At 32.7% G+C, this 214,601-nt stretch overlaps 4 protein-coding genes across 7 annotated transcripts; 3 read left to right on the top strand and 1 right to left on the bottom strand.

The window, feature by feature from the left end:
• The first annotated feature begins 48,814 nt into the window (after positions 1–48,814).
• LOC118195241 (uncharacterized) lies at positions 48,815–111,682 on the top strand. Of its 2 annotated transcripts, XM_035366502.2 has the most exons (11): positions 48,815–48,971; positions 57,980–58,117; positions 66,552–66,658; positions 72,447–72,638; positions 75,376–75,498; positions 82,354–82,460; positions 82,541–82,630; positions 89,546–89,603; positions 100,943–101,029; positions 105,467–105,509; positions 106,928–111,682. In XM_035366502.2, the coding sequence occupies exons 1-11, from the start codon at positions 48,908–48,910 to the stop codon at positions 107,014–107,016; spliced, it is 1,098 nt and encodes a 365-aa protein (XP_035222393.2). In that variant the 5' UTR covers positions 48,815–48,907; the 3' UTR covers positions 107,017–111,682. The 2 variants fall into 2 exon arrangements, with proteins under 2 accessions (XP_035222393.2, XP_085674462.1); XM_085818336.1 differs by lacking the exon at positions 100,943–101,029.
• Positions 111,683–129,782: 18,100 nt separating this feature from the next.
• LOC118195268 (uncharacterized) lies at positions 129,783–213,766 on the top strand. 3 transcript variants are annotated; one of them, XM_035366544.2, is made up of 6 exons: positions 129,787–130,052; positions 140,227–140,326; positions 148,305–148,510; positions 166,339–166,473; positions 211,746–211,912; positions 213,471–213,766. In XM_035366544.2, exons 1-6 carry the CDS (start codon positions 129,897–129,899, stop codon positions 213,526–213,528), a joined length of 822 nt encoding a protein of 273 aa, XP_035222435.1. In that variant the 5' UTR covers positions 129,787–129,896; the 3' UTR covers positions 213,529–213,766. The 3 variants fall into 3 exon arrangements, with proteins under 3 accessions (XP_035222445.1, XP_035222435.1, XP_035222429.1); XM_035366538.2 differs by having other exon boundaries at positions 140,227–140,332; XM_035366554.2 differs by lacking the exon at positions 166,339–166,473 and having other exon boundaries at positions 129,783–130,052; positions 140,227–140,332.
• LOC118195251 (heat shock protein 70 B2-like) lies at positions 157,560–159,722 on the top strand. The gene has a single exon (XM_035366513.2). It carries the CDS (start codon positions 157,562–157,564, stop codon positions 159,407–159,409), a length of 1,848 nt encoding a protein of 615 aa, XP_035222404.1. The 5' UTR covers positions 157,560–157,561; the 3' UTR covers positions 159,410–159,722.
• On the bottom strand, positions 171,880–193,046 carry LOC118195258 (uncharacterized). The gene is made up of 5 exons (XM_035366525.2): positions 192,903–193,046; positions 191,220–191,584; positions 186,473–186,882; positions 178,710–178,858; positions 171,880–172,500 (listed from the first exon to the last, which is right to left on the bottom strand). The coding sequence occupies exons 1-5, from the start codon at positions 192,922–192,924 to the stop codon at positions 172,310–172,312; spliced, it is 1,137 nt and encodes a 378-aa protein (XP_035222416.1). The 5' UTR covers positions 192,925–193,046; the 3' UTR covers positions 171,880–172,309.
• Positions 213,767–214,601: the final 835 nt, after the last annotated feature.

Below are 214,601 nucleotides of genomic sequence, written 5' to 3'. Positions count from 1 at the left end.
GCTGATTTGGCTCCTCTCCAAATCGTTCACCTGAAGCAAGTTCCTCACTTTTATTCCGACTCTAATACTTATACGACCTTGATATTATGAAGACGTGCAGGGAAGGGCTGCCATTTTTCTGTTCACTTATTTTATTTAACTTTTGTATTCCTATACTTTTCTATGGGTCTCGAAAAAAATGAAATTGCTTAAAATACTTAATAGTTTATGTATGAAGGATTTTGCCGAGACGTATTGTAGGTGATATTTGAATACCAAGGTTATTTATACATTTTTAGACGATTTTCATTGCATTTGCATAGAAATATTTTACCTAAAACTGTTATGTTTTCAGTGTTTCATTTGATAATCCTTTTTCTTCATTATCTTTCTACACCGTATTTTCCAAGACAATAAAGTTTTTTACTTCCTTGTACGAATTAAAAAGGAAGTATTGTAATCGCGAAAAGTTTCAGGCAACATATTTCAACGAAAATATCCATTTTGACAGCTATCGAATGCAATTTAACGATGTTTTTGCGTGATATCTGTGCGTAAGAACAGAATAAAAGACACCTTTCCTCCAAAAAAATTATAAAACTGCTTTAAAATTAATTCTGAAGAGAATTTTTCGTGGCGTCCGTACGAACGTATGTACGTACGTGCGTACGTACGTACATTCGAAAGTACGTATGTACGTATCTCGCATAACTCAAAAACGAGTAGCCTCAGAACGTTGAAATTTTGTATATAGGACTGCTATAACATGTAGATGTGCACCTCGTATTTTGGTTGCAATCGGCCGCACCAAACGTATATAAATATATTTATATATATATCCACTCTGTTACCCGGCTCAGTGATCTCATTATCTTTACTCTTATTATATTTGTAAATTGTACATTTTTTGCTTTAAAAATGATTGAATTATGTTGTTTTTATCTTCCGGTTAAGGTTTTTATGCCTTTCGTAATTCTGGAAGCAATATTTGTACAATTATGAACAATTTAAAAGTTGTTTAAGTGCGGTTAAGTTTTAAATAACATGGCGGACATATTTGTTTACATTTGAAACAGCAGAATTGTAGATTTGTTGCCAATCTAGAGAGACTAAGCTTCGCAACATAAAAATAACGCGTTTATTTATTATTGCGAATTAAATCATGCTTAATCCTTTCTGGAATTTTTTCGAGGAAATAAGTGTTTAAGATTTGCTTCGTAATTTTTAATGCGGATATTTTGAGTTTTTATGTATATTTGCCTTGTCGCGAAGTGAGAGCTGAATTAATTGAATGAGAAATACTAAATCGTCTGTGAAAAACTGTTTCTCTTCTGTTTTGTTTGCTTAATTTCTTTCATACATCGTTTTAGCTTTATTATAGTATTTGAATAGAACATGTGGCAACGATAATTCTTCAAATGATATAAATTTTGTGCATTCAGAGTGTCGTTATATAGTAAACAAATATAGTGAATTTTAAAGAGTGCATTTATTCTATTGTGGTTTATGCGCTGTCGACGAAGTAGATTTAATTCAATCCAATCAATTTAAATGAAATTAAAAAAAAAAAAATGCGTATAATTTAATATTCCCTACAAGGAAGTCATGTGGTGTACACATCAGATTTTTTTTAATAGCGAAAGAGGTATTTTATACCATTCCTCTTGAAAAGTTCTTCCTAAGTCCAAGGAGGGTTGTAAGTCGACGTCTGGACAAACCGCTTCTTAAAAGTTCAAAAGAACAAAACTCCGTAGATGACACATCAGAATATGAGTGAAGGGTATGACATTGATTGATACCCGTTTCTTGTTACATTTGTTACAGGGAATTAACAGCGGGTTTTGACGTGTGGCTGCTTGCTTTGTTTTGATGCAGTTCTACTGATTCATGGCCCTGTAGTTAAAGAGAAGATATTTCATATTTGAAAATTGAGTATGCAATATGTTCCTGATAATATGTGGAGTTGATTTTAACAGTTTTCCGTACTCTCTTTAGTTTTTATTTGTCGTTATAACAAAACCCAAAAAGCATCATAAATCCCTTTTAAAAACTTTCTTTAACCATGTTCTAAGACTTTTCTTCTCTTTGATGATAATAAATAGATTTCTTTTTACTGCGGTCATTTAAATATACCCAAGATTCATCTATTGTGACAACATTTTTCCATTTTTTTGTCCGAATAATTGTTTTCACATAGAATTCGACAGCGCGTTGGGCTTTCTGCTGTGATGTGTCGTGGAGAAAGACGATGCACAATCCGTTTTTTCGCCTTTTTAAGATTCAAGTCAGCATAAATCACGTTGTTTGCAGTTGACAATTATTATGCAGCTGTCCTTTTTTCATATAGCACTAAAGTTTCACATAGCACTTCGAAACATTCTGTTTTTACCTTGGATATGTATTTTGAACAATTTTTCTCCTCGAAGCCAAACTTTGACATTTTTTCTTTTCTGATTGACCAAATTATTTATCATTGCTTTAGATACCGAAGCATCATGGCTTTCACAACACTTTTGTAATAACTAAATAGAAACAATTTTCTTCGGAAAGAGCACAAACATAGCCTTCCATCCATTACTTCTTTAGAAGAGCCATGTTGCAGGAAAACAAAATCATCAACTAGCAGAGGATAATGTACACTTTCAAAACTGTAGTTGCAGTTAACAAGCAAAATTTCCAAGCAAGCGATTTTTATAGCATAGCGAAGTCGTCTAAAAAGTGTGTGAACGGTCTCTGTATCTGACTCAAAGGATGTAATAACTTTGATTGTACAAGTATATACATGAAAGAACTTATATAAGACATTATGTTCCTGCTTTGACTCAGATAAAAGAAATTCACATTCCATTTCAAGACATTCAAATTTCTTCATATGGCATTTTCATATGCATTACTTTAAAATTAAGAAAGCAGAATACAAAGTGTTAATCATTTCCAGCTTAAATTAAGGCATCATAAAGCACAGAGAAAAATTTCAATGTCTGATAACCTAGAACAGTGATGGCGAACCTGTAGCACGCGTGCCACAGTCGGTGCGCAGAGCCTTATCAGCTAGTACGCGACTAAATTATTACTTCTTTAATCAATAATCACAATAAAATGAAACTATGTAATTTAAATAGGTGTTTTAATCTGTTCTTGAACGTTTCACTTACTTACTTATCGCATAATGCCACTAGCATAAAGCCTAAACCTAGATATAAGATTTTCATGTATCACCATAGAAATGATATACATATTTATTGAACCAATTTGCGACGTTTAAATTATTTGGGCCAATCATATTACTTGTCACATGGCAAAAGAATACACCAAAGTTGAAGCAGCTAATGTTTACTAAATGAATTCAAATTTATTGCATACTACCGGTGAGTTTCAATACCTTCATTGTTAAATATATTCCAGTTTTCAGATCTTAAGCATTTTGAGGTAATTTATGAATAATTTTAATTTAATATCTTAAACAAATGGTACGCAGCCCCAAAAGGGTTCGCCACCACTGTCCTAGAATTTTCCTTTTCCTTGAAGGTTTCGATAACATCTGAACTTTCTAGAAATGAACAATATAGGAAAATATATTCTGTTTCTCTGATTTGGGGAAATTTCCTCGAATATTCTGTTCTGTTTATGATCTATTCTGTTTTATGATGTAAAGATAATGAAATTAACTTTTTTATGCATAAGCTGAACTCACATTGGAACAATGACATTTCACAATATACTGTCTTTAGTTGATTTTAAAAATGCTGAAATTAGTGGTAAGATTTTAGTGGTGAAGATAAAGGAACAATAAGGCACATTTAAAATATCCAAAAAACAAAGAGGAAGCATCATTTATTTTTTAATATATTAGTATCTATAATAAACCTATTACGAATATAAGACGAGAGATCTAAAAATGGATAGATGCATGAAATTATGTCAAACATAGAAGAAAATTGCAGACCAATAGCGGGTGGTAAATTTCCCCTTTCCGATTTGATTCAAGGTATGGAATATCTTCATGAATGCTTTCACGGCTATTATATGTATAGAATAATGTTTTGCAATTACGATATATAATTTCTAAAGAACAGCAAGATTTCTATGAAAAATCATCCAGAAACGCAGTCTTTCTAGGGAAGATCGTGTAATTTGTCTGGATAAATTAGCATAATGTGTCGGAGCACTGTTGTTACTTTAAATGCATGAAATAAATAGAATAGCGCTTTTCAACTTCAAATTCTGGTAAACTGGAAATACGACGTATAAAAAAATTAATAGCAGTGATATTTTACTGTTTAATTCTTTTCTGGCGATCTGTTTATTTCTTGCAAGATATTAGCTTACATTGTTTTCAGAAGGATGGATGAAATGTTACGAATGTACAAGGGCACATATTTTGGCAAAGCAATTGTTATACCTGAAATAAGTGGAATAAATAAAGATCAAAAACATTCCATAAGTTCGAGGGTTCCTGAATCTGTTGAGATGATCTTTGCTACTTGGTTTTAGCTTCTATCCAAAGACTGAATGTCACGAAGTTATATTACCTTTCCAAATGTTTTACACCTTGCACATTATGGTGTGATCTTTGAAACCAGAGAGAAGCACCGATTTCGCAATTCACTTACTCTGTACCATTGTGTAATGAATATATGCGGTAGGAAATAATGCTGTGGGATTTAAGAATTGAGTAACTTGGTGTGCAAAGGGCACCATGTTACTTTTGCATTACTTATTATGTAACACAGTGAATGGAAAGTAAGAAAATTGCTGGCGATACGCAGCTAGTGGCAGACGTATGTGCGATGTTCGAATTTTTCCTCTCTTAAAGCCTATTTTTTGTATCTCCTACTATTCAAACTTCGCTAACTCAGCTTATCGTATCACTTTTACTACTGCCATCTTTAAGTCTTGCAGTAAGATCACTGCTCTTCCCATTTCTATATGAGGAAATTGTACACGTATATTACTTTTACATGTACGGACTGTAGCCTTATCACATAGCATTTGTTTTAATGTTACGTAGCTTCAAAGTATTTAGGATTGCAAGGAATTATCGAATCTTCCATGGTGTTCTAAGTACATTCAGCTAACAAGCCACCGGATCCATCAATTCAGTGACAGAAATCAGTAAATACGAAAAGGTTTTCGTGCTATTTCATATTTGCATGTTGCATATTTCTAGCAGACAAAATTATTTTCAGGGCAGTTTATATACATTTAATGTGAAACATCTTATGTCCTCTTACAACATATAGGCAAAATTTATATTACAAATAAAGCAACGATTCAGATTTTGCAAAGAAATGGTACGAAAATAATTTTCGTGCACAGCACCAGTTACACTACAATAACTTTAAAATAAATATATCCCAGAAAGAAAATCATCATTAATTCACAAAAATAACAATTAACAAATGAACGTATTCTTAATGCGACATAATATTTCAGACAAAATTAGCGCACTTTACACAAGAATACGCAGCCAAAATATGTTCTGAAAGATACAAGGATAAAGTTGTACTATTCTGTACTTGCATACAGCCTGCTTCAAAAATATAAATCTATTTGATAGATTCTTTGCATATTTTAGCCAATAAGCTCATTTGATTCCACTTTCAGAGACCCAGTCGTTATGAAAAATAAAATAAAAAATATAAATAAATAAATAAAATCAATAAATCTGAAAAGGTTCAGATTTTGACAATCGGCCAAAAGGGCTTTTTTGGAGTTTAATACAGTTAATCAGTATTGATTATCGATGGAGATTGCCCACGTGGAATAACGAAATACTTTATAGGATATTAAATCAATCTACATTTAGACTAACCTGGGAATGCTATATATCTTCTGTAATCTAAAAAGTGAAAAATATGCAATGTAATATATAAAAATATTTAATTTTTTAACCATAAAAATATTTAATGTTTTTAATCATGAATTAAATGCATTTTTACTTAAATCAATCAGATGCATCTTTTGCTTTTAAATAATTTAGTTTGTTGATTAAAGGCAGATTAAACATAAAAGAAAAATATTATTACCAATTTTGTATGAATGTACATAATTTTAGTGAAATTATATCGAAAATTGTAGTATCTCTTGTATAATGTGAACAGGAAAGGCCTCAAGAGAGTGAAGCTTCGTAGGGAAAAATAAGGTTATTAGAGGCATGTCCATTTAACATTCAGGTAAATGACTATCTTGCCGATACAGGTCGAAATCTTAGCATTCAGCAGTCTTAACAACCAGGTCTCAAGTTGGATGACTATAATTTTGAAAATAAAAGGTACTTTTAAGGGAGAGAAAAACAATAAGGTAAAGCATGATGACTTATGTAACGCAGATTGAAGAAAACCTTCCTATTTTTAAACTACATATTACTGTTTTCTTCACGTCTTTCAAATACTAATGAATTAACCCTTTACGGCACAGTGTGTCCGTTCTGGACACACCTAAAAATTTCCTTCTGTACGCACAGAAAAATTGAATGAAAAAGGATTTATAGGTTACTATAGGTTAATCTGAACCTTCTTTATTTATAGTAGATGGAAGCTCAACACAAACCAGTCCATATGTTTTAGCCATGCTTAGTTTTTTAAGACCCTCATTTTTCAAAGAAATCTTCCAGATTTTTTTTTTTAGGGTATAAAAGGAATTGTTTGAAACGAAATTTCTATGTTATGTTTTTGGCTGTATTCTAATCTCCTTATTCTATATATAAATTTTTACCTTGAAATCTTGCCTAAAATCAAACGGCGAATCCTGGGTGTGCCCAGACTGGACTCACCGATAATCTAGGACAACTGAGAGTCTGTATTCTTTGTTTCTCCGCATCTCATCGGTCAGTTCATTGACAGCAATATTCGTTTTCGCACTCTTTTCGAAGCTCTATTCAATCAGTGTGCCCACTGTGGGCACACTCGCAGAATTAAACGATAAGCGCTAACTTCACAAAATTTTACTTGTGTACTCCTCTAGGCCTAATTAGACTGCCTACCTTTTTTTTTTTTTTTTTTTTTTTTTTTAATCGTAACTCTAACTTTAAAAGGTAGTGTGCCGGAAAGGGTTAACGAACAGAACCTATCAGTTGTGGCTTAAATGATATAATATTAACGTAATATGTATGCTCAATTTTAGATATATATTGTTACATACTTTTAATCTGTGATATTTTTTAAACGCTGAAAATGTGTCTGAAACTTTAGAGTTATCTCTCATCATCTTATTCTACTCATATTACTCCCCTCTCCTGAGAAGAGGTGAGCGCTTTAACATCATATAATGCGTCTAACAAGATAGTGATATTAAGCAGTATTTCTGATGTTCACCGCTTTTTAGTTTAACAAGATCTGTAGTATAGACGACACTGCGATCCTAGCACAAAGTGCATTCGCAGGTATAGTCTTTCAACGATTACAAAACTACATCCATATATTAGAGACTTAGCTTACAAAATGGAAAATTCAAGTCAGCGTGGATAAAACACTGACCATTATGTTCACCAAAAAAAAGCAAATTCAAGAAAATTCTCATCTTCAGTGATCTGAACCCTGGGCCAAGCAGGTCCCTTATTTTTGGGTGATCCTCAACAAAACTCTAACATGGGCCCCACACGTTACATCTATTATCCAAACGTTTCGAGTTTGTAAAGCTAAACTATAGCCCTTAATTGCTCGAAACAGTGTTTTATCAATTGACAACAAGTTACTCATTTATAAGTCCGTTCTCTGTCCATTACTATGTAATGCTAGTCCAGTTTGGACCTATACCGAAAAATGTAATAGGAAAAAATTACAGACTTGCCAAAACTCTGTCCTTAGGCAAATAGTTAAAGCGGAGTGGTATATCTGCAACAACAGAATTTATGAAGAACTGGGTATGGAGCAACTACGCTCACACTATTATAAACTTGCTAAAAGCTTTCATGAAAGACAAAAAACAATTAACAACCCGGCCATTAAGATTTGCAATTATGACTATAATGACCTAGCAAATATAGGCAGGCCCATAGCCTAACTAAATGTATATATTATGTAACATTTATTGTAATGCCTTTACGTTTTATGTTAATCTTCTCCTATTGTATCTGCTACGCATTCTCTTTAGTCTTATGTTCATAGTATTTATATCTTACTTATCGGATTCAAATTACCAGTGTTCGCCTTAACCTTGCCTTTATCCACACGCTCACTAGCTCGACAACTTTTGGCCTGCATTCATTTGACATCGCTTGATACTTCAATTAACGTTCCCTAATTTCTGGCTTAAATATGAATTCTAAATAATTAATTATTCACTTTAAAAACTTTATTATAAAAAAAATTACCTTAGATATCTTTTAGGTTATTTCATCATACTATTCGCAATTCTTAAACTGTTCTACAAGGGGTAGAGCCTTGTCGCTCAGGTATCCTGGTGTACCAAACATTGTTCCACGGATGAAAAGATCTGTAGTACCTGCCACCAGAATTTGGTTAAAATCCCAATTAAATTGCAAATCTACATTATTTTATAATTTATAAATTTTAATATCTTCATAATGTGGTAACTGTTGGATTTTTATATTTAAAATTTATAACTGAGGTTAATACACGGCTACCTACAGAAATATTATCGTTAGGCAATCTTAAAAATACTGGTGTCATTTAAATTAAACATTTGAGAATTACTCTCTAGAGGACGTTTGCCAATGTCCTAACAAAACTTTAGTAGTTCCAAATTGTATGCAGACTGACAAAAGGTTCCAGAATTAAACAAATAATAACTCTGAATATTTATAGCATTGTTTATGAAATATTTGCGTTTTCTTTCGAGCAGAATAAGAAGTAGATTTTGTGACGCAGGTGTAAGTTCAATGCATTAAAGACAGAAATAGTGCCTTGCCCTCAGACTGCATGTCATTGCCTAAAAACGATTACGAAATTCACCTTTCGGGTTTTAGTCCTGTTTCTAAGAAAGATTTTTCTCTTTTATTCCACCATGGAAATGTTGGCAAGATGCAAAAATTATCTACCTCCAAAGAACGATGACTCAGAAAGATTGTACTGTCTCTAGTTGCGTTCACTCCTTGAGAATGGCATCACGTGATAACCGTGATGGATCACTCGTCAGAACCGACAACCCTTTGGCACAAACAACTTTCACCACAAAACTTGTAAGGAACCTATAATCACTCAATGATTAAATTAAACCTGTGAGAAAAATCAGATTAGCCACGTTGGATAAATCGGCACATTTGTTGTTTCCAACAATCTGATTCACACAACGAGAGGATGAAGATTTTTATTTTTTCAGTCATTTTATATGATAAAAGTTCCAATCTGATGTTTCAACTCTTAATGTAATATTTAAAAGAAACCTTAAAATAAATTCCTAATTCGCGATAAAAGTTTGGGGCATTTTTAAGTTGGTATTTTCCAAATTTTATAAGAAGTTAGAGCTGTGGAACACATTCTGATCTCATTTCAGTCCCCCCCCCGAAAAAAAAGCGCAAGGTTCAAAAAAAGGGGGGACTACAGCCAATGCCTATGTAACGAAGCTCTTTACTTAAAATTTAGCCTTTGTTATCACTAACTTAGTGATAGCACTTTAAAAAAATAGCTGTTCAAACTTCTGCGCAATTTAGCACCCGGGAATATACGAATTCTTTTTATAATTGTTATGATTAATTTGAAAGTTTTCATGTTTACAAATCAATAATAAAAAGTACAATTTTCAGAGCTTGAGTATTTGTGGAAAGGGATTACATCTGTCTGAAATTTAAAATTTGGAAAAATTAAACTTTAAGAGGTAGTTTAAGAATGTCAGGCATGAAGGCTATCTTTCCGAAGAACTAAAACGTTTTGGCAGCATATTTTTGCTCTTTGAAGAAGATACCTCCCATAAATTTCCTCGAGAAATTTATAGGATTACTCTACGAAACCTAGTTAATATAATGTTGAATTTTGTAAAATTTACATAAGATGTTTGGTTCTGTGCTTCTTTTCTGATTATAAAAAGTTGTATATCGAAAAGTCCCAAAGTACTATTACGAAGTGAACATGTTGTTTTCAAATGGATCATTTTAATACGCTAATAAAAATAAGTGGTGCTGTAGTCTAGAACAGCGGTCGTCAAACCCTTAGAACTTCACGGACCACTACATGTATAATTTTATATTTGGCGAAAACTACTAATATGAATTTAAAAAAAGGTAAATACATTTATACAATAATAATTAGCAAACTACACATATTTCGTTCACATTGAAAAATTATGTGAAAAGTACAAAAATCTTATTAAAACTTCACACTAAGGAAATGTGAGAAGAAAGAAAAGCTTCATATTTCCTTATCACTAAGGAACTTCAGGGAAAGCAAGAACAAATCGGTAAACGCAAAGCAATATCAATAAACTGATAGTGTTACGCTCCCAATTTTTAATTATTGTAAACATAATAATTATCTCTTACTCAGCAATGGCGCCACTAATCAACAGTTAGACAAAACAAAAACGGAAACTTCCAGTGATGCAATTATAAACAAGCATGCGGATGAACCATCTGCATGCTTGTTTATAATTCCATCAAGTTCCATCCACAAAAATCCATCAAGTTGCCTATTGACATGGAATAAACTGTTATTAACGACTACAATAGCATGTTTGTAATTCAAAAGGAAAGAGAATTCCAGTTCGAGCTTATATTGATAACAGTAGCATATCCATGGATGCCAACTCTCACTTTCAAATGTCGCTAGATACAACTTAAAAGGTCGCTAAATTCAGAAGGAACTTCGCTAAAAGTAGAAGCTAAAGTTAAAAAAAAGTATAATCCATATTCCATAACAGATTTTGTTACTCGTCATTAACTGAATCTCCATAAAAATGTAAATAATGTCCAAATTTTTCTGCGAACCAGCGAAAGGTTATCACGGACTACCGGTTGGCGACCGCTGGTCTAGAAGGTAATAAAAGTTCTTACATCACGGGGATTACCCCTAGCTCCATTTTGTATTCTGGGCATAATCTGAGAGAAATTAAAACAAAAAGACCTAAAACTGTTTCTCAAGACTTAGTAAAATTTAAGAGCTGATACAAGTACCAAAAGTAAAAAGAAAAAATCTCATGTGTACATCACATGACTTCCTTGTACGGAAAATTAAATTATACTCATTTTTTCCTGCATTTCGTTTAAACTTATTTTCTCGAATTTCATTAGACATATATTTCTTATTCAATTAATTCAGTTCTCACTTCGCGACACGGCAAAAATGCATAAAAATTCAAAATATCTATATTAAAAGCTGAAAGATGTAGACAAATATAAAACACCAAACGCAGTTAAAACAATAAAAAAAAATTATAATTAAAATTGCAGTTTCTACGCAAAAACAAGCAATTCGGCCAGCGGGCAAGAAGGCAGATTTTTTGATTTACAAAACTGAAAGTTTATTTTCGGTCTCACTCGGCAAAAAGACACTGAAGGCGTAGAAACTGACTTAATTTGTTGCGGACGCTATGCTGAGTTAATATATGAGATAGTTTAATAACTTAAATGATAATTCCAGAATGGATTGAGCATAATTTAATTCGCAATAATAGAAGAAGACGTTACTTTGCTGTTGCGAAGCTTATTTTCTATAGATTGGCACCAAATCTACTATCCTGCTAAGTTACAAATGTAAACAAATATGGCTGCTGTGTTAAAAAAGTTAGGCTTAAACAACTTGCTGTGGTAAAAAACATTAGGCTTAAACAACTTGCTGTGATAAAAAAATTAGGCTTAGCCGCACTTAAACAACTTGTAATTGAATTGTTGATAAATTAACTTTAATTTTTTTAAATTGTTGATAATTTTACAACTACAACATGCAGATTAACTAAAGGCGTAAAAATCTTAACCGGAAGATAAGAACAACATAGTTCAATCATTTTTAAATTAAAAAATACACAATTTACAATCATATAAGAATGAAGAAACTGAGCTCACTGAGCCAAATAATAGAGTGGACATATAAATACATATATTCATATACTTTTGGGGCGGCCGATTGAAACCAAAAAGTGAGGAGCGAATCAAAATGTTATAGTAGTCCAGCATACAAATTTCAGCGTTTTGAGGCTATTCGTTTTTGCGAGCTACATTCATACGTATGCACGTACGTACAGACGTCACGAAAAAAATCTCATCTGAATTCATTTTAAATCAGTTTTATAATTCATTTGGGGAAAAAGATGCCTTTATCCTATCCTTACGTATAGATATCACGCAGAAACATCCTTAAATTACATTCGATAGCAGTCAAAATGGATATTTTCGATGAAATATGGTACCCCAAATTTTTCATGATTACAATACGTTCTTTACTTCGTACAAGGAAGTAAAAATCATGCAAAAATAAAAGATTAATCCAAAGCGCGCGTGAGAGCGAGAGAGAATTAGAAATTAGAGAATTAGATTATTCTTCCGCTGAAGTATATAATGTTTTTTAAACACTTCTAAGGAAAACTCTGAGATATCTATTGTTTTCAGTTCGCAGATTTGATCCTTTAACAAAACAAAAAGTACTATTATTCGAAAGATATACTTTTTGCAAGTCTTGTGAGCAAGCCGACGCTTTTTGTGTTTCTTAAAATTTCTGTAAGCAGACGTACAAATTTAAACACATTTCATAAAAAATATGTTTAAAAATGTGTCTTAAGCTTTTGCGAACCAAGAAAATTTCAGGAGGATAAATTTGTACCATTATTACCAAAGATAACATAAATTTTCCTAAGGTAGTTCAGTTTTCCGCAGTGTACTGTATTCATTAATACACAACGAATTCAATGAATGTTCAGTTACATTTGAAATGGAATAAGCTCACATTTCACCTTGTGGAGTTAATTTATGTTCAAATAATATCATAGCAAATCTTTTTTTCTACTATAGCTTTGCACTGCTAGTTCGGTCGGAGGTTCGAATCCCGCGAACGGGCTGGCTGCATGGGCGTTTTCCTGGTTTTCCCCATGTGTAACGTACATACGAGCCAGTTTCCCTTCGAAAGTCCTCAACGAAGGCATGCCTTCCCTTAGATAACTCTAGTGTGCTTTGGCGTAATTTCAATAAACCAAACCAAACCAAACTATACCTTTGCGTTTTAAAACAGATTGTTTTAAAGTAAAATTTTACGCTTTATGATCCTTAATACGTAGGAAGCTAATTCAAGCCTATTGTTACGGCCTAAGTTAAAATTACAGGTATTTAAAGTAAAACCTACATGCCAGGATAAGACCATAATTTCTTTTTAAGTATATTATTCTTATATTCTTTAAGTTTATATATTTTTTTTTAACTTCGTTCTCCTTAAATAAATTCCTCGAGGTGCTAGACTGTAATCTCAAGTTTTCAGATTTCATTTTTTTTATTATCTATTTCTTCTCATGAACGCACGTCTTAAAGACTTTTATTATAGTTACTGGCAGAGAATTAGCTGTATTGATCAAAATGTTAACAACGAACTGGAATTGCATAAATTCTGCATCGTGCCTAGCCTTGGCATTGCGCCAATCTAACATTGCTCGGCTATTCATGACAGGATAAAATGGGGCTACCCATATTTGCCACTTGGCCATTTTGTGACTGAAGCCCGTTAACAGAAAAATATTCCAAAATCGCCGAAATTTTGCCTATGTATGTTCATATATGAATTTTGCTTTACTAAATTTTCAGCTACTATGTTATTCTTCTTTCTCCCAATCATAAATTTCTTCAGAGTTTCGCAGAGAGAAATGTCAGATTTCGTTTTTCGAATCTTTTTCTTCTCCGTATTCATTCAGTTTCATCCTAAATCTTGAATTTTATTCTTAAAAACTCAATTTAATTCCGTGGTAATAATTTATTACTCCTAATGCATTCATAATCCTTATAATGATAGAACTTTAGATTGGAGTTCTTGAGAATTTATGAAACCTCTGTAAATAATATTTATAACATACCTTAAATTATGAGTAATTATGTTTATTGAGTAAAAATTACCTTTAATGGATTAGTGCATTCCTTAAATTAATCCAAAAGTATATATGATACTTACACCCTGAACGAAAAAATTAATAAAATTTCCTTCACTTCTCAAAATTTGATTAAATTAGAGTTCTAAATCAAACTTTTGTGGACAAAGTAAATATTTTATGGCCAGTTGAAAAAAAGAACTGTTTACATTTTCCTCTAATAGTAAGCAGAAAGGTTAGAAAATGTTCACAAAATACTCTGAGTAAGGATTTAAAGTTTTAACATCAAGGCAAATGAAAGATGTAATGTTAAGTCATAAAACTTTTGTGTTTCTTCTTTAGAAAATTCTTAGATTTTGCAACTTCAAACTTAGACTAAAGCTGAGAACAATGGAAAGAGATGTAAAGCAGAAAGGCATAACGTGAACTGAACCTCTATGCATTTTATCCCTAGTAGATTAATCAGATTTGAACTTCCTGTTGACCAGATGCCGAAATAACTCTCGGAAATAAAAGCTCTTTATGTTCGTCTGCCCATTATTCGAAAATAAAAAGCAAAGGGCTTCTTGGTTGAAACTTTTGTGTTAGTCATTCGCTGATATTGAAATAACGTAGAATGAAAGCCCAAATTCTTTACTTCGATAAGGATAAACTCTTTACTTCGGTAAAGAGTGTTTGTTCTTCTGAAATTTACGTAGGTTTAATTTCAAAATGCATAATCTTAAAGCACATAAATATGAAAATGCAAATTTTGGTTCCAAAGTAATTTATAATTGGTGGGAATTTCCACACATTGATTTATTTAATGCTTTTGTTGGTAATTTTGCTTTTTCAAATCGAGGTAGCTCAGGTCTTAAAGCGGCATATATTTTTTCTTTTGAACATCTCCATTTGATAAGCAGTTAAAAAAAAAAGAAGTATGTGTGCATTACACTAACGGTAAGGTGCATCTGCAAGAAGGTATATTGCAACGTTGTGAAAACAGTTAAAATGAAAGACAGTAAGCATTTAGGGATTTAAAAATACACTATCCATGTAGTATATGAATATCAATTTTTTTGTACAACCTTTGATGAATTATATACTCCATAAATTACTATTAATCGTTTCTATATATTTTACGTATATTCATAAAAGAATGTGGTGCATGCGCTTTGCCTTTTTCAGGCAAAAATTTAACTTGCGAGTCCTTTCTCTTCAAAATAATTCATCCAATTACAGCTTAATAAAACTGAATATTTAAGTAACTGAATTAATTATAAGCGAATGATTTCTAAACGCAGGATTTCATTTAAAACTTAACCTTGTAACTGAAAGCCTGTACTTAAAAAAAAAGGTAGATTAAAAAAAAAAAATAAATAAAACATGCTCTAACTCGTATTTTATCTAATATTTGAGCACACTTACATTTTTAATATATCATTTTTGGTTTCAATTAATAACAAATTTTTCAATTACTTTATCCTTTAATATATTTTTTATTTTTACTCAATCATGTTTGCTTAAAATAATTATTTCATCTTTTGAGTTAAAGAAATTTTTTTACAAAGCATCGTCTTCATCATCTATAGAAGCAAAGTGAAAAAAATCTTTTTTGTAATGATTATATAAATAATTATATATTCACTAATTATTGCGCAAATACGTGAAAGGGAAGTATTAAGCGAAATACCTATGACTGAAACATTTTACAAAGATGTTATATAATACGTTTCTAGGATTACGCTTGATCTGGCAAAGCTCTTTCAGTCCTATTACCCTAAGAGACTTGAAGCGGATTATCGCTATATCTGAGAACAACGGCAAAGCCTTGAGAAGATTGAAGGAACCCTTTTTTTTAAGCAGAACATACTAGATCATAAGGGCAATCTTTTGTGCTAACAAATAACTATAATTTGTGGTGATACAAATAAATCGAACAGCCCAGTTTAAATTAAACTGTGTACAGTAGTCAAGGGCTTCATGATTAAATACTATACTAGAAGCTGGCTCACCAAACCTACATGAGCATCAGAATTCTATCCGTGTAGGCAGCGAAAGAACGCAAAGCCGAATATTTACAACTATTAGAGCTGTCAGGAAACTAAGCCTGTAACACGAAAGCGATGCCAGAAGCACTCTCTATTTTAAATCCAAAAATCTATTTAAATACTCATTACTAATTTGCATTCTTATGAGGAATAAAGGAAGGAAAAGTTATAATAAAGGCTGAAATCAAAATAACTGATTATTTAACATAAGATTCTGTACACATATATACGTGTCAAAATAACTGATTATTTAACATAAGATTCCGTACACATATATATGTGTTTAATTGTCATTGTATTAAAATTTTATATCTAAATGTTAAGATTTGGAAATTGAAATTTTTCAAAAAGAAATTTTAAATATTGGTGCTTATATTAATCTTAACCTAAATAACCAATGCTTAAATTTTCAAAATGCTTATTTTCGCATAAATCTCTCTAAATTCCAAGGATCATAATAAATGAATTCTAAGAAGCAATGCGCAACTGAAGAAAATTTTAATACAAAGCAAATGATTTCTGTTCTTAAGAAATACCTATCATCTGTTACTTTAAAAAAAAAAAAAAAAAAAAAAAAAAAAAAAAAAGATTATTTTCTCCTAAAATGCTTTTAGTCCTTTACTTTAAAACTCGTGTTACGTTTTAGAGTTTATTATCATCTGATTTTATATTTTTAAACGGCTTTCCTCCATTAGAGCTCATTTTCTATAAATGTTAAATTAAAGCAAAGTTACGTGCTATATATCTATTTACCATCTTCATTACGATATGAGAATAAGGAAGAATATGCTTTAATTGATATTTATAGGGATTTGAATTCTATACAAAAAAATGTGCCTGCTTTACATCAAGATTAAATTCTATTATAAACAGAATGATCTTCCTTAACGATTGCACAGTTAAATATCTCTTGAGAGACAGGCTGTAAAATCTCATTCTTTAACAAATATGGAAACATTTAAAAAAACTATAATATTAAATTCCTTTATCTTAAACTCAGATTTCAAATTCCAATCTATTAAAAACTTTAAATAAAATTTCTGCTAAATATAATTGTCATGTGAAGATTCTAGAAGTTTGAAAAATTCAATATTTGTCCTACTATTAGTTTTTCAGACTGAGACAATTTTGTTCACATGACGTTTTTATGTGAATGACATTTTATAGTAAAAATTTATTCAAATTAATATTTTATAGCTCAGTAGAAAATAATGTAAATGAAAAAAGTCTTCATTGTTAAAGCAGAAATTAGGAAAACAAATTGCAGAATCATTAGGTTTTTTAGAAGCAGAAGACATGAAAGATGAGCAATGTCCTCGCCGGGACTGGAATCTGGACCTATCGATTACTTGCGGAGTGTATTACCGTTACACCACGAATGCATACAGAAAGAAGGGAGGAAATGCATTATAAAACAAACAAACAAAAAATTATTCTCATACTATCAAAATTACCCAAGCTACCCTAAATTAAATTTTGGAGATGTATAAAAATAATCTTCTTGCTAAGAACACTGCTTAATGGAGAGTTTTTTGGGGGGAGAGGGAGGTAAAAATGTGCTTGCAAAACACTCTTTTATAAACCATTTTACGTTTTACAACTAGTTTTGGGAATATCAAAATATTAATAATTAAATTACCTTGAAGGGTTTTCTTTTTTCTTTTTCTCCCTTTTTTCCCATATACACTCTATTCAATTATTGTATCACACTAGCCATAAGGTAGAATTCCTTTTTCATCACTTCATTAACTGTTCGCAGGAATGTTTTACATTTATGTTTTTAAAATTGCGAAAATTTAACAGCTCACTGCAAGTACTGTAATTTATTTCAGCACAGATATGACAATAAAATATTACCATCTGCGAGCATAGAAAAATTTATAAACAAGGATCTTATTTTAACTTTACACCGAAGGTCCAATTAAGCTACGAGCTAATCGGGAGCAACTGTGTCCTGAAAATGTCACAGCGGTAAAAAGAAATTTTCTTTTGGCACCACCAGGTGACACGGAGAAATTGTCTTCAAGTGCGACTAAACTACATTTTCATTTTTCGCTATTCAAAAGTGGGACAAGCTTTCATCGTTACTTCTGAAGGTAATCGCGAAGAGAAATAATTATGCTTATTTAACTTAAATGTTAATAATGTCTGAACCTCCATTCAACAATCACCATGTACTTCTAAATAAACACATTACTCTACGTTACTAAATGAGATATTACGTTACCTTACCTACATTCATCATACGTACAAGAATTATTATTGGGCACAATATAAAATCTCTAATTTAGTTACTTATTTTTCACTTAGGCTTGCAAATTGCGAATTCTCAAAGTGTTGCCTTTAGAGAAGATTAAGTTTTTAAATTTAAGAAATCTGTAATGTCTTAATAAATGAACCGATTTAAAACCATTCAATGCACTTTTTAATATTATTCGAAACATTTATTTTATTTTTAATAACATATCTCAAACTGATAAGGATTACATTTGATCTGGTAATGCTATTTTAGTCTCATAAACCAAAAAGACGTGAAACGCTGTGTTATCACTCAGTTATGGCTGTGTCTGAGATAAACGACAATGTCTTAAAAAGGTTATAATAACATTTTATTTAAACAAACTTGGAACACAGAGGTACGCTCTTGTGACACAATAATCAAAACTCATTAATGAAATAGAATGGTGCAAATAAATAGAACAGTCAAATTTAAATTAAGCGTTGAACAGTAGTCAAAGACTACACAATTAAATACTAAACTAAAAGCTGGCTCAATTAATTTACTGGAGCGTCAGAATTAAAGTATCGGCAGCGAACGACCGAAAAGTCGAATAATTACAACTACATAGCTCGCACGCGATTTCAAAAACACTCTCTCTGTCTCACAGCCATAAAACTCAGCTGAAATACAACTGATTTGCATTCGGATGAGGAATACGAAAAGAAGAAGTGATGGTAAAGACCGAAATTACAATAGCTGGTTAATTGATATAAAATACACTACAGCTTTATAATACGTCTAATAAATTAATTTCAGTTATTATTGTAACTGGTGTGTATATAACTGATACTATATGTAACTGATAATTTTCAGAAACATTCCAGCATTACTGCAATTAATTAATAACAGGTATAACACTAGTAGTAATACAAAATAAAAGGTGCTTCTAATGATTTACAGTAAGTACCTTAGTATAGAATTCTTTTTGTTCTAGTTGACTTAAAAGCGTATTTATAAAATTCCGTTTTTCTGTAAATGAAATTATTTCTTTCGTCAAGAAACATTTTCTTACATAAGAGATTAATTATCGTAGTATGCAGTTCTTAAATGTGCTTGTTTAAATTGTTATAACTTTTTTTTAAAGACAAGACTTGTAACATTAGTGTTTTGTGAAACAAAGCAGCAAATAAGTTTTTCATTTTTACGATGAAAGATTTGAATAATCCCCCATTCCCTAAAAAACAGGTATTTCGTTGCTTTTCAAGTTCTAATTTAGCAAGATGCATTTCATTATAATCGATAATAAATTTTTTTCTTAGGCATATTTCTCTTGTACATTTTTCTCGGTATAACTTTTCTTCTGTATAGTCTTGAATGCCTGGTTTCGAATCAAATGGGATTTCCGTACTTTTCTACGAGTGCAACGTGAATATCAATCAGTTTCTCCTAGAACTCATGCTTCTTAAAGCATACAATTCTTGAGAGCATTGCTGTAGCAATTAATCTTATACAACAATGAGTACATTGTACACTTGTGTAAAGAAATTTAGGCGCAAAAGAATTACCTTTCTCTGGCATATTCACTGTAAAAGTATTTTTAAATTCAATAAAATGCATCGCTTTTCCCATTTAAATCTTACAAAAATAATTCCAATTTTTAACACAATATCAAATCATAAAATATTTAATAAGAGGTTTTCTAACTAACTCAATATCTTTACCAAACACTTAACCCTAAAATGTAACCTTAAAACTGTGGTGTGAATTATCGCCTTTAGCTTTCTCTGACTGCGAAAGCAACGAACTTACAAGAGCTATCTGAGATATCTGAACTTTATTTTACGTCACTACTCGTGAGTGCCAAATTAAAATAAACGGAACAAAATCTGAGTGTCCTTGGCATTCAACAACTGTGTAGAATGTACAATTCAATTGGCTATAATACCAGTTGTAGAGTTATTTAGTTTATCGATGCAGGAGACATGAAAAATGTGGAATTCCCTCGCCAGGATTCTAAATTCCGACCTAGAGAATACGCGTCCGACGGATTCCTTTTACACTACGAAGGTATGCGAAAAAAAGAGGTAGAAATGTCTTACGAAGTGTTCTAACTGAGGATTACGAAAACACTTGGGTCGAACAACTAATATAAATTAAAACCTCACTTATCAACCTGTCCGGCAATATCCTTATTCGAGCAGTAGCTTCTAATGCAAGGCAAGATCGGCTACAGAAACAATACCCAATCGTCTCTCTCAGCTACGTGTTATAAGATTACGATTCTTTCTCTCAATTTAAACAACACCGCTTGCCAATCAAATCTCCGTAAACCTTTGGATTGAGCGAGTACGTGACGAAACAAGGTGTAAAGGAAGTTTGTAAAATAAACTTTAATAGTTAAACTCAAATGTCATAAGAAAAGCTGCTTATAACGCGCTCAACTGCTATATGAAATTCTAAATTAATTACCAGTTTTAAAACAGTCGAATTTTAAAAAGAATATTATATTACTTTTCAAAGGCCAGAAATTTGAAAGTAATTAAAATTTTTTTAATGGAAGTTATTTGTACGCAGTGCTTTATTTTTCATTTATTGAATCAGCGTTTTCCTACTACTTTTAACATATTTTCATTTAAAAAAAAATTATTTCCTTTGTACAATACTTTTACAGAATACTGAAACGTAGAACGTCAACGATCCGACATCCTTAAATCATTAATTCCCATTTATTTTCCCATTCAAAACCTAAACACGATTATTACCGATAGTTTTTATGATCCCAAATTATCATGGAAAATGGTTGAAAAAACTATCGTCGTAATTTTCATACTGTAAAACATTTTAGCTGAACAAGAAAATCATTTCTTTCAAAATACAGAACATGATCACATTCAGAAAAATTTTTTAAATAGTTTTTCTTAAGTTCTCAGGTATACTCCTAACATATAAGAAAAACTAATTTACACACTTTTCTTTAGATTCCAATTTAACATGCCATAAAATTGTATCATTGCTTGTGAAACGCTCGATTCTGAGAAAGTGTTTAGATAGAAATCATTTAAAATCTTTCAAAAATATTTATTCATACTTAAGAATCATAAAGAAATTAAATAGGCAGTGTTAAGATTTCGAATTCTAAAAGCCCAACTTTGTTGAAATAATAACCAGTTTTCATATTTCGAAGCAGACAAAATATTTCTCACTCAATGTTTTGAAAACAAACTGAAAATTACAGTCTAAAAACATTAAGAAGTTTTCATTAAAGTTTAAAAAACGGAGAAAATAAAATAAGGAGAAAATTTATATGATTAAAAATGAAGCTGCAGTTTGATCTCGGTATGCAGATTCCAGTTTAATGTTAGAAAATGTTTAAAGCTAAGCATTTACGATAGGCTAATAATTTAAAAATTACTCCTCCCCCCAATAATTAAAGAGACTTTTTTACGTTTATAGTGATGATGGAGCAGCCATCCACTGCGTTAAATTAGCATCTCGCTAATTAAACCCATTATCAGAGCTATTTATAAACTTCAGCTGCCTACTTGCTCCCTGGTCTGTCCTTTAACGACAAGAGAAAAATGGCATATCTGCTTAATATCCAGACATTCAATCGAGGAATTTATCAAGGTTCATGAACTGAGAAAAGGGAACTAATTAAAAATACAGAACATAAAATCTTATATTTCGAGCTGAAGAAGTCAAATGGAAGGAAAAACGTTTTCTATACTATTCATCATCAATGTGAAGACTTGAGAACCTACTTAATGAAAAAAAGACTTAATTATTCAAACAGAGGCTGGCTTTACTTTATTGGTTAACCTGAGCATGAGGTTTGCACCAAATATTTCCCACAAGTGTCAATACTTTTTGTTTTGCCAGGATATCGGATCCGCTAACATAAAACAATGAGTATATCAAAGACGTTTCTTTCAAAGTATTTTAAAAAAATGAAAAAAAAAAAATTGATACCATTACCACCTAATAAAATTTCCCTTTTACCTCTGAAACAAAAAGTAAAAAATAAAATATAGACTATATCTAAATGTTGTTATGGAGTTGTCATAAATGTTTTGATTTTGTTGCAAAAGATAACGTAACAGTGGAAAGAACGGATTGTGATTTTCCTAAATCAAGTAATTATTATTTAGGGAAAACACATGATGGGTATCCTAAATATCTTATTAGCTCTTATTTTTGACCAAAGCTATCCCCCCCTTCGGCGGGTGGAATTTAAGTTTATAGTACTTCTCGTTTCGTTACCTTCAGTCTCTCGAGAAGGCTTTTAACTAGACAGATTCAGAAACGTAGCTCTATTGATAATTGTTTTAACTGCCAACTGACAAAAACGAAAGAACTCTTTCACTGTTATTTATTATTTGCTTTTAATGATAATGGTTTTATTTTCAATTTTTGTATTATTTCACTTTTATTTTGGTAAGTTTTTTTTTTCGTTTGTTTTTAATTTTTACCTTCCTATTAGATATAGTTTATGACTTCTGTTTGATATTAATTGTATGTCTATATTCTCTTTCTTATATACATATACTATTATATATATATATATATAATTTATATATATAAGAATATATAAAGATATATATATATATTTAATATTAACTTTAGATGCTTTAAATTTACATAATATATATATACTCTCAGATAAGAACTCCACAAAATACATCCCTCAAGAATTCCAAGTCCCACCCACATTGCGACACGACAATTAGCCAGAAATTAATTAATTTCCATTCACTAGTATTTTCAAAAAAATCTTAACAGAAGGTCTCTCTCAGATAAGAACTCCACAAAATACATCCCTCAAGAATTCCAAGTCCCACCCACTACCATAAATTACTTCACCCAAGTCTTACCGACTGATATTATTCAAAGCCCCTACTGCCGCTAAGAATTTTCGGACACCCTACACTTCTGAGTCAGACACGAAGAGAACACTTTGCCAACTCCCCCACTAGAAAGAATGTAAGTTACTTAATACCTTTCTGGCCTTTATATCTTCATGTACATTCACTGATCTTATTTATATTATTTTCTATATTATTTTTATATTATTTTTATGTTTTCTTTGATTTGTTTTTACAAAGTTTGCATTATTTATCTTTTTTATAATCTTCTATGTTTATTTCAACTTTACTTTGAATTCGATTTCATAATGACAATTTCCAATGTTTAATTTCTACAAATAATATAGTACTCAAATACATAAAGATGATAGTGTCGGGGACGGTTACTCGAGTTTTACAGGATTTCTCTACAGTAATTGATTTTTACTCCAAATTGAATTGACTAAAATACTTCATGAGAATAAGTTCTTTGAGTAGCAACTATTCGCGGAAATTTTTGGCCTGACTAGAATTGCCGGTTTGGCTTTAACTTATAACTCGAGTAAAGACGAAACACTTTCATATTTACGTATTTTTATCAATTATTGTTCATTGAACGGGAGTCGGTTTGTTCCCCTTGAAAAGTCAACTAATTTCCGATCAATGACAATAATTACATGTTTTAATTTTTCCTTTTACAATTGATATATTATTCTTCGTGATGATTTAACTCCAGTCCCCGTTAAAACATTATTAACATTTTGCTTTCAAATTACTTCAAAACATCTTTCAAAATATAACTTACCAGTATGGATGCACACTTTTAAAATAATTCTACTTTAATTAAACTTAGGAGATAATATAATCAATTAATCAATACTGTTTAGGAAATAAATTATTATATATATATATATATATAAAGGAAGAAAGGAGAACAAACTAAAAAAGACCTGTGTGGTCAATAATTTTGCGCATTTAGCTGCAAAATTTGAAAACAAAGTGAAAAGTAAATTCTTCAAGCTATTGCTTAAAAGCAAATGTGATACTGTGTTTCCCGTTTAAAATATGTTAACACTATGTAAAAATAAACAGTAATACAAAAAGTTAAAAAACAAGAAGTATGAACTACTAAACAAGAAAAATTGACAAATGAAAAGTGAATGTAAAACTCAATTCAAATTTAAAAGTTAAAACATGGTGATGAAAGTTTAAACAATCCTAAAACATTTAAAAATTACAACAAAAATTATTTAAAACACAAGTAAAATTACTAAGAAGCGGTAAATGGTAAATTAGCCTAATTCGAATCTTATTACGGACTTATCAAGAGAAATGCATAATGAGTTTCGAATCCAGCTAACTCCATAACGCGTTTCGTCAAGAAAGAAGAATTGAGACTGAAAACGAAAAACATTTTTGAGTATTAAACAGACAAAAGTACCTAATACAACTTAGGTCTCAATTTTTCTTTTTCATTTCCCGACGTTCCCGCTCGTTAAATGTAAATGAGAAACACATTAATGGTGCAAGAAGAAAACTATACAAACTGGCCTGGAAAGGCAAATGTACAGAATAAAATAAATAGCGAATAGCTATTAGTCAACATATACACAATTTTAAGAGAGTACCTACTGAGCTTGTACATAAAAAGCATACCTTTAGAATTTCCCATAGATAGTCTCGCGCTCTGGAGATTAAAAAAAAAAAAAAAAAAAAAAATCCGTACAATTTGCCATTGCTCGCTTTGAAAACGTTGAGTGTGTTAATCAAAAGTTCGTTAAAGTTTTGCAAAATATGAAATAAGGCAAATTCGAAATTCAATATTCAGGCTCCCAGGTGCCCATGCTCGGTTTGAGGATTAGGTTATTAAAAATTTGATGGATCTAGGTACCGTCGTTTTCTTCACAACGGGAGAAACATACATACAATCATGCAGATTCTTCATTATTTAATATCTTTAAATTAAATTATAGGGAGATAATATTTGGTGGCGACGATTTAAAAAGTGATTCGCCATTTATAATAAACCGACGCAAAATGCTTTTTCCGAGACTAATAATCCTGGGCTAACGCTCCATGAATTTTGAACCACAGAAAAAGAAGAATTGTTAAAATATTTTGTAAATCAAGAGCAACTATTGTAAATAAAAGTAAAAATATTTAAAGTCAAAATTTTTTGAAGAAACGAATTTATTTATAAGAAATTTACTAAAATTAAAATAAATAAAAAAGATGTAATACTAATTAAGGGGGAGAAGTTTCAGATTAATTCAATTATTATCTTCTGATTATTTAATTAATTTCGCGGTTGAATTAATCTCGTGGATTAATTCGATTTTAATAATTTATTGTCTTAATTTGAAATGTCAGAAATTTTATTTGCTTTACATATATATATTTATTAGAATATTTTATGGCAACAATTTAAAAAGTAATACATAACAGTTATGTGTATATCAAAACAAATTAACTCTTAAAAGTCTAAAAATTGTTTATTAAATGTTTATTAGTCAAAAGCAGCTAATTGTTTGTTAATGCAATCCACCCTTAAACATGGATAATTAGGAAGCATGTGGGCAATTCCGACGAAAAAGGTAAAGCAAAATGACTGATAGTCAACATTTGATGAAAATCCGACTAAAATTGCTAAAAGTTTTCAAAAATTTAATCAGTTAAAACAGAAACAAAACAGTTAAATGACGCAAATTATTTATCCTATTTTAATATTAGATTCTAATAATCATTTAAAATTTAAAATGACGAAGTTGAAATTGTAGTGATCACTGTGAAAATAATTCTAATTTTAAATGATCAGTAAAATTTAAATAAATTTAATCTGTAATCTACAAGTCTGGCTCGAATTTGGATTCGAATTCGAAATTCTTGAAATTCAAAATGCTGAGTCACTGCACGTATAAATTAAAATTGTATTTAAAATAATATTTAAGTTTCAGAAAGCAATTTATCTTAATATCTGTCAGTTCTAACCTAATAAAAATATGTAGCCCTGAAATTTTTAAACTATTGAAGTTGGGCAAATCCATCTGTATCAAGGATTTACCAATGCTGCTCTAAAAACGTCAACTGCAAAAAAATTGCTTCTTGGCAGACCACATTCTCGCAATTATCAACTAAGGTGTGATGATGAGGCTGAAATAGGGCGTCAGATGCAGGCCACTTTGCTCTTTAATCCAGCTCTCGGCATTTCACCTAAGACAAAATACTCTTTGTGCTGTTGCCAGCATGAAATTTTAGGTAGCATTCGTCAACCTGCTTGAAAGAAAGACAAGAAGAGAAGTTTGCAACATTTATCATGTTTTGTAAAAATGTTTTAAATTTTTATGGTCGTATTCAGGTTAATTCTCGTCGTAAATAGCTTTTTTCTTTGCTTCTGAACACGTATTTTTATTTGATGCGGAATTTATTTTACTGCTGACATTCTTTGCGCGTAAATCATAATCGATTTCTTGAATAGATTAAAAGCTTCAGTAAGCCATATTTAAATACGCAAAATCTCCTGCAAAAGAGGTAAAATACTAAATTTCTGACATGATTTTTTCAAGCTTAAGATTCAACTGTGACTCTATCACACTATTCTTCGTTCTTATATGCTGATAAACATATAAGAAACCGGTAGGTATTCTCTTTCTAATGTGCTTGTAAACATTTATATACTGAAATGCTCCATTCCTGTTATTATAGTTGTAAGGAAAAATACCAAAAATATCAGAGCTACGCCGAGACTACCCGTCAACGGTTGTTCTGCACAGGTTCTTAGTATACGTATATAAACCTTAATAATAATTAGACACAGTGAGTCTACTATTAGAATATCTGTTTACAATTTCAATATTTATAGAAAAAGAAATTAATCTTATCTACTTGAATTCTGCACATGCTTCTTGACGAATAAACACTTTTATTAATACTCGACACCAGCATTTTCACAGTTTCTTTGAAGTAAAGCAGGAACTAGGATATTATTCAATAAACAGAAGACAAATACAATATCATTCAGTTCAATTCATATCCACATTAAATTCATAGAACACTTCTATCACTAAGCAAACAAGGATCAGAACGTGCATGGCAACGCCGTAAACTGATGCCATCCACAAAAAAAAAAAAAAAAAAAAAAAAAAAAAGGATACATAAAACTTGCGTCATTAAAACATTAATAGTCTCGTGTTCATTCAATATAGTTATTCATAAAACTGTCTCGTGGATATCTTCCGAAGTTTATTGACGGCATTACGTAACATCCTCCCACCTTGATTTGCCACCTTCGAGGTAAATCAACAAAGTTCGAAAGTTCAATAGCCCAGTCTCTTAGGTATCTTGATTACTCTGCCGCTTCTTGACGTCCGAGGAGCTGCTAAAACAACCTTCTGAATTGGAATGTCATTCTGTGATGTTGCTGGTGGGTCATTAGTAGTATGTTGATCTGCTATAATGGGATCCCAGAAGAATTAACTTCTAGAGGGTAAATTTTTTGGACTGGACGAACGAGATGACCAAGCGGAGTTTTGACTTTGATGACTCTCACATGGCCGTCTCTCCCTGGATACAGTTCTTCAATCACTGCAAGTGACCAATTAATTATCTTCTGGTTTTCAGAACCAACAAGGATTATTAATTAATTTATGACAATTATTAATTTAGTGATTATTTAATTAAGTAAGTAAAATATGCGCACCAGATGTGATCATCAGTAACTAATGGCTACTTATCTCATCAATAAGCAATGGCTTTGGAACAAGGCCGGCATTTGATGGGGATGGATTTGGAAAGAAACATAAATTTTAAAAATTTTGTTAAACACCATTTCATTTTTCCTTTTCTGCTTCCTTTTTCATTTCATTTCATTTTATTTTCTGCCTCGTCTTTAAATTAGGCTCCAGTTAGCTTTTTTCTAGTGCCGTCACTAGTTTCGAAAAATTAAAAAAGAAAAAAAAAAAAAAAAGAATCCAGTTGTATTAGCACTTTTAGCATGATAATACTCAAGTTTCAGAATTATAGAGTTATTTTGTTCTTTTTTATTAATATAATTTAGTTAGAAAAAGTATTTAATGTATTTTCCCAGTATTAATCTATGCTTACTTAACTGTAATAATTTTTTTATTGTCTCATAGCATCAGTTTTAACAAGCATTTTGAGTTTGTGATTAAATTTTGTCCTCCATCTTTTTTTTCCATTTAAATAATCGGTCTATTCCGTTTTGAGGACTTTGAGGACCGTAAAAAATCTCCAAACTATTGTTGATGCCAGTGCTACCAAAAATAATTGCGGCAACTCTAACGCAAGAAAGGAAGTATAATAGTAAATAAATATCTAAAGATTATTGTTTTAATTTATATGAAAAGTTAACTTCATATAATGCTTTTTTATTATTATAAATTACATAAGAAAGGCTAAACATAACTAAATGGAAGCGTAAGAGTAAATAACTATTTCAGATCATTATTATAATTTATATAAAAAAGGCTAAACATAACTGAATGGATTCCTGCATCGCTATTCGCTACCGAGTTATCGCTAAAGCATAATTTCATCTCGTTGGTTATTTAAACATAATTTTGTATAATGAATGATGCCTTTTCTTTGAAAAAATTCTATTGCAGACTTTTCGTCATGAGCAATTCCCAAATTGTTAAATCCATAGGATATCAAAAAAGCATTTAAAAATTAAACTAGTATTTCAATGGCGTCTTAAGAAATATAGAACTATCTAAACTTACGCAATTTGAAATCAGCATGTTTGCTAGATTTCGCGCTTTTGCACATACATTTTCGCTGTAATTTTTTACGTTCCTCAAAACGGAATAGTACCAAATAACCTTTTTATCTTGACTTCAACGAAATTTTCCTTCATACCATCGATTGCAATTCAAAGACTGCAAAATTTTCTAACTGCACTCCTTGTATACGCTTTCATTTACAACCAGTTTAAAATTGAATGTGATTATAATGATATTTTATAGCAACATACAGATTGAAAGCGTATTTTCTGCCTTAAATTTTGTTCAAACTTAATATAATTTTCTATATTTTGGAACTTTTTTTTTATTATTACATTATCGCGATTAAAAAAAAACGATTTGAGGATAGGAACTTATGTATTATACCGTCGACTTTGACATTTGGCTATTATCGAACCATGGAAGTTAGCGGAGATCTTACTAATCGTTGTTTGCAGATTTCTGAAGGAAATGAAACCTCTTTTTTTATTAAATAATCAGAACTCAGCCAGCTTCGTTTTTGAGCTCCGTATGAAATTTTTCGTGAATTTTGACTGTTTTGTTAAGCCTTTCAGTATTACCGGGAGTTCTGTTTAGAAGGCTGTGAGTACAAACTTCCCGCAGATAATCGTTCCAGTCTATTACTCTTTTGTCGATTATATTCAGTTGGCCATACGGTGAGCATTAATACGCACTTGTTTGATGGCAAGAGTCCATAACTTTGAAAATAATCCATTGCTTACTGTTCTATAGAAGGCAGGTCATATAATTATTTTTCTTTCCAAAATGAAATATATATACTATATATATATATAACAATAACAGTTAATTTATATCCTTATTCATAATAAAAGTGGCTTAAATGGTAATCATTCGAGGTTACATCTAATAAGAGTGAGATGGTATGAGTGTATTGTTCTTACTCTAAATCGTCCTATTTTGGCGACAGTTTAACGTTGACGGGATAATGCGTAAGTACCTAAGAAATTTCCAAACATTTAATGATAACAATTCAGCTATCATTTCGTATTTTTATTGCTTTCTGTGTCTAAGTAGCATACTAAATATATGAGGATGAATTGTATCAAATAACAAATAAATGAGATATTTTAAATATCTTGTTTTTAAATACGAAATTCATTTCAAAAACGTATTGGTGCATTGCGGTACAAATCATATAAAGCCTCCTCCGTTTTAGCAGATGTTTCTTATGAAATAATTGGAAAAGTATTTTAAAGTATTTTGAACATTAACAAAGTAGTTTGAAGAACTGCTTTGTTAATGTGGGTCAATAAAATTCTAAGACTGATTTTTTATACGTGTAAAGTGATAATTTTGAATTAGAATAGGGAAAAATCTGAAGGAGAAATGGCTGAATCTGACAGAAAAATATTAAATGTGTAAAAAAAAAAAAAAAAAAACACTATTGTTCGTAATATAAATTTGAGAAGCCGTAAAACAAATTGGATTGACAACAAACCGCAAATAAGACGCCCAGACAGTTTCACTGAATGCAAAGTAAAGTAAACCGAAATATTATTTGTATTTCTAAAGCTAATACAGTCAAATTGACTTTAGAAGCCCAATGAATATTCAGCAACTCTAGTACTGAAAAAAAAAAAAAAAAAAAAAAAAAAAATCCGAAATATTTTTTAGGAAATATCTCTCATGGTAAAATAGTTAAAACATAGCCATTCCCCAATAAAGCGAGGGCATGATTACAAGGCAGTAAGACTAATATTAAAATCCTCAAGATAAACCTAATACTGAACCATTAGGTAAAGAATCTTACTTTTTCAGTCAAACATGATGTAGGTAGCCAAACATTCTGTGGCTGTAAGCGTGCATATGGCGTTTAATACCTACACTTTTATTCACAGTTAAACTGACATTTCTTTGTATTTGTATATATAAAACAAAATTCGGTAAACAGCTCACAAAAATGGACATATTGTCGCATTAAAAACTTTATCAGAACTATGATTCCAGGCATAATGTTCATATTTGCAAACTGTAGGCTTTCTACAACTGTTCACATGTAATCGAAAAGCTTGTGTAGAGTCCACCTCACTCAAAAGATCTCAATCCTGTTGAGAATTATTTGCAAGAAAAAATTCATAAATTCTGAATTTCTGGCGGAAATTAACTCAGAAAAAAATCCACCTCAAGGTAAAGAAAAAGTAGATTAAAATCTTGTAAAATCCATGCTTTCTAGGCATGAAAGTCATAAGCACATTATTAAGGTCATAAGCACATCGGTGAAATCATAAGCACATTATTAAAGTAATTTTAAGAGTTTTTTAAAATATACTTGTGTGATCCATGTTTTTTCTCTCTTCTTTCTCGTTAGTACACAAGAAGTGCATAATTTATTGTTTATTTAACAATATTCTAAATTAATTTTTAAAACATTTCGATTTTGTTTAGAAGAAAGACATGGCATGTAAGAAAGTATTTCTTTTAAGTTAAATATTTAATTATTCTTTCAAAAGCTGCCTGAATACTTATTGTGTCCAAATACTTTTTCGACTCGTATGTGTGGGTATTTTTTTTAATATTTTTTACTTTTCATGTTTTTAGTTATTTAAACTTTATAATAGTAAATGTTTTAAGTAGTTGCACTGTAATCTGAGGTTTTTTTGAGTGCAAAACTTTCATTTCATTTTAAATTTCTTTAATTTCATTACATAAGCATATATCTAGTAAATGCTGAGCAAAATTATAACACTCTTTAAAAAACATTTTTTTTCTTTCTTCACGATATTCACTTAGTTATAAGGTTTATCACCCTTTTTCTTCGTGGTGTAGTGGTTTTGTACACTGGGCCCGGTATTCCAGAGGTCCGCGGTTCGATTCCCAGCGAATTTGCTAATTTTTCATCTTGCCTGCTTTAAAAAAATACCTAATGTCTCTACATAGTAATAAAATTAATAATGAAACATAGAGAATATATGCAACTGAATTCTTTTCGAATAGTCTTACATTAGAAAAGGCGAATGTGTGTCCCATGGACGCAGTCAGCTGATCAATGTTCACGTTTACAGAGTGTTAAATGTTCCCATATTTTTTTTAATATTCGCTATATTAGATCGAAAATGTGGTATTTCATGTTCTTCAGTAGCTATTGTATCCAACAACATCTGCCTACTGAATAATGAATAAGCTATAATATATAATAACCATAATTAAGAGTTGAATCGAATACTGAGCGGATCCGGAAGAGAAGATACTCTCCTCATCAGTTATACGTATCAGAAGCGCACCTTGACAAATTACACTCATCACACTATTTAATTGTCAGTTAACATGTTTTCCCTCAGCATGAAGAAAGCTTGTACAGTTACTAATTGCAATTTTAGAGCTATGTTCTGACAATTTTAAAAACATTCGCAAAAAATTTGAGTTTTTCCCTCTAATGACTAGTGTATTGATAAATTGCATTCCCTTCATTATTTTAATTTTATACAGTGTATTCAATTTGTATTTGCATTTCTGTATTAGCGTTTAATCCATTTTATTTCCCTTTATAATTATTCTTTGAAATGTATTTTGTGCAGATTCTTCGTTAAGCTACCTGGACGTGGAAGGCGTTCTCACATTTATAAAACGTTCGAAACATGTGCTGTTACCTTACTTCTATTATTTACATTTCAGCTCATTGTAGCCTTATTTACTGCTGATGTGTTTTATCTTTTGAAATCTAGGTCTGTTGCAACTTATGATCTTTTTTCTTATTCTTATTATTTACATTTAACAACATCAATAAGTGAAATTTTGCTTACCTTTCTTAATGAATATCCACAGGAACGCTTGGAATTCCTTTTTGTTTTTATCACACAGAAGCTTTATTTACAGCTATGTACAACAATCTGCTTACATTAGAACATTTATCATGTTTTTCTGGTTGCCACTACATCTATCTCAAAAATCCGCAATGCGGTAAGAAAAATATAACAAGCTAAAAGTAAAAAACGCTGCGCCCTCTCGTGGCCAGCTACATAAACTGTAACATCCTCCCCCTCGATGAACTCTTGGTTCATCAAAGGATTGGATTCTGAAGTTATCTTAAACACTAAATGTTTTTAATGTTCTACAAGTTTAAATGTTCATAGATGCAGTGTTCGCAATTTAAGTTCATTGTATTCAGTTCAAAGAGTTCAAGTCATTTCTAATGAGTACAGTAACTGCACAGGATGACGAAGATGAGTTCCATTAGCTAAACGGACAGTGCAAGCCCTTATTTTCCCATCTCGTCCTGGATGACACTCCTGTACAACTCCCATCTTCCATAATAATCTTGGTAATTTTTCTTCTTGTACTAGAACTACAGAGCCTTTCAAAAGATCTGTTACGGCATTACCTCTCTGAATTTGTTTTACGTTTCTAATTTCAAGTAAGTATTCTCTTTTCCATCTTTTCCAAAACTCTTCTAATAACCTTAGCCGGTATTTATATCGCCTTGTTAAATTTTCTTTAGTTGAATCAGGTTCAAGAATTTTGCCAGATGGTAAGGATGTCAGTCTTCGTCCAACTAGAAAATGAGCTGGCGTCAGCGGTTCTGGTTCTCCAACTTCACTATTAACATACGTCAGTGGACGCGAATTCAATATCGCCTCAATTTCAATTAAAACTGTTTCCAGCTCTTCAAATTTAAGTGAAGCCTTTATGAGTATTTTCTTCAAACATGACTTGATAGATCTAACAAGCCTTTCCCAGAAACCGCCCCACCAAGCCGCCTTCTCCACATTGAATTTCCACTCAATATCTTTATTACCAAAATAATTTTGAACTTCTGTGTCCTTGATGGTATTCCATAGTTTTTGTAAATCCTTGTCTGCTCTTTTGAAGGTTTTTGCATTGTGTGAATATATTATTCGATATACTCCTCTTCTTGAAATAAATCTTCTAAAGGACAGAAGAAAATTGTTTGCTGTTTGGCTAGACACAAGTTCCAGATGCGCTGCTCTGGTTACAGCGCATGTATACAGAGCAATATAAGCTTTCCCAGTTTCATCCTTTGTACTCATAGAACCAGCAAAATCAAGTCCTACAACTTCGAAGGGATTTGCCTCTGTTATTCTTTCGATTGGTAAAGGAGCGATATCCTGACTTAGTGGCTTAGCTTTAAATCTGTAGCAAATCACACACTTGTTAATATTACTCTTTACACGCTGTCGACCCTTAAGTATCCAAACATTTTCCCTAATTTGAGTTAAAGTTTCAGCTACACCGGCGTGTGCTTGCGTTTCGTGACAATCTTTAATGATATGATTTGTGAAATGAGACTTCTCAGGTAGTATTGCTGGGTATGTTTGATTATAGCTTAACTCAGCATTTTGAAGCCTTCCTCCTACTCTGAGTATTCCATTTTAGTCTGCAAATGGATTTAATGTAAATATTTTCGAACTATGTATGCTTTGTTTCATCTTTAATTTCCTTATTTCTTCTCTAAAATTTTCTTCCTGAGTTTTCTTGATCCAGAAATTCTCTGCTTCATTCATCTCTTCAGCCTTAACAGGTCCAATTCTTCTTAGTTTTGGGTTTTTCAAATTATTGATAAATCTGAAAACATAAGATATTATTCTATGTACTTCCTTTATGTCACTGAAGTTCCCGATAGGAATGATAGGTTCGCTGTTTTCAGCAATACAGTTTGCTCTTAAGATTTCTTGCTTCTTTCCTTTTCGTTTCTCAGAATTTGTTATTTTATCATCTTCATTAAAATTTCTCGAAGATCTGCGCCAAACGTTGTTATCTTTAACAAGCCAAGGTGGGCCATACCACCACAGTTCATTTTTTGAAAGGGTTTCTACCTTCTGCCTTCTCGTCAATAAGTCCAAAGGATTCTTATGGCTGGGACAATAGTTCCACCAATCTGGATCAGTTTTCTCTCGGATTTCTAGATACCTATTTTGTACAAATTGTTTCCATTTCGTTGGATCAGCCTTGACCCAATGTAATACAATTTCTGAATCTGTCCACATATAAATCTTCATTTCTATGTTTTTCAACGAATGTCGGATGTATGTGATGAGTCGAGCTCCTATGACTGCTCCTAAAAGCTCCAGTCGAGGTAACGTAACCCTTTTTATGGGAGCAACTCTTGCTTTGGACATAACAAATGATGTTTTTGTTAACTTATTTTCATTGTATCTCAAATATACAACGGCACCATATCCCTTTTCGCTACTATCTATAAAACAGTGCAATTGAATATTGGACAGATTTCCTTTTGATAGGTTGTTGAAATAATGTCTTGGAATTTCAACATTTTTTAATTTAGGAATTTCATTATACCAGCTTTTAAATCGGTTCTGCAATTCTTGATCAAGTGGTGCATCCCATTGGTGTCCTCTTTACCAACATTCTTTCATCATCATTTTAGCTGCAACAACAAAGGGAGATATGAAACCGATAGGATCGTATAGTTCGCCTGCAATTTGAAGAATCTTCCGTTTTGTTATTTCTTTAGCATGATCTTTGAGAAATTCATCTTTGATTCGAAATTTCAGTTTATCTCCTTCATAATTCCAAATATATCCTAACGAAGTGCTATTCATTCCGTCTCCATTAAACTTCGAATTTTCAGCCGCATTCCAAATCGCATATAATTGGGCACTATTGCTCCTCCACGTTCTCATATTGAAACTAGCAAGCATCATAATTTTTTTCACATCTTCATAAATTTCTGCAGCTTCTTCTTCATCATCTGTACCATGAATCAAATCATCTACGTAAAAATTTTCTTCAAGAAGCTGACAGATCTTCGAATATTGTGCTTTCAACTTTCTTGCGAGATGCTTTATAGTTGCTGCTAGTAAAAAGGGGCTACAGGTTGCTCCGAATATTACACGCGTCATTCTTAAAATCGTCGGTTGTTCCTTTTCCTTTGAAGTCTAAAGAAATCTTGCTGCATTTTTGTACTCAGGCTTCAACAGAATTTATAGAAAGGCAGCTTCGATATCTGCAGCAAATGCTATTTTGTGTTGACGAAATTTAATTAGCAAATCTAATAATTCAGGTTTTAAATTTGGTCCTGAATGTAAGCAACCATTTAAAGATAGACTGTCATGAGTATGCGAGGAAGCATCAAATACTACCCTTAATTTCGTAGAATCGTGATCTTCTCTGATTACACAATGGTGTGGCAAATAATAGATGTTTTCTTCAGAATTCTTCGGTGTCTTTTCAGCTATTCCTTTATTTAGATAATCTTCAATTACCCTTGAATACTTGTCATAAATTTCAGGATTTTTCTTAAACCTTCTAAGTAAACTGTTTCATCTGTTTAAGGCGATGTTATAATTATTACCAATTTTATTCGTATTGTCCTTCCAAGGTAATGAAACTTCATAACGATTTGTTTTATATTCAATAGTTTCTTTAAATCTACGCATAACTTTAGTGTCATTTTCATTTGCTGAATAGTCATGTATTCCAATTGCATCTAAATCCCATATCCTTTTTAGAGCTTCCCTAATTTCCAAATCATGTGCATGTGAAGCATTCTCAACAACATTCATTACCGTAATTCCGGAATGAAGTGTAGAAACATTGCGTAATGCTTCAGTTCCACTTATAGTGTAACCAAATAAGGTTTCAGAGGCAACAAGACCCTTTGATAATCTTTTAACATTCCCAGTGACTATTTTCCAGTAATAATCATTACCAATTAATACTGATATTTGAGAGTTATGGACACCTATATCTGTAGCATCAGCAAGTCTTATCGAATTTTCCTTACAATAATTAAGTATTTCCTTTCCTGGCATACCAATAACAGCTTGATTAATTTCTGGAGTTTCAAGAGCTTCAATTATTATTTTCCCAGGTCCACATATATCTTTAAGAATAACCTTAACCTTTTTTAGCCTTTTAACTGTAGGCTCAGTAGAGCCGAAGGTGTAAATCTGAAGTTCTTCTTCCCCACAACACTTAATTTTAATTGTTTTGATACTTCTGTCAGGATGAAAGATTTATGAGAGGCGAAAATGAGTCTTACATTTTTTTCTTCTCTTCTGACCTAAAGCTATTGCATTTGCAGTTTGTAAATAAACCCTATTTTTGTTATCTCTTTCCGAAATTGACGCCACCACTGTGTCTGTTTTAAGCTCACCTTTATTTTCCCGTTTATTTTCAAATTTATTATCATGTAAAATAGTATTATGCCTTAATGAACATAAATCACAGCGTATATCCGAGCTGCAACGGGCAGATGTATGAGACTTACGAAAGCATAAATAGCATCTGTTAGCCAATTTTAATTTTTTTCTTTTTTCCTCAATTGGAATTGCGCAATTTGAAGTAGAATGTTTCAAAGATTCATTTTCTATCTTTCCACAAAATATACAATCGGCTGTTGATGTATTCGTATTCAACGACGCAACTGCTGGAACAAAATGTTTGTTTTTGAAGGCAGTATGATATTTCTCACTTTTAATAAGGTCTCGCGATTGATGTTTATGTTGTTCGGTTCTAATGTTAAACTCGGAATAGTTGGGCGATGTTTGGAAAAAACGTACGCTCTCTGCTTTCAACTTCCTTCTTCAGAAATTCCAAAATGTTAGTCACTGTGGTTTCTGTGTCAGGGGTTAAAGATCGATTAAACTCTAAAACCAATTCGCTAGGAAGTATCCTCATTAACAGTGGACATAACATATAGCTGTAAGAATTCGAAGTAACGTTAAGGGAATCAAGGCTTCTAATTTCAATTTCTAAGCTATCATATAAGTTACGTAATGTTTTAATATCATCCATTTTTTTAACTGGCTTTAAATTCAGCAGACGATTCATATGTGCATTTATTAAAATGTCCTTTCTACCAAACCTTTCTTTCAGAATATTTATTGCCTTAGTATAATTTTCGGCAACTAACGGTAATCCCTTTATTGACATTAAAGCTGTGTCCGTTAGTAAAGATGTGAGGTAATTAAATTTGTCTATATCCTTTAAAGCAGAGTTATTATGTATAGCAGATTCGTATTGAGCACAAAAACTTTGAAATTCACATATTTCGCCTTTAAATTTATTTATGGTTAGTTTCGGAAGTTTAGCGCCATTTGTATTTGTGTTCTCTATAATAAATACTTAAATCACAATATATCTAAAGATCACTGTTATCTCAATTTCGGCACCATGCTGTTATCTCGGTCTTTTTTCTTATTCTTATTATTTACATTTAACAACATCGATAAGTGAAATTTTGCTTACCTTTCTTAATGAATATCCACAGGAACGCTTGGAATTCCTTTTTGTTTTTATCACACAGAAGCTTTATTTACAGCTATGTACAACAATCTGCTTACATTAGAACATTTATCATGTTTTTCTGGTTGCCACTACATCTATCTCAAAAATCCGCAATGCGGTAAGAAAAATATAACAAGCTAAAAGTAAAAAACGCTGCGCCCTCTCGTGGCCAGCTACATAAACTGTAACAAGGTCTTTTGTTTGCTGCGCTCCTCCTTTACTCCTCTTGGGAACTGCCCTCAAGACTCATTCATATGACGGGTCCCCTGGGGCTTTACAAGGTAACTGGGCTGGACATCCAATTTCGGCATAATATCCGTCAGACTTTGTAATGTTAATTTACTGTGTGTTCTTATTGGAACGTAGGTTTCTGTCAAAGGAATAACTTTGTGATAATTGTCAGTAGATTATCCATGACTAGTTTTCATTTATTATGTTTTTACTGTAACAACGTTCTTTGGAAATTAAATTAATCTTATCATTTTTCTCTCTCGATTTTCGGATGATAAAATTAGTTATAAAAAGAAAAAATAACAAGGAAATGCGGTAGAAATTATTGCCAGATTAATACGAACATCGGTCAATACATATGTGTGCTTAAAGAAAAACATATTATGAAATAAATACCACGATGGATAAGAATAATGAAGATTTTATAGATCAAGGATTGGAGTCATTATGAAAAATTAAAGGAATAAGAATGCATTTACCTGATACTGATAATGAAATAGAAAGTGACGATTAGTGAAATATTACCAAAAAGTCGGAAACGTGCTGATGACTAAGTCATGGCACTAAATCTGGAGACCATGGCACAGACACTTAAAAAAATGGATTAAGAAGAAAGCAGATGTGCCTGAAATAAAGGAAGTCATAAGGGAAGTACCTGATATAAATGTTTCGATTTTGAGCGAACGAGTTGCTAACCGAAAGTCTTTAGAAATATTTAAAGTGTTGAATATGGGCTTTAAAAAATGCTATCAGCAAAAAAAGAATAAACTGCAGAGAAATGCATAAAAAGCATATTTCTCTATGTGCATTTTTACGCCATAAAAGAACCATAAAAAAATGTACTAGTCAAAAAGCCAAGAGTATAGATGCTAGTATTGTTGCAGATTATGCCTCACAGAAAGTTCTTACCTTACGTTTCTCGTATTTTGCCGACAGCGAAAAAGCGCACATTTGTGATAAATTAAAAAAAATATGAAATGTAATAAATAATTCGAATGATACATTTATTAATTTTTGCACTCAAAAAAATTAGATACCTCTAAACGAATCAATGATAAAATGTAAAGATAGAAGTTAGTTTAGTTTGTTGTTTATTTCTTCCAAACAAGAAAGATTTTGTTTACAATTTTATGAACTATATGAGTCGGAGTCAGAATATTGTAGCAAGTTCAAACTACATATCAGGCGAAACAAGACTGGTGGGTGATATGCCCATATCTGAAACTGTTATGATAGAAATGTCACAAGACGTACTAGGAGTGTGGTGTATTTAATTATGGCAAAGCACACTAGGGCTATCTGCCTAAGGGGAGGGATGCCTTCATGGAGGACTTTCAAAGGGAAACTGGCTCGTATACACGTTACACATGGGAAAACCACGAAAACACCCATGCAGCCAGCCCGTTTGCGGGATTCGAACCTCGGATCGAACTACCAGTGTTCAGCGACTTTACCGCTCGGCGGCTGGTGGGCCTCAAGACGTGTACTAGAAACTGGACAATTAGCGATTTAACACAGTATGTATTAGGACAATTGTCTTCATCAACAAATTTAGAAATAAGAGCAAACCTATTAAATGGTGTTGTGTTTGCTATGGAATAAAATGGGGAATGAAACTCCCTGGCAATATAAATAATGCAGAATACATTTGCACCCATCAGAATATTTTGAAACATATTTTGGTTACATTCTTGAAAACTATTAGCAATGTTTTTTTTTTTTTTTTTTTTTTTTTTTTCCCTTGATTTTGGGGGGAGAATGATATTGATATTTTTCAATTAATTACAACTATATTTTTGATTTACTAAATATATGAATCATAAAATTAAGTATTCTTTCTTTATGACAGTATAGTAGTGGTTAATAAAAATTAAATGTTTCTATTATGCACAACTTTTCAAAATTAAATTACACTTCAAAAGTTAAATGAAGAACAAGTTGAAATTCAAAAATTTAGAATGAACTTTAAAATTCGTGAAGCGCATAACAAAAGGGAAAAAATGCTAATGTTTTCTATTTTCGCAGCATTTTTCTTCACAGAATGTTTCGTTAATTTTCTAGAAATATTTACTGATTAATTCCGAAAAATATTTTAAAACTTCGTGAAAAAGGAAATTATGCAACAGATAATAGCGGGATAGCTTAATTAAGCCATAGGGCAACTTGTGGTCTGGTTGCTGGGCTGCTCCACAAACACAGACCAAAAAGAAATACAAGAGATTTAAGGCGTCACCTCCTCTTCCTGTGCTTCCATGTCAGATGAAAAAGATGAAGAGGTGACACGCAGGAAACTTCGACTTCACTGTAAATATTCCTTTAAAATACTCTCGCTAATAGACTCAAAATTTAAGTTTTGAGATTTGATTGATAAATGTCGGTCTCAATGCTGGTGGCAAATTTTGACTGAGATACTCTTTAAAATTGTTTTGATAAAGATTTTTGTTACGCTGTAATAATTTGAAGAATACCAATATGTCGAGAGGATCTGCCTTGTTGAAAGAGGTTATTCATATTGTTTTCATTCAGCTGACGCAGCCAGCTTTCCAATATCTTCTCTGTTCTCAAGCAAATCATCTCTCTGTGAATCTTGAGTGCCGTATCAGCAAAAGTGGAGATAGGGAGCAACTTTTAAAATATCAGGTGGTCTAAAAGTAACAGAAAAAGTAAAAATATAATAATCCAGAAAGCTCAGAAAAAAGCATGCCGCAGTTTTTACGGAAATGCGCAAAAAGACATGGGATTCTTTCTAATAACGAAGAATTTTATTGCCAGAAAAAAATTCCATTAATTAAATTTTTACTTGAAGTCACAAATGTATAGAGATTGGCTTCGTTAGCAATATTAAGAAATTATATTGTGACATGAATTACAGCTGAACCCTCTCCGATGTCGTGCCGAGTGTCATGCCAAGTCTGACGTTCATTCTCTTAAACTGTAGTTCATCACACTGGTCCTAGCTGTGTTGCGAACTAAGCTACATCACTGAACGAATTTTTGAATGCAACTATTCTGGCAATAAAATATTTCTTTATTAAGAAATCCATTGTTTGCTATGTATTTTGTGAAACACCGCATTTTGTTATTATCCATACTTTTTGAATTACTGAATTTTTATTTGCTCTGCCACCTTTGGATTTCCCTATACGTAAAGAAATTAAAGGAACTTACTTTTGTTTAACAGTAATTGAATTTTTCAAATATTCCCTGAATAACGAATAAAACTTGTAGAGACATTAGGTTATTCTGAGGCCGGAGAGATGAAAAATCTGCAATTAAAGCAGGCAAGGCAACTAATCTGCAACATCTTGCCACTACACAACGCAGGCATGCTAGGAAAATGGGAGAAATACCTTATATACTCCCCTTTTTAAAGGGCAACTGGGATTTTTAGGGGACCCAATCGCCAAATTCTGGGTGTGGAAAAACCTCATCCAACACCCTTTTTAGTTCGGGCGCCACTGTAAAGACATTAGGATTTTTTTGGAAGCAAGAGAGATTGAAAAATGAGCAAACGCCTTCGCAGGGAATCGAACCACGGACCTCTGGATACCAGCCCAGCGTGCAGAGCCACTACACCACGAAGGCACACTAGGAAAGTGGGAGAAATACCTTATAACCTTTAAATTTGAAATTCATTTTTTTTTTCTTTAAAAATTTAAGCAAATAACGTAAGAGTAAAACAAATTTGTCTGATTAAAGGAATTTTAAATTATAAATCTCTTTTAGAGAAATAAAACATCTGTATTGCATTAACATATTACAAGCTCCATACCTTTTACTGCGTATGATTTCAGCTCTTGTTTCAAAACCAAAAGTAAACAATTTTGTGCGAGGGGGACTCTAAAACTTTTTAGATACATATAGGTTTTTATATTCGAGTTACATATAGTTACACATATAGGTTTAAAAGTTATATTTACGAAATTTGAGAAGTGTTCAAAGTAGTCTCCTCTAGCAATAATGCACTTCTGTAAGCGAATTTTCCAAAGTTTAAATGCCTCAGGCCATTTATTTCTTGGAATCGATGAAGAAATGCATTTATCACCTCATCAGTTTCATCTTCAGAATGAAAACGACGTTCACATATGTTCTTTTTAGATTAAAAAAGTAGCCAAAAGTCACACACTGCTAGATCAGGTGAATAAGGTGGAATTTCAATTCTTTGATGTGTTTTTGTTCAAGAACTCAAATGTCAAGTTTGCTGAACGAAAAAAATGAATTATCATGGTGGAGAATGAATCCTCTAACATTCACTTCTTGAAGAATTTCCGGAAGACACTTTGATGTACCAGTTACTATGACTGTCTTCTGTCCTTCCAGCATGATGACTTTGACCAGTCCTGCACTTCTGAAGATGACATAGGTTACTTTTTCCATGGCAGATTGTCTTTTCCCCATTGTGGCCATGAGATCATCTTCAAAAACTCATACTTTACTTTCTTTACGGGTTTTAACGTCAAAAAATGGTATGTACGTTTCATCAGTTACGATTTTAAAAATAATATGATAGCCACTATTTTTAAGTAACTTAAAGGTTTCTTTACTGATTCTGACGCGTTCCTGTTTTTGGTGCTCAATTGAATTACGGGGAACCCAACGACAAAATGGCATTTTATATGCAATTCTTCACGAATAATTTTATGTATGACGGCGGATCCAATGCTAAGTTCCTTCTGTATCGTTTGGTAGGTACAGAGATTATCATTGATCAACATGTTCCGTATGGCAGACGCATTATCCGGGATTACTGCTGACAACAGCCTTCCTGTATGTTCTTCATCTTGAAGAGAGTTGCAACCTCTGTGAAATTCTGTAAACCATCTGAATAATACCATCAGTAGCACGAAATGAGTCTTTATTTCCAAATGCTAAGTGTAGACGTTGAACGCAATCTTCTTGATTTAATCCCACTTTAAAATCACAGAAAATCATAGGTAGTAATATTTTAGCATCATCCCCATTTTGCCTTGTGCCTAAAATTTATTCTACGCTAAAATAAACTTCTCGCTTGCAGTTGGTCAGTAAAAATATCGTCTGCTAGATATAAAGTCTAAAATAGTCTAAAAGAGCCATCTAAAGTAGTTCATATTTTCTAATCCAACCATTAAGAATTTTCTGCCACTTATAGTCTGCGCGTATCTCAAAAATTTCAGAATGACCTCCGCATTATAAGCATAAAATTGAGGACTGCACCGATTTGCATAGTATTGCAATCACTGCTTCTAATATATCTCTGAATGTCATGGGTTTGATATGTTTTTTGTTGTCTTTCTTCATCTAGCGACTATAATTAATTAGAGATTTAGATTTACTTTCTATGGAAAAAAATCTCAAGATTGTCAAAGAAAGTTCATGTACTGATTATTTATTTGATAATGATCGTAGATCAAGATTCAGTAACTACTGCTTTTAGTTAATTATTTATTTTCTATTTGGCACCTCTAAAATTGATTGTTCATTGAATCATTTCTATTTTCCACAGCGTTATTATTTAATTTACAGGCAAGCATTGTTACACAGATCGTCATGAAAAGTAGCGATCAAATATAATTTTCTTTTTAAAAGGGTGATAATATTCGCAGCATATTGTAGAATATGCGTGCTTTACAAAACACTGAAAGACTTCAATGTACGCACATAGTCATTTTGTAACATTATTTGCATAAATTAAGGAAAACTATTTTTCGTTTAATTATTTTTTGTATGATTATTAGATTACGATTCTAAAATAATACAACTTCATGAGAATATTAACAATGAACGTCTGAATTGCTTGCATGAAAGTTCTTTCGTTATACTATATACAACCAAAACTCGGTATAATGAATCCTTTTGTAATGAATCCATGCATATAATAAATGAACTTCTTGGTCCCGCCCAGTTTCCTAGACAATGTTATTTTACATAGCTGTAACGAACCTTCAAATGTATGCAAATCGGATATGAAGAGCTTTATGGACGTCTTCGATTCGAACATTCCTTTTGTATTTTTCATACAGTTTTCCAGAACTCCTACAAGGTAAAGCTGAAAAATTGTTTAAAATTAATGTGCAGAATGTTAGGAACCACATTTCAATCCTGTAGGTATAGTCCAAATAAATACGTTTACATTACTGTGTGTTTTTTATCTTCGCCTTCAAATATTTTCTGTGTTCTAAATATAAGATATGCAAAGCAAGCGTAACGTCAGTTTTTGGTTAATCAAGACACACAAAAGCACATCTTGGGATACATATGATATCCGTAATCATTGAATTTAAAGATTTTGAATGGATTCTCTGATTTAATTTAAGTTCTTGGTTTGAGCTATTATTATAGCAAAGCTGTATTGTTTGAGCTACATTCAACACTGAATCAAATCATTTAAAACTAGGGTTCCCGAACTCATGTCCGCAAGCACCACTGCATCTGCCGATGGTTTTACGTGCATCCGCTGCTATGCGACCATGATAAAAATGCTCAATAAAATACTATTTAATTATTTTATAGTTAATAATTGAACCCTTTTTAAAAAAAATATTTGTTTATAACTGATCTTTATAATTTGAATGTGCTTATCAGACGTCCCTTTTTGACCGGGATTGTTCCTGTGTGAAAATATGATCCTGGCGCGCTAGCCATTTTTTTTTTTTTTTTTTTTTTTTGTCCTGGTTATTTGTTACAAATTTAAATATACTAAATATACACTCGTTAAAAATATTTTTAATGTTCCATTACACTACTGTATGCCCTTGCTCGTAGATGGCGCCATACGTAGAGCGTACTTATTATGTGTTCTGCACTGTGCTGCCCTTTACGAAGGGCAATCTCCATGTAATAGGTATTCCCTTAAGGGCCATGTTACATTTGTTGTTAGTTATGTGCTCATATTTTTAGTGCACGTGTCTCTTACTTTATTGCTGATATCTTTTACTTCATTGTTTGTATTAACTTTGTTATTTTAATCTCAAAACCAGTGATTCAAATAAAAGACAAAGAACCTAAAATTTTAATACTGATCGGGAAGAATAATATTGGGTTGTCAACTTTAAAGATAAATGTATTTGTTTATTGTGCGGTAGTAGCATTGCAGTGCTGAAAAAGAATATAATGCCGAAGTAACTTTCATTCAATTCATGCCACTTTTAATATGACGTATCCAATTATATCTGAAGCAGTAAAGAAGAAATATATCAGCTGAAATCAAACGTAATTGCCCAAGAGACAATTTTCATTAAGCATGGAGTAAAATGAAGAGATGTCACTATCGCTTCTTTTAAAATTTCTCACATACTCGAAAAGAAGAAAAATCCTTTCCAGAATTGTGAATTGTTAAAGAAAGCATTTTAACTAGTTCCGATTGCTTATTTGGGCAATTTTCTAAGAAACACGAGACTATGTGTCAGCTATACAAGGCTTGCAGTTGTCAAATAACATCGGAACAAGAATACATGCCATTTTAAAATACGGTGCTAAATCAGATAATGTGCGACTTGAAAATATGTGATTGGCGAATGTACAGTTAATATCAATCACAGCATAGATAGAAATTATAATGATAATAGTATTTAGTAATTTTATCGTAAAAAAAAAAGCCAACTGAGAATAGTATCCATGAAAGGACGAATATGAAGTGAGGATATCACGAACAGAAGTGAGGATATCTACAACATATTTACAGCATATACTAATTATCATTTTCACAAGCTATCGACTATAACCATTGATGGGGTACGAGCAATAGTTGATAATATTAAAAGATTTATTGCCCTTTGCAAGAAAGCTAACTCATTTCCAAACTTTATGTAGGATCACTGTACCATCTTTTAGGGAGTTTTCTGCAGTTGAATATCGCCTTCGGACGTGTCATAAAAATAGTTAAAAAAATAGCGAACTTTATTTGAGCATCGCCTTTGCAACACCGCCTTTTCAAGATTTCCTGAAAAATCCTGAAGATTCTGATCTCATTTTAGACACTGAAGTATGTTGGCTCAGTAAAGGCAAAAATCTTATCTTTACTACATTCGTAAATTTAATGGAAGAAATAAAAAAATTATCTCAGTAACAAAAATCAAAATTTTCCTCAAATAAAGGACTTTCGCTGGCTGGTGGATTTGTATTTCCTCACAATTCCTTCCTAAGAAATTGAATTATTTAAAACTTGGAGCTGCAAGAAAAAGACAAATATGTAGCTTTGGTCATACAGTCTGTTAAGTAGTTTATAGCTAAACTGGTTTTATGGATATCACATATGCAGATAAAATCCCCACTGTATTATCCAAATAATAATAATAATAATAAAAATGATAGAAAAAGCTGAATTTGATTTGTACTCATTTCTGAACAAACTTCAGTTATTTCAAAACCAGTTTGAAAAACGATTTCAATAGTAAAGCCAACGGTCATCTTTCTCATCAATCATTTTACTTGTTAAGTAAATGTAATAAAAATAGTTGCATAGAATTCAGAGTTTATTCAAGGACAAACTGGATTTAAGGAAGAAATTTTAGATTTTCAAAATGACATTTTTATAAAATGCAATGTATCATATGAGAACTTCTGAAATACAGTTTTTGCAATATAATTAGTTTTATATAATTCCCGTCCATTTTGCAGAAACATTATCTTACTTCTTGTAAATTTACATCTTATATACTACGTCATTCCAAAATAAGCTTGTGCTCAACCGGTATTGTTGTTAGGGTCGCTGACTGCCATACCGGTTCGAATCCCGGAGTAGGAATGGATGTTTGGAAATGTATAGTGTCCATGCGACATGGGGGCAGTCTAAATATGGGGCGAGATCTCGAGAGGTTGTGGTAGGGAAAGAGGGGAAAGGGTTGTGGTAGGGAAAGAGGTTGTGGTAGGAGACCATCAAAATTGGGGTCGATGCTGAGCTAAATCTCCCTGTCAACTATATGGTGCTCAAGGCTGTTGCCAACGACAAGCGTATCCTGCGCTCCTTGCGACGAGGAATTTCATGAGCTTGGTGTGTCTGTAGGGCGGACAAGTGAGCATTAGTTAACAACAAGAACAACAAAATAAGCTTCAAATGTGAAGCGTAATGACACTTCCTACTGAATAATCTTACTTACCTAGGTATGAAGAATTTTTTATATTTCCAAACTTTTACTTCATATCTTCATATCCTGTATTTATTCCATTTGTCTTCTAATTACTCATACGAAAAATTGCAATTATGAGAAATGTTTGGAATACTGAAATTCATATGTTTTTTGAATATTGAGAACAAATCCGGCATTCTGTCGTAATTGACTAAAATATTCCGAATAATAAAGTTCTAAGAAAACAGCGGTTTTTCTCGCGTGAATAAAATAAATATTTATTTTGCCAAACACTCAAGAAATTTATCACAGATGTCTACATAAAGGATCTACAAATATATCTTTAAGTATTTAAATAACTCATAAACTGCACATAAGCAGAATTTATTGACATGTGCCAATAACAAAGATTACATAGCTTCTAAGTGTCTAAAAGACTACTGAAAGCACACTCTGAAAACGTTTGCGAAAAGACAATGACATCGAAATACGTAACTTTTGTGGCACATGAAATTATTTAAAAATTTACTTTCGAAATGTTTCACGAAATTCAGATATCGTTATATTTTTGCAAAGGTTTTCAGTGCGCCCTTGGTAGACCTTTAGACACTTCGAAACTATTTTATCTTTGCTGTTGGTATATGTTAATGAATTCTCGATATTTTTCTGCTAATCTTAGGCTTATGAGTTATTTAAATACTTAAAAGTATATCTGCAGATCGTTTACGTTGATATCTGTGATATATTTCTTAAGTGTTTGGGAAAATAAGTATTTATGTTAATCACGCGAATATAACTGATGTTTTCTTAAAATTTTATTATTCGGAGTATCAGTCAATTACAACAAAATGCCGGATTTATTCTCGTTATTCAACTCACACGTGAACTTCAATATTCCAAATTTTTGACTTAATTATAATTTCTCCTATCAATAAATAGAAGACGAATGGAATGAATGCAAGATACGCATACATGAGGTAAAAATTTTGAAGTAGAAAACGTTCTGCAGATCTAGGTATAAGTAAGGTTTTTCACAAGGGTTTGTAAATATTCTTCAGATTCGAAGTTTATTTTTGAGTGACATAGCAAATAAGAAGTAAATGTATAGGTACAGAAATAGTGATGGACAACTATTCTGCAAAATCTGAACGGTAATTATACAAAACTGATTATATTGCAATTCTCTATAAAGCGGTTAAAGCAAAGGAAATATGCCGGCAGTCTCCTCACATTCTTATGTGGGCATTTTATCTTCGCTCTTGCGTAGAATTTACAGTTTTAACTAAAAACCTTTTGTATTACCTAAGATCCAGGTACTTATTTAGTTTCAAGGTGCTTGCAAGTTTTTACTTACTTAGGGCTGAATTAAGGCTCTTCTAGATCTGCCTTAGGCTGAATCACGGAGTATAATGATATTATACTTTATACTCCGTGGGCTGAATGAAAGGGAAAGTGAAATCCTGAGTTTGCCATTACTATTTACTAAATTACAATTTTATTTAACTTCATGGCTGTACAGTACAACCAAAGAATGTTTGGTACAACAGTGACTTTGTTCAAATTCTTCACCTAATGGCAACACGCTGTTACCGGTGTATGTTGTGATTGTTAAATCAAGATGTCTGCTCCTTTAGATGGTAATCCGCACGTGTTTTTGGATGTCAAAATAGGTGAAGAAAGAGGTAATTTTATGAATTTAATTTTATATATGTACGTTAGGTGCACAGGTGCTCTCTTTTTACTGTAGACGTATATGTTCTCAGCTTATTTTTTTGGGGGGGGGAATGTGGGATGTGATTTAATAATAGTGAATATTAGAATTTTTTTCTTTTGTTTTAGAATTTAGACTACTGTTTAAACCGACTGAGATTTGGCTTGAAATGTTTCAGCTCAAGTGATTTTTTAATGCCGTATCTGATGGCGAAGAATAAATAACGTAGGAACTTCGTATCTTTTTAAAGCTGTAACTTTTAGTTGATTGCATAGCATCGTTTCAATATTTTCTGTAGTTTTTGAGAAATAATTATTGTCAATCAGAAACTTTTAATCATCCTATGAGGTAATATTAGTGTTTAAATTCATTTACCTCCTGTGAAAATGTCGACAGAGCTTTATATATTTGTGATTTTGTGTATAGATTTGTTCCCCCCCCCCCCGAAAAAAAAGAAGACTGCAATTTTAAGGTTTGATCCTAGTATCCGGTGCACACGGGATTTGGCTACTTTTGGCGATCCATTATAATTACATCAACATCTAGGAATAGGCTGATGATGGCAATTGCAATCTAAGCTTATAAGCTGAAATTCAAATGTGACTTTACTGTTGCAGTAATTGTGTAAACTAGCAGTATATGGATAAGCTGTCCCAAATTTATTTATCTCTAAATAAATAATAGCAAAAGTTATCGGTTAATCTTCGGATTATGGTAACTTGGCAATTTTTTGGCGACCAACCCTGCTACAGCAACCTGCTAGTTTTTTTTTTTTTGGATGCCATTTTGTTTTCACAAACTAAAGGCATTTTTTTTTTTTTTTTTTTTTTTTTTTACTCAAAATTTTTTTCCAACAATCTGCTAGCCGAATTACGCTTGTACTTGAACTTTTATGGAACAAAAGTGCTTAATCATGATGAAGATTAGGTGTGAAATTGGGAGAAAGTGCAGAATCGCCAACTGCTTGCCGCGTTTTTAAGAATTTCACATACACGGTCTCATCCATGTACACTTCGACCTATTTTCACTTAAAAAAACATCACAGAATTGCACAAAAATGGCATTGCTCACACTTTTGACTTTATTCATGTACACTGCTAAAGTCCTAGTTAGTAACCTTTATCGCCTTACCAAAATGTTGCCAAACTACCTGTTACCATATTCCAAAGATTAGCCAAGTTATCTTGAAAGAAAAATCAATTTTCCAGCTGTCACAAATCGGGCCTTTTTTGTTACACATTGTTATGCAATCTTTCAGTAGCTCCATATAGAAAGCTTGATTAACAATCTGACCTGGTGGAATGAAATCCAAATGCATTATTTCTCTTCACATCAAGAAAACAAATTGATGCTAACCTTCACTTGATTTACTTTCTTTGGATGAGGTGACAATGGCATATTCCAATGGCTTGATTGATGTTTAGTTTTAATGTCATAAAAATAACATCATGTCTTGTCACCAGTCAGCCAGAAATGACCATAGAATGAAAGTCTGGGTTCCTTAGGAGCTGTTCTTTTAAAGCACGGCATGTTTCCACTTGGTGATCTTTTTACTGGTTTGTCAAAATTTAAGACTCAAATTTCTCAGCAACATTTCTGATTCTTAAATCTTCTGTCAAAATTCGCTGAAGAAAGCTCCAGAATAGTTCAGATAAGCTCCTCTGCTCATCAGTGATCCATCGTCAGTCTTCTAGCACAAATACATGCTTTATTTGGCATTTTTGACTGTTTATGAAGTTGACAAATGTTCTGAATGAGATTTGTCATGAATAGGCATTCCTCCTGTTTTGAACCAAGAAAACATCTTGTATACTTGAGTTTTCCTTGTAGCATTGTTTCAATAAGCAGTGTTTAAAATTTCCAACAGCTTCTGCAGCATTTTTTTCTGAATTTCATTGCTGCTTGCTGTTCACTTTAATCCGCTATTGCAAAACAAGAGCAATTGAAACTGCTTTTATGAAGGAAAAAAAGGTAAAAATATATTTACGGGTGCCCTTGATGATTTTTGGCAGTACATGGACACCGAGTTTGCGCAGTTTTTTTACCGCCACTACGCAAAGCCAAAATAACAAGTCAAAGAATTGCACAAACTCTGCATCCATGTACATATTGACCTATTTTTACTTAAAAAAGAATCGGAGAATTGCACAAACTCAGCATTGCGCACTCCCTTGACTTTGTCCATGTACACATCAATCTGGTTTCATTTAAAAAGTCAAAGGAGCAGCCAGTTCTCTACCCCAGAGCCAAACAAAAAATATATAACCTCAATAAACTACATTTTAAATCCAACAATGAAATAACATAAAAAAGGAAATTCATTTTGGCACTACACAAAGGAAATATTAACTTACTTTATTTAGAAATTTTCTTGTCTTCAGTTAAACAACATTCCTTAACAGCATTCAAAAACTTCCCAAAATTATCTGAACTAGAATCTATATATTGGCATTGCCACATAAATTCACAAAATATTTTTGTTGGCTGCTCCTTTGACTTTTTAAGTGAAAACGGATCAATATGTACAGTTTGTGCAATTCTTTGATTTTTTTTTTAAGTGAAAATAGGTTGATGTGTAGATGGATACGGAGTTTGTGCAGCTCTTTGACATATTATTTTGGCTTTATGTAGTGGCGATTTTTGGCACAAGAAGCCAAAAAGTTTAACTACACAAAGCCAAAATAACAAGTCAAAGAATTGCACAAACTCGGTATCCATGTACTGCCAAAAATCATCAATTTTTGCCAAGGGGCACTTGTAAATATACTTTTACCTAAAGTAGATTGATTCCAGCCAATTTCCGCGATCATTGAAGAAACTTACCAATCCTGCTGAGAATACAATTAAAATCTTATATTTATTGGGCAGAGTGGATTAGTTCCGGTCGACCAACATTTACAAAGGGAGGCAACATTAAAAAGCCCGATATTACATTAATTGCTCAGTGGGTTAAAGATGCTTGGAATGAAATACCCTCTGAAATGATTATAAAATCATTTAAAAAATGTTGTATTAGCAACGAACTAGACGGCACGGAAGATGATGCTGTTTTTGAAAGTGAAAATGACGGCGAAGGCTCTAGTAGTGATTATAACAATACAGAGTTCGAGACTGAAAATATGTATGATGATGAGCCAATGACGACAGAAGAGTTCTATGAAATGTTTAGTGAATCTGACCATGAATCGGACGTTGAAGGATTTTGATTTTCTTTATTTACTAAGGTATTTTTTATCGTATATTTACTTTTTTTCTCAGATGATTTTGAATAAATGTAGTACTTAAAAAAAAATTTTCGAAGTTTCACGATCGATTTCAAAAGAGGGGGTCGACTTATACGCTGGTTTCTTATTTTCTACGAATTTTTTATGTCGAAGTGGGGGGATCGACTTATACGCGGGTATATACAGTAATTTATTGTAATATAGTTTAATTGTGAATATGCCTTATATTTCTGTGTGTAAGCTAAGAATGTTTGGAATAAATTACTGCGCTCAACCTTATATTTAGATCCGCTAATCTTGCAAAAAGTGTAGGCACTTTTTCGTTAAACAGGTGCGAGTGCTAAATTTCGAAATATTGCACTTTCATATTTCTTTAGTTGTATTTATGAAAAGTATTATTTTATTTTGAAATTGTTTGCAATGCAATTTTGTTGCGACATTGTTAAAACAAAAGAAACTGATGTTAGCAAAATTTGCACTCTCCTTTCTCCATTCTCTAACTCATTTTTCATTTATGGAGAAATGCCGAGCTGCCATTTTGTTATTAGGATTTACAGCAAAAGTAGCGTCTGTAATTTGAAATTTCCCATATAAAAATTTCTTTTCTGTTCACCTTTCAGACAGAATTAAAATAGGACAGCAAATAAGACTAGCGTAGATCGTATAGAGCAGAGGAATGGAATAAGTGTGCTGGCTTCAGATAGGGTTACCAGAGTTAAAAATATTGTCTTCGGAGTCTGACATTTTACTTTACACCGTTTTGGAGAATACTATTCCACTGGTTTTACCTGCTTAGCAACATTTCATTGTTAAGGTGACATGTTTGAATTGTGCAGGGTATTTTTTTCATTCCAGCTTATACATGGGTTTTGAATTTTGGGTAATTTTTTTTTTTTTTTTGAAAAAAGCACTCCCATCTTATATTAAAAAATATATAGCATGTCTAAAATATGAAGGGAAAAATTGAGAACACATGAAAGGATGCATCTGATTTCCTAAAAGGGGGAAAAAAATTTTAAAAAATTTTAGCCAAAAAAAAATTGTTATCAGTTACAAAATTCTTGAATGATGTGCTGTTCATGACTGCAGTCATAATATTAGCTAAGATTTTTTTTTTTTTTATCATTTTCTGTAATTTGAAAAGATTTCCCAATTTCCCATTTTTTAAAAAATACGTATTATAAAAGTATTTTATTTGTTTTGGCATATTTTAATTGATAATTTTTCATTCTTGCATTAGGTTAATATTTAAGCAATGTGTTTTTGATACATTTATATCACTTTGAAATTAAAGATGGGCATTTCATTTACCTTTCTTTTTCTTTCTTTCTTTCTTTCTTTTTTTTTTTTTTTTTTTCTTTTTTTTTTTTTTTAAGTTTATACTACTAGGAGATCCAGAAGTAACAGAAAAAGTAAAAATTCAGCAATTCAAGAAGTATAGATGTGGTTTTTGTATAAGTGCACAGAAAGACATGACAGTTTTTTAATAGCAAAAAAGACTACTTCCAAAAAAAATTTTCATTTGAAGTCGTAAATGCATAGCTGTCAGCTTACCTCATTGATCATTTAAAAAAAGTTATTTGCCATCATATGAGAGGAATTACAGTTGAAAGATATTTGATGCTGTGCAAAGTTACATGCAACACTCAAGTGTTATTCTCATGAATGACAATTATCACATTGGGCATTATAATCCTTGCTGCATTGCAATCTAGGTGTGCCATTAAACAAGCTTCTGATATAGTGAAGCACCACATGCCAAAAATGGAACTATTCTGGCAATAAAATCTTTCATTATGAGAAAAAAGTCCCATGCCTTTCTATGAGAACTACATAATGTTTCTCTTTACTTTTCAAATTACTGAATTGTTACACATTCAATATGTTGGAAATAACATCATGATTTAAAAACAAATATTAAAGAAATGCATAAGCCTGTGGTTTTTTTTTAATGAATCGTGAATGTAAATAAATATTAATTAAATGCACATAAGCTGATTGAAATTTTTTTTTAGATTCTCATATTCAATTTATTAAAAAATTGCACATCGTGCGTTGACACCATTTGGAGGCATCCATGATGCAAATGATGCCTTTTAACATGCTGTGATCCTATCACACATGCATTTGGCGGGATCCGATGATATCCCATGCACTCCCGGCACTGCATGCTCTATAGAGGCATACACAGTAATCTTTCTTTTCAAATGGCATAGTCATTACAACAATGGCACTTTTATTTGAACGATTCTTATATTGCAAAAATTCGGGAAGCTGTTTAGATACAAGAATGCTGAAAATACCATCTACTGAAGCTCCAGCTGTTAGCTTGGTTATTGCTAGAAACTTCTATCAGGATTTATATTTTATGCTGCTGTTTCTAATGGCAGTGAAGGTTTTTAACGTAGAATAGCTCCATTATGTAGATGGAAATTTACTTCTGTACCTTTATGTAGCACATATTGGGAAACTCAGATTTTCTATGTTGTCAAAACTGAACTCAGAAAATATATTTTGAATTATCATAATATCAGAGTTACAAAACAGTATATTAAATACAGAAAATCTAAAATGGAGCTAATTTACCTGTACTCCATAGCAGGTAGTTTAGCTCCATTTTACATTTTCATATCATATGATTAAATTTTTTACACAATTGTCAATATACAAAAGCCTTTTTTTATATAAATATAATAATATTTAAAAGATGTTGATCATCCGTATGGTATTACCCTCTGAGCGCCATGACCGCTTTTATCCTGCCTAGAGATTTTTTGTCACTTGGCATATATTAGCTTATATTTTAAGATATTTTGCATTCTTACTTTCTTTGATGTTATCTTAATGAATGTAAGTTTATGCAAAAAAAGTCAGAGAACTGTGCAAACTCATCATTGTGCATTTTTTATTCTTCCCTTCTAGACAGCAATCTGTTTTCATTACAAAAAATATCAAGGAATATCACAAATTTGGCATTCCATATGAATTTGACATTGCACACACTGTTATTCTCCCCAAACAGCAATCTGTTTTCTGGAAAAAGAAAAAAAAATCAGATTTGTGCAAATTTGCTATCGCAAACAAACTTGGTATTATGCTTCAGTCATAGTAAATGCACATTTCTTGGAGGTGATTATAAATCACAAAACTTCACTGATGTACATTCATTTGTCAAAAATAAATGAAGCAACTAGCTATTTTAAAGAGATACGGTAATCTTCAAATCAATTTCTAATCCATATTCTAACACTTTGCTTACAATTTTTTACATTACATTTCCATAAAATTCTGTCGTTTTAAAAGTACAGTTTAATGGAATGTGAGTTTTGCGCTCTCTTCTTTATATGCTTCATATAAAGAAGGCCTATTACATGCCAAGGTTGTCTCTCCAAGTGTCTTCCACCTGATGCCATTTGATGCAATAACCTTTCATTGGTTAACTCCAATTAACCTTAAATCCTCCTCGACATCATCTATCCATCTAGTGGGTAGTCTTCATCTTACTCCCTCAGTTCTCGCAAAGGTTATCTTTTTGGTTGGAAGTGCATCATTATATATAGACATGACCCAGCCATTTAATACGAGATGCCTTTACGATTTTCACAATATCAGTTTCACCATATTTCTTGTATTTTCCATATAGTTCATGATTATGGAGAATCCTCCACATGCCATTTTGTTGTACCGGGCCAAAGATCGTAGGAATTTTTCTTTCAAAAGTTGATATTGGTTCTTTCTCTGCTTTGTTAAGTATCCGACATTTTCTTCCGTAAAGGGCAACAGGCCTTATCAAAGTTTTATATAAATTTAATTTAGTTTTTATGTTGATTAGTTTAGATTTAAGTTGTTTTCTAAACCCATAGTAACATCTATTAGCCATAAATATTCTGTTTTTTTATTTCAATTTTTATATCATTGCAACTTGTGATCAATGTGCCTAGCTATTTAAATTGTTTTACGGTTTCAGAGGTGTGATTGTTTATCTTCAAGGGGGGATAACTCAACAGTTTTATTAAATGCAATCATAAGTTTAGTTTTTGTCTTCATTAATGATTAGGCCCATCTTCCTTGCTGCATTTTCAAGAGAGACAAATGCTTCGACTACAGCTTGTTTTGATTACCCTCCGATATCAATATTATCAGCAAAAGCTAGCAGTTGAATGATTCTGTGCAAGATGGTTTCACTTGTGCTTATTCCAGAGTGTCTTATGGCCTTTTCTAGATCTATATTTAACAACAGGCAAGATAGTGAATCTCTCTGTCTTAATCCTTTCTCAGTATAAAATTGTTCTGAAAGATATGTTGAAATTTTTATTCAACATATCACTTTTTTAAGAGTCATCCTTGTGAGGCTTGTGAGTTTCTTCAGGTTATTAAATTCCAACATCACTTCAAGTAGTATTTCTCTGTTAATACTGTCATAGGCAATTTTAAAGTCAATGAACAGGTGGTAGGTGTTGATGTTATATTTAGTTCTTTTTAAGATTTGTCTAATGGAATGCTATTAATCAGTTGTTGTTTTTCCCTTCTGGAATCCACACTGGTAATTCCCAGTAATGTTAGAAGTATATGTCAGCAATTGTTTATACAAGGTAATGGAGAAGATTTTATATGCTTCAGTAAGGTAATTCATCTGTAATTGCAACATTCTAGCTTGTCGCCTTTTTTATAAATAGGACAAAAAAATCCTTATTCAGTGGGCATTTGTTCCTGTGTCCATATACAACAAATTAGATAATGGATTACTTTATTTAAATTTGTTTCATTGATATTTAAAACCTCCGCCTTGATGCCATACAGTCCAGCTGATTTATTATTATTTAACTTTTTGACTGCCAGTTCAACATCATATAGCGTTAGTGGATTATGTTCTATAACCTCGTGTTCACAGCTCATAGTGGTTAGCATGTTATAAGCAGTTATTTCCTGTTCTCTATCTCTACCCAAAAGCAGACTCTTAAAATACTCACGGCAGCAAACCAGAACCTAATCCATGTCTCCAATTTTTGTTCTTTGTGATTTCTCCAATTTTTGTTCCCTACAAGTTCCAAGATTAAAATCAGCTCTGATATTATTTATCTTCTGATGAAATTTCCTAGCTTCTTTTTATGGTTTCAGATTTTCAATATATCTGTAAACTTGATCCAGGTACGATTGCTTTTTTTTGCATTATCTGCTGTTAGACAAAATGCTGAATTTCTGAAGAAATGCAATGCTTTCTTTTTCATCAACCAACAAACACCACATTTCCATTATAATTGTTAAAATAATAATAATAATAATAATAATAATACTCAATGCAAAAACGAATGCTAATCAGAAAAATGAGCATCAAATTTGGAAAGTGGAAATCCGTATGTTCAGAATTTTTCGTCAACCAACAAACACCACATTTCCATTATAATTGTTAAAATAAAATAATAATAATAATAATAAATTACTCAATGCAAAAACGAGTGCTAATCAGAAAAATGAGCATCAAATTTGGAAAGTGGAAATCCGTATGTTCATCAAATTTGGAAAGAGCATATCCGCTGTGTGCAGAGGCATACCTAGCTTGTCACGTAATTGCATATTGTGACATCATGGGTTACAAAATGACTATTTTTTGACAGTGCATTACTTCTTGAATACTTTTTTGGGGTAGGATTTCAGATAATCAGAAAGACCCATATTTTAAAAAAAAATAATTTTAGTTTAATGTAAAGTGCACATTATTTGCAATAATATCTAATTGTTCATTTTTTGTATATAGTTGGCCGAATTGTTGTAGAATTATTTAAGGATCTTGTTCCCAAGACTGCTGAAAATTTCCGAGCACTATGCACTGGCGAGAAAGGTGTAGGAAGATTTGGGAGGCCTTTACATTACAAAGGTGCTCCTTTTCACCGACGTAAGTTTATTTTTTTGCTTCTTATGCATGGAAGTATATTTTTACATTTATAAAAGCTATCAATTTATGTAAAGAATCTATAAGGTGATTCTGCAATTTTCTATAATAACTGTAAAATTTTCTGTTTTAAAACTGCTTTTCATTTAAAAATTTTGCAGAATGAACAGCATTTTAGGTGAGGTAAAAGTGCTAAAACTTATAGTAACATTAATGAAAAATATATTTTATGAAATGCCTTTGCTTTTCTAATTCTTAATCTATTTGAATATCTTACCATATTTCTTATAGAATATTATTAATGCTTTCCCTCCCCAAAAATACACTAGTTATGAGTTCTGATCAAAATGCATGCAAATTTGTGACATTTTCTGTTGTAATACTCCCTTTCAAAAATGACTACTATAGCAAATAAGGGAATTGTGGAAGTACATTTGTAGGTACAGTAATTTACTCATCAGTTAAAATTTGGAAAGTTTTACAATATTAATTGTACACTGCACAAATTTAAATGGGACAGTTCTATATATCCCGTTCTACTGGGCCGATTGACAAAATTCAACTTTTGTTTTTCATGTCTTGAAAACGTGACTTAGGATATGTAATTGATTTATATATAGCATTGTTCTAATAAAGGTATGTTGGCACAAAATCGGACTTTTTCTGAAATAACATACCAATTTTTTTTCCATATTTCAATTCTACAACTCAGATTAAGCCAAACTACCAAGTTTTGTAAAATCCGCACTAGTAGTTTTTAAAAAATTAGCTCTCAAAATTTAGCTCCTCAATATTAATTGAGTTTGGTATTTATTTATTAATCTCTCTTTTTGTATTAAACTCATTTGATTCTTCCTTTCACATTTTGAAATTCGGATTCATTCCAAATAAAATTCACCCTTTTTTTATGATTTATTTTTAAATAATTTTTACTATCATCTTAAAGTAGACTTATTTCTAAGCATACCTGCAAAAAATTACAATTTTTTATTCAAAATTCCGAAAATATACATGAATTTATATATATAGGCGCGTTTTGAAATTTGACATGTTTGTTGAAAGCGATAAAACATCAAATGTGGTTTAGACACTTTAGTAAAATTATTTGAACATAAGAACGATATGCCTTTTTTTCTGCTCATGCACAATGTAAAAAGGTAGGAACAAGGTGCCTTTTTTTCCACTCCCGCATAATGGAAGGGAAAGGAAAATTGGTTGCCATATATTAAGAAGTGCACCAAATGAATTATTCTTAGCACAAACTAAAAAAAACATTGTGGCAACATAAATTTTTGAATTTCTCCATAAATTTTGCACCAAATTTTACAAAATTTAATATCTAGGTATAATTTGAGTCATAGAATCGCAATATGGAAAATTTGGTATGTTATTTCAGATAAACTCTGATTTTTGTGTCAAAATAGCTGTGTTAGAACAATGCTATATATAAATCTAATATGTATCCTAAGTTGCACTTAGGATACATATTAGATTATATTAGATTAGATTCGAGACATGAAAAACGCAATTTGAACTTTGTCAATCGGCCCAGTAGAACAGGAAATAAAGAACTGTCTCTTTTTTTGGGGGGGTTGCAGTGTACAGTGGGTAACTAAAGTATTTTATTCCTTAATACAGTCAAAAGTCGTTAATTCGGACACCCATAATCCGGAATGATCTATAATCCGGACCTCAAAGCTAAAATCTTTCTGCGCATGCGCCGCGTTGACGCATGCTCATAGGCGTTTTACGCGTGCGCGTAAGACATTTACGTATGCGCAAGCGTAGAATACATTTTCACGTGCGCATTTAATGTATAACGGACGGTATAAGCTAAAATTATCTAATTATCTATTTCAGTTAATGTTGCAGATTGTGTTGTTCCTTAATCTTCGAATTGTATCCGGCTTATTATTTTTTGCAGACTGTTAGAGCAATTTTATAAAAGTAAGCTTGAACTTTCGATTATGGCAAATAGAATTTCCGATGCTGGAGCTACCAAAGGATCTACTAAGCGAAAGGATATTTCGATGTCCATCAAACAAAAAGTGGAATTGCTGCAAAAAATGGATAAAGGCATATCTTTTGTTTCTCTAACCGTTCCGAAATCTGTTTATCAATTTCACGCTGCTCTGCAGGGAGGGGGCAAACGTCGCGGCACGCAATGAACTGGAAGTTGATCTGTCAGCACCATCCTTATCTTCAGGGCAGATGTTTTTATTTTATTCCGCTTATAATTCCTTACTAAATGTATTATTTCATCTCGATGTAGTCCATCTTTGATATGATTTAAATAAAATTCCTTGTCATTATAAATATAAGGAATACACATCAAATAGTTTTCTGGTTGCAATTTTCTAATTTCGACTATGCGTAATGTATGTTTTATGCATACGCATGTTGAAAGAAATGTTTAATAAAGTAAACAAATAAATATTAAGATTTTTTTTGTAAATTTTGATACCCTTTAGATCATAATTGCTCTTTATTTCATAAATTACAGGTTCATATTTTTAATTTTATAATTTCTGCATGCCATCTTACCAGATTTAAACTGATGATCTATAATCCGGAAAAACCAATAATCCAGAATCACCGAAGTCCCGGTGAGTCCAGATTAAAGACTTTTGACTGTACTGTGACGAATAAAAATGAAATCAATTGATTACTAGAAAGCGGATGCACAGACCACATTATAAACAGTGATGAATATTTCAAAGAGCAAGTCACTTTGAAGGATCCTATTCAAGTGAAAGTCAGTGATGGAAGGATTTTGAAAGCTACAAAGGTTGGCAATATAATAGTTTCTTTTCTTGTATATAACTGAATCTATTGTAACATTGAAGAACGTATTTTATGTAAAAGAAATGAAAGCAAATATATTAAGTTATTCGAAGATTACTGATAATCATAAAATAGCTTCAAAAGAAAAGTTCTCTAAAATTTATGATGTCAATGGTTCATTAGTAGCAATAGCGAAGAAAGAAGAAAGATTAGATAAAGAGTTATATTAAAAATAGTAAAATATTTGCAAATTTGACCAACAGTAAGTTAACATTAAAGAAAAATTGCTCCGTTCACTTGGACATGTAAATTTTAAATATCTGGATATTATGTGCGAAGGTCAACTATTAGAAGGAATTCCTAAAGAAATAGAAACGGAATATATGAAGTGTGTCGTATGTATTGTAAATAAAATGCACAATTTATCATTCAAGAATAATAGAAGAAAAGCAGAAGATATTCTGGAGTTAATACATACAGACATAAATTGACCTCACAGAACAAGAGGATGTAATGGTGAGAAATACTTTGTGAGTTTTATTGATGATTATAGCAAGTTGGCAAAAGTTTATTGTATTGTATCAAATCTAAGGATCAAGTCTCTGATTGCTTAATTAAATATGCAAATGAAATTCAAAATTTAACAGGGAAGATGATCAAAGAACTAAAATGTGATAATGGGAGTGAATATATGAATAGCAAGATATACAAATTTGCAAGAGAAAAAGGTATTATCATAAAGTCATGCCCGCCATATATACATTAATTAAACGGTACTGTTGAGCGTTACAACAGAACTGTAATGGATATGGCAAGATGTCTTTTAGCTGAAGCAAAGTTGACAGACGCTACTGGCCAGAAGTGATTAAAGCTGCTCCTTATTTGAAGAACAAGACATTAATAAATACTGTTGTAAAGAAGACACATTATGAAATATTTTTTAATGGGAAACCATCTGCAAATGAATCGAAATTACATGGAAGTAGAGTGTATGTAAGAATACCAGAAGAAAAGAGAAAGTCTAAGTGGGATAAAAGTTCTGAATTTGGAATTTTACTGGGATATACAGAAGTTGGATATAGAGTTTTGATGAATAACAAAATAATAGTTGCCAGGCATGTTGACATCATTGAAGAAGACATAATGTGTGTAGGTTGTGATGAAGATGAGAATGATGATACAAATAAGAATGAACCCCAAGAAGTGTTATATGAATCGAGTAATTATAACTCCAAGGACAGTGTGATAAAAGAAGATGAAACAAAAAGTGGTTTGAGACCAAGAAGGCAAATCAAACCACCAGTTCGATTTCATGAAGAATTCGGATACTACTGTGTTAGTGCAAATTTTTGTGATGCTTAAGTTCCAGGTAACTTTGAGGAGGCGACAACATGCAATGAGGCTGGACATTGGAAAGAGGCAGTGAAATAAACAGTCTTGTTAAAAACGACACTTGGACACTAGTGACTAAACCAGAGGATAAAGCAATTCTAGATGTGAAGTGGGTATTCAAAAGAAAACCAGGTAATGTTTTTAAAGCTAGATTAGTGGTTTGAGGTTTTCAGCAAAAAGATAGTATTGAGGATGCTTACTCCCCTGTCATTAAGATGCAAACCTTAAAATTGTTACTTTCATATTCTTGCAGTATAATTTAACTATTCATGAAATGGATATTGAGACTGCTTTTTTAAATGGTTATGTTGTATCTGAGTTTTATTTTAAACAACTACAAGGCTATAATGATAATTTGAACAGAGTGTATAAATTAAAGAAAGCACTATATGGGTTGAAAGAAAGCCCTCATGCTTGGTATGAGTGTTTTAATGAGTATATTGAGAGTCTAGGATTTCATAGAAGTAAATATGATTATTGTCTTTATGTAAAATCTGAAAATGATGTATTTGTATATATTCTTTTATTTGTTGATAATTTGTTAATATGTTGGAAAGATACTCAGGTAGTTAATGATATTAAGGCACAACTACATAATAAATTTGAAACGAAGGATTTAAATAAAGTAAAAAGCTACACTGGAATTGATATTGAAAATGATAATGAGAAAAGTAATATCTTAACATTCAGGAAAATTATATTGAATCTTTAGCTAAACTGTATGGTATGGAAAATTCAAAGCTTTGTGATACACCAATGGAGATTAATCTTAAACTAAGCCAATCTAATTTAAATCAAAATGTTAAATATAGAAATCTAATAGGAGCACTCTTGTATATTAGTCATGGTACTAGACAAGACATATCTTTCATCATAAATTATCTAAGTAGATTTCAAAATTCTTACAAATTGAGACACATTTCAAATATACTTTGAGAGTTTTAAAGTAGTTGTACTTAACAAAACATCTAAAATTAACCTATAGTAAAAATTCTTAAAACTGATATTATGAATTGTTATGTTGATGCTGATTGGGCAGGCGATATTGTTGACAGAAAATCAACTACTGGGTTTGTTATTATTTGGTAATCCAATTTATTGGAAATCCAAAAGGCAAAGTTGTGTGACAAACTCTTCCACTTTTGCTGAGTATATTGCTCTATCTGGGCCATTGCTAGTTATGGGAACTTCACTAAAAATTCAATACACATAGAAGTTCAATATCATTATGTACATGAAAATGCTCAAAATGGAGTAATTGAAATTTTATAAAGATTGATTCAGAATCAAATATTACAGATATCTTTGCTAAGTCTTTAGGAAAGATTAAATTTATGAAATTCAGAGGTTTGAAATTTAAATAAATTTTGTATACTGTTTATTTAAATGATGTTTATTTAAATATTTTTGCTTGAGATGAAATAGATTTTGATAATGTCCTTATGTAAACTAAATTGTATTTAACTTTGATTTTAACATTTAAGTTAATGAAAGAAACATTTTTTGAAATAATTTGTGTCAAGTGTTGAATGTTATTGTTTATATCTGTGCTTAATTGTAAATGGTAAAGATGAAAAGGTTGCTTATATCTATGTTTATTTGTAATTAGTAAATATAAATATAAGGAGGCATGTTAGTTAGGTAAATTTATCTTTACCATGTTGTTCTTTAATGCGTGCAAGCTTTTGATGTTAGTGTAATGTTGTGCACGTGTTGTTAAGTTTAAATAAAAAATGGGAAAAGATACGTTTCTTAATTTTTGACTTGCTTCTTGATATGATATCGGTTTATTTAACCATTACATAGTTCCGGACTGTCCCAAAAATGGCTATAAGTAAACCTTCATTTACCCACCAGTCAATTAATGCACTTTTCTCCTTTCGTTCCAAATCGTACAGAAACTTCAAATTAAGCTTACTACATTCAGGCATTGTACCGTCTAAACCATGAAACAAGCAATGCACTTCCTAAGCAACACACACCACAAAAGCCCTTGCAAAATATCCCATGACTCAAAATTTCCCGGAATAGTGCAAACAATTGCATCATAATACGGTTTCTATAACATTCAACTACTCAGGTTATCATAAATTATACAACTATACTATGTCAGTACTGCTTGATAACATTCAGCCAATAAAATAAAACATGCAGATGGACTTGCAGTGTTTATAAGTTAATGCCGATTACGTTTGAAAAGATTAATTCCTGCAGTCAAAAGTCTTTAATCCGGACTTGTCGGGACTTCGACGATTCCAAATTATCGCTTTTTCCGGATTATAGATCATCAGTTTAAATCTGGTAAGATGGCATGCAGAAATTATAAAATTAAAAATATGAAACCGTAATTTATGAAATAAAGAGCAATTATGATCTACAGGGTATCAAAATTTACAAAAAAAGAAGCTTAATATTTATTTATTTACTTTATTAAACATTTCTTTCAACATGCGCATGCGTACCTTATGCATAGCCGAAATTAGAAAATTGCAACCAGAAAACTATTTGATGTGTATTCGTTATATTTAAAATGACGAGGAATTTGATTTAAATCATATCAAAGATGGACTACATCAAGATGAAATACTACATTTAGTAAGGAATTATAAGCCAAATAAAATAAAAACATCTGCCCTGATGATAAGGATAGTACTGACAGATCAACTTCCAGTTCATTGCGTGCCACGGCATTCCCCCCCCCCTCCCTGCAGAGCAGCGTGAAATTGATAAACAGATTTTGTAATGGTTAGAGAAACAAAAGATATGCCTTTATCCATTTTTACATCGAAATATCCTTTCGCTTTGTAGATCCTTTGGTAGCTCCAGCATCGGAAATTCTATTTGCCATAATCAAAAGTTCAAGCTTACTTTTATAAAATTGCTCTAAATTGCAAAAAATAATAAGCCGGATCCAATTAGAAGATTAAGGAACAATGCAATCTTCAACATTAACTGAAATAGATAATTAGATAATTTTAGCTTATCTTATACCGTACGTTATACATTAAACACGCATGCGTAGAAGTATTATGCACATGCGTAAACGCATTAGCACCAATTATGGGTAAGCAAGATGTACAAAATACTTATAACATCAGAGCTTAATGCGTTTACACATGCGCAGAAAGTTTGTAGCTTTGAGGTCCGATTATGGACGTCCGGATTAAAGACTTTTGGCTGTATTTGCTACAGTGTACATTTATTTTCGCAAAAATGTCTTTGCATGCACATTCATGATCATGGAATGTTTTATATATATGCTTCAGTAATATGGCAGCATAAATCCAGGAAATTGTTAGATAATTGTCCTTTGTGGTCTTTTATATAACTCCAGAAGAAGAAATGTTTTGAAGGAATATCTGTTGAACGTAGAGCTATTTAACAATGCCACCATAATCCATTTTCCATATGTATCTGTGTTTTGGATTTGAGGTCGTGCTTTTGCAGAAAATTATTTTGTAGATATAAAAACATACTCTGTATATTTAAAAATTGGATATTTTAGCTGTAAAGAGATTATTTATTACACAATTACACATTATCTTTTATATTATTAATTCATATACTCTGTAGCTTAGAAATTGACTTGGTCTAATATCTGTTGTAGTTTTTGAAGTAGAATTACCAATACATTCTGAGTATTGTAGGTGAAGAGTATTGTAGCTAATCTGACTTTGTAGTGTATTTTTTGAATGTAGCTGTCTATATTTATCAATTATTTTGAGAAGATGGTCTCATTAGAAAAGCAAATGTGTAATTTTTCTTTTTTTTTTTTTTTTTTTTTTTTTTTTGACTGTAAAAACTGTTTACTATTAAAGCTAAAGCTATTGGAAGAATGTCTGCAGTTATTTTCTGCAGAATGGTCTTCAAGAGATTTTACCTTAAGGTGAGATTATAAATTGTAAAGATATAAATTGTGAAGTTGAACTTTCTATTAGCAAGCATTCACAGGGCCAAGGCTTTTGTTTGTAATTGTGATGTATGTACAAAATAGAGTGCATTTATCTCCTACTTTGAACTTCCAAGCACTGATATATTGTCTATTTATGAAGTGTCCATTGCAGTGAATATCCATTAACAGAGGTTCAGCTTCATATATGCTTGTGGTATATAAGCACATTTTAAAAAAAGTATTTAGGTATATCACAGAATAAGGCATTTGAATGCCCTAAATATGTATGTGAATATATTTTTATTGAAAGAATTGAGTGTAAATGTTAACATCTGTAAAAATTCTAATATTTTGAAAATTATTTAACAGTCATCCGTCGGTTTATGGTCCAAGGTGGAGACTTCATAGTAGGTGATGGTCGAGGCAGTGAAAGTATATATGGTGACAGTTTTGAAGATGAGGGCTTTGCTTTAAAGGTAATATCTTCAATATGTTATTAAATAGTTCAGGTTTTCTAATCTTATGTTTTAAGGCAACTTTTTCAATTATCTATATGTTACAAATTATATGTAACTGCAATAATGTCATAAATATTTAATTATTTTTATTCAATAAATGGTCAGAACAACAATTATTAATTTGTTACCAAGTTACAAAGAAATTTATTATAAGGTTGTGCTATTCAAAATCTATACATGCAATTTATTGTACATATAGTGATTAAATATTATATAAGGACAATCCCAAAAATGAAATCGCCTATATTTTTTTAATATACAAACAAACATTTGTTTTCTATAATGCTTACATTAGATTAAAAGATTGAAGACTGCCTTCTTTTACTACATAATCGCCATTTTGATCAATGTATTTTTGTCAGCACTGTGGCAGTTTCACAATGCCCATGTCTTACCAGCTCACCACCATGTCCTTCAGGAAGTGTTGAACCTCATTTTTCACTTCGTTGGAGCAGAACCACCATATAGACAAATGTTATTTCAACCGAGGGAACAGACAATAGTCTTTGGGTTCCAAGTCTGGACTAAATGGTGGGTGGATCATGATATTCCAACCAAAGTTTTGCAGGAAAGCAATGTTTGACGGGTGATATGTGGGCAGACGTTGTCATGGAGAATGTTTACACCCTTGCTCAACATTCTTCTTCTCTGGTTCTGAATTGCACTTCTGAGTTTCTTCAGTGTTTCACAGTACCTGCATTTTATTGTGTGTCCCTCAGGTTAAAAGTTGATGAACAATACTCCCTTCTGGTCCCAGAACACAATTGCCATGACTTTACTGGCAGACTATGTTTGAATTTCACAGTTTGGGTAAAGAGGGAAGCTGCCATTCATTTGCCTATTGTTTGGTATCATGTGTAACCAGAGTTCATCTTCTCTGACAGTCGAGTCCAAGAAGTTGGCCTTTTCATCTGCATGGTGGCAAAGAATCAAATCATTACCATTTTGGTCTTCTGTCGTTATACTTTGTACCCATCTTGCACAAACCTTTCAATATTGACTCTTTTCTATTAAAATCCCATTTATAGTGCTTTGGGGAACCTCAGGAACTAACATGCAGAGAGCATCCAGACTGATCTTCCAATCTTTACACATGTGTTCCTCAATCTTGACTGGCTGTAAACTCTGTATGCCCATTTGCAAACGCTTTTACATTGGTGCATGACTGTTCATACACTTCTGTCAGTTGGTGAAGAATATCAACCAGATGCTTTTTCCATTCAAAGAGCGAATAACTGCACAGACTTCACAGTTGGTGGTAGCTTATAATGAGAACTCCATTTTGAATGGCTTCTAAGCCAAGACTGAGCATTGCTTATCTGGAGTGTAGGAAGTGGTGTGGCCAAAAATTATACTAACAGTTTCACCAGGTCCCTAAAAAATAGATCTATTTTTGGAATTGCCCTTGTATTTTGATGTAATTGAATGACTTGAATCAAAGAGTTGTCTTTGTTTCACTCATTAATTTTCCATTATTAGCCTTCACGGAAATTAAGAACAGCATCAGATCTGGTTTCTATCCATTGTCAAATAACTCGCTATTTATATGGTATAATTACAAATGGCTCATCATGTTTTGAATTTCTGTGATTTTGAAGACATGGAGGTCAAACGTGATCTTGATATTCACGTAACTAAAATATATTAAATTCTTAAATTTGTAGATGCAAACTTTATTTCAAATTTTGTATAGCAGTTATGAATTCCTTTACCAGAAGCATACAACAGAAAGCATTTTTATCATCCAGAATATTCAAAGCACTTATCCATTATTCTATTTCCAGTAACATGCTTATTAAAGCCAGTATGATACAGATAACCCAAACCACTAGATTATTCTGTAATGTCAACAGTTTGAAAACACTAGTTGAGTAAAGGCAAAAGCCCTGAACAACCAGTTGTTTCCAATAAAACAGTAAAAAAAGCTAGTGAATGGTATGCCACAGAAATCATTTCACTTGTATGCCAAAGAAATATACAAATTGCTTTAGCTGTGAACTTGAAAATTGCAGCCAATTATATGGAAGATTTTTCTGTGGCAATTACAGCTGAAAAATACCAGTTGATGATGTTATGGCTTTTGTAGCCAGATGATATATCAAGTGATAGAAATTTTATTATATCATGCAAAAGGTGTTACAAGATTATGATTTTGTTTTCCATCTGATATTCAGTAAAGAAGCAACATTTCATTTGTGTGAAAAGAATAGGTTATTATCGAACAGATATAGCTGGAAATCTGGATTTTTTAATTATCTCAAACCCTGAATATCAGAATCTGTGAATTATAGACTCTTTTTTTTTTTTTTCCAAAATTAGTTTTGGAACAAATATATCATTCAATTACATAAATAAAAAATTATAATAAACTTCAAATAATGTCTGTTATGAAAAAGTCTTGCCATTTTGCACTGTATTGTCCCTTGCAATACATTTTCGACCGGTCCTGTACACTGTCGATGGTACAGTAATTTCTTAGGCTTAAAATTGCTGTACATAATTTAGCTGCAAAAGCCATAATGAAGTATGTGTATTTTCTATGTGTTTGTCATTACATACCATGACATCTCGTTCTTGAGCTCTTTACTATCTCGATTTATGGCAGATGTTCTTGAATGGAAATCTGCTAGTATATGATATGGATTGGTCTATAGAGAGGATCATATTGCTTAGACATGGATTAGGCTTTGGATAGAGATCAGGATTGGCACTGAATTCTGAACACACTCAGTAGTCCTAATACATCAATCTTTTAGACACATGACTGTAATGTTCTACCTGGCAATCTCATAAGATGATACCTGGGTAAGTTCATTGTGAATAGCAAAAAGCATACTGAGAACATGCGTACTCTTTGCATTTCTTGTGTATGATTAAAAAGTGTTAGTGCATTTGACAGCTTGTGTATCCCATATGGTTCGGTATAACCAGATATCCTATCTGATCAGCCTTTTAAGTTTACTTTTTCTGAAAATTTTTTATAAAAGTTAAAATTTTGCTAAATTCATTGTTTTTGCAAGCCTTTCAATTTAAATAATGGAATTTTTATTTGAACCGAATGCCATCAACAGGTGGATGTTAAAATCAGAAATAAATTTCAGTGGGAGTGGTTGCAAAAAATAGACAGTTGGGGTAAACAAATTTTTGTCTGGTGCAAGAAAACATAGGTCCCAGAATTTTTATAATACACATTGCAATACCTTCATTCATTACGTTTGTGAAGGAGTATGATCTTTATCAAAACAGGCAGTAGAAGGAAGATATTCACCACAAAGCATGAGAGTCTGCATAAAAGCCACAAATTTATTTGCTGTATACTCAGGCATTATGGAGGAATTGCAGCATAGTAAAAGAATCTTTGATAGAGTGAGTTACTACAGCAGTGAATGATGGAGCATTATCTCCTGCTTTTCTTATCTCCAGACATTATTAAGCTAACTAAAATGTTCACTAACAACATGAATTCATTACAAATAAGTAGAAAAAACTGCACTTCAGACTGAAGTATGAACTTGCCTAAATTATCATAGAACAAAAGAGAAAACTTTGAAAACTGTTTGTTTCTCCTTAAATATTAATGAGAGCACTAATAGAATAAATGAAAGTATTTAGATATTTTTAGTTCCGTATTTTTCTGAAGAGCAAGAAAAGTTTGTGATGAACATTTATATCTTGCAAAGTTAAATTAGGTAAACAATTTATTCAGAGAAGTTTTATGTGGTGACATACATTTCATTGTGAAGAGCATTGATAAAAGTGAGCATTTGTATGAAAATTTGCACTTCATCAAATGTAAAACTATTGAACTCACTGTCAAGACCATATCAATGGTGGGCTTATATTCTAACTATTCTTGACTGAATTGTGTATTTATGGGATGTGTTACTGTGATTTTTCTAGTCTTGATTTTTCTATCTTTGAAGACAATATGATTTTTTCTATCTTTGAAGACAGCAGTTGCACATGGATAGACTAAAAAATATTTTTCAGGAAAGATGTACAGAGGAATTTTTCTTGGAAAAGTATTGTAGAAGACTTTGCGAAGTTTATTGTTCTAAAAAGTGTATACATTAGTATATGTGAAAATTGCAAAACCATAAAGAAATTATGCGAATGGGAACCAAACTTACAAGAAATGCAAAGTGAAGTAAGACATGCAGCTGATTAGAATTACAAAGCGATTGTGCATGCATAGAATGAGAACTAGCTGTTTGTGCCATGTATATAAAGGGCTGTAAAGTTGCATTGAATTCTGTTTATTGTCCCCTGTCTGCGGTAAATGTTTAATTAGTGTTCAATAGCGGAGGGTGCCATACCAACAACTAACAGAGTTTGAATGAGGCTGCATCATCAGTATGCAAGAGGATGAACTTTCATATTGAGCAATCACAGCCCGCATGCAGCGTAATGCCACAACAGTGATGTGTATTTGAAGAAATGGACAGAGGGGAACAAAACAAGGAGAAATGCTTGCAGTGAGTCACGCAATAGCACAATGCCACGGGGAGGCAGACACCTCATTCGCTTGGCTGCGACGGATTGTACAGCATCCTCTCGTGTATTAGCACAACATTGGAGCAAGGCTACATGTGTTGTGTTCTCTAGTTCCATGGTTCATTGCCATCTGTTGTAGCTGAAATGCATGCAAAGGTTCCTCTACACAGACTGATCCGACTTCAGTTGGCATAGCAACACAGTGAGTGGCAAGGCCCATGGCAAAAAAGTTGTTTTCTTTGTCTAGAATCTGAAATTCAGTGGTGGAAGAGTACTCTTCAGACATTACAGAGGGGGATGTCTGCTTCCACAGTGAGTTATTCAGCATCATGCCACACAAATGCATATCATCATGGTGTGGGGAGTTATTGGGTATAATTGTCTAATCTCATCTAATGCAGACTGCAGGCAACTTTAATAGTGATTGCTATGTAAGAGAAGTTGGAGAGCCAGAGGTCCTCCCCACGATTACATTCAGAATTTGTATGATTCAATGTCATAATGTGTATAGACTCACCGTCAGCACACAAAGTACTGATTTCCAGTGTTTTCCTTTTTTTTTTTTTTTTCTTTTTTTGTCTTATAAATTTGATCGTTTATTTGTACCATCAGTAATATGTGGAATAAATTCCATTCATTTCTAACAATTCCTTGATGGTGTTGCATTTTTCACAAACATTAAGTATAAAATGATAAAGTAGGCGTAATTCTGGTGTCATGTTCATTTGTGCCTAGAATAATATTTTTAGTCAGCTCGAAAAAGTCATATGATATTAATATAACTAACTTCCTTTAAAAAATCTGTGATCTCTCCTTTTTGTGTAAATGGTACCATGCCAAGCGTATATTTACATTCTCAAGCACTCTACCATTCTGTGGTTAAAGTGGTTATTCAAAGTCCATAAAAAATGTAACTTGTTTTGTCTCTATTAAGAATATTGTTTTATAATTATCAAAGGCAGAAATTAAATATTTGTTTTATTTAGTAACAAATATTTAATTTCTGACTTTAAAAAATTAAGCTTTTTTGGTTCTGAATTCATGAAAATAATTCAGCAATTAAGAGATTCAACATGCTAACAAGTGCATATTTTTTATTATTATTTGAATAAGTAAAGAGATTTTATCTGAAATTTTTATTTATTATTTTTCTCATTATTATTTAATGCTGAAGTTATTTAAGTTTTAAGGTAATTTTAAATTTGATTTTACATGGTTTTTTTTGTATTCATTAAATATTTTTCTCATATAGCATGATCAGCCTGGCCTTCTAAGTATGGCTAACAGTGGACCAAATACTAATGGCTGTCAGTTTTTCATAACAACAGTGCCAACACCCCATTTAGATAATAAACATGTAATATTTGGAAAAGTAAAGAAGGGTATGGGAGCTGTCACTGAAGTGGAAAATGTCCCTACCAATGAAAATGATGAACCTCTAGAAGTAAGTGAAATTTTCTGAATAAAAAGGCTAATCTATGAAAAAACTAGTCTTATTTTCTAAGAGAAATGTATTCCTGGTGTGTTTATGCTGCAATTTATTGTGTTAATAATAAAATTTAAATTATACTACTATTTCAAAGTTTTTAATTTTTTTAATTCTTAAGTGGAATGAATTCTTGCACTGGAATATGTGAACAAATATGGAGTTGAATTGTAATCTTATTTACGCTGCATAAGATCTCATAGTATGATCCTTGAGAATATTAAATCTTCAACATTCGCAAGGATCAGTGATGCATTTACTATTAAAGATATTTAATACTTTTATATATGTTAGCTCTTTCAGTAAAAACAGTAATACAGTACAAAGTCTTTAATCCGGACTCGTCGAGACTTTGGTGATTCCAAATTAGGGGTTTTTCCAGATTATAGATCATCAATTTAAATCTGGTAAGATGGCATGCAGAAATTATAAAATTAAAAATATGAAACCATAATTTATGAAATAAAGAGCAATTGTGATCTAAAGGGTATCAAAATTTACAAAAAAAGCTTAATATATATTTGTTTACTTTATTAAACATTTCTTTCAATGTAAATTGTTTAAGTTGCTTCGTTTTTTGTGCTAATACTTTCTCTTTAATTCTGTAAACAGACATAATTTCTTGTTCAGTTCCACTGTTCAAGTCCTGTAATTGCTGTGTCGAGAATACCGACTAACTTGTCAATCGAAATTTTTCCATTTTTACTAACCTCTCTGTCACTTTCTTCATGCCTTTATCCTTTTTTTTGCAGCAATTCCACTTTTTGTTTGATGGACATCGCTTTTGTAGATCCTTTGGCAGCTCCAGAATCGGAAACTCTTTTTGACATAATCAAAAGTTCAAGCTTACTTTTTATAAAATTGCTCTAACAGTCTGCAAAAAATAATAAGCCAGATCCAATTAGAAGATTAAGGAACAATGCAATCTGCAACATTAACTGAAATGTATAATTAGATCATTTTAGCCTAGTTTATACCGTCCATTATACATTAAACACGCATGCGCAAATGTATTATGCGCGTGCGTAAATGCATATGCACATGCGTAAAGGTATTATGAGCATGCGTTAACGCATTATGCGTTTTTGCGTGCGCAGAAAGTTTGTAGCTTTGAGGTCTGGATTAAAGACTTTGTACTGTATAAATTTTACATATTGCGTAGCTGTTTTTTTCTTAATATTTTATGCTTAATATTAAATTCAAGTTTTTATTTGCCTGATTTCAAATTTCAACGAAAATTAATTAAGGCCCGCCTCAAGTCTAATAATAATAATAAAATTTGAATATTTATAGATAGCAAGAGTTTTGCATAGAATATTAAGAATGGAAATTTGCATTGAATATGGGAAGATAACTGAATATCAAATAAGAATGTTAGGGGAAATCCGATTGGAGCGTTTTTCTTAACAGTGCTAAATTTAAATGTAAACTACTACTTCCCTTTGCTGCATTTTTGTCTTAAGACAAAATTATTGTAGCCTGCCAGCAATATGTATATGAAATAATTTTAAAAAGAGAAGAAATGAAGTAATTTAGAAATTATTGTTAAAAAGTGACCTATTTTCTCAAACCCATCCTAAGATAGAACAGTTTTGGGAACTTATAATAATAAATAAATAAAATATTGAAGTTTCAGAAATAAATGAAATTTATTGAATGAAACTTAAATTGTGAAAATTTCATCCTCCACCTCTAGCGGTTTTCAGCATATTTTTCTTACGAAATTTTAAGCTACTGTAAACATTTGTAGAGCTTTATATAAAGATGCAACCAATGCTTAATCAGCTAACTTTTGTAACTTTGTTGTTACATCAATAATATTGTACAGTACTAAATTTAACATTAGTTCTTAATTTTATTTTCAGCTTATTTAATATTCAAGCTTTCTTTCCCTACTTAGAATTTTTCATGTTAAAGCGAAGAAAATTTAAGAAATGAAATTAAAAACTTGAAACCATTTTAGCATTGCTTCTGGTGCTGAACTGTTATGCAGTTGGCATGGTAGTGAATGCCTTTCAGGTTTTTCAGAGTAAATTTTAATGCCAAATAAATTCAAATACATTTTCATGCTTTTCATTGCATCAAAAGCTGCACTGGCAATTATATATAGTTTTTAATTATCATTTCTGAAAGTATCATGAATTCATTATTATGTTTGTTTTAAATTTGTAGTTTTATGTGAATTTTCACAATATCAAGATTTAGGGAAGCATGATGTTTCCCCCCCCCCTTTTTTTTTTACAAAAGTTTGAATTCTATTTTATGAGATCTGAAACCTGATTTTATAGTCATCATCGAAATCAACAGTTTTACTGTGTTGCTCAAAGCTTGAATGCTTTAATGTTTCCATTATTGGCTGCATTTACAAATTTTTTTGGCTACCCTTCTGAAATTCCCTGCTCTTCATTCAGCTGCGGCTGTGTTGAAAAATACCATGTGGACTATGTTATAAGAAAAACAAGTTAGAATGAATAAAACTATAGTTATGTGAAAAACAAAATTAAGATTTGTGTACTTCAAATAACATTTTTTAACAAGGTTTGAGTATTACATTTATGATTTAAATTTCTAAATATTTTAATATTTATTTTTTTATTAAATTTTTCTGTAAAGTATTTTTGAGAATTGTTTATCAATGTGTTTATCATATTGATATAAAAGTATTCTTCTGATATATATTATGGTATTTTTGTAGTTATGCTTTATAGAAAATTGTGGTGAGTATAAACCTGGAGAAGATTTTGGTTTATGTGAAAATGATGGAACTGAAGACGTGTTTCCACCTTTTCCAGAAGATTCTGATATGGATTTCAAGGATGTAAGAATTAAAACTTTGAGCAATAATATTTAATTATTATTGTTTGAATGCATCGTCATGTTTTTCTATCTGTAACTTGAGATCTATTATCATCTTAAGGTATATTTGTACCAATTATGGATAAAAGATTTGCATGCATGAATGAAAAGTGTATTCCTGTATAGCTCCTCAGGAAAACTGGAGCCGTCATTTATGTGGGATAGATCTTAAAGAATATGAATCATTAGAATAAACAATTTCTTCACTTGAGATAGCATTTCATTTAAGTTGCTATCACCATAACTGGAGTCTTATTGCATATAGTTTATTTGCTATTTTCTAGCACCTGAAGTAGTATAACATTCTAAAAGTAGGTAACTAGTATTAATCAAATGTTTAAGAATAGATTTGTTGAATTTTCATTTCTTGAAATATTTTTCTTCACTCTCTCATCAGTAAGTGTTAATGACATATTGGAACTTGAATGAGTGGTTTCAATACTATTTTAGTTCTTGAACAGTTATGGTAATACTTTATGTGGAAAGACAGTAAAGGCATTATTTTTAAACACTGACAAATATGCATTTGTTTTTCACTTAGCAATAATGCCTGATTTAAGTTTTATATCAGGCATTATTGCTAAGCATTCTTGCTCTTTTAAAGATACTGGATTAAAATACAATTTGATCAATTGTAGGTTCATATAATACAAGTTTATATATATATAGTTAATTTGTTCTTAAAAGTCTTGAATTTTAACTAATTTGTGAAAAGTCTGTTTTTTTTGCTACATTTCTCTTTGTAGAATTATCATCCTTAATGGGCATTGATATTTTGGATAGATATATAATATGGGGCACTGCAGACTGGCATAACGAACTGCAATAAACTGCCTCGGGCAAATGTTTTGAGTTGTTTGTTTCATCCCGCCATCCATAACTAGTAATATGAACAAGAATATTCTACATCAGCCTAATTCTGTAAGGGTTCATATTTCAATATGTATGTGGATAATTCAACTATTCCCAGCTCTAGTGCCACAACTAAGTATCCTAAATCAAATATCTATCTGCCAATGTTACCTTAAAGCTATGGTGTGAATTACTGCATATGGCTTGAACTAATTGGGAAAACACAACTCATAAGCAAGTATGACTTTAAGTCTCTTGATCTTGAAACAATTAGCTGGTCTAAAAGTACAGCGGGATATAATACAAGTATTTCTGCTCAAAGCCGCAACACTCTGTGTTGAACAATCTGAAGTCTAAATCAAAATAACTTATCCACTGGACTAATGTCTGGCAGTCTATTTCAGTAGAGCCATGGCTTCTCATTCTAAGGCAAATGCAGTAGCTGTTACACATCTAAATGTCTATTATAAGCAATAGAGTTGAAATTTTTTCTCTCATTTTTATACTGTGATGTATTGGGAATGCAAATCTGCATAAATCTATGGACTGTGCAAATGTGTGATGAAATAAAGTATAAAGGGGTGTTTTATACTTTATTTCAAAATGAAAGGTCCTTCATTTTGAAATAAAGTATTCAAAGTTCTTCAAAATTTTTGTATAAAGGAAATGTATTTCCTTTACACGTTTTCCTAAAATTTCCTTTATAATTATTCCCTAATAAAATTTCCTTTACACGTTCATCCTTTCCATGGAAAAGATTTTGACATGCAAGTCTTCTAACAGACTTTATGAAAAGTCTAACCTTAACTTCTAGAGTTGCAATCTTGTCACAAATTCGCAGCTTAATTCTCTGTCTTTCTACATCTTTCCAGTAGTACCTGGAAGAAGAAAAAAAAAGTATGGTATTTACATACAATATCACCTTTCATTTTGCTAGAACATATTCATTCCTTTACAAGCTAGTTATATACAGTCTTTGCTGACTTTCTCCGTGACTGCTGTGTTACTGCATTAACGTGTTTGTACTGTGTGACCAAGTGCAGTGTATCTTAGCATCCTTATGTCTGAAAACAGGCAACGTTTTACTTATGAGTGTTTGCCACAGAGACTAGTTCTTCCTTTTACATTTTTACATCTTTCCTTTTACTTTTTTTTTCTCATTTTTCAATTCCCCTTTACAGGATTCAAAAGTAAGAAACACTACTTTCAAAATTATAGGTGATCTCTAGCTTAGAAATTTGCTTTTAATCCAAACATTAGTAACTAGTTAAAATTGTTTAAAACACACTTGTGTTATTATTTCTTTATTACATATTAGTCTAAATATAAAGAAAATTAACTTACAATTAAGAAAAATAACTTTTAACATATTTACTGCTTTCCATTTTGGCTCCAGTCGGTCGTTCATTTTTCACACCATTTCTGGAACTCTGTTGAACTTCCCACTGCTTGATTTGTCCCTTGCATTTGTCACTTCAGCATATCTGCACTCTAGATTACACACTGCATCATCACTGTCTGGACTCTGTTGAGTGAAATAACTGTTCATCAGTGGAGCTTGACATCCACTTGTTGATCTGCTTTTCTCTTCCGACCTGTAGATGGTAGGTATTTAGACTCACTTTGGCCGCCATCTCTATAGCTTATATCTGGCTTGTTTACGCTTTTGTCTTAGGCCTTGTTTCCCAACTGCTTTGCACTGCTGGTAACTCAACTTTCTTGAATGCATTCCAGACCTTACGTTTAGCCTGCTAGCTTTATCTTCTAAATTTTCTTTTTTGGTAATGTCGTCTTGTCGCTGTGCTATTTGAGATATCCAGTTCTTATGATGACTTTTACTTTGATTCTCAATTTGTACATTCTTCTGTCTTTTTTTTTTTTTTTTTTTTTTTTTTTTTTTAGGGACCTGCTCAGTGTCCTCTTGCTTCTCATCTTTTTCATTTCCATTTGCTGGATGAGCCTTCTTCAAATTCTTTACTAAACCTTCTACTCTCATCTCAGGCAAATTAGCCTGCATTCCAAATGCAACCTCTAATTGAATTCCCATTTCCTTCACAAGTTGCATGTCAGCTCTGTTGTAGAATCTATTAACTTACCACATTTGTGGAATTCGTCAGCCTCACCTCGCTGTACAGTATCACCAGATAATATTCGCAACTACATAAGGTCTCCACATTTTCGATTAAGTTGTTTCTTGCTATTCTGTGGATGACTGCATATGTTTTAATACCTTGATCCTAGTATTTATATCAGCCTCCTTGCTTTTCTTATCATAATGCAATTTTTGCATTATCTTGGCGTTGTCCAAGATTTTGAGTGACTCATCAATTAACTTTTGAATATCTTTTCTCTGCCTCCTGCACTTAAAATAACTTATTTGATTTATCTATTTTAGCTGACTGCAATGCATACACTAACTTTTCAGTGCAAGGCATCCCAATTCTTGTGATACTTTTCAACATAGCAACAATTACATGCACTACATTTCTATTTACATGCTGAGCTAAATTGTGCCTTATTATCCGATATCATTTGAGTAATACTGATTGAATGAAGCCTTGAACTTTAAAAATGTGCCTGCAGTTGAATTAGCTAATGCAAAGCACTATTCACACCATTCTAAGATTGTCTACAATCAGTAGTAGAAAATATGAGTTAACCTGGCTTCTAGAGGGGCCTAACAAATATGTTCTGAACATCTCATTTGAGAACCTAGATAATGTATTATTTGAGGAGCTTTTTGGTGCAAAATTTACATATTTAGATTTCTGGCATGTGACAGCTGTGGACTCTGCATAATTTGGGAAGAAAACAGCTTCCCTAACTCTGACAAAATCAGATTGTTGTATTTGTAACTTAAAAATAGCTGGAATGACAGGCCTTAATTCTGAATTATCATTCACGTTTTTATTATAAAACAAAATATGATTGATAGCTTTTGTAATACTCAGCCCTGCCTTTAATTTCTGTCTGATTTACTTCCCAAAAATTCTTTGGATCCATTAATGCATAGATATTTCCCAAATTCTAGATCCTTCTTAAGCCGCTATCACACATCCGTTTATTTCAGAACAACTGTTTGGAACAATTTTTTTGCTTTGTCACAACAGCCAATCCCATAGATCGCTTTGGGGTTAACAGAGGGGGAACTGGTTCTCCATTACAAACAAGCTGATAGCTGATTGGTTGAAAAAAAAACAACTTGCTTTTTTTTTTTTTTAAGAAAGGAAAAAAAATCGTATTTCTTTCAGTAGTAAACCAGTTGTAAAAACAGTTGTTCGTGTTAAACAAATGCTTGTGTGAGTGTGCTATGGGTCTTATGCATCATTACGTGACCTGGGATGAAATCATACATTGAGGCTATTAGATTAATGAAAATTTTTTATATATTACTCTTCTAGCTTCATTTCCACCTTCATCTGTGTTATAGAAAAAGCTATATATTAGGCAAATCCAGCACTCAGTTCTTGGAAAACCAGTGCACAAAATAAGTCTGCCTTAATATATTGTATTGGGCAATGTATTGAGCCAAAAGCATGGTGAGAAAGAGGCTGAATCAGTTCTTTCGCTGAGCTGTCAGACAGCACTCTCTTCAAAAATGATGTTTTTCATTATTGCAAATACATATTTTAGATGGAATTGTGTGATTATAGGGATAGGCATAACCGTGATTTTATAGGCTAAATAATTTTCCTTGTAAAATTATAATTAATGTGTGGTGAAACTGAATAACGATGGAAAACAAATTTATTAATAGCACACAGTAATGACTGTAATTAATTTTTAATTATATTTTTTAAAGTTAAAAATAACATCATTTGGAAGATGTGACAATTGTGATTGTTGTAATTATTCTTTGTATATGATTCATCAGTCACATTTTACACTATTTTGTGATATGATTTTCCTTACAAGATCGGACATAGGGAACCCAACTTTCGGTCCCTTAAAGTTCGTTATAGTTATTTGACTGTAATTTTCCTTCAGAATTTGTAGAAGAATTATTTTAATAATTCTAAAAATTTCCAACCTTTTTTTCACATGTATTGAAAATTTGAGTGGAAATGACATTTTTGAGGATCAATGGGCAGGATGATTCCCGTTGTTATTATGCAATAAAAATGTTGCAAGATGATATTTATGGCAGAAATTCTGATAACATGTAAAGAATATTTTTATAGAGTAGAGAATATCCTGTTAAAATTGCATTTATTGCAAGTTAGTTTTAATTTTCACTTCTAATCATTTTGTACCTCCTTAAGCAGTCTGTATTATTAATGCTATATATAAAGATAAACATTTAAATAATTCAGTTGGAATTAATACATTATTTAGTGGTTAATTGCAAAAAAAAAAAAAAAAAAAAAATGAAATGGCATCTGCATGGGCCGACTATGCTTACAGCTTGCCCCATTTATTATTGAAAATGTTAAATATATGAGCTTCTGCTAAGTAATAAATAATCCAGATTCTCTCTAGATTCAGCTTCCAAATTATTTTATATTCTTTTAATAAAATTTGCCATCCAGTGTTTGAAGAGCTTAATATGCCATATTTAAATTATGTTTTTTTTTTTTTTTTTTTTTAATCTGAATCTTGATAGTAGTATATCCAAAAGTTGTTGAATTAGTTTTCTTAAAGCTTTCTGTTTTCATCAAAATCTATTGATTAATTAATTTTAATGTTCTTTTTTTCTTCTCTCCAAAAGTGTTTAAAAGCCTTCTTAAAATCCCCCCTATTCCCTTCTTTTAAATCTTTTTAGTCATACCAAAAGTATTTGAAAACTTTTTTCTTGAGGATTTTCCCTTCATTTCACTTAAGTCTAGCTGAAATATGTGTGCTATCTTAAAATTTATTGCCAACATCACTGCATAGTATAAAACAAAGTCACTTTCTCTGTCTTTATATCCTTATGTCTGCTTAAATCTTTAAAACTACACAACGGATTTTGATGCGGTTTTTTTTAATAGATAGAGTGATTGAAGAGGAAGGTTTATATGTATAATAACATCCATTAAATAGTGGAGAAATACTGTTATTTTTTAGGTTTCTAATGTGATGTCGTAAATAATTACATTTTTTCCGCTTACATTGCAAACGCAGGCTGAACCCTACGAGATTTATCAAAATAATGTACTAAGTATTGTACACATTGAAAAGGTCTACAGATTTAAAAATTGCAGGACGTAGCGTTTGCGGCGGTGCCGGGGCGGCGGGAGTGTGCCTATAAATAGCGCATCGGAGGCCGCGGTTCTCCCTATAGCACTTTGAATTTAGCAGCGATCGGACGCATTTATTATCAGAGCTCTCTAGCTTTCAGTGCGACAACGTATCAGTAATTATAAGTAAGTTACGATAAATAATTGTATGATAGTAGTTTTAAAATATAAATGATATTCTATTCTAAGGTTAATTTTTAAATCGCACTTATAGTAATTATAAGTACATAAGGTTAGATAAGATTAGATTAAATAAAACCATAATTTATGGATTGGAATTTTCTATTAAGATCTTGGTTAAAATTTAGAGTTAAATCAATTTAATATTAGGGAAATTATTTTCAAAAATCGTAATTTAAGGTGAGGTATGCAAGTTCAGAAAAAGATTATGAACTGCGATTCATTGTTAAAATATCCATTAATATTTTATACCCGTGCGAAGCCGGAGCGGGTCGCTAGTAGGTTATATAGCATATTATCATTTTGGAGTATCTTTTTATCAAATTTGATAAATGCTAAGCAAATTCTCATTTCTTATTGATTACCTAGTATAAGAAATTTCATTCACTTCATTCATGTTAATAAACTGTATAGTTTTAAACGAGATATATCAGTTTACTGTTGTATTAAAAGCAAGTTCCAACAGAAAATATCTCTTTTAAAGTAAAAATGGTAAATATTGTCTTTGAATATAAGATTAAATTAATGCCAGTAATTTGAAGTTATTTAATATTTTATCTTTGTAGATTGATCATATACTTTGGGTTGCTGAAAGAATAAAGTTATCTGGAAATATTTATTTCAAGAAAGAAGACTTTGTTACAGCAAATATGAAATATAAAAAAGCATTAAGGTATTTTCAAATATTTTAACCTATTTTTAAATTGCTTTCCATTGATTAAAATGTGTAATATTGAATTTGAAAAATTGCAGGTATTTAAACAAATTACTTGAAATAAATGAAGCTAATACTGAGTTAGAAAAAAGAATGAATGCTCTAGTAGTGCCATGTATCCTAAATAGGTAAATGTTAAAATATTTTCTTTATTATTATTAAAATTCTTGATGGCTTTATTATGTTAAACTAAACTTGAGTTGTCGTTTTAAACTTAGAAAATAATATTATTAGTATTGCATATCGAGCATATGAAGTCAATTATCTCTGTGAAGTTTGTGATGGAATAGAAGGAAACCTTTCATGACATAACATCTTCTTGAGATCATATCTGAAATTGATCAGCTTTTCTGAAAGCATAAATGCATTTAATGATAATTGTGATGTGATATATCTTAGATACGTAGTTCTTAAATTGACCGAGACCATTAACCTTTTAACTGTCAAGTTATTTTGATGATTTGGGTGCATAAATTGTCAATTTTTTTTATTCCAAAAATGAAATGTTTGCCTCAAAGTAATCAAAAAAAAAAAAAAAAAAAAAAAAATGCAGTGCACTTTGAACTTTAACCTCTATCCTGTGAAACCTTCAATCAAATGCTGCCATCTGTTGAACTGAAGCCAAAATAAACTTCTCACGATATATATTCGGGTATAACAAGACGATGCACTCAAAAAAAATTCGCCCGGGTAATATTCGGGCGTGACATTTTGGAATACCAGTGCTGTGCCCGAGATTTTTCGGGCATGACAGTTAAAAGGTTAAATCTATACTGAAGAATGTACCTAATCAGACTGAAATATTTTATTTACTAAAATCAAGGAAATGCATTTCAAAATTCTTACTTTAATATTAAAACTACACTCACGTCCATAAATTAAGGATAATTCGGAGTCACGCGGAAATCGAACTCTAAAATAAATATATTTCCTGTAAAATCACTACACACATCTTCAAGAATCATATGCAAATTTCAGGAAGTAACCAGATGACACCGATGGTACGTCACAATGACAAGAGTGTAAGAGAGTGATATATGAAGAATACAGGCAAAGAAGTAAAATTGTTCGCAGGCCCTTTATAAGCATTTCAGTGCAATAACCGAATAGTTATGACACAAAGGACACATTTGGGTGTTTTTTTACGTGTTAGAATTATCGGCCGTCTGGAATGTGGGCGTACCTAACTGGAAGTATCAGACGAACTTGGAATTGCCCAGAGTGTCATCTCCAGGCTTTGGAAACAATTCCAAGATGATGGTAATGTGAGTAGACGTTACAGCACAGGTTGCCCCAGAGTTACAATGCTGAATGAGGACCGGTATTTGGCAGTTACTGCCAAAAGAAACAGGTGGAGCACAGCCTCAGACCTGTCTCGTCAGCTCTCTTCAGCCACTGGTACGACAATTTCAAGGCAGACCGTGTACAGACGCTTAGGGCAGATTGGTCTATATGCTCGTAGACCTGTCAGATGCGGTCCACTTACTGCAACTCACTGTCGCCTGGAGTAGAGAGCATGCATTGTGGACACCGCAACAGTGGGCTTGTGTGATGTTTTCCGTTGAGTCCAGGTTTAGCTACAGAACTTCAGAGAGCATTGCTTTTTGAGTGGTGTAATATCCCCCAAGATCAGATTGATAATTTGATACTCAGCATGCCTAGGCATTGTACGGACTGTATTGCATCGTCTGGGAGACATACAATATATTAACAATCATACCAACCATGTAATAGTGGTTTTTTGTAAATAGTTTTTTTTTTTTTTTTTTTTTGTAATTTGCTCCAGAGAGAAAAAATCGCTAATTTTTTTAATAATATCAAACATATAGCATCTTTTTTTGCTCTTTACCTTTTGTTTAATAAATAAGCTTTACAATTAAGTCAAATTTGTTTTGCTTCTAACTCTCCGTTTGCCTGATTTTGCATTATCCTTAGTTTATGGACATGAGTATATTTTAATTGTGAATAGTAGTTAATTTTTTTGAGTAAAGTCTTATAAGCTTGATTTAGCATTTATAATGCAGCAGCATTTAAATGATTCATTCTATTTTAAAACCCTTTATGCATAATTTTCATTTCCAATCTGCATGGCTGGTAATGTTAAACGAATCTTTTGTTGCAAAGGCAGTTGTGGTTTTGAATGCAGAGTCAAGTGTAAGTATTTTTTTACTTGAGGGAGATGTAAATAAGGCCTCCGTATGCAGTCAAATTAAGTGTGTCTCTGTACTTTTGTATTCAGAAAATCTGTAATTTGAAACCATAACTTTATTTATTTAAAAAAAAGCATAATAATGTGTGCATTATTAAACTTTTTAAGTACATAAACTTTTTTTTAATTTTTTCTTGACGGCGTGTATGTATTCATTACAAGTATGCAGTAGTTTTTATGATTATCTTACATTAGCATATCTTCAAAACAAGAGGTAAAAAACATTAAATTTAGAAACAGAGCTGAATTCCTGAAGATGCTGTTTGCTGTAAAGAAAGCTAGCAGAAAGTTATGAATGTTATGAAATGCAAATTCAGTAATTTTAAAGGAAAAGGAAGCAATAATAAAAAAAGCAGTTAAAAGCTATTTTAAAAAAATGGGAAAAGAAGAATTTTCAGCCATGTAAAGAAATAAACAATGTCAGATTTTAATTTTTTTAAAGATGTTCATGCGTAAAAATTACTAATTAGGGACATAATTATTCAAGTACTTCATGTGAGGAATTCAGTGCAAGTGGTGGTGGGTTCAAAAATTTCTTTGCTGAAGCAAAATTATGTTGAGAATTTGTGCAATGAAAATGATTTTATTAGTGAGAAAAATGATTGAAGTAAGTTATCATAAGGTATTAAAAGGATTGTAATTTAAAGAACATTTATAACGTAAGTAAGAGACATTTGTAAGTATACAGATATGGCATTAAAAAAGATAATGATCTCTGTGCCAGTGATTTGTGTAACAAAGAACTACCACTCACAACAATTTTTTATTATCAGAATGCTTAAACAATATCAGTGTCTGTGGAATGGTATAGATGAAAAATCCTGGATAACAGGCTATACATTCATGAATTAGATAGAAAATTTAACAGGCTATACGTTCATGGATGACACAATCAAATAAATCAACCCTAAAGATGAAAATACAAAATTGTAATCCAAATAGAAAAACGCAGATGCAGAAAATGTAGTTCAGCTAAAATTATGACCTATTTCTGTGTTCAGGCTAGTAGCAGAATAATCTGGGTTGAAATTGTAGAGCTGGGCCAGCTGTTAAGTGTTAATAGTGACCTAAACTTCGAAGATAAAAAATTAAAGATGACTGGGGAGTTTTTTTTTTTTTTTTTTTTTTTTTTTTTTTTTTTCCCATTGCAGGCAAATACTTTTATTTCTGAAGAAGTAGAAGTTCTATGGGAATAAGAAAATAAAGTAAATCTCATCTGTTAATTTAAGTAAAACTAAATTCTGTAAACAGGTTCATGTAAAAAAAATTATGTTGTAATCTAAGAAATTATAAGGCGATTGATTTACTTTATAAATTTGAAATAAGTTTGGGGAAAGACCTAAACTAAAGATTGACCAAAAGAAAAAATCATATAGGTAGATTTTTATTGAATAAATACTTTAATAAGAAGCAAGTGTTTTCTGAAATTACTAAACAAAACTTAAAATTTTTTCTGATTTTTTAATCTTCTTCATATTTTAACATATTCATTTTCAGTAATTCAGGAAGGTAAATTTTTGGCTGCATATATTGATTACTTATCAATATAATTCATAATTTTTATTAATATTACAATACTAATAAACTGGCAATAAGACGCTTCTACTTCAACACTTTTATTTAACAGATGCCAAAAGGATTGAATGAGATAAACTTTTTTCTTAAAGTTAATAATTATTACTACTTATTCTTATTATAAAATGATTACATCTACAGAAAACCTTAAATGAATTCTTAAAGAGGTTTCCCCATATGTTATATTTATAGATGCAGACTTCTAAAAAGTTTTAGGTTGAAATCGCACACCTAAGTGCAAAATGCAAGTTATTCACTTAAGCTGGTGAAGATGGTTCTCTAGTTTAACCATCGAAACTAGTCCTGCGAAATTAAAAAATATTATGCTGATTCTTGTTGTTTGACTTCTCCAGTAAGCTTTGTAGAATTGAGCAGTTTTTAATTAATAATGTATTTGTTCCAAAATACCATATTTCCTGGTGTATAAGACTTGTATACTTTTTCTTTAAGCATTTTGTGTTTACAAACCTGGATGTGTTGTATACTTCAGTATTCACATCATCAGTATTTATTCCAACAGCAATGGAAATGCTAATAGTGACATTGTTGCAAACAAAATCAAGTTGTGAAAGTTTATCCACAATCCTTAGAATGCTAAGGCCTTCACTCACCTCTTTCTTTGAAAAACTCAAACATCTGAAATTCCATTTGAGAATAACAGCAATTCCCCCCCTTCCCCCCAAAACGAAATGGTGTGAAGGTTTCAAATGTCATTATCTCCAGTTCCTATCAAAGGAGCTTCTCTGAGTGTGTACTAAACCAAAGTAAATAAAAATAAATAAATTAAAAAAATTACCAACTGGTAACTCCCCCCCCCCAAAAAAAAGGAACCACAAAAGAAACCTTTTAAGACAGGATTGTCTACAATAAAGATGAATTGATACAATGTATTTGGGGAAATTGCATCTTAGGTTATTGTATACTTTAAGGGGTAAGAGATGGGAGTTCTGACAGTGATGATGTGTTGCATACTGAATAAATGTTGATTTCTATAACTTATGTAATATTTTTCTCTTATTTAATTGTAATCCGGCAAGCTTATAAAAACCAGTCTGTCAACCAATTAATTCGTTACTTTTTTCAATTTTCATGTCCCAAAATCAAGGTGCATCTCATGTGTAGGAGCATTTTATGCAAGGGGAAATATGGTATGTTGAAATTATACTAAAAATATTTGCAACCAATTGATTATTGGCATATCAAAATGATAAGTGCTTTGTATGATTTAATCATAATGGATTCAAATGAGAATAGTTACAGTCATAGAAGAGACACATCATAAATTAGCTATTTGTTAAGTGTTTCATTTGCAAAGATGCTTAAATTTGGATTTTTATATTTAAAAGGTTTTGGTTAATCTGTTATGTATTTCAGATTTTTGACCTATGCATACCAGGATTCAAATTCAGTAAATATAAAGATGATGCTAGAGACAAAGGTAGATAATGATATTATCCATTCAAAAGAAATAAAACCTTTTCTTAAATCTAATCCTAACATAGGCATGAATTTTAATTAAATTTTAAACTAGCATGTCTCTTGTCATCTATACTATTAAAATCTGTGCACGTCTATCTGTGGCATTATCTCCTCCGGAACGATGTGGAGTTCAGTTTTGAGAGAGGTACCCCCAGATTCTGAAAATTTGTGGAAAGCCATTTGAACCATTTTCATCTTTGTATGACTGTAATCAGCCGATATATTCATTAAAAACTCTGAGAATGCTAATTTTTTTTAGTACGCTGGAAATAAAAAAAATGCTTTATTTTGAAAATGACATCATGCATATTAACCTGTGTCCAAAAGTTGTTTCCTGGTTTGGCAATAAAAAAATTATTTTGGAATTGGTTGTTGCTTTGTGAGAATGAACTGATTTCATTCGTATTGAACTTTTTTTATGCACTTGCTTTTCAGGGGTACATAGAACTTTTGCTTTGGCTGCAGCTTGCTCATCTGGCAAGCTTGTTTGTTAGTCTGTAGCAAAATTTCCTACCTGTAGAAAGTCAGCTTAAATAATCTAGTAAATGTTGAAAATCGCATACTTGCCAATTTTTAAAATTTGTATTTTGCAAACATTTAAAGTGAGAGAAACTGTATAAAGTCTGTGATAATGAGAAAAAAAATTATTTGTTGCTAAAAGAATGCCACAATGTCATGTCAAGCTAAATTAGAACCTAACTGTATAAGCAGTTAGATTAATTAAAGCAGAAGCATTTTGGACAATGTTTATTCTCTTGCATTCTTCTGTAGGAGCTAAATTAAACATGGGTACCAAAGCAGAATGAGAGCATGGAATCTCAAGAACGTTTTACACGGAGAAAAGTTGGAAATTTAGCAGAAGAAATATGGCACACAATGCCATGTACGTATGAAACAAAGAATAATCTGTTTGCAGTATGGGGGGGGGAGAATAAAGGTTAAATTTTAAGTAAACAAAACAGAGATTTCAAGGAACATGAGAAACATTGAGGCATTCAAATATTTGTTTACAAAGTAAAAAAGGTAAAAATAATAATAATAATAATAATAATCTTTATATTGATGAAAAGAAGAGAAATAGATATCAGTATGTAAAACACTGCATTTTCCACCTCTTGAAATTAAAGAATTATCTCCTTTACTCAATTTTGTTTTATTAAATACATTTCTTTTTTTGTCCTATTCTTGTGCATATTTACATGCACTATTTTGAATAAAAAATGTTTAAAGTATTTAGTTTTTCTCTTTCAATGAAGCATTTTAATATTATGCAACAGTTCTAGTTTTTGGTAACATGGTTCTATAATAAAACTCTGTGTCCTTTAGACTGCATTTTAGTTAAGAGAGTTGGAGGTGTTTAAGAAAAATACTTTGTGTCTTACCAGTAAAACAGTTTAAACAGTTTATATTAAAAAATCAAGTAATGCGTATTTTATGCTTTTATGAGTTCTTTTCAGTATACCTTGAATGGTAGTTTTTTTTTCTTTTCTTTTTTGAGCTGAGCATTGAATTTCCTGGTATCACAATGAGCTTGTTACTAATGATAAAAATTCATCTCTCACCCTGTAAAGCACTTTCTGAATTAAAAATATTTATGATTAGTAATAGAAAATTCAGATATTTTGATAATTTGACTGTCTTGTGGTTAATATTGCTGTGCTGTTTATCTATTTTTTGTAGTTGTTACTTGTATACAAATTTTAAATTCTCTCAAAATGTGAGTTGATTAATTAAAAAGAGTAAATATGTGGTCAAATTAAGTTACGTTTCTTCTTTCCAGTGCTGCATGTAAACTAAAGATGAAAATGTATGATCGAGCATTAGAAGATTGTGATGAGGTATGTAAAATAAACAGATTTGCAGTAACATTTAACCTGGCGTAATTGTTTTGATAAATCATAAAATTTAGCTTTGTGTCTCAGTTGACTCCCGTAAGGGGTTCGCACGCAATTTGTATTGTATTTTCAATGCCGATTTTCATTGGTGTTTGATTTTAGTGAATAGCTTCATTTAGCACATGATGCAGTTAAAATACATCAGGAATACATGAATATAAATCAGAAGCAAGATTACTATCAATTTCGTGTCATTCTTTCAGCTAATATTGGTATTAATTTATTATTAGAATGAGGAACAAAAATTTGCTCATACTTTAGTGTGTCTCGCAGAGGCTTACAGAGTATCCAGGATAGGTATTTTTTCATGATCGTGTTTGAGCTAAGAGATTAATTGAGTAGTGTAGATTGATCTCCACTACCATGAGAGAGCATTTGTCCTGTAAAATATCCAGTTGTCTCTAGGCTTCTTTATACGTATCTTTATACGTGGCTGTTGTTCCTAGTGTTTCTTTTAGCTGATAACCCCCATGTGTTTCTTAAATTCTGTGCAACTGTAGTGAGTTTCATAATATTGCACCTCGAAATGTGCTGGAATTTCATATGGCAGTTGGTCAGATTTAGGTTGACTTTATTATCTCCAGATATGCACATGATCAGAATTGGTGAAACATTTGAAACTTGAATATTCAAGTTGTATCATACTTTTGCCCCACCAGTGGTTGAATGGTTAAGACGAGTAGATACTGGCAGTTTGAACCCAGGGAAACAGGCCTGATTGTGTCTCCCATGATTGTAAGTTAATTTCCCTTACAAATTCTTTCACAGAAGAATTCCTCCTCCTCTTAGGCAGATAACCCTCAGAGCTTTATCATATTCAAATAACTTGACCTAACCTGTATCATATTTTCTTACTTATGGTGTCTGTCCTTTTAGTCTATAAGTCTATTTTATAAGTCTCACAAAGACCATTAAAATAATATTGAAGTTAATTGTGTAATATCTTTTACCATGGCTTTGGTTAAAATAGCCATAGCAGTAAAAATGCATTTTCAGAGCTTAGCCAAGTTTCAAGAAAGTACTGTCCCAAAGTTTATTGTGTAATTTATTGTAGAAATTTTAATTTGTATGTTTTGATTTAAATAAGAAGGCTAGTAAACTTTTATTGCAACTCCAGGATGCCTATTCTAAGATTGCTGGATCCGTCTACAACTTGAGCGAACAATATTGACTCAAAAAAAAAAAAAAAAAAAAGTATGGCTAGCTGTTTTTAGCTTATCGGGGAAAACCATTCTCTGCTTGGGGTTGGTGGGCGGGTGGGTCCATTTGACTTTATTGAAATTGGGCAGGGCTTCAAGGAGCTTTAGACCAATCGCAGTACAGACGAGTGACAAAATTTATAGCACACGCTGCCTGAAGTTCTAGGAATATTCTCCCATTATTTCACTAACTCACATGCTGAATTTGTAGTTCAAAAAATTGGCAGAAAACAATATTATGACCAAAATGTAGCAGAATATGCTGCTGTGTTATGTGAAGGAAAATCTCATTTTTTAAGGGGAAAGTTAACACAGGAATTTAGGGCTAAGAAATAAAGAGAGATGTGGGATACTATGAAAGCAACGGTAAAAAGATAAGAGTAAATGAATTAAGCTTACTTCAAATCTTTTTAGAAATAAACAGTTTCAATTATTTAAATTTATAATATGATTAATTTGCGTTGCAATCTTTTTTTCATGTTTACATTAAAACTGTGTTTTCACGCAATTTATTTTATAGTTAATATTAGAAAAATATTTCTTTAAGTAAGAAATTAGAAAGAAGATATTTCTTTCTTTTATTTTCTGTTTCTATAAAAATTACTTTTTTGGGGAAAAGAAATAAAATTCATTCATTATTACAGTATGGCTGATTGCTGCTGCATTCAGCTGTCACACATGCATCAGAATAATTATTTTAATTATTATATTTATTTTAAATAATTCATTCTTTAATTAACATGGAAGAAAATAATTTTTCAATATAAAATATAAAACGAAAATAATAATAATCTATTCTGTATGTGTGATTAATTCGTATTGCAATTTTTGTCATACATATATTAGTAATCCTTTTTTTTTAATATTACACTGCTGTTATTTTATTTCTTATATATATATAATTTATCAAGCAAAGCAGTAATAACAATTTTTGAAAAACCAATTTTGGTCAAGAAAACATCTTGCGCAATATGCTGCAAAATAAGTAAAAAATAAAAATTGTAGAAAGCTCGCCTAAAAGTTACCAAGAGCTGCTGCTCCAAAAGGTTTAAGACGTTTTCAAAAATTAATACACATGAAAAGCAAATCATTAGACATGTAAAACATAAATACAATAAAATTAAAAAAACAGAAAAAGTTAAAAAGTAAGCGGAAAATGGTAAATTAGCCCAATTCGACATCCAAACAGGCTTTTCAAGGGAAATTTCATTTATTTGAACGTCGAATCAAGCTAACCCCATTACGCGTTTCGCCGAAACAGACAATTGAAACTTTTTCGCTAAAAAATTTTTTTTGACAAAGTGTCTTGGAAATTTTAATAGTCTCAATTCTCTGTTCCAATTTCCCGACGCGTCCGCTCAGAATGACACATTAAGGTGTTAAAATATGTTAATCAAAATCAAACTTTCTAAATCTAGTCTAAAATTAAAATCAAAACGAAAATAAATAGCGATGAGCTATTAGTCCTAAAAATACAAATACATTCGGGCTGGGCCTGCAAGCTTAAAGATTAACAATTTTATTTTAAAAAAAAAGATTTTATAAAACTGTAAGAAAACCTGTAGTTAATAATCAATATAAAAAATAAAAAAATGAGAAAAGAACAAACTCAGTGGGTCTTGCTAAGACCAAGAAAAAGTTGTAACAAAAGAAACAAAAAACTGACCTTTGACGATGTAAAGCTGTCCCTCTGAAAACATGCAGAAAAATGGCTGCTAACTTCTAGCGTCTTATTTTGGATGACGTACGTAGGGGGGAGCGAAGTGTTGTGGGCGTTTAGCCAATGCGAAGTGATTTTCGTTATCTGTAACTCGTCTCCTATTATCGGAGGGAGCCGGAAACCTCTGAAACCGTGTAAAGATCTCAAAAAATGGCGCTTGGCTTGTAGTAGGATGGAAAAAATTTTTTCGAAGTGAAAATGGCAAATTCAGCTAAAACTATAAAAACTTGGCCATTAAAGCATGAGAAAAAAGGAAAAAACAGTAATTTGTTAAAAAAAGTCGTAATTCTTCAAGCTAGCGGGCGATCAAGCTACTATGAAAAATGAAAAAAGCCCGATTTGTTAATAAAAGCAGTAAAATTGGCCACTAAAGAAATTTAAAGTGCCAAAATTTTTTTGGAGGAAAGAGAATGAATAAACAAGAATTTTCTGTACATTTTTACAATAGATTCTCTGAATTAGTCATCCTTCTTAAACCGTCCGTAGCTTTAGGTATAAAAAATCATTATCTAACTAAAAAAATCTATAATTAGGTAAGGTTAGTGCCAGCTTTGGTAAGGGAATTTTTAATTATTTTATGTGGTATTTGGTTACTTTTTAAAATAGTTACGAAGTATAGTATTTCTTCTTGTAAGTGTTCCGCAGTATTGCAAATTCTTTTCATTCTAAGTAGCTGTGAATAAATTGTGTTGATTATGACTCTTTTGGAAATATTTGAATTCCAGTTAGTGAGTTTAAGTGTGGAAAAATTAAATTCTCTTCTTTTATCGTAAACTTTAATAAAACGGTAATCAATAATATGTAAATCAAGGTAGACTACATCATGCTGTTCTGTATTGGTTTTATTAAGTTTTAAGCAAGCAGGGTAGATATTAGCGTTTTCTATTTTGTTGTAGTTATTAAATGCTATGACATCATCAATATATCTATAGATGTGTTGGAAAAAGAGACTTTCTTCCGTTCTGAGTGAACGTACATAGGTTAGTTCTTTAGTGAACAGGAATAATTCACAAACTGAAGTTGAAAAATTCCCGCCCATAGGTATTTCCTGAACTTGTTTATAGATGTAATTGTCAAATTGAATAAAATTATTGAAGAGAACGCTGGTAAGGAATAGCTGCCATTTTTCGTTGCTGAGAATGGTAGAAATTTGTGGAAATAAATCAGGAAGAGCAAGTAAACTTGTAAAAATTTCTTCGAGTGGTAGAGATGTATAAAGGTTTTCAAAGTCGTAGCATTGGATATGTTCTATTTGAAGTGAATTCAGAGTTTTAAGAACTTGTTCATTACTAGAGATCATCCAGTTGCAATGCAAACCTTTAAAATCATAGTTATTGATTAGTTCACGAATCATACGAAGTTTTTGCGCAAAGAGATAATCTATTTCTTTGAGATAACTTTTAGTACTATTAGCTATGAACCTGAATTTAATTGGAGACTTATGAAATTTCGGTAAGGCATAGAGATTTGCAAACCTGTTGTTATATTTCTGGGGTTGTATTTTAAGTCTTTTATGTAGTGCTTTAAATTTATTTAGAAGAATCTGAGTACTGGAAGTTATTTTTTGGTAAGTGCAAGTGTTATTTAACTCTTTATGCAGAAGGTTGTAGTAGAAGTGTTGTCAAATAATACTAAAATTGTTGCTTGCTTTGTCAATCTTCGTGATGATAAAGTTATGTTGCAATTTTTGAATGAGATCCTCCAGGCATTTTTTATTGTGTAAAGAGTTGAAAGTAGGCGCCTTGAAAAGCAAACATTGAAATTCTTTTGTAAGTGCAGCTTTCCATTCAAGAAAAGTTGTAGTGGGTAAATTGGATCTTGTACTAGCAATAATAATAAATTTATCTAGATCATTATTGAATTGTTTGAGGCAGACGTGTCTATTAAGACTGAAAGTAGGACGAAACTTGGTGCCAAGTTGCATAAGGTTACGTAATTCAGTATTTTCTACAATATTAAGATCTCCTGTGACTATATGTTAATGGAAAGGATCGACATATTTTTTGTAGACAGGCATTTGGCAGTAACATGTGCTATTATCTTTTAACGTGGTGGTTTATAACTAGTTGACCCAAGTTTTTTTCAAATTTGAAACAGGGTTTAATCTGGAGAGGTTGGTTAGGAAGCAAGTGCTGATATTTTTTGAAAATGCTAGGAATTTTGAACTTATCGTAAGAAGGGTGTTTGAACTGAATAGTACAAAAAAGTTTTTTGTGAAAGAAATTACTGTTTTTTAGTTTAAAATTGCAGAAGTCTAAAATAAGATCCTTGACTATTTTGGAGCATTGAGACGGTTGATTTACTGTTTAAATCAGATTCCATAAGGTAGTATTCTTAAAGGTATGAAGAAGTTTTATGGCATTTTTAACGAAGTCTTGATGTCCAAGGTAGGAATTAAGATTATGAATAATTAATTTCAGATCTTGTGACGGAAAAAATTTTTTGTTATATATATATATATATATATATATAAGAACTGCTTATTTTAAATATTCTTCCTTCTCAAAAAAATTTTATTCGGGGAAAATAATTAAAAGGTAGTAATATTATTTTCACAATAGAAGTACTAAAGTAAAAATAATTGATGTAGGTCTCTGTAGTTGAAGTCCTTGTCAAACCAGCTTTTTAACACTTTGACACATTAAATAGAAAACTGTAATAATAATCAGTATCTCTTTTACAATATAAAAATGAGAATGCTATGAACAGTTAAATTTTTTTCTTTAAAGTTGGCAAAGAAACAATGATTTTTTAATACTAATAGATTACAAAAGTACTATTTCATGGAACAAACCCTCAGTCTTACAGCCTTGTTACTTTATAGCATAATACAATAATAATCTAGTATAGTTCTGCTATAGGGCAACCAGCAGCGGAGCAGTAGAGTCGCTGAACGCAGGTAGTTCAGTCCGATGTTCAAATCCCGAGAATGGGCTAGCTGCATAGGCGTTTTCGTGGCTTGGGCCAACATAGTGGGTAGCTCGGTCCGACATTCGAATCCGTGAACGGGCTAGCCGCATTGGCATTTTCGTGGCTTTTCCCATGTGTAACACATACACGAGCCAATTTCCCTCAGAAAGTATTTCCTTCGAAACCAGTTTTAAGTCGTAATAAAATTGCACACACAGGAAAAAAAAAATCTAAAAGCCTTCAGATTTTATATTATGCCCAGAGGGGCATTTTTTAATGTTTTGAGTTTTAATGTTTTTTAAATTTTTAATGTTTTGAGTGGTACCTTTATATATTAAATATTATATTCATCGCACTTAAACTATAAAATTCAATTCAACAGCAATATCATATAAAAAAGAGCATAGCTTTAGAATTTGCAATACACAGTCTTGCATGCTAGAGATGAAAAATGCCCCCCCCAGTTAGGGTGGAGGATTACGTTATTCCAAATTTGATGGCTCTAGGTACCATTATTTTATCAGAGTGCGAGAAGCATTCATACATTTATGGAAATTCTTCATTAATTAATTTCTTTAAATATTAGTGCGATAATATTTGCTGGTAACAATTCAAAAAGTGAAATTGCAAAACGCCACAAAATGGCAAAACGAAATTAATAGCCCTTCTGGGCTAAATATTATTTTTAAAAGTATCACACTAGTAGTAGTACTACTACTAAAGTACTAGTAGTACTACTAAAAAAATATTATGAAACTATTTTATAGTTTTTTTTTTTTTTTTTCATTTTTATTTTACAGTATTCTGAATTTCATGTAATAATTAATGGCACTCCTTATTGTGTTCACAATATTGTTCCTAAGGTCTTCCACTGTTATATTTTAAAAACTTAATTCTTGCTGTAGATAAATTGAGTAGACGCTTCTCGGATGTCTATATTTTTATTAACTGAAGAAGGATTATGTGCTAGATAAATACTTATTATCTTCTACATTTTTAAACTATATAATTACAATATATACCTATAATTTCAGGAAAGTATAAATAACCTTTCTTTCAGTAGAAATTGCATTCTTGTTTTCTGAATGTGGCTCCAAGTACCCTCTCAGTTCATTGTAAATTAAAATAACTATAAATTTTGGCAATCTGAAATATGCAATGAGAACATCTTCTGGCAGAGCTAAAGCATCAACATATTTTCTGTACAACCATATTCTTCGTTTAAATATGAAAAAATTAGCAGTGAAAATGCATACAAACCATTGTCTACTTAGAACGTCAACTGGACAAGCCTGATTGACGACGGGGCAAAACATTTCTGTGCACTTCCAACAACTTCTGTACTCAGAGAATATGGGATGTCGGGCAGACCTGTTTTTCACTAGCAGCGACATCTGACGGCCCACAAACTGCTGTCGACTCTCGGAGCGTAGAATAGTCCTCCAGGCCATAACTGTTTTCACATTTGGCCTAAAGGAGGCTGAAAGCTTAAAAGAGCTCAAAGGAAAACAATTTTAATTTTCTTTTGCAAGAATACGTGTCACAAGTTTAAAATGCAGAAATATGTTTGAAAATCCACAATTTTATCAACATAGAAATCCAAAGAATTGCTATCTAGCTTACAGAACAAAGACTTCAAACAACCCAGACTACATTTCAAATTTTCATGAACTCTGTTTATGGTCCGTATGATGAAGTTCCACCTTGTGGAGGAATAAATACCACATGCGCAGAGTAAAAAGAAATCACGTTTTCAACAACATGCGAGAATTTTGGCACTGCAAGAGCAACAGTGCTCTTCTCTCTACCCGGATCGTGTGCATATGCAGAACAGCCAAACACCACGTCGCTAGATCACTAACTCTCAACATCTGAGAACTTCTTATTTATATAGCCTACTTAGGCCGACTAAAATTTATTGCTAAGGGCGAATGTTCTTTTACAGTGTATTGCATGTTTGTTTTGAAAAATTTATTCATTTCTAGTATCTTTTTATAAATAGTTACAAAAATTATAAATTAATTTAGATGCTTAAAGTGTAATAAGGTTACCATAATAGGTTAAATAAATAAAAATACTATATAACAAACTGCAAGTGTATGCATGAGCTTATATTACAATGCATTATACTTAGAAAATTTCCCTCAAATTATAAATGTTGAAGAAAAATTACTGGAAGACAAGAAAATTTGTCATAGATGATTTATTTGTTCTAGAAGAATAATTTGTTGGCCAAGCATGGAATTCATGTGCATCTGTAAAAATTCTAATGTATAGTAAAGGAAATATCTGATGACATCTGTGTGTGTTCCCATTAATTTAATTTCGATCTATTTTTATTGGGTATTAAAAGACCAAATAATTTGTAAAGCATATTATTTATTAATATATTGGATGAGGCACATCCAAATAGATTTACTGTGTGTGTCATGGCATTGCTTTAGTGATGGTCACCATGATCATTAAAGTTACTTTGAAGTGGAGCATTAGTGCATGAATCACTATATTGCCACAGTAAAATTATTCATATAAAACTAAATTACCAATAATGTTATCCAAAGAATCCACAGGTATTTCATCAGCATTCTGTCTAAAGTGGCAAGTGAAAGTATGGTGTGTAATTTGAACTTTTTCCCCCCCACCTCTTAATGGAGCTGGTGAAGTGGTTACTACGAGTGGCAGAGTTTCCACGCTACCTGGAAAATCGGGAAAACCGGAAAAAGTCAGGGAATTTGAAAATTGACCAAAAAAGTCGGGGAATTTAAATATTTTAGTCAAAATCCGGAAAAGTCAGGGAAGGTCATATGGCGATCCCCCAAAAAGCGAGTTTTGCGCCAGTGTTGGAAACGATCACTTTATTGATGAGTTATGTATCAGATGAGTGTCATTTGGGCAGCTAGTGTAGAGCCAATTTTCGCAGCTTCAAATCAGATTGTCTTTTAGAAAGGCAAAGCAAGTTTTCGGCAAGTTTGGTTTTCAGTAATTGCGAGAATCCTAAGACTCGCATGTGCAGATTATGTTGAACTAAAGAATATAAAATACCTTCGCTTTCTCGTATATAACAAAATCGGTTTAATCCTAATATACGGTGCCATGGAGGCTAGAATAGCCCCCATGTACCCTGTTCTAATGTAAGAATGTCTATGTAAAGAAAGAAAGGTTCCATAGACGTAATGTAAAACAGTTTGCTAGAGTTCCACTAGAAAGCAGAGGGAAAAACTCGATAAGGGGATTTGGCAACAGAACCTGACGGCGAGAATTTCTCCCCCTTCGCGATGTGTACAGGAAATTGTGGAGCATGTGTTAAGAAGAAACGTTCTTTGACTTTCGTAATAATTTATACTCGGATTTTCGTACTTTTTTTGCTCAAAATAGCTAATCTATTAATTAATTTACTCGCTCAAAAAACATTTTCTTTTCCTTTAAAGTTTAAGGAAATTTAAAACGATGCTTGTTTTATGTACTCTTGATAAACGAATTTGGCAAGCTTCGGCGACAGATATTTCACATTTCGCGCATAAACGACAGATGTTTCCCTCTATGTTGGGACGGAGCCATTTCTGTTGCAGAGAAGTTTTTTTATCCTAACAATGCATATTTTTTTTTATTCTAACCTCCATGTACGGTACATATGGGATTTGGTGATATTATGATAAGCAGTAACAACAGTTACTTCTTTCTGTCTCTTAGTCTCTGTTTAAGAAGGTGTTGGGCAGTAAACCAGTCAGTTTGGTGTTGGCGGTAGTTTTCAAAACTGTACCAAGGCCGTAGCAAAGACTAGGATTTTATTGCAAAATCTTTAAAACTTTTTTCTACATTTTAATAAATGCCTTATTTTTCATTTTGCAGTAAAATAAAAAAATAGTAATCAGTCATCTAGGCTAACGTTTAATATGACTATATTCGCCAAAATATCATTGATTATTGTAATTCAATTTTTAAGTAACTAACTTCATTTTAATGTTATTTATATCATTTAATGTTCTTCTTTCCTCTAAATTTATTTATTAGTAGTTAATAATACTTTCAAATTTCAGGCGAATTTCTCTGGCATAATTCTGAAACTAAATCTAGCAGTATGATGACATACTATCACGAAATTTAATGCACATATTTTTGTTTATGTATGCTGCTAAATAAATATAAAATACCTGAATTTATTTTAAAATATCATTAAATAAATTTATTTCTTTTGTTTAGCTGCAAAATGTCTGCAAAAAATCTCATTTTTTAATCCAGATTGGGCAGATTCTAATCTCAATCTTCAGTGGAGAAAATAACTCCTATTATAGATATAATAGTAATGCTTTCAGGATTATAGATATAATAAGTCTGATGCAATTGGCAAATTTTTGTGTTTTCAAGTGGTACCATAATTAATTTACTTCTCAGCGCAGCGAACACGCACTATGCGGATAGACTGTAATTTTCTCGGAACACACCTGGAAAAGTCAGGGAATTTCATTCTCCTCTTTAAGTGGCAACCTTGGAGTGGTCATTTTTACACCATCGTACTTGAAATATTTCTTAAGGATTCTGTAGGGCTTCTTCACTATGAGTAATGGTTTCAGCAGGATAGAATGACTGCCTAAATAGTCACGATCTGTGTATGACAGATAACTTCAGAAGTTGTTACCAGAATTTCATTATGTTTTGAGGTTGTCAAATGACCTGTCTTGTCAATTTAAACATATCTAACTCTTCTGGTGGAAATTCATCAAAGATAGAACAGGTACAAAACATGTCCATTACTAAGTTTGTGAAATTATGTAATAAAATTCAAGGTGATGATTTGAATTGTAATACATGTAAACATCTCAGTTTCAGTTATGTATTTAACTACAATGTGGTATTTGCAATGTGTGGTATTCAATAGATATTGATTATCTAGGAAGATCTAGAACTTCTGTAATACATTTATAGTAAGATATGTATGTTTCCATTGTCCATTGACATTCTGTTCCTTTTGCAAAATTATCAGTTATTTTTGACTTGCATAATACTTTCAACAAATCTGAGGCAGCAATTACCACAAAATCAATGCATATGGTATCTGTGAAGAAATAAGGTTGTCTAGAACTTCAAATAAAAGATAATAAATGTGTATCAAATAAATATGTTTTCACACAATAAATTATTGTTTAAAATCATCAAATTTTCTTTTATTACATACTTGGAATATGTTCAATAAAGTACAAGATAAATATTTCAAAATTGAAAATTGAGATTGGAATTTATAATAAAAAATTAGATTTAATAAAGTAATTTAAATGCATTTTTTGGATGTAATTACTTTTTTGAAGTATGTGCAGTTTTAAGAAATTTTTGCATGCATGCTTGCACGTTTATTAAAATGTTATTGAAATACCTAAGATTGCAATGTACCTAATGCACATTGCTTAAATGTCAGTATCTGTTTCCAAATGTGATGTTATCTTAATATTTGTTATTAGGCTTTGGATATTGAACCCAAAAATCCAAAAGCTTTATTCAGGAGAGGACAAGCATTTCATGGGAAAAGTGACTATGAAAGGAGTCTAGTAAGTCTTATTTCTGTATTAAAACTGTTGCTTTGGGTTAATCTTTCATTCTGGAACTCTGGTAAGTTCTGAGAATTTTCACAATTTAGTCAGAAAAATTATTAAAAGTAGAATGATCCTGCAGTGAACAGTTGGAAGGGATGCTAAGAGGGCTTGCCTAGTGAGAAATGTTTTAGCCTGCCAAAGGAGCATATGGGATTAAGTAAAACAAAAGGTTTTTAATCGTAGCTTTGCCTGAACTTAATAAAACAAATGAACAGAGCGTGTCAACCTATGACATACAAGAAAAAATGTAAGATGGATTACAGGGCAATAACTTAATTGGTATAAACTACTATGTTCATGTCTACATTGCCATTACATTTATTTCATCAGATACTTGACTACGAGTTGATGCATTGCTGTTTCTATTATTTATTGGTTGATCCCCCCCATCTTGTTTCGCAAGGAATTTTATTCATTTTGCATGGCTGCTTTCCATTTTTCTGCATCTGGTTCAGATAAAACTTCTACAGTTTTCTGGTCTGTAAAATTTCAGTGTTTACCAAATTTTTGCTGCTAGACTTTCTTAGTTTGCTTGTTTTCTCTATTTTCAGGTCTTTGTGGTCTTCTTTTCTAAATATCTTTCTGAACAAATTATGTTTTCTTCAACATCTGCTCTCTGTTCATCTGGCACTTTGTAATTCTTATTGGCTTCCAAATTTATTTAGCTAGGAATAAATTCAATGAATACTTTTTCGTCAGCTGTTTAAGTTTCAAAGCTTGTTTCAATTTCCAGCACATCAGACATTGTCTCTGAGTGTTATATCACATGTTCAACGTTCCCACTGACAATATGCATTTGTTTCCTCATAATGTCCAATAAGAATACATTTTTTATTTTTTGGGAGAAAATTTATTTTTCTTATTCAAATTAGTTGATGAAAAAGATTTGCTTCCTTTGATCCTGAAATGTGATACTGTAGGCTTTCTTTTAGATAAAATTTCTTTAGGAATTTTATATCTGCTTTTAGTGGGACATTGGTTACAGATGTAATTTGCTGCTGATACCATTTCTGCCACACTGTCTTTGAGGTAATTTTGATCATTAGTTAATAATACTTTCAAATTTCAAGCAATTTTCTCTGGCATACTCCTGAAACTAATTCTAGCAGTATGATGACATACCATCACAAAAATTTAATGTACATATTTTTTGCTTATGTATGCTGCTAAATAAATATAAAATACCTGAATTTATTTTAAAATATTTAATATATTTCTTTCTTTCATTTAGCTGCAAAATGTCTGCAAAAAAGACATTTTTTTATCCAGATTGTAATCTCAATCTTCAGTGGAGAAAACAATTCCTATTATATGTGTTCCAAAAAAGAAAAAAAAAAAAAAAAGGAAGGAGGAAATAATATAATAGATTCTTAATTAGAAATATTTACTGCAAGCCCGGAACTGAGGCATATGTCAAAACTCTAAAAAGAAGATTCATGGAATACAGATAACATTGCCACACGCACACACACACACACACACACACACACACACAAAAAAAAAAAAAAAAAAAAGACTAGTCATTAAAAGTCTTCAGAATTAATTTTTGTTTTCAAGAGTAGTCATATTTCATGGAGCTAATAATAATTTTTCTTTATAACAGTTAAATAATAATGCTTTGGAGATTATATATATAAAAGTCATATGTAATTGGTAAGCTTTTGTGTTTTCAAGTAGTACCATAATTAATTTACCTCTGGGCACAGTCAATGCGCATTACGCGGATAGACTGGAATTTTCTTAAAACACACCTGGAAAAGTCAGGGAATTTCATTCTCCTGTTTGAATGGCAATCCTGATATGTATGTATATATATATTGCATAACTCAAAAATGATTAACTGTACAATGTTGAAATTTTGTGTATGGGACTGCTATAATATGTAGTTGGGCACTTCTCTTTTTTATTGCTTTTATATATATATATATATAAATATATATAAAATATTTATATATATATATATATATTTATTTATTTATTCCGCTTCCTTACTCACCTAAAAAGTTCTTATCCAATCTTTATTTTTGCAGTTGTTGGCGTAGTTATATCTCCCCATTACAGAAGTTTTTAAATGATGAAAAGTTTTTTCGCCAATGTCAAATTAAAAAAAAAAAAAAAAAAGAAAGAAAGGAAAAAAAAACTTAAGTCTTGACATATAATGAAATTTCACTTTTTATATGGTCTCCTGGTTGCTATACATATATTTGGGAAAGTTTTATATTCATGAAAATATAAATTATAAGAAGTTTGATTTCCGTGCAGCAAAAACTGACCAGGATATTCAAGTCAATATTCACAATTTTCGATGCTATTTTCAACTTCCCATGAGGGATCAGTTGATTAAGTTAGAATCATTCAAAGAAATAAGTTTAAATGAAGCACAGCAAAAATGTGTGTAATTTAATAGGCCGTACAAGAAAGTAATTTGATGTCCATATCAGATTTTTTAACTATTAATCCAGATCTGATAAAAATCCTCATCAAAATGTTGATTCCTGGAAACATATAAATTTATTGGGAGGCCCAAGAGTTCTAGTTATACCTCTGATAACAGAAATGTTTTTAATCTCATAATCCTAAATTTTGGAATTAAATTTAGACTTACAAAAGTGCAGTTATTCTGATATTGCTAATCAATTATGAGGGATTTTATTGTAAACTCAAAAGATACCAAATTTGCTTAATCACATGCAGTTTTATTTCACTTATAATAGTGTAATTCCTTAGAGCATTCTAAATAACAAGTAATTATTTTCTCATGTTCTTTCATTATGCATATTCTTCCAAGTAAAATCAAAATGTAATTAGTGACATCGTATTAAATGCTATATTAAATAAAATTAGCTTTTAGTATTTGTATGTAGGATTTCTTTTTTGACATATGAGCAGTTTTTAAAAATTCTTGCAGCTCTTGGCAGGTTCTCCAAAAGATCAGAAAATTATAATGCTTCATGAGATCAGAAACTGTGGGAAAAAGAAATAAATAACATTAATCTGCAAAATTAATTAAAAAATGAGATAAAATATTTAGAATATATTTCAACCAAAAGTAGCAATCTGTCTAACAGGAAGGCATAACTTAAAAATAATATGAAACTGCTGCATATTACCGTATTTGACGGCATATAAGATGCACTTTTTTTTCTAAATTTGGTCTCAAAAAAGTTACCTGCGTCTTATACGTGAAGGACACAGATTAACTTTCAATACTGAATGCTATTTTTAGCCCAGATAAAGGTATAGACACACATAACTTTTTCTACATCTGCCATAATTATTTTGCGCATGTGTGAAATATCTGTCACCAAAAAGCGCCAAACATGTCGAAGTTCGAACAGGTTCGACAGATACATTACGTCTATGGAGCCTTTCCTTCTTTACGTAGACTTTGACTCAGCCAACACACAGTCGGTATCGGTGCTTAAAACTATTTGTTTTAAAAAGTACCCTGGAAAATATGACTACAGGAAACAAGAGATTAAGCTTTACAATTCAGTATAAACTAGGAGTGTTAAACTACAGCCAAAGTGCATGGAAACAGAGCAACAGCAAGGCATTTTGGTCCACCACCTACCGAAAAAATGATACATACTTGGCGTACTTGTAATAAGATCTTGGGAGGACGTAAAGGCTGAAGTAATTGTTAAGTCCTTTAAGAAGTGTGGAACAGAAGACGACACATTATTCGAAGAAGGTGATACTAGGGCTGACGGAAACTGTAGTGATGATGATGTTCTCGTTTTCAATGATGATGATAGTGAAAAGGATTTTTATGGTTTTGAAAGTGATTAAAGTCTTATTTCATGATAGGCAACGTTTTCCTTGAATCTGTGTTTTTTGTTGTTTCTGCTTTATTTTGATTGCTTGCCGTTCATTCATTTATTCATTATTGAAATTTACATATCATGTTCAAAATACTTGCCGTTTGTTAATTTTCCTTAATAAAAATATGTTTGGTAATTGCATTCAATGATTGTTTATTTGGATTTTACAAAACTTGAGAACTAAAAGAAACATTTTAAGTTATTGTGGTACCGTGCTGTCGCGTGGACTATTCTGACTTTTTTCCTTGTGTGTGGCCTTCTAAACAAGGGTGCGTCTTATATGCCGTCAAATACGGTATATTCGGGGTGTGAAAGATTTTTTTTTTTAAATTGTAACTAGAAATTTTAGTTGTTTTAAATGTTTTGGCCAGTTTTTTATCTTCCAAATAATTATTGAATCTTGCATTTTAATATTTAAAAATTAAATTCTGTGAACTGGTTTTGATTGCATGAGCATGATATTAACTTTATCTGTATTGGAATTTTTTTTATATGTTAGTATATATGCTTGCAAAAATTTTATTTTTGATTTTTATTGTTAATTTAATAATCACTGTTTTATGTATAGGCTGATTTACAAGAAGCTTTACGGTTGGCTCCTAATGATAGATGTAAGTTATTTCTATTTCTTCATAGTTAGAATTCAGTTCTTTTGTAACATTTTGTTTCATGTAATTAAATATGATGTTTCAGTGTTTGCCTTTATTATTTAGTTAATCTGTTTGTAAATACTGTGTGTAATTTTGTTTACAATTTTTTTTTCAATGTTTATTTCATAGTTTCAGCTATCTCATCAGATCTGAATTAATAGCTTTAAGCTTTAATAGCTTTTAAGGATCAAATCTAGATAGCAATATTTGGATCTTAACTGAATACTTAGAACTCTAATGAGAAATTTTGAGCTATTAAAAACAGTGAAATCCATGAAAATATACCTTAAAGCATTGCTAACCATATGCAATATATATCCTCCCCACAGAGATAATGACATTGCAGATAAATCACTGAGCTGGGGGTTGTCTGGTTACCTGTAGGCCTCCTAATTTATTGACTTTTCCAAAAGTATTATTAGAACTGTGGCTAATATTCTACAGTTTAAAAGGAGGTGTTACAAGAGGAAGTCACAAACTCTCCTTCTATCACAGTCATTTTAACATATTGGGCCCACCAGCGGCCGAGCGGTAAAGTCGCTGAACACTGGTAGTTAGGTCCGAAGTTCAAATCCCGCAAACGGACTGCCTGCATGGGCGTTTTTGTGGTTTTCTCCATATGTAACGAAGTCCATGTCCTCCACGAAGGCATCCCTCCCCTTAGGCAGATAGCCCTAGTGTGCTTTGCCATAATTAAATAAACCAAACCAAACCATTTTAACATATTGGAATAGGCAAACATGTAACAATATCTACTTTCTCTTCCATCTACCAATAGGTGAATGCAAAAGTCTGTATGGTCTGTATTTCTGCCAAAGTAGAAAAATCTGCATACATTGTTACATGTATGTTCAGTTTTTAAAAATTGCTCTTAGACTGGAGAGCAGATTCTCACGACATCTTATTGTATGTGACATGAAGTTTTTTCTCCTGGGAATTTTGCATAGTTACACCCCTAGTCGTGTGATTTTTCGTTCTGCTTGGTTGATCTATCCACAATGCAACATGAAGTGTTATTATTTCATCCAATTAGTGTAAAAAGTTATGGACAGAACACTAATTCTAACTGGTTCTGAGTGAATGCAAGTCTAGAAAAAATTGCCTTTTTACATTCATTGATGTGATACCAGTGAACAAATGGTTTTCGAACACAATAGTTTTACAGACCATCAGGAGTGCATAGATTTATAGACCTCTCTTGATAATTTGTTGCCTTGCACTAATTTAGACTCTTAAATTTTCAGAGGATTTTGGATGTATTTAAATTAATTACATTGTTTCTGTACTGCTTCAGCTTGGAAGAATTATTAACAGAGTATAAAAATTTAAAACATAAAACGAATATTTTTTTTTTTTTTTTTTTTTTTTTTTTGATATAGCTGTGATAGCAGAGTTGGCAGCAGTAAAAGGAGAAATGCAAGCATATAAAGCCAAGGAAAGAAAAGCATATGCTAAACTTTTCATGTGAAATTGATATAATTTCCAGAAGTCTAGGCTGTTTTAGGATTACAAGTGCATATATAATTTTTTTCCCCAACTGATGTTAATTGTTCTGTGCATTTTTTAAGGATATATATATATATATATATATATATATTTTTTTTTTTTTTTTTTTTTTTTTTGGCAGTTCATTTCATGCATTCTTTTCGTATTTTTCTGGTAGTTCCACAGTTGCGGACTTTTACCTGTTGATAAAGATTTATTATTATGTTGTTATTTTTTAGAACATGTGTAACATAAAGTTTTTCTTTTGAATTATATTTAAATATTTTAAAAATATGTCACATGACATCTTCATACTGATGTAATATAGTGTTTGTATATTTGTATTATAAATTTAATGTATATTCAAAATGTTGAAAGAACTTTGTCCTAAAACTTATGATTTTTAATTAGTGGTACTTTTGTGACAAACAGTTTAAAATGTATTTTGATAAATGTTATTTTACAAATGTAAAAATACACATGTGAATTTAAATTGTTGAAAGCCTAAATTTCAACGTGTATGAAAGTTAGGCTATGTTATAATCTAAATATTCAATAAAAATATATATCTTAATTTTGGGTCAAAAAAGTTTTTATAGGTGAAGCTTAATATGTGAAGCAATATAATATGAAGATAATTGTCTCCATGGCATTTATACAATATTGTGATAACTATATTTTTGAGGACAGTTGTGTGGCAGCTATGCTTGGGTATATTACAGGACTTTAAGTTTTTTTTATACATGACAGATTTTTCTTATGTGTTTTTATTTTTTGTTTGTTTTTTACTTACCCAGTAAGTCATTTGTTTGCCATATGCTTTGTGATAGAATATAATGCATTTGATGCTGTTTTTCTATCTGATCCAATGTGGGACAAACTATGTAGGCTTTAAAATACTTTAAACTGAAAGCAAACCTGAATTTCAAAGTACTTTGATGTTCTGAGTTGGAAAAATAAAATCATTTTTCAAATGCATTTCATGCTGTTGGTTCTGGAGTTTTCAAAATAAAGTGAAATTACAAACTTTTAGGGGGCAAGCATAGTTATAGAAACAATGCTGTTAAAAAATGTAGCATGAGAATTTCTTTCTGCCCTTTTAGCAGTTCAGTTTATTTTCAGTCTTACTGTACCTATGCATATATAATTTAGTGGGATTTAAAAAACTACATTATGTTATGTTCATTTAGTCAAATATTTTGTTTCAGATTTGTATTTCATTTGTTATTGTTAAATTTTTATTTTATGTTTTGAAGGTTAAAATTGTGCATCTTTTTATTAAAGGCATTCTGCAGTTCATTTTACTGAAATATGATATACTATTTAATTTAAAAAGTGAATAAAATGTTTCTTTCCCTTCAGCAAAAGATACGTTATAAATATGTTTTTCTTTATCAAAGATTAAAATTGTTTACATTAGACATAAAAAGGCGGAGGACGAAAATTGTAATTATTGAATTTGCGACTAAACAAAAGTTTTCCCCCACTTCATTCACTGATATGCTGGCAACTCAGGAATAATGAGAAAGTGCCAGTATTTTTCAGTCAACGTGTATGCTTTTTAAGTCCATACGCTAAAGAATAGGTAGACTAATGTCACTTTGCTAGTCTGCACAAAAAGTAGATTCTTCAAATTAACATCTCAAAATATTGTTTTATTAGCTGAAACAGTGAACAATACTGCTAGGTTTGTTGAAGTGTTATTGAAAGAAACTTTATAACTATTTAATAATTACTCATTTTTTTTTTATTTGATACCTTTATTCTCCTGTAAATAAATAAATAAACGTATAAAATGGGGAAGTTTTACTAATTTGTAGATAAAAGCTGTACAACAGTTTTAAGCCCTAAACATTTCTCGTGTTTTTATAGTTGTTAGCTTAGCTGGAGAGGATAAGTTTTGGGGTAAGTTATGAAATTTTTTTCTCAGCAATTAATTGGACAGTCATTTCTAATCTTTAGAATTTTACTCTACATTCTGTTCTCTTGGATTAGTTTTAATTTTAGTAACCCTGACTTCTGCAAGTGTTTATATTGTTTTTAATGTAAATGTTAGCTGGTAGTCTTCTTCTGTGCTGAAATTGGTTGCACATTGACTTTTAAGCTGAATAGAGTTGTGCAGGATATGCAAGATAGTGGTATGGTATTTTCTAATTATCTGGAACCCAGTTTCAACACCTCATAGATTTGACATATTTTTAATATATTTCTAGTAGTAGCTAGTGCACAGACATGCATACCACACACTTATTTGGTTATCTAAAGATCTGTACACTTTATATTTAACTGTTATTTTGCTCATCAGTCCCCACCTACCAATATAGATTTTTATTTTCATTTATAATTTTTAAATGCTGCTTTTTATTATTATTCACGAGCAGAGTGCTGTCTATGAATGTAAAGATAGCTAAATAAAAATTTGTCCCCACTTTATTCACTGATATGTTGGCAACTCAGAAGTAACGAGAAAGTGCCAGTATTTTTCAGTCAGCATGTATGTTTTTTAATCCCTACACTAAAGAATAGGTAGACTAATGTCACTTTGCTAGTCTGCACAAAAAGTAGATTCTTTAAATTAACATCTCAAAATATTATTTTATTAGTTTGTTAATGTATTCCTGATTTGATATGTATCTGAAGAAAAATATCTGCCCCATAATATTAAAGAAAGTGTGTTTAGTATGCAAAGCAGAAGACAGTTTTAATGTAGTGACAGTTCTGAAACTTGCCATGATATGTATGATAAATTTCCAGTGAATGGTGGATTTCCTTTTTTATGTAATTCATTAAAAAATATATGTATGTTTATTAAATATATCTAGCAAGGGTGATTGTGGTTTGAATATATTCTGTTTTTTCACTTTCCCAAATCGGGAAGTTCTCAGTGCTTGTTCTGTATTCAAAATTTTGAAAATAAATGTACTTGATTATTTTTTCTTGGCGCAGAGACTGCAATAATTATTGGAAATTGTGGAATGGTTGTTCCATTAAAAAAGAAGTTTGAATGTATTTTGAAAGAGGCATATATAGGATGGGGGAGGGGGCTATATATAGAGAATTCTGTCTTATTCAAATATAATGGCATCAATCCTGTTCTGCATAGTGAAACTGGTACTTTCATTTGCGTGATGAAATAAATAAGCATTAAATTCACCTAATGTCATTTCAGAAAATGAAAGCATTTCTGTTCCACCAACAAGTCAGAAGCTATCAGACAGATAATGCTTTTCTTATGCAGAAACTGACAAAACTGATACTGTAAACTTTTCAGCTAAAGTGTTGAGGCTAAAAGAAGATGGAAAACAGAACTACCCATTAATGGCAAACTTCATTAAATTTGTTTAATCTGCCTTCCTTGAACCTACTATTAAAAGTATACTTAATTTCATGTGTGATATTATGCTGCAGCACAGAACATTCTTGAACAGTGACAGCGTAAGTGCTGTGATGACTGAAATATTATGTATGTGAAATTTCTGAGTTAGAAAATCCCTTTCAAGTTCCTGTTGGTAAAAATGATAAGGATAATTTATGGAATATCTGGAAAGCTTGCCAAAGCTCTTTACATTCCATGAACCATTTTCCTCTAATCACCAGTTACTGATCTGTCAACTGTACCTGTTAATATTGATACTTTCAGGTTCTAATCTTAATACTTAAATGGTTAAATCAAAAGTTAATATCTACATCAAAATAGTTTGTTGATCCTACTGAATTTCAAGTGCTAGCAAAGAAAAATTTTAATACAACCCTTCCTGAAATTTAACCTCCCCCTCCTCCAAAAAAAGCATGTTTACCTTAACAGTTATCTTAAGAAATGTTGAGAAACTAAAAAAATAAATAACTTTGTGAAAGGATGGTGCACAATACAAATAAGTGTTTATTAAATTAAAAAGTATTATAATTTTTACTTTGCTAATGAAATCATTTGAAAATTTTTGTGTATGCATGTATGTATGCGTATCACATAAATATTCTAAATCATTTGAACGTATATATCGCAGTTTTACTCCATAGTAGTTTTTGGGGGTTTTGAAATGGGGTTACAATCATCCTTGCTCTAAACTGCATAACTTTACTTATGCAAATATTTTGAATTAATTTAAGTATTAAATTGGTGTAACGTGTAGGAGTATTCTGGTAATATTAATATTACTCTGGTAATTGATACTGGTAGTATTCCTGCAGTATTAATTGGGGTAATGTATAGGAGTATTTTGTGTTAATTTTGTCTCTATTAATCTATATAAATATTATAACAGGGTTTAAAATTTTACTTAGCTCTGCAAATATTAGAAACTTTTATTCCTTTTTTCTCCTGACAGTGTAAAAATTATGTAATACATCATTTATACATCAATAATATTTGCCAGAATATTTATATACCGTGTATTGCTTTTTATAGGTTTATAATATATAGTGTGTGCAGTGCTCATTTTCTGCATTTGGTAGATAAAATGGACAGGAATGTATGCAGTTTTATTTGTTTGTACCCTTATCATTGTTTATTCAGTTTGTAAGAAATTTATAGAAAAATCAAGTTTTATTTTTTATAATCAGTTATTCTTTCAAAAAAGAAAAATAAGTATTGTAATATAAAATTTAAAAATTCATTATATGCTTTTAATAAAATTATCTGTTAAGAGCGAGGCTTCTTTTTTATTACCAGATATATATCATAAATCAAGTTCTGTACTACAATTTTAAAACAAATGTATGTGCTTAAGTTTTTTGCTTTCAGGTTTTGAAAAGCTGTTTGTAATGAATATCTTAGTAAGTAATGACATTAAAGTAAGGTCATTACCCTATTTAAATTATAGTAAATAGCAAAAATAATTTTATTCTTGTTATATGTTTTCTGGCATCTATAGAAAGGAATTTCTCTTTAAGTAAAGCTATTGAAAATTTAAGATTTACATAACTGAATTCATACAAAGTTTTCAGGGCACACCAGCGACCGAGCGGTTAAGTCGCTGAACACTGGTAGTTTGGTCCGAGGTTCAAATTCCGCGAACGGGCTGGCTGCATGGGTGTTTTGTGGTTTTCCCCATGTTTAACGTGTATATGAGCCAGTTTCCCTTAGAAAGTCCTCCACGAAGGCATCCCTCCCCTTAGCTATAGCCCTAGTGTGCTTTGCCATAATTAAATACACCATCACAAAGTTTTCTGGAGTTATTCTTAACACTGAAATTACTTAAGAAGTAAGATTAGCAATTTCTGCATGTTCCAGATACTTGCAGGTTTTTAAAACAAAATTTTTAATCAAATCTGAAAATTAAGGATGAAAAGAAGAATTATTGAAGGAAAATTGATTACATAATTAGAGCTAAAGAGGTTTTCCCCCAAATGCATACTGATGAAGATATTAAGAAATTAGCAGATACGTTAGAAGATAGTTCAGAAACTAGTAAAAATATTGATTACCCAGAAAAATTTCAATTTAAAATCACTTAAGTATTTTGTAGTGTTATACAGTTGTTCTAACATCATTTTTAAACTTATGTATGTATATATGGGACTGCACTGGCAGGAACAATGATAAAAACTCATGTAACTTGTATTATGGTTTTGCAATTAAGAATGGGAAGCGTGCGCAAGATTATTTTGTTATAATAATTGACATGTTTTCGAGATGCAGAATTGAATCTTAAAATAATAAAAATGAATAACAACAAAATAAATAAATAACAACATAAGAAAATAAATAACAACATAAGAAATATGATATAGAGGTATGAAAATATTTGTGTTAACAACTTTTTAGAGATAAATGGGGGGGGGGGCTGGATCTGAAAGCTTTCAGATTTTATATTATGCCCTAAGAGGCTTTTTTTAATGTTTTGTATGTTATGTTTATTTATTAAATATCATGTTCTTTGCACTTAAACAAAAAAATTTCAATTTAGTAGCAATATAACAAAATATTTAAAAGATATCTTTAGAATTCCCGATACAGAGTTTTGTGTGCTGGAGATAAAAATATCCCCTCCCCCCATACAGTGTTGCCACTGCTCACTTTAAAATCATTGAATTTCTTAATCAAAAACTCATAAATGCTTACAAAATATGAAATAGATAATAAAACAAATCTGGCCTTCCAGATGCCCATATTCGAGTGAAGACGAACATTATTCAAAATTTGATGGCTCTAGGTACCATTGTTTTATGACAATGCGAGAAGCATACATTCATTTATGCAGATTCTTTAAATATAATACAGGGCTCTAATAGTTTGTGGCAACAATTAAAAAAGTTATTTGCCGTTTATAGTGAATCTGCGCAAAATGTCAAAACAGAATTAATAGCCCTGCTGAGAAAATTGACCTTAAAAAGTGATGCATATTGGCATCCTACTGCATTCGGTACATGTTCTGTTGGATTTTTTCAGTCTTAAGTTTATTAGTCAGTAATGCAGCATGTTGAGCATTATTGTTCATTAAGATGAAATTATTACCGATTGTACCCCTAAAAAACTTGACATAAGGATGAAGAACTTTACCTTTGGATATTTCAGCATAGTAAGCATTTCTATTGCAATAGTACAAATCTGTAAAACACTGTTGCCATTCAGAATGATGCCTGCCTGTACCAATATCCTCATTACTGAGGCCTTTCATGGTTAGTTTTAGGTTTATGTGCAGGCAAGCCTCCACATTTATTTAACATCAAGTCTGTTCTCTGCAACCGCTCAATGACAGAGCGAGATTGACCGCGACAACTGGTTTTCGGTCTCTTCTCCTGCTAGACTCCGAAGGTGTAACATTTTTTTTCTGCCCGTCCTCACCGCCAATGATGCGTGTCTGCAATTTTGTTCTTTTTCGTGCCTTTCTGACGACCATCTCCATATAGTTTCAAGAGAATGCATTTTGTCAAAACATAATAGTGTGTGGTATAAAGATTCAACTAAAAGTGACCTAGATGCTGACTCCTGCGGTAAATGAATGATGTTTTATGACTTGAGTCAAATCTCGTAAGGAATTCCTTTGCATGTGTTGCATCTTGATGGCCTTGTGTTTCCACAAAAATATACTGGAATAATAATCCAGACCAACATCCTTCGCTATAAAAATACAAATTTGTTATCATATAACCTTGTGCAACGAAGATGATCTGAGATTTAGTAGATTGGAACTTTACGCATTTTGTGCATGAAAGATTAGGACTCTAAATAGTAGGACTGATTCTTACTGCTGCAGTAGTACATCATATATTGTCTTCTGTCTGGCTATGTTTTCTTAATTTATATTAGTATTGATTTAAAATTTTACGATGTCAAGATATAATAAATTTCTCATAATTCACATTAATTGAAGTGTCATCCTTTGGGGGTAAGTTATTTTAATTCTATTTATTTTCAGATCACACATTTCATCCTGCACGTATCCATGTTTTGGGTTATTGCGGTATCACATTTGGCACACCCATATATTATTACATTTGGTGCTCATCATTACAGTTTATTGTATGTATTTTGCTCCTTCCACATTGCAACATGCCTAGAATTATTCACCAAACAAAAATGAGAGACAGACCCTGGCTCCAGTCACAATCAACTGTGCACATTTCACAGCCTGAGTTACTGGGATATAGATCATGAATTTCCTAGCATACAGCCCTTATGCAACCTGTCATTCGTGATTTATCTGGATAGTCGAGCCCTTGTAACTCCAACAAGCTCAAATCTTTTGCAGTCTGAGCTGACACCATTTCTCTACTTAATATAGAAATCATTGCAAAATAACAATCTACTATGGCATGTTTTTGACTTTGACCTGTTTCTCTGCTAACATCACTAGGGTCTTAACTTGATGACTCTAAATCCATATAGACTGCCTGTCATGCTTCCATTCTTCTATCCTCACAATCCATTTCCACCTTATGCATATGAAAAATTTCTCATGTTATCTGAAATTAGAATTTTGTTGGTACTTCCAGGTAAATTTCAATATGCACTTCTTTCCATGCATGCTGAAAGAATGGGAGCAGAAATTTTGCATATTTTAGTGTAATGAAGGTAAATCTCAACACCTTGAATTACCAACCAGACACCTTTCATTAGTCTTCAGTTAATAGAATTATTATAAAAACTTTTTTATAGTTGTTCTTTTAATTTTTCAGTTAAAAAATTATGTTTGTAATTTAGCATTAACTTTTTTGAAAACTTTCAGGCAGTTAATTTTATACTAATACTTGTTTTATTTTAAATATTAGATTGTATTTTAATAATAACGAAACATAGTACTTACTTACGTTTTCTTAAAATAATATTGCAGAAAGGAAGGTGGTTGCATAAATCAGTAGTCTCAAACTCGCAAGCATTGAATGACCTCAAAGCAATTTTGTGTGGCCCGTGAATACATGTTAATAATGTATTTGTTGCAAATGCAGTGTGTATAGTTATAGCGATGTGGACGGAGCTTATGCATATGATTGTTGTTGAAGTTAAAAAGAGATGGTAGTCAGCAGTTTATCTAAATTCTCCCCAAAAATTTTCATAGTCTCAGGGTTACAAAGTAATGTGCACAATTTTTGTCGAAGTGGAGAAAACAGTTAAATTCAAAATTTTAATTCGTTAAAAGTTTACAGTTTTGTAAGGGGGTAAAAGCTCAAAGATTCTTCTTGCTTGACACTGTTCTGTACAGTCTGTACATAGTAGTAAGAACACAAAGATACAAAGTATGATACACTTAATACAAGTACAATAACTTTCTTTAATTATACAAAAATACAGTATGGTAATATGGCTATACAAATGGAGATCCCGTTACTGTAGTACAAAGGGAAAGATTAAATACATTCATACAGAAAACAGAATAGTGAAACTAACCATACACTATATAAACATAATAATAGATATGCTATGAATAAGGATATACAGTCAAAAGTCTTTAATCCGGACTTCGTCGATTCCGGATTATAGATCATCAGTTTAAATCTGGTAAGATGGCATGCAGAAATGATAAAATTAAAAATATGAAACTGTAATTTATGAAATAAAGAGCAATCATGATCTAAAGGGTATCAAAATTTACAAAAAAAAGCTTAATATTGATTTGTTTACTTTATTAAACGTTTCTTTCAACGCGCGCATGCGTAAAGCATACATTACGCATAGTCGAAATTAGAAAATTGCAACCAGAAAACTATTTGATGTGTATTCATGATATTTATAATGACGAGGAATTTGATTTAGGAGTACATCGAGATGAAACACTACATTTAGTGAAGAATTATAAGTGGAATAAAATTAAACATCTGCCCTGAAGATGAGGATAGTGCTGACAGATCAACTTCCACTTCATTGCGCGTCGCGACATTTCCCCCCGCCCCTTCTGCAGAGCAGCGTGAAATTGATAAACAGATTTCGGAATGGTTAGAGAAACAAATCACCTCTCTGTCACTTTCTTCATGCCTTTATCCATTTTTTGCAGCAGTTCCACTTTTTGTTAAATGGACAGTGAAACATGCTTTCGCTTGGCAGCTCCAGGATCGGAAATTCTATTTGACATAATCGAAAGTTCAAGCTTACTTTTATAAAATTGCTCTAACAGTCTTCAAAAAATAATAAGCCGGATCCAATTCGAAGATTAAGGAACAACGCAATCTGCAACATTAACTGAAATAGATAAATTTAGCTTAGCTTATACCGTCCGTTATTCATTAAACGCGCATGCGTGAACGCATTATGCGTTGACGTATGCGCAGAAAGTTTATAGCTTTGAGGTCGGGATTATGGGTGTCCGAATTAACGACTTTTGACTGTATAAAATTAATTGCATTCTTATATTAATAGTGAAGATGCCTGTTTAAAGTGACCCTATTCAGACCCCTGTAGAATCTGTTCTGCCTACTGGATTTTCATGAAAATCGGTATATACGTTATATGGACTGGGGAAAAGATTTCTGCAATAAAAATAGTTGAAATTTTGACCACCAGATGGCAATTTTCAAAAATTAGTCAGAGCCAGAAAATCATTCTGCCGACCTTTGTCATCGTTAATCATATCCTTACAGAAGAAAGATTGAGCTTTTTAAGTAAAACTGTTTTATCAGACCAGCCGCAATAGCTTAGCTGCATTGCGTGAATATCGTCGTTTAAATTGATTGCGAAAAGGGATGTCGAAGAATGGTTTAAAGATGATTATAAATTTGAAGAGACTGGAGACTTGGGCGTGCTGGCAGGAAGTGGGCAAAAACCAGTTGCAAATGAAGCTGTGGAAGATGTCTATAATACTGTGATTGAAAGAGCCTTCAATTCCCGCTATTCTTCAGCAAGTGCTCGATCAGTGTCACGGTGAATTGGCGATTCCTTGCTCGACAATACAAAAAATTCTGCGATCCATTTAGTGCAAATGCTGCAACGTCAAGACCACCAAACATGCTCTCAATTTGCTTGCCGATTTTTGTCGAGAACGGGTGTTGACGCGTGGCCTTGAAAAATTGTATGATCAGATGAGGCACACTTTCTTTAGATGCAACTGTGAATAGTCAAAATTTCCGCATATGGGGTGCTTCGCCTCCTAATGTCCTGCACGAACAGCCATTACATTCTGATTATGTGAGTGCATGGTGTGCATTTACTGCTGATTTTAACCTCGGACCGTTTATCTTTGAAACTCACACTCCTGAAGGTCCTAAAATCGTGCTCTGTCACGAGTGCACGGGGCAGTGAATTCTCGATAGCAAGTCATTCCTGCTTTACAGGAACGGCAGACCACTGTCTTCATGCAAGGTGGAGCAACTCCTCACATTGGGCTCCCAGGCAAAGAACTGTTTCGTGCTAACTTTGGCGAGAATTGTGTATTATCCAGAGCTTCTCCGGATGCCCGGCTTCTCGCTCTCCCGACTTATATCCCTGTGATTTCAGGTTGGGGGGATTCTTAAAAATGACCGTGTTTATGGAGGAGGAATTAAGACTTTGCCTGAGTTGAAAGCCAGCATTACACGCCATCTTGCTGAAATCCCTGGTTACTTCGCGCTACCGTAGAACACGCTATAATGGGCTTTCAACACATAATTAATGTCAACGGAGTACATTCTGTAATTGAATAAATTTTAATGATTCTGACAGACTTTTTTTTTTTTTTTGTCCTTCTTTAGGCACCACAGTTCCCCATGGTGGTCAAAATCTGAACTATTTTGATTGCAGAATCGTTTTCCACGTGGTTCATATAACATATATACCGAGTTTCATCAAAATTCAATAAGTACAGAGGCTGTTCACACATTTTTTAGACGATGTATATTGTATTCACAAAACTAAATTACATAAAATTCTCGTGTTTTAAATGTTCTATTTGACATCTCTTATTCTGAACTATCTTTCGAAACCGCAATTTCCAGGATAATAATGCCTTTTGAAGTGGCAGAAGAGGTATTCTATCTCATTCCTCCCGAACAGCTTTCCAGAGTTCTGTTAGGGTTTTGGGACAATGTTTGGATAATGCAGTTTTTAAAAGTCCGAAAGCACAAAAATCCATAGGTGACACATCGGAAGATTTAGTAGGGATATCAGTGAAGGGTATGGCCTTAATACCAGTTTTTTGTTCCATTTCTTTTAGGAAATTTACAGTGGATTTTGATGTGTGACTGCTAGCTTTGTCCTGATGGAGTCTCACAGATTGATGGCATTTCATTCAGAAAAATTGGCGATAAAATATGTTCCTGATAGTATTTGGAGTTAATCTTGACATTTTTGTGCACTCTCTTTATTTTTAACTTGCCATTATAAGAAAAAGCAGCAACAATCATGAATCCCTTAGAAACAACAATCATGAATTGTTGTTTCTAACAATTGTTGTAACAACAATCATGAATCCCTTTCTTTCGATTCTTTGAACCATGTACTTAAATTTTTTTCTCCCCTTTTATGATAGTAAATGGCTCTTTTTTTTTTTTTTTTTTTTTTTTTTTTTTTTTTTTTTTGTTACAATCATTTAAATACACCCATGCTTCATCTATTGTGACAATTGTTTTCCATTTTTCTTTGGATAAGTGTTTCTCATATAGAAATTCTGCAGCTTGTCCTACGTTGAGCGATATGCTTTGGATGAAGACGATGCACATTGCGTTTTTTCGCTTTCTTAAGATTTAAATCAACGTTTATCATTTTGTTTACAGTCGACACCGAGCGTTTTAATGATTTTGCAACTGTTCTTTGACTAGGGGGATTTTCTTTTAACATTAAACAACGTACCTTTGGAATAGTCGAAGATGTCCGTTTTTTCCTTGGATTCTTGTTTGGAAATTTTGTCCCACTTGAGGATCCAATTTGACTTTTTTTTCCTTTCTTGTTGATGATATTACCTATTGACGCTTTAGATATCATAAAACCATGACTCTCACATCGTTTTTGGATAACGGAGTATGCATATTTCTCTTTGGAAAGAGCGTAAATGTAGCCTTCAAACCACTGCTTTGTTAAAATCGCCATTTTGAATAAAAACAAAACTTTCAAGCCACAGACGATAATTTTGACTTTTAAAAACATAGTACAATTGCAATTACTTCTTTTGCAGCAAACGATTTTTTATTACCACTTACCAAAATCGTCTAAAAAATGTGTGAACAACCTCTGTAGAGCAGGTTCTAGAGGGCTGTGAATAGAGTCACTTTAATTATATCCACCCTGTATAAACCAGCTTCAAATAATTTTGTACAAAGTAGATGGCAAGAGCGCAAGTAAATGAGAAGTTTTGCGTGTAAAAGAAAACATTTTTTTGATAGTTCGCTAGAAACAACAAGGTCTGTGAATTCATTTTAATCCACTGTTTTTTATTGCCTGAAATCAACAAACAGGAAGACCTTTGTTACACTGAAAAATCAAAAATTCACAGTTCGGTGTGCTCTGTAACCCAATACTTTGAGAAGTTCACTTTCGCAAACTTCATATAAATGTTTTATGTACCTAAAATTATTGCTGCCCCATAACATTGTAGGTGGAGATGTTCGTATATGTTTCTATGCATTGTTCATGATTCTGCAAGCTTGACAGTGTTTTTTACTTCCTTGTACGAAGTAAAAAGGAAGTATTGTAATCGCGAAAAGTTTCAGGCAGCATATTTCAACGAAAATATCCATTTTGACCGCTATCGAATGAAATTTAACGATGTTTTTGCGTGATATCTGTACGTAAGGACAGAATAAAATACTCTTTTCCTTCAAAACAATTATAAAACTGCTTTAAAATTAATTCTGAAGAGAATTTTTCGTGGCGTCTGTACGTATCTCGCATAACTCAAAAACGAGTAGCCTCAGAACGTTGAAATTTTGTATATAGGACTGCTATAACATGTAGATGTGCACCTCGTATTTTGGTTGCAATCGGCCGCACCAAACGTATATAAATATATTTATATATATATATCCACTCTGTTACCCGGCTCAGTGATCTCTGTTTCTTTACTCTTATATATTTGTAAACTGTACATTTTTTGCTTTAAAAAATGATTGTATTATGTTGTTTTTATCTTCCGGTTAAGGTTTTTATGCCTTTAGTAAATCTGTATGCAATATTTTTAGAATTATCAACAATTTTAAAGTTGTCTAAGTGCCGATAAGCCTTTTTTTAATGGCGGCCATTGATGTTTACATTTGAAGCAGGAGACTAGTGGATTTGTTGCCAATCTAGAGAAACTTAGCTTCGCAGCAACAAAGATAACGCATTCATTTATTATTGCCAATTAAATCATGCTTAATTCTTTCTGGAATTTTTTCGAGGAAATAAGTGTTTAAGATTTACTTCGTAATTTTTTATATAGATATTTTGGGTTTTTGTGTATTTTTGCCTTCTCGCGAAGTGAGAACTGAATTAATTAAATGAGAAATACTCAATCGTCTGTGAAAAACTGTTGCTTTTTTGTGTTGTTTGCTTAATTTCTTTTATACATCATTCTAGCTTTATTATAGTGTTTGAATAGAACATGTGGCAACGATTAGCTAATTCTATTCTTTAAATGATATAAATTTTGTGCATTATGAGTTATAATATGAACGAACTATATAAGTTAAATGTTATATAATTATTGGATTATATAACAGTTAACTTTGTTTCCGTTATATAATTATTATACAAGTTAACTGTTATATAATTATTATATAAGTTAACTGTTATATAATTATTAATACTGTTAAGTGAATCTAGCGCCAGAGTGTCGCTATGGTAAACAAATACTAGAGTGAATTTTAAAGAATGCATTTATTCTATTGTGGTTTGTGCGCTGTCGGCGAAGTAGATTTAATTCAATCCAATAAGTTTAAATGAAATGCAAGAAAAAATGCGTATAATTTAATATTCCAATACAAGGAAGTCATGTGGTGTACACATCAGATTTTTTTAATTTTCGTAGCCAAGTTCTCGAACCAATATGATATATGTTTCTCAGTCGCTTTCTGGAGATTAAATACCTGTCTATAGTTGCAGATATCATTTCTCGTATTGCTGCAGCGCTTCAGGTAGCTGAGGAATGGACTATGATCTCTGAGGAAGTGTATTGTGGCTGCATTTGTAGTTTTGAGAGAAATTCCTACTTTGGGCAATAAGCATGGGTGTGTCTCCCTGTAGCTGCTGTGTTCCATTGAGTGTGCCATGTATCCAGTAAAATTTGCAAGGTTGCTGTGTTAAGATCAGGACCAGAAAACCTTACCACATGCTTTATTCCGTGTGACTCCTTGGCCAGGGAAGATTTTTGGAACTTGGAGTGAGGCTGTGGGCGCAGTCTTAGATCCTTTATATATGAGCGCTTTTAGTTGGAAGCACTGCATGCTATATAGTCTATCTCATCTGGTGATTAGCTGCGCTTCCCAAATGACTACTTGCAGCACATTTTTTTTTTTTTTTTTTTTTTCCTTCCAATGACTTCATCGCACCAGAATTTGAGATTATGAAAAAAAGCGTGAGCTGTGGTCCTCTGTATTGAGATTGTGAATATGCCAACTTTCTGATTTACCTATGTATCATGAAAAAAGTTTAGTCTTATTGACAGAGCTTGAGTTTGTGAAAGCAAGCCCATATTTTAAATATGTTCAATCGTTGCACCAGTTCTAAATTTGTTTTGTTTGTTATCACCAATATAAAATCAACCGATTTTATATTGATGATGACAGATAAAACAAATACCTTCGAAAGCTAAGCTTTGTCTGCAGTTTTTCAAAGTGTTTAAAAGCTATGTTTACTATAAAGTTCCACAGAATTGGGTCTAGACAAGAACTCTATGAACATTCTTTCTTCAGTTTTGAGGTGATTCAGCCCTTTTCGGTAATGACTTGTATGAATCTATCCTGAAGATAGCTTCTGACAGAACTGATCATGTTTGTGGGTCAACGGAATTCCATAAGAGAAGTTATGACACCTAACTATCACAGGGCGTGAAATGTGTCCTTAATGTGGACCGCAACAATGATACATTGCAGGTTGTTGCTTCTACTTTGTCTTACTGTGTCTAGCAGATCCTGCAATGCATGCTATGTTGGTTTGCTTTTCGAAACCCATACTGGTTTGGATGCAAACATGCTGTCATCCAAGTGGTAATTTGGGCGTGCAAGTTTGCTCAAGCATCTTACCAAAGAAATTGAATAGGAAGAGAAGATTGACTGATTTGAATTAGATCGGATGTGCTGGATTTTTGTCAGTTTTGAGAACGAAGAATATCTCCGCAATTTTCATGATCTGTGGGAAACATTTAACCCTCTAGCATGCTTTGAACAAAGACAGAAGTAAATCTAGAAAGGTTCTATATTATTTCATTATCTACGCCATCAGGCTAGGTGCTTTCTTGCACACTAGAGCCTGAATTATGGGAACTAGTTCTTCGTGTGAAAGCGGGGCTTAATTTCTAAAATTAGAAGTGCCGGAGCCCTATGGAAGACCGTTAGCAAAGAGGAAGAAAAACAAATAAATAAGTAAAATGACTATTAAAATCATTACTAATTTAAAAATTAAATAGTTAATTATTACGAAAGTAATTATTATTTAATTAATTTTAATAATTAGTATTTCTCAATTATTATTTAATTAAATGATTATTATTTGATTAAATAAAATTAATTAATTATTATTATTAAAATAGTTAAAGAATTAAAGATAAACGTAATTAAATTTAAATTAAATTAAATGTAAAGAGATAATTTAAAATTTAATAATCGATTTGTAATATAATTTTATTGCAAAAAATAAAATTTTCGAGATCAAATTTCTACTGAAATTGTCGGTCAGTTACAAAAAAGAAGCGCCGGAGCCTTCTAATTTAGGGCTCCGGCGCAATTTAAGCTCTCTGTAAAAGGTTTAGCTCTTTTATAAATAAGACACATTGTTTCTCCTAGAATTTTTCTTTGATTATGCTCTACGTTATCATCCACCGTCGGGTTATTCAGCAGAAAGTTTCGCCCAGTATCTGATCTTCCTGCTGAGCCCTGTACTTGTGGTGTCTTGTGGATTAATGACTGCTGGGAATTGCGACGGGCAAAACACCTTGTTGCAAACAATTTTTTGTACCGTACTAAAATTCCTTTTGATATTGGTGCATTAATTTTGTTAAGACCTTTGCTTAGCTTTACTTATCTGCTTTTATAAAGCTCTCTAACATTCCTTCCTGTAAGTGAACATTTTCTTACTGCGAATAGTAGGATCTTTTAGAAAAGAAAAAATCATCACTCACCACCTTTTAGTTAGGGCGTCATTGTAGCTTTATTAGGTTATTCTGAAGCAGGAAACTTGAACCACGGACTTCTCGAATACGCTCCGAGTGTGCTAACCGTTACACCACGAAGGCATGCAGAAAAAAGAGAGAAAATACCTTATAAACTATCTTCAGTTGAGATCAAAACTTAGCTGGCGAGCCTTTCATGTCCCATACTGTTTCTCAAATAGTTTTTTTTTTTTAATAATTTCAGTTTTAAGAATGATCGTTCAACCTTAATTACAATCACACATCAGTGAAAGTGAACTGTGATTTGTTATTAAAAATGCTGCTAATTCTTTGATATTATTAATTTTAACAAGATCATCTTTAAATAATCTTTTAACTAAAGGTAACTGGGGTGAAAACACTGATGAAACATCCTCTGGAAAATGAAATTTTAATATACTGCATTTCATGACGTTTTTGAATTACGAAACAGGAATATTTATCTTCTGAAAGCACAGAAGCATATCCTTCAATTCACAGCTTGTTTTCATGCGACATTTCGAATGAAGAGTATATTTAAAAGTATCAGAAGACTTTTTCTCATTTCAAAGAATAAGCTAGAGCCAGAAATGTTTATTCAAAAACAGTTTTTTTTTTAATTTTTTATATTTTTGTATATATATATATATATATATTATTTTAGATATATATATATAGTTCTCATCGAAATTGTTCTAAAACTATAAAGACTTTCTGTAGCTGCTGCATTGGTTAATGATGAAAGCTTGAAATTAATCAAGCGACGTAGCTTGAAATTAATCAAGCGATGCATTTTAGCTAGAGGGTATCGTAACCATTATTAGCGCGATGCCACTGCGATTATTAGCCACTGCGTACTCTTTCGACCCATTTGGACTTTCGCGATGTGATAATGGTAATACACGTATGTTTGTTATAGCTGTTTTATTGTTTGCTATGTGGTCTAGCAATGCCAACTTCTTGGATCAATTTCACGGAATATCCATTAGATAGTTTTCGTTTTATTCAGTGTTTTGTCCTTGTTGCTTTTTTTTTTTTTTTTTTTTTTTTTTTTTTGAGCAGGGGTGTAAAATTATTTGTTCATAGGGAAGTTACGTATCCAAATTGCAAAATAATTATAATCTAAAACATAGAGGTAAATATAATATTATATTTTACAAATATATTGCATGATATTAGACAGCAATTAGTGTATGCTAATAAAAAAAAACAGCGGCCAATAAAAGACTTTTCTTTTATATTGTGGCTTATAGTGTGATAAGTTGGAAAAAATAATAAGACTTAAAATCGGCCTCACTAAACTTAACTAAGTCTTACTGAAAAATAGTACATTCTAATCAATACCCATAACATTTATGCCCTATTAGCGGGACGAATGGATAAAATCACTGATACTGATAGTTCGACCTTGGTTCAAATCTCGGCGAATGGGCTGGCTGTACAGGAGGTTTCGTGATTTTTCCCTTGCTTAACGTGAATACCAACCAGTTTCCTTTAGAAAGCCTACCTCAAAGACATCCCTTCCCCTTTGCCAAATAAGCCTATGAAAAAACTTGACGCCTTCGAGATAATATGTTTTAACCATTCCTGAATCTAATCTGATGAACTTTACGCTGTGAATGGCATGCTCCGAAACTATAAAACAAGTGCTTGATGTCATTAAAGATCTTCAAGGATTAATTAACGAAATTTTAACTGAAACTGAGATAGATGGTTTGGTTTATTTGATTACCGACAAACTCGCTACGGTTATCTGGAACTTTCTTAAGGAAACTGTCTCGTATCCATATCATATATGGGGAAAATTACGAAAACATCAAGCAGCCATCCTGTTTGTTTGGAAGCGAACTACTAGTCTTAGCAATTTTACCACTGGACTGCTGCTGGGCACATGAATAAGCTGAAATATCAATTTTATTGTGGAGTTTCTTTAAAGTAGTAGATTATCTGAAATGCTATTAATAGAATGTAAAGAATCATGTTGCCCTGTAATTTATTTTCAAATATATTAAAAAATATAATAAGTAATAACATCCTGTTTTACAAAAAGAAGAGGAAAATGTATATTAATATACATAGCGTAACGGCCGGAGTCGTGGTAATTTATTGGTCGCAGCTGTTTTGTGCTTTCGGTGTTGGAGGGTTTGCTCTTGACAAAATCTGTAGGTCAAACCAGAAGTGCGATGCGAGATACCGCGTGGCCTTCGGGACAGAACTTGAGTCCATTTTAAGGGAGTGAAATACTTTACCTCGTCACAAAAGAGGTGACGTGGTAGAGTATTTCACAAAGACTTGAATTCAAGTAATTCATTTCTCTCAAACTGGTGAGCATTGTTTACCTTCGCATGCCACTATAATAATTATTTCATTACTTTTACGTATTGAATGACAAATCATTCTGCTTAAGCTTGAAATAAGGCAACAAAATATAACATTTAAATAAAATTAAGATGGAAAAATTATATTTCCTGTGACTTTAAATAAAAGCTTACTTTGGTTTATTTTACTATAGTAAAGCAAACGAAGACTATCTGCCTAAGGGAAGGGATGCCTTCGTGGAGGACATTCTAAAGCAAATGGACGTTACACTATGGAGGTAGGAAGTAAGATGGAGTAGCCCTAAAAAGGTTTCTCCCGTACCCTGCTCTGAAGCACTGGCGATCCCTATGTGGTGACCAAAACATTAGGTCATTTACCATTAAGTTCAATGGGTTTTGACGCGATCGGATGTAAATATTTTGTAATTACGTCGTAAATATACATATAAATGTATATATTTTCTTTTTCTACAACACTTTAGAGTCCTAAATATATGAAAACAACATTTCATTCTGAACGGAATTAAATGCTATACTTTTCACAGAATAGTTTTCTTAGAATGGTCTAATTTGAATGAAATATTTTCGCAAGTTTTCGTTAATTACATTAGAAACAAAATTTAAGGTAATTCGATTTGATTCGGATAAGGTACAAAAATTAAGATCAAAGTTTATTGTATTATTAATATTAAAATTATGCATTATTTCTTTTCTATTTATACTCTTCCTAAAATACTTTCTTAAATATGACATGATTTTTTTGGCTTCTGAGGCATATTTTAAATCGAAAAATATAAGTCAATTTATAATTAATGCTCTATTCGGTTCATTTTAAATTAGAGAATTATTAGAAATTAGCGAAATACTTTAAATAGCACTTAACTTTCTCTGAACATTTCTGAAAGGGAATAAAATAAGGATTTTATTTTTAACTAACCCAAATAAGTAAAACGTATAAGCTCAAAGTGATTATTTTTCAGATATATAAAATTTAAAAGATGAGTTTAAAATGAGCAACAGTAAAGCTTCTCCTCTAAAAAAATTTAAAAGGTACATGTTACAATAATATATATGGATGTGAAAAAAATTTATTTTATTTAAAACATTTCGGCGTTTGGAACATAAAATAAAAGTAGCGAATACTCTATGAAGGGTATCGAAAGACGTATACAATTTTAAAGGTACCGTAAGGTATTTTTCATTCTTTAAGAATAACATTTTTGTTAACATCTATATTTTTGTAGTTCAACAGCTTAGAATTTTATAAAACAAATTCATAATCAAAATCGCTGTTAGGTATCGAAAAATAACCAAGATGTGATTTTTGCGTAAATGTCACTAAACTATACAAATTGCTATTATCCATCGCACTATGAATGTTTCTTCATGCGAAAGTGTCCCTTTTTCGATTTGTATGGAACTGTCGTGTGTCGAAATACTATCAGAACACTGTCAAGCGAGCTTCTGAATGTAAACAAAGAACACCCCATCTGGTGACCGAAGCTTCGAAGCAGTGCTTCACTTTTAGTGCCGGTTGGCCACTCCTTCCTTTCTTACCTCCATGAACACACGGGCAAAACCACGAAAGCGCCCATGCAGCAACCGTTCGCTGGAATTCAGCTTATTCCATGTGCCCAGCAGCAGTCCAGTGGTAAAATCGCTAACACTAGTAGGCTCACTTCCAGACAAACAGGTTGGCTGCTTGACGTTTTCGTAATTTTCCCCATATAGAATTTTACCGCATACGTATTTAGAATTTTACAGCCGTAGCATAATCAAGTGGTAATCTTTGGCACCATACCAAACCCTCGAAGCTTAATTTTTATAACCTTTTATTTAGTTAACTCATGGTGTTTCACTATGGGTTGAATTTTTTCATCGATTCTTAAACCACTTTCTGATAAATTATCGAGTTACCTTGCTCGATGAGCCCCGTTTTTTTATTCTTATATGTTATTAAATTGTACAATTTTTGTTTTAAAAGTATTCGAATTTTGTTCTTATGTTCTTATTAAAGTTTTTATGCCTTTAGTTAATCTGCATGCAAGAGTTGTAGAATTATCAATAATTTAAATGTGTAGGTGGCGCTAGGTCTAACATGGGGGTTGTTTGTTTACATTTGAAACTCTTAGTAGTATAGTTGTAGAGAAATTACGTTATTTGTGGAAGCAGAAGAGATGAAAAATTAGCAACGCCTTCGCCGGGAATCGAACTACAGATCTCTGGAATACACGCCTAGCGTGCAGACCACCATACCACGAAGACATGCCAAGAAGGCGGGAGAAATACCTTATATACTCCCCCTTTTTTTTTAAAGGGCGACTGGGGTTTTTAGGGAACCCAATCGCCAAACCCCGGGTGGGGAGAATCATCATCCAAAACCCTTTTTAGTTCAGGCACCACTGTAGAGACAAATTATAATTTATATTTGGAAAAATTATAAATAAGTTATATTTGGAAGCAGAAGAGATGAAAAATTAGCAACGCCTTCGCCTAAAATCGAACCACGGACCTCTGGAATACGAGCCCAACGTGCAGACCACCACACCACGAAGGCATGCCAAGAAGGTGGGATAAATACCTTATATAGTGAAATAAGTCAGTTGGTGCACTAATTTCAGTATCTTTTCTGTCCAATGGGACCAGAAGTTAAAGTCGCATATTTTTTTTTTTTTTTTTTTCCACCAAAGTTTTGTCTTCTTACCAGTTGGCCGAATTGCTTGTTTTCGTGTAGAAACTCTATTTTTAATTGTAAAAATCGTTTTTTTAATTGTATCTGATATTTTAGGTTTTTCTGTATTTTACAATTTTTAATAAATATGTTCCGAGTTTTTATATTTTTTTCTTGCCGCAAAATGAGAATTGTATTGATTGAATGAGAAATATATTTCTTATGGAATTCGAGGAAATATATTCAAACGAAGTGCAACAAAATATATGTATAATTTAATAGGAAGTCCTATGGTGTCCGCATCATACTTTTTTTTCGTTTCAGCTTCGAGTAAAGTGCTCGTTGTAATGATGCTATTACATCCAGTTTCCGAAAATAAATATTCAAAGCGATTTTTTATTCTGTGAATGAAATTCAGTTATTTTTCTTTATTCCATAATATTTTATTCCATAATATATCCCATAATATTCCATAATTTATTGCTTGTGTTTTAATAATGACTAAAAATGTCGTCATAGATAGCGTGTACTTGAGACTAAAAAACAAGAAATAATGCAATTAAAAGATAGATTTTTACAGAAAATTTTATTTAAAATGGTATGACAATTACTACACCAAAAGGAGAAAAATTATCGTATAATTTAATAAGAATAATGGCTTAAATTATTCTATTTATAGAATTCATCACAATTTTATACCGCGAATAATGATCGCAAACGCAAACCTCTATATGGTGAATGATATGCAAAATGGTGAACACCTGTATTAATTTGGAAATAAACTGAACGCCTGTATTAATTTGATATGCACGTTTCACGTAATGAATTCTTTTATTTTTTATAGGGATGCATTTAATATTTTTTCTTATTTATTTTTTTATGAATAATCGGATTTCATATAATTAGTTTTTTGTGCGACAGTGGATTCTAAAACTTTAGCTTCATCGGTGTCAAATTTTGATTGTAAAATCTGTTGTTTCTTATATATGATGCTAGATCTAGACGTTGCACATCCGTTTCAAATATGTGCTACTCTGTTCAGCAGATCAAGAGCGATATCAAAGAACACTCCTTGCGTGGTTTCCGCACAAAATTTTTCTGTTCCTTTCTTAGCAGGAAGTTGATATTTCCTGCAATCATTTTTCGAACGTTGGGTATTATAACAGTGCCAGTAGGAATCAAAAAGAGCAATTTAATTTTGCATATCATAATGTTAGAATTTTTGCTTTTATTACCTTTGATTATGGTTAGTATTTTGACTATGACTTTTCAAGTATCTGTAGACGAATTAACGAACGCAAGCCTAGGAAGTTATTTTTATTATGGGAAATATGACGATGATAGATACCGGGAATTACATAAAGAAGTAAGTGCATACATACTTTTTTCTTAAGAACGTAGATTATATATTTTACTGTGTAATTTACGTAATCATTTCAAAAACATTTGCAAAGTTATGGCCAGAATCGCAGGATTTTTATTTATTATATTATGTGCTCTTTATTTACAAAATCAATGGTGTGCACAAATTAGGAGAGGTGAGAGAGCTATTTCAAAGTGTGTAAGTTCTAGTAATGTGCTTTTCAGTATTTTGACTTTATTATGTGTATAGCTGTATAATAATTACACTAACCATTAATGTGGTGTAGTAATAAAACTATTATACTGATTCGATGTTTATTTCCTATGTTCTTTTGAAAATCATAACATATAAATTATATGTGTAATCTAATAATTAAAAATTATATCAAGGTAATTTATCATTCATTATACGAAGCAAATTTATTTAGTTTTCGCTTGTGTGGTATTTAGATGTTTTATCTTTCTTGCAGACGGCTGTAACATATAAACGTTATGTTATGTGAACTTTTCTTCTTTGCCTTGTAAAATATATTAGAATTTGGAAAAAATTTAATATTCAGTCTAATATGGTATTTTATGTTTATTAAATCAGATTTTGTTTAATGAAAACTCATTTGTAATGTAACATTGCATGTAAAATAACGCAGTGATTCCCAAACTGTTTTGATTTTTGGTACAGTGGTTTATATTTCATAAGGTACAGCTGCAAGGCCCTTCAACCGTGGCGATGGGTAGTTCGATCCGGGTTAACCTTTTCGAAAATCTCCCACCTTTTAAGCAGATAGCCCTAAAGGATGGGATACCTTCTTGGAATACGCTAAAGTACAACAATATGTGATTTTCCGTATTCGAATGCCAACGGGCTGACTGCATGGCGTTTTCGTGGTTTTCCCCACGTGTAATGTGGATACGAACCAGCTTCTCTTAGAAATTGGTGAGATGGCATATCGTTTCCTAGGCATATAGCCCTCGTGTGCTTTGCCATAACTAAATAAACCTAACGAGCCTTATTTCAATTACTATAACCAGGCACAGTTGCAAAATTTCGTGACACCTTGTAGGGTTTCCTTTATTTCAACTAACGTATTATTCAAATTTTTGTTATCTTTTCTTAACTCCTCAACTTCCCCTCGCATTTCCTCGACAAGATGTAAATTTAAAGTTAAGTGAGTATTTAAACGGGTGAATCTTGGAGTTTATTCAGAGCGTGTTTTCGCTAGCCAGCACACATTTCGTTTCTGACCTTGCTGTTACGCTGATACGCCTTTTGGTCATTTGAATAATTATTACGCCTGTTAGGTTGTCGAGTCAATTAGCCGTAACTTAAAAGTGCTAATCCAGCACTGTTCGTTTTAGACTTGAATATATTTGTGTTACAAATTCTTAGTTTCCACCGCAAGTTGTCGTTGTTATTGTAAAGCACGAAGTACAGGCTTTTCTGTTCATTGTTGAGATTAATAAAGGCTTATTTTCACTCTTCTTCTGTTCTGGTATTACTTCATGCCTGTGCGATAAGTCATCAGGTTCATTAGTAAGATGTAGGCTAGTTTATGTGGCCAAAAAGAGGTAGATCCTATAACCTCTTTTAACTAAAATCGTTTGATAAAATTCTGTTAACTCTCCAAAATCGAGCATTAATTTGTAATATTTCTCGAAATAAATCAATGATATTCATTTATTGCAAGGTGTAATATTAGCTACTGAGTAATTTGCAAAAATAGCAGTTACTCCTTCGAGTGCAGTTATTGATGAATAATGGTTTATCATCCAAAGAGATCGTAACCAAATTTTGGGCAGAAATGTTTAAGTTTCCTAATAAATTAAAAAGAAATATTTTGCAGTATTAGTATTATTTGAAAGTGATGGTAAAAACTCATGATTAATTGTTCAGTGGGTATCGAGCAATCTCGAATGTGAAGGTAATGGTTTGGTGAAACTGATGATGATGTACTACTTTAATGAAATATGGGAAGTCCTTGAAACCTCTCACAAATACCATATTTTTCAACCTAGCTTTTTAGCACCGGGTTCTGAATTTTTTTCAAATATTACGATAATTTTCCCCTTTCTCAGTGATTCAAAATATTAAAATTTTAAATCACCTCATTAAAATCAATTAGCTTTTCAAAATTTTAAAATCAAAATATTAAAAGCAACTTTATTCAGAATATTGTAAGGATTTGCACATGGGGCGTTTACAAAAGATTACACATGTAAATATATACTATCCGGTTGGCCTAGACTAATGTTTTCCGTTTTAAGAAAGCCCACCAATGACCAGAGGTTGAAGATTACTGAGCACTGGTACTTTGAGTGGGGCTTGGCGAAAAGCGTGGCTGCATATAAGCTTCTCCCATCATTTATAGCATAAATGCCAGCCAATTACTGTATTTGTCCTCTATAGAATTTTAGCGTCAGCTTCTGAAAATTTAGAAAAGTGTCGCGTAATTTTCCCTTTCCTAAGTGTGTTCAAAGAACAAGCTTCCCTAAATTTTAAAATGGATTCGTCCACGGAGTGAATTTTTTCGTCTTGCTGACAAAAACAAACCCTCGTGAATTTCCTGCGAAGGTCCCGCCGAACCTTACCCTTTTAAATGCTAAACTTTATGCCAGCCAAAACAAGAACCGATCTGTCACAACGAAACAAATAAGAACAGACATTCAGGCTTCGATTTCGTTGAATCATCTACATATTCATCTTCTCTAATTAACTGTGGATGATTTGAGGAGTAATGAGTAGCACAGACAGCATTAAGAACAGGGAGATTCGACCTTCAGGTGAGTGGACATGAAGGCGATATCTTATATTAGACATTGTTATTTTAATATAACTACGTATTCTTATTGGAATGAAGGTTTCTTTAAAAAAATGATATTGTGATAATTAGCTGTAACTATTATCGAACTTTTCGGAAATTAAACTACTATTCCCATAATTTTTCTCTTCCCGTTTCGGACGAAAAAAATAGTAAAAAAGGAAGAAAAAAAAAAGGGGGGAAACTAGGTGAAGAAATATGGTAGTATGTAGAATTAGCGATTTTTAAAATAAACCAGAAAGCTGTGCGATGAATTAATAGTAGCTTTATTCCATAGAAATCTTCAGGTATGAGCATATAGAGTAAATATGTGTCTTCATTTAAAAATTTCATGACTGCATTAGTGTAAGTTATTTTGTTTAAAGCAATATTATGGATTTTATTGTATTGAATAGCTGTAAAGTAAGTACTTGGATTAGAATGAAGTAAGTACTTGGATTAGAATGAAGGTAAAACCATTATTCCCATTAAGACTGGAAATTATTGTTATTGACATTAATATTCGAAATGAAATAAAATGATAGTTTTTTCTTTATTTCAGAACTTTTGTTCTATTTATACATTTTCTGTCTTGGGGGATTCGAATATAACGCTTTCCCGATGTTTATCTTCTGAAAAATTATGGAAATGTTAATTGTGGGATTAATATTTGCTTTGAGAAGATTATTGGAATGAATTATACTGAATTAGGTTTGCGTAGCATAGGACCGACTGACTACAATCAGGACGTCAAAGGCTAATATTATATGTAAGTTTAAAACCCCAGTTCTGAAACTTTCGGAAAAGCGTCGAGTGAGGATCTGGGCGTTGGGCATAATAATGACAAATAAATTAGAGCGGAAAATAATCCTATATTACATGAAATTTTAACTATTTAATTTTGTAGTATATTTTTAAGTACCCTCTTCCCTCCATTTATACTGTAGGATTCCTGTTGCAACTGAGTGTTAGAATTTAAGTTCTGCGGACTTACTAGACGGATAGTGTGTTAACGATACGTCTTAAATAAGTAACTAAATACTAAAAAAGGTTAAAATAACCTTTTTTTTATTAAGTCTTAAATTGAACAGTATGGATGCAACTTGTGCTACAAACGAAACTTCACCACTCGTGAGTATTTAATTAACATAATAGACCAGGGCTTCCCAACCTTTTTGTCGCTAAAAGCACATTCTAGAATATCTCTTGGACAGCGGGCACCATTTACTTTTCAAGGTGAATTTGTAGTTGGACATGCAACATAAAAAAAAAGAGATCGATCGTATTTCGCTTTGTGCTGGTATCTGTGTTGGACGCAATTTTTAGTTCATTAAAAATGGGAAAACTTTCACGTAGAATTTTATTGAAAACTAAAACATTTTTATTGTAATCGTACAGCTGCGGGTACACGTTAAACAATCGGCGGGCACCGCGGGCATAGGGTTGGAAACCCCTGTAATAGACCTTTAAATTAAATGTTGATAGCGTAGTGTAAAAGACTACACACAAAATAAACTAAATTAAGCTGTCTCAGAATTTTATCGGCGCGAATTTTAAAACATCTGCGAGCGAGATTAATTTTAAGCAGGGCTTGCCAGAATAACTAATAGCAGACGCGATTGCCAGAAGCTCTAATCGGCTTAAATACACAAAAACTCTCAGCTTAAATATACAAAAACAATGCACAAATACAATACACAACACTTAAATGCACAAATGTTATATTTGAATTCTGGCGGATTGGATTGGATTATTTAATTATGGCAAAGCACACGAGGGCTATCTGCCTAAAGGGTGCCTTCGTGGAGGACTTTCTAAGGGAAACTGGCTCGTATACACGTTACACATGGGGAAAACCACGAAAACGCCCATGCAGCCAGCCCGTTCGCGGGATTCGAACCTCAGACCGAACTACCAGTGTTCAGCGTCTTTACCGCTCGGCTGCTGGTGGGCCTATTAAAAATTGTAAGAATTCAGAAAAACATAAAAACACCAAATACAGTTAAAACAGTTAAAAAAGCAATTCTTACAGACAAATTCAGAGTTCCTAAACAAAAACGCAATGCAGCGGGCAAGAAGGCATATTTTTCAGTGCACAAGTTGAGTTTCAGTTGAATTCTGGCGAGAAATACGAAAAGAGAAATTATAGTAAAGACTTATCATAATACCTCGTTAATTAATATAAAATACTTTACAATACTTTTAACGAATTACGAAGTAACCTTTGAATTCCGAATTTATTAGAAACTTTTCAAGTCGCTTTTCACACCGAAGGGCTGGGCCAAAGTTAGTAGACAAACAAAACAATTCTCTTCCCGAAGCTTGAGTGAGTGGGTGAGTGCACCGCTATGATGGCTTCCGACCACGGACATGAACCAAACGGAATTATATACCATCACGGCGGGGAAGACTCCAGAGTAACAACATTGAATATTCTAAACTAATAACAGTTTTTACATATTGTTAACTACAAGGCACTAAGCGTTATTCTGGTTATCTGCTTTAAGTTCTAAACTTTTGAAACATTATAATATTATCCACGGTTGTTTCTGCTTAGGCAGTGTCCTGAGATTTTCTCTATTTTATCAAGGGCTAATCTGTTTTTGAGTGTGTTAGTCGTCCACATTGCCCAGGCACAGTCCGCTGGTTTCTTCAAGTGCCAGGTTCTTGTATGTACACAATGGAAGTAATAATGGTCCGTGTCGCCTTCCTCTCCGCATTCGCAGAAAGGAGTATCCCTAAGTCTGAATCTGTTTAGGTATACTGGGAATGGTTCATGACCTGTCAAGAACTGTGTTAGGCTAGCACAGTGGGTCTTTATTTCCATGTTAACTTTTGGCAGTAAGCGAAATGTCCTTCGTCCTACCTCTGCCTCTGTCCATCTACTTTGCCAATTTTGTAGCAGACTTGTCAAAGTTGTTCGCTTAATATGAGACCAAGGAAGTTTAGGTGGTCTTTCTAATATATCCGTGCAGTTGGCTGCCTGCTTGGCCAGTAGGTCAGCGGCTTCATTGCCTTGAATCCCTGTGTGAGCGGGAACCCATTTTAAAGTGGGTCTTTGCGAAATAGGCATTGTCAGAAGCTGTTTCTGAATTCTGTATACCAATGGACTCCGGCTGTTTTGACTTGCGATAGCCGCCAGACTTGATGCCGAATCACTGAGTATGGAGAATTTCTCCTGTTGACATGTGTTCGCATATCTAATTGCAGCACTGATAGCTAGAAGCTCTGCTTGGTATACCGAGTTGTTCGAGCCTAATTTCCTTTTCCACTCGAATGTTTCCCGAAGCTTGAGTTCAATGGTGTCACTTGAGTTCAATGGTGTCACAGAAGGTGAAGAAACGGGCACAATTACATTTAGTTCCCCAGGGAAATAGGGGCAGATTGCAATTCAATGATGTCACACGCTCGAAAATTTCCAGTCACACCAAATCTTTCAGCTGTAGGTTAGAAAACCTTATGATGACCGGAAATACACTGGTTATCATAAATTAAGGAAAAATCACAAAAATAGCGATAATTCCCTCAAAAATAATGCCAAATCGTGTAAAATTTGAATATGTTGCCAAGTAAGAGTAGCTGAGTAAAACTGCGATATGCAAATTAGTGGCGCTGCTTTCGGAATACGTCATCTGCGAGAAGCATAAAAGTCCATGTTTGAGAGCAAGCCCACATATTTCACTGTGATAGTGACATCAGAAATCTGAGATAGCCAATTCGTAACAATGACCTCGAGACATCATTTGCCTGCAGAACTGCGATGGAGAGTCATTGGGAGAGTAGAGGCAGGACAAAGTCAAATAGAAGTGGCCAGATGGTTAAATGGGAGTCCTTCTGTGGTTCATAGACTTTGGTGGCAATTTCAAACCACAGATTCGGAATCTAGGAGGTTCAGCCAAGGATGGCCAACTGCTACGACGAGCGCCGATGACCGATATTTGATATTATGTGCACGCAGGAATAGAACTGCTACTCCGACTCTTCTTAGATCCTCCCTTGCTGCATCCACCGGAAGGTTCGTGTCAACGTCAGCTGTGCGTAGAAGGCTTCACGAAGGTGGTCTGTATGGCGAGGCGACCAGCCAATTGTGTGCCGCTCACGTCACGCCATAGGAAGGACCGTTTTCACTGGACACGACAACATGTCCACTGGACGCCTGATCAATGGATGGCGGTTTTCTTTACGGATGAGTCCAGGTTTAGTCTAGAAAGCGATAGTAGGCGTTATTTGATATGGAGAGAACCTGGAACCCGTTATCATCCATCAAACATCCGTGAAAGAGATGAATACGGAAGAGGCAGTGTCTGTGTTTGGGGTGGTATCTCTTTGGGTGGAAGCACAGACTTTCATGTTTTTCCAAGAGGAATCGTGAATGCTCAGATTTATAGAGATGACATCCTTGATGTTTATGTGCGCCCATATGTCGGGGCAATAGGCGATGCTTTCCTGTTACAGGACGACAACGCAAGACCACGCAGGGCTCGCAACGTAGATGATTATCTTCAACAGGAAACAAAAATGCGTATGGAGTGGCCAGCTCGATACCCGGACTTAAATCCTATCGAGCACGTTTGGGATGCTTTAGGGAGACGTCAAGCTGCTCTCAATCAGCCCCCTTAGACCCTTGTCGCGCTTGCAACTGCTTTACAAGAGCAATGGCTCTCGCTTCCAATGGAACTGATAGACCGCATAATCACACATCGCTGTATGTGCTGTGTTGCTTCTAGATGTGATCATATTCCATATTGAAGGTACTTTTCCTATAGCAAACTGACACCTTCGATTTGTTCATTTTATACATATGCTAATTTCTATACTACCATAGTTGTCTGGTAATTTCTTTTTGTGTTATTTGATACCTTACTATGTGTTGTATATTGTGAGTAAGTTTCATTAAATTCTACATGTAACTTTTTCAGTAATCGTGATTTTTGTGATTTTTTCCTTAATTTATGATAACCAGTGTAGATTAATTTAGATTTAAATTTAGATCTAAGAAGCGTGTTTTCTATTAGTTCTAAGAAGTGTGTTTCAACGGATCCATTTTGACCGCTATCGAATGCAATTTAACAATGTTTTTGCGTGACATCTGTACGTAAGGACAGAATAAAGCACTCTTTTTCCCCCAAAAAATTATAAAATTGATTTAAAATGAATTCTAAAGAGAATTTTTCCTGATGTCTGTGCGTACGTATGCATATGTATCTCGCATGATTCAAAAACGAGTATCCTCAGAACGTTGAAATTTTATATATAGGACTGCTATATCATGTAGATGTGCACCTCGTATTTTGGTTGCAATTGGCCGCACCAAAAGCATATAAATATATGTATATATATATATATCCACTCTGTTACTCAGCTCAGTGATCTCAGTTTCTTTATTCTTCTATGTTTTTAAATTGTGCATTTTTTGCTTTAAAAATGATTGAATTATGTTGTTCTTATCTTCCGGTTAAGGTTTACTATAACAGCCATGTTTGTTTACATTTGAAACGTAGCAGAATAGGGGATTTGTTGCCAATCTAGAGAAACTAAGCTTCGCAACAACAAAGATAACCGCTTAATTTATTATTGCGAATTAAATCATGTTTGTCCATTCTGGAATTTATTCGAAAAAACAAGTGTTTAAGATTTACTTCGTAATTTTTAATACAGATATTTTGAATTTTTATGTATTTTTGCCTTGTCACGAAAAGATAATTGAATTAACTGAATGGGAAATACTGAATAGTCTGTGAAAAACTGTTTCTTTCCTTTTTTTTTTTTTTTTTTTTTTTGTTTGTTGTTGTTTGCTTTATACATCGCTTTAGATTCATTACATTATTTGAATAGAACATGTGGCAATGATTAGATAATTCTTCGGATAATGTAAATTTTGTGCATTCTGAGTTATAAAATTAATGAGATGTAACGCTGTTAAGTGAACCTAGCGCCAAAGTGTCGCTATGGTTAACAAATATAGAGAATTTTAAAGAGTGCATTTATTCTATTGTGGTTTTTATGCGCTATCGACGAAGTAAATTTAATTCAACCCAATAAGTTTAAATGAAATGCAAGAAAAAATGCGTATAATTTAATATTCCGTACAAGGAAGTCATGTGGTGGACATATCAGATTTTTATTATTGTCATTTGTTGCGTATCTTCAGCATGCGTTTCTTATCCACCTGGCTAAATGAATGGGACACTAGGAGCGCATATAAACTAAGCGTTCTGAAGATTTAAGATCGCATGAAACCTAAAAGCGCATAAAAGCCGACTATCTTAATTTTTTGGGGGGAGGGGGGTTTGATATCCGTCTTGAATTTAGAATGCTGCCAAAATTAAACAAACTATTTCATTAAATAAAATTTATTAAAACATTTTATGCAGTTAACGAATAACAATTGCTCCACTGCTTTTCTAAATAGAAATATTTACATTTGCTTTAAAAATTTATGACGAAATATGGAATTTTAGCTTTAACCTACTCCATTTCCATTTTATTATAAAGATGTATTTGCCCTCAGAAGTGAAAGGAATGCAATGCCTTCCCAACCAAAAGCATGTTCTTACAAAATTTAGAAAAGAAGAATGGTTTTTCATGAAAAATTTCGGTATTTTAAGCACATCAAGCTGTGGAGAATTCACTTGGAAGGAACACACAGAGGGAAATTGTTAGACTATGTTAATGATATATAGAAACAAGTGTCAATAAACAAATCGGACAGAATGTGAAAAATTTGATAGTATGTTTGGAAAGTGAAAAAACGGCAAATAAAGGACCATACATGAAAAAGGTCACCAAATTTCAAAAAACAGTGATGAAACAGGAAAAGTTCATACGAACATATAAATTCCAAATTTGAATTTTTAATCAATTTAGAAAATTGCTCTGAATCAATTATTCGAAAAAAGAGAATTTCGCTATATATGATAAATATTCAATTGGTTTAAAAAAAGATTAATTAAAGAATATTTACATTTCAAGCACATACATTTATTAAATGCGGAATGCATTGCAATAACAGTAATTTAAAAACAAATCCAGGCCATTCCCCAATGTAAGTAGTAGGATTATATTTAAATATTGTTAGCACCATTTGTAGCAGGAAAACATCATTCTCTATTTTACAACGAATTAAAAATTATCTAACTATAAATCGTATAAATCCATCCTATAAATTCTGCTTCTTTCCATATTAAGAAGATTGAGTATATAGCCAGTTTTAATAATAAATTCAGTGAGGTTATTTGGCCACTGAAGAAAAAATTTTTAGAAATTAAATATTTAAGTTCACTGATTATATTAAATATTTAGGTTCACTGAATTTAAAAATAAAATTTAATCAGTTGATGATTAACATGCAAATCTCTAAATTTTCAATTCGTTTGCATTTAGGTGCATGACATTTATACCCGGATGTTCGATGATTCGGAGAATGATGTGATTGGCTCAGGAAAAAATACTACTGCATCTAGGAAAAGAAAGTTATTTCCAGGTACTGGTAGGGGATCACATGCACACGTTAAAACCCGTAAATTATATATTTTGTGTTTCATATATTTTGACTAGTGAAAATTGAATAGTCATGTTCGGAAAGTAAAACAGAGTTTTAAAAAAAATGTAGTAAAAAGCTTAGTTACTTTTATCCTTAAAGCTGAATTTATTTTAAAATTCATGAATGTAATAAATGAAATCACAATATAAAAGGTGCAAGGTTGAATTACATTTATCATATTGGCAAAAGTACAAAGATTATCAAAAAGAATGTGATAAAAGACAAAAATTGTTTATTGGGCATTTATATTCATTAGATTTATATACTATTGAACATTTATATTAATTGCGCGAACGACAATAATCAAAAGCAAAAGCAAGAAATTCCAAATCATAGCATGTAAAAGTCGCTTCTAATTTTCTGGTAACAGAAAGATGTGGTGAAGTAAATGAAGTTCATGCAGCTATCAAAGTGGCATTGAGTTTCATTTGCTCTCTCCTTTCGTAGTCCCTAAAATATTCACAGATTTCTTTTTTTATGTTTTTTTATGTTTATGTTTTTATGTTATTTCCTTCTTTATTTCTTAAAACGTTTCGTAATAACAAAGCATAAATGCTTCGGAAGATTTTTAGAAGCGATTTTATTTCGGGATTTTTGTAGAATAAATATTTTGATTACATTAACATTTTTGCCGGATTTATACGTTTTCTAAGACCAGTTATAGATATGAGATCCCGTCTATTGCCATTTCTACTATATTCGAATACAGTGGATTTAAAAGCTTTTCTTTTTTACATATGTCGAAAACTGTTTGTTTTCTTGCGTGCACAGATCTCATGCAGATATTTGATCCGCACAAGATTTTCAGTTTACTGTAAGTTTTGTCTGGCACTCAAGTTAACATGTTTGCGCTTAATGAATTTATATTTTCTAGTTCCTAATAATGATAGTTTTCAACACTTATTTTTAAATAAATGTCGGAGGTTTGTATATAAGAGATATAACTCACAAAGTATGTAAAAAACAAGTAAAATAAATTGGAAGACTAATTTCCTGTATCTGTTTATTTGAATATATTGTCCCTCTACTAAATTTTGTTAGTCTAAATCTACTAAATCGAGGATCTACTGTAGCTATATTTCAAAACAAGTAATTAATCATGTAAGTTCAATAAATGAATATTACTAACTGATTTCTTTTATCCAGATATGCGGTTTTCATTTCTTCCACAGCTTACTAGCTTCCTTAAAAATGTTACAGATTGTGTGAGGTTAATACATTGAAAATTGCCTTTTCTATTTTTTGAAGTAAAACATACGAGTGAGAATAAATGTGTGATATTAAAAGGATCTACAGCCTCCTATTCATTCTGCAAGAGCAGTGATTATTATAATTCTAGTTATAGTTTGTACATTGCCATTCCACGAGCGCTAAAAATAGCATTATTATTACACTACTCGTCAAAATTAAAGTTATAATCTGAAAAAAAAAAAAAAAAAAAAAAAAAGTGCTCATTGATGTAATTTGTGTTACAATCTTAAAAAAATATCCTCAAGTTTCCAATGGTGTCAAGTGATGTAACTATTTATGTTAAATATTTGCAACTGAAAACTGAGCTGAACTTCTGCGCATAGTTTAGAGCAGTGATTCTCAACCTTTTCGAAGCTGACGCCCCCTCAAAGAGCGAAAATTTTTCAACGTCCCCCTTTGTGGAGTGTTTTGTCTTGTAATTTAGGTATAGGAAAGGGGAATTCCTGAATTATAAAAGCAAAAATTCTAAGTAATTTTTTTTCAGTAGACTTGCACATTAAATTTGGTTGGTTTAACTCGATAGTTTTGCCTGGAAGGTAATTACATTCCTTTTGTTAAAACTGAAATGACTAATGCCAGAAAAAAATTTGCTTAAGCTATGTTTTATGTTTAAAAATTCTTTATTCTTAATTAAGTAATTAGAAAAGAAGGTTAAAAATACAGTAAAAGAGTTATATCAATGAAACTATCAAGTATGATCAGTGGGATGCCTATGCTTAATGGTTCAAAGCCAGTTTCTGAACGTTCGGTTCAGTCCCCTCTTTCCAAGATTTGGAGTCGACTTCTCTTTTTTGTAATTAAATCAGTCACAGCACTGATTCTTAATTCGACGAGGTAAAAGGAAGGGAAAGCAATTAAAAATTTTTTGACAATAGTCCACAATCTTGGGTAGAGGCGACTAATGTTTGAATTAAGGCAAAATTCTATGAGACGATCACCATTCTGGAAGCTGGCGTTCAAAGTTTCATTAGTTGAAAATTCGACCCTTTTCTCCTGAAGCTGAACCTCTGCTGTCTCAATATTCATAAAAGGGTGCATGACCACTGAGGAACTTTCAGAGACAAAATATCCTGAAAGCGCTCGGAAAAGTCTTTGTGCAAAGACTACTAAAGGTGTTGACAGTAAATAGTATATGTTTCATCCAACGGGATTCGCTGCTCTTATGCAGATCAAACAAGATTGGAAAGTGGCTGAACTCGTTGCGACCAAAATTCTGCTTTCACGAAGTGGCTTCTTTTATGAAAGCAGAAATAACAGATTTTGTTGTGATTAAAGTGAGCTCTTCATTTTGAAGCTGCAAATTAATTCCAATGAATTTTGCAAATAAATCGATCAGGTAAGCAATATCAGTCTTAAATTCTAGCAATTTTTCTTTCACAGCTACATTTTCTCTTCGAGAACTCAAGAACAGAGTCTAAAAGATTTTAGAACCTATTGAGGCAGGCGCCTTTGGAAAACCAATGAACCTCGGTGTGTAAAAGTAAGCGATTGAATTCTTCATCAATGTGCTTACACAGATGTTCGAATAATTGATCGTTGAGAGCATTACTGCACATTTTATTCACAGTAGATACGGCATATTATGATGACTGATGCAAACGGTCGTTTATTTATTTATTAGTCCAAAGGGATTTGAATCCCGAAGGACTATTAGTTTCGTTTTGGCATTTTGCGTCGGACGGATAAATGTCGGTTCACTTTTCAAACTGTTGCCATAAAATGTTAGAGTCCTGCATTATATTTGAAGAAATTAAATAATGAAAATCTGCGTAAATGTATGTATATTTCTCACGTTGTCATAAAATAACGGTACATAGAGTCATCGAATTTTGAATAACGTAATCCTCCAACGAATATGAGCATGTGGAAGACCAAATTTGAAATTTGAAATTTGTTTTATGATCGATTTCCTATTTTTTAAAACTTTGACGAATTTTTGATTAACAAACTCAAGGATTTCAAAGCGAGCAATGGCAACGTTGTGCAGAAAAAACATTTTTATCTCCAGCGCGTGAGTCTCTGTATCGGAAATTCTAAAGATATGCTCGTTTTAAAACTATTTTGCGATATTGCTGTTGCACTGGATCTTATGGTTTAAGTGCGAGGAACATGATATTTAATAAAGAAAGGTAACACACAAAATGTTAAAAAACGCCCCTTTGGACGTAATTTAAAATCTGAAACATTTCAGATTTTTTTTTAAAATTTATTTATTTATTTTGCAACTAATTGCTGTCTATGACTAACGCAGTGAACAGCTAAAATACTTGTTACCTCTTTCTTCAAAAGGCCGATGATCATGATGACGGCCCATCATTGCAAGATCTCCATCGGTGGCAAGAGACATAATGTTCGCTAAAAGAATATTTTTTTCATTAAAATAATCCTTGACAATATAAAAATAGATTCACCTATAGTACTTGCAATCAATTTTTTTGCAAAAAGCATCACTTGAATAATTTTTCCTTCCTTCACATACCGGACACACGCTAACAGTAAAGCCTGGCAAGATTGATTCATCAGCCTGAACAGAAAATTCGGTGGGTATCAAATGTTTGCAAAACGAAGCCTCAAAATTTTCCATGTCATTATACATGTCATAAATACGTCGTCGCACTCTATCATTGCTTAATAACCATTTTTTTAGACATGGACATTTTTTATAACATTGGATGCTGCTGGATGGTTTAAAACCGTTTCTAATACTTCCTTGATCAACCGGCAATATCAATTCTTCGCCCATCGTATGAGCCTTTCCCCGATTTAGCAGTTGATGTTGATGTATTATAAGAGGCTATCAACCCATCGTCGCACTTTTTTGGTGAGGTTGCTAGTAACCCTGAGACAGACGGTCCTCCAGAAACTTGTCTGTGATGTTCGGGAAAAACTACAAATCTTTATGTGTTTGTCAGGATTAATTTTTTGCAGCTTTGTCTCACCATTCTTAGAATTACACGAAGGAAGCCGTCGCGTAAGTTCATTTATTGCTGGTACAAATGGTAAAAATTTAATAAATATTTTGAAGAGTTTTTAAATTAAGTTCGAATGCCAAAACATGCTCATCGCCCCCCTGCAGCCCAAAACAAATTCATTGCCCCTTAGGACCCTTCCACTGTCTCCTGGGGGGGGCGGTATCGTCCCCGTTGAGAACCATCGGTTTTGATCATGAAATAACCAATTAGACAACTGACAAGATGTTGCATGCTATGCAGGCATATTGGATTTCAAGTGCGTACTGTTGTTTATAAAGTTAATATTTTTTATGAGAGTGGTCAATATTCATTAACTGGACTATGGGCAAAGCTAGAGCTTAATTATAAAGGAGACTCGAGGGAGGGGCAAACATAAATGGAGGTTAAGACACAATAACACGCCGAATAAATACTAATTCAGAAGTCAAACAACAAAAATCAGCGTTATATTTACAAAATTTTCACAGGACTAGTTTCGATGGTTTTACCGAACCATCATCTTCAGCTGCAAAACCGCAAATGAACAAGATAGGAAATAATGTTTAGATAAGATAAGAAAGCCTGGACAAGAATAAGCAAGTGGCGCCATCTGTTGGCGAAACCAGAACTAAAACATAATTTCCCTAAAAGCCGAAGGCAAATTTGGATTGGAATTAGGATCGTTAACTAGAACAGAAAGATTTTTATGAATGTGAAATGCCTCTAGAAAATCCAGTTCTCCAATGGAAGATGTTTTTTGAATAATTTTGGCAGCAGAAAAATTGAAAGTGTGATTTTCAGACCAACAATGTTGAGCAACAGAAGACTTCTGTGTTTCCTTTTTTCTAACATATGCCTCATGTTCTTTGACGCGAAATTTTAAGGCTCTCTTAGTTTGGCCAATGTAAATTAAACCACACTGGCAAGGAATCCTATAAATACCCCAGAATTCATATCCGGAATGGGGTCCTTGAGTATAGAAGTTGGAATTTTATTGATGGGAGAGTAAACAACCCGAAAGTTAAATTTCTGCAAAATATGTGCAACTTTATAGCTAATTGATGGAAAGAAGGGAATGACAACAGAATTTTTATAATCTCCTAAAATAAGAGTGTGGCTTTTAGTGTGTTGAGATGAGAATTTTTTAACTGCTTGATTAATAATGTTGGGTGAAAAGCCCCTGTCAATAGCTATTGCTTATAAATAATTTAGTTCTTCATCAAGGGCTAGTTTGGAGGAGCAAACTTGAAGAGCACGGAAAACATAGGAATAAAATGAAGCTAACTTTTGTTTAGTCGGATGACATGATTTAAAGTGTGGTGGAAGGCAAACCGATGAAGGTTTACGGTAAACCGTAGTACTGAAGTTGGATGTGTTACGTGTGACCAGAATGTCGAGAAACGGAAGAGAATTGCAAGTCTCAAGTTAAAAAGTGAACTGAATAGCAGGATCAATAGAATTCATTGTTGAAAGAACTTTATTTAAATCATCTTTATTACCTTCAAACAGGGTAAAAGTATCGTCTACGTAGCGGAACCATGCCGGGAAGTTTAAAGTTTCAAACAATTTTGATTCATAATAATGCATGTAAATATCAGCCAGGATGGGACTGAGGGGGCTTCCCATGGCTAATCCCTCAGTTTGCTTGTAATATTTATTTTGGAAAACAAAATGTGTTTGTTTCAAACAGAGTTGAGTGAGAGAAATTAGCTCATCAATTTCGATGCAAGAGAAATGAAATTCGCGAAGTCTGGTTTCTAGACATCTTAATGCACCCTCCACTGGGACATTGGTGAATAATGATTTTACATCAAAAGAAACCATGAGTAAATTACTAGGAGAAATGTTTTTAACCTTTTTTACAAACTCTATTGAATTTTTTATGGTGTAAATGTTATTGTCTAATAGAGTGGAAAATCTAGAAACTAAATATTTAGCTAATGGATACGAGGCAGTACCTAAATTTGATACAATAGGGCGGAAAGGAATACCAATTTTATGAATTTTGGGAAGAGCATATAATCTGGCACAATTCGCAACAGATGGGATAAGCGAATGTTTTAAGTTGCTTGAAATGATTTGCGAAGATTTGATCGCAGTTTTTATTTTGGATAAGTCGGAAGGTGAAGGATCTTTAGGGATCGGATTATATGGTCCTTCGTTTAAGAGTTTAGTGACACCATCGATGTAAGTGTTCTTATCCATGACGACTATCTGGCCACCTTTGTCGGCCTTTGAAATGACAATATCCGGGTTAGAATGAATCTCGCGCATTGTAGCTCTTTCTCTCGCAGTTAGATTTGGTTTCAAAGGTTTATTATTGAATTTCACATTATGAGCGATAAGATGCCTAATCATTTCTTTCTGTGAATCTGAAACTTTACTGAACTTGAAAGCTTTTTCGATAGGAGCCAAAATCTTTGGAATCGAGGGTTTACAGGTTTGTGAGAAGTTAAAATTATATTTTAGAATTCTCTCTTGTTCTTCTGAAAGACTAACATTAGAAATATTAACTACTGGCTTGATGTTTACAATGGGAAGATTTTTTGAACTACTTGAACTGGAAGACTGTAAAAGAAGTTTTTCGAATTTAACTGCAAGGGTGTTTTTATGACGGTTAACTTTAACTGTTAAACCATGAAGCCAATGATTTGTATCCTCTCATTTCCTCCTTGTAAAGGGACTCGTTTAAGGTGGTATCATCATCATGTACAATGGAGCAAGAGGTAATGGGACTTTATTCTGTTGACTGACGAGTCCCGAACTAGATGTATTTTGACCTAAAGGAACATGCATTTTGCTTTCTCTAGTTCATGACATATTACGTTTTTATGAAAGCATTTTATGGTGTAGGCGAAATCATTAAAAAAGGCGTCCTCGAGCTTCATATTTTTAATGTAGACCTGTAACTGGTCACAAATATATAGACGGGGACTTGGAACCTCAAATAAGGCTTACTACTGGCGTACAGTGTTTGCTGATTGACGACAATGCTCGACCGCATTGAACTTTTCTGACATCCGAATGCTTGGAAAGAGAAGGTAATATTTCAATGGATTGGCCACTTGTTCACTAGACTTGAATCTAACTGAGCATGTATGAGGTGCTTTTAATCTTCAAATTGCAGTGTGCTAATGCCTCTCCAGATCCTCCTGGATCTGAAAAATACAATTTCAGAAGAATAGAATGCCATTTCGCAAGATTTGACCAACAGTTTGGTAAATTCTACTAAATCAAAAGCTGAGGTTTTCATATATGTCAAATGTTACCATACTTCATAACAAAAAAGATTTGTTGTAAAACAACTAACATTATTTCCCCATCATTTTTAAATTTTCAAAAATCTGATTTTAAATTTTGTATTTTGAGATCAATCAACTGGCGACATGGTAATTTATGTTAAATAATGCTTTTTTACAAATTGCTTTTAGTCTTTTTATAATCAGTAAGAATAGTTAAGTTTTAATTCTGTTCAATGTCTTTTTTGAAGGACAGTGTATTCTTATTGTTATTATTATAACCATCCCTTATTTTCAGACAGTGATAGGATATTGAAGTTCTCCATTTTGTTTGCTAAAACCTCTTTTGTAACTAGAGTATATCACAGAAATCTGTCCCTTTCAAAATTTATTTTTGATATTTTTATGAATTAGAGAAAAAGAAGCTTCATTATTTAATTTTAATCTATAGTATTTCCATTTACTTTTTGCCTTCAGGCCGAAAATGTGAGATTGAAGCTATTCAAATCATGCACCGAAATTGTTTGTGTCGCAAACCAAGAAAACGGTGCGTCGAGATCAAACCCCCAAGGAATGACATTGTATCCAGCATGCCCGCTTGTGTCATAGTGGAGCGTTGCGAGGGTGTTTGTCCATCTTCAACCGAATGCCTTCCTTCTGCAGTGGAGAACATTTCTGTGCCAGTAAGTTTTATTTTGTATTTTTCGCGGGAACATGGAGTCTCTTCTTGCTGCTAACACTTTTCTGGAAGTGCAGTGAAAGTTTATATCTCTTCCAATCAGAATAGAAATGTCAATTAATTGATGCGAACCTAGAATTCTCATTAAAAAGGGTACACATTATAAGTTAGATCAACATAATTTTCTCACAATATCGAAGAATTCATCAACACATGAATTCGTCATCTTTTGCCAACTATGTCATAATTTGTAGTATTTCCCGTGCATATACAACTGTTAGTTTTATATGGCCATGCTATCCGAATTAACATGCCAAACTCTTGTCGCATTTTCAACCTCAAGTTTTTTAGGATTATATAAGTATATATGGAATCGTTCAGACAAAGGTATAACTACCACAGTTGTCCTAGTCACAAGGTGAAAAAAGAATCATAACCTCCGTTTACACCTGTGGAGCAGGGTTTAAATTGTAGTCAATCAGGGAAAGTAGAGTAAGAGTACATGTGCAGTTGACTCAGTAAAATTCGTTAACCGGATTTCTGTTCGAGTTTCTTTTGCTCTAATTTGTCAGTTCTTATACCAAGTGTCATAAAAATCGAACAAATTCTTAAAGCAGTTTTTGTTACTTATAGAGTATTTACACAAGGGTTTCACGCCCACAAGCGATATAAGCTGGACTTCGTTGTTAAGCAACCAGACCTTGCTACATCATAGAAACTGGTGCAAAAATTTTGTCTAAATCTTCTAACTGTTCAACTTTGTGCCATCGGATATAAGAACTGACTAATCACAGCGAAGCAAGCACAAGCTGACATTCACTCTTTCAGTTCGCTGAGTCCAGCTGTACTTTCATGCATGCGCAGCTTTACCTTCCCCGATAGGCTACGGCTTAAACCCTGTTCAATAAATATGGTAGCGTTATTAATGTCCTTTACACTTTAGGACTATGACAATGATTGCTACTAGATCCTCGTGTAAACGCTCCTCTATAGTCTACATATTTTTTATGAAAAATCTGCACGGGCATTGAGAAATTTTAAAGGCATATATTTTCGAGGTATTTATACCAAAATTGAAAATGGAAAAACCTTTTTGAGATATTTTCACGAGGAATTGTTTATTACAGTTATTGAATGGTTAATTCTGATTTCTCGATTTATGAATATATTTTACATAGGTGTAATAAATAAGCTGTAGCTGTAATAGACTCTTCCGTGGGTCCACCAACGGGCCCACCATCAAGCTGCGGGTGGCTTTTCCACTTTGGGGGCTGAGCAGATCTTGGTGGTACATTGCTGTTTTCTCTCACAATACAGTACCCGGTAGTGGATACTCTATCCTGGCTGGCGATGCTCGTAATAAGGTCGTCTTGTCGGGGCAGGTGTAGGTGAGTGTCACCACGGAGGTAGGAAGTAAGACCTCCATGAGTGTCACAATCCGGTGATAAGGTTGTTGTTCCTTTGGGACTGGTTAATTCCATACCTATGTAGCTGTATGCTTTTTAGATCGGAGTTAACTGTTGCTTAGACGGAAATACACTGGTGTGCAAAAATTAAGGACGAAGTCGAAAAATTAGCATATCAGCTGAACGAAGAGGCAGAGCGGACAGAAAGACCAATCAGGAGATTAAGTAAGGTGATGTGCGGTAGCACATGCGCAGATATGCAGGTAGATGTAATGGGGGAGTGTCTGAGTAGTATAAAGCATGTTGTCGGTGTAAGATCAGTATTTCTGGCAAAGAGATTGCATGCCGTATAGCAGTTAAAATCACACCGAGTTGCTGCCTCAGCGAGAAATGGCGAATAATCAATCTGTTAGACGACATCTGGATGCTTTTACCCGAGGTCGAATCATTGGGAAGTTGGAGGAAGGCCGCAGTGTGACAAGTGTGGCTGCAGAGTTCGGAATTGCTCACAGCATCGTTTCACGACTTTGGAGACAATTTCAAACTACAGGAACAGCTATCCGGGGGTTTAGTAGTGGTCGTCCACGAGGAACCAGACCCGCAGATGACCGGTATATTGCCTTACAGGCCAGAAGAAACAGGCGGCAGACAGCGGGAGAAATCGCTAGACACACGACACAGGCGACTGGACGACCGATATCGCGTTTTACCGTCGCCAGAAGACTGCACGGTGGTGGTCTGTTTGCACGACGCCCTGTACGGTGTGTACCTCTAACGCCTGCCCATCGGAGAAGGCGTTCTCTGTGGTGCCGGGAACACCGGAATTGGAGAGACAATGAATGGGGACGAGTACTCTTTACAGATGAGAGCAGATTCAGTCTGAGTAGCGATTCTCATCGCATATTCATCTGGAGAGAGCGGGGAAGCCGCAATCATCCCTCGAACGTCATTGAAAGGGACAGGTATGGAGGTGGTGTTCTCGTTTGGGGAGTTATCATGCTTGGTAGTCGTACAGACCTTCGCATCTTCGACGCAGGTCACGGGACTCGTTATTGTAACGAGTCAACGGGACCCGTTATTGTAACGAGATTCTTCTTCCATATGTGCGTCTTTTTAGAGGCGCTATGGGTCCGCAGTTCCTTTTCATGGACGACAATGCACCATGTCATCGCACAGTAGCTGCCGAACAGCTCTTAGAGAGTGAGTATATTGAACGTATGGATTGGCCGGCACGATCTCCGGATCTCAATCCCATCGAGCATGTATGGGATTTTCTAGGCAGACGCTTGGCAGCTCGTACCTTACCACCAGTAACGATTCCGGAGCTTCGATTGGCGCTGCAAGACGAATGGGCAGCAATGCCTCAACAATTCATTGAGACCCTCATTCTCAGCATGGGCAGACGCTGTGAAACCTGCCTAGCAGTCAGGGGAGATCATATCCCCTATTAAAGACCGGATGTTTCTTGCTGGACACCCATCACGGGGATGTTTCGGCCTTCAGTCGCATTGCGCTCCATGCTACTTTTTCAATAAAGCTTCTTTTTATCCCTCTGATTTCTCTTTTAGTAAGTGTTGCTTACATTACTCATGTCCTTACGTATTGGGGATCTTATGGTATTAAATGTGTTGATTTGGAAAGCTTTTGTACAAAGTTATATTGAAAATACCGTCTCGTCCTTAATTTTTGCACACCAGTGTAGGAAACTTGTAGATAAATGTAACCTAATGTCTAAGGGAATGAGTACCTTTCTAGAAGGCTGTTTAAGAGAAACTGGCTTGCATCCAAATAACACATGGGAAAAGCCACGAAAAAGCCTATGTAGCCAGCCCGTTCGCCTGCCATTGAGACCAGGTCAAACTCCCAGTGTTCAGGGACTTTACAGCTCAGCTGATGGTGGCCTTTACATTTGGAATGTTAATGGAGGATCGCACATTGAGTTAGAAAAGAGAATATCTTTATTGTGCAAGTTAAAAGAGGAACCAATACTCAATAGTTAAGATACTGGGAATTTAGAAATAGACAGAATATATATATATATATATATAATAATTTTATTCATTGTAGTAGGCTATGAATACCTGTGATCGGATTACGGTGGTATCATTTTGCTATTTTGTTATCCGATTGAAAGTGAAAGAGTTGCATTTTAAGAGATATAGGCATTTTATCATTGAAAAAATATTTGTATTATTACTTTCGGAAATGCTGTTATACGAGATACTGAAAGCGTTAATTTAAAGACTGCAGCAAAGGAAAAAAAAAAAAGGAGCTCTCTCCTTTTTTTTTTTTTTTTTTTTTTTTTTTTTTGACTTGGTGATATTTTAAAACGTTTTTACTTAGATATATCTTATTTACCTATTCGTTAGTCAACGTGTTTGAGTCAAATCTTGAAGAAATCAGTTTTTAATTCCATTCTACCAAGAAAATTTCTTTGAAATTTTACACGTAAATGTGTGTTCGATGATCTCTCTTTCTCTCTTTTGTATATTAAATTCGATTTAAGTTTTGTTTTTTACTACAGTTTAAATTTTGTTTTTTACATTTCAGTAAAATGGATTTTTACAGATTTTTCATGTGTTTTTACTTAACGAGGAATGTAATCATCTCAAAATTTCGATCTTTGGATCAACAGATAACTGAAAACATAATATTTCAATTGAAGTTTCTTTTCAATCTTCAATTCAATTTATCGAATTTTGGTTGTTTTTTTAAAAAATTATCATTTTTTTCTATTTTTAATGAAATAACTCTTTTTGAATCAAAGATTTAGTCTGTCACTGTTAGGTGTGCCACGATAACTGATAAAGATGAAACCATACTTCTACGTCAAACAATATTCGATTGAATTAAATATAATCTTACACAAACAGTATGATCGGGAAACTGTGATAGAAAAACAACTCCATGCTCTTCGTTGCTCTGCTGATTAGAAGGGATAATTTTCCCATGTTCAGAGACAAATATTTTTTGTCTTTATTATATTTCGTCACTTTTTTGAACAAAGAAGTATAAAATAAAACACACATAAAATTTTTTCTAAGTTACGCGGCTTCAGTTAAATGCACAAAAAGATTATAAAATACAAATAAATAAACTTTATCTCGATATACTTGGCTATCAGTACGGATTTAAATATAAAAGCCATAGAAGAATTATATTGGGTAGCGGCATATAAAGAGAATTTTAAGGCAAGAAATGATATGCAATAGAACATCGATCGGTTTTTCCCGCAGCTATCGTTTTATTCTATCATTTTTTTTTTTTTTTTTTTTGTCTCAAATGAAGTTCTATATAAATAGCATTCCCGTATCCATCATTCTCCAAATTATCTTTTTACCGTATTAATTACTTTATAAAGCACACTCTTGGTTAGTTTGTTTCCACATGGAATGTTCGGAAGGGAGAATTTATAGCAGAGTATATATATTATTTGCATTATCTTTCCTTTGGACTCTAAATTTGGCAACGCAGTAATGATTCGCATTTAACAGGGAGGTAAAAGGTGAAAATATTTGAAATTTTTAAAAAAAAAATTGAAAATTTGAAAAAGTCTCGAAAAGTTATATCTTCTATTAATATGAACTATTCATTCAAAAATATCCATACAACATTCTTGGTTATAAAGCATGTAATATAGACATATTGAAAATAATAAATATTATTTATTTACTGTAAAAGTTACTTATTTACAACAGTTTCTTAATCGCTTTCTCGCCATCGTTTTTACCTTTTCATCTTGCTAAGAAATAGTGGTTAAAGGTACCACTGTATATAAAATGATTTCATTCGATTAATTTAAATTTGTCTTTGACAATTTTATATATACTCATCACTTTGAGCTGTCATAAGGTTTTATTTTTTAATCCCATCTGACCAAGAATATTGCGATACTTAAAAAAAATTTATTTTATACTTTTTAGGGCGTCTAACTGAAACCATGTACCACAAGTGAAGTATTTATACGTATATTTCATGAACTATGATGATTGATTAGGAAGAGTCTTTTAAATCGCGTATTTTGTGTACAAGGTAATTTACATTGCTTTCTCATGCATCCTATTTCCATTTAACTGAAACTGCGCCATTCCTTGCGCAGTTGCGCAGCTGTGTCTGGTGGAGTTCTATTCCTTTCATGAGGCAGAAAACCGTTTTCCAATATTTTCCAATTTGCGATTGAGCTAACTTTCCTAGGAAAGCGATTGATTTAATATCTCACTTTGTTTGTGTTTTCGGTTTCATCCACAGAACGACAATAAAAATCTGCACTTGCGGCAGTGAAAGCAGTTTTCACTATGTAAGAGACAGTCTAATATTTGCTATTGTAACGGCTTCTAATCTTTTCAGAACTATATATCATTTTTCCGACTGCAAATATATTCTGGATTAGAATTCTATATGCCCATCAGCAACCGAGTGATAAAATCGTTGAATGTTGGTACTTTGATGTAGATTTAATTTCAGAGAAAAAAACTACTGGCAATATGGGCGTTTTTTATCTTCGCAATTTGTAAGGTAGATACGAGCTAGTTTCTCTTAGAAAGTCCTCTTATTTTAGGCAGATAGACGGCGCTGAATCACGATCTTGGGAAAGATATGACTTTCCAAGCTTATGCGGATGATTTTATAATAATTTATTAGGTGACAATACTACTGAGCAAAAATTTAAGCATGCATTACGTAAGCTGGAAGCATGGAGGAGAAAATACAAGCTAAATTTCAGCGGAGAGAATAATGCGACCCAGACGGTATACTCGAAAGAAAGACGGCAAACCGAAGGGCCTGGTTTCGAATCCCGGAGAAGGCATGGTTGCAACTGTCCGTCCCTTCATAGGAGGCGAAGGTGGCCCACCTATTAGGTGCTTCCATAATAAAGAGACCAACACATCTGGCCTTGTATAGATTAATGGACTGTGTTACACTGTAACTGTTCACAATCTGCCATTGGAAAAAAATAACATAATTGCGTTCCTAAAAGGATTAAAACTGGTTCACGACTCACCAAGACTCAAATGAATGGATAATCTGATTCGTAACAAGAACGCTATGAACAACTTAAGATTTTTGCTAGACAAGAAGCTGACAAAAGGGCAACATCTTAGCGAAATGTGAGATTAATTAATTAAATTTAAGCTTTGGTAAACAGCTTAAATGCTTTATATTCTATAAAGATTATGGGCCTAAAGATTATGAAAGAGCAATAGAAAGATTAATCCTCTATGGCTGCTCGATTTCCTGGCACTACAGTGGTACAGTAAGGGTAACGAATAAGCTGATGTAGATTCAAAGGGGATCGTACTTCCATGTAGTATTCCGTACTACATCCACTTCAGCACAACAAGTAGTGGTGGGTGCCTGCCATTTGATCTGAAGACAGATCAAGTGAATGAAGTCTACAGGCTCAGCCATAGCGGTGAAGATATCATTCGAGAGGATAAGTGAATTTCAAAAACAGAAATTGAGGAGGAGCTAGGCAGGATGAAGACACATCCTGCTTAAACTGCAGAATTGACACGACAGAAGAATCTCCCAAGAGAAAGTAATTTGAAAATCTTAACTGACGGTTTTAAAGCTGAATATCGGGTTAGAGAAGCATTGTCGTCTTCAGCAATGGGTAGGCCATACAGGTGCAAAAAGTACGATTAATATAAGTTCAGTCTTCTAAATGGAAGCAGTAGCATTACGGACTGTCTTCATGTGGGTAAACGATTCCCTAAAAGGAAAAAACAGAACAATCATATTAGCATAAGCATCCTACGAGCGCTAAATTGCAGAACGACGACGTTCCTATCATTGAGAGGAGGCTCTGACTATTCACACTGAACTCGATAAGAGAGCACACTGACATCGACAGAAACGATAGCGGATCAAGCAGCCAAGGAGACCCTTAAGAAAGAAGAAATTGACAATCAATTTTCGATATCGAAGTCGGTTGCGAAGAGAAAGATTATCGAACGTGTTCTTGAATCATGCCATATAAGATGGGAGGAAGCTGATTCTGGACTACGAGACTACGAGTCCTTTCCGAAGGAAACCTTTAAGAGATTGAAGATGGATTCTCTGCTATCCAACTCATCACAAATCACTGAAAATTTCCGTCGTACTTTAAGTATTTTCTCAAAAATAATGTGAAAAAGCGTTTTCTTAAAAGGAGAGGGGCTAACGCAGAAACTGCGGACGCAAGCAGCTTTTGTTCCACTGCCTACTAGTTTCAACCATTAGAAAGGAATATCTTCCAAGACTTGCATCAACCATTGCAAACACAGATTTGTTTTACAATCTAAGGTGTACAGCTGGTCTACAGGAGATCATTAAGTTCATTATAAAAAATGAGGAGCTAATCATAGTGGAGATATGAGTAGTCTATACTTCTGTATAACCAAATTGAAAATGTCTCTCTGGTTACACGAACAGATATTAATATAGTATTTTTTTATCATAAAAGATAATATTTATGTTTATAATTATAAAAGACAGTATATGTAGATATTGATAAAAAGGATGATTCAGATTACAAACATATGAAAACGAAAAAGGAGGACGTAAACTCTATAGCATCATTTAATACAGTGGAATACAACAAATACGCTTCTTAAATATTTATGATTTTCTGTTTTCAACCTTATTTTATTAAAAGAGAGCGTAGTATAGCATACAAAATCTGTGTTAATTGACTGTTTATATGTTGTACTAGAAGGATTTGTGGTCTACATTGGGTAATATTAATAGGTAACTTTCTTCAGTAGTAGCTATAGTAAGTATCCTTGCTCATTAATGTTTTGTTAATGGGGTGATTTGTTTTTTTTTTTTCATATGTAAATGCTATTTCTCGCATTATTTTCTCTTTCTTATTAATATATTCAAAGAAAATGAATCATAAGTTTAAGTAATAATTGATTCAAATTAATAAGTTCAGGATTTTCCCTGTTAAAGCAGCCACCGCGTTTAAACGCCAAAACCGACCAACTTCATTGCAAAAGTTATAAGGCGTATATTTCAGAGCTTGCCGAAGGCTTAAACAATAGCTGTTTTAGCAAGCAAGTATCATAATTTTATATATTCCTAAATATTTCATAGACACACGAGCTTGAAAGAGAAACAGGAATCCGAGCGGAATTCTTGTTTCTGTCAATGATCATCAAATTGACAATTTTGACAACATTTGCGAAGAATTGATGTAAACTGGTTGTTTACTCAAAACATTTTAGTTTTTTCAAGTAAACAAAAACTTCTATTCTCATAATATCCAAAGTGAAATTGCAGTAAAATAATAAGTAACAAATTATTTTAAAAGAGTCTTGAGTTCAAAAGCTCGGAATACTTCACGAAAACGTATGCCAACCAAAATACTGTTAGACTTCCTTTTTTTATAATGCCTATGAGAAATTTCACGACTAAAGTCCGTGAAGTGGAAAGCTAAGATGGTAAAAAAATACAAATATAATCATAAACATTAAATCTTAGAATATAAGTCATTATTTTTATAACGATGCCTTTTCCCAAGAAAAATTGTAAGAAGACAGAAATATTTTGCTTTTATCACGTGAGCAAAGCATGTTTAATTTCTCGTGATATTCAGTTGAAAAAAAAAATAGAATTCAATATTTAGAAATTATTTTAGCTGATATTTATCCTGCTATAGATATTTTATGATGCCATCTGCTATAGGTATAGACTTAGGAACTGGAAATACTTGTGTTGGCGTATACTTAAATGGAAGCGTTCATATTCTCGAAAATGAACAATGCTTCAGGATTACGCCAAGTTTCGTGGCATTTACAAATAGAGGACGACTAATTGGGCAATCTGCTAGAGCTCAGTCACCAATGAACCCGGAAAATACCATTTCCAGTATCAAGAGATTAATGGGTAGGAGATATGACTGTCAACATGTACAACAGGACATCAAAATGTGGCCGTTCAAAGTGTTGAATGACAATGAGAAACCAAGAATTGAGGTTACTTATAAAAATGAGAAGAAAATATTTGATCCGGAAGAAATAAGTGCTATGATTCTAAGCAAAATGAAGGAAATTGCCCAGATTTACCTTGGAACTCAAATTACAAGTGCTGTTATTACAGTTCCTGCTTATTTTAATGATGCCCAAAGACAAGCAACAAAAGATGCGGGTATCATAGCTGGATTTGAAGTTCTCCGGATTTTAAATGAGCCAATCGCGGCTGCTATTGCATATGGTTTGCATAAAGATATCGAAGAAGAAAAGACAGTATTTTTGTTAGATATGGGGAGTGGCACTTTAGATGTATCTGTTTTAAATATAAAACAAGGTCCTGAATTTGAAGTCAAGGCTACAGTAGGAGACACTCATTTCGGTGGAGTAGATATAGACAATAGACTTGTAACACATTTTGTTGAAATTTTCAAACGAGAGCATAACAGAGATTTGAGAGATTGTTTGCGTGCAATCATGCGACTCAATTTAGCATGTAGCGAAGCTAAGATCACCTTAAGTACAGCGAAAGAGACCAGTATAGAAATTGATTCTCTTTTCGATAACATTGATTTTAAGTCGAAACTTACAAGATCAGAATTCGAGGAGATATGTCAGCCACTCTTTTGTCAAATTAAGAAACATCTTGAACATGCACTGCTAGAAGCAAAAAAAGAAAAGGCTGACATCCAGGACATTGTTTTGGTAGGTGGCTGCACCAGAATTCCAAAAGTTCGCAGCATAATTCAGGATTTTTTTGAGAGAGATGATTTTTGCTCTTTTATCAATCCCGACGAAGCGGTTGCAGTAGGAGCAGCAGTAGAAGCTGCTATACTTTCTGGCGAAACTGATGAAAGAATTGCAGGTGTCCTGCTCAGGAATGTGACACCTTTGTCTATTGGTATAGAAACTTCAGGAGGTGTAATGTACAAAGTAATAGAAAAAAATACTTCTATTCCATGTAGTATAACACATACATTTACCACTTACACGGATAATCAACCAGGTGTTACCATTCAAGTCTTCGAAGGCGAGAGTTCTATGACAAAAGACAATAACCTTTTAGGACAGTTTGATTTGTTCGGCATTCCCCCTCTTCCCAAAGGTGTACCGCAAATTGAGGTGACATTCGAAATTGATTTCGACGGTCTTCTAACAATCTCTGCTGTTGAAAAGGATACCATGAAAGGGAAAAGTGTGAAAATTAGAACCCAGAAAGGAGGGTTACTGCCTCAAGAAATTGAACAGAAAGTTAAAGAAGCTAAAAAGTTTGAAAAAGAAGACAATGTTAGAAAAGAAAGCATTTTAGAACTCAATGCACTGCAAGCTTATCTGTATTCCATTCGAGAAACCTGTGCAAATACATCATCTGAGGATTTGTCAGAGGAGGAGAAAGAATCTGTTCAAAGCATCTGTAATGATATCCTTCAATGGCTAGATGAAAATCCTTTCGCGTTGACAGAGGAAGTAACAGAAAAGAAGATGAATGCAATCCGACTTCTTGAACCGTTTCTAGATACATTATCCAAAAGCAAAGGCAGCTAACTCTGATGTTCCAATAAAAAATGAATCGAATGATTTTAACTGCGAACTTGAATAGTTACTTTGGTTGGTCAGTTGGGAGCTATGAGGCTGACTTTAATAATTATTGTTGACATCTAGACATTATTGGCGACAGGTTTTTCTCTTTAAATTTTCAAGCTATCTATCTTATTTTATTGATCATCAGCTTTATAATTATCACCAAATATATATTTCGCCAAAAAAATTGCCAAACTTTCCAGAGATCAAATTTAATGAATATATTAACTTATTAGACTTTTGTGTTTATAAATATTTCAACAGAAGTTAAGTTTTTATTTTCAGCAAACCGACTTCTGGAATTCTTAAATAGAAGTTTTCTAAACAATGAGTCGTGCCAGTATTTATCATTAAATGCATGTGTTATTAAATATTAAAATATGAAATGAGTTTTGAATGCTGACTTCCTTATGCTGAATGAGATTTCGTGAGGTATGGCAGGAAACTTGCACGCTTGGAGATCTGATTGGTCGTCAATATGCTCCTGCGAGTACTACGCGGGCTGCCTTGTTCTACGTAACATGACTTAAGTCAACCGCCTTCCCAGATTAGGGCCAATGAAGTTTCGTCCCAAGGTATCTCCCATCTGGGCAAGCGAAACCGCCAGGCTCGTGTTTCTATCTCCCGATGCCGAGACTGCCAAAATACCGATCCGAGTCAGTACAATAAACGACTGTCAGGGGGTTTCAATATAATAAGAAAAATAGCATAACATATCTAAACTTCAAAGTAAGTTATATCATTCGCATTTCTATTTGATGATTATCAAAATATTTTAATTGATTAATGAATTAATTAATTAATTTATAAATTAAATGGTAAGATCAGAATTGTAGAGTTTGAAAACAGAAGCACGGCATGTAAAAATTTTAAAAAACAATTTCACTTATTTACTTCACTGTCATTCAATTTGTTTTTTTCCTCCAGCACATACAGTGGGTACAAAAAGTATTTGCACACATACATTTTTGCTCACAATTTATAAGAAAATGCATTAAGAAATACAAAAATTGGCATTTTAAAAAATAGAATAAGCTTATTCATTTAAATTAATTACAAAAAATACAATAATATTAATAAAAACATTTTTTGCAACAATATTAAAATAGCTTATGTCAAAAAAGTGTTTGCACACTCAACTCTAGCAAATTTGCATTTTTATGCTATTATTTGACAGTCATCCCGCAGTAAATAACATACATAAGACGACTATAAAAGGAGGTGTTGTCGAAACGTTATCAGTTGATTGTCGATTTCAAATTGTAATGGCACCTAAGAAATCTGAACTGCCGATTTCGTTGCGAGAAAAAATTGTTTCTCTACGTGAAAAGGGCATAAATTATCGAGAAATAGGTAAAGATGTAAATGTTTGCTTCTCTACTGTTCGGTATATTATAAAATGTCATAAAGAAAGAGGATCTACATCAAATAACTTGCGCTCTGGACGCCCAAAGAAACTTTCACTGCGAATAAAGCGAAAAATCATAAGAGAAGCATCGAAAAATCCGTTTGTTAGTGCAATTACTTTAGCCAATGATGTCGCTTCAACATCTGGAGTTCAAATCTGTGCCCAAAATGTTCGAAATGTCCTGCACGATGCACACATTTATGAGAGATCTCCAAGGAAAAAAAAACCTCTCATAACTGAACGAAATAGACTGAAGAGACTTGAATTCGCTAAGGAATATATCAATATGCCAATTGATTTTTGGAAAAATGTCATATTCTCCGACGAGAGTAAGTTCAATATCTTTAAATCAGATGACAGGAAATTAGTTTGGAGAAAACCTTGTACTGCTTTTCATACCAAAAATGTGTTACCTACAGTTAAATATGGAGGAGGTTCTGTTATGATTTGGGGGTGCATGGCTAGCAAAGGAGTTGGTAATTTGTGTTTCATTGATGGGAATATGACAGCTCGAACCTATATTGATGTGTTGCGAGATAACTCGCCACAAAGTGCAATAAAATTGGGTATCAGTAATTCGTACTATTTTCAGCAAGACAACGATCTCAAGCACACTGCCGGTATAACACGAATGTGGTTGCTTTATAATGTACCCAGAAAACTTGCCACTCCACCACAATCACCAGACTTAAATCCTTTGGAAAATTTGTGGAATTCTTTGGATTTAAAAATAAGAAAAAGGAAGATTTCAAGCAAATCTGCCCTTAAACAAGCCCTTATTGAAGAATGGTCGAATACTGACCCTACTGTTACAGTAAATTTAATTAAATTAATGCCAGCAAGATTACAAGCAGTAATAGATGCTAAAGGAATGCATACTAAATATTAGTTATTTGAAATTTGCTTATATATTTTATTTCTTTTGTATTCATACAGGTGTGCAAATACTTTTTTGATATGAGATATTTTAATTTTGTTACAAAAAAGCATTGTTATTTATATTATTGTAATTTTTCTGTTTGTTTTGGATGATTAAACGTATTCTGATTTGGCAATATAATGTTTTTATTTCTCAATGTTTCTTTTTATGAATTGCAAACAAAAATGTAGGTGTGCAAATACTTTTTTACCCAAAGTATATGAATTTTTTTTCACGTTCTGCAGGCAATAAAGGAGGTATCACATCTAGCGACGGTCCCGGCTAGACGGGACTTTTCTAAAAAACGAGATTCTGGTAGCACTGGTTTAAACGGGAGGATTTCTAGAAAAAACAGCTCCGCTAGGAGCGAAGTCCGTCTAGCTATAGAAACGATGTCCCTGCTACGCGAGATATTTTGAAACTTCGTCGAAACTGTTTCGTCCGCAGCTCTGTCCCGGGTAGAGATCAACCAATCATACGAAAGTTTTGTTTCTTAAGGATCACGCGATCCCAGTCTGAGCGATAATCGATTACTGTTTGGGTTTCAAGTCTGTTTAGTAAGTAAAAATGGAAACCTTGTTACGTAGGTTTCGTGGAAATATGCGCGTTCTGAGAAAAATCCCTTTCGACGTCTAGTCTCGTATAGCGGAAACATAGTATGTGATAGCGACTTTGCACGTACCTAATAAATGGCACTCATGATTTATGATCTGAGCTTATTTTCGTTGTTAAAATGAAGCGTACAAAAATGGCTCCCATACCGCTGTTAAAAATACTTCTTGTACACATAAATTAATCAGTGTAATGCTGTAGCCTTTAAAACACTTTGAAGATAGTTCGATTGCTTTATTTAGTTATGGTAAAGCACGCGAGGGCTATCTTTCTAAGGGAAAGGATGCCTTCGTGGAAGACTTACCAAGGGAAACTCACTCGTATACATGTTACACAAAGGGAAAACGCCCATGCAGTCAGTCCGTCTGCTTGGAAACGAACTCAGGTCGAAACTACCAATGTTTGCCGCTCGGTTGCTGGTGGGCCGAAGATAATTCGATTCCTTTGTTTAAGACGTTTCCTCGGGACAGAAGGGAGTCGAAAGGAATGCTCCCACAGGACAGAGTGGTTTTGCGTCGCTAAGCATAACTTTAGAAAGAAAATCATTCAAAAAAGGGCATAAGGTCGTAATTTTTGGTACCGTTTCAGATTATTACTTATACGTTAAAATTAGCATTTAATAGCCTTTTACATGAAAAAATATTACAATATCTCCTTAGTTTAAAAATAGTTCTCGGATAAGCTATTCAAATTATTTCGAAGTTTTAATTGATTAAACGCATTAATAAACTTCATAATTAATTAAAAAGTACAAGAAAGCCTATTTACAAGAAGAAGTAACAAAATCTTCCACGGGAAGTGGAAGATAGGCACTCAGCTCAATCTCTGAAAATGCCTGTTTCAAAATCATTAGAAATATCACTTTAGAAAATAAATCATCACTCTAATCCATGTTATTAATTGCCTCATTTACTATGCGAGTATATCTTTCCTCTGATAAATATTGCATTTTCGCTATAATAAACTGGAGTCGGGACTTTCAAAATAAAAAGGGAAGAATGCGAAATATATATGCGAAAGCAACGCAAAACGTAACAAAACTTCACACAGTAACCCTAAAAGACGCTACAAAGTAGAGAGAAAAAAGACAAAATAAGGATTCGGAGGAATATCAGAAACGTGAATGTTTATATCACATGGCGAGCTAAAGAGATGACCCCTCCCATTTGTTAACATTATGCTTTTCTTTCTCCCGTGAGTGAGTCATGTTTCTCTCATTTCGAGTAGAAAGTCAAATCTACATGTATCTTATGGTCATTCAATGCCATCTTGTGGCAAAAATTAGTTTTTTAAAACGTTCTAAGACACTGGAACAAATATATGACGGCCGGGGGGTGAACGAGAAAACGCTCTTGCACGCCAGCGTGCCGCCCGGGAAATTAATGCGTTTCTTGCTGGTACGTATGCATGACAATCGGCGCGAAATGGCTAAAGCAATTTTTCTAGATTTGCGCAAAACACGAACGAGGATTTGATTACGAACGCCGAAAATAAAATTAATAGGCAGGGCACACAGACTTGAATTAAAATTTTCGGTGAAACGAAACTTTTCCCTAAGGTGATTCACTGTCGACTGTTTGTAATAACTTGGAAGAAGCTCGTTATAATAACAGGGCGTACTAGATGAAAAGGTGAAGAAGGAAAGAAGAAAGGTGAAGATGTGGCTGAATTCAATTATTTCCTTTTTATTGATAGTTGGCGCACATTTTTATTTAACCTAACACAAATCAAATCGGCGCTATAGCGCCTTGTTCTTAAAGAACATTTAACATAGGATAACCATGAAAAATATATTTTTTGAAGGCAGTAGCATGTTGCTACAGCAAAGCGGAAGAGAGAAAAGTGACGGTTATCCAATATGGAGGCTTAGTTAATGAGAAAGGTTTCAGTTTGTCATTGAAAACCTATTCAGGAATTGGATAAAGGTCATCTGCAGTGTTATGTTACGTAAGAACTTATGGTGAAGATTAATTTTGAAATGACGCGTTTTAGAATGGTACATTGTAAGCAACTATTATTTTTAATACAAAAAAGGGAAATACCTAAATTAGAAGGGACTGCGCTGCCGATTATCAGGGCTAATACCAGGGAAGCAAGTGTACAGAAATACACGGATAATTCAAACTCCCAAAATATGCACGCAATTACGTACGAAACACAACACAACAAAAAAATGCCCAGTGATAACCAAAATGATGCCTTCGACTAAGGGCATGCAGTACGAGGTAATCGTTGAAACTTAAAGATGCAGCTCAGCCGTTTTGAGACCATGCTTGGATTTGTTGAGTGTTAGTTTTGCATAGCGTTGGTTATGCGAGCGTGGACACCACCAAAAATGCATAATCCGCAAAGTAGATAATTCGCACTCGGATAATCGAGAGTACTTAATAATAATAATTTTACTTATACGAGTGTGAAGTATTTTTTGATGGGTGTAGTTTCCTTCCTTATAGAAATTACTATGTTTAGTTATGATTACTTTTTTATTCATTTACTTATTATTTCATTGTCAGTTTTTTTACACATCTCGATAAAACCTCTTCTAAGTGTTTATTATTTTCAGTTCACGAATTTGGTACCTTGGCAAAGTAGAAAATGTTGTTATTTGAAGGAAGCTTTTACTGTAATAATAAGTTTCGTGAAGCATTATGATCCAGTGAAATAAGTGGACAGCTGCATCTTGCATGATTAAATCTTTATTACAGAAATTCACAAGTCTTAATGTAACATTAATTTACAATGAAAAATTATCAAACCAAATTTTTTATTTAACATTTGGCTTTGCCACTTTGAAAAGCTCATTTTTAAATATAAGATATTTCATGTTTTATATCAGGGTTTCTTAAACTGTGGGTCGCGACCCCCTTGGAGGTCGCGGGACCTGCAGCAGGGGGTCGCCAAAAATTGTAGCAGTTTTGATATTTCTTTAACCTATTATAATAATTTTACAATTACCAAATATTTGTACACAGTGTATCTGAAAATAAATAAAGAAAGGACAATACAGACAAAGATACAAACGAAAAGGTTTCGACGCATTCTTTTTATAATATAAACGTTCATTTTCCTTGCTTTGCACGTGACGCTTTCATTTCGTCTGTTACTTATTTAAAATTTTCACATTGTTCTATGCCTTAAAATTAGAAATTAAAGTTAATGACCTAAAACTGCAGTAGTATATTACAGTACAAGTGAAAAATTGACAGTTTCACACACGCGTATGTCGGATTTGTGCAATCCTTATGGGGTACCCCAAAAGTTTTGTAAATATTATGAGGTCCTGGAGGTTGCGAAAAAATCTCAGTGATAATAAGGAGTTGCGATTGAAAACAGTTTAAGAAACCCTGTTTTATATCATTAATATCTGTGAGACTAATATTTAAACTTATAAGCCTACTACAACTATATTTTGCTTAAATCTGTTTTAGGTGTTAAATTGAAATCTGCATAGACTTTTTATAATGTTATGATTTTTGCATTTTAAAATCATTTTTAATTTTTGAAACTCTAATGGTAAATTAGTTCAGATTAGGTATCTAATCCGAAGTTCCAAAATTCCAGTTTTTATTCTATTTTTTCAATTTACTGATCGTTTTATTTGAAAGGTTATATGAGCAGATATACTATATAAAGAAATATTAATAATATTTGCAATAAGAAATGTGTATGAAGAGGAAAAACTTAAAGTCATTTTAAGATTCAGCGCTCTAATAAATTATAAATACTGTATAAATTTAAAAAAGAATTCATAAACTTACAATTTTCAGCCCTGTTTTCAGTTATTGGCATTTATGTAAGAATGGCAATAGTTAAAAAAAGGGTCTCAAATTTCTGTTCCAAACTATACTGTATATTAGACGACTAAAAATAAGTGTTTTTAACTATACAGTAGGTTATAAATATTTGAAAATGCATTTATTCCTGAATTTTCGATTAAGATTGGTTTTGAAATAGGTAATACATCTGAACCTTGTTGTTACTTCGGCGGGATCACATGTGACTCCGGAATGCTCCAATATCGAGGTTGAGAGGCATTTAAAATGTGGCTGCTCGTGTGCATACGAGGAGAAAGACTGTAATCAAAATCAGGTAAGTTAACATGATATTATTTTATTTCCTTTCTTTAGCTAAAAATTACCAAAACACATTATTGTTTTCATTTACAGAAGAAAATTCGAGTAAAATATAAATGAATGTTAAGTATGAGTAGTTGCCAAATATATGCAATACAATATTTTTTCAATTATCTTCCAAATCATACCAATACGTTGCTTATTAGGGTAAAATATCTCAGGCATTTAAAAGAGTTATTTCATAGTAATATTTTGATAGTTTCAAAGAATCGAGACTGCATACAGTGATTCCATCTTTAATTCATTGTTCTGTTTGGTATTTTATGATGAATAGCCAGCTCTTCAACCCTCTAAAAGCGCCAAGCGTTTGGCCTTTAACACAAGTATTTTGTGAGGAGTAATAAGTTCTTCAACCCTCCAAAAGTGTCAAACATTTGTCCCTAAAACTCTAAAGTTCCCCATAATGCCATGAATATGTAGTATCTTCTTGATTATAATTTCAAAATTACCTTCTTCTTATTTTGTACCTTGACTTTGTCTGCCAATGCACATTCAAATCAAAAACGGATCCGTCAGGGAGTTCGCAGAAATTTTTGTGTATAGCGAATTAGAAAGCCATCTTTCTGTGTGAAATTTCCTACCCATAACCATTGCAGGGTCAGTATTTGTTGCAGTAACTGCACACATTTTTAGAATGCTTTCAAGGCAATATAATAATAAAATTCTAAAGCACTGTATCATATCCTATATATATGTTTTTTTAATTAAATAGGAAGAGTCAATAACATTTTTTTCTCTTTTAAGAAGATGATGAAGGAAACTATTTGATTTCTAAAAGGCTCTTTAGCAAGTTTAATCTTTCAATGTCCAGAAAAGACGTGAGGAAAATGAACGACAATTATATTCCAAATTGAATGCGTTTATTTCATTGTATGTCATTTACACTGCTGGCCATTAAAATTGCAACACCATGAAGGAATTATCTGACTAGCGTCAAAATCGCATGAAAGGAAGAAGTTGGGATATGAAAATTTAGTATTTCAGCGCTCGAAGAGAGGGCCGTAACCTCAGAAAGAAATGAGAAATGTATACATGAGTTATGCGACTAATGGCTTTGTGGCGGAAATTGATGGTATAAGATTGATATAAAAATCAAATAATGAATATAATACGAGTATTTCAGCGCATTTAGACGACGCGGAGGGAGAAACGATATCTGAAGCAACACATACAAGAAAAGTTGTGTAATGGATTTCTCATTCGGAAAGTCCTTTGTAAGGTTGGCATTTGCTCAGAATATCGTGTTATGCCTCGAATAAGAAGAGGAAATGCTTACCAACAAGTTTCGAAATTCGAAAGAGACAGGATCGTTGCCTATGGAAAGAGTAGATTATCGTTCCATGATATTGCCGTCGCACTGGTCGACATCCAAACATTGTCATGCGAATACGGAATCAGTGAATTACTGAGGGTCATACTGAATGGCATGCAGGATTTCAACGCCTTCCATGACTAATGCCACAGAGTACAGACATATTGTGAAATCAGCCCTGCAAAACCGTGCGATCATATCGCGGACCATCAGTCAAGAAATGGGCATGTTTGCAGCACGCCCAGTATCAGCTCTTAAGGTGCGTCGACGTATGCAGCAGCGTGGACTATCAGTAGGGTGACGATTACTGCGGCTTCCCTTAACAATGAAGCATAGAGAGAGACGGTGACAAAGCTGGGTACGGGAGTGGCACAATGTTGCCTTTTCATACGAGTCCAGGTTCTACGTGCAGTATTCTGATGGCCGTGTACGTGTCTGGAGTGTCCGAGGAGACCGCACGTCGCCTGCTTGCATTCGATATCAGCATAGGGGCCCTGCACCTATTGTGAAGATTTGACAGCCACTGGGTAAACGACATGCACATCTCTAGTTCGGATCGACGGTAATTTGAACGCAGATGGGTACATTTCTGACATCGTGCATCCAGTGGTTGTGCCCTATCTTCGAGGCCCCCAAACGCCATGTTCCAACAAGATAATGCAAAACCACATGTTGCACGTCGTTTTTGACCTTCCTCGATACACAGGGTATTCGATTGCTGCCATTGCCTGCACGGTCTCCAGATCTGCCACCCAGTGAAAACATCTGGTCATGGGTTGCTGAGAGACTGGCCTGCCACCCCTCTCCAGCTAATACGGTTGATGAAGTGTGGCATAGACTTGAAGCAGCATGAAATGAGTTGTCCGTTTCTGTCATCCAAGCCCAGTTTGACTCCATGCCTAAGGGTAAGGGGTAAGGTCCAGCTGCCAGGGGTGGCAGCTGTTTCTACTAATTTCGCAACCCTCTAAACCTTCAAAATGCTTGCAAATTTATTCATTTGTCTTCATTTACCTGCAATAAATATCTTTTTTGTATTTGCTTTACTTCATGGTGTTGCAGTGCACATAGCTGAAAAGATGATTTCTGAAAAAAAAAAAAAAAAAAAAAAATACGTTTGTTCCAGGAAGATAGGCTGAAGCAACAAGATAAGATAGGCTGAAGCAGACTTAATAGCCCCTTTAGATTTCTCTTTATGAGACTTGTGAAGGAAAAAGTATATCAGACGCCAGTGGCCTATGTTGAATTCATTGCCACTGGAATTCATTGCATTCCCGAATTATAAAGGTGATGAACGATAGAACTCCTCATGCCAGTAGTGCTTTCGAACATATGTAATGAGATACAATATTACCAAGACCGTTCAGATAGAGGTGTAACATAATCTTTTCAGTAATTCTTTCCAGTTGCATAAACTACTGCGAAACAGTTACGTCCTTCTTTTTCATCACTTCTTTATAGGACATAGTTGCGTTGCATTTATTAATTTGAGAAATCTTACCTAGCTGTGATTCTTTTGTTATAGCAACAAGATGAGGAATGATATAGATTCCCATTGTCATTCGCGATTGAATTTGAGAGGCTGTATTAAATTTTTACTCCAAACTATCGATATTCTGTGGCCCCTGTACTTGATGATTTAGCAAGTTCCACACAACTGGCGAAAAATCTGGGGACATTGCTGGCCAAGTAAGAATGTAAACAGCGCGGATAAGCAGAAATATGCAAGCTTTATGATACCAAGCATGATCTTACTGTAAAATGGGCTCAGAAAGTTATCACAATATCCAATATGTTATCAACATACCGCTACGCTGCTAACGTTGTACTTATGACAACTAGGGACATATGCTGTTAGTGATATTTATTAGTGCAACCACCAGTCGCCAGATTTTCAGAATGCAGTTAACTCCGCAATCTTAGTTTTAGCAAGCAATGTCGTCATTTTTATAACCATTCTTTTTCTTAGGTTTTGAGTTCCAACTGGTTTTATAGACAGATCTTGACTTTTGTTTCTTAAATTCAATTTTAAAATATGCACTTACAAAATTTGCTTCAAAGGAAGAAATTGCAGTAAAATATCTGCATTAATACAATATTTCGCAACAAAATCGCTAAAGCAATTGCCATTATAAAAGGGGGGGGAAGAAAACCTGTTTGAATTTTTGGAATATATATTTAAAAGCGTAAGATAAGATATATCTGCAATAATATGTTTGCATATAATAAACAATTTTCTGCAATTATAAATCATCCTTCGTTTTTTTTACATAAAATATCGCCGAATTGTGCCAAACTAGTTGCGTTAATGCTGAGTACTGCAATAACGCTAACAATAACACTCTACACCATCACACCAGGAATGCTGGCCGTGTGCCCTTTGCGTAAGATCTGCTTGGGATCTGCCTGGTCGAATCTCTTCCAAACGCAGGTTCGATGACCATCAGCTTCAAGACTGTAGAAATATACATCACTGAAGACAATGAGGTGTCAGTTAACAGCCAGTTTTAAACGGCGTTATCGAAAGTGGTGGTGATGGTGAAAAATTTAAAAGAAGACTTGAGTATTGACTCAGACAACGTCGGGAAATGGTGGAATGTATTGCAGGTGGTATAGAAGAAACTACAACATTTTATATTTTGAAACAATAATGATGCTGGAGCAGTTTGAGCTTTTCGCTCAGTCAGCAAATATATCCATATACTGTATACTACTGCAACAATAAATGCGCTGCATTGTAATTTTGTTGTATATAAAGAAGGAATTATTAGGAAATCTAATATCTTTTTGGTAGAGTAAAATTCCACATCTCTTCATCGATTCAATAAAGTCATTCTTATTAAGCAATATATAGCATGAATAAGTGCAGTTTTAACACCTCCTGTCATCAGACGGAGAGCTTGGTTAAGAACAATTTCTAGTTTCCTAACTACTTTGACGAGCCAGATTGTCAGATGAAAGATTATCTCGAAGGCTTTTGAGATTTAAAGTAAAAATGTAGTTTTAGTCTTGTCTTAATATCATTGCATTCTCTGTGCGCCATACTTTTAACCCCTTAAGTACTCAGTTCAGTGATTCAGTCACATGACCGTGATTTTACTTTTTGTAAATTTTTTTTTTTTCATTTAACTTTGTTATAAAAATTCCCAATTTCTAATATCTGCAAACTAATTGTCAGTATAATTAGGCAACACATGGCTAAAACGTCGATGAAAGTTAACGTGTAAAGACCCTGCATTGCTTAGGATGCTTACAAGTTTACACTATCACATTTCTTTTACCATAAAGGTTTGAAAAAACTACAGTATTTAAATATTATTCAGGAAATTTAAATCCTTGATTAAACTGGTGACAAATTATGTTGAAATTTAATTTATATGATTCCCTTCCATAAGGAAATGGAGGAATGAGAACAATCAGAATGTAAATATGTGAAGTCATTAGGTTTTCAAGACAGAAGAGAAACACGCTTCAAATAAATCATAAAAGTGAAACAACAACCTGTGTTAAGCGTAGATTTTTAGCACAGAAACTCTACCAGTTTTGAAGGCGAACAAAGTCCTTCTTCATCAGGAACAAAATAAGTTCCAGATTTCTTTGCTCCTGATGAAGAGGAACTTTGTTCGCCCTCGAAATCGATAGAGTTTATGCTAAAAATCTACTTCTATCACAGGTTGTTGATTCTTTTATGATTCGTTAGTTTTTTTTTTTTTTTTTTTTTTTTTTTTTTTTTTTTTAAGCCAGAAAACAAACAATTAGCGATGCCACCACCTAAATGCGAAAGCCGGACATCCCGCTTGCTAGCTGAATGTGCTTTCAATTAAACCCCGAAGGTACACGGTAAGAAAGGAGAAAATTCCTTACAGGTGGAGCTAAAGAAATACAAAATTTTGAGCTAAATTGTTCAGTATTTTGATAGTTGCTAATAGTTGGCCCTGATTGCTAGAAACGGAAATAGTGCTGTAGAGATAAGATTAAATAAGGTCACAAATTTCTATTGCTAGTATTGATTCTAATAGGTAGTACTGAATGGGTAGGACAGTTATCCAAGTGTTTAATGGCTTTTCATCCTTTATTTTGAATTAACAGACTACATATAGCTAATAATACATAATAATAGCACTAAATTAATATGGAATATGGGAGCTAATATTTGCGGATGATCCACAGATACTTACAAATGTATTTCTGATGAAAGTAAGTTCTTATACCTTACAAAAATGATAGCAATTAATTCCCAAAGAGGTGTTAAAATATCTTATTTGAATGTTAAACAAAAAATATTTGTTTCAAATAGTATTTAAAGAAAATGAAGAAAGAACAGAAAAAATCTTGCTGAATTGAACTCTATGCTGTACATTAAAATATAGCAGTACATAAAATATTAGATGCGAGCTACAGTGCTCGATAGTTCAATGCGGCCATGAAAATATGGGAGAAATGCCCCGAGTATTTTTAATGTATCACAAAGTATATGATAATATTACAAATCCTCCTGGCTTTCACACATCAGATCCTTTAGCCGAATTAAATACAAATCGATGTTATGAGACAAGAGCGAAGGTGGCCTGGTAGCGCATTCACCCTTTATGACTCTTTCCTCGCTTTCTATCAAAATACTTGTAGAGTTGCTGAACATCCATTTCAAATCGCAGTTGCATTCCACGAAATTTCCTAAAAGGAAATTCAGATTTCAAACTTTAACATGGTATTGTAATTTTAGTTCATATTAGATCATAATAAATTTGAAATTATTAAACCTATCGTCATTTTGTTACCAATTAATACAAATTTTCTGGAATGCAGTCGATTAAGAAAGTCTCATTCATGCTATTCAAAAATCTTAATAAGCACATTTAATTTCCTCGATAACTCTATGACAGTAATACTGATCCTGTAATCAGTACCTCTAATCTAATTTCATCGGAAGATGTTTTAAATACCATATACGAAATTACCTCCTTACATAGGCTGAACTTTTCCATTTATAAAGCATTATATTAAAATTATTTGCCTAGGTTACTTGCGAGAGCTAAAATTTTGAGAAATGTATAATATTTAAATTTTATTCATCGATCCAAATTATTTATTAAACTGGCTTCAAATTAGGATTCTTAGATATTTGCAACAGTAATTAAATTGGCATAAATTTTTAAATCCAAATCCAAACCTCAGCTATCTGGTTAGTATTCTAGTCATTATGTAACGATTTTGATATTTTTGTGTGATGGTACATTTTTTTCTTCCAAGGCTTTCTTGTTTCAGAGAATTTTTATAAAGTCCAAAGGGGATTTGTCCTTGAAGGACTAAGTTTTCATTTTGCGTTGAATCACTATAAATGTACATTTCACTTTTCAAACTGTTGCCACCAAATGTTAGAGTCCTGCATTATACTTGAAGAAATTAAATAATGAAAAATCTGCATAAATGTATGTTTATTTCTCGCATTGTGATAAAACAACGGTACATACAGCCATCGAATTTTGAATGACGTAAATCTCCTACGAATATGGGCATGTGGAAGACTAAATTTGAAATTTGGAATTTGTTTTATTATCGATTTCATATTTTGTAAGATTTTAACGAATTTTTTATTGACAAACTCAAGGATTTCAAAGCGAGCAATGACAACACTCTATGACGGGGGAAAAAAAAACCTTTTTATCTCTAGCGGGCGCTTTTTATTTCCAGCGGGCGCGGAACTGCGTATCGGAAATTCTAAAGATATGCTCATTTTAAAAGATATGCTCATTTATTTTGCGATATTACTACCGAACTGAATTTCATGGTTTAAGTGCAAAGAACATATATTTAATAAATAAAGGTAACGCACAAAACGTTAAAAAAACACCGCTTTAAACGTAATTTAAAATCTGAAACCTTTCAGTTTTTTTTTTTTTTTTTTTTTTCTTGATCAATTAGACAAAGCCCAATGCGAACTCACCTGAGAGAAGAGCTACCTACGTGGATCATATTCTAAGGAAAATGCCATCTCCTCCCAGCGGCTGAATGCTTGAGACCGCTGAACATTAGATTCAAATGCTGTCGAATGGGCTGGCTGCATGAATGCTTTTATGGCTTTCCCATGTCTAACACAAATACTAGCAAATTTCCTTTAGAAACTGCTTCACTAAGCCATTTCTTTCTTCAGGCAGATAACCTCTATCTCTTCTACAATAGTAAAATGATCTAAATTAAGCTTCAAATAACCGTAAATTATTTCAAACAACGTAAACTAATTTAAATACTCTAAATTAATTCAAGTTATATATGCACAAAACTACGAAAGTATTCATCCCACCTTCTAGCCATGATTCGTAGAGAGGATTGCAATCAATTATTTTAGATCATGGCAAAGCAAACGAGGGCCATCTGGCTTATAGAACTGTGCTTTCGTGGAGAACGTTTTAGGAAAAACTAATTTGTTTTCACCTTACACATAGGAAAATCAGGAAAACTTTCATGCAGCCAGCCCGTACATTGGGGACTTGAAAGGTCATTTTCATTACATGCCTTTCAGAAAAGAAAAACCTATTATAACGAAAGTTAAAAACGTTTTCCAAGACAGCTTTGAAATTGGTCTCATGGCAAAGTGTATGTAAATTGACTAAATAATGTTATCGATTTCTAATTTCAAATATCGGCTTCTCAAAAGCCATTAAAGTTGGAAGGAAAGCAGAGGGTTTTATATAATTTTATAAAATTCTTAAAAATCGAATATGATTATTTAACACACACACACACATATATACATACACACACACACACACACACACACATATATATATATATATAATAATTTATTTCCTAAACAGTATTGATTAATTGATTATATTATCTCCTAAGTTTAATTAAAGTAGAATTATTTTAAATTAGAATTATTTTAAAAGAGTGAATCCATACTGGTAAGTTATATTTTGAAAGATGTTTTGAAGTAATTTGAAAGCAAAATGTTAATAATGTTTTAACGGGGACTGGAGTTAAATCATCATGAAGAATAAAATTTCAATTGTAAAAGGAAAAATTAAAAACATGTAATCATTGTCATTGATCGGAAATTAGTTGACTTTTCAAGGGGAACAAACCAACTCCCGTTCAATGAACAATAATTGATAAAAATACGTAAATACGAAAGTGTTTCGTCTTTACTCGAGTTATAAGTTAAAGCCAAATCGGCAATTCTAGTCAGGCCAAATATTTCCGCGAATAGAAGGGATTATGAACCAATGCTGATACTCAAAGAACTTATTCTTATGAAGCATTTTAGTCAATTCAATTTGGAGTAAAAAGCAATTACTGTAGAGAAATCCTAATTAACCCGAGTAACCGTCCCCGACACTTTCATGTTTATGCATTTGAGTTCTATATTATTTGTAAAAATTAAACATTGGAAATTGTCATTATGAAATCGAATTCAAAGTAAAGTTGAAATAAACATAGAAGATTACAAAATAAGATAAATAATACAAACTTTGTAAAAACAAATCAAAGACAATATAAAAATAATATAAAAATAATATAAAAAATAATATATAAGAACAGTGAATGTACATGAAGATATAAAGGCCAGAAAAGGTATTAAGTAACTTACATTCTTTCTAGTGGGGGAGTTGGCAAAGTGTTCTCTTCGTGTCTGACTCATAAGTGTAGGGTGTCCGAAAATTCTTAGCGGCAGTGGGGGCTTTGAATAATATCAGTCGGTAAGACTTGGGTGAAGTAATTTATGGTAGTGGGTGGGACTTGGAATTCTTGAGGGATGTATTATGTGGAGTTCTTATTTGAGTGAGACTGTCTGTTAAGATTTTTTTGAAAATACTAGTGAATGGAAATTAATTAATTTCTGCCTAATTGTCGTGTCGCAATGATTAAGAATTTAAGAAAGGAAAAAGGAATTTTCACTGTCCAAGAGCTATTAGACAGTCTAAAGTCATGAAATAGGCCCATTTTTTTAATATGTTTATAATTTTAATATTTTTTTAATATGTTTTAATATGTATTATAATATGTTTATAGTAATTTCAAACAGTTTCACATTAATCATCGTACGCTAGCCATCAAAGTAAGAAATAAAATGGGAATAATTCCGTTTCTATGAGCTTCTATCATGCAATGCAATTTTTAGAATAAGTGATGGCTATTAGAACTTCAGAAGAAAACAGGTACAGTTCTAGAGACATTAGTTTTTTTTTTTTTTTTTTTTTTCTTTTTTCTTTTTTTTTTTTTTTTTTTGAAGCAGGCAAGATTAAAAATTAGCAACGCCTTCGCCGAGAGTTGAACTGCGAACCTCTCAATTACGCGCTGAGCGTGCAGACCATCGCAGCACGAAGGCACGCTAAGAAGGTGGGAGAAATACCTTATACAATGACCACACTTTGTGCTGACGATTCCCCTCAAATTTTATTGAATATTAAATTAGTATTTATAAGTGTAATTTGTACTAGAATAAAAAATGTGTCTAATGACCATGTTTTCTATTGGCAAATAAATTAAATAATCTAAGACTAAATTTGTTTTACCTTTTTTTTGGGTTCTAACATTAATTATGTGGGAAAACTGATTTGTTATTTTTATGCAACAGCCCTGATAAATTCATTACTTATTTTTTAAAAATACAATTTGTTTATGTAAGAATACGCACGCCCTGAGTAATGTATAAAAGCGCCAAGAATTACTTATATATGTGTTAATTAATAATTACTAAAGCTAAAAATGTCATACCCTTTTTTGTTTACTTTAAATGTTTATATTTGTTCAAAAAATTGCTTTGTTATTTAAAAACAATGCAATTATCTAGCCGTGATTCTTGAAAATTTTATTTTAGCTTTTGAATATTCTTGAATTTCATCATGCAGCCATTATTGTCCTGAATTTATGAGACGTGTCCTCCAGCCAGTTTCATGTTAAGGCATGGACTTGCGGAATAACAATGAGCTTTAAATAAACTATCACTTCCGACTGGCCGTTTGCAAACAAAATCAATTTTATTTATAAATGAATGTTATTACAAACTATTATTTATAAATGAATTATTATTTATAAATGAATGTTATACAATTATTGATCTATTGTCCCCTACAAAGGATAATGGAAAACTATACCTGCTCATGTACACATCAGTCCTCATACTTTGTTTTGAAAATATCGCATCGACTGTCCTCTAGTTATATATTGTTTTGGATTCACAAACTAATAACTTAACAAGAATTTTTTACAGCAGCAGTTATCCTTAGAATTCCTAATAGAGTGTTTTGTCATACATTTATTCTTATGTTTGATATGTTTTTTATATTTGGTATATTATTTTTTTTAAATATAATACTTAGCGACAACATTTGATAGCAATATCCTTTTATTTCGAAAGTGAAAATTTTGTTTGATACGAACACAAAATTGAGGATTGAGGCTAATACATTTAATTGTTTCATAACGAAAGTTCGACTTCATAATGAATATTTCATCCGTTTATCAGATTTATTCCTAATAAGTTTAATACGTTATTCTCAATAACATAATTATTTTAAATATCAAATTTGAAAAGTTTTGAATTACCTTTTTATATATTTCTCTATGGAAAATTCTAGAATTTCAAGTGAAGTATCACTTGCAGTTCATCGATTTCAGTTAAAATCTAATATGTTCTTCTCATGAATACAAAAGTCTTAAATACTAAAACTGAAAAATTTCTGGATTCTATTGTAATATAGTTTTTCATAACTATTGTGTGTTCGATTAAAGTACCACTTCCGGTTGTACATTAAAGGCCTTATTAGGCTTTCTGTAAAGTACTAGTTCCTGTTTTCCACTTGTACCCAAAATCTAACTAACTCTGTACATGAATACAAAAAACTTCAACATGGAAAATGAAAATTTTTGGAAGTTTCATATAAGATTCATAGCGGATGAAAAATTCATTTACGACATTAGTGTAAAAAAGTAAAGACATGTTGTGGGGTCTCTAATTCGTACTTATTCACTGAAAACTAATTATCGAATTTCTGGACTGAAAACATTACCTACTGTTACGAATTTTGTATATATGTAACTAATTTTAGTGAAATTATACGTGAAACTGTAGTATTTTTGCGTAATGTAACATGAAATGCTTGAAAGACACGAAGCTCTGCCGGAAAAATAAGTCTATTTAACATTGAGGTAAATGGCTATCTCATTAAATTGGCGAGACATCACCAAGGTGGCGATGGTTCTTGGCGACAATTTTTTTCGAGAAATCGACAAAAGTCGCTATCTTGGCAAACATTTGGCGACATTTTGCGCCGGTTCCTGTATAATTGTAATTGGTCTAAAGGCCTATGGAACTGTAACTGTATCTACCCCTGTATAACTCTATATGCCTTCCAGAAACTTCGAGAAATGGAAGGGATTGGAAATTTTTCAGAGACTGGGGGAAACTATATAAGGCCGGAAAGAGCTCATCATTTCTCACATTTTTAATTTAGAGTTGTATTCGGAGTAGTGAGAGATCTTCATGTGAACTTTGCTCTGTAAATGCGCTTCGCGTTGAACTGTGCTTAACGTTCTTAGTAGTTTTTAAGTGTAACTACTGATTGTACTCTGTGATACTGAGAAGTATGTATGTGTATTTATGAGGAAAGTTCCAAAACTGTAAAGCGTTTGTTTTTGTAAAAATAAATTTTATTTTTTTGAAAAGCTGTCACTGGTTATGTGTTCATTCAATCCATAACGAACCCGTGTAGCAATATGTATATTGTTTGGCAGGAGGTAAGAAGTAACTCGTTTTGTGCCACTAACAAATCATAATAATTTACAACCTTGTGTAAAACCGTTTGAATGAAAAAAAATATGTTTAATAGTTGCTACTGATGCAAAGGGAGACTGCAATTGATATTACTTTCAATACTTACCTATAACACTTATGTATTTCAGCTTCCACCAGACGCTTTTCCAAGGTTTTTCAGGCATAGAAAATAAAAAGTTGTAGCTGACGTCCACATATTTTAAGGAAGTCATATTACTAAAAATATCTTCTGGCAAATATTTCATGCGGTTCCAGCTATAACAGGAAAAGAAAAAAATAGTGAATTTATCTATTGCTTTTATACAAGTACATTACGTGATACTTTTATTTCGAGATATAATTTTTAAGTTTTTAACTACTACTTTCTGTCTCTTTTAATAACAGCATGTTTCATGCGACATCAATAAAGGTTTCAAATAGATATTGGAACTTAATTAACATACTGACTTTAAAAGTGAAGTGTTAGTGAAATTTTCCTCAACAGAAGATGAACACTGCGTCTACTTATAAATCAGTACTTAAAATTCAAATTAACTCTAGCATAATACTAGCAACTAAGTTGTACATAACTTACAATTTAAAATACAGTAACTAAAATGTTAAATAAAAAAGATTTTGCAGCTACTGCAATCATAAACAAATCAAATAAATTATTTGCAAATCCAAGGTTTTACTCTAAACTCGCGGAGAAAGGTTTTCATGCCTGAGCTAAAATTCTGGTGACTCAAGAAGGCAAAAAAACTTTACTAATTAAATTTTGAGTATAGTTAGTATAAACAAAATAATAAAAAGGAACATAACCGCAAAATTACAGAAATAAATTATTTAGTAATTTATTTCAAAAGGGGCGCGAAAGGAATCGGTAGTACTTCACTCATTAAAGCCACAGCGTAAGCAAAACTAACATTCTCTGTATACAAAACAGGCCCTTTAACGGCGATACGAATCAATACTTTATGGGTTTTCTCAACACCTCCTTCCGATAATTTTACAAAATTATCACTATTTATTTATGCAAAAGGAATTCAAATATCTTAAATATGAAGTACATTTACCCGATATAAAGACAAACAGCAAATGGATAACCCCATAAAATTAACAAGCGTAGTTAACAACATGAAAATTCAATGAGTAAATATCACTGAATCTTAAAAAGTAAATTATAAGTAATAATTCGATTAATTAACTAAAAGTTATGTAAGTAAGCATGAAATATAAGAGCATTAAGTAAAAAGTAACTAATTTTTTAGTTCTTTTTTCAATGGGATAATTCAAAGGGGTATATCAATTCCACATGTATCTCAAAGGCCAAGCGTGATCGTGCAAGATCATCACGTCCTTTCAAAACTTAAATTAATCAGTCTAAATCCTACAAGACCTTAGATTTGACTATTTCTTCAAGTAAAACTCTATCACCAACTATAAGATTCTTTTTAGTGTCAGGTGTACCGAAGAAATGAGCATTTTTTAAGAATCAAAACGGAACCGACTTTTCCATGTTTTAAATATAAGTACTGTCTGGTGTTGCTTTCGTTTTATTACACTTTCTGTTGTCGAAGAAGTATTCAGGACCTCGGCAAAGTTGTATGGATATTCATTTTTATGTCTTATCTTATAAAATCAGCTGGTATAGGCGGTTCGGATTCATGTAAGTCATTGCAAACGTAGGTCATCGATCGTTTGTTCGCAACATTTTCAGCTTCTGTCAGCATAGTCAAAAATCTTCAAAATTTAGTTGAACTTTGTTCGAAATATTTTAAATTCATCACTATTCCTTAATTTACTTTATAAGGCGTTCGTAAAATCCTCTCTACCATGGCGTTAGCTCCACAATAAATTTTCAGCTCAAGTCCTTCAGTTGCTAAAAAATTTCGAAAGTCTACTCCTTTAATTATGCTGTCAAAATACTGAAAATATTTGTATTTGAATGTTTTCGTGAATGTTCCGAATAAAAGGTGCAACAATTACTTCTCGAGATAAAACCTCGGAGAGCCAAAATGAATTTATTTACAGATATATTGGAAATGAGTTCTAGAGGTAACCCCCGTGTAAGGGCGTTACCTCTGGAACTCGCAAGCGCACGGGAACAATACGATGTATAATTTATATGAATGCCATTTCCAGATTTGACCTATACAGAAGCTGTGAAATCCACACTGGTAACATAAACTAGGTGGTGTTTCTGCAATCCAGTCTTTATGTAACTGAGCTGCCATTAGAATTTGTTTCCAAGTCAGGAAACTGAAGAAATATGCAACGTTCGTGAGATTCGAACGTCGTTCCCTGGGATTCGAACTCCGGCCCTTCCGAATAGGCGTCGAGCGTGCTTCAAGTTGTACCATGAAGGCTTGGGGAACGAAGGGAGAAAATACCTTATAGGTATTTGTAGAAAGAAACTATGAAGCAAAGACGGGGTTTTTGCAATGTTCTTTACCCTGTGACTGCTCTTATTTTAGGACGTGAAATCATTAAAAAGTATAAAAAATCATTGAGATTTTTCAATATTTTTTTGCATATTTGGAATTAAATGCTTTGCTATGTTCTAGGGTTCTTGAAATTACTAACTAATATTAACATATCAGGTTTTACGTGTATTAAAATTTTCCTAAAATGTTGGTTGGATGATTATTCGAATATTTCAAAGAACACGAGAGCTATCTACCTACGGCGAGGGATGCCTTCCTGGGGCTCTTTTTAAAGAAAACTGGCTCATACCCATGTTACACATGGCGAAAACTAACCATACAGTCAGCCCATTTGCTTTACTTCGAACTCAGATATAACTATCAATTTCAGCAGTTTTGATGATTAAAAATAAATCTGTTGTGAATTACCTCGCTTGACTTTAGGTAGCTATTGCTGTATTTCTGAGAAATATTTCGTATGCTTTTAGTATCTACATGTATTGTTTGATGTAGCTTTATTCCAGTTTACTATAAAACCTTCAACTATGGTTTGTACAGAAAAGTCATTTAAGAGGTTCATAGTCAATTAAATGTTATAAACTGACAGACCATATCGCAAAATATAAAGTTCCAGAGAAAAGTTCAGTATTTTAATGATTCCCTTCTTTCCAATAACCGATAGAGGTTCTGATATTGGCAACTTTGATTTAAACTTCTGTATTTATTTAATTGAGACATTGGGAACTTTATTTTTGGGAACTCAAATTGAGAAATTTCTTTCTTTTCATTAATTTTAATTTATTATTTTTAATTTGTATTTTTCTGATTTTTAAGCGATATCTCGACTAGAGTGACTGACATTTTGAAACATAAATCTTGAATTTATGTAGAAATTAAAAATTAGAGAAAATTTACTTAAGAATGCAATTAAAATGTCATGCAATACAATAACAGGGCCACCGCGTATGTGGTTTGAGCGTGTTTAGTTTTGGAGGTAGATATACACTCCAAAACACTATAAGTCGATTTTTTTAATTGATTTCATTACTCCATGATAACGTAAAAGTGAACCTACTAAACTAAAAAACTAAACTCAGTGGCGCAAACAGAACTAATGGGCCAAGGCCTGCAGTGCCCTAAAATCTGCTTTCTTGACCGTGGGCCCTAGGGTGCGTAAGCATGTGCCCTGAACAAGTGGTCAGTTTGTCGCAGAGCCCCCAGTGTTTATCCCCCAAGCGAATTTGGTACTCATTTTATCGACCCAAGGGATGGAAATCAAGGGATGAGAGGCTGAGTCGACCTTGCCCAGCCCGGGGTTCGAACCCCGGACCTGTGGTGCTGCTGCGCGATGCGCTAACCACTGCGCCACCGGTCCTCAAAAGTGAACCTAAGATATAGAAACTTGATTGTTCAGATTTTTCTTTAACTCTTCATTTCTGACTAAAGTTCAAATCTCTAAAATGTAGTCTTTTCTAGAAATGTGATAATAAAATACACTAAGAATAATCGAATCATAGGCTAAGAATGTTATGTAAATTAATGAATATGAGTTATATATTAATTAATATGAATTAGTGAGAATACATGTAAATTAATTGATATGAGTTAGTGAGAATTATGTAAATGAATTAATATGTTTGCGCTTTTTGCAAAATCAAACTCATTTGTTTACCTGATTATGGCAAAGGGTGAGGGCTATCTGCCTAAGATAAAGATGCCTTCATAGAAGACATTTTAATAGAAATTATTCATATTTATTTTGCACAAGAGGAAAAGTTAAAAAAAAAAAAAAAAAAAAAAAAAAAAAAAAAAAAAAAAACACCCATGTAGCTAGACTGTTTTCCGGGTATTTCAAGAGATGATAAATATAAATACGATTCGTGTTTCAGAACACCACTGAAGAAAAAATAAAACGATTAAAATCTCGCTAATGAGAATAGAGAGACTGCTAGAAATAGTATGAGAGTGTGGAAGGAAATTTTATAGGAAAACAAATAGGGAAAAGTCAAACACTTCCTGATTGATAATGATTTCAACTGATAGCGTTTTCCAAATGAAAGCGATGATCTGCCGATGTAATTCCAGCCATCAAGCAGAATGTAGTAGGGGAAAAGTTTCTCATTAAATCTGATCCAATGACGACGTGAGAGTAAACGTAAGGCTTCTTTGAATAAGTCACTTTCGTGCCCTGTGTTTGGTTACATCCTTCAAAACATTCTGTGATCGGAAGTCTCTAAAATTGCACGTACACGACTACGGCATCACGTTTAGTCCTCTCAAGAACGAAAAATTTACCCGCTTCCTAAAATTTTTTGAACTTCCTAAAGAACAAGTCCTTTGACATATATAATTGGAAGCTTTTCTTTCCTTAAATGTCTCAACCTGGATCCAAAGTTTGTGCCCGAGCAAAAGACAGACTTGCATTCAAAAGTTAGAATTGCATTTTAAGGAATATTTATTATTAAAATAATTGTTTTTGCTGAAATTGTGGTTAACTTACATAAAAGAAGTGCCGGAGCCTTTTTTTATTTAGAGATCGGGTCAGCTCCGGCTAGAATTACGATTTATATCATTGCTCGGAGCCAGGCTTTGACGCACTTTAAGTGTGATAGGACGCAAAACATGGTTTCCTTACAAACAGCTCCCTTTTAGCAACTTATTACGCATACTATATTTGCAAAGTTGAGTGTGGCTGCAACGAATGTCTTGCAACACGGGCTGGCATCAGTTGTCTATCTCTTTTAGCAATCTTTGACAAATAACGGTACTGATAGATTATTGTGGCCGTTTTGGACCTTCACCTGATTATCTGCAAGCATCATTAGTATTGATATAATTAGTTTCAGATTCTTTATGTCCCTTTTGGCTATTTTTAAGTCTTAACTGACTTGCATCAGACTTTGACCTTCTTTCATTCTGCAAGTCCTACCCATTTCTTACAATTTGTCAGATGCCTTCTCAACATATAAATTTTTTTTTATTTCTAATGTAATTTTCTTAATCTTTGCTTATTACGGTTACTGCATTTATCATTCATTATTTTAGTTCTCTTTGTTATTTTCCACCCATCCCATTCACTTTCTTTTCAGCTCTTTATTTTTTTATTCTAAATCAAGTACGGCTCTGAAACTAGTCCAACTCATATCCGCTAATCCAGAGTATTATTTTTTACCTCCCTAGTCTCAACCAATAGAAAATTCCTGCTTCTGACTTCACAGCTACGCCACTACAGCTCCTACCATAGCCGGAGCTTTCCATCTTTCACTTTGTCGCTTCGATTTCCTGATTTGACTTAATGTTTGTCTCATCATCTGGAGTAATCTTTCATTCCAACGTCACCATCATCCGTATACTAGACATAAATTGCTATCGTTTTTTTCGTTAAGTCCTACACACAGGATCGGACTGATGCTCTGGCGCCTGCGATAAATGACCTAATCACTTAAGTCATGTTCCACCTTTCATTCGCGAACATTTTATCCAGTTACTCGTATATTCCTTGAAATCAAAGTCTAAAGTAATAGTTTTAGTGAAATTATATATGAAATTGTTGTATTTTTCTGTATGATGTAACATGAAAATCTAGAGAGACGATGCTGTACCGGAAAAATAAGAATACAGAGGCACGTGTATTAAAAATTGAACAAATGGCTATCTCACTAATTTGGCAATATACCGCCAAGCTGGCAAAGGTTTAGTCACCAAACCTGGCAAGAAATCTTCAAAAATTGCCAAAATTGGGGATATTTTGATCCGGTCCTTGAATCACTGTAATAGGTACTTAATTGAATAACTGTAATTGATTTCATATGTAACTGTAACCGTACCCGGCCGCCTTCATATGCCTTCAGTAATTTGAAGAAGTACTAGACAATTCTCAGCGGCTGGGTGAAGACTATATAAGACGGGGGAGAGCAGCTGCTCTCAGTAGTTCTAGTTATTTGTTAGTTCAGTGTGAGTTCGGAGTACTGAGATATCTCCGGGCTAGATTTGATGCGTGGATGCGGTTTGCATTGCATTGTGTTTAACGTTGTTATTAGTTTGAAGTGTAATTACTGATTGTACTCTTTCATATTGTGAACACCTGTACGAGTATTTCTATAGAAAGATCCAGAACTCCGAAGTGTTTCTTTTGATAGAATAAATTTTATCAACCTATCGTCGGACCTGTGTGTATTCAATCTATTTTACGAACCTGTGCGCAAGCAACAATACCTCTCATTGGACTTCTCTTAATTAATTCAAAGCACCTTTAATTTTTTGTCCTTGTCTATTTAATTTTATGCGCCGGTATACTTAATCAGAAGCCCACTGACGTTCTAAACTTATATAAATTTCTTTAATTAAAATTTTACTGTTTGGCATTTAGTTACTTATTTTGCTTCAAATTTAAATAAATAACTAGGTAACGAATATAAGTGGTAATTCACAATTTACTATAATAATTAGTGTTAGTTAAAATTCTTTTCCACTCCTATAAATAAGAAAGATTATATTACTGACCACCTTAGACAGTTGGCCTTGCAGGTACTAGGCAATATCCCCAAAAATGCTACCAAGATCTCCACAGATGGCAGCAAAATTGCTGACTATTCAAGTAGCGGTATTTATATTGAGACCCCCGCCCCCAAGGAAAAATAACACTCCGTCAAAGTAATCCAGATCAATGTTCAGTTTTCAGAAGTGAACTGATAGCAATCAACTCGAGACTCGACGCTGTATTAACGGAGGATAATTTTGAAGATCTATGGATCTTATATGATAGCCGAAGCTCACTTCAACATGTTAATAATTGGATTTACGTGGGCGATAAGACTAGTATCTCTGGCCTACAAAAACTATACCTAATTTCTCAGCATCATGATATTTATTTTCAGTCGATCCCATCCCATGTGGATCTTTATGACAACAAAATGGCAGACAAACTAGCAAAGGAAGGCTGTGGCCTTTTAATTCCGTCCTCTTCCGCCCTTACCTATCTAGAAATATATTCTCTGAAAACATTACAAATCATGGTGGAGTGATTGGGCCCTCCCCCACCCATCTCTGGTACCTAGGCAGCAGGCCTTGTTGGACTCTAACCTTTGAGTGTGACAGGTGCTCCCGAACTGCGCTCTCACTTGCGTATTGCCATCGGTCATATTATCAGCATCTCTTTCAAGAAGGGCATGAAAATCTTTGCCACATGCACGAAGTGCCGAGAACATCAGGCGTCTGCCGAGCACATAATAAATTGCTTGGGCCTCTCTATGGAGGATATTTATTCCAATCCCCTCCATGTGCTCCTCTTTCTTAGAGTCAACGGTCTTTTGGACGTTGTCTGACTTTGTCATAAACCGGAGGAAAGCAACAACAACATAAAGTTCAATGCAATACAATATTAAGATTCTTGCTTGCAAAAAGGGATTTTTCTTACGAGTTTAAAAAACAGAAATAGTGTTGTTACATAATATGGAAGAATTACCTGATATTTATCTTCTTAAGATATTTAGGCTTAGATTCAAAAATATCTCTTTTGATGTTTTCTAGCATGTTGTGAGACAAATCTACATAGCGCAATTTGTTCAACCTTCGGAATGCACCACTTTTTACTTCCTGAATAACATTCCGTGATAAAATGATTGTTGCTAGCAGGGGATGCTTATTCGTGAATGCACAAGCTTCGACACTCATCAGGTGGTTTTCTGATAGATCCAAACCTTCGAGTCGAGGCAGTTCTTCCAGGCCTTTCGTATTAATGCTACCCAGAGTGTCTTTGGTTAGAGACCCAGTCAGAGAGCAACCCATAGCGGTCAACCAAGCCAAGCTTTTTTCTTGACCATCGAATGGCTTTCCTTTCCAGATGAACTCTCCGGACAGAGCAGTATTCTTAATCTGGAACGAAAGAATGTTAGAATAATGATTTTTTTAGTATCATTTTATTTCAAATATGTTTCGATGCTGAAAAATCTTCGAAGGAATATTAAATTTTCCTGAAGAATACAGTGATACGTAATTATTACATAACGAACGAAAACAACAGATAATTGAAATCAAAGATATCAACATTTAGAATTTTTTTTTAGACTGAAAGTTTGCGGTGAAAATACCTTCAAGAGCAAAGATATTACAGATTCAGTATTAATTTAGACATTTAAAAAAATTGTACAACGTTAGATTTTACTTCTTAGCATTTTCTGATATACAGTTTGTTATTGTTTCTTTGCCTTCGTTGGTAAAAAGACATGAGTTTTTTCAAATGAAAAAAAACTAGTTCTTCAATAGGAAAAATAGTATGGAAAGAAGCAGGACCCGATTAAGACATCTGAATGCTCTAAGCACTTAAAAATTTTTTTATACTTCCATCCCGCATCCTTTTATCCCAATTTTTTCCATTCCTTGTCTTTCGATTCTGATTTAGTTGCACAATACATTCCACAGCAGAACGGCTATGGAAAATTTGTCTTATGGCCCTGTCTTTGAGTCCCTAAGCCCTTTTTTATGGTGCCCTTCCTCTTTCATGTCCTAAGCATGTGTTTATTTTGCTTAATGGTTAATCCAGCTTTGGAAAGAAAGTGGCCAACTTTAAAATAAGCAAGATTAAATCACAGCCTGGAGTTAAAGAAGGCTTTATACTTTTCAGAAGATGTACGTCAAAATTTCTGGAAATTTTCTGAAAAATTCCTTGAAGAGTACTTTTTTTTTGGGGGGGGGGCTCATTACAGAAAAGGGATTTGTCAGCTTCTATGACATTGTAGAGACATTAGGTATTTTTGGAAGCAGGCAAGATGAAAAATTAGCAACGTCTTCGCCGGAGATCGAACAGCGGACATCTGGAATACCGGCCCAGCGTGCAGAATCACTACACCACGAAGGCACGCTAGGAAGGCAGAAGAAACGCCTTATTACATATCTATGCATGATAAATGAGTTCAAATGGCAGCTGTGCAAGTAAAATAAAAAGTGAAATAAATGCTTTTTTTCTTAAACAGTAAAAAGATCGTAGCTGAGTTATTTACTTTTTCTCGATCTTTTTCCTTTTAATTTCACAATTGTGTATCTGAGGTTTATTAAGTTTAAATTTATTCATATTTCTGATTACAGTATATCACTGAAGAATGGAAAATGCATCACTTCTCATGTGGAAAAGTATTATATAACTCTTGAAAGCATATCATTGAATTTTAACAGCTGATTAACTACAAACAAACTAAAACAAATTTAATTTGAAGGAAAAAGACCACATTTATACTTTTGTATGATCTATTTGCTCTGGGTTTTTGTTTTGCATGATCTATTTGCTCTGGGTTTTGTTATGGTCGCGATAGAGAAAAAGATGTTTATTGTCGCATTAGCGCCAACACACACTACAAATGAAACGTATCAGTTATCCGCAGCAGTTATAATGATTCCGTATAGTAGATGAGTCCGTTGCTGCAATATGGCTGCTTCTTTTGTATAACGCGATATTTAATTCAGCAGATTTTTCGGTTAATTAGTGGGTGGCAGCACCAGCCGGATGTTTGGTTTTGTTTCAGTGAAGTATATTGGAATGAAATGGCTATGTTTTTTATAAATATTTTTTCTGTAAATATTTTGTTCTTCTTAGTTTGTAAATAGCAATGCGAATGAACTTAATTTACAATTCTGATTCATTTACCTTTATATCTATATCTATATCTATCTATCTATCTATCTATCTATATATATATATATATAATAAGCTTAAATTAAGCTCTGGGGTAAAACCGATGAATACCACAAATTTATTGACCTCCCGTCCAGATAACAGAAGATAACCAAAGAATGAAAAAAAGTTTTCTTACTCATTGTTCTGCAAGATTATTTTATATTAAATGTTTCACAGATTTTGCTTTCGATAAGTACCAGTTCTCATTTCGTGTTTATTGCTTATCGATAACTTCTGCTTTTAAAAAAGTGAATGTATTTTTAGTTAGACTATACTGTCTACATCAACACGAACAACATTATCTTTTACTTTATATGCTAGTATATGTATAATTTTATTGCATATTTTCATATAGTTTTTTTGTCTACTAATGGCATAAATATTGTATTATTAAAATCTTTAATCAAAATTAACGTTGGAAATGTGAGAAGGAGAAGAATAAATCATAATGGTGTTGCAGAAAAAAAAAGGCGTAGATTAATAGAAATTATCTTAAGAGATAATATATAATAATTTCGAGGAAAAAACGTTGATTACATTAACTCGTATTAAGGAACTGAAATCTATTATCTAAACTACGAAAGAAAGCTTCCCCTCAAATTCGAGAGTAGAATACGGGTTCGATTCTGGGCAAATGGGTTGGCTGGAAGTGCGTTTTCGTAGTTCTCCTCATGTGTAACATGAATATGAGCCAGCTTCCCTTAGAGAGTTCACCAACCAGTGGCCGAATGGGAAAGTCGCTGAAAACTGGTAGTTCGACCTGGGGTCGAATTCTGGAAACCGGGCTGACTGCATGGCCATTTTCATAGTTTTCCGCATATGCACAAGCCACGTTTCCTTAGTGTAGTAGAAGCCACGTATAATCTTGCCTATCCAAGTCATGCAGGAAGGCATCTCTCTCCGTAGGTACATAGCCTTCGCATGCTTAGCCCTAATGAAATAAGACGTACAATACTGCCGAGAGTAATAGATTCAAGATCGAAGTAGCCAGAAGGCAAACAAGAACCACTAAGGACTGCCAGTCGCCTAAAATAATTATAAGAAAAAGCATATAATGCTTTTAATGAATCCATCTCATTAATTTCATAAAAATATTGAATATTTCTAATTACACATAGCATGATTTTGATGCCTGTTTATTTAAATCACATTAAAAAGTAAAAAAAAAAATATTTCTAAGAACTGTGTTTATTGCTTTTAAATCTCTTAGTTTATTACTCAATAACCTTTGAGATTAAATTTCAAAGTATCTTAGGATTTACTGAATGGCAACAAGCTGCACAAGGAAAATAAAATTTTATTTCCGACCGTGGCTACACATCGCTTTCGTAGAAAAGTGTTTGTTAATTAAAATTCAAAGATAAATATTTTACATTTTTCCGAATGGCAACAGTCTCGCTCACTGAATATAAAATATTTTATTTCGAACAGTGTTGCTACTGCTAGCTTTCAAATCGTAGAGTTTGTTAATAAAAAAATTCATTAAAGTTTTACGAAATATGAAATAAATAATAAAACAAATTCAAAATCGTAAAAAAGTACCGTTGTTTTTTTCACAGTGCATGCATGCAGAGGTTATTCATTGTTTAACTTATTTAAAAATGATACCGGGAGATAATATTTGGCGCCAACAATTTGAAAATCATACTCTGTTTATAGTGAACCAACGCAAAATTCCATTTCGAGACTAATAGCCTTTTTTGAAATAAATAAACTGTAGAAAGTCCTTTACGAAAGTACCCCTTCTCTTAGGCAGCATCCCTTCTCTTAAACAGACAGCCCTAGCGTCCTTTGTCATAATCAGATTTACCAAACCAAACTATCGACAGTAGATAATGCTACTAGAGCCGTTTCTGAATACGCTAATAATTTTAAACTGAAATTAAATTCAAACTGTAAAAGATGCTGAAAAGAAAACTATAATGAATTTAGAAATTAATTAATATTTATCAGCAGAGAGGATAATTAATTCGCAATCCAATTTTTTTTTAACTTGATACAAAATATCGAAAATGACAGTGAAAGATTATGGCTTTTTTATTCGAAATATTGAATAAAGCCTTAAAAAATCATTTAGAAAACGAAAATCCATGATGAATGCCTACCAATGATGAAATGAGTAGAACCGCTCAAGGCCAAGGCTTAAGATCTCCATGAAACAGCTTGACGTTGTGAGATTTTCTTTATTTTTCTCCAAGTGAAATGTAAAATACGAATGAATTTCAAATCCTCCACGAAGGCATCCTTCCCTTAGGCAGTTAAATCATGTGCTTAGCCAATTAAATTAATTTAAACTCGCTTAATCATCATAGACAGTAAAATCAAACAGACGTTGGAAAATAATATGATTTGTTTCCTATCATTTTGATTAATAATTATCAATTCATTTGACTTAAATTTATTTCTTTACTTGCGTATTCACACTATTAATTAGGACAGAATTCATAGTTAAAAGTTTTAAGAAGAATCCTTGATGGAAAACATTTAACGAATGACTATAAAGACTAAAAATAAGAAATTCTGAAAAATAATTCAAATTTACCTGAAAATGTTTTACCCTAACGTGCTGGAGCCAGTGATAGGGTAAATTCACAATTGGCTGTTCTTTCTCAGATGGGACATTCAACACTGTCAGCCTGTCTACCGATTTCCTGTAAAGTCTTGAAACAACTTCTTCCAAACTTGATCGACTGCGTGTCACTAAGTTGCACTCCACAATGGTATGATGGTAATAAAAGCGCTTTTCTGGTGCAGTCGTTGGTGCAATCGTTGGTGCACCTGCGCTTTGATTAGACCCACTGAATCCAACATACTCATTCTCACAGGTGCAAAAAGTCGTCAGTTCATATGGACATATATCACTAGCAGAAGTGAAAGGAGTCGAGCAACATATCAGCAGACAAATACCTTTTGGAAAACAAACTATTAGAATGTAAAATAAATGGAAGAAAAATATAGCTTACTAGAGAATTCTGTGACAAATTAGAAAGCTACTTTTACCAATAATATAAGATTAATGTTAAATTTTCTATTAATTCTTAATGACCGAATTTATAGTAAAAATTATGCCGAATTTATGCTACCTCATGAAATTGGCGGGATAGCTCCAAGCTAGTGACGAGCTTAAAGACGAATTTTGTCTCCAAATTTGACGAGAAATTTCGTCAGTCGTGACAACCATTTGAGACATTTTGGTTCGAACCCTGTATAACTGTTAAAAGTCTAATTCCTATGTAACTGTAACTGCTTCCAGCCTTATATGTAGCTATAACTGTATATGTCTTCCTACAATTTCGAGAAATCGAGGATACTGGAAATTTCTTGGCGGACGGGGGAAATGATACAAAACCAGAGAAAGCATCGGTTCTCAGTTCAATTCAGAGTTGAGTTTAGAGTTTAGCTCAGAGTATTGAGAGCACTGACACACAACTGTAATAAGAGATTCAATACAAATATCAATATAGATCAGGAATGAATTCTAGATGGTACTGGTAATATCATGTATAATATAAATCATATCATTTTTAACTCATTTTTATGGTTAAAAGAAATAAATGGGGAAAAAAAGGCAATTATATCATTTTTAGATGTCAAAAAGAAAGGAGAAAGGGAAATTTGAACTTTTAAAACCAAAATAGGAATGAAAAATTTTAGAACAGTAAGAGAAAAAGCTTGAAAATGTCTTGTTGAATTTAGAAACAAGTTCAGTATTACATCGATTTTTATTACAGGGCAAAAATGTGGGATAATTAACAAAGTTGGTTAAGACAGATTACACTGGATTGAATTAGTTCATTATGGCAAAGCGCATTAAATCTCTGCATGCGAGATAGGATTCCTTCTTGCAGTGCCGAACCTCAGTCGAGCGATTCTTAACGAGATGGCTAACGAGTATTCTAACGAGTATTCTTAACGAGTATTCTAACGAGATGGCTGCATGAGAGTTTTCGTGTTTTATTTTACGTAAAGCGTAAATACTAACCAGACTTAAAATGTCCCGTACGAACACACATTTCTCTTTAGGCGGACAGTTCTTGAGTATTTTGCCATAATCCAATCGAATCTTTCTCGGAGAACTTTTTAAAGGAAATTAGACCATATTTACTTTATACAAGAAGAAAAAGCACTAAGCCTTTACAATAAGATTAATAATAGCAACAAAAATGAGACATATATACAGCGTTTTTGTGGACTCGATGAAAAAATATTAATAAAATTAGTTTACCCAGTTTGTAGATCGTCTTCATCCTGCTTCTTTTTATCGCTGTCCGTTGAAGGATGATTTTTTAAGTGATCAAGGACCATTACAGTAAACGGCTGAATCAAGTTTAAATAAACTCTTTAATCTCATCTTCTTGCCATAATAATAGATTGTAGATAACACACTCTAACTGATAATTTTGTAGAAGGGAAACTTCTTTAGCAGCTGAAAAATACGTTATGGAAAACACTTTACCGTAATGAACTTATCCTGTCTGTTGTCCAGAAGTTAGTTGAATTTTCGTATAGTAATATTCATTTACAGAGTGAAACTATTATGACTGCTGCACTGGCTGCACATTTTTAAGTAATTAATTTATTTATAATGGTTGTGACAGATGCATCAAGTAGTAAAGATAAGTTTACACACGTCTCATGTTTAATTATTAGATAATAGCTATCTACTTAGCTCAATTAGTAAGCTACTTAGTCGCGAGAAAATAAGTCCTGGATTGTCAGCAGGTGATCAAATCTATACACTAGCTACCATTTAAATTAGGGCCTTTAAAAGATAAAAAATTCTTTCATCGTCATCTTGTTGGGCTAGGATACATTTCGCAGTAAATAACAGTAGGGAAAGGGACCAATACAACTTCGCACATCAATTAGTCAAGGTCGAATTATGAGAGTCTCAAGATGAAATTAGTCTGGAATGTTAATGGCTGCGGGAAGTGCGTTTGATAAACACATGCTCTCTGCGTAAGTAGTATGGGGGATGATCAACGAAGAATAATATTTCAAAACACGTTTTACCACCTAAACTCTTTAATGTTTATAATTAAAAAAAAAACTCTCTTTTTAACCAATGTGGCATTATTTTAAAAACAATACGTCTGACAGTGACATTAGCATTGTCACTGGCTTGAATTCCCCAAGATTCAGTACAAATGTATATTGTTCGACACAGTTTCCGGTAAAATAGTTTCCTTTCAAAGTTTTCATTTTTCCAGGCCTTAATTCCGAATATTAAAACTGAACGCTCACAGATTACAAGAAGAAACACTGATAGAGATAATAAGACTAAAAAAAAGCCCCTAAAACAGAAAAATTAATTTAGAAAATCTGATGTTGATACCACATGACTTTCTTGCACGGCCTTTTAAATTATACACACTTTTTGCTGCACTTCATTTAAACCAGTTTCCTCCAATTATTCTAAATTAACCAATCCCTCAAGGTAATCTGAAATATATACTTATGATATTTCCGATTGCAATAAAAAAGGAAAGTGCACAACTAAATGTTATAGCAGTCTCATATACAAAATTTCAAAGTTCTACGGTTAATCCTTTTTGAGTTATGCGAGATACACGCGTACGTACCTACAGATGTCCCAAAAAAGTTCAGTATGAATGCATTTTACAATTCGTTTCGGAATAGAGGCTTTTATTCTGCCCATACGTAAAGACATCACGCAAAAAATAGTCAAAATGCATTCAGAAACTGTCAAAATGGATGTTTTCGTTGAAATTTTCAAACGAAATTTTTTCGCGATTACAGTACTTTCTTTTCTTTGTACAGGAAAGTAAAAGATAAGAAATTTGTATTTGAATTCATTACCTTTATTTTACCTTCAAATCAATGAAGTGGAAAGGAAATGTATTTACAAACCTTGGCATCCGAATTCGAAGAAATGGCAATATTTTTAATATCATTCCATTTTTTGATGTAACTAGAATTTATCCAATTTTCTTTATCCATTTATTTTCGGATGCGTCTTTCTTTATATTTTACTCAAGATGAAATTCAACCTTAAACTTACTGTAAAATTTTACATTAGGTTTAAAAAATTGCTAATGGAAAAACATTAGTTTGCTGTTAAAAATTAAATTTAGATTTGTGTCACCGGAAACATGAGATGATAAATGTACAAAACCTTTCTTCAGGTACCATTATAGAGAACATTAAATTTACGGAACATGAAACTCGAAAAATCACCTGAACTCTCGTCGAGAAACAAACCACGAAACTTTTTTTTTTTTTTTTTTTCCTTACAGATTCACTAGCCATTTTTAGGCTTTCGCCGAGAGGATCCGGGCGGCAAAACCAAGACACTTCCAAGTAGTAAATAGATATGCTACACTGGTTACGCTATATAGGAAGAATGCTACTAATGCATCCAACTCTCAACAGTTTTCTCTTTTTTAATTTTAGGTCACGTGCACACACACATATATATATATATATATAAGTAGCAAGACAACTTGAATTAGAGAGACCTTAGTGGTCAAGAATTTTGCGCATTGAACTGCAAAAATTTTTAATTTAACTTTTAAACATTCCTCTTACTAATGCTATCCGCTAGCTAAAGCTAATGCTAATGCTATCCGGCTCAAACCTCGAGTTGAGTTATTTACCATATATTGCACTTTTTTTGCACATATTTACTGTGTATTTGAAATTTATTTAATTTTTACTAGAGGTTTTTAAAGTTCTTTGTACGTTAAAATTCCTTTATTTTTTATCACCCATTTTTGATTTTGATGTCATCTCGATTTGTAATTTTTACCTTTAGTTTTTACGAGATAGCTTTTACGACTTTAATATTGTTTCTAATTGTGACATGATTTTACTTTTTTGCTAAGGAACAATAGTATCAAATGTATTTTTTTAGCATTAGCTTTTAAACATTCCTCTTACTTCTATATATATATACAGAGCCGGCGGAAGCGGGCCCGCAAGGCCTTCTTTGCAGGCGGGCGCCGACCAAGGAAAGGGCGCCGACCAACAAACGACACAGAGCATTTTTTTTTTTTTTTTTTTTTTTTTTTTTTTTTAATGCAAAAGAATGTGCATTTATCGGGGAATGTTCCTTGAATGCTTACACAGGACAGGGACCATGGGAGTTGCGCCCCCTCCCAACACCTCCTAACAGAAGGTATTGCCCCTCCCCACCTTTCCCCTCCAGCTCATCCATCAATGCCTTGTCACCCATCCGTCAATCTTCAGGGATATTCCATTTTCGTATTTACTGAGTCACTGAGTGGTTGGCGAAGAAAATTTTCGATGCACAATAACCTTACTACTATTGGAAAAGAAAAGTCCATTTGATGAAGTACTTTCTTATTTTATTTTACTTAATATAATTTCTATTTATCCTTATTTTATCGTTTATATTATATTTTTATTTAAAATGTATACAGTGAAATACGGGTTTTTTTTTTCTTGAAATTTTCTGTGAGGACGGGAAGGGGGGAACGGATTAGCCCTTTCTATCAGGGAAAATTTGCCATTTTGCCATATGTAAGAATGAACACAGGCACCAACTTTTCATTTTCTTCACGGGAGTTGGAGGGGAGGGCAAGATTTGCATGGACGAAAACGCAAAACTCTATAGAGCAGTGCTTCTCAACCTTTTTTCACCGGTAAAACCTACGAAAAAATTTCGCGGACCAGTGTGTTTTTTCCCTCCCTCCCAAAAAAACTTTACAAAGTGTTCAAGAATTACTACATAAGTGAGTTGTAATAAGTGAGTTACCATTTGCCTACAATCATATTTAAATATATGTGCCTTTCGTTTCCTTCTTACTCATCCTGGTTATTGATTTTTAATATACTTATAGTTAAAGAAATAGTAGTTATAGCACAGTATTAAACTCCATGGTTATTAAAAACTTACGCTGATGTATAGTTTTCAGTTGTCCAAACACGCAGAAGAATGTAAGCAAGATAAAAACTGAAACCTACCCTAAGACGCCTTAAACAATACGATAGATATTCATCGTTCAAGTAATCAGCAATACTCGAGGCAGACAGGAGCACACTAGCTGGTGTACTAAGTGTACGGCACGGCAATTTATAAAAGGCGATTAGGTACCTAGTTGCCAGGTTGTTATATTTTTATCACCGATCATATTATTTTATAAACTAGTAAGCTATTGTTATTGTAATGTGGCTGCAATACCGGTAATTTCGGTTTTCGACAGATAGCTGGATATTTCGCTATCTGGACACTTGTATAGAGAGTTTATTTTCTATTTCGGGGGGGCGGGAGGAGGTTGCCGGTGTTTATAGTCTAAGTCCAAATTCTCAACATTTATACAATTTATTTAATGACTAGACTCCCCAATTAAGCATCTTGGTGTGTTCGCGCCATGGACCTTATAAGAAATAGACAAACCCAAACGGGTTTTCTCCCTCGTCTGAGGCCCTGCTGGCTGTCACCTTGATCACATCCGGAGGAGTAGGGACGACTTGCAGAAATTTAACATTGGTTGCCTATTGCAGCGTGTATAATTGTCAAGAAAAAGCTGGTTGTAGCGCCTCATTTCACAAATTAGAATTTCTACATACTTTTATTTTTGAAATTGAGATTGATTTTTAAAAATTTAGCATATTTATCAAGCATAATTAACGTTCCAAATAATTATAAAGCTATTGCATGGTTTCAGGGCTGGATATTTTTTTAGCATTTCCTATGTTGTAAGGAAATTTGTAACTACTTCCTTTAGAAAAACATATTTTAAATCTGAACTAATAGAAAATTTCAAACAAGCAATTTTCTCTTGCAATTTTTATGCTTTTATTGATGTAAATAAGTAAAAAGTACTAAAATATTTAAAAACGAATTTTTGAAAGTTTTGTTTAAAATTCTAAATTGTGCTGCTTTTTTTAAATTATAGATGAGTATTATAGCATAATTTCTATAAAGGAATTTTATTTCAATTATATTTCATAATACATCACAGTGATAAACACTTTTGACTCCTTAAAAGTTTTTTATACATTTAATTCTAATATTAAAATTGTATTTAACCGTACTAATTAATTTTGCTTGTATTTTATAGCGATTATTTTGTAAAATTTATTTTTAGTTCTGTATAACATTTTTTTTTATTTACTGTTAATTTAATTTGTTAGCCCAAAGCGGTGGTAGCCTAGAAAGGCTGTTAGTTTCGAAGTGGAATTTTGCGCTGTTTTACTATAAGTGTCCGTGTCTCCTTGCAAATTGTTGTTACCAAATATTATCGCCCTGTATTATATGTAAAGAAATTAAATAATGAAGAATCTGCATGAATACATGTATGTTTCTTGCACTGTGACAAAAACGACAGTATCTAGAGCCATCAAATTTTGAATAATGTAATCCTCCACCCGATGGGCATCTGGACGGCCGAATTTCGAATTTGTTTTAATCTATTTCATATTTTGTAAAACTTTAGCGAATTTTTGATTAACAAACTCAACGAGTTCAAAGAGAGCGAGCACTGTACGGAAAATAACAGTTTTATCTCCAGTGCGGAAATTCTAAAGATATGCTGTATTCAAATGTATGTGGTTTACGAAGAACATGATATTCAATAAATATAGATAACACACAAAACTTTAAAAAAAGGTTCCTTTTGGGCGTAATATAAAATCTGAGTACTTCTAGATTTTATTTTATCTTTTTTTTTTCCCTTCATTACGCTCAGAAAATTTTATGCTCTGAATTTTATGAATTATTAAAGTAACTAATCCACTTTAATGTTAATAACTTAATGATCACATAATCAAATAAATATGATGTTTTTGTAATGTTATTATAGTTTGGAAACTCATTGCCTGAAAATGTTCATTAAATTAAAAAAAATAAAAAAAAATATCAGATCTTGTTTAATTTTACCTTATTTATTTCAAAGCATCACGTACTATCAATCTTATTTAATTTTACTTTATTTTTACGCAAAATTAAGTTCATAAATTTTGTGCTTAGAATTTTTACCGTTTTACCAAAGTAAAGATGTTTGTACAAGAATTACGCGTGAAAAAAATGCGCGAAATGCAGTTAAAAAGTGCTTTAATGAGATAGATTAAATCCTATTTGGAAAAAACTGTGGCTTTCATAATCTCATCACTATATAATATATCCCATTTAATAATTAAAAAGAGTTATGTGATACAAACGCCATAGGTTTCAGTGTTAAAGTTAAACAGATCGTCCCTACTCTTTCTTGCCGACATGTCGGTGACGCGCGCTCCGCCTACTGGGTTAGTCTATCTCTTATAGGTCCATGGTTCGCGCACGCTTTTGTACAGAAAGACAAAAGGCATATAAAAAGCCGCTTGAGGACCTTACCCTAGGCGCATTTGACCGCGTCTGGCAGAGAGGACTTATTTTTAAGCTCATCAATTTGAATTTTCCACGGGAAATTATTTTCATCCTCAGCTCATTTTTGAACTCCGGAACTTTTTCAGTGCGGCAAGGAGATTCCAGTTCAAACCCACATCAAATTTACACTAGTGTCCCACAAGGAAGTATCCTTGGACCAATATTTTATATTTTATACGTAAATGACTTTCCAAAATTCAGTCAAGACCCTAATATTATGTTAGCATGCTACGCGGATGACACCGCCATCATCGCGAAGTCCAGACGACCAAACCACTCCTTGGAAAAGATTCAGCGGATTATTCCTAATATTGAAGCATGGTGTCAACGATGGAAAATTCAGATCAACCCGGAGAAGTCAAAAGTTTTAGTTATCAGAAAATTCAAGACCACAGACTCCCTCACCTGTAATGTTACATTCTTCGGGAAAACAGTCCCTACTGTAAGTACGGCAAAATACCTAGGAGTCATTTTAAATCGATCGTTTACCTGGAATACACACATAAACAGTGTGTGTGGAAAAGCGTACGGCATTGTGAAAAAGCTTTACCCACTACTTTCTAAGGACTCTGGATTAAACCTTGCACGCAAAAGAAGGCTTTACACTGCAATTGTCAGGCCTGTTATCATATATGCCTCCTCGGCCTGGGCAAGTGCTAAGGCAAGTGAAATTCATCGGCTCCAAGTTCTGCAAAATAAGATCCTGAGAACCATCACTAACGCCAAATACTATATTAGAAATGAAGATTTACATCGCGACCTTCATATTGATTATATCAAGGACTATATCCAATATAAATGGAAAGTTTTTCAGGAAAGCAAAGACCAACAGTACAGCTAACTTTGAGTATATTCTGAGCTACGAAATCATCCCGGACGATTTGCTCATCCGACCTTATGCTGCACACTCAATTAGGCAAGCCAATAATTAAGTGTTACTCGTCAGTACTCCATGCTGACGCTCCGTGTGCATCTTTTCACATCATCTTTTCTGACAAGGATTCCAATTTAGATTTCGACCAATCACAGTGAAGTGCCAGCAGGCTACGAGCATCTTACGGACTTTGGAGTAATTACTCTGGACTTGTTCTTGGTTGGACCAGTGTTGCAAATAGCTCGCGTCAGCTCCTGAGCCCAGGCGAAAATTGCGCCGTAACCCCCTTTTCTCCCTGTTATTTCTCCCCTCAGAGGAAACTCAATCAGGTATTTTCTAATACCAGGCTCCGCATGGAACTCCTTGCATGACTGGGAAGTATTGCTCCGGCAATAGAAACCCAGTACAATACAGTATATCGCAGTATCGCAGTACCCTAGGCACGTCAGCTGAGATGGCCGAAGTAAAGAACTGAAGTTTTATATTCAGCTATTTTCATTAAACGTTGAGAATCTTTATTAGATTTTTAATATTAAGTTGGCTTCTCGGGCTACACCCAAGGACAACTAGATATCTACAGGCCTCCTCCATCGATTTGTGACGCCAAAAGCGAAGGCGATCGACATATATTTATGTCACTTTTTATTTCAAACACAAAAGTCAAGTGAAATTAATTTTTACAACTTAACATTTTTAATTTTAGGAATAAATTTTAGGAATCTTTTTTAGAATTTTGGATATTGCTTGGACATCATTAAACGAAAGATATGATGCAATGAAAAATCACTGCGATAATTTTAGTTTCCTGGGTAATTTATCAGAAATCGATAACGCAAATTTCAAAATAAAATGTGATAAATTAGAAAAAATTGTTACAGTGTGATGACAATAAAGATATTAACGCAGAAGAACTCTATGACGAAATAGTAGCTTCGAAAGACATTTTTACAGCCGGTATGAATGACCCATTCGATATTTTGAACTTAATTGTGTCAAATAATTTGTGCTTCCCGAACTTGAAGATCGTACTGAGCATTCCTGTTAGTGTTGCTAGTAGCGAAAGATCATTCTCCAAATTAAAATTGATCAAGACAGATTTACGTTCAAGTATATCGCAGGAAAGACTCATAAATTTAGCTTTGATTGCCACTGAAAATGAAATCTGTCAAGAAATAGATGGAAAAGAAATTATAGAAAAATTTGTAAATATAAAATGCAGAAAAATAAATTATTCTCAATAAATTGTTAAAATCAATTTCAACAAATGCTTTCTTCAAAATTTTCTTCTCCTATACAAAAATTTAGAAAAAAAAGGGGGGGTAACTTCAGCTATTTTGCAGGCGGGCGCCGGATAACCTTGCGCCGGCGCTGTATATATATATATATATTCGCCATGTTACACGGATCGCAGCATAGTATAAAATATCTTCTAGTTTATTAAAATAAGAATAAAAAAATCTTAAGAGATCAAATGTTTATTTACAAATTTAACATAAGGACAATCCTTACTAGTTTTTACAAATCAGGTATATAACTGCAACATGCTACTTTTAATACATCGTCGGGATGAGAACTAGTAAATAGATTTCTACATAAGTTCTTCGTATATTTAATTTTAAAGGATGATTCGCAGAGATACATTGATGTGCAAAACGTGGGCAAACACAGTTTGCATTTTTGCACAGCTTCGTAATTTTTAAACACTAACTTTCCGCATTTCGTTTTTGTGCTTTGCTTTAAAAATAACCTCCGAATTTGTATCGTTTTGAAGCTCTATGAATTCGTCAAACAGCGTCACATAATCACAACTCAAAGCAGTTAGTTCTGTAATAACTCTTATTTTAATATTTCAGATTTTTCTATAAGCGATAAAATATTCTTAATATTTGTTATGGCTATTAGAATATTGCAAACACACAAAGCCCAAGAGGAGGGAGGCCTTCGTGGAGGACTTTCAAGAGTAAACTTCCAGCCGTTTTGTCAGAGTTCAAACCCAGGACGAACTAACAATATTTAGCAGTTCTTCCACGGAGCGACCACTGGTGGTGCCTTAATATTTTATATTTGCATTAAATTGCTTGGACAAACCGATTAAATAACTTAAAACTATCGTATAGTTTTCTGCAGATATTCAAATAGCCTCTTGTTTAACATTCATTATAACTAAAAAAATTACGCAACTTTTGTATTTACTCAAATCATATACTTATATACCCTTCGAAAGTAAATAGGCTCAACCTGTGACCGAATTGTTATGACCTTTGAATGCTACGAGTTTGACATCGGTTTGATTCCAAGCGAATGGGCTGGCTGCATGTTTAGCTTTCATGATTTTTCCTGTATGTTATATAGCAGTCAGAAGCCTTCTCTCAGAAGGCTTTTCATGAAGGCATCTATACTCATAGGTACAAAGCCCTCGTGGTCTTTGCTGTATTCAAAATAACCTAACCTTACAAGCAAATGCATTTTTTGACATCTACGAAATAATGTTTAAACCATGACTGTGGTTATGTTTTTTTCTGGGTTGTTACACAGAAATGCTAAAACTCATCACCAAATCTTCATTTTCACACATTAAAAAAAAATTTTAATGTAAAAATAAAAACCGAGCTAAGATTTTCTTCAGTGTAACCATAGTACCCAGGTGTACAAACGAATGCCCCTATAATTACTGTCAATTTCTTCTAATAAGTTATTAAATTCTCTATTGTTCAGTTTTCATGAACGGATGAAGTTCAGTATATTTATTACAATTTTCATCACAGGGTCTGATTCTGGCATAGAAATATATGCTTTTTCCATGCTGAATCGCAGAATCAAATGATAAAATATTTGTTAAATTTTATTTTTAACAAAAAAAAAAAAAAATCGTTTTCAAATCCTGTGATTGATGGACATTTATCTGAGCACAAACACACTCATTTCTTTCTATCAATAGAATTATTTTCTAGCAATGCATTAATAATATTGAGAAAATATTTATCTCAGCTTGATTCTTTATTGAAAAAAATTTATAAAAAAACCTTCACGAAATAAAATCTGTTCGCTAGGTATTTATAAACACGGAATATGCGATGCTGCTGAAATGCAAAATTTAACTACAGCTCAGGTGGCGCACATTTTTGTTTGCAAGAAATGTAAAATAAATTTCATTTCGAGATGCATATATGTAAGCTCTTCACCTCATATACGACCGGCAGGTTGTGTATAAATGTTCTAATACTTTGCAGAATTTTTTAAATCATTGTTTATGCAATATTTTCTAAGTAAATCTTTAGTAAAATTAATTGCTGTTTCTCCTGTTTCCGAGTGCTGAAAAGGAATGAACACAAAAGTGAATTTTTTCCTCTGCGCTTGAAGAAGAAGATTCTATTTAAATTTCGAAACTAGTCCTGCAAACTTATGCAACTGACGCTGATTCTTGTTGCTTTATTATCTTCAGCATTAAGTCCCAAGTTCCTCAAGCAACGAAGTAACTTAATCTAGAACAGTGCGACATACAGTAAATTGACATCATTTGATTTTGACAGTTAGGTAGTTAGATATACCCACTCGAAGACGATAATTAAAGGTTAATGAAATGTTTACTTTGTCCTAGTAACGCTACTTTTCTTTCAACAACAGAAAAAAGCTAATGTATACACCACATGACTTCCTTGCAGGGAATATTAAATTACACGCATTTTTTCCTGCATTTCATTTAAACTTATTGAATCGAATTAAATCTACTTCGTCGATAGCGCATAAATCACAATAGAAAAAATGCACTCTTTAAAATTCACTATATTTATTTCCCATAGCGACACTAGGTTCACTTAACAGCGTTATATCTCATTCATTTTGTAACTCAGAAAGCACCAAAATTATATCATATGAAGAATTATGTAATCGTTGCTACATATTCTATTAAAATTCTATAATTGATTTAAAACGATGTATAAAAGAAATTAAACAAATAAAAAAGAAACAGTTTTTCACAGACGAATTCAGCTCCGCTTACCTAATGCGCATGTGCTTCTCGTAAACATTCTGCTCTGTCCGAGACAGACTGGCGACAATATTTGCTGCTATACTAATTAATACTTCTTCATTTACTCACGGTAAGCTACACTATTTCCTCAAAATGACAAATAACAGCCTTTCCCATTTCATTCCTGGAAATATTTTCCCAAACATCTGTAATTCTAATGGTTTCTAATTTCACTAGTTCTTTTAGATTTTTACTTTGATTGAATACAGATGATAATTCATTAAAATAACTGTGACTGCAGGAAAATCTACTCATTTTTTCCATCATCACCCGTTCGAGGTCTCTGTAACAATACGTTCAATGGACAAATTATATAGTCTTCCGTTGCATAATTTTCCAGCTTCACCAGCAGCAATAAAAATTTCTATTTTTAGCTGACCTTTATAGGTCTAACTTTTTTATTCCTATCCTCGCCACAGAACCACAAATAAATTTCTAATCTAAAAGCTGCGCCTTACTTACAAGTATAATCGCTTCTAGCACTATTCAGTTGTACTAAGTAGCAAATATGGTTTTCCAGTTTTGATGTGGCTCACCAGCAACCGGGCGGTTGCTGGGCATTGCTACATCGATCCGAAGTTCGAGCGACAAATGGGCTAGCTGAATTAGCTGAATGGTGTTTTCGTCGTTTACCCTATGTGTTATTCGTATAGGAGCCAATTTTCCTTAGAAAGTCCTCCATAAAGACATCCCTTCCGTTAGGCAGGTAGCCTTCGAGTGCTTTGCTACAATTAAATAAACCAAACCAAACCCATTTTGACGTTGAGACACCAAACAGATAATGAGTCAAAGTGTCGGAACTAACTGAAACACAGCCCATTTCTTCAGCTGTCCCTTTTAAAATATAGCTCATATCAATCAAGCCTAAAGCGATTTACAGTCCTTTTAGATCGAGAGTCGAACTAAGCGTTTTTTCCTCCTCATTTACTACAATATTCACTAATGAAGTTTGAAGAAATACTTTTTCAGTGCAACATGAATAGCATATTGAATTTACTGGATTCCATGGATTTTACTTTATTGGATTTGCAAATTTCAGAAACTTGTTAGTTTGTGGTTGACTCTGGACATGCAACTGCCCAGTTGTCTCTTGGAACAAATTAAATTTCACTCCTTAGTCTAACAATGTTTTGCATGATGCCTGGTTCTAAAGCAAGTATAGCAGGCTTTTTTATTATTTATAATGCCCTACTTTTTCTTACGAATAATATTTTTTACGCTGAAAAGCAGTCTTTATTCTCAAGTTTATTATAAAATAAGTACAGTTTTCCTTCATTTAATTTTTTAGCCCTCCTTTTTTTGGCGAAAGGCGCGTTAGCGCAGAAGGGCTATTAGTCTCGAAACGGTATTTCTCGTCGAATCGCTAAAAGTGTTGAATCACTTTTCAAATTGTTTCCACCAAATATTATCGCTCTGTATTATATTTAAGAAATTAAATAATGAAGAATCTGCATGAATGTATGTATGTTTCTCGCACTGTGAAAAGTCAAGTGTACCTAGAGCCATCAAATATTGAATAACGTAGTCCTAAACATATACACCTGGAAGCCCGAATTTTGAATTTCGAATCTGTTTTATTATCGTTTTCATATTTTATAAAATTTTAACGAATTATTAATTAGCAAAACTCAACGATTTCAAAGCGAGCTGTGGCAACACTGTACGGAATAAAATATTTTTATCTCCAGCATGCGAGGCTATCTATCGGAAATTCTAAAGATGGGCTGTTTTTAAATATTTAAACTCAGGAGTGTTAGCCCAAATGCTCTCTAAACGTGTATGTGAATGTAAATGAAAAAAAAGCTGCTTTGAGCATAATATAAAATCCGAAATCTTTCAGGTTTTTTATTTATTTATTTATTTATTTATTTCACTTGGAAACAAATTATAGAATAGGCGCTTCCTCTTGGCATTTGCTGTTGGCGTTTTCTTTCTTTACATAATCTACATTCAAGCATTTTAAACCCTGACTTAGCGAAATCCTCTGTCGCCCCCCAAAACTTCATTTTTTCAAAAACGAAAGCATACTTAAGTTTTCGCAGTAAGAACCTTCTTGCTTACTAACTATTATATTATTTCTTAAAGAAACTCTTATATATCTTCAGGAATGCATTATTCGATTAAGATAAACAGCGTGCCAGCACATTTGATTTTCACTCGACTCCGGTAGCTTTTTTATTACGAGACTCAGCAATTCACGTACATAAAACTCAATTAATAGCTTTCCGTCAAATCTATTTTTTTTTTTAACATTCAATAACTTTCTCATAATTCTCCGAAGTGGCAAGAAACCCTTCTCTAGCTCTTGCACTGTTTTACAGTTTCCTGTAACAAATAATGAAATTTTCTTTCCTTTTTCCATTGGCCCACCAGCGACCGAGCGGTAAAGTCGCTGAACACTGGTAGTTCGGTCCGAGGTTCGAATCCCGTGAACGGTATGGCTGCATGGATGTTTTCGTGGTTTTTCCCATGTGTAACGTGTATACGAGCCAGTTTCCCTTAGAAAGTCCTCCACGAAGGCAGACAGCCCTCGAGGCTTTGCCGTAATTAATAACCTGACCTAACCTATCCTTTTTCCATTGCTTTATTTTCATGTGTACGTTTGAACTGGCTTCAAAAAATGAGCCAACGTTTTACTACTACTTCAATTCGAACGATTTCAGGTGGTTTTCCCCATGTGTAAAATGTATACAGTACGAGCCAGTTTTCCTTAGAAAGTCCTCCACGAAGGCATCCCTCCCCTTAGGCAGATAGCCCTAGTGTGCTTTGCCATAATAAATACACCAACACCTACGAACGATTTCAGTTCAATTTTAGGTCAGCGCAGTTTTCTTTTGTCTGAAGTTAGCGGCGAACTAGCGAAACAAGAAGTATTAACTTGCTTCATTTGGCTATTATAAAATATTTCTAATTTCGCATGCACCAAGTCTGTTTAATATTCTTATTCCCTCGACACTTGCATATTCGCATTTATATTCATCATCAGTTTTGATTTCGTTTAAAATTTCAGCGTCAGCCTCTTTTAGTTTATTATACAAAAGGTGTAATTTAGTGCACTTAGTTTTTTTATTGTCAGCTTTCCTGACTAAATATTTGTAACTTGATTAATTTAAAGTAATTCGTAAACGCAGACACATACGTTTCTCTGCGTTTCTTTCTGGAAAAAAAGTTAAAAAAATATCCTCGAATTCTAAAAGAGGTTACCTAAATTTTCTTTGTAGAAACTTAAATAAAAAGTTATTTACAAGATCTTGTGGAAATAAGGTCAGTTTATACTTCTGTTTTAAGATATTTCATGAGTGTTTTTTTCTCCTTAAGTATTGAGCTAGTTCAAGTAATGGATGCTTCAGCAACAAAATGCCGATTAAGACTGCGCTTACTAAGACTTTTAATTGTTTAATGGAAGAATTAGGACAGCAAAAGCCTATTTTTGAAGTTATAACATTTAATTCATTTTATGTGGTGAAACATTCATTTTTTCATACTTTCGCTAAATTTCAAAATACTGAACTTCTAATAATGGAAATTTTACTTAGTGCACTAAGTAAAATTTTGAAACTACTAATCCGTTTTAACCTTCCTAGGTTGTTGATTTATTAACCCTAGTTTAAACTTAAAATCTAAAGTATTAATTTAATAAAACGCTAAAATCACTCTGAACTTTTATTTATACAACAGTTCGTACATTAAACATAAAACATAGCAAGGTAATCATTGTCCATGCGGATCTGGGAATGCTACAATTTAAATGTGTAAAAGCAAATAGTAACTCAAGCACCTAGCATACTGGCTCCCAGGAACATAAGCACGATCTCTAAGCACAAACTCGAGCAAAAAACCAAAAAGACGCACATCGAAAACAGCAGAGTAAAAACACAAGAGGATAGCGTAGCTGGTACTGTTATCAAAATTTTTTCTTTCAACTTACACTCTCGCTTGCTATTTACTAAACTAAGTTAGTTTCAATCTGACTTGAGTTGGCAGAAAAAAAGGGGGTGTAGAACAGTTTTAACAGCAACAACAAAAAAGAATGTTAATTAAAATAACCTCATAACTATACGATATTTATTTCAGTTATTTTTCAATATAGTAGGGAGGGAGAAAATGATATTAATCTTGTAACAAGAACTCATCTTCCTATAAGTTAAAGCTAAAGCAGTAATACATATTTATTTGGAAATTTAATTAAACGAAATGAAAAGCGAAAAGGAAATAACATAACTTTAGACATCTAATTTAATTTTAGTGGAAATAATTAAAGATTCAAAATATTTTCCAAACCAATCATTCGTAAGAATTTTCATATCAAAGCTGTTGTGTGATAATAAAGTACTTCATACTGGACACTCAAGTTATCTGAATTATTTGAAATATCAAAGAAACCGTTGTTCATATCACCAATAAATGATTACTCAGCCTTTTATACAATGTCTCCTTGTAACATCGTAGAGATACCGTGAACGAAACTTGTCACTGAAGGTCTTGTGAATACCTCTTGCGAATAAAATTAATATTACAGTAATAAAGTCTGGAGCTATCTTTTGAGAACATGTCTTATAATACTTCACAATATAATAAACATGTGTTTAAGGGAGAGAATTTTACACATTTTCACATTATTTCTAACAGTGAGATTGGTAAACATGTAATCAGTTTGCTGATTACAAATAGTAAACTGGAATCAAACCAACATCAGCGTGCTCATAGAAAGCATGTATAACTTTGAGGTGTTGTTATTGTCGTATTATTATATTGTGTATAATAATACGACATATGTAGTATGTATCTTTCATAATTCAAGAACGAGTAGCCGTAGAACATTGAAATTTCGTATATGAGACTGCTATAATATGTAGTTGAGCACCTCCCCTTTTTCGTTAGAATCGGCTGCACCAATCGCATATAAATGTAAATATATATATATATATTCTCACTCTGTTACCTGGCTCGGTGAGCTAATTTTTTTTTATTCTTATATGTTGGTAAATTGCGCATTTTTTGCATTAAAAGTGGTTGAATTATGTGCTTTTATGTTCCGGTTAAGGTTTTTATGCTTTTTATTAATCTGTATGTAAGAATTGTAGAATTAAAAACAGTTTAAAAGTTTAAGTGAAAAGTTAAGCCTAACCAACCTCAATTTTTTTACATTTGAAACTCAGCAGAATAGTGACTGAAGTCAGTTTCTGTACCTTCAGTGTCTCTTTTCCCGAGTGGGAACTAGAGTAAACACAGTTTTGTACACCGCCAAATCTGCCTTATTGCCCGCTGGCCGAATTGCTTCTTTTTGTGCAGAACTCTGATTTTAATTGTAAAAAATTTTTTTTAACTGTTTAAACTGTATTTGGTGTTTTATGTTTTCTTGTTTTTTACAATTTTTAATAAAGATGTTTTGAGTTTTTATGTATTTCTGCTTTGAACTGAATTAATTGACTGAAAAATATATCTCTAATAAAATTCGAAGAAATAAGTTAAAATAAAAGGCAACAAAAATTATGTATAACTTAATAAGCCATACAAGGAAGTCATGTGGTGTCCACATCAGATTTTTTAAATTACACATGTTATCTTCGCCAGCGCGATAATCGGGCGAAGAATTCTAAGAATTATTTTGCTATCCATCTGAAGCTATCATGTATTAATTTTAAGAGTTTTGCATCTCATTATTTATTAATTTGCTCACAGGTCTTACTATATTCATACTGTCAGCAAAGAAGGTAATACAAAGTTAGGGCATAATACTATTCCATAATACTTATTAAGTATGACGAATACAGAAATTCAGTTAACTAAAACATCGAAAACTGTAAACCTCGAATGAAATTCTGTATTAGAATAAAATATATAACATCAAATAATAGCTTGAAATTTAGAAGAGCGTATTCTTACACCATGGTTTTCCAAATTTTGAATGTGATTTGCTAAGAGGCCAATACCCAATCATATGTGACAACGTTCAACAATGGCTTGATAGCCGCCATGTTCCACTGGAGTTGTGTCTCTGCGTTTACCGAATTTGAAGACAGTTGAATAAGTATATTTTGAAGTCTTATATACACCTGGCAGCATACTTTATTACTGCAGATGAGTTTTAGCCTCATATCGACCAGAAATCGGTCTACCAGTAGCCAATAACTAAAGCCACTGAATGCTGGTATTTCATTCTGTAATTTATTTTTATCGAATGTCTGCCTATGTGGGATTTTCTTTTGGTTTTTATATCGAGTGTAATATGAAAACCCAATAGCTTCTCTTCAAAAGATCTTTCATGAAGATTTCTGTTTTGATAGAAAGCCACAGTGTAATATGTCATGGTTAAATCAACAAACCAATACATTATGCATGGATTGATATGACCTAAATCCACATCTTACTTCTCTTCCTTTCCAAGTAAACCATCTACCAATGGTCATTACCATCGTAATGGCTACTCGAAATACATATTATTTTGTTATCTTCAATTATAATATAGTTATCTTTGTAACGAGTTACGTTTTGAATAAATACTTTCCCGCTTTCTTTCCTTTTTTGTTTGTTGTTGTTGCATAGTAAGGTTATTATTTAAATTAACCAGTTATTTATAATTTCAGCCATCATTATAACTTCTCCGTTCCATTTCCTCACTAGAATGTAAATAAATTAAATAATATTTAAACTGAGGTTTTTTGGATTGTGGGACAGAGTGTGTTTCTGACTTGCGCTTGCAGGCTACTTTCAGTTCCTGCCAGTTTTGATAGTTTGAATTATTCGGCTTTGCCTTATTCCGCTGCTGACAAGTTGATTTTGACCCTCCGGTTAGAAATACTCATCCAACTTAGACTATATTTAAATTGTGTAGTCTTTTACTACTATTTCATGTCTTAACGTAAATCTGACTGTTTCTGTTTAGTTGCCTCCAGTACGAGGTGTGACTGACATTGTTAATACAAGAAAGGGCATTTATGTTCAAAATTCTGCTTAATAAAAATGTTTATTAAAATCTTTTCATGACTTGTAGTAATTCGCTTCATGTCTGATGCGGTTATTAGTTCCAGATCAAGTAAAACCTCATAGTATTTCTAATATAGCAATATAGCACATATCTGAAATTTCGTTGTCTGGTTAATCAAATCCTCAACTATTAAAAATAAAACTTAAAAAAAAAAAAAAAGAAGTTATTTTCAACTCTGATATGCTACGTAGAATCTTTAAGTAGTCTTTTACGAATTCCTTCTCTTTACTTTTCAATTTTGCATTCCTAAAATAATATATATTTATTTTTCTACAAGTTTACGCAAAATTTCCATAAAATTAATACAACTAGCAAAAATACAGAAAAGGAATATTAATATTAACTATGATCATATAGGTAAAATAAATCCTACTTCGTCATCCCTGTCGAAAACTTTGGAATTATTATTACAAGAATATCCTGGTTAAAACACTATCCTCACAATTCTCAAGACTCAGGGAAATTTTCAGTGGACTGAATTTACAAATGAAAGCATTTCTTGACTCACCAAGCACTAAAAAGATCCAGTAGTTAAAGCCACTAAACACTAGTAGTTCGCCTCATCTGAATAGTGAATTCGCGGAATCTGAATAGGCTAGCTGTAGTTTTTTTTTAAAGCTTGCTCATATTCTAAAATAAATACCAACCAAATTGTATTTTAGTATCTAACACGAATGGATTTCTCCTTTAAAGAGATAATTCTTGCAAGCTTGGCTATAATGAATTAATCCAGCCCCGATGTGTAAATTTATACATAAAATACATATAATTCCTGCATTTGTTATTCCAGAGGTAGATAAATATTTTTTTTATTTTTATTCTTAGGTGTTTAATCCTTCAAAATGCAGATGCGAATGCAAAAACTCTGAAAATGCTGAAAGCTGCCATAAGATTGGAAAGTTCTGGGATTCAACCAACTGTGCATGTATTTGTCCTTTCGATATTCCTCAAATATGCTCTACTGGAGCATTCTTTCATAATGGATTATGTCGGTATGTAAAATTCTTAGTGTAATAGTAGATAATATTATATTTTTTAATCTATTAATAAGAAAAGAATGTTTGAAAATTTTCTGTTGTATGCAAAGTTTAGAATAGTTTCTAGTGATGAGTCAATTAAGCGATGATGAAGCACAGTTTGCCTCTCGCATTGTTGCCTGTAAATAGGTAACCTTAAACAGTAGTTTTAAGAAGGGCACATAAACAGAATCTCTGTCGAGACGCAGAGTTTAAATTGAGCCGGAGTCCACCAGAGCCTTAAATATTAAGGCTCTTGCACTCTTTTAATGTAACTGAACAGCAATTTCTGTAAAAATCTGATCTCGAAAATTTTATTTTTAATAATAAAATTATATTAAAAATCGATTCTAACTTCTGAATGCATGCTTCTCTTTCCTTGAGAAATAAACCCTTGGATGAAGGTCGAAACTTTTAAGGAAAGAAAAGCCCCCATCTACATCTCAAAGGCTTATTCTCCAGAAAGTATAATGAATTTATGATAGTGGGTAAAATTTTCGTCTCAACGCTAGTGTCTTCCCGCGGAAAAGAACACCTGCAGACTTCCTGAAACTATGTAATCAAAGAAGGGGGATTAGAGTTGTCACTTGCTACTCTTTTTTCAGCTAACTTTAGGATTCGGTGAAAATTTGCTCTCCTGTCATATTCTGCTTGAAAGCTAGAATTATACTGAGAAGAGATCGTTGTCAGAAAATGTTGGATTCTCCTGAAAAAGAAGGATAATTTTTAGTTTCATATTTTTTATTAACTCATAAATTTTTAGAAAACAGAACAAGAAATTTAAACAAAACAAGAAATAATTTTTGCTATAAGAGTATCAGACTAACAAAAGGGAAGAAAATAATCTCACATTTAACTTAGCAATGTTTTATAAATAAAGTAATGCAGTTACTTATCTTCCTTTTTCTATTCTTTTTTTAGATTATACTTTTCATGAAAAATGACCAGTAAAACTTTATAAAAAAATTATTTATTAACATGCGGGTTGGTGGGAATTTGCCTGAGATACCTCCAAACGAAAGTGTTGGGTGATTTCATCTGGTTCTAGCCAACAGAGCTGTGCTAGCTATACTATTAAGCCGATAAAGTTCGTCAATATATGTGCGATTACGTATATTACAGTTTTTATATAATTGTTGACTATTGAATGCTACTGGAAGTTCCGAGCAATTATCTAGAAAACTGTTGAATTGGTTATAAATACATAGATTCGTCTACAAAAAAAGTAAGTTATTCCAAAACAAAAATTAATAAATTAAATAACTAATAAATTCACCATTGACATTTCAAAAATTTTAAGTTGTCTTGTTATTCTTAGTTGTTTTTAAGCTGCTAACTTTCCTGTTCCTTTTACTAACTTTTCCTCTTAAAATTTCCTAACTACTTTGGCTATTGGAAAACGCCTTAAGAGTTCTGCTGTAGAAATAAATAAATGTGCGTTAATCGGGTGGTTTTATTGTTTTTTTCTATCAGTTTAACATTTTTGGTCCCATTACTGACTCTTTTTTGAAAACTAATAACATGTTTCTTTCAGGTGTGTACCAATAGGAGGCCCAGAAATTGAAAGCCGAAGACGACGACCACCTGTTTAACTGGAAAAAAAAAACCACACTCTACCGGTCCAAAGAAATTAATAGATACAATTGTATATTGCTTAAGAAATCATACAATTCTCATGATGATTTAGAACTTCACCTGATAAGAAATCAAAATATCATGAACTCTCCAACGTTCTCATATATTCTCAAGAAGAATGTTCATCTTAAATCATCTTTCATCTATAAGGTGGAAAAGAATTCAAAATAAATAAATAATATTTCAAATAATAAATATCAAGTGTGGATATGTAAATATGAAATGCTGTACAGAAAACATTTGCGATCGTAAACGGGGGGGGGGGAGGGAAAACTTCAAAATTTGTAAAAGCCTTTAATGATCTAGTTTAAATAAAAGGCAAACACACATAATAAATCAGATTCATAGTCTTATATACAAAACAGAAACATATTAATATCAAATACAAAATCAGGCAAAAATCCAAACTTAGACTGACGTCGGTTCTGTTGAACGACTGATTTTGAAAGCAGAAGAGAAGTGTGTCATCCTTGTTCAAGGCGAAAGTATTTTTGATAAAACTGTTTTGGTCTTTTTTTTTTTTTTTTTTCAACTTGAAGAATAGGAATCTCGTGCTTTCACCCTCTAAATCGATAATGCCTTCTGAAAACAAGTATCAGTTTAATGCTGATTTTTGACTAATTTTACACGAATCTTCATGTAAATTTGAGGATAGTTATGTCTCAACCATTCCCCCCTCACAATTAAAAGTCTCCTAAAATGTGAAGCATATTGAATTAAAAGGAAATTTAAAACATGAAACCGACTGGGACATTGGACATTCTAATTGCTTTACCTTAGCAACCGGAATAATGAAAACTCACTCTCTAGGGCTAAATAACAATATTCATCCTACGCATATAAAATAATAAAAAAGAAATATACAAACTACAGCAATATGTAAAAACTTTCAACGTCAAATAAGGTAAAAGAAAAGAAGCGATCATATCTGAACAGTTCGCTCGCTGAAGGCTCAGGGGCGAAGCACGTTAAATCAGGCCCCTGGACATAAGCCGCATAACATCGTATGGAATGGCATGACTTTCCTACC

The sequence above is a fragment of the Stegodyphus dumicola genome, chromosome 6 (genome assembly GCF_044657685.1).
Source record: "Stegodyphus dumicola isolate Sdum_Otavi_A_Nest chromosome 6, ASM4465768v1".
NCBI lineage: Eukaryota > Metazoa > Arthropoda > Arachnida > Araneae > Eresidae > Stegodyphus > Stegodyphus dumicola.
Note: the sequence above shows the minus strand (reverse complement) of the source record. Positions and strands in the feature narration are given on the sequence as shown.

Excerpts from the sequence above, each read along its gene's own strand:
- LOC118195241 (XM_035366502.2), top strand. The coding sequence starts at position 48,908 with ATGTCTGCTCCTTTAGATGGTAATCCGCACGTGTTTTTGGATGTCAAA. Across the intron at positions 58,118-66,551 it reads AGGTGCTCCTTTTCACCGAC|TCATCCGTCGGTTTATGGTC; the intron begins GTAAGTTTATTT and ends ATTATTTAACAG. Across the intron at positions 89,604-100,942 it reads CATTAGAAGATTGTGATGAG|GCTTTGGATATTGAACCCAA; the intron begins GTATGTAAAATA and ends ATTTGTTATTAG.
- LOC118195268 (XM_035366538.2), top strand. The coding sequence starts at position 129,897 with ATGTTAGAATTTTTGCTTTTATTACCTTTGATTATGGTTAGTATTTTG. Across the intron at positions 130,053-140,226 it reads ACCGGGAATTACATAAAGAA|GTGCATGACATTTATACCCG; the intron begins GTAAGTGCATAC and ends GTTTGCATTTAG. Across the intron at positions 148,511-166,338 it reads TGGAGAACATTTCTGTGCCA|GTAATACATCTGAACCTTGT; the intron begins GTAAGTTTTATT and ends GTTTTGAAATAG.
- LOC118195251 (XM_035366513.2), top strand. The coding sequence starts at position 157,562 with ATGATGCCATCTGCTATAGGTATAGACTTAGGAACTGGAAATACTTGT.
- LOC118195258 (XM_035366525.2), bottom strand. The coding sequence starts at position 192,924 with ATGAAGACGATCTACAAACTGG. Across the intron at positions 191,585-192,902 it reads GAAGACGATCTACAAACTGG|GTATTTGTCTGCTGATATGT; the intron begins GTAAACTAATTT and ends GTTTTCCAAAAG. Across the intron at positions 186,883-191,219 it reads TTAGGGTAAAACATTTTCAG|ATTAAGAATACTGCTCTGTC; the intron begins GTAAATTTGAAT and ends CTTTCGTTCCAG.